General features: G+C 43.0%; 1 protein-coding gene across 5 annotated transcripts; it reads right to left on the minus strand.

The window, feature by feature from the left end:
- Positions 1 to 4,156: 4,156 nt before the first annotated feature.
- Positions 4,157 to 225,016, minus strand: spopla (speckle type BTB/POZ protein like a). 5 transcript variants are annotated; one of them, XM_067987201.1, is made up of 12 exons: positions 224,900 to 225,016; positions 108,493 to 108,618; positions 64,980 to 65,113; positions 58,303 to 58,424; positions 42,194 to 42,345; positions 33,731 to 33,858; positions 17,210 to 17,387; positions 17,068 to 17,123; positions 16,657 to 16,779; positions 8,226 to 8,368; positions 8,066 to 8,119; positions 4,157 to 6,254 (listed from the first exon to the last, which is right to left on the minus strand). In XM_067987201.1, exons 3-12 carry the CDS (start codon positions 65,061 to 65,063, stop codon positions 6,110 to 6,112), a joined length of 1,185 nt encoding a protein of 394 aa, XP_067843302.1. In that variant the 5' UTR covers positions 65,064 to 65,113; positions 108,493 to 108,618; positions 224,900 to 225,016; the 3' UTR covers positions 4,157 to 6,109. The 5 variants fall into 5 exon arrangements, with proteins under 5 accessions (XP_067843302.1, XP_067843304.1, XP_067843305.1 ...); XM_067987203.1 differs by lacking the exon at positions 224,900 to 225,016 and adding an exon at positions 224,764 to 224,887; XM_067987204.1 differs by lacking the exon at positions 224,900 to 225,016 and adding an exon at positions 128,425 to 128,488.
- Between the last annotated feature and the right edge of the window lie 63,342 nt (positions 225,017 to 288,358).

Below are 288,358 nucleotides of genomic sequence, written 5' to 3' on the forward strand. Positions count from 1 at the left end.
GAGTCAAAGAAGGAAACATTTGGACAGGTGACCAAATGCTTGGTTAAAGAGGTAGGCATAAGCAGTGTCTTAAAAGGAGAGAGGTGGAGAGGTTTGGAGGGGGAATTCCAGAGCTTAGGGCCTAGACAGCTGAAGGCATGGCCACCAGTGGTGGAATGAAGAAAGTGGGGGAATGCACAAGAGGCCAGAGTTGGGGGAATGCAGAGTTCTTGGAGGGTTGTAGGGGGTTACAGAGATGGGCAAGTTGTTATGATCTGAAATGCACTCTCTGAAAGGGTAGTGGAAGCAAGTCCAATAATAACTTTCAAAAGGGAACTGAATATATACTTGAAAAGGAAAAATCTGCACGGCCACGGGGAAAGGGCAGGGGAGTTGGAATAATTGGATAGCTCTTTTAAACGGCAGAAACCCCGTTTCCAGTCTTCTGGCAGTGGAATCGGAACAGCCCAGAGGAAATTCCAAATGACTGCCTTCATTTTTGTTTTTTTCCCCAAGTAGCTGGGTTTTAAAATGGAGGCTGCTCCAAAATGGCAAATCAGACACTGCACCTGTGTGAACGAATCAGGGGTGCGGTCCATGATTTAGTAGTTAAAGAAACCCTTTGATGGCTTGGGGAGTGCGTTTATGATGCTTACAAATGTACCATTTTGTCAGACAAAAAAATGTAACTTCCGACTACTGTCAGGTGTCAAACGAAGCAGGTTATGATGATGGGACAACTAATGGTTACAATCCATTATGCCTTTCCCCACCAGGGTGTGAAGACTTTAATAATGTTTGCTTGATTACTTAACAAGTATTGACTTTAGATCAACAAACATCCATGGGATAAATATTCCAGTTCTGCCTGCGAATCATTAGTTCCAGTGAAAACACTCTAGACTTTATGAGCACATACATTCGATTGTAACATTTCAACTAAAAGATTGTCGATGCTAAAATAAGGAAAGCTTAGCTAATTTGTCCAAAGCTAGTTACATTTCAAGAAACTGCAAAACAGCAGCATTCCAATTACGGTCTGATTCCAGTTCTCATGTAATTGTATGGTATTTTGCCTGTCTCTTGTTGCTTCTTGCTACCATTTTACTTATAAATAAATCTTGAACCATAGTTTTATTTGTATAAATTGGTGTAGTAATGCGTAATTTTGCCATCATCCAGAAGACGAAGATGTGTTGGTCATCTTGCAGACTTTCCAGTAAGCAATTCACCTGCTATTGGGATTAATTGTTAGACCTGGGTAGTGCTAATCCAAACACAGCACAGAAAAATTAAGACACCGGCTTCAGTTCATAAGAGATTTGATTTGCTTATGGAAATGACATAAAACTACTTACACAAGAAAACGGCACCCCAATAGCCAAATCTCCAAGACCTAAAATAGCCAATCACCTATACGAGGAAATGCAGAACAAGGATGTCATGGCTTACAATGATCACAAACTTTTGCATGTAGCTCCAGCACCCATGTGTCTCTTTCTCCTTGTGTGCTTCATACATCGCGAGCAGCTGATTTTTATGCAAACTGGTCCATAATGCCAGAATCTAAAGCACTGGTGTGTACTGCTCTATTGGTCGCAGGAGTTATAGAAATATGCTTCAGTCTATCCGGGAAGCCTCTGACAAGGTGCAGAGTAAGTCAATGTGGAAACAAGAGAATGATTCTTCTGTCCTATCAAATAGAAAGTACATCAAATTTGCCTTGCTGGTTGTGTTGAGCAAAATCAATTCTGTCATCAATGTGCTACACAAAATAGTTCTGATTTCATCGGTTGCGACAGCCACAAACAAACAATTCCACTATTTGAATCTACATAACCTTATCCTGTCTGTTACAATGTTTATTTCAGAGCAGTCAGATGGCTGGTTGCGATGGTGTTTAGAATCTAATTGGCATTTGATTTATCTAGCTCTCTTCATATTATGGTTCTGACAAAACCCATTAGGCAAACTACATATTCTGTAGTCAGGGGTAGGGATGTGGGAAGTAGATTACCGGTGGAGTTAACCATATCAAGCTCTTTGCTCATGCAATCCAAGAATGTTGATATTTTTCCGTACACAACCAGTCTCGCCATTCACTGCAGCCACAAGAGGCAGGTAGGGAAGGATCGAGTAATACCAGAAGCTTGATGGTTTCAGTTCCTCCTTCTGTCTGTTTTTCTTCTCTTCAGAGTCAGATGTTTCAATATCGCTGTTAAATTGGCAAAAATGCCTTTTGCTTTAGATACTTTCTATTTCCTCTTCATATGCATGGTAGCAAATTTCTTCAGCTCATTTTCAATTTGAAGTGCTCCTCACAAATAATTGCAAGGAACTATCAATGAATTTGTTTTTTTGCACCAAAAGACTCAAAATCACATCCCAGAAGAAGTTTTGCCAGTGACAATACTAGAAACTTTTTGGTCATGGTAGTGATTCAAATGAAACCATTGATGATATAAAAGAAAGTCTCTAATCTCCATTAGCTGCAGCATTATCCTCATAAGATTGTTTCAATTGTATATCTTAGTTCGACAAAGCTAATTCTATATCGGAGTAGCTTCATTACTGTAATACTAATATTTATTTCAGTGGCAAAATGAGGGAACAGGAGACAGGAATTTCTTTGAAGCTAATCGGCAGACTACTCGTCACGGTGGTAAGATCCTGCCACTTTGAAAAATTATATAATAAATTGAGGGGAACAAATTTTTGATTAGAATTTATAGTGTTGTTTGGAACTAGAATCAGAAGTCTTTCAACATTGATTTTTATCATTCATATTGTACTTTTCAACATTTTTGAACTTGAACACGAGTAATACAACAGGAAGAACATTTCACAAGTGTAATTTTAATTAGCAATCACAAGGGGATATCTTTTTTTAAAAAAAAATCACACAACACTTAACAGTCTGGTAGCTCTAGCAGTAGAGCACTGAATCCCAACCAAGGTCACCATGGTTTAGAATCCCAGGCTAGGATTTTAACTCCCCTCGCTCAGCGAGAGTGGTGTGTGGGAGGGTCAAAACTTGAAGATTCTAGCTTCCAGCTCCAACCTGCCACATTCACAGCCATCCTAATTTTTAGGACAGCAAGTCATGGCACTCCAAGACTCCCACAAAAGGCAGGCAGGCGCCTACTTAACATTCAAAAGTGACAGCCCAATGCGTCATCAGCACCGCAACGTAATCTTTACTCCAAGTTAGGGGGAGTCCCACACTGTCCGCAACCCGGCAGCAGAATCACGGCGGGAGGAGACGATTGGCCAGAAGAGGCCAAGATCAGTTTTTAAAAATTGCTTATCTCAGAACTCTCTGTGGGCTAGGAGGAACAGGAGTGCTCTCCCCAGGCCTTGCAAGGAGTCTCTGTGCCTCCCTAGCCCTGGCCTCTCCCCCCAACCCCGCCATTGCTGTGGACCCCACACCACCCCCTGCCCCGATCGCCTCCAGACTCTGCTTCCACTGACTGCCAAAGACCGTTCCCCGGTCCCTAGCTGCCGCCTCCTGCTGCCAAATTCCAACTCCCACCCTCAAGCCAGGTAGTGAATCTGGCCAGTTGTCAGACAGGACTCCAGAAACTTTTATTTAAATGAAGCCCCGCCGTTCATATCAGCAGGACCGCCATGTCTCCGGACTCTCTGGGTGCACGCCCGCTGTGGGGCTCGCACGCACCGTTCCTGCCCCCCTGTTAAGAATTGGGGCCCCAGTCTCAACTGACACTGGCATTTACTTGCTTGCAATTGGCCAAGTTTTGCCAGTTCTTGGCTCAGTCACTAGATGGAGCACCTGTGTTCGGACTGGGATGAGGAGAGAATTTCGAGAAAGAAAGAAACTCAAAATGGATGACAGAAGTTTTGCCCTGCACAAAGATAACTCCTTTAAGACAGTGCTGCACCAATGACAACCATGGAGCATACACAGCCCTGCATATTCTTGTTCACACAGCTGTGGGGGGTGGAGGTGGAAAGAGGCAGTCGTTATGTGGTTAGGAATAAAAATACCAGAAAGCAACATTATTTCATCTTGATATGCCCAAGATGAAATAACCATTTCAGTAAATAAGTAAAAAAAAATGTCTTTTACCAACTTAAAACAGATTATTGGTATTCAAACAGCTCAGTAGATGCATTAAACATTAATGTCAATTACTTTTGAACAACCATTTCAAACTCATTTTAAAGTTTTTTAAATTCAAATTTTAATGGTGTGTAGTTCATGCAACCATACTTTCTGACTTTGTGATATGACAGTAAACAGATACATTGATAACTTAAACCCATCGACTTCTTTAACTTCCAATTTTTAAAAATATTTTTGAGCTCTCTTGTCTAACAAAAAAAAATGATTTTCACAAAACAATAGCCTACAGAATGAACGCTGATACAAATTAGTGCATTCAATTGCATTTATAAAGTTTTACAAAGTTTCTTTAACCTAACATAAGCTTTATGAAATATATTGATGCATAATAAATAAAATAGCAAAACATAAGCAAATCAATTGCCATATGACGTCAATTTGTGGCATTGCAAAATCATTGTCCTGAAACGTGGAGTTTTCTACAAAATTTACAGTGTTACCTTAGCACAGTGTCTCAGACAAATGACTTGATAACAATACCTATTCATTCTTAAAAGGGATACCGCCCCCGGTGGCTCAGCAAGTTTATCCAGTGGGTAGCTGAGCTCTGCACACCAGGAAGATCTCCGTTTCGATCCCTAGTCTGTGCTGAATTAGGTGATCTCAGCTGGGGCAGCAGTAAGAGCGCTTTAGTGTTCCAAGCACCCACTGGGCTAGGGAGTGGAAAATCATCCAGGGTTCTCACATCTGATCGCTATCCAACAGCCCACTGGAAGCGCACATGTGTGGATGTCAGGTGAGGATAGCATTAGGCTTGGCTGTGACGTCCCCTGTGGTTAAATAGCCAGATGACACTCACACATGAATAACAGCCATTTGGGTGAGATACTGGAGGGCGACCGGCGCCCGTGGAACTGGATCCCAAAGAATCAGTGCCCTCAGGAGAGAAGGGTAGAGGAGAAAATTGGCAAGAAATTTATTTTAATTGTTAAAGGGATAGAAACATCGTAAGCATGTTCTGGGAAACTAATTTGATCAAGTGACCTTCAGTGTCTTAACATCTTTATTAGGAGCTTCAAATGGTCTTCAGAAATGCTCTTCCATTATTCAAGTTTAACAGTGTTGTGCTGTGGTTCCATTGAACCATTTCAATCTTTTGGGTCCATCGGTATCACAAAATTATAGTGTTTTGACTTTAGCTATGATGTGATCTCAAGTTCTAGAAGGTTGCTGAACATTACAAACCATTTTCACACAATTGTAACAAAGGTCTTTAACATTTCTGCCAAAAATGTGAATTTAATCCTCAAAAAAAAACTGTACAGTAGAAATTCCAAACTGTAAACAAGGTATACAAACACTGAAAAAGAAAATGGTGGTTCACAAACCAACCATGTACTTCATATACCACTGGCCCAATAAGGACATGTGCTATTGAATGGTACACCCCCCTTCAGGCCATCATGCAGAATTTCAACAGTATCCATAATGCAAATCTGGAATGAGGAAATGCAACAATTCACATACAATATTGAAAGGTGAGTACAGTTATTGCTAACTGCTCCAATCTCTGGTCAAAGGTAGAGTCCCATGGAAATTAATCATAAATGATCATTTTTGTAAAGAGGGTATATCTTTAGAAAAGTGTTAAAGGCTATGTTTGCCTTTCCCAAATGTTTTCTAAGCTTCAAAAGGAAGGTTCTGCATTATGGCTGCTTGATGCAATTCTGCATAGCCTAGTCTAATGACAAGGCACACATTAATTTAAAAAAAATAAAAGAAACTTAAAAAATACTTAAGTTGAACAAGAAGGATGAAAATCATTTAAGGCTGTTTAAGTGGCTGAGAGAAAAGCATGTAAACTAATTTAAAGCTGAAGACCATACTGGAACACATCCTTCAGCAGAGCAATTAAAGACGGTTAAAGTTCAGGTTGTGTCCTGTGTATGCAAGTGACGAGGACTTCATCCTGTATGGGTGCAAGGTAGAAATACCTCTACACAAAGAGTCAGTAGCGAGATCAGTACCTAGAGTCCTCTAGCGCAATTATGACTGTTTTAATCGTTTGCGTGGAATACCAAATGGCGGGCACTGTGCAGTCGCCAGTGCTCGGAAGGCCTCTGCAACTAAATGAGGGTGGGAGTGGATCATCGACTTCCAGCCTTCTGTTTCCATCACATCTGTGGCATGGCTGCAAATGAGTCAAGTGATAAAGCCCATCAGACTATCAGTGTGAGTAATACTCATAAGAATTAGTATTCAAATGTCAATACCTGTTACTTATATTTATAGACCGATGAATGCAATGATTTTATCATTACCGAGGGATCCATTTTAGGTGGTCAAGTTTTCTTTTTGGAATCCTTTCATCCGTCAATGTCCACATTTAAATGTTCCTTCTCTGTGGCTAAAAGTAGCAGGTTTTCCAGTGGACTGAAGCCAAATCCAATTAGCTGTTGATGGGGAAGATTCTCTGCATTTGCTTCATAGTTTTCCTTGCCTAATGCTCCCTTCTTTTTACGCACCCTCCATTTTATTCCCCTTCACCCGTCTCTGTTGTTCCCAGATTCTTGGCCTCTTTTTGTGCACCTGTTCCTCCTTTGACTGCTAAAGGCCCATCCCCCCCCCCCATTCCATAATTGGATCTCAACTCTTCCTCTCAACCACTGGACAGAAAAGCAAAATGAACATACTGATGCAGTTATATTTTACCCAATATCACACTATTCATACCTTTATACTTGTTTTAACATCCTCTGAAAATAGGACTGTGGCTAAACCACTGCCCTGTTATATATTCTAGAATTTACATATGTAGATTTTAGGGATAATTTATATTTTAGTCTCCACCACTCAGTAAAGCAGCACATTGGTATGACTGAATGTATAAACCGACTTAACATTTTTGTGGCAGTAGATTTATGTCTCCTTTAGTTTAAACATGAAACTTTATCAAGGTCATCACAGGTGAGGCACTCTGTTTTTAATATGGATAAGTGACTTCTGGTATAAACTAAAGCACATTTTAAAAGGGATTCTGCAACACAAGTTACTGTTGGATTGTAATTTTCTGATTTATTAAAACTGAAATTGCAATATACTTTCTTTGCCCAAGTTAAAGGGTCCGCTAGCAGAAATACTGTAAAGCAATATGGAAGTAGCCATTTTTTTTTTAATGCACTTTTAAGGGATAACGAATCAAACATCACAAAATAACATTCCTGTACGGAGCTTTTGCTCTCAGCGAAACCAGAGTGAAGTGGCACGATCTTACTATAAGATTTGTGGAAATATAAAGTTTATATATATTCACAATTAAAAACATCAATGTTAAATAGTCTTTCATAGAAATGTATACATTATACATTCAACAAATTCTTTATTTCCAAGTTTAAAAATGGACCATAAACAGATCCACACATGTACAGCAATTAGACTGTGTCTTATGACATCTCACATTTCTGAGAGGCATATTTACAGTAGACAAAACTTTTGTAAGTTACTGCACATCACAACTATGAAATAATTGGACTCCAGACTGCTAGGAACCGTCTAACTGAAAAAACAATTTCCTTCATGACCATAAGGGAAAAGGTTATACAAAGATTAGAGAGAAGTGACCTAAAATGGCTATTACCATATTTATAAATAATCAGAATGAAGCATATGTGGAATAGAAAAAAGTGATATACAAAAATGTTCTTTACATCAAATGCACATACTTCAAAAAAAAATTTCTAGATCTATGTGCAATCTGAGAGATGGCAAAACTTTAAAGCCCTTCTTTGCTCTCTGTGTAGTCTTCTATGGAATGGTAGTGTTGCCCACTTTGTAGGTGCCACTCTGCGTTAAATTGCATTGTAAATGGACAGCAAAGTACAAGAACAAATGCTACTCTCAGATTAGACTGTGCCATAAAAATGAGGCTGTAAAATAATGCATGATGATGAACCTCAAAACACATCAAATTTACAATCACTTTCATTTTTCCACTTTACTTACTTGTTACTCCAGTTTTTTCCATCCTTACACCCAAGTTGACGGAGAACACTGCATCTATGACAGAAAAATTGTAACAGAAAGAAAATAAACTCAACATTACAAACTCAAAATATAGGTTTAGCAACCCAGATTTCACATGACTGAAAATGGTGACACTTGCCTGTTAATGAAGTCTATTGCTTGCGCTTTCAGCTGCTCTGCACTGTGCAAATCTGCAAGAATGAGAATTTCTGCAACATTTTCAACTGAGAGGTTACTACACAAGGTTTCTTCACACATGACCTTTAGGCGATCTAGTGCGTACTGGAAGGGGGGAGAAAAATCTCGATTACCTCACAAAACTGACAACTATCAGTTAGAAATATAACTTACTGGCTGTAGATTTGATCTACATCAAAAATGCCAATTGTTTCTGCAAGCAAACCCTCCTACCCAAAACAGTTGAAAAATATAGCTGGCAACAGCAGAACCCTGTCTCTATGAAAAATCTTCTCTTTCCTACTAATTAAAAAAAACAATTAAATACATTGACAAATATATCACTAAACAAATGTTTTCAAAACTCTCTCTTTGAATCACTGAAAAGTGATGTTGCTGCACTATTTCTCAACATTTTGTTTTGAGATGTACACACACAAAAACTACAAAGCTATCTGTCCACTGAATGTCTGGACAAAAGTGACTCAAATAAGATGGTTAACAATTGCCATTCAATTGCTGGGTCAGTGTCCCCCATTCTTCCCAAATTCCCAATGGTAAAAGTGGATGGGATGTATTCACGTTGCAACAATGCCTCAGCTCCCAGTGTAAAAAGTCTGCCAAAAATCATATAAATGGAATGCAACTAGAATTTATGTACTTATTTTATATGGATTTTAAATAGGTGAATTTGTTTTAAAAATGGCAGCGCCAGATGAGGGCGGCTATTCAGCCAGTCTAAGTTGATCTCATGGGATCCAAGGTGAGGTAGCCAATTGGATACAAAATTGGCTTGATGACAGAAGACAGAGGGTGGTTGTAGAGGGTTGTTTTTCAAACTGGATGCCTGTGTCCAGCGGTGTGCCTCAGGGATCGGTGCTGGGTCCGCTGTTATTTGTTATTTATATTAATGATTTGGATGAGAATTTAGGAGGCATGGTTAGTAAGTTTGCAGATGACACCAAGATTGGTGGCATTGTGGACAGTGAAGAAGGTTATCTAGGATTGCAACGGGATCTTGATAAATTGGGCCCGTGGGCCGATGAATGGCAGATGGAGTTTAATTTAGATAAATGTGAGGTGATGCATTTTGGTAGATCGAATCGGGCCAGGACCTACTCCGTTAATGGTAGGGCGTTGGGGAGAGTTATAGAACAAAGAGATTTAGGAGTACAGGTTCATAGCTCCTTGAAAGTGGAGTCACAGGTGGATAGGGTGGTGAAGAAGGCATTCGGCATGCTTGGTTTCATTGGTCAGAACATTGAATGCAGGAGTTGGGATGTCTTGTTGAAGTTGTACAGGGCATTGGTGGGGCCACACTTGGAATATTGTGTACAGTTCTGGTCACCCTATTATAGAAAGGATATTATTAAACTAGAAAGAGTGCAGAAAAGATTTACTAGGATGCTACCGGGACTTGATGGTTTGACTTATAGGGAGAGGTTAGACAGACTGGGACTTTTTTCCCTGGAGAGTAGGAGGTTAAGGGGTGATCTTATAGAAGTCTATAAAATAATGAGGGGCATAGATAAGGTAGATAGTCAAAATCTTTTCCCAAAGGTAGGGGAGTCTATAACGAGGGGGCATAGATTTAAGGTGAGAGGGGAGAGATACAAAAGGGTCCAGAGGGGCAATTTTTTCACTCAAAGGGTGGTGAGTGTCTGGAACGAGCTGCCAGAGGCAGTAGTAGAGGTGGGTACAATTTTGTCTTTTAAAAAGCATTTGGACAGTTACACGGGTAAGATGGGTATAGAGGGATATGGGCCAAGTGCAGGAAATTGGGACTAGCTTAGTGGTATAAACTGGGCGACATGGACATGTTGGGCCGAAGGTCCTGTTTCCATGTTGTAACTTCTATGATTCTATGATCTGTCCAGACAACAAAAAATGTACATTCCCCATCATGCCATTTAACTGATTCTTCAGCGAGTCTCAGATCGTTGCCTCCACTACTCTACCAGAAATACCTTTCCAGGTGCTAATCACACTTTATGTGAAGACATTTTATATTCCTTGTTCTTGTATCCTGGATGTTTATAAATGTTACTACAGATAAGTACCCGAGGTACTTAAAAGGTTGGCAGTACTAAAAGCCAACTGGAGGGAAGTATACAGTGGTGTTCCCCAGGGATCGGTATTAGGACCATTGCTCTTTTTGATATATATTAACAACCTGGACTTGGGTATACGGGGTATAATTTCAAAGTCTGCAGATGACACGAAACCCGGGAATGGAGTGAACAATGTGGAGGTTAGTTACAGACTTCGGGAGGACATAGACAGATGGGTGAAATGGCAGACACATGGCAGATGAAATTTAATGCAGAGAAGTGTGAAGTGATACATTTTGGTAGGAAGAATGAGGAGAGGCAATACAAATTAAATGGTACAATTTTAAAGGGGGTACAGGAACAGAGGGTGTATGTACACAAATCTTTGAAGGTGGCAGGTCAAATTGAGAAAGCTGTTAAAAAAGCATATGGGATCCTGGGCTTTTATTAATAAAGAGAGTACAAAAGCAAGGAAGTTATGCTAAACCAAAATAAAACATTGGTTAGGGCCCAGCTGGAGTATTGTGTTCAATTCTGGGCACCAAACTTTAGGAAAGATGTCAAGGCCTTAGAGAGGGCACAGAGGAGATTTACTAGAATGGTGCCAGAAATAAAATATTTCAGTTATGTGGGGAAACTGGAGATGCTGGGGTTTCTCCTGAGAGCAGAGAAGGTTAAGGGGAGATTTGATAGAGGTGTTCAAAATCATGAAGGGTTTTGACAGAGTAAATCAGGAGAAACAGTTTCCAGTGGCAGAAGGGTCGGTGACCAGAGGACACAGATTTAAGGTGATTGGCAAAAGAACCAGCGGCGACATGAGGAAACATTTTTTCGTAGAGAGTTGTAATGATCTGGAATGCACTGCCTGAAAGGATGGTAGAAGCAGATTCAATAACAACTTTTAAAAGGGAATTAGATAAATACTTGGAGAAAAAAATTACAGGGCGATGGGTAAAGAGCAGGAGAGTGGGACTAACTGGATAGCTCTTTCAAAGAACTGGCATAAGCATGATGGGCTGATTGGCCTAATCTATCCCATTTAATATCTTGTATATTTCTAAACCTCTCTTCCCTGTTGTCACCATAGAATGCTAAATGGGCCCAGTCTCTCCTGTTTTTCCTCATAACTCAATCCTTTGACATTAGTGATTAGTCCCACGTATCGCCTCCCTGCCTTGAACCTTTCCCTTACATCTTGATGACCTAAACTAACACAGTATTCAATTGTAAACAATTTTACAACACCAAGTTATAGTCCAACGATTTTATTTGAAATTTACAAGCTTTCGGAGGCTTCCTCCTTCCTCAGGTAAATGTCAGGAACTCCTCGAAGCCTACGCATTTATAAATCACAGAACAATACATGGTGATTACAGATAGTCTTTGCAACTGCCCGTTGCCAAGGCAATCACAGTGTTCAGACAGAGAGGTGTTACCTACAGAGCCCCCGAATACACAGTCAACAAAAAAAAACAAACAGAAAAAAAGAGAGAGAGGCAGAAACATCCGGAAGGCAGAGAAAGCCAGCAAATGACCCGTTATATTAAAAACAGATAGCTTTTGTTCGCTGGTGGGCTTACGTGTAGCGTGACATGAACCCAAGATCCCGGTTGAGGCCGTCCTCACGGATGCGGAACTTGGCTATCAATTTCTGCTCGACGATTTTGCGTTGTCGTGTGTCTCGAAGGCCGCTTTGGAGTACGCTTACCCGAAGGTCGGTGGCTGAATGTCCCTGACTGCTGAAGTGTTCCCCGACTGGGAGGGAACCCTCCTGTCTGGCGATTGTTGCGCGGTGTCCGTTCATCCGTTGTCGCAGCGTCTGCATGGTCTCGCCAATGTACCATGCCCTGGGGCATCCTTTCCTGCAACGTATGAGGTAGACAACGTTGGCCGAGTCACAGGAGTATGAACCATGCACCTGGTGGGTGGTGTCCTCTCGTGTGATGGTGGTATCTGTGTCGATGATCTGGCATGTCTTGCAGAGGTTACCGTGGCAGGGTTGTGTGGTGTCGTGGACGCTGTTCTCCTGAAAGCTGGGTAATTTGCTGCGAACAATAGTCTGTTTGAGGTTGGGTGGCTGTTTGAAGGCGAGCAGTGGAGGTGTGGGGATGGCCATAGCGAGGTGTTCGTCGTCATTGATGACATGTTGAAGGCTGCGGAGAACATGGCGTAGTTTCTCCGCTCCGGGGAAGTACTGGACAATGATGGGTACTCTGTTGGTTGTGTCCCATGTTAGTCTTCTGAGGAGGTCTATGCGATTTTTCGCTGTGGCCCGTCGGAACTGTCGATCGATGAGTCGAGCGTCATATCCCGTTCTTACTAGGGCCTCTTTCAGCGTCTGTAGGTGTCCATCGCGTTCCTCCTCGTCTGAGCAGACCCTGTGTATTCGCAGGGCCTGTCCATAGGGATGGCCTCTTTGACGTGGTTAGGGTGGGAGCTGGAAAAGTGGAGCATCGTGAGGTTGTCCGTGGGCTTGCGGTAGAGTGAGGTGCTGAGGTGCCCGTCTTTGATGGAGATTCGTGTGTCCAAGAAGAAACTGATTCTGAGGAGTAGTCCGTGGTGAGCTTGATGGTGGGATGGAACTTGTTGATGTTATCGTGTAGTCTCTTTAGTGATTCTTCGCCGTGGGTCCATAGAAAGAAAATGTCGTCGATGTATCTGGTGTATAGCGTTGGTTGGAGGTCCTGTGCAGTGAAGAAGTCCTGCTCGAACTTGTGCATGAAAATGTTGGCGTATTGGGGTGCAAATTTGGTCCCCATGGCTGTTCCGTGTGTTTGGGTAAAGAACTGGTTATCGAAGGTGAAGACATTGTGATCCAGGATGAAGCGGATGAGTTGTAGGATGGCGTCTGGAGATTGGCTGTTGTTGGTGTTGAGTATTGATGCTGTCGCAGCGATGCCGTCATCGTGGGGGATACTGGTGTCGAGTGCCGAGACGTCCATCGTGGTGAGAAGTGTTCCTGGTTCAACTGGTCCATGGGTACTGAGTTTTTGTAGGAAGTCTGTAGTGTCGCGACAGAAGCTGGGGGTTCCCTGTACGATGGGTTTCAGGATGCCCTCGATGTATCCAGAGAGGTTCTCACACAGGGTTCCATTGCCTGATACGATAGGATGTCCGGGTGTGTTGGCTTTGTGTATCTTTGGGAGGCAGTAGAAGTCTCCCACGCGGGGAGTACGTGGGACGAGAGTGCGTTGGATGCTTTGAAGGTCTGGATCGAAGGTCTGGATCAGTTTGTTGAGCTGGTGGGTGTGTTCTTTGGTCGGATCTGCGGGTAACCGTCTGTAGTGTTCCTGGTTATCCAGTTGTCGGTATGCTTCTTTGCAATAGTCCGTTCTGTTCTGTATGACGATGGCTCCTCCTTTGTCCGCTGGTTTGATGACGATGTTGCGGTTGGTCTTGAGAGCGTTGATGGCGTTGCGTTGTGCTCGGGTGAAATTCTGGACTGTCTTGTGAGTGCGCCTGATGAATCTGGATTTGACGCATTTCCTGACAGCTTGGGCATACATGTCAAGCTGAGGACAGCAACCCTCCGGAGGAGTCCAGTTTGACTCTTTCCTCTTCGGTTGCTGTACCGCGGATCCCTCTGTCTGCTGTTCCGGATCATTGATTGTCTCATTGGGTTCGCTGCTGAAATCTTGGAGTTTGTGGTAGAATTCCTGGAGCCTCATTCTCCTGATGAATTCCTCTGTGTCCGCCGCGAGACTAATGGGGTCCATTTTGGTAGTGAGGCAGAAATTGAGCCCTCGGCTGAGAACTTCGATTTCGTCTGATTGAATGGTGTGGTCGGACAAATTGACGATAGACTAAACACGGGACGCAACCAACAGAGTACCCTTCGTCGTCCAGTACGTCCCCGGAGCGGAGAAACTACGCCATGTTCTCCGCAGTCTTCAACATGTCATCAATGACGACGAACACCTCGCTATGGCCATCCCCACACCTCCACTGCTCGCCTTTAAACAGCCACACAACCTCAAACAGACCATCGTTCGCAGCAAATTACCCAGCTTTCAGGAGAACAGCGTCCACGACACCACACAACCCTGCCACGGTAACCTCTGCAAGACATGCCAGATCATCGACACAGATACCACCATCACACGAGAGGACACCACCCACCAGGTGCATGGTTCATACTCCTGTGACTCGGCCAACGTTGTCTACCTCATACGTTGCAGGAAAGGATGCCCCAGGGCATGGTACATTGGCGAGACCATGCAGACGCTGCGACAACGGATGAACGGACACCGCGCAACAATCGCCAGACAGGAGGGTTCCCTCCCAGTCGGGGAACACTTCAGCAGTCAGGGACATTCAGCCACCGACCTTCGGGTAAGCGTACTCCAAAGCGGCCTTCGAGACACACGACAACGCAAAATCGTCGAGCAGAAATTGATAGCCAAGTTCCGCACCCGTGAGGACGGCCTCAACCGGGATCTTGGGTTCATGTCACGCTACACGTAACCCCACCAGCGAACAAAAGCTATCTGTTTTTAATATAACGGGTCATTTGCTGGCTTTCTCTGCCTTCTGGATGTTTCTGCCTCTCTCTCTCTTTTTTTTTCTGTTTGTTTTTTTTTGTTGACTGTATATTCGGGGGCTCTGTAGGTAACACCTCTCTGTCTGAACACTGTGATTGCCTTGGCAATGGGCCGTTGCAAAGACTATCTGTAATCACCATGTATTGTTCTGTGATTTATGAATGCATAGGCTTCGAGGAGTTCCTGACATTTACCTGAGGAAGGAGGAAGCCTCCGAAAGCTTGTAAATTTCAAATAAAATCGTTGGACTATAACTTGGTGTTGTAAAATTGTTTACAATTGTCAACCCCAGTCCATCACCGGCATCTCCACATCAACACAGTATTCAAGATGCGGTCTGACCAAAGCACTTTACAGCTTTAGCAACACATTCCCCAATTTGCACTCATCTGATGTAATTCCTTTGCTTATCCTGCTCCACTGATTTGACATGGTAAGAGTCAAGTCTATCATCACTCCAGGTCTTTTTCTGATCATCTTCCCGTTTCTATAACCTCCAATTATGACGTCAATTTTTCCCACCAACATGTAGTAGCTTATCACACTTCTTCAGCTGTTAGTAAAGCTGCACAACATTAGCTAAGGGGATCAGGAGAGCTACTGTATTCTGTGTGGTACATAACTATTAAACAGGAGATGACTTCACTATATTTGCAGATTTTGCAAATTTTTATGGGTCTCGAGTTTTAACAAAAATCCCTGCTTTACAACTGACACATGGAGCATAAGCTTCCAGTCCATTTTTGAGTCAAATTCTGTAGATTCTATGGGGAGAGTCACTGGACAAGATTGTTTTAAAAGATACAGGTTACGACCTTCATATTCTACCATAATAAAGGACATCCCTGGAGGATAATGGTAAATTGCAGATAAATGAGAATCTCCAGCAGCATTCTCTCCTGTTGCTCTGCTCCTGCCAACAAAGTTCCACTATTATTTAATCCAAATGCAATAGTAATGTGCTTAATCCAGGGCAGGACTTCCACTCAAGAAAGAAGCAACTGTGCTGGTGTATGTTAGCTCGGCTCAATTGCTAGCACTCTCATCCGAGTCAGAAATTTGTGAGCTAATGCTTCACTATAGACGTAAGCACATAATGCAGTGCAGTACTGAGGGAGTGATGCATGGTTGGAGGTGAAGTCTTTCGGATAAGACATAATCTTAGAATAAGGGGCTGCTCTTTCAAAACTGAGATGAGGAGAAACTTCTTCACTCAGAGGGTAGTAGGTCTGTGGAATTTGCTGCCCAGGAAGCTGTGGAAGCTACATCATTAAATAAATTTAAAACAGAAATAGACAGTTTCCTAGAAGTAAAGGGAATTAGGGGTTACGGGGAGCGGGCAGGAAATTGGACATGAATTTAGATTTGAGGTTAGGATCAGATCAGCCATGATCTTATTGAATGGCGGAGCAGGCTCGAGGGGCCGATTGGCCTACTCCTGCTCCTATTTCTTATGTAAACCCAGGCATCGTATGCCTGTTCAAGTAAATGTTGAAGATTCCATGGCACTATTCGAAGAAGAGCAGGAAGTTCTCTTGGTGTTTATGGCAATATTTCTCCCTCCAACACCATCAAAAATAGATTATCTGGTCATTTATTCATTTGCTGTTTGTGGAGCATTGCTGTGTGCAAATTTGTGCCTACACAACAACAGTGACCTAGCCTTTAAAAGTAATTCATTACTTTATGACACTCATTCGCCAGAGTCATAATGTGCTTTGGTGCATCCTGTTGACGTGATAAAGCGTGATATAATTTCATTCTTCTTTCTGGCATGACCGCCTGAATGTTCGTTACTTACTTTGTCTGCAGCAGCCAACAGGTTGTCAGCCATTTTATCGAGGTTTGGTGCTTTTCCTGTGTAGATAAATCTCATCATTTCCTTAAACACTTCTGGATCTACATCATTTATTTCTACTCTATTCTGTTGGGAAAAGGTTAAACAGAAAAATCAAATATAATATAAATGATTAGAGTTCAAAACTGAGCACCATCACTAATATTCGATCAGTGCACTAACTGCATCTCTACTGCAGTTTATATTGGGCAACTTAAAGATGTGCACAAAGCTGTACTGTTAGAATAAAAAGGCAAACTGCTCTTCTAAGTCACAGTAATACCAAAAAGCTAAAATCAAATTGTGAAAAATATATCAATTTGAGTATTAAGATTTTATTTAAACTTAAAATTAACAAGTACATGGCAATCTTACCTTCTTGCTTTCTTCCATTTCATGTTCAAACATAGCATTAAAAACAGGAGAACGAGCTGACAAATGGGAAAAAAAGGGCATAAGACCAAGATTTTTTTTGTCAATTAGATGCATGTAATTTTTTAAGTCAGAAGTTACCTACCTGCTAAAATTGATTTGTGAGCTTTGAATTCTTGTCCTCCCACATAAAGGGAGCAGTCTGTGAATCTAGAACTTTCCAATAGATTCCCCAAATCATCTGCCAGCCGACATTCTGGAACCTTTAATGTATTCATGTTTGATTGACCAGATATATTAACAGAGTCTTGAACTACACTCACCTGAAAAAGAGAAGAAAGAAAACAAAAAAAAACCTCAACAAATGTCAATACCAATAAAGCCCTTTACAACAGTCTAATAAACTGTGTTGTCTATGTGTATATATTTATTTACTTCAGCTGAAAGAAATATTAATAGATAGTTTGCTTAAGAATGAGTTACTTGCACAGCACAAAGTGTTTGAGTTAACAGCAGCCACAAGTTTAAATAGTCTAAGTCTGGAGACATTCCTAAGTGGAATGGTTCATTTGTACTACGATCTTAATAAAAATAAACATTCAGGCCTGGAGTTTCCTCCGTGAAGGTAACCGGGAAGTTGCACCCGTAATTGTGCCCAAAGCTGCGCCCATTTTGCCAATGTCAAATTACACCCAAATATCCCCCAATCTCATTAGATTATGCCCGAACTTAAAATGGGCGTAAATCAGCGTAAACAATCGGGCCCCAAAGAAACACTAAACCCACACCAGAATGTATGTTTCTTCTTTGAGTCTTCAAATTTAAAGTTTCAACTCATTTAATCTTCATTCATGCACATCAGGCATAGCATTTTTGCAATCAGGGAAGCTTTTCAATTTTTAACGTGACTTGTATTTTACTATAAAAATGCATTAAAAGAAATAGAAAATACAGAGCAGGTCTCAGTGAGGATAAAGTTTTTTTTTAAATCAAAAAATTGCAATTAAAAGACCAGAAAAATGACTGTTTCCTGCTGTGCCTGAAAATCTGGATGTAATGTTGAGACCCCCTCCCCCACCCCAAACAAGCACAATTGGAGGATACTCACATTTCAGTCAGGGGTATGGCCAGTTTTGTGGGCAGAGATTCATTAAGACAAAGGGCTTGAAGGATGGATGTAAAAGATCAAAGAAAACTTGGGCGTATTGTAGTTACACATGGAACTCACACCCAAAATTCCACAATTTTTTAAGCCATGTAATTGGTTTGCACCCAGATTATGTGAGTACCTGGACGCAAAAGTGGAGGAAACTCCAGGCCTTACAACATAAAATTACACTTTTGGACTAACACTACCATGACCACAGATTAGAAACATGTTATGTGAAGTGAATTGCTAAAGCAACTATAATCATTGTAGCCATTAACTTCTTTCCCTCTGAATTTGTTGCACTTCAATATCATTGCTCTGTGCAGAATCTAGGAATTCACAGGCACTAATTCCACATCAGCTACACAGTGGACATCTGAGCCATCAGGGGTGCTCCAAGTACACACATTTGAAGGGTCCTTTGTGTTACTGTTTCGAATTTACATCACTGGCTTAAGATTCAGAAACTCAATGCAAATTGGCTAAATTTACAGACGACACCAAAGTACGAAGAGCAGTTGACTGAGCAGCCAGTTAAAGACATACAAAATGAACTGTGCAAAATATGTGAGTCAGTCGAACAATGATAGATGAAATTTAATGTGGACAAATGTAAAGCACGACACGTGAAGAAAAAATGGGCACTACTTCATGAATGGTCTCGCAATAAATAAGAATGATTATTTCTAATAATAAAAAGAATTATTATTAATTCTGTTGAGTCTGATTCAACTCTCAATATTAAGCAATTACTGCAGAGCAGCAAACAATAAAGCAATTTTTAAAAAATTTGCTCATGGGATGTGGGCATCGCTGGCAAGGCCAGCATTTATTGCCCATCCCCAATTGCCCTCGAGAAGGTGGTGGTGAAGGATCTCCCACGGTTAGTTAGGGAGTTCCAGGATTTTGACCCAGCGACGATGAAGGAACGGTGATATATTTCCAAGTTGGGATGGTGTGTGATTTGGAGGGGAACATGCAGGTGGTGTTGTTCCCATGTGCCTGCTGCTCTTGTCCTTCTAGGTGGTAGAGGTCGCAGGTTTGGGAGGTGCTGTCGAAGAAGCCTTGGCGAGTTGCTGCAGAGCATCCTATGGATGGTACACACTGCAGCCACGGTGTGCCAGTGATGAAGGGAGTGAATGTTTAGGGTGGTGGATGGGGTGCCAATCAAGCGGGCTGCTTTGTCCTGGATGGTGTTGAGCTCCTTGAGTGTAGTTGGAGCTGCACTCATCCAGGCAAGTGGAGAGTATTCCATCACACTCCTGACTTGTGCCTTGTCGATGGTGAAAAGGCTTTGGGGAGTCAGGTGGTAAGTCACTCGGCGCAGAATACCCAGCCTCTGACAACCTCTTGTAGCCACGGTATTTATGTGGCTGGTCCAGTTAAGTTTCTGGTCATTGGTGACCCCAGGATGTTGATGGTGGGGGATTCAGCGATGGTAATGGCGTTGAATGTCAAGGGGAGGTGGTTAGATGTGTTGGAGATGGTCATTGTCTGGTACTTGTCTGGCGTGAATGCTACTTGCCACTTATCAGCCCGAGCCTGAATGTTGTCCAGGTCTTGCTGCATGCGAGCACGGACTGCTTCATTATCTGAGGGGTTGTGAATGGAACTGAACACTGTGCAATCATCAGCGAACATCCCCATTTCTCACCTTATGATGGAGAGAAGGTCATTGATGAAGCAGCTGAAGATGGTTGGGTCTAGGACACTGCCCTGAGGAACTCCTGCAGCAATGTCCTGGGGCTGAGATGATTGGCCTCCAACAACCACTACCATCTTCCTTTGTGCTAGGTATGACTTCAGCCACTGAAGTCACAGAATACTGAACTATTTCGCCGACACAGTAGGGTAAAGTCCGAGGAAGTCATAGTGCTCTCATCAAACAAGGCTTAACCAGTGCCTCTTTTTGGGAACAGTCAGCAGTAACGCTTGATTCCCTGTCCCATTGAATTCAACTGGAACCAGGGGTTTCACTATGTTTAAAGCAACCATGTTTCAATATCCTTATGGGCACCATGTGCATCTGGCAAATGAGTGCCACATGAAGAAAATGTGCTGAATTCGGAGCAGGATTCACAATTCAAAGGGTTGATGATGGAAAACAGCATGTATAGGTGTCTTGTAATTCAGTCACTGGAAAGGATGCATGATATCCATTGGAGGTTTTGAAATAGGGAGCTAACATTGGTCAGAAGCCAAGGTGAACTCAACCAAGCCTGTACCAAACAAAGTTGGCTGCAATGGGTAAATACTCACGGTGTCCTCAGTGATTCCGTGCAACAAAAAAAACTGATATTTTATTTAAGTAGGAAAGGTGAAAAGTGAAAGATAATGTGAAAGACAGAACTAGCTGTGCCTCCAGCCATGCTGTTCCAGTACAGCTACAACACTGGCATCCACCCGACAATGTGGAAAATTGCCCAGGTATGTCCTGTCCACAAAAAGCAGGACAAATCCAATCCGGCCAATTACCACCCCATCAGTCTACTCTCAATCATCAGCAAAATGATGGAAGGTGTCATCGACAGTGCTATCAAGCGGCACTTACTCACCAATAAATAACATGCTCACCGATGCTCAGTTTGGGTTCCGTCAGGACCACTCGGCTCCAGACCTCATTACAGCCTTGGTCCAAACATGGACAAAAGAACTGAATTCCAGAGGGGAGGTGAGAGCGACTGCCCTTGACATCAAGGCAGCATTTGACCGAGTGTGGCACCAAGGAGCCCTAGTAAAATTGAAGTCAATGGGAATCAGGGGGAAAACTCTCCAGTGGCTGGAATCATGCCGAGCACAAGGGAAGATGGTAGTGGTTGCTGGAGGCCGATCATCTCAGCCCCAGGACATTGCTGCAGGAGTTCCTCAGGGCAGTGTCCTAGACCCAACCATCTTCAGCTGCTTCATCAATGACCTTCCCTCCATCATAAGGTTAGAAATGGGGATGTTCGCTGACGATTGCACAGTGTTCAGTTCCATTCGCAACCCCTCAAATAACGAAGCAGTCCGAGCCCACGTGCAGCAAGACCTGGACAACATCCAGGCTTGGGCTCATAAGTGGCAAGTAACATTCATGCCAGCTAAGTGCCAGGCAATGACCATCTCCAACAAGAGAGAGTCTAACCACCTCCCCATGACATTCAACGGCATTACCATCGCCGAATCCCCCACCATCAACATCCTGGGGGTCACCATTGACCAGAAACTTAACTGGACCAGCCATATAAATACTGTGGCTACAAGAGCAGGTCAGAGGTTGGGTATTCTGCGGCGAGTGACTCACCTCCTGACTCCCCAAAGCCTTTCCACCATCTACAAGGCACAAGTCAGGAGTGTGATGGAATACTTTCCACTTGCTTGGATGAGTGCAGCTCCAACAACACTCAAGAAGCTCGACACCATCCAAGATAAAGCAGCCCGCTTGATTGGCACCCCATCCACCACCCTAAACATTCACACCCTTCACCACCAGCACACTGTGGCTGCAGTGTGTACCATCCACAGGATGCACTGCAGCAACTCGCTGAGGCTTCTTCGACAGCACCTCCCAAACCGGCGACCTCTACCACCTAGAAGGACAAGGGCAGCAGGCACATGGGAACAACACCACCTGCACGTTCCCTCCAAGTCACACACCATCCCGACTTGGAAATATATCGCCGTTCCTTCATCGTCGCTGGGTCAAAATCCTGGAACTCCCTACCTAACAGCACAGTGGGAGAACCGTCACCACACGGACTGCAGTGGTTCAAGAAGGTGGCGCACCACCACCTTCTCAAGGGCAATTAGGGATGGGCAATAAATGCCGGCCCCGCCAGCGACGCCCACATCCCATGAATGAATAAAAAAAATAATATACAATATCAATCTGTCAGCTCCTCCAGTAGACAGGTCAGTCAATGGCAAGAATTTATTGTAGGTGCAGTATCCCCAAGCAATCTCCCCCTATGATAATTGCAATTATTTGAATGTGAAGGCTGAGTTAATGAGGAAGTAGCTTATTTCTTCCATCCTAAGTGGAATTTTCAACTTTGAGATGAGTTGGGGGAAGAAGGAAGAGAACATATAAATAGAATTGTTAACATGATGGTTCCCTTGAGCACATTAACAGATTGATTGGTTTGGGGTCTACCATCATAATGGTTGACAGGCCTCTTATTTCAGTTGAGTATTCAGAGTGCACTTGATTGGATTCTTAGCTGAAAACATCACAGGAGGTTTAGAAACAAATTTATAATGTGAATAGTAAGTATTCAAGGCTACTGACTGTATAGAAATGTCTATGGAGCACTACAGTCTTAAACAGTATCATCAATCACTTCAAATTTATGCAGCACAATGTTTTCAGAAGCATTTTGGTTTATGTCCAGAAACATGTATGGTTGAGATTCTAATTCATTTCCTCCAGAAATTTTCCAATTCTCCAAAAATCAGCAATGGATGATAGAACCCACCAAACTTCACGATCCTTGTTGTAACCTTTTTATCATACAAATAATTGTATTCATAACAAATTCATCACACAGCATATTTAACTTGTGTGCCTAAGTGAAAATAAGATGCATTATATTCAGAGCACCCATTCCCAGAGGCCAAATTTCAATTATTCTTTTTATAGAGTATAATGACATATAATTAAGTATTAATCTTGCCAACAGAGTTTCTCACATATCCTGTAAATACTCAGATCAAAGTAAAATTATGATCACTTAAACATTCGTCACTCACAGAAGCTACTAATCAGTCGACAGTTAGAGTGATAACCTGTCAGTATATCTTTAACCTTCTCAGCACAAAAGTTCAATGCTCTGGGTTCAGGATATTGCCCACTAAGACAACAATTATGGTCGATGGCACGCTGAAAGTCTTCGAACAATTTCACATTTCAACATTTGTCAGATGATGTAAATATGGTATAATGACAGGTGTACATAAAGCTAATTATTATAATTAAGTGAGTCATTGACTAAATTATGCACAAGGTATTTTCTAGAAAGCTGTCTGAAAGCTTACAATAAGTGTATAGAAATTATGCAAGTTTTCTGTTGGTGGGGGGGGGGGGGGGGTCAGGCAATAAGCAGTGATGGTGAAATAACAATGTCAAACGAGGGTCTAGTTTATTAGTAAATGCATCTTTACTGGTTGCATTTTGTAATATGAGAAATTGATTGGTAAATATTATTTTGCTGATGTGGACTATAACACACTACAAAAATATTAACTTAGCAATTATATGCCTCCAAACTATTATAAAATGGACATGTATATAGTTGGCACTGGCCATAGTTTTACCAGTGAATAAAAATCATAAAACAGATGATGGCTCAGTGAGTAAGTGTAACACTAACATAGCATGACGCTAATCCATACAGATCAAAGTGGTCTTAAATTCAATCCCAGAGTTACCAATTACAGCTTGGAAACGAGAGATAAGCTCTAAAGGGCCATACAAACCGGCGTCGCGGTTTTGGATTACGGGTTCAGGGACAGAACATTAGGGTGCCCATTCCTAATTGCCAGCTATTAAATTTAGTTAGCACTTCTCTGATGATTTACTTGAGGATTGCCTTTTCACAAGTGATTTTTTTTCGAATCAAATACTGCATGCAGTATCTGATTCTAAAACCAGTACATTGCATGTGTTGGATGGGGTAAAGGAGGAGAATGAAAAAAAATATACAAAGTGCTTGTATTTAATTCAGGTTGGCATACTGACATGGTACTTTTAGATTTGAATACTGTATTCTAGTATTAGATTCTAAAATCTGGGAGAGACAGATAGCACTAAAGTAAGAAACTACAGCATTAGGTGGGATCAGACAAAGAGAGAATACAAGAAGGTCTGAGATGGATTTACGGTGCACGTGTGAAAACGCACAAAATATAGTAAATAAGGTTGGTGAGCTGCAGGCGCAAATAGCCACATGGGAATATGATGTCGTGGCGATAACAGAGACCTAGCACAAAAAAGGGCAGGATTGGATACTAAATATTCCTGGATACAAGTTTTTCAGGAAAGAGGGGAAAGCAAAGAAAGGAGGTGGGGTGGCAGTATTGATTAAAGAGAATATTGGAGTGCTGGAGAGAGAGAGAGAATATGTCCTTGAGGGGTCAAGGACAGAATCTATTTGATTCCAGTTAAGAAATAATAGAGGAACCATTACACTACTGGGTATATTCTATAGGCCACCAACTAGTGGGAAGGTTATAGAGGAGCAAATCTGCAGGGAAATTACAGAGAGGTGCAAGAGACATAGAAGAGTAATAATGGGGGACTTCAACCATCCTAATATAGACTGGCATAGTAATAGTGTGAAGGGCAAAGAGCAGGAGGAATTTTTGAAGTATGTTCAGGAGAACTTTCTTGACCAGTACGTTTACGGCCCAACGAGGAAGGAGGCATTGCTGGATTTGGTTCTGGGGAACGAGGTGGGCCAAGTGAAGCAAGTGTCAGTGGGAGAACATTTAAGGAACAGTGATCATAGTAACATAAGGTTTAGATTAGCTATGGAAAAGGACAAGGAGCAATCTAGAGTAAAAAATACTCAATTGGAGGAGGGCCAATTTCAGTGGGTTGAGAACGGATCTGGCCCGGGGTAAATTGGAATCAAAGATTGGCAGGCAAAACTGTAATCGAGCAATGGGCAGCCTTTAAAGAGGAGATGGTTCAGCTACATTCCCACCAGGGGGAAAGGTAGGGCAACTAAAGCCAGAGCTCCCTGGATGACGAAAGAGATAGAGAGTAAGAAGAAGCAGAAAAGGGGACGTATGACAGATGTCAGGTTGATAATACAAGTGAGAACCAGGCTGAATATATAAAGTTCAGAGGGGAAGTGAAAAAGGAAATAAGAGGGGCAAAGAGAGAGCGTGAGAATAAACTGGCGGCTGACATAAAAGGGAATCCAAAAGTCTTCTACGGGTATACAAATAGTAAAAGGGTAGAAAGAGGAGAAGTGGGGCTGATTAGGGACCAAAAAGGAGACCTAATTATGGAGGCAGAGGGCATGGCTGAGATACCAAATGAATACTTTGCATCTGTCCTTACTAAGGAAGAAGATGCTGCCAGAGTCACAGTAAAGGAGGTAGTTGAGACACTGGAGGAGCTAAAAATTGATAGAGGCGATACTAGAAAGGCTGGCTTTACTTAAAGGAGATAAGTCACCCGATCCAGATGGGATGCATCCTAGGTTGCTAAGGGAAGTAAGGGTAGAAACTGCGGAGGTACTGGCCATAATCTTCCAAACATCCTTAGATACTGGCGTGGTGCCAGAGGACTGGAGAATTTCAAATGTGACACCCTTGTTTAAAAAAGGGTGTAAGGATAAACCCAGCAACTGCAGGCCAGTCAGCTTAACCTTGGTGGTGGGGAAACATTTAGGAACAATAATCTGGGACAAGTATGGATAAAATAAGGAAAGCCAGCACAGATATGTTAAAGGCAAAATCATGTTTAACTAACTTTATTGAGTTTTTGAGGAGGTAACAGAGAGGGTTGGTGAAGGCAATGTGGTTGATGTGCTGTATATGGACGTCCAAAAGGCATTTGCTAAAGTGCTGCATAATAGGCTTGTCATCAAAGTTGAAACCCATGGAATAAAAGGGGCAGTGGCAGCATGGATACAAAATTGGCTAAGTGACAGGAAACAGAATAGTGGCGAACAGTTGTTTTTTGGACAGGAGGAAGGTACACAGTGGTGTTCCCCAAGGGTCGATACTAGGACCACTGCTCTTCTTGATATTTTTTTTTATTCGTTCATGGGATGTGGGCGTCACTGGCGAGGCTGGCATTTATTGCCCATCCCTAATTCCCCATGAGAAGGTGGTGGTGAGCCGCCTTCTTGAACCGCTGCAGTCCGTGTGGTGACGGTTCTCCCACTGTGCTGTTAGAAAGGGAATTCCAGGATTTTGACCCAGCGACGATGAAGGAACGGCGATAGATTTCCAAGTCGGGATGGTGTGTGACTTGGAGGGGAATGTGCAGGTGGTGTTGTTCCCATGTGCCTGCTGCTCTTGTCCTTCTAGGTGGTAGAGGTCACCGGTTTGGGAGGTGCTGTCGAAGAAGCCTTGGCGAATTGCTGCAGTGCATCCTGTGGATGGTACACACTGCAGCCACTGTGCGCCGGTGGTGAAGGGAGTGACAGTTTAGGGTGGTGGATGGGGTGCCAATCAAGCGGGCTGCTTTATCTCGGATGGTGTCGAGCTTCTTGAGTGTTGTTGGAGCTGCATTCATCCAAGCAAGTGGAGAGTATTCCATCACACTCCTGACTTGTGCCTTGTCGATGGTAGAAAGGCTTTGGGAAGTCAGGAAGAGAGTCATTCGCTGCAGAATACCCAGCCTCTGACCTGCTCTCGTAGCCACAGTATTTATATGGCTGGTCCAGTTAAGTTTCTGGTCAATGGTGACCCCCAGGATGTTGATGGTGGGGGATTCGGCGATGGTAATGCCGTTGAATGTCAAGGGGAGGTGGTTAGACTTTCTCTTGTTGGAGATGGTCATTGTCTGGCGCGAATGTTACTTGCCACTTATCAGCCCAAGGCTGGATGTTGTCCAGGTCTTGCTGCATGCGGGCTCGGACTGCTTCATTATTTGAGGGGTTGCGAATGGAACTGAACACTGTGCAATCATCAGCGAACATCCCCATTTTTGACCGTATGATGGAGGGAAGGTCATTGATGAAGCAGCTGAAGATGGTTAGGCCTAGGACACTGCCCTGAGGAACTCCTGCAGCAATGTCCTGGGGCTGAGATGATTGGCCTCCAACAACCACTACCATCTTCCTTTGTAAGGAGTCTGACAACACCAGGTTATAGTCCAACAGCTTTATTTAAAATCACAAGCTTTGAGAGGCTTCCTCCTTCATCAGATGAGTGTGGGATTCCATAAAGGCACTGCATATATAGTCAGAGAACAATGCCTGGTGATTGCAGATAATCTTTCCAACTGCCCGTTATCAAGGCAATCAAAGGAGTTGAATCACTGAAGAGACTACACGATAACATCAACAAGTTCCATACCACCATCAAACTCAGCATGGACTACTCCTCAGAATCGGTTTCATTCTTGGACACACGAATCTCCATCAAAGACGGGAACTCAGCACCTCACTCTACCGCAAGCCCACGGACAACCTCACGATGCTCCACTTTTCCAGCTTCCACCTTAACGACGTCAAAGTGGCCATCCCCTATGGACAGGCCGTGCGAATACACAGGATTTGCTCACACGAGGAGGAACGCGATGGACACCGACAGACGCTGAAAGACGCCCTCGTAAGAATGGGATATGACGCTTGACTCTTCGATCGACAGTTCCGACGGGCCACAGCGAAAAGTCGCATAGACCTCCTCAGAAGACTAACACGGGACGCAACCAACAGAGTACCCTTCGTTGTCCAGTACTTCCCCGGAGCGGAGAAACTACGCCATGTTCTTCGCAGCCTTCAACATGTCATTGATGACGACGAACACCTCGCTTAGGCCATCCCCACGCCTCCACTACTCGCCTTCAAACAGCCACCTAACCTCAAACAGACCATCGTTCGCCACAAATTAACCAGCTTTCAGGAGAACAGCATCCACGACACCACATAACCCTGCCACAGCAACCTCTGCAAGGCATGCCAGATCATCGACACAGATACCACCATCACACGAGAGGACACCACCCACACCAGGTACATGGTTCATACTCTTGTGACTCGGCCAACGTTGTCTACCTCATACGTTGCAGGAAAGGATGCCCCGGAGCATGGTACATTGGCGAGACCATGCAGACACTGCGACAACGGATGAACGGACACTGCACAACAATCGCCAGACAGGAGGGTTCTCTCCCAGTCGGGGAACACTTCAGCGGTCAAGGACATTCAGCCTTCGAGACACACGAAAACGCAAAATCGTCGAGCAGAAATTGATAGCCAAGTTCCGCACCCACGAGGACGGCCTCAACCGGGATCTTGGGTTCATGTCACGCTCCATGTAATCCCATGAGCGAAAAAAAGTTATCTGTTTTTAATACAACTGGTCATTCTCTCTCTTTCTCTGCCTTTCGGATGTTTCTCTCTCTCTGTCCATCTTTGTGTTCTGACCGTGTCTTGTATGTAATGTTTCTCTGTCTGAACACTATTCAACTCCTTTGATTGCCTTGATAACGGGCAGTTGGAAAGATTATCTGTCATCACCAGGCATTGTTCTCTGACTATATATGCAGTACCTTTATGGCATCCCACACTCATCTGATGAAGGAGGAAGCCTCCGAAAGCTTGTGATTTTAAATAAAGCTGTTGGACTATAACCTGGTGTTGTAAGACTCCTTACATTTGTCCACCCCAGTCCATCACCGGCATCTCCACATCACATCTTCCTTTGTGCTAGGTTTGACTCCAGCCACTGGAGAGTTTTCTCCCTGATTCCCATTGACTTCAATTTTTCTAGGGCTCCTTGGTGCCACACTTGGTCAAATGCTGCCTTGATGTCAAGGGCAGTCACTCTCACCTCTGGAATTCAGCTCTTTTGTTTGGACCAAGGCTGTAATGAGGTCTGGAGCCGAGTGGTCCTGACGGAACCCAAACTGAGCATCGGTGAGCATGTTATTTATTGGTGAGTAAGTGCCGCTTGATAGCACTGTCGACGACACCTTCCATCACTTTGCTGATGATTGAGAGTAGACTGATGGGGCGGTAATTGGCCGGAATGGATTCGTCCTGCTTTTTGTGGACAGGACATACCTGGGCAATTTTCCACATTGTCGGGTAGATGCCAGTGTTGTAACTGTACTGGAACAGCTTGGCTAGAGGCGCAGCTAGTTCTGGAGTACAAGTCTTCAGCACTACAGCTGGGATGTTGTCGGGGCCCATAGCCTTTGCTGTATCCAGTGCACTCAGCCATTTCTTGATACCACGTGGAGTGAATCGAATTGGCTGAAGACTGGCTTCTGTGATGGTGGGGATATCAGGAGGAGGCAGAGATGGATCATCCACTTGGCACTTCTGCTGAAGATGGCTGCAAACGCTTCAGCCTTGTCTTTTGCACTCACATACCGGACTCCGCCATCATTGAAGATGGGGATGTTCACGGAGCCTCCTCCTCCCGTTAGTTGTTTAATTGTCCACCACCATTCATGACTGGATGTGGTAGGACGGCAGAGCTTTGATCTGATCCGTTGGTTGTGGAATCGCTTAGTTCTGACTATAGCATGTTGCTTCCGCTGTTTAGCATGCATGTAGTCCTGAGTTGTAGCTTCACCGGGTTGGCACCTCATTTTTGGGTACGCCTGGTGCTGCTCCTGGCATGCTCTTCTACACTCCTCATTGAACCAGGGTTGATCCCCTGGCTTGTTGGTAATGGTAGAGTGAGGAATATGCCGGGCCATGAGGTTACAGATTGTGCTGGAATACAATTCTGCTGCTGACGGCCCACAGTGCCTCATGGATGCCCAGTTTTGAGCTGCTAGATCTGTTCTGAATCTATCCCATTTAGCACGGTGGTAGTGCCACACAACATGTTGGATGGTGTCCTCAGTGCGAAGACGGGACTTCGTCTCCACGAGGACTGTGCGGTGGTCACTCCTACCAATACTGTCATGGACAGATGCATTTGCGACAGGTAGATTGGTGAGGACGAGGTCAAGTCAGTTTTTCCCTCGTGTTGGTTCGCTCACCACCTGCCGCAGGCCCAGTTTGGCAGCTATGTCCTTCAGGACTCGGCCAGCTCGGTCAGTGGTGGTGCTACCGAGCCACTCTTGGTGATGGATATTGAAGTCCCCCACCCAGAGTACATTTTGTGCACCCTTGCTACCCTCAGTGCTTCCTCCAAGTGGTGCTCAACATGGAGGAGGAGTGATTCATCAGCTCAGGGAGGACGGTAGGTGGTAATCAGCAGGAGGTTTCCTTGCCCATGTTTGACCTGATGCCATGAGATTTCATGGAGTCCAGAGTCAATCTTGAGGACTCCCAGGGCCACTCCCTCCTGACTGTATATCACTGTACTGCCACCTCTGATGGGTCTGTCCTGCCGGTGGGACAGGACATACCCAGGGATGGTAATGGAAGAGTCTGGGACATTGGCTGAAAGGTATGATTCTGTGAGTATGGCTATGTCAGGCTTTTGCTTGACTAGTCTGTGGGACTGCTCTCCCAATTTTGGCACAAGTCCCCAGATGTTAGTGAGGAGGACTTTGCAGGGTCGACTGGGCTTGGTTTGCCGTTGTCGTGTCTGGTGCCTAGTGGTCTGATGCCGGGTGGTCCGTCCGGTTGCATTCTTATTATGACTTTTCGTAGTGAGATTTTACAACTGAGTGGCTTGCTAGGCCATTTCAGAGGGCAATTAAGAATCAACCACATTGCTGTGGGTCTGGAGTCACATATAGGCCAGACCGGGTAAGGACATGAGTGAACCAGTTGGGTTTTTACGACCATCCAGTAGTTTCATGGCCACCATTAATCATACTAGTATTTTAATTCCAGATTTTTATTTAATTAATTGAATTTAAATTCGCCAGCTGCCGTGGCGGGATTTGAACTCATGACTCCGGATTTTTAGTCCAGGACTCTGGATTACTAGTCCAGTAACATAACCACTATGCTACCGTACCCTTGCCTTAATATATATTAATGACTTGGACATACAGGGCACAATTTCAAAATTTGCACAAAACTTGGAAATGTAGTGAACAGTGAGGAGGATAGAGATAGACTTTAAGAGGACATAGACAGGCTGGTAATGGGTGGACACGTGGCAGTTGAAATTTAATGCAGAGAAGTGCGAAGTGATACATCTTGGTAGAAAGAACAAGGAGAGGAATTATAAACTGAAGGGTTCAATTCTAAAGGTGGCGCAGGAACAGAGACACCTGGGGGCATATGAGCACAAATCATTGAAGGTGGTCGGACAGGTTGAGAAAGTGGTTAAAAAGGCATATGGGATCCTAGGCTTTATAAATAACGGCACAGAGTACAAAAGCAAGGAGGTTATGATGAACCTTTATAAAAGACTGTTTCGGCCACAACTGAAGTATTGTGTCCAATTCTGGGCACTGCACTTTAGGAATGATGTCAAGGACTTAGAGAGGGTGCAGAAGAGATTATTCAAAATCGTGAACGGTCTGGACAGAGTAGATGGAGAGAAACTGTTCCCATTGGTGGAAGGGTCAAGAACCAGAGGACATGGATTTAAGGTGATTGGCAAAAGAACCAAAGGTGACATGAGGAAAAACAACTTTTTTAAAAAAACACGGTGAGTGGTTACGATTTGGAATGCACTGTCTGCAAAGGGCGGGGTGGGGGGGGGGCATTGAAGGGTGTCAGGAGGCAGACTCGATTGTGGCTTTCAATAGGGAATTGGACAAGTACTTGAAAGGAAAAAATTTGCAGGGCTCTGGGGAAAAGGTGAGGGAGTGGGACTAGCTGGATTGCTCTTGCAGAGAGCTGGCACTGGCTCGATAAGCCGAATGGCCTCCTTCTGTGCTGTAACTGTTCTATGATTTTGTGAAAAACCACACAGCAATGTGGTGCAGAAAAAGAAACAAAAGTAGGGACAGAAAAGGCCAAGAAAAAAGGAAATAAAGTGAAACCTGTGCAGACACCTCCATAAATCAGACACCTGCAATAAAGGGACACTCATTGACAGTCCCAAATAATTTGCATTGTAAAATATACAAGTTGCACCTTGAAACAACGGACACTCACAAATTACGAACTGTGGACATGACATTACGGACTACGTTTACAACATGAAACACGGGACACGCAGGTAAGTGCGAAACAATGGCTAGTGAAATAAGTGGCTTGTGTGTAATTGAGATCTCTTTACCCAGCATCCACAGTGGCAGAGAAACTGCTGTATCTCTGGGATTGAATGCTTGCAGGGCTGTGTCCTTGGAAGAGAGTGTTTTCTCTGCCGCAATGGATATTGGGTAAATAGCTCCCCATTATACAAGAGCCAGGAACTGTACTGGGCAACATCAAGGGCAGGATTTTAAATGGGAAAAACAGGTCGGTTGGGGGGCGGTGGGCATTGAAAATTGGAACAATTTCAGACCCGCCCCCAAACCGCCCACTTCCAGTTTTCACTGGGGCAGGCAACCAACCCGCACTCAGGAGGTCAGTTGACCACTAAAACCTTTCAAGGAGGCTGCGAGCCTTCATTTTGAAAGGTTTTGAGATTTTAACCTCCGAGGGCCAGGACTCCCAGGTCTTCTCCTTCACGCTGCGTGAGAGGAGGCGAGAAGGCCCGAAACAGCAGGTAGCTTTTATAGCACAGCTTGTGGGCCCGGAGGATTAGGACTGCTTCCCCCAAGCTCAACAAGCCTACTGGCAGCAACCCCCCCGCCATGATCACTGATGCTCCACCAACGATCGTGACCGCACCCCCCACATTGTTAGCGGACCCCTCCCAAAACGATGAGGACCCACGCGATGATTCACCGCTATGGACACCCCCCCCACCTTAGTAACTGACACCCGTACTTGCGGGATTCCCATCCGCGATTTGACCCTGTGCTAAAGTCCTGGCCCAAATCTCACTGGGGGAGCAGGAGGCCTGAAATCGCCGGGGCGGAGAACAGGGCGAGCCACCTCCCCCCACCACCGGGGGGTGGGGGGAGGGGAGAGGAGCCGTCTGAAACCGGGGTGGGAGGGAAGGCGAGCCGTCTGAAACGGCTTTGGGGGGAGGGGGGAGGCGAGGTGTCTGAAACTGGCAGGGGTGGGGGGTGGTGGAGGCTGAGAAAGGTATTTCCACTCTTCGCCTGCTCACGGGTAGCCTCCTGGTTCTTGGAACTTCACTCAACAGCTGCTGCCGCGAGATATGCAACGACAGGGGACCCAACCTTTATAAGGTAAATCCAATAACATTTGTAGAAATCACGCGATCTGACGTCACGCGACCCGACGTCACATGATCATGCTTCCAAACAGAGTTGGCAACCCTACTCCACCGGGATGGCAATGAACTGGGAAACCTACTGAACAGAAAATGAACTGAAATCACATTCTGCTGGTAGAATTAGGCTAGGTCCCACGTGAGGACAAAAAAAAAGGAACGCTGCAGGAGGTATAGCCAATCCCAGGATATTTCACTCATTCCGGTTTACTGTATATACAACGACCACTTTGAAAATAGGGACACCTGCAAATAAAGGACACCTGAAAAGTCCCTTAGGTGTCCCTAATTTACAGGTTTCACTGTAAACCATTTTTAATAACTATATTTAAAGAAGTATTGCAAAAGAAATACTACCATTTTCTAGCTATGATTGCTAGAATTCTCATTTTGGCCTCATTACTTCTGAGGGATTGGAAGCATTCAATGGTGTACAATGCCAAAATATACGTGATTGGGTCACAAATCTACATTACAATGGTCAAAGCAATCAAGAACAGTTGCATATACAATAATTGTGACGTTGTTTAGGGAGTGACTGGGACATCCAATAAGGCAAACTGATACAGCAAGATTTTACGATAAAACACGTAACTGAAAATCAGCCATAAGCATTTGTGATTTAAAACATTCACCTACTTCACAAAAGAGCGTAAGTTTATCATCTGGAAGAAGCCCATTTGCTTCATCTAGAAGAAAGTCTCTACGGATAAATTTTTTGAAACCCCAGTCCTTTCCCTGGACAAATCGGTACGCCCTTTGACTTTCTATTAGAAATAAGTGAAGAGAAAAGAAAGGTTATGACAACAAACCGCAAAAAATAACATTTATGTAGCAGTCACATTAATACATTACACCATACATGGGGAGGATTTTCACTGTTCATTATTTCTAGCAAAACCATAAACCTATTTCTTATGAGAACAGTAATGAGGAAGTCTTCCCCTGTCTTGCACCTAGAAAATTTCAGATGTTTCTGAATCAATCTTTTCCTTTATGAAATGATAATCCTTCCATATTTTACTGTTTGACAAAATTGCTGTAACTCTTGGACAGATTAGTTTAAGGACAGTTAAAATGCCAGCTCTATTTGTAATCTGTACAAACATGATTGCACTAATTAGAGAGAGTAGGTGGACTTTGCTGGTTTTCCAGAAGAAATTGGTAAACAGCAGTATTTACTGTTCTTGAAGTTAACCCTTTCAACTCTGATCACTACATTATTTATGCTAATTGTACACCACTAGAGTGAGCATCAAGTAAAAGCTCCTTGCACAAGTTTTGGTTTCTTTGAATGCAAGTATTCTCCACACAGCACAGGAATCTGTCACTCATCCTATTGATCCTGAGGAGTCATAAGTTCAACAGGCAGAACCTGATGTCATAAAATTCACTGTCAACACGTGATTGACTGTTCTCACCCTCTAACAGGCAGTAAGCATACCCGAGTACCTGTTCATTTTGATCTTACAGTATTCAGCTGGATTACATACCTGAATCTAAACAGAAACCTCCATGGATGCACGAGAAAACGCACACTGTGTGGAAAATGCCTGTACTCAAAGAATGGTGATGACACTGCCATCATAGTCACCCATCTTTCTTCATTCTACATTCTCCGCATCCTGCAGGACCATACCAAAACAGTAAAACTTAGAAAGTGGGGGGCTCTTCGAAAGAGTCTCAACACCCACTGAAAGAAAAGATCTCCTAAAAGTTAGATCTCAGAAAGCCACCAGGTCAATAGAAAATTTAAAAACTGAGATTGATAGATTTTTGTCAGGCAAGGGTATTAAGGGATATAGAACAAAGGCGAGTAAATGGAGTTAAGATACGGATTAGCCATGATCTAACTGAATGGCGGAATAGGCCTGAGGAGCTAAATGACCTACTCCTGTTCCTAACCAAGAAGCAGTGTTTAATGAACAAGAGGATTACTCCATGTAGTGGCTTTACAAATAACATCAATGGCACCTGATTAAGAGAAGCACAGAATGCAGTAGACTGGTCATTAACCCAGCAGCTCAGCTTTACAAGCACGGTGCTGTTGGTTGAGGGAGGAATGAGTATACCAGGAGCACTTGAAGAACTCCATGCTCTTCTTCAAATAGCGCATGTGATCTTCAAATCTACCTGAGCAAGCAGCTGGAGCCTCCGCTTAATGCCTCATTCAAAAAATTGCACCTCCAACAATGCAAGACTCCCTCAGTACTGCATTGAATTATCAGTCAAGGTTACGTGTTTATATCAGTAATGGAGCTTGAACCACAACCTTCTGACTCAGAGGCAGAAGTGCCATCAGTTGAGCCAAGCCAACACTCAGACTCAGTGGGGCATTCATTTAAACATCTATTTATCTACACTTGCTCAACAGCTTACCAAGGGTCTTTGTTCCACAAGAAATGAATGTTGGGGTTTATGAAAGTGTTCAGTGCATTTGACATAAAGCTTTAATGCCTACAACCATCTAAGTGATAAAGTCGACAATCCAATCCTGATTTGTAAGGCAGAGGATAAAATGATAATCTCCTGCTTTGAATGAACACGAGACTTTCTTGGATAGGAAGTTAGGATGATTCCTAAAATAATGCAGTCAGGGTACCAGACAATATAGGGTTGGTCTATGGGATCATGGTCCTGTAACACATTGACTTTGCATGCTGAAATTAATGCAGTCTTCCAAGAAAGTAATTTTAAAATCAAACAAGCTCCTCAATATAGAGTTGATCAATTTTTACAAAACTAAACAAAGTCTCCAATTCAGGACTAATGGAGGTGTAACTGGACATAATTTCCAGTTAGTCTTAATGAATCAGAATACCAGTGGGGAATCCCTGGTCTCCATGAATAAGGGCACATGGAAGACAGAAATGGCTGCAACTTGAACTCTAATAACATTGAGCTTCAACCCAATTTCAAGCAAATGCTGAAGGAAATGTAAAATAACGTTAGCACAAAAAAAAACCAGAATGAACAAATGGACCAGAACACCATTAACACAAATCTTTTCCACTTGATGTCAAATGCACTGAACACTTTCATAAACCCCAACATTCATTTCTTGAAGCTTGGATAGTAAATGCCTTATGAGAACTTAGTAGAGTATCTGCTACTGTGAGGTCCTATTGCATTAATCACTTCTAATGGTTCTCAATAACTCAAGTGGAACATTCTTGGATTTGGGTAAAGGATTTGATCAACTAGCTGAGAGGAGAGATATCCTGTCAGAGAACCATGCTTTATGTGACCAGTATGGAGGGACCAGGATTGCAAAATCTCCTCCTTCTGTATGAACTTACTGAATCACCAGTGGCATCTGTGGAAATAGAGGAAAGACATACAGAAATGTATCCCATGAAAATGACCCCCTAACTTCCACGGTGCTGTTGTCTTTGTCCTGGAGCAAAAACATAGAAGCTGTTGCCTGGAGAAGCTGATCCATCTCCAAGTATTCCTAAATCCTGTCGTCAGTTATGCAATGACCAACTTGGGGGCCATAGGGGTGGAGGTAAACAGGGTATCTTTGGGATCAAGGCAGCTCTGAGATGGAAGTTTGGAATCAACCTTTTAGATTAAGATTGATAGATTTTTGTTAGGCAAGGGTATTAAAGGTAATGGAACCTAGATGGGTAGATGGAGTTAAGATACAGATCAACCATGGTCTAACTGAATGGCAGAACAGACTCGAGGGGCTGAACGATCTACTTCTGTTCCTATATTCCCTATTCCTCTAAGGTAGACTCAATAATCTGATAAATCAACCAAAGTCATCTACGGTACTACAGAACATTTTTGATGATTAAACAGTTAGCTTGGCTCATTAATGGAAGCTGGAAAGGTACATCTGTCAATGGGAGCTGGAATTCTTTCCACCCAGTTCCAGGTAAATCTGCAAGCAAATGCCATAAGGGGAAGGATAGTCCTTGATGCGCAAGCAGCAGGAAACATACCAATGCTCTGTACTGGTAAGCTGATTGGTTTAGGTTGTTGAACGTCAGCAGTACCCTGCGCACACTTGGGTCTGCTCATTTACGCCTAAACTCTCTGGAGTTAGGTAATTGAGGGGAGTCCCTATGGTAAGACATATCAGTCAAACTGAAATTTGTCAGTAGCTTGATGTGGAGATTCTAAAACATGGTGATGGGTTTCTGTTGTGTCAGACACCCGGCTACCCCAAAAGAAAGTTGAGTACTTGTGGAGTAATCTCCAGGTAAATTCCTACTAATAAGGGTGAAAGGTGAAATGGCCACGGGCATCTGCAGCTCGGTTATCTATCCCTGCCAGACATAGGGCAGAAAACAATATTTTCTGATTGAGATCCAACAAGCCCAGTGGACTGCATCAAGACAGAGGGCCAGAAACATTTCCCATATTTGTTCAAGTGGTGGATTACGGTGGTGTTCTCCATCGGACATGTACCAACCTTCCATGAACTAGAGACTAGAAGTGAACCAGAACCAATTCAAGAGCTGTCAGTTTGAGGCAGTTGATGTACCATCTGGACTGGCTCTGCAACCATCTGCCCTGCACCCAGTTCTCCTGAAGGTGGGCATGTGTAACTGAAGAGTTGAGGGCAACGCATGGAAAACTGTAGGATATTGTTTTCTTGTATTTATCATAAGCGATTGCAATCTAATGCTTAATTGATTCAGACTTGGAAGGACAGAGCAGGCAATCAGATGTCCGAGAAGATTTAGCTGAAGGACAGAGCAGGCAATCAGATGTCAGAGAAGATTTAGCTGAAGGATATGTGAGTAATGTGGAGTTTGGGACTACAAATATGGCTGCTATCATCAACTGCAATATGTGCAAATAAAGGGTTAGAATGACAAATCACTCCCAAAGAAATTTACAATGGTACCTGACATTTGGCAGATAGAAGTATGTATCATTCAAATCTATGGCTGCTAGCCAATGACAATGGGCACACGTCCTTTATAACCAGTGGCCGGGGGGGCTAATTTGAACAACTTTTGCTTTATGGAATAATTCAGGACCCGGTGGTCGAAGATCACATGGAGTTCTCCTTTCCCAGACTTCTTGGGTATCATAAAACATCTGGAATCAAACTCATTACATTTTTCCTCAGGGCTTGCCTGTGTCTGAAAATAACACAGCAGTCATAATTGGTGATAGAATTGGTCCGGCCTGGTCACAGCTTAGAAATGCGGGATTGAGGTTACAAATGGAGGTAGTAACCTTCTCTAGATGCAGCCATTGGATGTTATAATTTTTCAGCATCCAGAAAAATGTTGGCGTCAATCCTTGTCTGTCATGTCCGGACTGGTAGGCTGGTTGGGGTGAGGCATCGCTTTGAGCTCCTATTGGAAATCTGAAAGGTCTGTTGCTGCGGATGCAACTGTCAGGGTATATCGGATTTATAGATAGCACCTTACATTGGAGCTCCACCTCTGGAGATGATGGCTGACATAGCTTGGAGAATTTGTTGTTTTTTTCAAAAAAAAATTCCAAGAAAACTTCTACGTGACCTCCAAAAAATGCCCTTCCCATCGAATGATTGATGCAACTTAGAGGGTTCTGGTTTGGAGACCTGTGGTGGAACAGGTCTTAATGAATCCTGCAAACAGGTGTATCTATATAATGATTCTGATGAAATATAGTATAATTTATTGACTTAAGACATTACAGTTGATAGTTTCCAGAAATATCCCCAGTGTTGACTATATCCCAGAGAGAAGGTGCCTCATGAATCCCAGGAACCTAAAGGATTGTGATTTACAGGAGGTTTAGAAAATGGACTCAACTTTAGTATCAATGATCTCTGGAGGTGTGACATCAAGGGTCAAGGCAACCCTCAAATTGAAGACTTCAGTGAACTTAGAGCTCCAATCCAGAAGGCCATCAATCATCAACTTCCCATAATCTCAACTGTTCTACATCTTCTGCCCTGCTCTCATTGAAAAGGAGCAGAAAGAGGCAAAACTGGATCATTAGAACGGATTGATCAACAGAGTATTTATTGTTTGCCTGCAGGGAAAACAGTTGATGAATCAAGGCATCAGTGATTGTGCCTAAAGCATCAATTTTATTATGTAGGAATTTGTTCTCCATAGAGAACAACCTCGGACAGGTCCCTGGAAACTGCAGGATTAGAAGTATATTAGCAATACTGAAGGGATGGGGTGATTAAGAATTGTTTGGAACCAAAGGACGGGCTTGTTTACATCATGAGGAATAAAGGGTTGTTGGTGATTGCCCCTAGATGAAAATAATCAAGAGATTCTTCCAATGCTGCAGCCCTGAAGAGATGAGGGGACCACTGTCCTACAGGTGATAACTAGTGTACAAAATTAGGTGTACTTGGTCGAGGTCAATTACACACTAACTGTAAATCAGAGTGTGTTTCCACTGAGAGGATGCTTATGACCAACACTCTTTCCAAAAACTTGATCCGAAGAGATTAAAAATCACATCCAAGATCAAGGAGTAGGCAGTCCAATGCAGCTTGTAAAATGAAAGTTCCCTCCCTAAAAACAGGATGACATCATAGCAATTGGAAAAGGCAGTGGGGAAGCCCCAGTCAAAAAAGAGCCAAAACTTGAAAGAAAACTCATCGGTGCTGGAATAGGAGTGGAGCCTAAAGAAGACGACAACTTTGTGCCAATAAAAGGAGCTGCGCTGAAGTCAGCTGCAGGAAAATGAAGCCAACTGGGAGCCAGTGCAGCAAATGACAAGAGGTTTTCCTGTGCCAAAAGACATTCCAGCAGGAGTGGAGTTGGGCAATAACAGCGAGAGTGAGAACCTAGATAAAAATCAACCCAGTGGAATAGACTTCCTGGCATTGATAGGTGCCAGAATTTAAAATACCTCTTGGTGCCAGCATTTGGTATTACTGCAGAGCTATTTCTCAGCTCTGATGTGATTAGAGTTTACTGTGGTGCTGGTCAGCACGCACTGATTAGATGAAAAGACAGCTGATGAAGATGATTCAAAAGCAAATGCAGGTAATTCATATGCTCCATGCTCATCATGTTGAGAGCTTCCAAAATTTGTTTTGATTTATCATGGTAATTTCTCTGAAGATCAGATTGTTAGAGAGCCTTGTCCTTATAGATAAGGTGTGAAAATCCGAGGCAATGGTGACAGTTACCAATGCTGTGATCCATAAGTAGGCATTCATGTCTCCCCGTCACATTCTTTAAAATGTTTAAAACATTTAATGGGCTAATGAAAAGCATGGTCAATCTTACCACGTCAGTTTCACACATTCTTGATGTTGCCTCATAATGTGTACAGTGTGTGTACCTGACCAATATTTATTCCTCAACCAGCATCACTAAAACAGATGATCTAGTCATTGTTTCATTGTTGTTTGTGGGACCTTCCTGTGTGCAAATTGGCTGCCGCGTTTCCTACATTACAACAGCAAATACACTTCAAAAGCACTTCATTGGCTACAAAGCACTTTGGGATGTCCAGAAGTCGTGAAAGGCGCTATATAAATGTAAGTTATTTCTTTCTTCGTTTGGATAAGACCAGATAGTCTGATAAAGCCCAAAGAGGGGATAATTTACTGTGATTAGTCCTCTGTGAAGTGCTTTGGAACATTTTTCTACTTTAAAGGCACTGTATAAATGCAAGTTATTATTGTTTTATTGTACCTATTGAGTAGCCATCTCCAAGGTTTCAGGTAAATCAAACGACAGTTAGCGACGGCCGATAACGGAGTTGGGGAAAAACTGACGTTTAGGCGCATTGCTTGTTGAGAGTGGGGACAGCCATGTGTCAACAATAAGGTTTATGACAATATTCTGCATATGAAACACGTGACTCCCAGGACCAATTCAACAAGGGATAAACTCCTGCAATGTATGGAGAATGCAGAATTAAAAGTTAACGAAGTGTTCCAAAATTCACATCTCAATGATTATGGCTGAATGAAATAAAACTACTCTACAGACAAATCAAGAACAATTTACAAAGCACATTTAAGAGATACTTCCTTAAAAAAATTAAAATAATGAATGCCCAAAGCTGCTTTAGCAATGATGTACTTACTCAACTGAAACTTCAGAGTTATAATAAAAGTTGCCTGATACCATGAGGTAGCACAACTGCAATTTCCCACATGACAAGCTCCTGCTGTTGACCATGCACTCAAAGAGAAGTGCCACGAGAACAGGTACTTCCCTGATTAGTCACACCCCAACTTTGTAAATTTGATTTCCCCTCATACTGACTCTATATTAGTAAGCGCACGGTAACGCTGGTACTGAATTTGCAGGAGGATGATGAGACACCATACTATTCAAACAAGATTAGGAAATGAAAGATTTTAACGCAGCACCTTACATAAAAACTAAGGAAATCGCATAGAGCCTAGAAGACAGATCAAATCAGGACCAGATTGACACACAACCTAAGCTACCACAAAATCAAATAGTTTGTAAATTGTTGAAAAAGCTCCAGGGCCTATTGCTAAATTGTTTAAAAATCTCACTAAAGAAAGAAGAATGAATGATCTTGCATTTATATATCAACCATCACGACCTCAGGGTGCTCCAAAGCGCTTCACAGCCAATGAATTACTTTTAAAGTGTAAGTAAGCACTGTTATAATATAGGAAAACATGGCAGCACAAGGTCCCACACACAACAATGAGAAAAATAACACTGAGGTATTGGTTGAGGGTTAATGTTTGCCAGGACCCGGGGAGAACTCCTCTGCTCTTCTTCGAATAGTGCCATGGGATCTTTTACATCCACCTTAGAGGGCATCTCATCCAAAAGATGGCACCTCCAAAAGTGCAGCACCCCCTCAGTTCTGGAGTATCAACTGAGGTTATGTGCTCGTGTCTCCGCAGTGGGTCTTGAACCCATGACCCACTGACTCAGAGCAGAGAGTGATACCACTGAGTCAAGGATGACACTACCTAACAGGATGAATGTCAATGCTCCTTGATTGTTTAGGACATTCACTTATAATCTCCAGCAGCATTCTCACTCCAACTAAAATAATCTGTCAATAAATTACTAAACAAATACAGTGCAGGAAAATGCACGTTCAAACTCTATTGGACAAGTAGTCACCAGAATTAAATTTTCTTATAAGGACTATTGTAATATATGCATAAGAGCTTACCCATAGCTTTTGTTTCTTCCCTTTTTGCATTCAATAAAGAGAATTTAAACTTTGCTCGAACTTCACTTTTTGGACAACTAACTAAAAGCAAATATAAGGAAAGGTAGTCTTTGCTTTCTTCATCTAAACCCTTTGGGTTTACTCTGAGGCACCTGTAACATATACGTTAAAAAAAGTATCAGTTAACAGGAAATTAGTTTTTTTTCTTATACTGCATTTGTATCAGTTAAGAACAGAAATGCTAACACCGAATAACGTTACATTGCATACTCGACACATCAACTTGCAGGTTCTCTGAATAAGGTTCAACACCATACTACATATTGTATTGAGAAATTTGCCACCCACAGGAAAAAAAAGCAAACAGTCCTTTAAGACAAATGTGCTATACAAAACTATCTTAATTGGCTGATTTTTCCCAGACTGCAATACATAAAGTGTTGTTCTGGACCACACCAATAGTTCATTGATCAGAAAGTCAACATCGAGACCCCTGAGAATACAGTGAGGGAAGGGTGTCTGCTACAACAGTCTGTCTGTGAGGAAATAAGCCGTCAGAACACTTGTTTCCAGTCTCAAATCTACATAGTTTCCAGCCAATGCGCAGTAGAATGTGTCTTAAATTTTTTTGGTCGACACATTAAAAGCCTGTGTATAAATACTTTGAAAAATTTTTTAGACGAATCGCATCACTCGATGTTTAAATCAGTTTATGTCCCAGATGGGTTTCATACTCATTCCCCATGGTCCAAGCCTCTATTAAAAGGGTACTGAGTCTAGTGGTTATGGTTCTGGACTAGCAATCCAGGGGTCATGACTTCCATGGTGAAATTAATTCAATAAATCTGGTAATTTGTGGGCTGGTACCAGAAAATAACCATTAAAGCTTCCAGATTGTCATAAAAACCCACTGATTCACTCATGTCCTTCAGGGAAGGAAGCCTGCTACCCCTTCCTGGTCTGGCCCAGATGTGAATTCGATCCCACACTACATGACTGACCATCAATACCTTCTGAAGTAGCTTAGCAAAACAAATGCTACCAAGTTCAATAACAAGAAAATCCGACAGACCTATCAGCAACAATCCAATGTATTAGGATAAGACTACGGCAATCTCTTCCCCCGTTGGCCCTCCAAATTTCTCACCACTAACTGCTTGACATAGTCATACTCACGCAATTATACCAAACAGCCAACACTGCATACTCCTCCATTACCATACCTGGGTATGTCCCGTCCCATCAGTAGCATAGACCGACCAGAGTTGGGGCAGAGTGGTCCATAGTCGGGTAGGAGTGGCCACTGACATTGACTCTGGAACAAATGAAGTCTCACGGCTTTAAGTCAAATAAGGTCAAGGAAATCTTCTGCTGATCACCACCTAATTCTACCCCCCTCAAAAGACAGCCTATTGTCTGTCCACGATAACATTGGTAAATGCGATCACTGCACAGTCCCTGTGAAGGCAAACTCTGGGGTCCAATGTGAGGGCATACTCCATCGTGTAGTGTGGCACTACCGCCGTGCTAAGTGGGACAGACAAGGGACAGATCAAGCTAAACTGGGCATTCATGAGGCTCTATGGGCTTTCATCAACAGAATTGTATACCACCACAATCTTGTAGCCTGGCACACCCCCACTCCTTAATCACCATCAAGCCAGGAAACCAAACCTGGCTCATAAAGAAGAATAGAAGAGCATGCAGGAGCAGCATCAGACAAGAGTGAAATATCAACCTATATAAGCAGGCTATACAGTCCTAAGCAATTCCACAACCAACTGATGGGAGCAACTAACAGGGGGAGGCGGCTCTGTGAACTTCCCTATCCTCAATCATTTGGAGCCATAAGTGCAAGAGACATGGTTGCAGTGTTTGTAAGTATATTCTGCTACAAGTGTTGAGTAGATGATCCTACTTGGTCTCCTTCTGAGGTCCCCACATCAATATGTTAAATGTCCAGCCGCTTTGGTTCACCTCACATGATATTAAGACATAGCTGAGTGCACTGCAGACAGCATAGGGAGGCTATGGACCTGACAACATCCTAGCGGTGGTGTTGAAGATCTGGACAACAGAGCCAGCTGCTCCTCTAGTCAAGCTGGTCCAGTACATCTATGACAATAGCATCTATCCATCAATGCGGAAGATCACCAGGTATGTTCAATCCACACAAAACAGGATAAATCTAACCAGTCCAATTACTGCCCGATCAGCCTCTTCCCAATAATCAGTAAAGATCAATGCGACACCTACTCACCAATAATTATTTCACATATGCTCATTTTGTGTCATGTTCCACCAGAACCATTTGGCTCCAGATCTCATTATAGCCTTGATCCAGACATAGAAGTAAGAGCTGACTGCCAGACAAGAAGCTACAATAGCTGTTCTTCAGTGCCAAGTCAGCATTCAACTTAGAATGGCACCAAGGAGCCCGAGCAAAACTGTGGTCAACGGAAAAACTCTTCAGTGGCTGAAGGCATACTTGACACAAAAAAAAATGGCTGTGGGAGACCAGTTATCGTAGTCCCAGGACATCATTGGAGGAGTTACTCAGACGTCTCCTTCTCCTAACCATCTTCAGCTACTTCATCAATGCCCTTTCCGCCATCATATGGTCAAGAGTGGGGCTCTTCGCTGACAATTCATCTGATAATCTCCATTCACAACTCCTCCAATACTAATGCAACCCATGCCAGCGTACAGCAGACTCTAGATAACATCCAGGCTGGGGTTGACAAGTGGCAGGTAACAATCATGCCACATAACTAACAGCTAATGCCCACCTCAAATAAAAGAGAAAGCCCAGCCACCTCTCATTCACCTTCAATAGTATCACCATTGCCTAGTCCCCCACTTTCAAGATTTGGGGGTCACCATTGACCAGAAACTGATTTGGACCAGCCATAACAATACCATGGCTACAACAGCAGGGCAGAGTGTAGGGTATCAAGTCAAGAGTGTGATGGAATACTCACCACTTGCTGGGATGAGTGCAACCATAACAACAATCAAGAAACACAGCACCATCCACACATCAGTTTGCTTGATTAGGACCCCCATTACCAGGCTCAATATCCACCCCCTCCTTCACCCGTGCACAGTGGCTGCAGTGTGTATAATTTACAGGATGCACTGCAGCAACTCAACAGGGTTACTTTGACAACACCTCCCTCCCCTGTGACCTCTACCACCAAGGAGATCAAAAGCAGCAATATAACGGCAACACCATCATCTTCAAGTTCACCTCCAAGTCACACACCATGTTGTTTAGTGCCATTCCTTCATTGGTGTTGGGTAATATCTTGGAATTCCTAACTACTATCATTGTGAGAGCATCATCACCACAGGACTGCAGCAGTTCAAGAATGCAATTCTCAGGGCAGCTGAGAGGAGCCGAGCCGAGCGGAGGGAGCGTCCGATAAAAGGCGGGATTTCAGAGCGCTGAGAACAGCTGAGAGGAGCCGAGCCGAGCGGAGGGAGCGTCCGATAAAAGGCGGGATTTCAGAGCGCTGAGAACAGCTGAGAGGAGCCGAGCCGAGCGGAGGGAGCGTCCGATAAAAGGCGGGATTTCAGAGCGCTGAGAACAGCTGAGAGGAGCCGAGCCGAGCGGAGGGAGCGTCCGATAAAAGGCGGGATTTCAGAGCGCTGAGAACAGCTGAGAGGAGCCGAGCCGAGCGGAGGGAGCGTCCGATAAAAGGCGGGATTTCAGAGCGCTGAGAACAGCTGAGAGGAGCCGAGCCGAGCGGAGGGAGCGTCCGATAAAAGGCGGGATTTCAGAGCGCTGAGAACAGCTGAGAGGAGCCGAGCCGAGCGGAGGGAGCGTCCGATAAAAGGCGGGATTTCAGAGCGCTGAGAACAGCTGAGAGGAGCCGAGCCGAGCGGAGGGAGCGTCCGATAAAAGGCGGGATTTCAGAGCGCTGAGAACAGCTGAGAGGAGCCGAGCCGAGCGGAGGGAGCGTCCGATAAAAGGCGGGATTTCAGAGCGCTGAGAACAGCTGAGAGGAGCCGAGCCGAGCGGAGGGAGCGTCCGATAAAAGGCGGGATTTCAGAGCGCTGAGAACAGCTGAGAGGAGCCGAGCCGAGCGGAGGGAGCGTCCGATAAAAGGCGGGATTTCAGAGCGCTGAGAACAGCTGAGAGGAGCCGAGCCGAGCGGAGGGAGCGTCCGATAAAAGGCGGGATTTCAGAGCGCTGAGAACAGCTGAGAGGAGCCGAGCCGAGCGGAGGGAGCGTCCGATAAAAGGCGGGATTTCAGAGCGCTGAGAACAGCTGAGAGGAGCCGAGCCGAGCGGAGGGAGCGTCCGATAAAAGGCGGGATTTCAGAGCGCTGAGAACAGCTGAGAGGAGCCGAGCCGAGCGGAGGGAGCGTCCGATAAAAGGCGGGATTTCAGAGCGCTGAGAACAGCTGAGAGGAGCCGAGCCGAGCGGAGGGAGCGTCCGATAAAAGGCGGGATTTCAGAGCGCTGAGAGGAGCCGAGCCGAGCGGAGGGAGCGTCCGATAAAAGGCGGGATTTCAGAGCGCTGAGAACAGCTGAGAGGAGCCGAGCCGAGCGGAGGGAGCGTCCGATAAAAGGCGGGATTTCAGAGCGCTGAGAACAGCTGAGAGGAGCCGAGCCGAGCGGAGGGAGCGTCCGATAAAAGGCGGGATTTCAGAGCGCTGAGAACAGCTGAGAGGAGCCTAGCGGAGCGGAGGGAGCGTCCGATAAAAGGCGGGATTTCAGAGCGCTGAGAACAGCTGAGAGGAGCCGAGCCGAGCGGAGGGAGCGTCCGATAAAAGGCGGGATTTCAGAGCGCTGAGAACAGCCGAGCCGAGCGGAGGGAGCGTCCGATAAAAGGCGGGATTTCAGAGCGCTGAGAGGAGCCGAGCCGAGGGAGCGTCCGATAAAAGGCGGGATTTCAGAGCGCTGAGAGGAGCCGAGCCGAGCGGAGCTGCGACCGAGTTCGAAGTGACGTCAGGAATCAGATCGGGACGCGACACAGGGGAGGCACCTGATTGGTGAGTAGGTTCAGGTGAGTATTTCTACTTATCTACAGTAACTGAAGTAAAAGGAAAGGGAAGGTCTGCAGGTCTTATAGGAAGTAGCGTTTATTTTTTAGTGAATCAAGGTCCCTAGTGTAGTTAACATTCTCTAAATTGAGAACAATTTAAAGGAGTAAACTCCTTAAAGGGAGTGGTAAGTAGTTTTTCTTTCCTTTTTTTTTCTCTTGACATTGTAGTTGTTCTTAAGCTAATTTAAGGGTTAAGTCATGGCAGGAGATCCCAGCGCCGTGTCATGTTCCTCTTGTGGGATGTGGGAATTCAGGGCTCCTTCCTGTATCCCTGATTCCTTCACCTGCGGGAAGTGTGTCCAGCTGCAGCTTTTGTTTGACCGCTTGACGGCTCTGGAGCTGCGGATGGACTCACTTTGGAGCATCCGCGATGCTGAGAAAGTCGTGGATAGCACGTTCAGTGAGTTGGTCACACCGCAGATAAAAATTACTGAGGGAGATAGTGAATGGGTGACCAACAGACAGAGGAAGAGTAGGAAGGCAGTGCAGGGGTCCCCTGCGGTCATCTCCCTCCAAAACAGGTATACCGTTTTGGATACTGTTGGCGGAGATGGCTCACCAGGGGAAGGTGGCAGTGGCCAGGTTCATGGCACCGTGGCTGGCTCTGCTGCACAGGAGGGCAGGAAAAAGAGTGGCAGAGCTATAGTGATAGGGGACTCGATTGTAAGGGGAATAGACAGGCGTTTCTGCGGACGCAACCGAGACTCCAGGATGGTATGTTGCCTCCCTGGTGCAAGGGTCAAGGATGTCTCGGAGCGGCTGCAGGACATTCTGGAGGGGGAGGGTGAACAGCCAGTTGTCGTGGTGCATATAGGCACCAACGATATAGGTAAAAAACAGGATGAGGTCCTACAAGCTGAATTTAGGGAGTTAGGAGTTAAACTAAAGAGTAGGACCTCAAAGGTAGTAATCTCAGGATTGCTACCAGTGCCACGGGCTAGTCAGAGTAGGAATGACAGGATAGCTAAGATGAATACGTGGCTTGAGAGATGGTGCAAGAGGGAGGGATTCAAATTCCTGGGCCATTGGAACCGGTTCTGGGGGAGGTGGGACCAGTACAAATTGGACGGTCTGCATCTGGGCAGGACTGGAACCAATGTCCTAGGGGGAGTGTTTGCTAGTGCTGTTGGGGAGGGTTTAAACTAATGTGGCAGGGGGATGGGAACCGATGCAGGAAGTCAGTGGGAAATAAAGTGGTGACAGAAACAAAAGGCAGTAAGGGAGAGTGTACAGAACATGACCGGACAGATGGTCTGAGAAAGCAGGGCAAAGACCAAGGGAAGACTAGATTAAACTGCATTTATTTCAATGCAAGAAGTCTGATGGGCAAGGCAGATGAACTCAGGGCATGGATGGGTACATGGGACTGGGATGTTATAGCTATTACTGAAACATGGCTAAGGGAGGGGCAGGACTGGCAGCTCAATGTTCCAGGGTACAGATGCTATAGGAAAGATAGAGCAGGAGGTAAGAGAGGAGGGGGAGTTGCGTTCTTGATTAGGGAGAACATCACGGCAGTAGTGAGAGGGGATATATCCGAGGGTTCGCCCACTGAGTCCATATGGGTAGAACTGAAAAATAAGAAGGGAGAGATCACTTTGATAGGATTGTACTACAGGCCCCCAAATAGTCAACGGGAAATTGAGGAGCAAATATGTAAGGAGATTACAGACAGCTGCAAGAAAAATAGGGTGGTAATAGTAGGGGACTTTAACTTTCCCAACATTGACTGGGACAGCCATAGCATTAGGGGCTTGGATGGAGAGAAATTTGTTGAGTGTATTCAGGAGGAATTTCTCATTCAGTATGTGGATGGCCCGACTAGAGAGGGGGCAAAACTTGACCTCCTCTTGGGAAATAAGGAAGGGCAGGTGACAGAAGTGTTAGTGAGGGATCACTTTGGGACCAGTGATCATAATTCCATTAGTTTTAAGATAGCTATGGAGAAGGATAGGTCTGGCCCAAAAGTTAAAATTCTAAATTGGGGAAAGGCCAATTTTGATGGTATTAGACAGGAACTTTCAGAAGTTGATTGGGAGAGTCTGTTGGCAGGCAAAGGGACGTCTGGTAAGTGGGAGGCTTTCAAAAGTGTGTTAACCAGGGTTCAGTGTAAGCACATTCCTTATAAAGTGAAGGGCAAGGCTGGTAGAAGTAGGGAACCTTGGATGACTCGGGAGATTGAGGCACTAGTCAAAAATAAGAAGGAGGCATATGACATGCATAGGCAGCTGGGATCAAGTGGATCCCTTGAAGAGTATAGAGATTGCCGGAGTAGAGTTAAGAGAGAAATCAGGAGGGCAAAAAGGGGATATGAGATTGCTTTGGCAGATCAGGCAAAGGTGAATCCAAAGAGCTTCTACAAATACATAAAGGGCAAAAGGGTAACTAGGGAGAGAGTAGGGCCTCTTAAGGATCAACAAGGTCATCTATGTGCGGAACCACAAGAGATGGGTGAGATCCTGAATGAATATTTCACATCGGTATTTACGGTTGAGAAAGGCATGGATGTTAGGGAACTTGGGGAAATAAATAGTGATGTCTTGAGGAGTGTACATATTACAGAGAGGGAGGTGCTGGAAGTCTTAACACGCATCAAGGTAGATAAATCTCCGGGACCTGATGAAATGTATCCCAGGACGTTATGGGAGGTTAGGGAGGAAATTGCGAGTCCCCTAGCAGAGATATTTGAATCATCCACCGCTACAGGTGAGGTGCCTGAAGATTGGAGGGTAGCAAATGTTGTGCCTTTGTTTAAGAAGGGCGGCAGGGAAAAGCCTGGGAACTACAGACCAGTGAGCCTGACATCTGTAGTGGGTAAGTTGTTAGAGGGTATTCTGAGGGACAGAATCTACAGGCATTTGGAGAGGCAGGGACTAATTAGGAACAGTCAGCATGGTTTTGTGAGAGGAAAATCATGTCTCACGAATTTGATTGAGTTTTTTGAAGGGGTAACCAAGAAGATAGATGAGGGCTGTGCAGTAGACGTGGTCTACATGGACTTCAGCAAAGCATTTGACAAGGTACTGCATGGTAGGTTGTTACATAAGGTTAAATCTCATGGGATCCAAGGTGAGGTAGCCAATTGGATACAAAATTGGCTTGACGACAGAAGACAGAGGGTGGTTGTCGAGGGTTGTTTTTCAAACTGGATGCCTGTGTCCAGCGGTGTGCCTCAGGGATCGGTGCTGGGTCCGCTGTTATTTGTTATTTATATTAATGATTTGGATGAGAATTTAGGAGGCATGGTTAGTAAGTTTGCAGATGACACCAAGATTGGTGGCATTGTGGACAGTGAAGAAGGTTATCTAGGATTGCAACGGGATCTTGATAAATTGGGCCAGTGGGCCGATGAATGGCAGATGGAGTTTAATTTAGATAAATGTGAGGTGATGCATTTTGGTAGATCGAATCGGGCCAGGACCTACTCCGTTAATGGTAGGGCGTTGGGGAGAGTTATAGAACAAAGAGATCTAGGAGTACAGATTCATAGCTCCTTGAAAGTGGAGTCACAGGTGGATAGGGTGGTAAAGAAGGCATTCGGCATGCTTGGTTTCATTGGTCAGAACATTGAATGCAGGAGTTGGGATGTCTTGTTGAAGTTGTACAGGGCATTGGTGAGGCCACACTTGGAGTATTGTGTACAGTTCTGGTCACCCTATTATAGAAAGGATATTATTAAACTAGAAAGAGTGCAGAAAAGATTTACTAGGATGCTACCGGGACTTGATGGTTTGACTTACAGGGAGAGGTTAGACAGACTGGGACTTTTTTCCCTGGAGAGTAGGAGGTTAAGGGGTGATCTTATAGAAGTCTATAAAATAATGAGGGGCATAGATAAGGTCGATAGTCAAAATCTTTTCCCAAAGGTAGGGGAGTCTATAACGAGGGGGCACAGATTTAAGGTGAGAGGGGAGAGATACAAAAGGATCCAGAGGGGCAATTTTTTCACTCAAAGGGTGGTGAGTGTCTGGAACGAGCTGCCAGAGGCAGTAGTAGAGGCGGGTACAATTTTGTCTTTTAAAAAGCATTTGGACAGTTACATGGGGAAGATGGGTATCGAGGGATATGGGCCAAGTGCAGGCAATTGGGACTAGCTTAGTGGTATAAACTGGGCGACATGGACATGTTGGGCCGAAGGGCCTGTTTCCATGTTGTAACTTCTATGATTCTATGATTCTATGGGCAATAAATGCAGCCTTGGCATTGTCGCCCACATTCTGATCACAATTTTTAAAAAATTAAGTAGGGGAAGAGATAAAGATTTGGGCTTTTACCAACCTTGCATTGCTTTTACCATGCATGCTAAACAGCAGAAGCAACAAGCTATAGACAGAGCTAAAGCGATTCCACAACCAGCGGATCAGATCAAAGCTCTGCAGTCTTGCCACATCCAGTCGTGAATGGTGGTGGACAATTAAACAACTAACGGGAGGAGGAGGTTCTGCAAACATCCCCATCCTCAATGATGGCGGAGTCCAGCACGTGAGTGCAAAAGACAAGGTTGAAGCGTTTGCAACCATCTTCAGCCAGAAGTGCCGAGCGGATGATCCATCTCGGCCTCCTCCCAATATCCCCAACATCACAGAAGCCAGTCTTCAGCCAATTCGATTCACTCCACGTGATAACAAAAAACTGCCGAGTGCACTGGATACAGCAACGACTATGGCCCTGACAACATCCCGGCTGTAGTGCTGAAGACTTGTGCTCCAGAACTAGATGCGCCACTAGCCAAGCCATTCCAGTACAGCTACAACACTGGCATCTACCTGACAAGTGGAAAATTGCACAGGTATGTCCTGTCCACAAAAAGCAGGACAAATCCAATCCGGCCAATTACTGCCCCATCAGTTTACTCTCAATCATCAAACCCTAATCCTAACCCTGATGGAAGGCGTCGTCGATATTGCTATCAAGCAGCACTTACTCACCAATAACCTGCTCACCGACGCTCAGATTGGGTTGCACCAGGACCACTCGGCTCCAGAACTCATTACAGCCTTGGTCCAAACATGGACAAAAGAGCTGAATTCCAGAGGTGAGGTGAGAGTGACTGCCCTTGACATCAAGGCAGCATTTGACCGAGTGTAGCACCAAGGAGCCCCAGTAAAATTGAAGTCAATGGGAATCAGGGGGAAAACTCCCTAGTGGCTGGAGTCATACCTAGCACAAAGGAAGATGGTAGTGGTTGTTGGAGGCCAATCATCTCAGCCCAAGAACATTGCTGCAGGAGTTCCTCTGGGCAGTGTCCGAGACCCAACCATCTTCAGCTGCTTCATCAATGACCTTCCCTCCATCATAAGGTCAGAAATCGGGATGTTCACTGATGATTGCACAGTGTTCAGTTCCATTCACAACCCCTCAAACAACGAAGCAGTCCGAGCCCGCATGCAGCAAGACCTGAACAACATCCAGGCTTGGGCTCATAAGTGGCAAGTAACATTCGTGCCAGACAAGTGCCAGGCAATGACCATCTCCAACAAGAGAGTGTCTAACCACCTCCCCTTGACATTCAATGACATTACCATCGCCGAATCCCCCACCATCAACATCCTGGGGGTCACCACTGACCAGAAACTTAACTGGACCAGCCATATAAATACTGTGGCTACAAGAGCAGGTCAAAGACTGGGTATTCTGCAGCGAGTGACTCGCCTCCTGACTCCCCAAAGCCTTTCCACCATCTACAAGGCACAAGTCAGGAGTGTGATGGAATACTCTCCACTTGCCTGGATGAGTGCAGCTCCAACACTCAAGAAGCTCGACACCATCCAGGACAAAGCAGCCCGCTTGATTGGCACCCCATCCACCACCCTAAACATTCACTCCCTTCACCACCAGCGCACAGTGGCTGCAGTGTGTACCATCCACAGGATGCACTGCAGCAACTCGCCAAGGCTTCTTCGACAGCACCTCCCAAACCCGCGACCTCTACCACCTAGAAGGACAAGAGCAGCAGGCACATGGGAACACCACCACCTGCACATTCCCCTCCAAGTCACACACCATCCCGACTTGGAAATATATCGCCGTTCCTTCATCATTGCTGGGTCAAAATCCTGGAACTCCATTCCTAACAGCACTGTGGGACAGCCTTCACCACACGGACTGCAGCAGTTCAAGAAGGCGGCTCACCACCACCTTCTCAAGGGCAATTAGGGATGGGCAATAAATGCTGGCCTTGCCAGCGACGCCCACGTCCCATGAACGAATAAAAAAAAACCTTGTTTTCTTACGTGAACAGTTTCTGTAAGCCAAGACCCATATTTCTTATGAAACCTGCGTCTTTTTAGTTCCTGTCACACTGAGTTAGCACAACCCAGGTCTAACAATTTACTGTGTACTGGAGAGCATATATACCACAACATCTGTCAGTTCAAAAGGTGGAAGACATTACAAACTAAACAACTTTGTACAGGCTGGATTGCCGATTAAATTTCTTACTATTAAAAATGATTCACAGAAGTAAAAACATAGCCTGCAGTACCATTAGCAATTTACACTACATAAAACTGTGTTGACTATTTAAAGTGTTCATGATACCATACCATACAATACATAAAATATGACTATTGAAAAAAGAACAAATTGCTTGCCAAGCTCCCTTTGGCAAATTGTTAGAGGCAACAGTATCTAGTGGTAAGCACATAAGCACTACTTTGAGAATTCTGTACCCCTCCTGCATATTATATAGAATTACATAGAATGTACAGCACAGAAACAGGCCATTCGGCCCAACAGGTCCATGCCAGTGCTTATGCTCCACACGAGCCTCCTCCCTCCCTACTTCATCTAACCTATCCGCATGTCCTTCTATTCCTTTCTCCCTCATGTGTTTATCAAGCTTCCCCTTAAATGCATCTATGCTAATCGCCTCAACAATCCTTGTGGTAGCGAGTTTCACATTCTAACGACTCTCTGGGTAAAAAGTTTTCTCCTAAATTCCCTATTGGATTTATTAGTGACTATCTTCTATTTATGGTGAGTTCTGACGAAAGGTCTTTGACCTGAAGCATTAACTGTTTTTTTCTCCACGATGCTGCCTCACTTGCTGAGCTTTTCCAGCATTTTCTGTTTTTATTTTATATTTATGGCCCCTAGTTCTGGTCTCCCCCGCAAGTGGAAACATTTTCACTACATCTGCCCCATCAAACCCTTTCATAATCTTAAAGACCTCTATCAAGTCACCCCTCAGTCCTCAATTTTCTAAAGAAAAGAGCCCCAGCCTGTTCTATCATTCCTCATAGGTGTAACCTCTCAGTTCTGGTATCATCTTAATAAATCTTTTTTGCACCTTCTCCAGGGCCTCCATACCCTTTTTATAATTTGGAGACCAGAACTGTGCACAGTATTCCAAGTGTGGTCTAACCAAGGTTCTATACAGGTTTAACATAACTTCTCTGCTTTTCAATTTTATCCCTCTAGAAAAGAACCCCAGTGCTTGTTTAGCCTGTATCATGGCCTTATTAACCTACGTCGCTACTTTTAGTGATTTGTGTATCTGTATCCCCAGATCTCTCTGCTCCTCTACCCCATTTAGACTCTTAATTGCCAAGGAGTATGTGGCCTCCTTATTCTTCCTACCAAAATGTACCACCTCACATTTATCTATATTGAAATTCATTTGCCAATTACACACCCATTCTGCAAGTTTATTAATATCTTCCTGAATTTTGTCACAGCATTTCGAAGTAGTAACTATTCCCCCCAATTTGGTGTTGTCCACAAATTTTGAAATTGTACTTCCGACTCCAAATCGTTTATGTAAATGGTGAACAGTGGCCACAGCACCGATCCCTGTGGAACACCATTTGTCACCTTTTGCCAGTCTGAGTAACTACCTTTAACCCCTACTCTCTGTTTTCTATTCTGTAGCTAGCTTGCTATCCATTCTGCTACCTGTCCCCTGACTCCACATGCTCTGACCTTAGTCATGAGTCTATTATGTGGTACCTTATCTAAAGCCTTTTGAAAAAACAAATATATTACATCTACTACGTTATCCTTGTCTACCCTTTGTTACTTCTTCAAAGAATTCAATAAGGTTGGTCAAGCATGACCTTCCCTTTTGAAATCCATGCTGACTATTTTTTATTATATTGTCAGTTTCTAGATTTTTTTTTATTACATCAGTGATAAACAGAAACCAATGAGCACTTAAATATTCACGATTAACTTGATACATTCTCCTTTGAACTTCAAGCACTTTCTTTGAGGATGGTATTACCCATCAGCCTTGATTACAATGAACATAAAAGCAACCACTGTGTCTTGCCCTGCAATAATTCCAATCTAAAACAATAATTAGTGATGAAATTTCATCTGCTCAGCAAGATCGAGTGGTTGTATGCTTCCGGTACTTATTTTAGATGCTAGAGTACCTTTCCCCAACAATACTGAAATAAAATCCATAAAGCATACACTTCCCAGATTACAATGACTAAGTTACAGTCTGACAAATTTAACTGATGAAGTTGACATGTTTTAGGACAATCAAATAATGGGCTGTACTTTTGGGAGGCTAGTGCACATCTAACAGCATGAAAATTGTATTTATCATAATAAAGGTATCTGTCACTATCACTGGTGATAATGGTGGAGCCTTGCAGCATTGATTGCCCGCAATAGCTTAGCGGGTAAAGGCCAAGAAGCTTAGATTATTATTTTTTTTTAATTGTTTCATTAAAACGTTACATTCATTTGTATAAAATGCAGCGTCACACAACTTGAGCTTTCGGAACTACAACTATCAAAGTTGGCTGAACTGAGAATACCCCAAGAATTTAGCTTTGGACCATCTTGACTGCATCCAAATTCCTGGTGCAGTACAAATATTCAAACCTACAGTACATCATCAATATTGCTACAATTAACTACCAGATTAGTGAGGACAGGAAAGTCACCACGACAGATAAGCAATAACAGCAATATAGATAATGTTAGTCTCCCACAGTGAGTCTTAGGTGTTTACTGTGAGATTCCCCAATTCCTGTATGAAAAGTTCACATTTTTAAGGATGACTGCAGCATGCCAGTATCCCAGCTGTACTACCTGAATAATTTTAGAAATGGTGACCAACTTAAACTGCTCTACCAGGATGAAATGAGGTTCAAGGTCACGTAGAAGTCCCTTCGTTTTTAGGCACACAAAACAATGAAGATTATATCTTGTGCTTTACTGACCTTATGAAACTTTTTCTGTGGCCCTGGCAACTACTAACTTTTTCATTTAATTGTTCCAATGGTATCTAAGATTTGCTCAAACTGACTGTTTCAAGAAAATCTATTCCAGGAATCTTGGGGCAATTTTGCTAAGTAGAAGGGACAACCTTCATCTGCTATTTCCCTCATTCATACATCAACAAATAATGGTTAGGTCAAAATTCATCAATAACTTGGTAAAAAAAACAAAATTTCCCAAAAGTTAAACTCACAAATGATTACTGCAAGATTGCAGACTCTACCGTATATACTTGATTGAACAAACCACTAACTGACAAGCAGTAAAAAACAATTTTTTTCCAATGTGGTAGACAGAAAAAACTGCAGTGGACCAAGAACAAAGCTATGTATAAAGCAGGGTGGGAGGAAGTCACTCAATCCAGATGGTCATGACATGATGCAAAATTCTTAAAGTGACAGTTTTCCAAGGCATTAGCTGTATCCTGACAAATTCCTGACTATGTGGAGTTTGAGCAAATGAAGATGAACAAATCTATGCTAAAAATTTTAATTATATTTAAATCATTACATTTTTCTAAAAGCTGTTAGAACATGTATTTCCTGAGCTCAAGAAGTTTCGATTCCATTTTTGTTTCATTAAAACATCTCATTCATTTTGTATAAAAAGTAGTGTCACACCGATCCCTTCCTGCGATGTCAGTAGGTTTCAGCTTTACACCTTTAAAAGTTGGCCGAACTGAGAATACCCTAAGAATTTAGCTTTGGATCATCTTGACTGCATTCAAAGCTAAAGACTGATTCTCATCCTTAGTTTTTTTTTATTCGTTCATGGGATGTGGGCGTCACTGGCAAGGCCAGCATTTATTGCCAATCCCTAATTGCCCTTAAGAAGGTGGTGGTGAGCCGCCTTCTTGAACCGCTGCAGTCCGTGTGGTGATAGGTGGGGAGTTCCAGGATTTTGACCCAGCGACAATGAAGGAACGGCGATATATTTCCAAGTCTGGATGGTGTGTGACTTGGAGGAGAACGTGCAGCTGGTGTTTACAATCATTTCTGAAATTACCTTCAAGTATATGAATATCATGGCTATTAGCTGAAAAAAAAACATTAGATTTGATTTGGTTGCAGTTTACAATAAGAGCATCTGAAATAACTGAATACTACACATTTGGTTACCATATATACTCAAGTACAAGGTAACCATCCCCACACCAGCTTCTAAGCAAAAGGCTTGATGCTAAATCTACGACCCAAATATACAATGCATTATCACTCACCCCAGCTCCACAAAAAGTAACAAATTTGATCTTGTTGCATGCTGACCATTCAATGTATTGACAAACCTGTACATAGAGAAAGACCCGGAGGCTGAGCGTAGGGAATAGCAGCTTGGGAGCATAGTGCTGTTGAGTCCAATAGACACAAAAGTGGGACAAGGCCAGGGGCAGGTCAGTGGGCTCCCCAGAGTGAGCTACAGTACCATCCATCACAATGACTCCACATTTTCTGCCCCCAAACAGTGCGCTAAATTTGAAGTCTTATATACAATTATATACAATATGTGTAATTGTACATATCAGCAGGAGGGACAGAGTGCTGAGAAATAAAATAATTTGCTATTTTGCATTAATCAAATGCATCAAATATCTTTTTTGTTGCCACGGGTATTTAACCACTGTAAATTATTTGGGTTTTCAAAGCCATTACTAATGGGGATTCTGACATGATTACAGACAAACAAGTGTATATAGTCAGATGTAAACACAGTCAGCTCTATTGAATCATTTCCCACACTCCATCCCTACAGCCTCTTGGATTAAGGCTGCCAGAAGAACAGAAGTTTTATGCTGTGACCATTATGTAGAACTAAAACTTACCACTTCATTTTATCATTTGGCCCAGATGAGAAAGTTGAACTCTTTAACACTTCGCCCATTTCCTCTCGACAAAAGCTAAAGTTATTGATGGTCCACATGTAGGAGAACTTTACCACTTTTACCTAAATATTAACCAAACAAGGATTTGAATGAAATAATAACGTTTTGTAAAAGAACTGAATCACAAATATATAGATCTAAAATAGATACGGTTAAAAGTAGACTGCCCAGGAACTGAACAGTGACAATCTCACACAAAAGTGGAATAACAGCACAATGACTGTTCCCTACTGTCTATTTAATTTCCACAAAAAAATTCTCTATGGCAACTAATAAATGCAAAGAGCTCTTTATTGCATCCTGTGGTGTCAAGCAGAGCCCTATCTATAACTTCCCAGCCAACATGAAACTCAGCGAAAAACTAAACTAGGAATGAATGCATGTAAAACATTGAGAGAGAAAGTTTGTTTCAAATCAACACCAAGTCACACAATGTGAAGGAAAACTAACCCCATGCTCAAAAGACCACAATGAAATATAGAGGTCGAAACTTTTCAGATTAACCGCGATAGTCACCAAAGAGAGTGAGTTGAGCTTTGCCAAAGTTTAAGAAAAATGAAAGGGAGACAAATTGGTTATAGAAATATTAAAATAAAGGACCACTGGTTGATCAGAAAATATGACAATTTTCTAGAGATGGGCTGGACCGCCTTTTAAAAGATGATCGATTTAGGATGTATGTGCCGATTATCATTAAATGGCCTACTCCTGCTCCTATTTCTTTTATTCTTATTTAAAAAAAGATTGTACACAAAATGTCACTAGCCCACAAGTTTCACTGTAGATCACAGTTACCATAAACTGTTTATCTTTAGAAAGCATAAACAAGTATTTGTTACAAGATTCTCATGCCTTGTATTTAAACAATATAAAGCAATTGGCTATAGCCAACGAGAGACCGACTGAAAATTGAACAAAACTGGGCTCTTGGAGGCATGCAAAAAAAAGTTAATCAAAACATTGACCTGTTTTTGTGCAACATGCACAAGACTAAAAATACAACACTGCAAGCTGTGCATAGTGAAAAGTTAATTACAGAATAGAAGTAGATATCCCATGATATTGATCACGAGTAGCCTGGAATCTGGAGTGCAGTTCTGAAGTTTATTGTAGCCTAAATGCTACAGCAGTTCTCTCATTGCTGCAACATTTACTGAAGCAATACATTGTTGGCTGACAAGGTACACACCTTAATGGTACAGTTATAATATTACTTTACAAAACTTGCTTAACATGCAAGTACTATTTTGATTCTGGTCAGCTCAATGTCACCAGGAGGAGAGCAACGCTAATATCTAACGAGTGACCCAGCCAAAGAAACTGCATACGTGTGCGTATCGTGTAAATGTGCAAGTAAAGCTGTTTATTCTTTTCACCTCAAAACCTCTTTCCTGTTGGATATTTTTTTGTTTTACTTTCCACACATCCTAAAGTGCTTCACAGCCAATGAAGTACTTTTGAGGTGTAGTCATTGTTGTAATATAAAACAACTTTCCATAATGGGTTTTCAGATTTGCTGAAGATGGAAGAAAAAAAACTTGCATTTATATAGCGCTTTCCACGGCCACAAGACATCCCAAAGTGCTTCACGGCCAATAAAGTATTTTACACATAGCAAGCACAGTGGATTTGTAGTTCTTGCTGAGGTTCTCATTGGTGTCGCAGTCCCACATTAAGTTTTTCTCACAGCTCAATAGCCAGCACCTGAACATAATATGAAGCAAGCATCAAAGCACCGCAAAAATTCCCTTATGGTCTCAGGACAAACATCAGAACTCCAACAATACAAAAAAACACCCCATTTTTATTTAATGCCTTAAACTGCATAAGATACTAGAAAAAATGTAATCTTTCCATTTCTGATGATTTTTTGCAACTTGTGTCTTATGATTGTTATTTATAATTTTTCTGCCTGGCCAACACAGTACAGTTTGGGTATGGTGGTTCCACAGAGACAGGGTAACAACTATAATTTGCATGATGCATTAGTCCCTGCCATAGGAGTTAGAACTCTTTTTCTGCCGAGTCCTTACGTGGAATGGGTGCACTCTGGGTATTTCAGTCCACAGAAGTATGATGAAAGCTGTCAGTTCCATGATGTATAAATATATTAGAGCACAGGAACTGGAAATAAGCAGCACCAGGCTCAGGTGAGACATCAGCTCAAGCCTCAGGCTTGTGTTAGGATGAACCTACATTAAGGAAACTTCTTGCAGGCATTTTTAATGTTGAATAGCCAATTTTATGGGTAAGCTTAGTGTTTTTTTTCTTAGAACGATATAATTATTTTCTTTCTAGCTATATACACTGGCCTGAGTGAAGAAGGAAAATGGAGGCCAAAACAGTGTGGAAAGAAATATTTGAGTGATTTAATTAGTTATCCTCTGCTACGTCCAAGCTTGGGATTTAAAAATAAATTGAGCAATTTGATTCTTCAGTTTTCTGCTTCTTCATTGTTACCTACTGACTGAATTGAACTGATTTTGATTTGCTCTTGTTTAGTCCATCAAATGTTGAACACAACAGAAGAGCTCATTCAGCCAAACACTAATTTGCCCTACAGATGTGCAACGCCCTTAAGTGTGACTCCTCTGACACCACACTTCCAAGGTGCAGAACCTTGGAAAGGCAAGACATGATGGTTGCACGCAAGTTATGAGAGTTCATTAAGTAAATAGATGGGCATTTTCCAAACTGGCAATGCCTAAGTACAAAGACTACTAAATTTACACTTGCTTCAAAATCGCATTAGATTGCAAATAAAAGTTAAAAGAATTGAGGCTGATTTAAAATAAAACAGCTTGTGATCTTTAAATTCTGTTTCCTCCTTGCCTATCTAGCTTAGTTTTGTTTTTAAAAAGAAAATAATTTTACGGCAACATACGTCTAATTTGTGAATAAACTGCACATTTCCACTCATAGAAGCAATACGTGATGCAGGTGATTAAGCAACGACTACACATAAAAGATCAGATTCAAGGAATTGGATCCCAGGGGAGTTTTCAACAGTATTCCATTAACATGGCAGGAATCAAAATGTCATGGGAAATAAATATGTTGGTGTATTTTTCTGTCAGCCCAGTACTAGCCTCAAGCTATCCACTGCCACTCAGTTTTTAATAAATATTTTTACCCGTAGCTCAAATGAGAAAATGCAAGTCTTGTGGGGATAGCTTCAGTAGGCTAGACATTAGATGATCATTTAAGCTCCCAACACTGCAGATTTTTAAACCTTTATAATTAAAATTCTTGTGCCCATCATGTATGGTGAGTCTGATGTCTATGTTTTGACCACTGCAAAGTTGGTCAATCATCTTTTCCCTCATTAATAAAGTGTTTAAGCCTCTGTTTTTCTCTTAATTTGATGGTTTCCAATTTTGTAATTCACTGAGCATATATTTTCCCACCATCACACTGCATCAAAATAAAATTTAAAATATAGCTGCCAATACACTCTCCACCCAGGCTCAGACTGAGGAAACCTTGTGATAGAGTTCCTTTAAGAGTTTTGAATTCCGACATTTGTGAATCACATGCTCCGAGGAACAACGGCACAGAGGTTACTTGCATGAACCTTTATCTCCTTTCACAGCATGTTCATGTTGCCATGCCTGGCCCCCGACGAGTCTTTGACTCCACTCTCAGGTCTGTCTGTGCTGCACGATCTCTGCTTCTTCCTTTCACGTCCATCGCGACTACTCCCCACCCCTCCATCCCTCCCTCACAGGCATGCTCTGAGTGTTCTAACTGATCTTTCCCTTGCCTAGAGGTCCCAGGAGACTGATTCAGCTTAAAAAATATAGCACCCTGATATTGATGTCCACCCCAGTCCTGGTGCCTAGTTCCAACATATCCACCAATGACTCCTAACTTTGTTACCAGGTTCCTGGGGTCAAAATGCTAAATTCACTGCACATCAAAAGCTCTCATGACTTAGTGAATTCATGACCTGATGATTTAAAAAAATGATCTGTAGCAAGTTTAGTTGGCTTTATCAATGTTACCAGGATGCAACTTAGGTTTACTTCTTGAGAGATATTAAAACATTAACTTGTGGAGATATTCACTTTAGTTGCCCAATCTGTGGTTAAGACATGTACGTTTCCTGCCTCTCCCACACCTCCTCGCATCTCCCCAGCACCAGTCCCAAGACGGAGCTTCCTGCTCCCTCCCAGCCACAGGAATAGTGCTACGTCTTATGCCTTCCTCCCTGTCACAAATCCCCTGTTTCCTCCAGCCTAGCCCCAATGCTCCCTCTCATCCCTAGTTCTGCCTTCCAGTTTCTCTTGCAGTAGCGCCTGGAAGAACCACCAGAAAGACTTGGGGTCCAGCCCAACAGGAGGCCATCCAGTCTGGGACATTGATGCATTCAAGCTCATGCCCTGTGCTCGAATTCCTTTGCTGCTTCAATTTCCAGCCCCAAGTCCATTACATCCCAGCTCCAGGCCAAGACTTCCTCCCACTTCACACTGTGGAAGTCAGATCTCTGAATTAGCACAAGGCTCCATGGGAGGCAAGAAGAAAAGCTCACAGAGTGACAGACATATAGAAAGAGAAACAGGCAGGTTAGGAGAGAAAATCAGAAGAGAAAAAAGTGAGGCATACAGAGGAAGTGAGAGACATTCAGAACAAGAAACAGAGTGAAGGAGAAGAGAAAGAGAGCACAGACAAAGTTATCGAAACAACAAGTGTACAAAAGTGCCATGTCTTTTTCAGATTATGCCGCCACAAGGGGGACCTTGGTGTACTATATGTTGAAATGCTATTATTGAGCTGAATCTATTTCTCAAGGAGTTATATTCATAGGACAGCAGGGCTGGTAGCTGTCAATTAGATTTAAAATGGGACATTTGAACCAGGGTGCTCAAGCCAATTAAAGATAGTTAAACATTCCAGTGATTGTTCACTCTCATTGCTGCTATGCCAACTCTATTCATTTGAATTTAGCAAGGATCATTGCCAAGTTAGGCTGGTGGATTCCGCTGGAGGGGAAGGAGGCAGTCAGTTTAAAAGCTAATGCTGAAGTCAGACTTGTTAAAGAGAGAGAGTTGCAAAAACTAGAGGCAAAGAGTCATATGTTCACATGATGGGACATAATGCAACGTAACAGTTCATATCAGATTATGATTTAGATGAGAAGGGGAGGCGAGCACGCAGAGTTGGAGAAAGGGGAGAAATGAGGGCATGGCAAGGAAGGGGAGCAAGAGCCCGCATGTTTAGAGAGAGAATGTGTGTGTGTGTGTGTGTGTGTGTGTGTGTGTGTGTGTGTGTGTGTCAGTCAATATTAGTATGCAAAGTCACGCACTATATTTAAAACTTTCGTTAGAGTACAGTTTCTTTACCCAGCTCTTGTGCTTTGAAAGGTTAGCCACCCAGTTCTAAATCTTGGCCTAAAAAATGAAATGTTCCACCAGTTTATACGGTCACACTACACTTAGACTAGAGGCTCCCAAACTTTCTTTTGCTGAGCCCAGAAGATTCACCCCTCAGTTAGAGTTCAGGTCTCAGCCCCCAGACAGAGTTGGGATCAACAGAGGTACAGTGAAGGCAAAAGACATACACAGTCAGTAAGGTAAGAAAAAAAATACAGAAGGGAAGGACACTGACACATAGAAGTGAAGGAGTAACACTTCCTTCCCTCTTACCAATATCCATAGTCTAAGTTACAGGGGCATGCAAGACTTAGTGGGGTGTTTTTGTCTATTTGATTGTAAAAAAAAGTCAAACTAATTTGTTTGTTTTATTGCCAAAGATAATGCATCATGTGAGCAAACCACAAAGAAACACAGGCTTAAAAAATAACATAGCTTCAGGATTTTACTGCAACAAAATTAGGTGAGCATGTCTTGACTCTCTAAACCAGCTTACACACAATGAATGGCCACCAAACAATACACTGCAGGCCTTCCTTAATCCACAGAACCAAAGCCCAGCAACGGAGAAAAACATTGGGATTTTAAAAAATATATTGGTGTACACTTTTGGGAAACGTTGATCAGAAATGAAGTGAACAAATTAAATGTATAATCAATAAGATTGCAACCACATTTAAACAGCCTTCAAGAACTAATTTTGAAATCTCAAATGTGTGCTCAAATTGCACTTCAGATTGGGGTCGGTATCAAGCAGTGCTGCCCTGACAGTCTGAACAGGACTGCCCTAAGGAGGACTGCAACGGCTCAGCAGTTCTCCCAGCAGTATGCATACTGGCCCCTCCCCGTACCTTCGCCATAAGAATCATCTGCTTGGCAATCGCCATGCTTCCCTCGTGGTTCTGGATGACCTCTACGATGATAAAACACGAGCGATCGCAACTAATGAAATGCCTAAGACACTCTAGACCAACTGCTTGTGCCCCCCTGTTTGAGAACCTTTGACTTAGACACTGCAGCAAATTTTATAAGTCTTAAGCTTTCATATTATGCTATCTCTCTTCATGCCCACCTGTGATGCAAAGTAAAACAATTTCAATTTTTAAAGCAAAAAGCAAACGATGTTACAATACTCAAATTTGCTGTTCATCTCTTCTACGGAGAAATTAGGTAACACTGCCACAGCAATTCCCCTGAAAATGCACATTTAGCAATTAAGCCCAGAAGCATTAGGATGTACAGTACCTGGGTGTAACACCAACTTTCTGCCACAGGACCACTAGACATTTCTCCAGGCGGAGGGGGAGTTGGCACCCTTGACATCGCCATCTTGTCCGCCGTTTTGAACCTAGATGCCACGGGGAATTTCAGGGTTTCTCCTGCAATGAAACACAATTAAATCACCAACTTCTGAATATACAGTTTGTGGGGGTGGGGAGGGAGGAGGGTTGGGGGGGGGGGTGCGCATTATATCATGTTCAAGTTAAAAGTTCTATGTAATTCAATTTCTGAGCTTTGCTGAGTTATTCTACTTTCATCAAAATTGCAGCAATTGACTCAAGTACAGAAGCAATATTGGTTCAGAACCTGACCAACATGGTCCCTCACATTTAGTTCTCACACATATGTTATAAATCACTCTGCTCATTTCAGTCTTCCATTTACAATACCTGTAACTCATACATTGGTGCAGTAGAAGAGCAATAATACATGGACTCTACATGGAGCAGACTCGATGGGTCAAACGTGACTTCTTTGTAATATGGCTCCATGGTGATAGATGCCTTCCACTCTCTCAGGCAAGGAACCAGTTATTCATGTGTCTAACCCCAGAAGCACCACAACCAAGCCTGAACCTGTCCTTCCCTGACTTCGATAATCCACACTCAGCAGACAAGGTCACAAGTCAACAATCAGAAGATTAAATTTTGGCTAATTTTCCACTCCCAGGGACACCAAGACCAACTGCTGCAGTACTCTCATTGCACTAGCTGAGATCTGTTAACTTAGCACAGTGTACGGATCAAATCTGGGAATATATAGCTCAGTTACTCAGTGATAAATTCACAGCCATCAGGTGCACCTTGCCGATGCTACTTTTGTTTTCCATGCATGATCGATAATTTATATTGCAGGAGTCCACCAACCCGTCATGGGTTGGTGGACTCCTGCAATATAAATTAACCCGACCAGGTGACATAAGGTGTAGCCAGAAGCTATGTCCACGAGAAGTATCACAAAAATTTAACCTAAACAAGTGCATTGGAACATTGGCCATTCAGCCGTTTGAGCCTGTATTGCCAATCAGATCACTGATCTGTACCTCAATTCCATTTATCTGCCTTTGTTCCACATCCCTTGATACCTTTACCAAACAAAAATCTATTCTTCTCAGAATTGAAAATTTCAATTAACCCAGCATTTTGGGGGAGCAAGGTCCAGATTTCCACGACTCTTGATGTGAAAAAGCGCTTCCTGATTTCACTCCTAAATGGCGAGCTCCAACTTTAAGATTATGCCCCTTTGTTCTGGATTTGCCCACCAGAGGAAATAGTTTCTCTGTATCTACCCTATCTTAAATAATTTTAAATACCTTGATTGGATCACCCCCTCAACCATCTAAAAGGAAATAAAAGACTGGTTTATGCAACTTGTTGTCATAATTTAACACTAAGCCCTGGTATCGTTCTGACAAATCTGCACAATATATCTTTCCTGAGGTTTGGTGCCCAAAACTGAATACAGTACTCCAAATGGAGTCTGACCAAGGTTCTGTATCAGTAAAGTATCACTTCCTTACTTTTGAGCTGAACATTCCATTAGCCTTCTTGATTACTTTTTGTACCTGTGCACTAGCTTTTAGTGATTTGCATACATTTCATAGTAGGTACAGCACAGGAGGAGGCCATTTGGCCCATTGCGCCTGTGCCGGCTCTTTGAAAGAGCTATCAAATTAGTCCCATTCCCCTGATCTTTCCCCATAGCCCCATACATGTTTTCCCTTCAACTATTTATCCAATTCCCTTTTGAAAGTTACTATTGAATCTGCCACCCCCACCCTTTTAGGCACTGCTTTCCAGATCACTACAACATGCTGTGTAAAAAAAAATGTTTTCTCATGTTGCCTCTGGCTCTCTTGCCAATCGCCTTAAATCTGTGTCCTCTGGTTACTGATCCCTCTGCCACTGGAAACAGTTTCTTCTTATTTACTCTGTCAAAACCATTCATGATTTTGAACACCTCTATCAAATCTCCCCCTAACCTTCTCTGTTCGAAGGAGAATAACCCCAGCTTCTCCAGTCCCTCCACATAACTGAAGTCCCTCATCCCAGGCACCATTCTAGTAAATCTCTTCTGTACTCTCTCTAAGGCCTTGACATCCTTCCTAAAGTGTGGTGCCCAAAATTGAACACAGTATTCCACCTGAGGTCTAACCAATGATTTCTAAAGCTTTAGCATAACTTCCTTACTTTTGTACTTTATGCCTCTATTAAAAAAGCCCAGGATCCCATTTACTTTTTTTTTAAAAACAGCCTTCTCAATTTGTCCTGCACCTTCAAAGATTTGTGTATGTGCACCCCCAGGTCTCTCTGTTCCTGCATCTCCTTTAAAATTGTACCATTTAGTTTATATTGCCTCTCCTCATTCCTCCTACCAAAATGCATCACTTCACAGTTCCATGTGTTAAATTTCATCTGCCATGTGTCTGCCCATTTCACCAGTCTGTGTCCTCCTGAAGTCTGTTACTATCCTTCATATTGTTTACTACATTTACGAGTTTCATGTGATCTGTAAACTTTGAAATTACACCCTCTATAAATAAGTCCAGGTCATTAATATATATCAAAAAGAGCAATGGTCCTAATACCGACCCCTGGGGAACACCACTGTACACTTCCTTTCAGTTTGAAAAACAACCGTTCACCACGACACTCTGCTTTCTGTCCCCAAGCCAATTTTGTATCCACATTGCCACGATCCCTTTAATCCCATGGGCTTTAATCTTGCTAACAAGTGCATTATGTGGTGCTTTATCAAATGCCTTTTGAAAGTCCGTACACACATCAACCGCACTACCCTCATTAACCCTCTCTGTGACTTCATCAAAGAACTCAATCAAGTTAGTCAAACACAATTTTCCTTTAACAAATCGATGCTGACTTTCATTTATTCGTCCATACTTTTCCGCATGCCAATTTATTTTGTCCCGGATTGCTGTCTCTGAAAGTTTCCCCACCACGGACGTTAGGCTGACTGGCCTGTAATTGCTGGGTTTATCCCTCTCCCCTTTTTTGATCAGGGGTGCGACATTTGCAATCCTCCAGTCCTCTGGCACCGTCCCCATATCTAAGGAGGATTGGAAGATTGTGGTCAGAGCCTCCACAATTTCCACCCATACTTCCCTCAGTAATCTAGGATGCATCCCATCTGGACCGCGTGACTTTTCTAGATAGAATCATAGAAAGGTTACAGCACGGAAGGGGGCCATTCGGCCCATCAAGTCCGAGCCAGCTCTATGCAAGAGGAATCCACTTAGTCCCACTCCCCTACCCTATCCCTGTAGCCATACAATTTTTTTGCTTTCAAGAACTTATCCAGTTCCCTTTTGAAGGCCATAATTGAAACTGCCTCCACCATCCCATCGGGCAGTGCATTCCAGGTCCTAACCACTCACCGTGTAAAAAAGTTTCTCCTCATGTCACCTTTGGTTCTTTTGCCAATCACCTTAAATCTATGTCCTCTGGTTCTTGACCATTCTACCAATGGGAACGGTTTCTCTCTTTCTACTATGTCGAGACCCTTCGTGATTTTGAATACTTCTATCAAATCTCCTTGCAACTATCTCTGTTCCAAGGAGAACAACCCCAGCTTCTCCAGTCTATCCATGTAACTAAAATCCCTCATCCCTGGAATCATTCTAGTAAATCTCTTTTGCACCCCTCTCAAAGGCCTTCACATCTTTCCTGAAGTGCGGTGCCCAGAACTGGACAAAATATTCCAGTTGTGGCCAAACCAATGTTTTATAAAGGTTCATCATGACTTCCATACTTTTGTACTCTAAGCCACTATTTATAAAGCCCAGGATACCGTATGCTTTTTTAACCGCTTTCTCAACCTGCCCTGCCACCTTCAGCGATTTGTACACATATACCCCCAGATCTCTCTGTTCCTGTACCCCTTTTAGAGTTGTGCCTTCTAGTTTATATTGCCTCTCTTTCATCTGCCACGTGTCCGCCCATGCCACCAGCCCATCTATATCCTCTTGAAGTCTATCACTATCCTCCTCACTGTTTACTACCCTTCCAAGTTTTGTGTCATCTGCAAACTTTGAGTACTGCCAATCTTTTAAGTACCTCCCCTTTATCTATTTTTATCCTATCGAATATCACTACTACCTCCTCTTTTACTGCTACAATGACAGCATCCTCTTCTCTAGTGAAGACAGATGCGAAGTGTTCATTTAGTACCTCAGCCATGCCTTCTGCCGCCACAAGATGATCTTTTTTTGTCCCTAATTGGTCCCACGCTTCCTTTGACTACCCTTTTACTATTTATAGATCTATAAAATATTTTTAGGTTCCCTTTTATGTTAGCCACTAATCTCTTTGCCCCTTTTTCAGATCTCCTCTGTACTTTCTATATTCAGCCTGGTTCTCCACTGTATTATGAACCTTACATTCATCATAAGCCTCCTTTTTCTGTTCCATTTTAATCTCTATATCTTTAGTCATCCACGGAGCTCGAGCTTTGGATGCCCTTCCTTTCCCCCTCGTAGGGATGTGTCTACTCTGTACCCAAACCAACTCCTCCTCGACGGCCTCCTATTTATTGTTTCGCCTACCAATTTTTGATACCTATCCACCTAGACAAGATCCCTTTTTAAACTCACTGAAATTTGCCCTCCTCCAGTTAAGCATTTTCACATTTGATTGTTCCTTGTCCTTTTCCATAACTATTCTAAACCTAATGATATGATCACTGTTCCCCAAATGCTCCCCAACTGAAACATGCTCCAGCTGCCCCACTTCATTCCCAGAACTAGATCCAGCACTGTTTCCTTTCTTGTTGGGCTGGAAACACACTGTTGCAGAAAGTTCCCTTGAACACATATCAGGAATTCCTCCCCCTCTTTGCCCTTTACACTGTTACTGTCCCCTTCTATATTGGGATAATTGAAGACCCCATTACCACTACTCTATAGTTCTTGCACATTTCTTTAATTTGCCTGCAAATGTTCTCCTCTATCTCCTTCCCACAATTTGGTGGCCTATCGTATACACCCAGTGGCGTAATAGCTCCTCTATTGTTCCTTAATTCTAACCAAATGGATTGTGTCTCTGACCCCTCAACGACATCATCCGTTTCCAGTGCTGTAATAGTTTCTGCTGGTAGAAGACACGAAAAGCATACCAGAAATAGTGGGGAACCCAGAGACTAATGAGAGTGAGGAACTTAAAGTAATTAATATCAGAAGGGAAAAAGTACTTAAGAAACTAATGGAACTAAAAGCCAATAAATCCCCTGGACCTGAGGGTCTGAAAGAAGTGGCTGCAGATATAGTGGATGCATTGGTTATGATCTTCCAATCCGCTGGGACCGTACTAGAATCTAGGGAATTTTGGAAGGTAGAAAATGTAACCCAGCTATTCAAGAAAGGAGGGAGAGAGAAAACAGGGAACTACAGGCCAGTTAGCCTGACATCAGTCGGCGGGAAAACGCTGGAATCCATTATTATGGGAGTGGTGACAGGGCACTAAGAACATCATAAGATGATTAGGCAGAGTCAACGTGGTTTTATGAAGGGGAAATCATGAGACAAATTTTTTAGAGTTTTTTGAGGATGTAACTAGCAGGGTAGATATAGGGGAACCAGTGGATGTAGTATACTTGTATTTTCAAAAGGCATTCAATAAGGTGCCACATAAAAGGTTGTTTCCAAGATAATGGCTCGTGGGATTGGGGTAACATATTAGCATGGATAGAGGATTGGTTAACGGACAGAAAACAGAGATTAGGGGATAAACGGGTCATTCTCAGGTTGGCAGGCTGTAACTAGTGGGGTGCCGCAAGGATCAGTGCTTGGGCCTCAGCTATTTACAATCTATATTAATGACTTAGATGAAGGGACAAAGTGTAATATATCCAAGTTTGCCGACAATACAAAGCTAGGTAGGAAAGGAACCTGTGAGGAGGACACAAAAGAGTCTGCAAAGGGATATAGACAGGTTAAATGAATGGGCAAGAAGGTAGCAGATAAAATATAAATGAGGTTATTCAATAGGAAGAATAGAAAAACAGAATATTGTTTAAATGGTGAGAAACTATTAAATGTTGGTGTTCAGAGAGACTTGGGTGTCCTCATACAAGAAACACAAAAAGTTAGAATGCAGGTACAGCAAGCAATTAGGAAAGCAAATACATGTTCGCCTTTATTGTAAGGGAGCTGGAGTACAAGAGTAAGGAAGTCTTACTACAATTGTACAGGGCTTTTGGTGAGACCTCACCTGGAGTACTACGTACAGTTTTGGTCTCCTTTTCTAAGGAAGGATATACTTGCCTTAGAGGCAGTGGAACAAAAGTTCACTACATTAATTCCTGGGATGAGAGGGTTGTCCTATGACAAGAGATTAAGTAGAATGGGCCTATACTCTCTGGAGTTTAGAAGAATGAGAGGTGATCTCATTGAAACAGAAGATTCTGAGGGGGCTTGACAGGGTAGATGCTGAGAGGTTGTTTCCCCTGGCTGGAGAGTCTAGAACTAGGGGGCATAGTCGCAGGATAAGGGGTCGGCCATTTAAGACTGAGATGAGGAGCAATTTCTTCACTCAGAGGGTTGTGAATCATTGGAATTTGTGGATGCTGAGTCATTGAGTATATTCAAGGCTGAGATAAATAGATTTTTGGATTCTAGGGGAATCAAGGGATATGGCGATCGGGAAGGAAAGTGGAGTTGAGGTCGAAGATCAGCTGTGATCTAATTAAATGGCAGAGCAGGCTCAAGGGGCCGTATGGTCTCGTGCTACTCCTATTTCTTATGTTCTTTGATCAATACAGCTTTCCCATCTTTTCTTTCCTTCCCTCCCTATCTTTCCTTAATACCTTGCAGCCAGGAATATTAAGTACCCAATCCTCCCCTTCTTTGAGTCAGGTCTTTGTTATTGCCACTATATCATGGTCCCATGTGGCAACTTGAGCCCGCAGCTCATCAACCTTATTTAACACGCTACGAGCATTTACGCACATGCACTCCAATCTCACCTCGCATTTGCCCCCTATCTGATCCCATTGCTCCTCCACAACTCCTAGTCTCTCAACATGAAGAAAATACTCTGATTTGTCTTTCTCAGATCCAGTGTAGGGAACATGGAAGAGACTTCAGGCTATCTGAGTGGGGTGCCAACCGCTAAGTGGATTTCCCATAGACTAACTGATGCTCTAATAACCCAGCAAGTGCTTGATAACATAAATCTGAGCAGAGTTAACAATGAAAGTCTTAATAATGTAAGTGAATTACAGAATATAATTGATTTACACACCCACATGGCCTTTTGGGTATTTATATCTTAAAAAAAAACCTTCACCCCTCAAATCATACTGTGACCTACAAAGCAATCTATCTCAATCTACACAATGGCACTATACAAGATGAAGTGGTGCAATGGATTGATTTACTTAATAGAAAAATGATGGGAAACATTACTGCTAATACCGTATATGAACAACAGAAACAAATAGAAGGAAGGGAAACAGTTCATCATTCAACATATGGCATCTGAAGCTAATATAAAATGATCTGGAAACTCAATGTATTTGTTTATACTAACCTTCATGAAATGCATAATTGCATTATTTTAATACTTTATTTGCAAAGAACAGTTTCAAACTTGCTAAATGACAGGCACTCCCTTGTCAGTTGCAGCTGGCTATACCAGAACTGCTCCTCATATGAATGGCAAGTAAAAAGTAATCTAAAAAATTTACAATCTGACACAGCCAGTTAGTGTAACACCTAGAAAGATCAACTTGACACTGTAGCCTAGAAATTGGTTCGCGCCAGCTTGTGGATAAGAACGATACCTGCTCTGGAACAAGGCACACCTGATATTGGACCTTGGGTCTCATTTAAACGAGACCGGTGAGCTTGGCGTCCGGCAAATCAGCATTGGATTTTGGGCCACCACATCGCCGGTAGCAGTCCGCAGGTAGGTTGTGTGTGTGTGTGTGTGTGTGTGTGTGTGTCGGGGGGTGGGGGGTGGGGGAGGGGGATCAAACAGAAGTCAGCAACGGTCTTCAGCACTGTTGTGAATCTGGGAGCACTCCTGCTCCTCCAACCACCATATTCAAGTAAGTGTTAAAACGTACCATTTTGGTGGCGGCCTGATTCGGTCACAAGTAGACCACATTTTCCAGCTGTTTTCATGGCACACCAATATTGCAGCAGATGCCTTTGCATATGCAAAGGGACTAACACCTGTTTTGGGTGGCGGCCCTGGATAGTAAGGCTTTAAAGGCATTGGCCACTGCAAAGGTTCCCTGACATCCTATGCTAATTTTAAAACTGGACGATGACAACCAAATGCCCAAAATGAACCATTGCTCATGTGCAAAGTAGAGTAGGATGATGCAAAAAATGCTGATCGTAAAAATGAAACTTGATCAAAAAGTTTTTCACAAGATAATTATTGGAACAGCCTACTGCAAACACACTGATTTACAGAAAAAGGAATACCAGGAACAGCAAAAGGATTTTTTTTTCTGGTATTAAAAATATAATTTGACTTGCTCAGTAAACCGGTAGCCCTTAACATCACTGGCCTTTTAACTCTTTAATCCTTGTTGAATCATGACTCTGGCTCTTTTACTTTGGAATATTTCAGTCATTAGTATTCATTATGCTTCTTAGCAATGTTCTTTAATTGTAAATAAGTTGCATTCAGCTAATTGTTTCCTTATTCTACAATCATGCCCTCCAATTCTTTTCTGCATGAAGAATGTCTTTACCACTGAGTCCTGTTGTAACAATGTTGTGGTTCAACCAATAATAGTAATGCTTAGACAAAATGGCAGCTCACTACATACAGGTGGTGTTCATGAAACATAGAAGGACTTCTCCTCTTTGGTCAAGTAGCCTTGAATAAGATCAAGAAACTAGACAGTCTTGTGAGTGAGGGCAGTGTAATGAGTCTTATTGACTTATTGGTAAAATAAACTATTTAGCTGAAGTTCCCACAGGTTGACAAATACAACTTTCTAAGACATGTCAGTGTACTTGAGTGACACCTTAAAAAAGGGATCGATGCAACAAGAAGGGCATTGGATTGGTTAGGTTGCCCAAGTGGAATTTTCTATCATTATTTGACGTATTTAAGGTCAGGTTCAATTCACAGTGAACAAGAGGTGTTTTGCATAATGAAAAGAAAGGTTAGGGGAAAATTTGCAAAGATTTAGCAAAGTTTTTCAGAGGTGAAAATCCCAGAAGTTTTAGAGATCTCAAAGTTGGGCGAAGGTTTGGGAATGTGTAGAGGTTTGAAGGTTAGAATGCTCAAGAAAATCTTTGAAGTTGGAGAGAGTTTAAGGATAAGAAGTGTCGTAGAAGGTGGCCATTCAGCCCACCTGTGTCTGTACTGGCTCTTTGAAGAGCTATCCAGTGTCAATAGCACTAAGACAAGTACAGTACAAGTCAACAGAGTATACCAAGTTAGGTAAATTAGGAAGAAACAAAACAGCTAAAGTTTATGATGACTCACCAGACACTTCCTAGAGGTGGCCCCAAAGCATCCACGCATATTAAAAGAAGTTAGTGAAGAGATAACAGAGGCACTATTACATCTACATAAAAATTCATTAGAAAGGGAATAGTGTCAGAGGACTGGCAGACAGCTAATGCTATTCCTATATTTAAAAAGGGAAATAGAACTAGTCCAGGGAACTACAGACCAGTTAGCTTAACGTCAGTGGTAGGAAAGATAATGGAATCTTTACTCAAAGATGTAGTAGAAAAACATCTAGAAAATGAAAATATAAGAGTAGTCAGCACAGATTTCAAAAGAGAAAGTCATGCTTGACCAAACTTATTGAATTCTTTGAAGGAGTAACAGAAAGAGTAGACAAGAGTATTGCAGTAGATGAAACACATTTGGATTTTCAAGAGGTCTTTGATAAGGTACCACATTATAGACTCAAAGGTCAGAGCATGTGGGGTCTGGAGTCAGGGAACATGTAGCAGAATGGATGGTAAGCTGCCTATAAAACAGAAAACAGAGAATAGGGGTTAAGGGTAGCTACTCGGACTGGCCAAAGGTGGGAAGTGGTGTTCCACAGGGATTGGTGCTGGGACTACTGTTGTTCACAGTTTACATTAATGATTTCAACTTGGGAATTGGAAGTACAATTTTAAAATTGGCGTACGACACCAAATTGGGGGCTATAATTAATACTGAGGAGGAATGCGACAAAAGACGGGAAGACATTAATAAACTTGCAGAATGGGCATGCATTTAGCAAATGAATTTCAATATAGATAAGTGTGAGGTGGTGTATTTTGGTAGAAAGAATAAGAAGGCTGCATATTGCTTGTATAAGAGTCAAAATAGGGTAGAGGAGCAAAGGGATCTCGGGGTACAGATACACAAATCACTAAAAGTAGCGACGCAGATTAATAAGGCCATAAAAATGACAAGTCAAGCACTGACGTTCATTTCTAGAGAGTTGGAATTGAAAAGCAGAGAAGTTATGTTATACTTGTATAGAACCTTGGTTGGACCTCACTTGGAGTACTGTGCACAGTTCTGGTTTCCATATTACAAAAAGGATAGAGGCATTGGAGAAGGTGCAAAACAGATTCACAAGGATGACACTAGAACTGAGAGGCTATCCTTATCTGGAAAGGCGAAACAGCTGGGGCTCTTTTCTCAAGAAAAGAGAAGACTGAGGGGTGACCTGATAGAGGTCTTTAAGATAATGAATGGATTTGATAGGATAGACGTACAGAAAATGTTTCCGCTTGTGGGGGAGTCCAAAACTAGAGGTCATAAATATAAGATAGGCACTAATAAATCCAATAGGGAATTCGGGAGAAACTTCTTTACCCAGAGTGTGGTAAGAATGTGGAACACGCTACTACAAGGAGTAGTTGAGGCAAATAGCATAAATGCATTAAAGGGGAAGCTAGATAAGCACACGAGGGAGAAAGGAATAGAAGGATACGCCAATGGGGTTAGATGAAATAGGGAGACAGGAGACTTGTGTGGAGCATAAACGCCGGCACGACCAGTTGGGCCGAATGGCCTGTTTCTGTGTTGTGGACTCGATGTAACTTGATCCTTGAAGAAAGCAGAACTGTCGGATGCCATTCGACCTCCTACTCGAGCAGAGGTTGTATGATTTTTATACTTCCGTCATCAATATGTCCTTAATAAGAACATAAGAAATAGGAGCAGGAGTAGGCCATATGGCTCCTCGAGCCTGCTCCACCATTCAATCAGATCTTTGACCTCAACTCCACTTTCCTGCCTGATCCCCATATCCCTTGATTCCCATAGAGTCCAAAAATCTATCTATCTCAGCCTTGAATACACTCAACGACAGCCCTCTCAGGTAGAAAATTCCAAAGATTCACAACCCTCTGAGTGAAGAAATTCCTCCTCACCTCAGTCCTAAATGACCGACCCCTTTTCCTGCGACAATGCCCTCTAGTTCTAGACTCTCCAGCCGGGGAAACATCCTCTCAACATCTACACTGTCAAGCCTCTCAGAATCTTACATGTTTCGAAGAGGTTACCTCTCACCCTTCTAAACTCCAGAGAGCATAGGCCCATTCTACTCAACCTCTCCTCATAGCACAACCCTTTCATCCCAGGAATTAATCTAGTGAACCTTCATTCCACCACCTTTAAGGCAAGAATATCCCTCCTTAGATAAGGAGACCAAAATTGTACTCAATACTCCATATGAGGTCTCACCAAAAGCCCTGTACAATTGTAGTAAGACTTTCTTAATCTTGCACTCTAACCCCCTTGTAATAAAGGCCAACATGCCATTTGCTTTCCTAATTGCCTGCTGTACCTGCAGATTAATGTTTTGTGTTTCTAGTACCAGGACACCCAAGTCTCTCTGAACACCAACATTTAATAGTTTCTCACCATTTAAAAAATATTCTGTTTTTCTATTCTTCCAACCAAAATGAATAACCTCACATTTCCCCACATTATACTTCATCTGCCATCTTCTTGTCCACTCATTTAATCTGTCTGTATCCCTTTGCAGACTCTGTGTCCTCCTCATAGCTTACTTTCCTACCCAGCTTTGTACTGTCAGCAAACATGGATGCATTACACTTGGTCCTTTCATCTGAGTCATTAATATAGATTGTTACTAGCTGAGACCCAAGCACTAATCCTTGCTGCACCCAGCCAGTTACAGCCTGCCAACCTGAAAATGATCCGTTTATCCCTACTCTCTGTTTTCTGTCCGTTAACCAATCCTCTATCCATGCTAATATGTTACCCCAATCCCATGAGCCCTTATCTTGCGTAGCAACCTTTTATATGGCACCTTGTTGAACGCCTTTTGAAAATCCAAATATACTACATCCACTGGTTCCCCTTTATCTACTCTGCTAGTTACATCCTCAAAAAATTAATAGGTTTGTCAAACATAATTTCCCTTTCACAAAACCATGTTGACTCTGCCTAATCATATTATGATGTTCTAAGTGCCCTGTTACCACTTCCTTAATAACGGATTCCAGCTTTTTCCCGACGACTGATGTCAGGCTAACTGGCCTATAGTTCCCTGTTTTCTCTCTCCCTCCTTTCTTGAATAGCGGGGTTACATTTGCTACCTTCCAATCCGCTGGGATTGTTCTAGAATTTAGGGAATTTTGGAAGGTCATAATCAACGCATCCACTATCTCTGCAGAGACCTCTTTTAGAACCCTCGGATGTAGGCTATCAAGTCCAGGGGATTGATTGGCTTTTAGTTCCATTAGTTTCTCAAATACTTTTTCTGTACTGATAATAATTACTTTAAGTTCCTCATTCTCATTGGTTCCTTGGTTCCCCACTATTTCTGATATGCTTTTTGTGTTTTCCGCTGTGAAGACAGATACAAAATATTTGTTTAACGCATCTGCCATTTTCTGATTCCCCATTATAATTTCTTCTGTCTCAGTCTCTAGGGGACCCACGTTTACTTTTGCTGCTCTCTTCCTTTTTACATACTTGTAGAAGCTCTTACAATCCGTTTTTATATTTCTTGCTAGTTTCCTTCCATATTCTGTTTTCTCCCTTTTTATCAATTTTTTGGTTGTCCTTTGCTGGTTTCGGAAACTCTCCCAATCCTCAGGCTTACTACTCTTCTTGGCAACAGTATAGGCCTCTTCTTTTAATCTAATAGTATCCTTAACTTCTTTAGTTAGCCAAGGGCAGATCACTTTTCCCGTGGAGTTTTTATTTCTCATTGGAATGTATATTTGTTGAGAATACTGAAATATTTCTTTAAATGTTTGCCATTGCTTTTCAACAGTCATACCCTTTAATTTCCCCATCTACCTTAGCCAACTCACCCCTCATACCAATGTAATTAGCTTTGTTTAAATTTAAGACTCTAGTTTCGGCCTTAAGTACGTCATTCTCAAACTCAATGTGAAATTCTATCATATTATGATCACTCTTCCCCAGAGGATCTTTTACTGTGAGATTACTAATTAACACTGTCTCATTATATAATACAAGATCTAAAATAGCCTGTTCCCTGGTTGGTTCCATGACATATTGCTCTTGGAAACAGTCTCAAATGCATTCCATGAACTTATCCTCCAAACAACCGTTGCCAATTTGATTTGCCCAGTCTATATGAAGATTGAAGTTTCCAATGATTACTGCATTACCTTTGTTACAAGCTCCTATTATTTCATGATTAATACTCTGTCCAACAGTATAGCTACTATAAGGAGGCCTATAATCTACTTCCACCAGTGTTTTCTGCCTCTTGTTATTTCTTATTTCCATCCATACTGATTCTACTTCCTGATCTTCCAAGCCAAGATCCTTTCTCACCACTGTCCTTATGTCATCCTTTATTATTAGGGCTCCACCCCTTCCTTTTCCATTCTGCCTGTCTTTTATAGGTCATGTACCCTGGAATATTTAGTTCCCAATCTTGGTCACTTTGCAACCATGTCTCTGTAATGGCTATTAGATCAAACCCATTCATCTCTATTTGAGCAACTAATTCATCTATCTTGTTAAGAAGTTTCTCCTCAACTGAGATGAGGAGAAACTTCTTCACTCAGAGGGTAGTAGGTCTGTGGAATTTGCTGCCCCAGGAAGCTGTGGAAGCTACATCATTAAATAAATTTAAAACAGAAATAGACAGTTTCCTAGAAGTAAAGGGAATTAGGGGTTACGGGGAGCGGGCAGGAAATTGGACATGAATTTAAATTTGAGGATCAAATCAGCCATGATCTTATTGAATGGCAGAGCAGGCTCGAGGGGCCGATTGGCCTACTCCTGCTCCTATTTCTTATGTTCTTATGAATGCTCCGTGCATTCAGATAAAGAGCCTTTAATTTTGACTTTTTACCATTTTTTCCTGCTTTGACCTTACTTGTTGATGCTCTATTATTGGTGAACTCTCTGTCTCTTCCTTCCACACTCTACTTATCTTTACCCAAATCACTACACTGCTCTGTTGCCTTGACTTTTCTCATTAGATTTCTAAATTTTCCCTTACCTGACACCTCCCACCCCCTTTTAGTTTAAAGCCCTATCTACAGCCCTAGTTATTTGATTTGCCAGGATGCTGGTCCCAGCCCAGTTTAAGTGGAGCCTGTCCAAATGGAACAGCTCCCTCTTTCCTCATGAATCGAAACCCCTGTCTCCCACACCATTCTTTGAGCCATGCATTTAGCTCTCTGATCAGTTTGTCCCTATGCCAATTTGTATGTGGCTCAGGTAGTAATCCAGAGATTATTACCTTTGAAGTTCTGCTTATTAATTTAGACCCTAGCTCCTGAAACTGGCTCAGCAGAACCCCATTCTTAGTTTTACCTGTCGTTGGTTCCTACGTGGACCACAACTGGATCCTCCCCCTCATGCTCCAAGTTCTTTTCCAGCCGCGAAGAAATGTCCTTAACCCTGGCACCAGGCAGGCAACACAGCCTTCGGGACTCTCGGTCGCGGCTGCAGAGAACAGTGTCTATTATACTATCCTCTATCACTACCACTTTCCTTTTTACTAATACCAGATGCCTACGACTGAAAAACTGACTATAAACTTTGAACTTATGTTCGACACGGCTGTAATCTTAGATATTAAATGTAACTGTCATATTGTTATTAAGTGAAACCTAAATAATGCTGAGATATTGTGACGCTTGCAGTCAAATTATAATACTTATGATGAATATAAATCAGAATATAAATTATCAACGTACCTTTGCTGCAACCACCATTACTTAACTTTGTGATGGTACTGAAAATATAACAAAGGGAATTAAATAAGTGTTAATAATTTAAATCTACATCTGGCAGGTAAGAGTTAATTTGCACTCCACTCAGTGATACTGTGGTCCCGCTGTTGACTGATCTGGTTAATAATCACCATCTTGCAAACTGGTTTTTGTAGAGCAATCTGGAACAAGCTAACTTAGGCACAGTATATGAAAGCAGAGACATAATTTTTCATATTGTATACATAAAAATGGGAAATTCATCTGATGTCCTTCTAATAATATAGGCTACATATTGGGATTTTTCAATTCAATACTTTGACATATTGTTGAGCTGTGCGGGATTTACCCTCTGTCAATCCCAGACCTTCATGATTTGAAATATTTGCCAGTATGTTCACTTAAATCTGGTTCATTTCCCATCAGGGAGAGGTTGAGTTGCTCTTTACAGTCCATGGAATCTGCCATTAACCTTCCAGAAATTGAACAAAACTGGGAATTTCATATGCAGTCTCACCGATGTTTTATGAAGTGTCCAGATTAGTTAATTGCCTCTTTTGGGCAATTACTCAATCAAACTATTTATTTATGCATTTTTAAATTTTATTTCCCTTGATGATTGCTGCTATACATTGAAATCATGCCTCTAACATCTAGTTATCTATTCTATCCCTTTTTATCAGTTCCATGTTATTCAACAGTGTATCTTTCATTATGTAATTAATTGTATTTTCTATACTCTATTCAATTGTAAATAACTGCCAGTCAAGAAATTACAATACATTTGTTAGGGGTGGCCAGCTTTCAATAAATTAATGTTGACTTAAATATATTGCTATGCTCTTGAATTACTCCTCTACAAAAGACTCCACTACTTTTCCCTATAGATGTCAAATGAATGGGTCTTTAATTCCCAAGCTAATGCTTCTGACATTTTCTAATAATCAGAACATTAGCAATTTTCCAGTTTTCTGATGCCAACCTTAAGTCCAACGTACTGTGAAAAATGTCTGTCACAGCTCCCCCTTAAAGCAGTTTTTTTTAAATAGTAACTATATCAACTGAAGAGGTACACTGGATGACAAGCGAGAATTGATAGTGTGCAATCTCATTTTCAAATCATATTAATGACTATTAAATATTGAATGACAATTGAGTAAATATGCAGCACCTACCACGTACAGATTGACTGATTAAGCTGCCAGCACTGTTATTTGTATTTTCAACATTGAGCTTTCTGCAATATAGCAGGTGCAATGCATTTTTTTTTTTATTTCCCCTGTACAATTGTTGCAAAATTGGAAACCCAAGGACTCATTTAGATTTATTGATATATCTTCAAAAGCTTCAATAAGAAAAATATACACACGGAGAATAAAAGAAACCTGCGTCATCAAGCTCCAGATCTGACCACTTCACATCCCTTTCAATAACCTACTTCCATTAAATTACAATTCTCCAGATACTTGGATTATTTGGTACCCTGTGCAAATAAATAAGTTGCAAGTTAAAAAAAAACCAATATATATTTGAGGTCAAACATAAACAGGCTAAGTAAGTCATTGTGAAGTGTAAACTCAACAAATCTTCCTTTATGGGGTAATATTTTGCAATTGATTTTTTTTTAAATCAGAAAATTGTGTTTGCCTGTTTCTCACCAAATGTGTTGAAGTGAGAGACTGCTGTGAATATATTGAGTTCTTAACAGTAAAATATCCAATCACTTCACTGCAGATGAGTGAGAGGCTGTGCAGTTACAACCTGCCAAGTGAACACACATGAAAAATGTCAGCCTAGTCATGGCAGTAAGATCGTTATTCTGTTTCTAAAATAGTAATACATTTTTCTCAAGTTTCTTGCACACTATTTATATTTCTTAAATTTAAATTTCAAGAACTACTTTGCAGCACAAAGGCCAAATACGTGCATATCGCTCCTTTAAAGTGCTTCAGCCAGAGACGGTGGCCGGGAAGGGCAACGCAGTGGGTGGCAAGGGAAGACATTGAAAAAAGAAAAATCACAAAAATAGCACCAGCTGAATAAAAGCAGAAAGCAAGAAGAGCAAGAATATAACTCCCAGTCTCTTTTGGCAGAAGCAAATTCATAATGTTCCAAACTCAGTAACAAATCCCTACCTGTAATACGGTTAATGTGAAATCCTAAACAACCTTTTGCCAACTGTGTAACTGCTAAACTTTCTCGCAATACATCACTCCTGTGTTAATAGGGTTAAAAATTCCATTTGTGAAGAGGGTTAATATTTTTGAAAATAAAAATCATATCCTGCTCATCCAACTGCTCGGTTAATTTATGCAATGAATACCTGAGCCATGTCGACCAGGAATATCTCAGGGTCAATCCCTAATCTATGCTGAATTAGCTGATTGTAACCAGGGTAGCAGTAAGGCATTACAACTGTCTCTGTGTTAAGGAGCAGAAAATCAACCAAGTTTCCTGCTGGAAGCAGGCTCTGTTTTCCAGTAAAATAGTCTGCTGACACTCCCCATCAAAGGTTACACATGAATAATGCCTAGCCGGGCAATGAACCGGAAGCACACCCGATGTCTGTGGACTGTATCCCAGCAGGCAGTCAACATCTTCAGATGAGGGACCAACATGCCGAGGAAAAAAAATACAGGATCCATTTTTCTAAAAAATGGAATTAGAAAATTTAAGTAGATGGGCCTATGTTATTTACCCTTTTTAGCAGCCATATCAATATTTTATAGACGGCAGATGGACAGAAATAACAACGGCAAACTTTAACAAAATGCAGTTCAATAAAAACACTTCCTAGAATACATCAGCAGAGACGGCATGACTACTTAAATGTTTGATGCTTTAACAATACTGTTGACACTCATTTTCAACATGCAATAAATTATTAAAAGCAAAGTACAAGTCCTATCCTTAAAGTTACCATCAGATAAACACCTGTCTGCATAATGCTAGAATTTGGTGTCAAATCAACATGGAACAGATACAAATTCAATCCTCTGCAAATGATAACCATTTCACTTCCCATCATAACCTTCAAAATACAAAGTTAAATTTCAATTTATTCAATTTTAATTATGCTAAATAGGAATAGTTCTTCTTAAGCAGACTTTCTCTTTTTGACTGATCAAGCATTATAGATGAATCAATCAAAACTGAGAATCCACGAAGTGCTGTGGCCCATCAGCAGCAGCAGAATTGTATACCACCATAATCTGGAACCTCATGTCTGGCACATCCCTCACTCCACGATTACCATTAAAGTGGGAAACCAATCCTGCTTTAATGGGGCATGCAGGAGCATACCTTAGTGAAACCACCACAGAGAGCTACCTGCATACTAAACATCAGTTAAGAATAGTAGTTGACAACCAGGCAAACAACAGGAAAAAGAAACACCATGAAAAACCCCATATTTGACCACAGTGGAATCGAGCACGAGTGCAAGAGACAAGCCTCAAGAGTTTGCAAGCATCATCAGCCAAAAGTGCCCAGCAGACGATACTACTCAGCCTCCCCAAAAGTCTCCATCATTATACATGCCAGTGTCCAGCCAATTCAATTCATTCTAAGTGACATTAAGAAGTGGCTCAGTGCACTGGACACAGTGAAAGCTAAGGGCACTGAAAAAAATCCTGACTGGTCCTGAAGACCTGTGTATCAGAGTTCGCTGCTCCATGAATACAGCAATGACACTGTTATATACCCGACAGTATGGAAGATTGCACAGGTATACCCAATCCACAATGTTTTTCATTGCTCCCCCCAGGTACCACAATGAAGTAGATAGGTGGGATCTTCTACCACAAAACTTACCACAAAATGAGAGCTTATCTACCTATTTAATAGTAAGTTTTTACACAACACTGTCACTATTTCTTATACCAAACAGCATCTTTAAAGTACAGGTGTATCCACATTATTTCAGATGTTACAATGCAAAATCAGGATACATAGTTCTTTTTCAGTCTTCATCTGCTCTTCTGGTTAGCATCTAATCAAATTAAAGAGGCACTTGAAAGAAATAGGTTTTATTTAGTGGAAAAAAAAACATACAATTCAGAGAGATCAAGTAAAATGTCTCAGTGCTGTGGCTTCTCCACCAGACCTACAAAGTCTAATACCCATTTCATATTACAATGTTTTAGGCTGTAGCCAGACATTACGTATACAACTTCTTCTGTATACAGTCCCATTAGCAACATGGATAGCAGTCCAAATTCATAAACCATTGAGGAGAAAATTCAACATAAAATATCTACTCCATGAAACCAAACATATCAGCACAAAAATATGTGCTGATATTATATATTATATATCATATAACATTATAACATTTAGGATTACGTGCCAATTCAGTTGATATGCTTAGCATTTAATAATCTAACTTTTTTTACATACACTCCAAACAAATTTATCCTAGAGACTTTACTATACTTATACATGAGCACACGTCATTTTGCTGTGATGGCTGTACTATATTTAAACAATTCGGGGCCGATTTTCGGATGGCTGAGCGGGTGTGTTGGGGACGGGGGGTTTGTAAAATGGGGAAATCCCGGAGCGGGTCCGGAGCCCGGCTCCAACCCGCCCACTTCCGGGTTCCTCAATGACGCGTGTGGGTGCGTGCGTAGCTCCCGCATGCGGGACTCCCATCGGTAATTAAAGCTGGCAGGATGACAATTCACATACTTATTTAGATAGTTGAGGTCCTTGACAGACCTCATTGACTAGAGATTTTGGCAGGGATGCAATTTTCAAGCATCCTCAGTGTGTTTCCCGTGCTGTGGGAAACACTCCCTGTTGAAGCAGACATGTTACAGCCAGCAGCCAGTGGGAGATGCAAAGGATTCTTTGACATGTGGGCGGTAAACTTCTTTTAGCAGCAGGGCACTGTCACTTCAGACAAAGTTTTGGCTGCAACACCTTTGTCTTTCCACTCAAAATTATTAATTGATGCCCTAAACTCTGCTGTGCAAACACATTTACCTACTTTGAGGATCCCCTCAAACTCACACCTTAAGGATGGGGAGCGCCATAGCTGCATTCATCACTTCATCCGAGGACGAGCAACATCACCAGCCTCGCCATGCACGCCGTCCATCTCCAACACGTGGAGCTCCACAACACAGTGCTGCGCTACACGCACCTGCACACAGCACAGAGGGCAACAACAGAAAGAGCGGCGTCGCAGGAGGCACTACCCTCGCCACAGGGTCTACAGACCGAGGCTCAGCTACCTGGACCTCTCTGAGGAGCAATGCATACGGAGGCCAAGTAGTCGCGGACATCAGCAGCCTCCTTCATGCCGAGCTGTTCCTGGCTGGCCCGTGCAGCATCTTCTTACCTGTCGCTGTCAAAGTCACCACTGCCCTCAACTTCTTTGCCTCCGGATCCATCCAGGGTGCCACCGGGGACATCGCTGGGGTCTCTCAGTTGTCTGCACACAAGTGCATAAGGCAGGTCACCGACTGATTGTTTGCAGGGCCTCGCACTATATCAACTTCCCCATGGATGACCTCAGCCAGATGGAGAAGGCAGTCGGATTCCACGCTGTAGCTGGCTTCCCATGGATGCAGGGTGTAATCGATTGCACCCATACAACAATACGAGCAACTCCACACGAGCCAGGACTGTTCATCAACAGGATGGGCGTATCACTCCATCAACACTCAGCTCATCTGTGACCACTGCAAGAGATTCCTCCACGTGTACGCCAGATACCCTGGCAGCTGCCACGATTCCTTCATCCTCCGGGAGTCTAACATCCCGCCCATCTTCCACGCACCCAACACCCGCAAGGCTGGCTCCTCGGGGACAAGGGATACCCCCTGCACACGTGGCTCATGACAGCTCGGAGGAATCCCACCACCAAGCAACAGTGTCAATATAACGACAGCCACATCACTACCAGGTGTACAACTGAGCATGCTATAGGACTGCTCAAGATGCGCTTCAGGTGCCTTGATAGTTCTGGGGGAGCGCTTCAATACGTGCCAGACAGAGTGGGACGCATTATAGTCGCCTGTTGTGCCCTGCACAACATGGCACAAGAGAGAGGGGTGCCACTGGAGGAGGCCCCATCCACATCTGCCTCCCATATTGAGGAGGAGGAGGAGCAGAACAGCGGCTCACCTGGCTGCTCGTGAGACCAGGGAGTCACTGATGTGTGAACGGTTCTCCTAACATCAGATAGTGTGAAGAGTCCAGTCCTCACCACCTGGACAGAGCAGTGGCCACACCAGCCCCCTCCCCCGCCCCCTGCACAAAAGTCATGCAACTACACATGGAAATTATAGACCAGTTCGCCTAACATCTGTGGTGGGTAAAATTTTGGAGTCGATTATTAAGGAGACAGTAGCCGAACATTTGGACAAACATAATTTAATAGGACAAAGTCAGCATGGCTTTACGAAGGGGAAGTCATGTCTGACAAATTTGCTTGAGTTCTTTGAGGACATAACGTACAGGGTGGATAAAGGGGAACCAGTGGACGTGGTGTATTTAGACTTCCAGAAGGCATTCGACAAGGTGCCACAGAAAAGATTATTACTGAAGATAAAGAATCACTGGATTGGGGGTAATATTCTGGCATGGGTGGAGGATTGGTTATCTAACAGGAAGCAGAGAGTTGGGATAAATGGTTCATTCTCAGACTGGCAACCAGTAGCCAGTGGTGTTCTGCAGGGGTCGGTGCTGGGTCCCCAACTCTTTACGATCTATATTAACGATTTGAAGGAGGGGACAGAGTGCAACACATCGAAGTTTGCAGATGATACAAAGATGGGAGGGAAAGTGGAGAGTGAGGAGGACATAAAAAACCTGCAGGGGGATATAGACAGGCTGGGTGAGTGGGCGGAGATTTGGCAGATGAAATACAATATTGGAAAATGTGAGGTTATGCACTTTGGCAGGAAAAACCAGAGAGCAAGTTATTTTCTTGATGACAAGAGACTGGAAAGTACTGCAGTACAAAAGGGATCTGGGGGTTCTGGTGCAAGAAAATCAAAAAGTTAGTATGCAGGTGCAGCAGGTGATCAAGAAGGCCAACGGAATGTTGGCGTTTATTGCTAGGGGGATAGAATATAAAAACAGGGAGGTATTGCTGCAGTTATATAAGGTATTGGTGAGACCGCACCTGGAATACTGCATACAGTTTTGGTGTCCATACTTAAGAAAAGACATACTTGCTCTCGAGGCAGTACAAAGAAGGTTCACTCGGTTAATCCCGGGGATGAGGGGGCGGACATATGAGGAGAGGTTGAGTAGATTGGGACTCTACTCATTGGAGTTCAGAAGAATGAGAGGCGATCTTATTGAAACATATAAGATTGTGAAGGGGCTTGATCGGGTGGATGTGGTGAGGATGTTCCCAAGGTTGGGTGAAACTAGAACTAGGGGCATAATCTTAGAATAAGGGGCTACTCTTTCAAAACTGAGATGAGGGGAAACTTCTTCACTCAGAGGGTGGTAGGTCTGTGGAATTTGCTGCCCCAGGAAGCTGTGGAAGCTACATCATTGAATAAATTCAAAGCAGAAATAGACAGTTTCCTAGAAGTAAAGGGAATTAGGGGTTACGGGGAACGGGCAGGAAATTGGACATGAATTTAGATTTGAGTTTAGGATCAGATCAGCCATGATCTTATTAAATGACGCAGCAGGCTCGAAGGGCCGATTGGCCTACTCCTGCTCCTATTTCTTATGTTCTTATGTACACCTACACTCATTGTAGAGTGACCCAATAGGTGGCATCAAGTGTGAGTGTTCTCATGGTGAACCTCATGAAAGGGACTTATTGCACAAGCCAGTGAAGAATGGGCAAGACGTGGCAGTAGTGGTGATAATAATAAGATTTATTGTGAGCGGGAAAAAAGATCAAGTATAAATAAAAAACATGACAAAGCGTCAAACACCCTTGTGCATCCGCTTACGGCTACTCCTACGTGGTACTTCCCCTGTGGCTGCAGCAGAGATAATGGCAGGTGCACTTGTTCATGCCCTGACCGATTAGATGCTTTGGGCCGACGCCCTCTGGGTTTCGGTGCCCGTGAGGGCCCCTCCAAAGGCTGCTCCTCCTGCTCCTGTGCAGAAGCAGACTCGACCACCTGGAGAGGAGGCAGCATTGCGGGTACTGGTTGAGAGGGGGGGCAAAGGGTGAGACGTGGAAGCGCTTTGAGTGGGGTCCCCACTTCCATGTTCCCTTTCGCCATCATCCTGCTCCTGGGCCAGGCCCACATCACACCTACCTCTCTGCTGGACGACAGTTTGGAGGACATGTGTGAAGCCTTGTAAGGCCAGTGCTAGTGTATATGCCTGCCTATTTAAGGCGGCAGAAAGTTGCTCACCCTGAGTCCAAACGGCTAGCCTTCCCTCCATCGCAGACATTCCCGCACCTACCCACGATACTATCTCAGAGATGTCCTCACGTCCCTGTGACAGTATTCCACTCATGCAGGAGTTGGACTCCTCCATCCTCTGCGCGATTGTGGAGAGTGCACGTGGCACCTGTTCCAGCACCTCACAAATGTGCTGCTGCCCCTCGATCATTCTCCTTTTCATGGGTGGTCCCCAGGGTTCAGCATCTGTGTCCAGCTGAGCAGAGCCTGGAGAAGAATGCTCCCACCGATGCAGACTCTCCACTGCTGCCCCTGCCACCAGCGTCTGCTCGTGCTCACGTGTGGTGACTCACAGTATGCGATCCCAACTAAGTGACGACAGGGACCCACCGAGGTGTGTGTATCTGCACTGGTGGATGGCTCATTCAGATGTGACGGTGCCCCCTCAGAGGCAGACTGGTCCTCTGAGGAATCGCCCTTCGCCGTCACGGCAGTCACTGAAGGCCCTGTAAGAGAACAGAAGGCAATATTAAGCATGATGACAGATACTGAGGTGCTGAAGATGGCAAGGCATGTTAACATCATTTGCTGTTGTGAGTGCTGAATGTTAAAGTTCTGTCACCAGCCGTTTGTCGGATGGCAGTCTAGGCATCCCCCACTGGCAGGCACTCGAGGGTGCGGCTCAATTCAAGAGCCTCCTGCTCCATGTCCGTGAGGACGACCTGATGTGGCGGTCCCCTCCGGTCTTCGTCCTCTCCCGTGCATTCTGGGCTCTCTTCTCCTATAACAGGAGAAAGTAGAGAGGCGTGAGTGAGTGATGCTGACGTGGCCAAATGCTGAATGCATTGGTTTGGGTGAGGCTGACCGTGAAAGAGATGCATCAGAGGATGAGTATGAGTCAGTGCCATGACATTGTATTAGGACTGGGTTGAGCGGTAGTGATGGGATGAGTACTGGGGAGGTGAGTAAGCGCAGGTAAGTTAAGGATGAGATTTGAGTGGGTGTGAGGAGTGATGTGATAGAGTAATGTTGGCAATGCAGAAGGAGTTGTGGGGTGGGGGCGGTGATGTGGAAGACGGAGTGTAGGAGAATGAGTAAGTATACTCACTTTGGCTGACCTAGTTGGGTCATTGAAGCGCTTCCTGCACTGGATCCAGCTGCGGGATACATTGCTTCTGCTGCTGACCTCCTCTGCCACCTCGAGCCTAGGTGGCAGAGGCAGGCCACTTCCTCCCGTCCGCCGGGTAGAATATCTCTCTCCTCCACCTCACCCCATCCAGTAACACCTGGAGTGAGGCATCATTAAACCTGGGAGCAGCCTTTCCCATGGGCTGCTCCATGCTGCTCTTTTGGTTGTTTGCTGCAGGAGCAGCATTGGAGGACTGATCCTTTAAATAGGGCTCCTCCAGCTGACAGCCTGTGATGCGGGTGCGCATTCCGTCGGCTGTGCGCGTTTCCAATGGGAAACCCGGAAGCCAAGGTGAGTGGCTTCAATTTACCCGTGGTCGCGTGCAGAACGCACCGATTTTACTGGGTGGGTTACCCACGCGCCCAGTCACCCCCCCCCCCCCCACCCCGCCCCGACCGCCAACCCACCTCCCTGGTAATATTGGGGCCTTCATTTCACTGGAGGACTGCTCTTCAGCACCCACTAAAACACAGGATGGATTGTTACATGGCTATTTAAAGAGGCCCTTGAAAGAAATAAGTTTTATAACATACACACAGTGGAAGAAAAAAACCATACAATTCAGAGCGACCAAGTAAAATGTCCCAATGCTGTGGTTTCTCCACCATCTAACCTAGGAAGTCTAATACCCATTTCATATTACAACATTGGCTCTGGAGACAGCACACTGATATAAGAGAGGTACCACACACGTCAGAGGCAAGGAACATCACAATTCAGAAGAAATATTCTTGGTCCGCATTGATTGCCATTAGAGCCACCTTTCTCTTCTCTTAATTTTCATGCTGCTGGCCTGTACGGAATTACTTCCTCTCCCGCTCCACCCAAATTAGGTGGATGCAGAGGCATAACAACATCGCTATAGAGCAAGTGTGCACACATAAATCCTGCGCATGGGCAGCTGCTCTGGTGTTGTAATATAAATGGGCCAAATTCAGAACTCAGTGATTGTAGATCCACAGTTCCTCAAAAAAATGGTTAATTTGATAAGTGATACACAACAGGGAATACTCATTTCACCATCACTTAATGTCAAATAGAGAGTTTTACTACAAATGACATGAGGCAATCCAAACTCAATTTACTTACCTGTTTATTGTTTAATAAATCTGATAAGTAGATTATAGCCTATGCCACAATGTCTAGTGGAATGTTTATTATTCCACCTCTCTGTTCAGGAATCTACATGATGACAGTGAATCAACTAGTAAGTTGAAATGTAGTACCATTTGTTTAACTCCTGAGCTCATTTTTTTACTGAGATATTGGATAAGTAAATGCTATAAATATTTCAAACATTTAAAAAAAATAAGCAAAGTACAGACAATATTACTAATTCTGGTAGAATGAAGATTAATGTGAAGCCTCATGGGCTTGATTCTTTTACTCTGTAAGCACCATCGCTATTTTAAAATAAAATAATCAGGCCATAACAATTGTGTGAACTGGCACATTTCTTCAAATATAGCTGATTACCTGTACCTCCTTTAACTACAGCAATTATGCAGATAGCTGCATATAATTCAGTGTAGAATTCACTCTTCACAACTATACACAGCATTAGGCTGCTGTTACATAATTGTGGAGGTCATATTGCCCATCCCTTCTGGCTGCAGTAAGGTCAGTGATGAAAGATATCTTTCACATGCAAGCTTGAACATGCAGAGCTCTGCTACCCAAGAAGCTCATTTCTGTTAGCAGACAGAGAATGTGTGTCAACTTTTTTCTAAAGTTAAAATAGATGCCCAAAGTTTTAAAAGTTTCCAGATGGCCCAATGGACTGACTGAATACTTTTATAAAACACCAGCACCAGACTGGAGTTATACTGCAGCCAGTGCAAGCACACACCGCTGAGAGACTGTTTCATGTCAGGTATCTCGCACTGCAGAGAAGATCAGGATCTGAATCCCTAGCTGCACTGCCACTCCTGCATTGATCTGTATTGGAAATCAATTTGAATCAATGCAACTTTAGTCTCAGAATTATTGGATGTGCCATGGTACATATTTTGCACAAGCTCTGCTTCAAAACATCTTCCATTCTTAATGCTCAATGTCAAAATTGACTGAACTCCCAATTCAGCGCAAAAGCTAGAAATAACAAGGAACTCACTGCCTGGCTGTTAAGCTCAAAAACTAGCTTGATTTCAAACTGCATGCAACTGAATAGCTAAACCATCAGCAGATCTAACAAGGAAGCTCGTACTGCACTTTAATTTCATGGATTACTAAAACATTTCTTCAACATACTTCAGTAAGAAAGTCTAGCCCCGTGAGTCTGGCTGGATGCCAACCCATGTTCCATAGGTGAAAGGTCAGCATTATAATACATGATTTTTCTCACATTAGAAGCTGGAACTCTCCATAACACAGCAGCTCATAGTTCACAACATATGGCAGAGGATTATGTTAGCATGTTACTTTTATAGAATAGGGTAGAGTTCACATTTAAAATGTTTGACCTGGGTCACATGGCAATTTAAAAATGTACAAATGGCAACGTAGGTCATGAAAACAATCTGCAGTAATCCTAACCACCCATTGAACATTTTATGTATAAAATCATTGCAAAATAGAATACAAATTCCAATGTACAATGCTGTAAATACAAGAGTCAAAAATCAGTGTTAATGCTCTCGATGGCCATTTTCCTGTTGATTGTAAACATCATGTTATCAAAGCTGTGTGTGAAAATACAACTACAGAGCAGTTAGAGTTAGATTTGATTTGGTTGAATTGAGGATGAATTTTATTGCCTCCTGGCCAGTTTTGATTTTGTATTTTGTAATTGAATCGATAGATTCTGGATCGTTAGATAGTGCAGTACAACCTTAATGCCAAATGCTAAACTCATTTAAGTAGCACATTGCCCCAGAATGGGTCACCAATGACTTAGCCAATTTGGAGAATTATTCATATAGACTTTCAAATAATTCATAATGCAGGCCTTAGCAAAGTTTCACTGTACACAACAAACATTTTAATATTAACATTCCTATTCCATAGAAAGTGTATGACATCACAATATATATCATGTTATATTTAAACCATTATAATTATTAATCTTATCAGCCGTGGCTCAGTTGGTAGCAATCTTGCCTGAGTTATGGGCTCAAGTCCCATTCCAGGAGCTTGAACACAAAATCTAGGCTGACACTCAAGTGTAGCACCGAGGGATGGAATGCTGCACTGCTGCGTCTTTCAGGTGAATGTAAGCGATCCCATGGCAGTATTTCGAAGAGTCCTGGCCAATATTTATCCCTCAACCAACATCAATAAAGAACAGAAAATCTGGTCAATATCACACTGCTGTTTGTAGGACCTTGTTGTGGGAAATTGGCTGCTGTGTTTCCTACGCTACAACAGTGAAAACACAAAAAACATACTTCATTGGCTGTAAAGCACTTTGGGATGTCCTGAGGTCATGAAAAGCACTGTATAAATGCAAGTGTGTCTTTCTTTCTTATCCATGTCTTCTAATAGAAATCATACATTACATCCACCTGATAGTTATCCCATTTGTCTTCTTTCACCTATTCAAACTGAAATGAAAACACAGCATCTGCCTTTTTTATATTTATTTCTCTCCTCACACCATTTCCAGATCTTTGGCTGAGAAGGTAAAGAGCTACTTCCTACTAGTCCTCTGCCAGTTTTGTTTGATGATCAGACATTTGGAGATGGCCAATTCCAGGGGTGACTTGCTCTTCCCTCTGCCAGACTTCTCTCCAGATGACACAGACAAGTTTGGAAACTCAATGTGCAGTGAACTGCAAGCGAGTGAGGGAGGTCGATTAAAATTTACACTTTATCCATTTATTCTTTAAATCATGTTTTATCAGGACATGGAAAGAGAATGAGCAGTATCAAGCCTTTGTACATGGAAAAAGATTTTTCAGAGTGCATTAACTGATTAAGTAACCATATATCTGAAAAAATAATAAACCAATTTAGCAATAATACTGGAACAATGCTCAGGCAACTACATGATTAAAAGGAATATACTGGGATTTTTAGGGTGTATGTGTGACTGTATTAATCTCAGTAGTGAATCGCAGTAACGGCCGGTGTGACTGTATTAATCTCAGCAGTGAATGATAGTAGTGACAGGTGTGACTGTATTAATCTTAGTAGTGAATGATAGTAGTGACAGGTGTGACTATTATTCTCAGTAGTGAATCGTAGTAACGGCAGGTGTGACTGTATTAATCTAAGTAGTGAATGATAGTAGTCACAGGTGTGACTGTATTAATCTCAGTCGTGAATGATAGTAGTGACAGGTCACGGTCCCTTTAAAGAGCTGCTCTGAAAATCTGAGGCTGGGGTTGAAATTGTTCTTTGGCCGTAGCTCAAAACAGCGATGGTGAATCGACAGCCCGAGTTACACTGACTTCAGTGGAAAGGAAAATCGTGCGGGGTGTAGAATGGGCTGTCCATTCACTATTGCCCGTGTTGCACTAACACCAGAGACTAATTCCACCCCCGGGGTCTCCTGGGCATCGCTGAGAGCTTCTGGGACTGCCCAGGGGGGTAACACATCTGTCCTAAACTAAGTCAATGTATTGATAGATTGGACCAGACTGGGAACTTTTAATCTATGGTTTATGGGGTAATGATTTTTAGTTTATTGGACAGTAAGGTTCCTCCAGGGCTCACGACCAACATGAAATGGTAATATTATGGGATGTTTAACTTCATCAGACACGAGGGAGTGACTGAGTGTGTGAGGTATAAACAGGAAAATTGCCCCACCAATTGGGGTCCACAATCAGTGTCCCAGGTGACCATGGGTGATAATAGGACATTTTGTGATGACCAAAACCAGCGGGTCGGGAAAAAGATGTGTGAGTGACCGGTGAGAAACAAAGATCACCTGGGAACAACCCCCAAAGGACATCAATCAGGGATCAATGCACAATCCAGTGAAAGTCAGGGAAGGGCAGTTAAGAATAGTTCATTGACAGCTTTCTCTTGGAGATGGTTGTGTCCTTGCTTATACTGAACAGTGAGAAGAATATTTTATAACCTGGCCACTACCCGAGACATCGGGACCGTGCAGGGGGAGATAAGCAAAGACCTCCAGACACCCCCCGATCTGTTGATAAGACAGACTGAAAGTGCAGGAATGGTTTGTATTTGATGTCACGTTTGGGATGATTTTGAGAAACCGCTGTGTGTAAATGTGATATGTTGCGTGTGAGGCAACTCGTATGTGGAATGCATGATGAAGATGCACTGAAGAACGGGTCTCAGACACGCTCAGTCACGTTGACAACATCACTGCATGAAATGGTTAATGTGCTCAGGAGAGTGAGGACATCTACTGGGTCACTACTGATCTGAACTTTTTTTAATCAAGGCACTGACACAAACTCCATAAACCGACCAATTAATGAAACAATCAGGATCGAGTTGTGTACAGTTCTGGTCACCCTATTATAGAAAGGATATTATTAAACTAGGAAGAGTGCAGAAAAGATTTACTAGGATGCTACCGGGACTTGATGGTTTGACTTATAGGGAGAGGTTAGATAGACTGGGACTTTTTTCCCTTGAGAGTAGGAGGTGAAGGGGTGATCTTATAGAAGTCTATAAAATAATGAGGGGCATCGATAAGGTAGATAGTCAAAATCTTTTCCCAAAGGTAGGGAAGTCTATAACGAGGGGACATAGATTTAAGGTGAGAGGGGAGAGATCCAAAAGGGTCCAGAGGGGCAATTTTTTCACTCAAAGGGTGGTGAGTGTCTGGAACGAGCTGCCAGAGGCAGTAGTAGAGGCGGGTACAATTTTGTCTTTTAAAAAGCATTTGGACAGTTACATGGGTAAGATGGGTATAGAGGGATATGGGCCAAGTGCAGGCAATTGGGACGAGCTTCGTGGTATAAACTGGGCGACATGGACATGTTGGGCCGAAGGGCCTGTTTCCATGTTGTAACTTCTATGATTCTATGATTCTATGATTCTATATTTTGATAAAGACATGTTGCTGCATGCTTCATTTCAACAATCTCATTGGCCAATATTGATCATATGACATCTACAATTGTGAGACATTTACCAGCAATCTTATTGGCCAGTGATTATGTGATCATTCTATTAGTCTCTAGCATTCACATTGACTATAGTTAATTGTGCCACCGGCCTGACTCATGTGATCAACTGGTCGTTCATTTCATTAGTTTGTGGGATCTTGCTGTGTGCAAATTTGCTACAGAACAGTTTATTTAATGTGAAGCTCTTCAAGATGTTTATGAGCGACGTGGTAAGATAATATATAAATGCAACTTTTTATCCTGTTTGGGAGGCTCTGAACCAATACTGGTAATTCTAGGCCATGTGCAGCGGAGAACTCAACAGACTTATGTTTGGTCCTGGTTAACCATGTGATTCTTTTCTGTGGTAACCACATCTCATTGTTTTTTTGAAGTGCTGTGCTTAGTCTTTGGGAACAATCATCTCATTAGTCATGTTCATTAGTCCCTGACAACTGCCTGATCAAACAAACGACATCACAACACATGGAGCAATTCTCGGGTTATCTCGGGTTTATCTCTGGTTACAAAAAAAAATAGTAGTGGCTAGTGAGCATCAGACTAGGATATACATATGAGGTACTAAAAAAATGTTTTTTTTAAAACTGTCCATGACCAACATCTTAGTAAATCAAATAGTTTTTAAAAATAATAATTTATCGTCAACTTTTTAGTTCTTTTTAAATTAATTATTCAAGTTTTTTTAACAAGTTACTTGCACTATCTTTAACAGGATTTAGTGTGTTCACTTTACTGCATGGAACAGATTAATTAATATATTCTCTTACCAAACAATTCAACTCTGATTCACCTCACCCTATGGTTTATTTAACAGTTGGACTCTGTGGCCTTGAACTTTCTATTGTAATTTGCCAGTGAACAAATTTCTTCGAAAGCTGAACCTTTCAAATCGCTCAATATATATTTTGAAAATTGCCATTTTATCCCCCTCAGCCTTAAGCTTCAAATAAAAGAAGACATATTTTGCAATAACCTGATTAAACTTAACTATAAACTTATCTTGTGTGTCGAATACCCTCACTCATGTTTTTACTGAAATGAATATACTCAACAACTTCATTATTCCTCAACACAGGAATGTGCTCGAGGAGCCATATGGCCGACTCCTGCTCCTATTTCTTATGTTCTTATACACTCAAACAGACAATACTATCTAACTTATTAGTTTATGACCACAGGGAAAGAGAAATGATTGCTATACGAAGCAAGCATTTTGCAATAACAGAAATGTCATGCTTTGCAAAGTATAGAAATAAATCTTTTCTAAGGTTTAAACACAAATTTGAATCTCTATTCAAAAAGGTACAAAACTTACCCCAAAAAAATGCACAAAATGTACAGTACAGTAACCATGGGTTATTATAGGTAACCACTATTAAGGATCGGGTTTCTTGTCTAGCCAGAATATAACTTGTAATTTTTTTACTATTCTTCATGAAAAGACAATAAAAATTAAAAACTAGTGCAATCAAAGATTTTTCTTAGCTTCTATATGCATTTTTAAAAAAAATACAGCAATGGATGTATTTTTTGGGTCAAAGGCTATTAACTTCTTAAGCCCCTACCCATCATGAGTTTCTTCTTCCACTAATTCATTAAACAACATATTTGCTTTCATTGTATTATAAACAAGGAAAACAATTATGTTATTCATAACAAGGGTTACCTTCAAGGTTAAGAGGAAAATGTAGAACCTTTTTTAAAAAAGACATTTGGCAAAGTTTTAATGTAGAATCTCTCAGATTTTTATTTTTGATTATAAACATTAAAGCACCAATGGGCAGAAAAATCTGCAATTCCATTTTATTTCCATTAACCCAGCCTCCCCTAAAGAAATAAAAGGAAAAAGGTAGAGAAATAGGTTGATATTCTTATCCTTAGATAGATTTCTCCAACATCTTAGCAGCAAGAACACTTTATCGGTCCATCAGTCTGACTTCAATTTTAAACCAACTCCCATCTGCATAATTGCCTCATCCTCACATTTTTTCCCATGTTTTTCCTGTATTTACTCAGATTTTTAACATTTTTTTTAAATGAAAGACAACTGAAAGCAGCAATAAAACTCTGGATGGTGCATTCAGAAAATGGCTAAAAATAAGTGCAAATCATAAATCACACACAAAACAGACATCAAATGCACAAAGAATCTCCTGTGAACTGATGGAAACCCTGATCAAGATTTGAAATTTAAGAATTTGTTAGCTTACAAATATACTTAAAAAACACAATCTTAATAAAACATGATACAATGCTATTTTCTGCACTACTTGAAGCCTATTAACAGCTTTAATAAATTAAGGGAATTTAGTGACCAGCATTCATTTGATTTGCATTGCAATTCCTTTTGGTGTTTAAAATATAAATATGCACTGGCCTCAGAATTTCCCAGTAATTAGCTGCAATTTCTGTATAATCTTGCAGTCAATAAATTAGAATGGTTAATAGGAAAATGATTACACAAACAGAATACACTGACCGTCAGTGCCTGAACAAAGAAGCATGTGAAAAAACAGAATTAAACCACCCTTCATAAAACTCTAGCAGGTCATCTGTAGTGTTACTCGGAGATGATGCTATTGCAGAGAAGGGTGAGGATATTACATAAATGGGAGAAGGTGTCAATGAAAGAATTTGGCAAGAAATTTGAGACAGCTCCCCAGAGACAGTGAAACAAATGTTTTTTTGTAATCAGTACACAATAGCCTAGGGAGTTACTCCATCTATCTGTTTAACCTGTAACATAAACAACAGCATTCTTGAACATCTCCAGCTTCCACAATGTAATTTTAAAAATGCTTCTCAAATTTTTTTTTAAATTTCTAAAGACTAAAATCCCTAACATCCTCTGGCAATGGACAGTAATGCAACTAAACAGTGGGGGGAGGGAAGAGAAACACAAGGCATTGGACTGCGTTTCCCTGCTTCCGTGTTTGGGGGACGGGGGTGGACTGTATATACCGTAATTTTCTTCCCAAAACGATTTTACTCTTTATTCGGGGAGAAGGTGCTACCTTTCCCCACCAGCTCCGCATTTATTCTTAGTAGGGGTAATTACCATTCTTTTCTTGAGGGAAGCTTTTGTGTTCACATTGGGGAAGGATTTTGATAGTACTCATCTTTGCTCCCATGCCCTGGTTTTGTTGTTATTGGAGGAGGTGGGGGGGGGGGGGGGGGCGGAATCTTTTTATTCCCCTTTGCAACTGCATGTTTGTTTGTGTATGCGTGTACACGGATGAATGGCTCACTATTAAGCAGTTACAGTTGACACAGAGTGATAAAGAAGCAAAGAATTAATTTCTAGAGAGGGTTACAAGACAGTAATGGAATTAATAACACAGTTAATCATAGCAGCAAAGGGTGGCGGTGGGAGAGAGAGCCAAGTCAGCAACTTCCCCCTCTCATTAAAGAGGAGGGGGAAGTGGACCGCAATTTATAACTGAATTTTAATATAAAATTTAGAAGTTAACATTTGGGTCCCATAGCTGTACTATGCGTCATCAGGTCTCTGAGCTCTGAGAAAAAATATTTGATATGGGGAGATAATGTAAATTTGTTTCTAAAATGACTAAACTCACTGTAGTTCATATCATGTTTTAAACTGGCTGTTAAAGAAAAAGCAAATATATGGTGTCATTTTTGATATTTATGAGCTAAATTACAGATTGGTATTGAAGTTGCACAAGGTGAGCCAGTAATTATAAAGTCAATTCCCTGAGGTGCAACATCATCCCTGGCCCCTCTTTATCTGTATGCTTCCCCTTAGTTAATTCATCTGCAAGCATGGGATCAGCTTCCGTAAGGATGTTGATGATACCCAACGCTATCTTTCCACCACCCATCTTGAACCCACGGCCAATACCATGGTGTTGGACAACCCGTCATCAACTCTTGGATGAGTCACAACTTCCTTAAGCTGAACACTGGGAAGAGTGAAGCTATCATTTTTGGCATCCACCATGAATTCTGTTCCCTTGCTGCTAATACCATTAGCCTTAGGATGAACAGTCACACAGGATGAACAAAACTACATACATCCACAGCATGAGCCCTGAACAGATATTGATACCCCATATCCTCTGCTTATTTCCATTTCTGTAACATCTTCTGTCTTTGTCCCTATCTCAGTGCACGAGTTGCTGAAACCCTTATTCAAGCTTTAGTCACATCCAATTATGCCAATGCTCTCCTTGCTGGCCCTCCATCATCCATCTTCCACAAACTTGTCCAAAACATAGCTGCTGCCCACATCCTGATCCAGAGTAAGTACCATTCGCTCATCACTACCATCCTCACTGGCCTACATTCTCCCAACACATTCAATTTAGAATTCTTGTTCTTGTCTTTAAATCTCTTCACAGCCTCACATCTCTCTAAATCCTCCAACCAGGTATCTGCTCTTGAATCCTTTGGTCTTCAGATTCCAGGGGGTAAATTTTCATATTGCTTCCAAGGCCTAAACCTGCGTTGAGACTCGGCCCCCCCATTATAGAAACAGCCCGATTTTCATTTCCATTTTACTTTTAAAATCAACATTTCAAAAATCCTATATTTAGTAAACTATGCTTTGGGATAGCTATACATCTTCTATAGTAATTTTTATTTCAAGTTATAGAGCAGTAGGATGCAGCAGTTATTTCACAATCATCAAAAGTAGTTCCAGGGAAGAGTCATCACATTACTCCAGAGACCACAGCTGTTGTAGAATGTATACTATGAATTGCATGGGTGCTTTTACCTAGTTTTGGGTCATTTTTTGCTGACAGCAGCTCTCAATGCCAACAGTCAGTGTGCTCTGCATCACTGATGCACAACAATGGCCACAGTGGAGGACAAATGATTGATGCAATCACTTCAAGCTTAAAATCTATAATCAACTGTGGTTAACAGAAAATCACATGGTCTGTATATATTAGAAAATGGTTCTTTTAAAATTGGAGCTTACAAGGTTAATTTTTTTTGACAAAGATAAATATTTAAAGACATGTCCTGAACAATATGCAGTAGTAAATAAAAACAACTTTCCAGAGTGGCATTCTCCTGTCTGAGAGCATCCAATCAACTCAAGTTCAATGAGCTGCTCACATTAGAATAAAGCCATATATTCCACAGTCAATGTACAATATTTCAAAATTATTAAATGGGCGCCCAAGGAGAAATTATTTTGCAAAAGTCACATTTTCAATATTATTTGTATCGCACTGGTACTGCAGAATCCTAACCAATAGTACAGAACTGAAGCTATGAGCAGCCTTTATTTTCACATAGCTTGAACAACTGTCTCCAACCTAAATAGTATTCATACAAATTCCATGACTCAATGCTAAATCAAGAAGCTATATTTAAGGAATAAGACAGCTCGGTTCAAAACTTTATACCAATAAAAGGATTCTGACAATGGTGGCCAGTAACCTCCAAATAGAATTGAGACGTTCATGGGAATTATAAGGAGCTGTCTGTAATCACAACGATACCCATTAAACACTAAAAAGATTACATGAAAAGAAGTGTTAATGGTGTAGCATTTACTCGCCAATAATAAAGTGCAATCGATAGGGACCTGTGGAAAGATTATTCTTTCTATGAACTGACTGGCTAACAAGAATGCCAGTCAGGTCCTCACTCATGAAAGAAAAATCATTAAGCACTGATCCTTGATTAGCCACAGTGTGCAGCCTTAAGTGCAAGAACTCAGCATTCACCATGTCCATTGCTCATTCTGTCATGCACTATGGTAGAGCACTATACACCATGTGTTGAGGTGGAGCAATGCATTTTCATGCTATGGATTTACAGTTTCAACAAAAGATGCTGATGCAACTATTGGGTGCATTCAAAAGAAAAAGGAATGGTTTTATGCAGCCCCCAAACTTCTCATCCACTACAGATGCATCAGTAAATCACGTATCATAAAAGCATCAAACATGCCAGCAATACCATTCTAGTTCTACTACTATACATCTCTAGATCTTTGAGCTTCAAATGTTTTCTACAATTAAATCACAATAAAAACTCAACTAATTTAGCAGGGAATGCTTTGTATCGGTCAAGATTATGCTAGAATCTGCATTTATATATAGAATGGGAATTCTATGCAGGAATTGCAGTTAATTCAATTTTATTTCAGATTTCCAGCATTTATGCTTATCCGTTCTCTCTCCACTGGAATTCAAGGCTTTGGTCCAGCTGGCCATCACTGTGATGAAGCTTTGGATGGCATGGGAGTATATTGATGTGGTGCTGTCCACCACCATTATTTTGAATTTATTAAATCCTATATCATTTTAGTTTAGCAATAATTTACGCAATACTTCAAACCATTATGAAAGATATATCTGAAAGCAAATTACTTCAGTGTGAACAAACTTTGACGAAGTGAGATAATTTGAAATGCAGATATTTTAAAATGGATTAGGTTTTCAGAGTCTGTAGCAATGGGGACTCCAGACAGTAGTTTCACCCAATGAAAATAATGTGACAGTCATCCTGCCTGCGGCTGCGTGCAATTTTACTGCCAATCATTTGCCAATGGGAGAAAATATATAGATGAGTCTTCAACAGAGGCTGCATTTATATTACTTTATCAATCTGAGATTGGTACCTGTCGGCTCTGATACCAGACACTTGTCTCTGCACCTCACCACAGAGGACTATGCGCTTCAAGGCACGTGCAGAATTCCTCTCTTACTGCTGTTAACGTTTATTGTTAGGATAAAGTGGGCCCATTCTCTCCTATTAAAAATACTCAGTACAAAGTTTTGAAAGTTCCCAGGTAGTCCAATAAACCATAATTACATTTTGGGGTTTTACACTCTATATTCTACTGAGGTTTAGCATTATCGACCACTCCAGTAAGTGGATTTTGTGTCCCCTAAGATGCGGTGTACGCCATTACCTTCTCAATATCTAGAAGGGGGATAGCAAAGGCCAAGGATCAAACAGAGAACCTTTGCCACTATAGACCAACTTACTGGAACGTACCATGTGCCATCATGGGGTTCCCCTCAGCTTTAGTAGGTGGATTGAATATACAATTTATCAGACTGAGATTCAGGCTATAAATCAACAGGCAATTTATTTTAATATGAAACAGGTAGATGAACCGTATTCCACCAATAACAATGTATTTGCAAATCTTCCTATCTTTCATGACATATATATCAAAAACAAAAAATATGTTTCCCTTGAGCTACTTTTCAACCAACTAGATCCTTTACATGGTGCAACGCAACCAGAATCAAATTACCCAGATTCCTCTGCTGGCTGAAGCTGTAGACTGAGTAGATGGGCTCAAGCAGCCCCAGGTAAATCCATAATTAGAAGCTTCTGTCCATGAAAGGGTTACAAAAAAGCACTGGCTCTGTCCACATCTCCACCCCAAACACAACAGTCAACCAAAACCACTACCCCCAGGAAGTCGATCACCTCGAATGTGTTGCTTCATTGATCTCTACTGAGCACTTTGAATGACCTTTGATGGGTGGCAATTCATGTTATCCAGCCAGCTATCAAATACTATTAAAAAGGTACAACTCTGCATCAAATTGACATAAACACATTTAAACCACTTTGTGTTTCAATAGGAACCAGTCACACACAAACTGATACATGAACATCCCCTCCATTAATAAAAAGCAAAAAACTACAGATGCTGGAAGTCTGAAACAAAACCAAAAAATGTTGGAAACACAGCAGGTCAGGCAACATCTGTGGCAAGAACAGGTGAGTTAAGGTTTCTGGTGTGGAATGACTCCTCTCCGCCCCCCCCCCCCCCCACCACCATGAATACTCAATCCGGCACCTTATCTGGGTTCCAATTTGAAGTGTGTCAAACAGACTAGCCATTTACAGTTTGAACCTAGGCTATTGATCCTTCACTTGCTGTTAATATTAATAAGGAATTTAAATCAATAATCTAATTCCTACATTACAATGGTGACTACACTTCTAAAGTACTTCAATGGCTGTAAAGCACTTTGGTGTTAATTGTATGATTTATATCAATGAGTGTTAATTGTATTCAGGTGATGACTATCAATTGGGGACTCCAGTGTCCTTTTTATAGGACAGCGAAGCTAGGATGTGGTGTGTGCATATACAAAGGGAATCTCTGTGAATAAAGGCTTGGAAGCAACTAAAGACCAGGCTCTAGTATTCTATCCTTCACCACATGGCTATCCAATTTTAACATTTAGGACGTCCTGCGGTCATGAAAGGCGCTAGATAAATGCAATTCTGCCTTTCTTTTTCTTTTTTAATAGGCAAAAATAAATTTTTGTTACAATTACTGGAGTTAAACTACAGATGTTGTGAACTTAGACTGGTATGTCTCGTCTGCAGTGCCAGTAAGTGACATTATACAACCAAGTAGTGATACAATTTCAAATTATGTGACAGAAAGGAGGGCTTACAAAAAAAATGGAAAGGAATAGTTTCAACTGGGATTTATGCAGGTAAAAGCACAGGACTAAAAATTTCTGCCAGTCCAAAAATGAAAACACATAATGTAAAATCATTCTCTATATATTTTTTAGAAATTGAAACGAATGGTCAGTCAACATGTGTATGCCATTAAGTACACCATTTTAAACTAATCACCTGCAGAATCTTTAACATTTGGAGCATTTTAACTGACTTCAACAATATCAGAGACAAGTATCTAGATTTTTTTTCCCATCATTTGTTTATCTGTCACTACAAACTGTAAAACAATTTTCCAACTGTTGAGTTTCATTTCTTTCAGCAGGAAGCAGTAGGGCAGTAACTCCAGAACCTTCTGAATGGTGTGAAAACAATTGTGCCCCTTCCCATCACTCTTCCTTGCTCTCCTGAAAATACTGACCCTTGATGGGGTACAGTTCAATGGATACGGGTTCCCGTGTGACACACACGCATACACACCTTCCAGTAGTAATGGGAACTCTGGCCAATTTTCTACCTCCAAGGTTTTGGCGGGGGGGGGGGGGGGGGGGGGGCACAGGCTCATTATGGTGCCCCATCTGCCTCCTTGGTCAAGATCAGATAGCTAAGTAAAGGCTCAGTAAAGAATTTGGATGCTTTTGTTTGTATTTGCATTTTTATGTAACAGAATTGGTATGCTATAATCTATATTGCACTGGAATTTAGTTTTTTGCTCCTGTCAAGTTACCACTGTGAAGTAGTTTTGGATATCAGAGTACTCTGCACATATATGCCAACCTAGAAAAATAGCAAAAGTTAACCAACACTTGAAAAAAGCGAACACAGGCGCCCCCACTTTCCCCCATGCAGTTATTGCTGACATTCACCCTCCCCCACCCACAAAGCATTAGTCTAGATTTCTGTCCTTTCCCCTTCCCTCTGCCCTCCCCTTAATGCCACCCCACCCCGAGTGCTGCTACAAAGTAATTCTGCATACCGTAAACAGGAATTCTTGTTGGTATCAACTATGCAAGGGGTGGAACCATTTCCACTATTGGTAGGAGCAGCAAAGAAGGAAGAGGGGCCCTGCCATGCTGACCCCAAAACAAATGGATGATTGGCACTTATGCTTTCAGAATGTAGTGTGTAGTTAAGTATTTAATAATAAAATGAGGATGAGTAATGATATAAATCCAAAAATTGTCAAAATTCACATATTGATGAGCAAATGTTCTGGATGAGTTGCAAAAATTTAATTTTCTTAATATATTGCAGTGAATTTTTGTTTTGCTGTAGGAGCACAATGCCCAAAACCATCTTTGCAATTGAAACAGCTCTAAATGCTTACTTTCAATATACAAATAAGTTGAAGCCCAAGGCTCAACTACGTGCTATATTTAATAGCTGAACTACTAGGAGAGAAAGAAAGAAGTTGTAATGAAAAATAGCAACACACAAGGCAAGCGCCGCTATGAAATATCCACAGTTGAAATTTCACATTTGAGCAAAGAAATTAGCAAGCATACAATTTAACTTGAGACCGGAAAAGAGAAGAGAAGTTTTAAACAACTTTCTCCCCTGTTAAATTCTCTTTCCCTTGGAATTCACTAAATGGACAATTGTGGACATAACCAGATCCCTGAACCCATGGCCTACAACATAGCAGAGTAAAATGGGCCTCTTACATAAGAATCAGCACAAATAAATGCACCTTAGACCTGAATTAATAATCGCAACAAATGATTAGGGAGAGAAAGTAACAAATATCAAATCCTGGACATCAGAAACCAATCAAATTTGAGCAAGAGCAATTTACATGAAAACCAAACATTTGGAATAGATAGTAACTTACCAAATTACTGACAGAAGTTGCTGAAAGAACTATGTGTAAATTTGGTTGAAAATTTTCAGGCACATGGAGGAAATCTTGACGTGCAGACACACAACCTGTGCCCTTCCCGATCTCTGTAACATCCTCCAGTTCGACAACCCTCTGCGATCTCTGCGCTCCAATTTTTACGCAGTGAGTAGTTACGACTGGGCTACAGGGGAATGGGACTAACTGGATTGCTCTTACAAAGAGCCGGCATGGGCTTGAAGGGCAGAATGGCCACCTCCTGTGCTGTAACCATTGAATGATTCTATGATGGCTCTATATAAATGCAAGTTGTTGTTGTTGTAATGCACTAACAGCATTTCCATACCGCACACAACTGTCCTGCGAAATTGGCAATTATTTCATGGACTCGTCGTTTTTGACCTTAGACTTCAATCTATTCTAGTCCTGACTGATGCATTCAGGGTAAAGGTGTAGAACAGCTTTAAATAGATTTTTGGGCGTTGCTTTCTTACAGAAAAAAACAACAGTTACAGAAAAATCAAACTTTCTCAGCTCATCCAAAGAGAGAAATGGAGGGGCTTAGGCAGCGAATTCCAGAGTATGGGGCCGAGGTGGCTGTAGGCACAACCACCACTAGTCGGGCAAGGGAGGAATGCACAACAGGCCTGAGTCGGAGGAATGGAGAGTGCAGGGTGGGTTGCAGGGCTGAAGGAGGTTAAAGAGATATGGAGGGAAGAGGCCATAAAAGAACTTAAGCACGTGGATGAGAATTTTAAATTGGACCAGGAGCCAATGAGGTTCAGCAAAGACAGGAGTGATGAGTGAGTGGGACTTGGTGTGGGATAGGATATGGGCAGCAGAGTTTTGAAATTTTTGCATGAGCTGAAGTTTACAAAGCATGGAGGATGGGAGGTCAGCTAGGACAGCATTGGAACAGTCGAGTCTGCAGGTGACAGGCATGGATGAGAGTTTCAGCAGCAGATGGGCTGAGGCAGGTGTGGAGGTGGGTGATGTTACACAGATCGAAGTAGGCAGTCTTTGTGATGGAGAGCACATGAGGTTGAAACCTCAGCTGGAGGTCAAATAGGATGCTCAAAATGCAAAGTTATATAAGAGTTGTCTGACAGGTCTGGGTATTCAAACAGTAGTGCTCTAAAGTTGACAATAGTGCTAGTTTCATGGTCTTATATTTTAATCAATACACTATAGCAGAGGTGATCGACAAAATACTAGGGGTAGGAGTATCATGTGTTCTATTGAAGCTTACATAGGTTTCAACAATGAAAAACCAATTTGTATTTTTATTAAAATATATAAATAGTGTAAAAGGATGTCAGATGATACAGTAATGGAATAAGATCAGCTGTAATATACTTCAACAAGTACAATCCAGTTACACCTAATCGCCTCCCTCCTCCCAGGGATAAAGTGAAACTGAATGAGAGATTCCACCTCTTCAGTATCTAAACAGTTAACATTTAATAGTTTAAGGGGAACAATTGGCCCAACTCTCCAAAATAATTAGTAAGTGCTTTTAAAGACAGATACGAATGAGCAGGCATTATGCTAGGTGCCCCAGTGCAAAAGGCACTGCGGAATTTCATATTATATAAATATGTGAACAACGTGCTAAATTTAAAACAGATCGATCTGTCTGTTATTGAAGAAAATAGATAAATTCACAAACCAAACTGTTCCTCAAAACAACAGTGTACACTTCACCAGCAGTACAGAGTACTCCTGGCTTCATAATAGTGAGCATAGATCCCATCCGCTTTTCATTTTAACCATTAATGATTCCAAATTTAAAGGTAAATTCATTTTAAATGTTCATACACATTACTCAGGTGACCAATCTGCATAGAGAAAATTTAAAAATAGTACACATCCATTCCAGGACTTTTGGTAGATGGTGCAAATGAAGGATCTCCACATCCTGGTACAAAGGTGTTCAGATTGTACAACAGAAAAGAACGGCCCCCCATTAGGTTACAGCTACTGTAATATACACTCCAATCCCCCAGGTGAACAGCCTTAACACTTGGCAATTCCGTACACATAAATATAAAGATAACATTATTTACATGCCAAATCTGAGATACAATCAGTAAGAAGTAGAATATTTAAAAATGAATTTTAAGTGCTAATAAATGCATCCTTTGACACCTGCTGGAAATGGGTGAGGATATACTTGGGCTGAATTGCTCTCCCACTGTCAAATAGCCTCCCAACACTCAACAGCAAAGTTCAGACATAAATGACAATGATTCAGGTGTGGTACAAGTGGGACGTCAGCCCCTGTGAAACCAAACGCCAGCAAGGAGTCAATGCCCTCAGGAAAGGGCAGAAGGGAGGGAAGAGAGAACAGCACCAAGGAAGAAACTCCATTAAAAAAAAATCTCCATAGAAGACAGTAACACTGACACTACCAAAACTCATGTCTTAAACCGGTAATGCAAAATGTGGGATTTTCAAGTACAGCATACTCACCTAATGGCAGCCCCTCAATGGTTGCCCTTTGCAGTCTGTGAATCCCAATTATCTGGGGAATGCTATCGTGACTCAGGTGTGTAAAGTATTGTGGTTAGGATGGTGTCATTGCCAGAACTTTCACACCTGCAAAAGAAAGATTACATTTTCTTCTTCAACTTGACTTGTTAACCCGCACTTAATTCACTAAAAAAATTATTTATTGCATCGTGAACAATGTTGGAATACAACCTCTTTAACTAATACAGTGTTCTATACAGTATGGTGCATTCAGTATATAAAATAATGGCTAGATCAGGATACTTCATGACTGCACAATTTAACAGACAAAAAGTAGTACATTACGACATAGAATCATAGAACGGTTACAGCAGAGAAGGCGGCCATTTGGCCCATGCCAGCTCTTTGTAAGAGCAATCCAGTTAGTCCCATTTCCCCCACTCTTTTGCCGTAGCCTTCAAATTTTTCCCCTTCAAGTATTTATCCAATTCCTTTTTGAAAGCCATGATTGAATCTGCTTCCTCCACCCTTTCAGGCAGCACATTCCTGATCATAACTACTGGCCGAGCAATAAAGTTTTTCCTCATGTCGCCTTTGGTTCTTTTGCCAATCACCTTAAATCCGTGTCCTCTGGTTCTCGGCCCTTCCACCAATGGGAACAGTTTCTCTTTATTTACTTTATCTAAACCCTTCATGATTTTGAACATGTCTATCAAATCTCCTCTTAACCTTCTCTACTCTAAGGAGAACAACCCCAGCTTCTCCAATCTATCCAAGTAACTGATGTCCCCCATCCCTGGAACCATCCTAGTAAATCTTATCTGCACACTCTCCAAGGCCTTCACATCCTTTCTGAAGGATCGACCAAAAAAGATAACCCAAAATATTCCCACGCCATTATCTGGGGATAATGACAGGCTTCTCTGAAAACAACGTCTGATTCAACTGACTACCATTACCTGGAGTACTGGTGCAATATCACTCGAGGCTGGAGCACAAAATCTAGGCTGACACTCCAGTGCAGTACTGAAGGAGTGCTGCACTGTTGGAGGTGCAATCTTTCAGATGAGACGTCTGCCCTCTCAAATGGATGTAAACGATCCCATATCACTATTCGAGGAACAGCAGGGGAGTTCTCCCTAGTGTCCTGGCCAACATTTATTCCTCAACCAACATCACAAACAGATTATCTGGTCGTTTTCACATTGTTGTTTGTGGGGCCTTGCTGTGTGCAAATTGACTGCTGCATTTCCTACATTACAATGGTGACTACACTTCAAAAGTACTTCATTGCCATTTGGGACATCTAGAGTTCGTGAAAGGCGCTATATTAATGCAAGTCTTCCTTTTTTTTAAATAAAGCCAGTCTCGAAATGTAAATACAGCTCATTCAGTACACGCCATGTTCTAGCAAAATGAAATACGGAATATCACTTTTAAAGAACCGTCAACATGCCAAAAGCACGACAGCAGTATACAAGATTAAAACATTCATTCTTTAGTTTATAACCTTTTTATAGAAGATCGTACAATATTACAAAAGGGCTGGTGCATGTTGGCATACCAGTGCACATGATCCCTTAATTCTACTGTATTATCAATCATGCTACTGTGGGTAGGGAAGATAAAACTTCTGGAGTCATCCTCATAGGGCTGTATCAATCACCACCTAGTGGCTGGTGCAAAAATGGCATAAATACAGGCCTGCATTCCATTGTGACAACGAGAAAACAGAGTAATATGGTCCTTTTTTTAAAAAAACGACATTATTCTAAAACCAGAAGTTTACTTTATTCAAAAGTATTTTCCGATTTTATTTAAATCCATTTATCCAAAACACTTGGTTCAAATGGATTGTCTCCAATAGCTACCATACTAGTGCAAGCACTCGAGTGTTGACTGCTCAAGAAGAGAACATAGGAACAGGAGTAGGCCATTCAGCCCCTCGTGCCTGCTCCGCAATTTGATAAGATCATGGCTGATCTGTGTTCGAACTCCATAAACCCGCCTTTGGCCCATATCCCTTAATACCTTTGGTTGCCAAAAAGCTATCTATCTCAGATTTAAATTTAGCAATTGAGCCGTTTGCGGAAGAGAGTTCCAAACTTCTACCACCCTTTGTGTGTAGAAATGTTTTCTAATCTCGCTCCTGAAAGGTCTGGCTCTAATTTTTAAACTGTGCCCCCTACTCCTAGAATCCCCAACCAGCGGAAATAGTTTCTCTCTATCCACCCTATCTGTTCCACTTAATATCTTATAAACTTCGATCAGATCACCCCTTTAACCCTCGAAACTCCAGAGAATACAACTCCAATTTGTGTAATCTCTCCTCGTAACTTAACCCTTGAAGTCCGGGTATCATTCCAGTAAATCTACGCTGCACTCCCTCCAAGGCCAATATGTCCTTCCGAAGGTGCGGTGCCCAGAACTGCTCACAGTACTCCAGTTGCGGGGTTTAACCAGGGTTTTGCATAGCTGCAGCATAACTTCTGCCCCCTTGTACTCCAGTCCTCTAGATATAAAGGCCAGCATTCCATTAGCCTTATTGATTATTTTCTGCACCTGTTCATGACACTTCAATGATCTATGTACCTGAAACCCCAAAGTCCCTTTGGACATCCACTGATTTTAACTTTCTAACCATTTAAAAAGTACCCTGTTCTATCCTTTTTTGATCCAAAGTGGATGACCTCACATTTGTCTACATTGAAATCCATTTGCCACAGTTTTGCCCATTCACCTAATCTATCAACATCGCTTTGTAATTGTGTGTTTTCATCTACACTGCTTACAATGCCACCAATCTTTGTGTCATCGGCAAACTTAGATATGAGACTTTCTATGCCTTCATCTAAGTCGTTAATAAATATTGTGAATAATTGAGGCCCCAAGACAGATCCCTGCGGGACTCCACTAGTCACATCCTGCCAACGTGTGTACCTTCCCATTATCCCGACTCTCTGTTGCCTTTCGCTCAGCCAACTTCCTAACCAAGTCCGTACTTTTCCCTCGATTCCATGGGCTTCTATCTTGGCTAACAGTCTCTTATGTGGGACCTTATCAAATGCCTTCTGGAAGTCCAAAAATAACATCCATTGACATTCTTTGTCCACTACTTTAGTCACCTCTTCAAAAAATTCAATCAGGTTTGTCAGGCACGACCTACCTTTCACAAATCCATGCTGGCTCTCTCTGATTAACTGAAAATTCTCGAGGTGTTCAATCACCCTATCCTTAATTATAGACTCCAGCATTTTCCCCACAACAGAAGTTAGGCTAACTGGTCTATAATTCCCTGGTTTCCCCCTCTCTCCTTTCTTAAAAAGCGGAGTGACATGTGCAATTTTCCAATCCAGAGGGACAGTTCCTGAATCTGGAGAACTTTGAAAGATTATAGTTAGGGCATCTGCAATGTGCTCACCTACTTGCTTTAAAACCCTGGGATAGAAACCATCTGGTCCTGGGGATTTGTCACTCTTTAGTGCTATTATTTTCTTCATTACTGTTGCTTTACTTATATTAATTTTATCGAGTCCCTGTCCCCGATTCAATATTAGTTTTCTTGAGGTTTCTAGCACGCTATCCTCTTTTTCTACTGTAAATACTGACACAAAGTAATCGTTCAACATGTCCGCCATTTCCTCATTATCAATGACAATATCCCCACTTTCAGTTTTTAAGGGGCCAACACTGCTCCTGACCACCCTCTTTTTCCTAATATAACTATAAAAGTTCTTTGTATTGGTTTTCATATCCCTTGCAAGTTTCTTTTCATACTCTCTTTTTGTAGCTCTTACTACCTGTTTTGTAATCCTTTGTTGATCTTTGTATCTTTCCCATTCGCCAGGATCTGTGCCATTTTTTGCCTTTCCTTATGTCTTATACTGTCCTTTACCTCTTTAGTTGTCCATGGCTGTTTTTTTGGCAAGTAGAGTTCTTGTCCCTCAGGGGTGTAAACCAATTCTGTATCACGTTAAATGTTTCTTTAAACATTTCCCACTGATCATCAGTCGTTTTACCCATCAACAGATTTGCCCAGTTTACTGTGGACAGTCTCTGTCTCATCTCATTGAAGTCGGCCTGACCCAAGTCTAGAATCTTAGCAGCTGATTCACTTTTTTCCCTTTCAAACACTACATTGAACTCGATCACGTTATGATCGCTATTGGATAGATGTTCACGTACAGTTAAGCCGTTAACTAAATCTGGTTCATTACTCATTACTAAATCTAGTATGGCTTGCCCCCTTGTTGCCTCCAGGACATACTGCTGTAGAAAACTATCCCGGATATACTCAAGAAATTCACTACCTTTCTGACAGTTGCTAGTCTGCTTTTCCCAATCTATGTGAAGTTTAAAGTCCCCCATTAAAACCACTATGCCTTTCTTACACACTTGTCTAATCTCTGCATTTATACAATCTAGCACTTCAGAGCTGCTGCCAGGGGTCCTTTACACAATTCCCACTATAGTCTTAGATCCTTTCCTATTTCTCAATTCAACCCATAAGGTCTCTGTTGGCTGCTTACCTCTCGTTATATCCTCCTTTATCATTGAAGTGATTTAATCTCTAATCATTAAGGCTACTCCTCTCCCTCTTCCATTTTCCCTATCTCTCCTGCAGACCTTATAACCCGGTATATTTAGTTGCCAATCCTGACCATCCTGCAGCCAAGTCTCAGTAATAGCTATCATGTCATACCCTCCAATTTGAATATGAACCTGTAGTTCATTTAATTTATTCCTTGTACTCCTTGTATTTGTATATAGAACTCTTAGTTGGGCCACACACCCTAGCCTGACCTTCAGCTTTGATGCTGGGTTAATCGCCTTATATCTTCTAGTTTTCACTTTATCTGTAGTGTCTAAAGTACACTTTCTTTCTGCTGCTCTACGCTTTTCCCTTTCACTTGTTCTTGAACAACTGTTGGTACTATTTGTATTGTAATGGATTCAAGTATCATAGTTTTGTTCTTCCAGAGACTAACAGTCTACTTGAAATGAAAGAAATTAAGTCTGTTACTGCTTCCCTGCTAGAGGACAATATGGACCACTAAACCATTCAGAAAGATGGCCACTGAGATAATGGACTCAATAAGATGGATTACTCAATTTGTAATTTGTCTCAATTCTCAACTCAGTAGACTATGCACAACTCCTAGCAATCTCATCTAAATTCCTACTTAATAGCAAGACAGGTAGTACCAGAGATGGCAATTCAGTAGAATGACTGATTCAGATCTAATATTTTAAACTGCAGGATGTCACTAATGCATTTTTTATCTGCACATTTAGGAATCCTTTTGTCTTTTGAACTTTTTAAACAGTGAATCTTTGGAACAAGATCACCATTGTTATCAAGCTAGATTTTCTCCTTTTTGCCTCCTTAGATCACGACAGCCAATAGGGCCAGAGGAAACATTCCCAAATGTCAGCCCTGGCAATCTTTTATTAAAAGAATACAACAATAGAGCCCTCTACCCTCTACAACTGCAAGGAGGAAGTACCTGGCATCCACTTGATGCCTTTCTCTCCAACACAAACCACTAAAGCTAGTGCGCAGGTACAAAAAGTAATCAAAAAAGGTAATGGAATGTTGGCCTCTATTTCAAGAGGGCTGAAATACAAAAGTGAAGAACTGATGCTTTAGTTATACAGAGCTCATCTAGAGTACAGTGTTTCATTTTAGGCACTGCACCTCAGGAAAGATATGTTGGCCTTGGAGGGGGTATTGCGCAGATTCACCAGCATGATTTTTTAAAAATTCGTTCATGGGATGTGGGCATCGCTGGCGAGGCCAGCATTTATTGCCCATCCCTAATTGCCCTCGAGAAGGTGGTGGTGAGCCGCCTTCTTGAACCACTGCAGTCGTGTGGTGAAGGTTCTCCCACAGTGCTGTTAGGAAGGGAGTTCCAGGATTTTGACCCAGCGACAACGGCGATATATTTTCAAGTCGGGATGGTGTGTCAATTGGAGGGGAACGTGCAGGTGGTGTTGTTCCCATGTGCCTGCTGCCCTTGTCCTTCTTGGTGGTAGAGGTCGCAGGTTTGGGAGGTGCTGTTGAAGAAGCCTTGGCGAGTTGCTGCAGTGCATCCTGTGGATGGTACACACTGCAGCCACAGTGTGCCGGTGGTGAAGGGAGTAAATGTTTAGGGTGGTGGATAGGGTGCCAATCAAGCAGGCTGCTTTGTTCTGGATGGTGTCGAGCTTCTCGAGTGTTGATGGAGCTGCACTCATCCAGGCAAGTGGAGAGTATTCCATCACACTCCTGACTTGTCCTTGTAGATGGTGGAAAGGCTTTGGGGAGTCAGGAGGTGAGTCACTCACTGCAGAATACCCAGCCTCTGACCTGCTCTTGTAGCCACAGTATTTGTATGGCTGGTCCAGTTAAGTTTCTGGTCAATGGAGACCCCCAGGATGTTGATGGTGGGGGATTCGGCGATGGTAATGCCGTTGAATGTCAAGGGGAGGTGGTTAGACTCTCTTGTTGGAGATGGTCATTGCCTTGCACGAATGTTACTTGCCACTTATGAGCCCAAGCCTGGATGTTGTCCAGGTCTTGCTGCATGCGGGCACGGACTGCTTCATTATCTGAGGGGTTGTGAATGGAACTGAACACTGCAATCATCAGTGAACATCCCCATTTCTGACCTTATGATGGAGGGAAGGTCATTGATGAAGCAGCTGAAGATGGTTGGGCCAAGGATAATAGGACACTGCCCAGAGGAACTCCTGCAGCAATGTCCTGGGGCTGAGATGATTGGCCTCCAACAACCACTACCATCTACTAGATCGTTGAATGGTTACAGCACGGAAGGAGGCCATTCGGCCCGTCGAGTCCGTGCCGGCTCTATGCAAGAGCAATCCAGCTAGTCCCACTCCCCCGCCCTATCCCCATAGCCCTGCAATTTTTTTCCCTTCAAGTACTTATCGAATTCCCTTTTGAAAGCCACGATTGAATCTGCCTCCACCACCCCCTCGGGCAGTGCATTCCAGATCACAACCACTCGCTGCGGAAAAAAGGTTTTTCTCATATTGCCTTTTGTTCTTTTGCCAATCACCTTAAATCGATGTCCTCTGGTTCCTGACCCCTCCGCCAATGGAAACACTTTCTCTCTATCTACTTTGTCTCGACCAGTCATGATTTTGAATACCTCTATCACATTTCCTCTCAACCTTCTCTGCTCTATGGCGAACAATCTCAGCTTCTCCAGTCTATCCATATAACTGAAGTCCCTCATCTCTGGAACGATTCTAGTAAATCTCTTCTGCACCCCCTCTAACGCTTTCACATCCTTCCCAACATGCGGTGTCCAGAATTGGACAAAATACTCCAGTTGTGGCCGAACCAGTGTTTTATAAAGGTTCATCATAACCTCCTTGCTTTTGCACTCTATTCCTCTATTTATAAAGCCCAGGATGCCGTATGTTTTCTCAACTACCCTGCCACCTTCAATGATTTGTTCATGTATACCCCCAGATCTCTGTTCCTGCACCCCTGTTAGAATTGTACCCTTCAGTTTATATTGCCTCCCCTTGTTCTTCCTACCGAAATGAATCACTTCACACTTCTTTGCATTGAATTTCATCTGCCACATGTCCGCCCATTCCACCAGCCTGTCTATGTCCTCTTGAAGTCTATCATTATCCTCTTCATCTGTTCACTACCCTTCCCAGTTTTGTGTCCTCTGCAAAGTTTGAAATTGTGCCCTGTACACCCAAGTCCAAGTCATTAATATATATCAAAAAAAGCAATAAGTCCAAGTACCAATCCCTGGGGAACACCACTGTGTTTGTCCCTCCAGTCTGAAAAACAACCATTCACTCTCTGTTTCCTATTACTTAGCCAATTTCATATCCTTGCTACCACTGCCCCCTTTACTCCATGGGCTTCAACTTTTATGACAAGCCTATTATGCGGCACTTTATCAAAAGCTTTTTGGAAGTCTATATGTACCACATCAACTACATTGCCCTCATCAACCCTCTTTGTTACCTCATCAAAAAACTCAATCAAGTTGGTTCAACACGATTTGCCTTTAACAAATCCGTGCTGGTTTTCCTTAATTAATCGACACTTGTCCAAGTGACTGTTAATTTTGTCCCGGATTATCGTTTCTAAAAGTTTCCCCACTACCAAGGTTAAACTGACTGGCCTGTAGTTGCAGGGTTGATCTTTGGATCCTTTTTTGAACGAGGGTGTAACATTTGCAATTCTCAAGTGCTCTGGGACCACCCCTGTATCTAAGGGTGATTGAAAGATTATGGCCAGTACCTCCACAATTTCCACCCTTGCTTCCCTCAGCAACCTAGGATGCATCCAATCGGGACCGGCTGACTTATCTACTTCAAGTACAGCTAGCCTTTCTAGTACATCCTCTATCAATTTTTAGCCCATCCAGTATCTCAACTACCTCTTCGCTTACTGTGACTTTGGTAGCATCTTCTTCCTTAGTAAGGACAGATGCAAAGTATTCATTTAGTATCTCAGCCATGCCCTCTGCCTCCATGCGCAGATCTCCTTTTTGGTCCCTAATCGGTCCCACCCCTCCTCTTACTATCCATTTACTGCTTACATGCCTATAGAAGACTTTTGGATTCCCTTTTATTGGGATTTATAGGGTTAAATTATGAGGACAGGTTGCATAAACTTGGTTTGTATTCTCCAGTTTAGGTGGTTGAGGGGAGGTGCAATCAAAATGTTCAAAATGATAAAAGAATTTGATAGGGTAAATACAGATAAACTATTTCCTCTGGTGGGGGAATCCAGAAGGGGGCATAATCTTAAAATTAAGGCTCACAATTTAGGAGGGAAATCAGGAAGCACTTTTTCACACAAATCTGGAAATCATGAGAAAATCTGGAACTCTCTCCCCCAAAAAGCTGTGAATGCGAGGTCAACTGAAATTTTCAAGACTGAGATCTATAGATTTTTGTTAGGTACGTGTAATAAGGGGTATGGAACAAAGACAGGTGTGTGGAGTTGAGGTACAGATCAGCCTTGATCTAATTAAATGACTGATAAGGATAGAGGGACTGAATGACATATTTTTGTTCCGATGTTCCACAGTACAACATGCTAAAGGTGTCTCTCTCACCATCAGCCTACAAGTCAGTACGCTTCCAGTCTTTCTCTCTATCCTTACCAGCTAGTATTCATACCACTTATATAGGATTATGCCTGAACACCCATTAGTGTACCTTGGCCTGCTATACCCTAGGCCATCCATTTCAACCCCATTTAACAAGGGGTCTCGGAACAGAAAAATCCTCACTGTGATCACAATGAGACAGTAACAATTCTATGCAAAGGACAACAAATTCCAAGGTTGATATGACATTTAATTGTAATACTTTCTCTTTACATCCCTTTTCCCTTTCTCTCCTGCCCTTTGCTTCATTATCAAACCTCCCTCTTCCCTTGTTTCTTGATCACGACCCTCTCCCTGCATCTCCCTCTGATCCCCTGCCCTTCACTTCAGTACCAATCCCGCTTGGTCTTATTCTCCCATCGCTCCACCATATGCATTTTTCGGGGAAAAGGCAATGGTCTATTATCCTCAGAGTTGGTAACGGCCAGGCTTAGTTTACAAGGTATGTGTTAAACACACTAGTCACATGGGCGAGCTCCCCCATAGTCCCATTGCCCTGCCCTTTCTCCACACAAGGAAAAATTTTCAAAAGCAGCATTAGTTTTCGAAACAAACAACATTGGTTTTCCCTTTCATCTCAATACATATGGTATAAAAAGACAGCCAACAGTGGTTTAACGGTATCACTTGTTAGGCTCAACTTTACTTAGCAGTTCACTTCCTACCAGATCATTGACTGTATACCCATAAATAACTCCACAACTGTCAAAATTATTCTTACAGTTTAAAATCAGTACACAGAGCACTCTATTCCATGCAATATATTGTTGTTGAGAAAACCTGAAAGCTTGGAGATGATAGCAAACATGACATGCCAAGCAAACTACAGTGCTCTAGTCAGACCACACCTTGAGTACTGTGTCCAGTTCTGGTTGCCAAGTCACAAGGGAAAGGAAGATGTCTAAAAACAAACCTTACAGAAGCATGCAAGATAGAATGGAAAAGGGAAATTGGAATATTATTTTAAATTGTGAAGTAGGGTACAGGGCCACAGGTTAAACTGGCAAAAGACAAGTAAGGGACTGGTACCAGGAAATTCTTCACACAAGACAGTGAAGAATATATGGTAAGGTCTTCCAAATACAGCAGTGAAGACAAAAACCCTGGAATCAGTAAAGAAACAATTGAATGCTGCAATGGGGAACTGTGGGATCTCGATGGATGGATGAATTAAGACAGTCTTTTTCATCCATAGTTATCTTGGAATCCAAGGATCCCAACAAGCATGTTTCAGCTTTTATTGTGTCACCATTTAAAACTTACATTTCATCTACTTCAACACTATTAACCCCTTTCTAACTGTTCCCAGAATAAAAGTTACAAAGCACTAAGTTACAAGTTACATAGAAATTGCCTGATGGAAGCGAATTGATTGGTTAGAACACTCATCCAACTTAAAAAGTACTCACTATAATTTCTTGTGATCTCATTTCGCCACACAATCCAACACGGTGCACTGTAGAAAATTACTCATTCTTTGGCCATGGCAGTAACATAACGGCAGTAACATAACGGCACAGAAATTGCTCAGAGCAACGAACGAACGGCACTCGCCACTCCAGAGATTTATTCTCACCCACAAACTGGTCAGTGCTGCGTGATGTTCCTCTAATTCAAAGCTGAAGAGTCCAGCGGAGCAAGGACCATGCGAGCAATAGGAGGATCTCACTCTCCCCTCAGCCAATCGGATTGAAGCATTTTTGACAAGCCGTGGAGTCAGTGGCCCCGATGTTCGTGGGGAGGCAGGATGGCAGCCAGGGGGGGAGGGGGGCAGGGGTGTGACCCGCCCAATAAAAATTGTCCACTTCGCACGCCATCGCGAGTCAATTGCAGCCACTTCACGTGGCTTCTGGATTTGCCGTCCAAAAGCTGCGCAGCGGGCGGACTGTGCACCCGCATCACAGGCTATATTTAAAAGGGGCAGTCCTCCAATGACTACTCTTGGAGCAAACACCCATACACCACAATGGAGCAGCACAGGGGCAAGGCTGCTCCAAGATTCAGCGATGCCTCACTCCAGGTGCGACTGGATGGGGTGAGGAGGGGGGGGGGGGTGGGGGGATGTGATCCACCCGGCAGTCGGGTGGAAGTGGCCTGCCTCTGTCGTCAAGAAGGCCTGCCTCGAGATGGCAGGAGGACACCAGAAGCAGCATCTCCTCCTGCACCTGGATCCAGTGCAGGAAGCGCTTCAATGACCTAACTAGGTCAGCCAAAGCGAGTACACTTACTCATTCTTCTATATTCCATCTTCCACATCACCGCCCCCACCCCCCAAATCATTCTGCACTGCCAACACTACTCTATCACATCACTCCCACACCCACTTAAGGCTCATCCTCAACTTACCAGCACTTCCTCACCTCCCCATTAGTCACCCCACCACGACCATTCAACCCAATCCTCATACAATGTCATGGCTGTCTCATACTGACCCTCTGGTGCATCTCTTTCACAGTCAGTCACACCCAAACCAATGCATTCATTGGTTGGCGACGTCACCATCACTCACACGTCTGTACTTTCTCCCCTGATAGGAGAAGAGAGCCCAGAATGCACGGGGGACGGCAAGGGCTGGAGGGGTGCCGCGACAAATCGTTGGAGAACCAAAGAAAAGATACAGCACAGAGGGGGGCCATTCGGCCCATCGTGTCCACGCCGGCTCGAAGAACAACCAGGTGCCCATTCTAATCCCACCTTCCAGCACCCGGTCTGTAGCCCTGCAGCTTACAGCAGTTTAGGTGCAGGTCCAGGTACTTTTTAAAAGAGTTGAGGGTCCCTGCCTCTACCACCAACTTGGGCAGCAAATTCCACACACCCACCACCCTCTGGGTAAAAAAGATTTTCCTCATGTCCCCTCCAATCCTTCCGCCAATCAGCTTAAATCTATGTCCTCCAGTTCTTGAACTCTCCGCTAGGGGAAACAGGTACTTCCTGTCTACAATATCTGGGCCCCTCAGAATTTTGTACCCCTCAATCAAGTCACCCCTCAGCCTCCTCTGCTCCAAGGAAAACAACCCCAACAATATCCAACCTCTCCTCATAGCTGCAATTTTCAAGCCCTGGCAACATTCGTGTAAATCTTCTCTGCACTCTCTCGAGAGTAATTACGTCCTTCCTGTAATGTGGTGATCAGAACTGTGAACAATACTCCAGCTGTGGCCTTACCAGCGTTTTATACAGTTCCATCATTACAACCCTGCTTTTGTATTTTATACCTCGACTAATAACGGAGAGCATTCCATTCGCCTTCTACACAACCTTATCTACCTGTACTGCTACCTTCAGGGACCTATGCACATGCACTCCAAGGTCTCTCACTTCTTCTACCCATCTCAATATATTCCCGTTTACTGCATATTCCCTTTTGTTGTTGGCCCTCCCTAAGTGCATTACCTCACACTTCTCCGGGTTGAACTCCATTTGCCACTTTTCCGTCCACTCCACCAACCCATTGATATCTTCATGGAGTCTACAGCTATCCTCTTCACTATCAATGACACGGCAATTTTTGTGTAGTCTGTAAATTTGCCAATCATGCCCCCTACATTCAAATCCAAATCATTAAAATATACCACAACAGCAAGGGACCCAACACTGAGCCCTGTGGCACACCACTGGAAACGGATTTCCATTGGCAAAGACATCCATCAACATTTACCCTTTGGTTCCTGTTACTGAGCCAATTTTGGATCCAATTTGCCACATTTCCCTGTATCCCATGGGCTTTTACCTTTCTGACCAGTCTGCCATGTGGGACCTTGTCAAATGCCTTACTAAAATCCATGTAGACAACATCCACTGCACTACCCTCATCAATCCTCCTTGTCACTCCTTCAAAGAATTTAATCAGATTTGTAAGGCATGGCCTTCCATGAATAAATCCATGCTGACTATCCCTGATTAAACCATGCCTTTCCAACTGACAGTTTATCCTATCTCTCAATATTGATTCTAATAGTTTGCCCACCACCGAGGTAAGACTGACCGGCCTTTCCCTCGTACCCTTTTTAAACAATGGTACTACGTTTGCAGTCTTCCAGTCCTCCGGTATCTCCCTGTATCTAGTGAGGATTGGAAAATGATCCTCAGAGCATCCGTTATTTCCTCCCTGGCTTCCTTCAGTAGTCGAGGAAACAATCCATCTGGCCCTGGTGACTTATCAACTTTCAAGGATTCCAGTCCCTCTAATACTTCCTCTCTCGTTATATTTACCTTATCCAATATTTCACACCTCTCCTCTTTAACTACTATGTCCAGATTATCCCTTTCCTTTGTGAATACCGAGACAAAATATTCATTTAAAACCCGACCCACGCATCCTCTGCTTCTACACACAAGTTACCCTGATCATCCCTGATAGGTCCCACCTTTTCCTTAGCTATCCTCTTGTTCTTAATGTACTGATAAAACATCTTTGGGTTTTCTTTAATCTTACTTGCTAATATTTTTTCATGCGTTCTTTTGGCTCTCCTTTTTTACATCATCCCTGTATTTTCTAAACTCCTCAAGGCTTTCTGCAATATTTAGTTTTCTGTGACAGTCATAAGCTTTCTTTTTCCGCTTTATCTTGCCCCGTATACTTCTAGACAACCAGGGGGCTCTAAATTTGGCAGTGCCACCCTTTTTCTTTGAGGGGACGTGTCTGCATTGTACCCGTAGAATTTCACTTTTTAGTGCCTCCCACTGGCTTGCCACTGATTTCTCCTCAAGTAGTTGTGTTCAGTCCACTTCTGCCAAATCACCTCTTAGTTCTGTAAAATTTGCCTACCCCCAATTTAAAATGTTTACTCCTGATTTAACTCTGTCCTTTTCCATAATAATGCTAAAACTAACTGAATTGTGGTCACGATTCCCAATATGGTCACCCACCGTCACTTCACCCACTTGCCCATCTTCATTTCCCAGGACTAAATCTAGAATTGCATCCCCTCTTATTGGGCTCGTCACGTACTGGCTAAAAAAGTTCTCCTGGACACCGATCAAGAATTTTGCGCCCTCTGTGCCCCTCACACTGTTTGAATCCCAGTTGATTTTAGGGTAGTTGAAGTCCCCGACTATTATTGCCCTCTTATTTTTGCACTCAGAAATTTGCCCACATATATTTGTTCTTCTATTTCCCTTTCACTATTCGGTGGTCTATAGTACACTCCTAGTAGTGTGACTGCCCCTTTTTTAAAATTTCTTAGCTCAACCCATATGGCCTCACAGACGCGGAGCAGGAGACGCTGGAGCTCAGCCAAATCCGAGTGCCTGTCCGTCGGGGACGCCGAGACTGGCACCTGACAAACATCTGGTGACATAACTTTAACATTCAGCGCACACAGTATGAATTGATGCTAACATGCCTTGCCATCTTCAACACCTCAGTATGCTCATCGCAACATGCCACATCTGTGATGATGCTTAATATAGCCTTCTGTTCTTTTACAGGGCCTTTAGCGACTGCTGTGATGGCAGAGGGAGATTCCTCAAAGGACCTGCCAGCCTCTGAGGGTGCACAGTCACATCTGAACAAGCCATCCACCAGCACAGATACTCACACCTTGGTGGGTCCTCGTCCTCAGTTAGTTGGGGTGGCACCTAGTGAGCTACCACACACGTGAGCACAAGCAGACAATGGAGGCAGGGACAGCAGTGGAGAGTCCGCGGCAGTGGAAGCACTCATTCTAGGCTCTGCTCAGCTGGACGCAGATGCTGAACCCTGGAGGTCATCCTTTAAAAGAAGAATGATCGAGGGACAGCAGTACATTTGCGAGGTGCTGGAACAGGTGCTACACGCACTCTCCACAATATGCCCAAGCTGTCAGGAAATGCGTCAATGCCAGATTCATCAGGCGCACTCAGAAGACAGTCCAGAATGTCACCCGAGCACAACGCAACGCCATCAACGCTCTCAAGACCAACCGCAACATCGTCATCAAACCAGCGGACAAAGGAGGAGCCATCGTCATACAGAACAGAACGGACTATTGCAAAGAAGCATACCGACAACTGGACAACCAGGAACACTACAGACGGTTACCCGCAGATCCGACCAAAGAACACACCCACCAGCTCAACAAACTGATCCAGACCTTCGATCCAGACCTTCAAAGCATCCGACGCACTCTCATCCCACGTAATCCCCGCGTGGGAGACTTCTACTGCCTCACAAAGATACACAAAGCCAACACACCCGGACGTCCTGTCGTATCAGGCAACGGAACCCTGTGTGAGAACCTCTCTGGATACATCGAGGGCATCCTGAAACCCATCGTACAGGGAACCCCCAGCTTCTGTCGCGACACTACAGACTTCCGACAAAAACTCAGTACCCACGGACCAGTTGAACCAGGAACACTTCTCACCACGACGGACGTCTCGGCACTCGACACCAGTATCCCCCACGATGACAGCATCGCTGCGACAGCATCAATACTCAACACCAACAACAGCCAATCTCCAGACGCCATCCTACAACTCATCCGCTTCATCCTGGATCACAATGTCTTCACCTTCGATAACCAGTTCTTTACCCAAACACACAGAACAGCCATAGGGACCAAATTGGCACCCCAATACACCAACATTTTCATGCACAAGTTTGAGCAGGACTTCTTCACTGCACAGGACCTCCAACCAACGCTATACACCAGGTACATCGACGACATTTTCTTTCTATGGACCCACGGCGAAGAATCACTAAAGAGACCACACGACATCAACAAGTTCCATCCCACCATCATGCTCACCACGGACTACTCCTCAGAATCAGTTTCTTTCTTGGACACACGAATCTCCATCAAAGACGGGCACCTCAGCACCTCACTCTACCGCAAGCCCACGGACAACCTCACGATGCTCCACTTTTCCAGCTCCCACCCTAACCACGTCAAAGAGGCCATCCCTATGGACAGGCCCTGCGAATACACAGGGTCTGCTCAGACGAGGAGGAACGTGATGGACACCTACAGACGCTGAAAGAGGCCCTAGTAAGAACGGGATATGACGCTCGACTCATCGATCGACAGTTCCGACGGGCCACGGCGAAAAATCGCATCGACCTCCTCAGAAGACTAACACGGGACGCAACCAACAGAGTACCCTTCGTCGTCCAGTACTTCCCCGGAGCGGAGAAACTACGCCATGTTCTCAGCAGCCTTCAACATGTCATCCATGACGACGAACACCTCGCTAAGGCCATCCCCACACCTCCACTACTCGCCTTTAAACAGCCACGCAACCTCAAACAGACTATCATTCGCAGCAAATTACCCAGCTTTAAGGAGAACAGCGTCCACGACACCACACAACCCTGCCACGGTAACCTCTGCAAGACATGCCAGATCATCGACACAGATACCACCATCACACGAGAGGACACCACCCACCAGGTGCATGGTTCATACTCCTGTGACTCGGCCAACGTTGTCTACCTCATACGTTGCAGGAAAGGATGCCCCAGAGCATGGTACATTGGCGAGACCATGCAGACGCTGCGACAACGGATGAACGGACACCGCGCAACAATCGCCAGACAGGAGGGTTCCCTCCCAGTCGGGGAACACTTCAGCAGTCAGGGACATTCAGCCACCGACCTTCGGGTAAGCGTACTCCAAGGCGGCCTTCGAGACACACGACAACGCAAAATCGTCGAGCAGAAATTGATAGCCAAGTTCCGCACCCGTGAGGACGGCCTCAACCGGGATCTTGGGTTCATGTCACGCTACACGTAAGCCCACCAGCGAACAAAAGCTATCTGTTTTTAATATAACGGGACATTTGCTGGCTTTCTCTGCCTTCCGGATGTTTCTGCCTCTCTCTTTTTTTTTCTGTTTTTTTTTTGTTGACTGTGTATTCGGGGGCTCTGTAGGTAACACCTCTCTGTCTGAACACTGTGATTGCCTTGGCAACGGGCAGTTGCAAAGACTATCTGTAATCACCATGTATTGTTCTGTGATTTATAAATGCGTAGGCTTCGAGGAGTTCCTGACATTTACCTGAGGAAGGAGGAAGCCTCCGAAAGCTTGTAAATTTCAAATAAAATCGTTGGACTATAACTTGGTGTTGTAAAATTGTTTACAATTCTCCACAATAGGGCAGAGGATGGAGAAGTCCAACTCCTGCATGAGTGGAATGGTGGCACAGGTACAGGAGGGAATCTCAGATGGTGTCACAGGGACGTGAGCAACTCTCTGAGATAATGTCACAGGTAAGCGCGGGAATGTCTGCGATGGAGAGAAGGCTAGCCTCCATTGAGCTTCAAGCACGGCTCACAAATTAGGTCATTCAGGGCCTGACAACAGCCGTTCAGACTCACGGTGAACAACATTCTGCCACCTTAAACAGGCAGGCAGATAAGCGAACACTGGCCTTACAAGGCTTCACACATGCCCTCCAAACTGTTGCCCAACAGAGTGGTAGGAGTGATGCAGGCCTGGCCCAGGGGAGGGATGATGGCGAAGAAGTGAGGGGGCATCGAAGTGAGGGGGCATCGAAGTGAGGGGGCATCGAAGTGAGGGGGCATCGAAGTGAGGGGGCATCGAAGTGAGGGGGCATCGAAGTGAGGATGCCACTCAAAGCAGTCCCACATCTTACCCATTGCCCCACTCTGAACCAGTACCCGCAATGCTGCCTCCTCTCCAGGTGGCCGAGTCTGCCCCTGCACAGGTGCAGGTGGAGCCGGTCTTTGGAGTGGCCCTCACGGGCACCAAAACCCAGAGGGCGTAGGCCCAACGCATCTAAATCGGTCGGGGCATGAACAAGAGCAACCTGCCACTACCTCTGCTGCAGCCACAGGGGATACACCAAGTAGAAGTAGTCGGAAGAGAAAGGCAAAGGTTTTGTGAGCACGAAGGGTATGCACAAGGGTGTTTGACATTGGTCGTGATTTTAAAAAAAATTTATATTAGCTTTTTGTTAAACTCACATTAAATATTATCACCACTACTGCCACGTCTTGGCCATCCTTGACTGGCTTCTGTAATAGGGCCCTTTACATGAGGTTCACCATGAATGGTGACACTTGATGCCACCCAGTGGGTGACTCTACAGTGGGTGTATGTGTAGTCGCAGGCCTGTTTTGTGCAGGGAGGAGGGTCTGGTGTGGGCGCTGCTCTATCCAGATGGTGAGAGGACTGGGTTTTTCACACTGTCAGATGTTAGGAGAACCATTCACATATCAGTGATTCCCTGATCTCACGAGCAGCCAGCTGAGCTGCTGCTCTGCCCATGGGTTGCTCCTGCTCCTCCTCCTCCTCCTCAATGTGGGTGGCAGATGTGGATGGGGCCTCCTCAAGCGGTGCCCCTCTCTGTTGTTGCCCTCTGTGCTCTTGTGCAGGTGCCTGTGGCGCAGCACTGTGTTGTGGAGCTCCTCGTGGTGGAGTTGCACGCCGTGCCTGATGAGTGTAATGTAATGGTGAATGCAACCATGGTGTCCCCCCCATCCTGACGGTGTGAGTTTGAGGGGGTCCTCAAAGTAGTCAAATATGTTTGAACAACAGAGTTTGGAGTGGAAAGTAAGAATTTTCAGTGCAAACACTAAGATCTTGCAGCCAAAACTTTGTCTGAAAGAAAAGTGCCCTGCTGTAAGAAGTGACCTTTTCTCCCCATCTGTCAAATAAGCATTTGAAACTCCCACTGGCTGCTGGCTGAAACACGTCTGCTGCAACATGGAGTGTTTCTCACAGCACGGGAAACACGCTGAGAATGCTTCAAAATGCACCCCTGCCAAAATGTGGAGAAAATTAAGTACCTCAAGTAACTAACCTACCTGAGCAACTATGTAAAGTATCATCCCCCCAGCTTTAATTGCCGGTGGGACTTCCGCATTCGGGAGGTGCGCGCGCACCCAGGCGCGTCAACGGGGAACCCGGAAGTCTGCAGGTTGGAGCCGAAGCTGAACAGGATTTCCCCGATTTTCGGAGCCCCCCCACCCCCGCTACTTCACTGAAAAATCGAGCCCAGTGAGTCAAAACCAGGAAGTGAAAGTTAAAAATGTAAAAACCTTGTAAAAACAGTTAGAGACAGCGAAATGAAGAGGGGGTTAGAAATAGAGAATTAAAAGATAGAGATAAAAGAGACAGAAAGTAAAAAAAAAATGTTTTAAAGTTTTTTTTAAATGTCCAACAACTCAAAATCATAATTAATGAGACTGCACATGTTTAAAATTTAATTTTCAGCATCAGAGAGGGTGTGTGGTAGTCATTAAGATCTACTATGCAGTTAAATTTTAGTTTGGAGCTGATATTTTTGATCGTATTTTTTTGTGGCGATATTAGTTAGTTTTCTGCTGGGGAGGGGAACAAGTTGGCACTGGTCCATTGATTCCAGCCGTCAAGGTCCCTTTAACGCGAATCTGTCACATCGCCAGCAAACCAGGAAGAGCAGTTTCTGGATTTCCACGTTTAACTGCGCATGTGCGGACACCGGAATTTGCTCTTGGATTTTGCCACTAATAATGGTAAGCGCTGTTGAGCTCACCATTATTTTAGAGGCAATTCCTGGGCCAACATATAAAAAAAACACACTTGGACTTGGATTCAACTCACAGTAGAGACACAACACTGCCATTCTCAATTTAAACTGTCAGCCTTGTGGAATAAAATCAGATTCTTCAACATGTAGTATTGTCTACTTTCACTGAAGATTACACAGCATATGTTTTAAAAGTACAAAGTCAGAATCTTTATACAACAAACAGCACAGAAAGTAATTAAGATAAAGGGGTACAACAATCTACCTCTCCCGAGATTGCTTTTGGCTCACGCAACTGCATAAACCATTAATAAAGCACACTTACATCTATTATTCATAGGCACACAGATACAAATGAAGAGCAGTAGAGTATTTTAGCGACTTCAGGAAAGTAACCTGTCTTCTAGGCTGGCTTCCGTAGATACTTAACTGTTGTAACCTTAGCAAATACAAGATCAACTCCCTCCAGTAAACAAATCTCTTGTTCAGCTACTCAAGTTGCTTTTAAATCTGCCTGGGCAAGTCAACTACAGGTTTATACTTGTTGTCTGGCTGAGTGACTCTACTGTGGGCAAGTTCATCTGCATGTGGCCAAGGATGTCATCTTTTCTTTTCCTAACAGCAATATAAATATGGTGCAATAAACAAGGGCTAGGGCAACTGGTACTTTGATTCAATATCTTTCAAACCTGTTGCTGCAAGCCTAACCATATTTTTCTTTTGCATTTTCCATATTGGCTACGGTCAGTAATATAAACACCAGCTCTGAAAACTTCCAGTGTGGCTGCAGTAGCAATCAAGAATATTGGGCTTAATCGTCAATGTACAACCCTATTAAGTACAACAAACATCTTTGTACTGCACATGGACATATTTGGTTGAGAAAATAAATCCTGCTCCCTCCAGCATCACAAACATTCACCACTTTGTAAAGCAGTTACATAAAGTTAGACTCGTGTTTTATTCCAAAATTAGAATTATTTAGGAGTCAGTCCTACAGGTTACTGGTACTGAAAATGTATGAAAAACAGACATGCAGTTTTGTTTAAAAAAAGCCAGCCCAAAGGAACGTTGAGTCAAATTTGGTTCTACTATCCATTCTATTTCCAAGAATGGCTGAACAAAGATATATTCTATCATATAAAGCCAGCATTAGCAATTGGAATTTCCAAGTAGCAAGAGTGATCTCTCACCTAAATATTTAGGGTCCTAATTCTAAACAAAGGAAACTACGAAGGTACGAGGAGTGAGTTGGCTGTGACAGATTGGGAAGCTTCATAAAAAGGCATGACGGTGGATAGGCAATGGCTAACATTTAAGGAACGAATCCATGAATTGCAACAATTATACATTCCTTTCTGGCTCAAAAACACAAAAGAAAAGCCACCCAACCATGGCCAACAAAATAAATTAAGGATAGTATTAGATCCAAAGAGGAGTCATATAAAGTTGCCAGAGAAAGTAGCAAGCCTGAGGATTGGGATCAGTTTAGAATTCAGCAGAAAAGGACCAAGAGATTGATTAAGAGAGGAAAAATAGAGTATGAGCGTAAACTAGCAAGGAACATAAAAGCAGACTGTAAAAGCTTCTACAAGTATGTAAAAAGAAAAAGATTAGTGAAGACAAATGTAGGTCACTTACAGTCAGAAATGGGAGAATTTATAATGGGGAACAAGGAAATGGCAGAGCAATTAAATGAATACTTTTATTCTGTCTTCACGGAAAAGGACACAAATAACTTGCCAGAAGTGCAAGGGAACCAAGGGACTAGTGAGAAGGAGGAATTAAAGGAAATTAGTATTAGTAAAAAAAGTGCTGGAGAAATTAAAGGGACTGAAAGCCGATAAATCCCCAGGGCCTGATAATCTGCATCCCAGAGTACTAAAAGAGGTAGCCATGGAAATAGTGGATGCATTAGTTGCCACCTTCCAAAATTCTATACATTATGGAGCAGTTCCTGCAGATTGGAGGGTGGCAAATGTAACCCCACTATTTAAAAAAGGAGGGTGGGAGAAAACAGGGAACTATACACCGGTTAGCCTAACATCAGTAGCAGGGAAAATGTTAGAGTCTATTATAAAGGATGTGATAACCGGGCACTTAGAAAATATCAACGGGATTAGACAAAGTCAACGTGGATTTATGAAAGAGAAATCATGTTTGACAAACCTACTGGAGTTTTTTTTTTGAGGACGTAACTGGTGGAATAGATAAGGGAGAACCAGTGAATGTGGTTTATTTGGATTTTCAGAAGGCCTTTGATAAAGTCCCGCATAAGAGGTTAGTGTGCAAAATTAAAGCACATGGGATTGGTGGCACATGGATTGAAAATTGGTTAACAGACAGGAAACAGAGAGTAGGAATAAATGGGTCTTTCTCGGGGTGGCAGGCAGTGACTAGTGGGGTACCGCAGGGATCAGTGCTTTTGCCCCAGCTATTCACAATATATATCAATGATTTGGATGAGGGAACCAAATATAATATTTCCAAGTTTGCTGACGACACAAAACTAGGTGGGATCGTGAGTTGTGAGGAGGATGCAAAGAGGCTTCAAGGCGATTTGGACAAGTTGAATGAGTGGGCAAATACATGGCAGATGCAGTACAATGTGGATAAATGTGAAGTATGAACCATGGTCCTGTGACTCGGCCAACGTTGTCTACCTCATACGTTGCAGGAAAGGATGCCCCAGAGCATGGTACATTGGCGAGACCATGCAGACGCTGCGACAACGGATGAACGGACACCGCGCAACAATCGCCAGACAGGAGGGTTCCCTCCCAGTCGGGGAACACTTCAGCAGTCAGGGACATTCAGCCACCAACCTTCGGGTAAGCGTACTCCAAGGCGGCCTTCGAGACACACGACAACGCAAAATCGTCGAGCAGAAATTGATAGCCAAGTTCCGCACCCATGAGGACGGCCTCAACCGGGATCTTGGGTTCATGTCACGCAACACGTAACCCCACCAGCGAACAAAAGCTATCTGTTTTTAATATAACGGGTCATTTGCTAGCTTTCTCTGCCTTCCGGATGTTTCTGCCTCTCTCTCTGTATTTTTTTTCCTGTTTTTTTTGTTGAATGTATATTCGGGGGTTCTGTAGGTAACACCTCTCTGTCTGAACACGGTGATTGCCTTGGCAACGGGCAGTTGCAAAGGCTGTCTGTAATCACCATGTATTGTTCTGTGATTTATAAATGCGTAGGCTTCGAGGAGTTCCTGACATTTACCTGAGGAAGGAGGAAGCCTCCGAAAGCTTGTAGATTTCAAATAAAATCGTTGGACTATAACTTGGTGTTGTAAAATTGTTTACAGTGGTCCCTTAGAGGCAGAGACAGGTGAAATTATAATGGGGAATAAGGAAATGGCAGAGATGTTAAACAAATACTTTGTATCTGTCTTCTCAGTAGAAGTCACAAAAAAATACCGGAAATAGTGGGGAACTAAGGGTCTAATGAGAGCGAGGAACTTAAAGTAATTAATTTCTCCAGAACTTTTTCTTTGCTAATATTAATGGGACTAAAAGCCGACAAATCCCCAGGACCTGATGGCCTACATCAGAGGGTTCTAAAAGAGGTGGCTGCAGAGATAGAGGATTCATTGGTTATGATCTTCCAGAATTCCCTAGATTCTAGAACAGTCCCCGTGGATTGGAAGGTAGCAAATGTAACCCTGCTATTCAAGAAAGGAGGGAGAGAGAAAACAGAGAACTATAGGCCAGTTAGCCTGATGTCTGTAGTAGGGAAAATGCTGGAATATATTATTAAGGACATAGTAACAGGGCACTTAGAAAATCATAACATGATTAGACAGAGGCAACACGGTTTTATGAAAGGGAAATTGTGTTTGACAAATCTACTCGCAGGGTAGATAAAGGGGAACCAGTGAACGTAATATATTTTCAAAAGGCTCTCGATAAGGTGCCACACAAGATTAGGGTTCATGGGATTGGGGGTAATATATTAGCATGGATTGAGGATTGGTTAATGGACAGAAAATAGAGAACAGATTGAGTACAACAGGCCAATACTCTCTGGAGTTAAGAATGAGAGGGGATCTCATTGAAACATAAGATTCTGAAGGGGCTTGACAGGGTAGATGCTGGAGGTTGTTTCCTGGCTGCAGAGTTTAGAACTAGGGGGGCACAGCCTCAGGATAAGGGGTTGGCCATTTAAGACAGAGATGAGAAGGAATGTCTTCACTCAGAGTTGTGAATCTTTGGAATTCTCTACCCCAGAGGGCTGTGGATGCTTATTTAGTATATTCAAGGCTGAGATCGACAGATTTTGACTCTAAGGGAATCAAGTAATATGGGGAAATCAAGTGATATGGGGATCGAGCAGGACAGTGGAGTTGAGGTTGAAGATCAGCCATGATCTGGTTGAATGGCGGAGCAGGCTCGAGGGGCAATATGGCTTACTCCTGCTCCTATTTCTGATGTTCTTAGTAGGAATAAATGGGTCATTTTCAGGTTGGCAGATTGTAACTAGTGGGGTGCTGCAAGGATCAGTGCTTGGGCCTCAGCTGTTTACAATCTATATCAATGACTTAGATGAGGGGACCGAGTGTCATGTATCCAAGTTTGCTGACAATACAAAGCTAGGTGGGAAAGTAAGCTGTGAGGAGGATGCAAAGATGCTGCAAAGGGATATTAGACAGGTTAAAAGAGTGGGCGAGGAAGTGGCAGATGGAGTATAATGTGGGGAAAATGTGATATTATTCACTTTGGTAGGAATAGAAAAGCAGAATTTCTTTTTAAAAAGTGAGAGGCTAAGAAATGTTGGTATTCAGAGGGATTTGGGTGATCTTATACACGAATCACAGAAAGTTAACATGCAGGTGCAGCAAGCAATTAGGAAGGCAAATGGTATGTTATACTCTAACCCCTTTGCAATAGAGGCTAAGAGTAAAGAGGTCTTGCTGCAATTATATAGAGCTCTGGTGAGACCACACTTAGAGTACTGTATACAGTTTTGGTCTCCTTACCTAAGGAAGGATATACCTGCTTTGGAGAGAGTGCAACAAGGGTTCACTAGATTGATTCCTGGGGTGGGAGGGTTGTCCTATGCGGAGAGATTGTATAGAATGGGCCTATATTCTCTGGAGTTTAGAAGAATGAGGTGATCTCATTGAAACATATAAAATCCTTTGAGGGCTTGACAGGGTAGATGCAGCGAGGCTGTTTCCCCTAGTTGGAGAGTCTAGAACTAGGGATCATAGTCTCAAGATAAGAAGTCGGCCATTTAAGACTAAGATGAAGAGGAATTTCTTCATTCAGAGGGTTGTGAATCTTTGGAATTCTCTGCCCCAGAGGGCTGTGGATGCTCAGTTGTTGAGTATATTCAAGACTGAGACTGATAGATTTTTGGACTCTAAGGCACTCAAGGGATATGGGGATAGGGCAGCAAAGGGGAGTTAAGATAGAAGATCCTTCCTGCTTCTATTTCTTATGTTCTTATTTAAAGGAGGAAAGGACTGCACGATGTGGCTTCACCTCCAGCACCTGAGTTTGAACCCAGACTAGACTGATGGAAAGACAGTCTCCACTTGCTGCCAGCTGCGATTCTAAAGTGAAATAAGCTTAGATAATCACAATGCTCGCCCCAGACAAGTGCCAGGCAATGACCATCTCCAACAAGAGAGCGTCTAACCATCTCCCCTTGACGTTCAATGGCATTACCATCGCCGAATCCCCCACCATCAACATCCTGGGGGGGTCACCATTGACCAGAAACTTAACTGGACCAGCCATACAAATACTGTGGCTACAACAGCAGGTCAGAGGCTGGGTATTCTGCGGTGAGTGACTCACCTCCTGACTCCCCAAAGCCTTTGCACCATCTACAAGGCACAAGTCAGGAGTGGATGGAATACTCTTCACTTGTCTGGATGAGTGCAGCTCCAACAACACTCAAGAAGCTCGACACCATCCAGGACAAAGCAGCCCGCTTGATTGGCACACCATCCACCACCCTAAACATTCAATCCTTCACCACCGGCGCAGTGGCTGCAGTGTGTACCATCCACAGGATGCACTGCAGCAACTCGCCAAGGCTTCTTCGACAGCACCTCCCAAACCCGCGACCTCTACCACCTAGAAGGACAAGAGCAGCAGGCACATAGGAACAACACCACCTGCACGTTCCCCTCCAAGTCACACACCATCCCGACTTGGAAATATATCGCCGTTCCTTCATTGTCGCTAGGTCAAAATCCTGGAACTCCCTCCCTAACAGCACTGTGTGAGAGCCTTCACCACACGGACTGCAGCAGTTCAAGAAGGTGGCTCACCACTACCTTCTCAAGGACAATTCGGGATGGTCAATAAATGTTGGCCTCGCCAGCGACGCCCACATCCCATGAACGAATAAAAAAAAACCCATTTCCTAGTCGATAACTGTACTACTCAAAATTGCCCTACATTGCTAACCTCCCTTAGAAATGGCACAAAGATAGCCTGTGTGGGAAACAGGAATCCTACACTGGTGTACTGTGTACTACTTACTAGCACAGAATAGAGGAAACTTTACCTTGCATAAAATCTGGATCAGACTTGTAACGACTTAACACTTAATGGTTGCCAAAACAGAAAAATATTCCATCCCCAGCACTTAATTACTTTCCCTCAAATACAAAAAAAAAGCACTGTTAAAAAGGAAAAAAATATAGAACACACAATATATGAACTTGAAAAGAAAAGGGCTAGGTGCTTTTATCGTTAGACTCCACCAGACCTCATTTTGTTCAATAAATATACACGCATCATTAGCCCTCTCCATCAAGCAGCATTAACGCTTATAAATGTGCAAGAGAATTATATACTTAATTCAAAATGCCACTAGTTCTGAGGGAGGTGCTCAACCAAATGTTAACCTGTCTTTCTTTCAGATGCTGACCGACATAGTATATTTCCAGCATTTTCTGTTTTTCTTTGTAATCGTTTCATACCTTGAGTTCAGGATGTGAATCTTTCACAAGTTATTCCACTTTGAACACTCACTGGTAATGACACAGCAACTGAACTACAAAGCACTGTCCACAATACAGACATAGACACTGCATAAGTAGCTGCTCCCACAATATTTTATTTTATTCAAATAGCCAGTAATATGACAAGCTCCATGACTAGCATTTATATTTAGGTTACACACCAGTTTTTTTTTTAAATTGTTCCTGGTATATGGGCAACACTGGCAAGATAGTATTTATAACACAACTCTAGTTGAGGGCAGTAAGAATCAACCGTATAGCCTGGGATTGAAGTTATACATAGGCCAGACCAGGTATGAGGTGACAGGCTCCCTTTCCTGAGGATATGAGTGAACCAGTTGGTTTTTAATGATAATCCAACAGCTTTCATGATCATTTCTTTTCATCTGCCGATCCACAATTTACCAAATTTATTGAATTTAATTTCACAATTTACCATGGTGGGGTTTGAACTCGTGAGGGTTCATACTAATTCCTCAAATGCCACAAAAGTATTTTGGCGATTGTACAATTACTGGTTTTATCAACAAGAGAAGTAAAAGTGTTCCATCCCAATTTGGAATTTGTTTTGCTTTAGAAAGAAAGCTATGTGTACTTTTACAAAGATGAAGAGCTGATGAATGAAAACTGAAGTGTTGCTACAAGAATGTTTCCCACTGGTGCAGCTATGAAAGAATCAAGGCGGCCAGGTGCTACCCCATAGGATGTGGGGAAATTGGAGTGAAAGTTACTGTAGGTCACCCTTGCGTACTTAGTAGCAACTGATTTCAGAGAACGGCAGAGATCTGGATACATAACTAAAGGCACACTACACTAAGAGCACCCAAAGCCTTCATTTTACACAGTTTTTATAATCGGCTCAATGCAGATTTCAGGAACTATTTCAATCAAACAATGGGGAATATACTACTGCTGTTCCTGAAGAATGCAACTGCCATAATTTTACATAATCACAATTAGATTTATTGGGACAGACTGATCAACAGTGGCTAAAACCCAACTGAACCAAAGCACATATTACATATTGAAACTTTTTTTTTTAAAAGTTACTTCCCAGCAGTAGATAGATACATTCAGCATATTGTGTTGACCATTTCATGCCAAAGTCATATTCCTCATCACTTCATGTCAATGCTCCCTTAATTTTGACCTATTGCAAGGTACCATACTGACAGAATATGGTCTCCAATATTCAATATGGATATACCCATTTTCACTAGATTTAATTAAGATGTTCTTTTTAAGAAAAACCACGTTCACATAGTCAGAAAGTAACAGGAGTTTGAACAGAATGTAATTGGAGATGATTTTTGATCCATCTATTTAATGTAAATGGTAGCCTGTGTGGATTTAAACCAGGACAGAGAAATGCAACATCACAAAGGCAATGTAATCTTGTGCAACTCTGGCCCACAAAAAAAAACCTATTCACATCATGTCTATCTTACTCATATTTCCTCTGGAAATGTCATTTGAAAATCGTCTAAACCCCTTCCAAATCGGCGTAAAACTATTGTGCATTTGACAAGAGTTTGACGAGAGTTTTAAAGGCTATCAATGTAGTGCACAATAGATCAAAGAAAAAAAGGAGGAAGGGTAAAAGAAAAGGAAAGGTAGAGGGTAAAAGGAAAAAGCCAAGGTAAGAAAAAGCTAATCGCAAAGCACCAATGACGAAGTCTTGAAGCAAGTTAGCTGCCTGCCACCTACAAATGATATCCTCTGCTGGATATTGGAAGGCAGGCAAGTGAAGGGGGGGGGGGGGGGGGCGGGAGAGGTTAAAGAAAATGTGAGCAGAGGAGCCACCCTCAGTATCCAAACATCCATCTCTTGCATACAACAAAGCAAGAGTATGCCACAGTTTGCTTTCCTCTTTTTAAACCATCAACTTTTAGATCTACATAATATACCAGCACTGCAGCACCATATAGTCATTTAAAACTAACGTTTTATCAGATTTGTACATTCCTCTTCTGACATCTATCGGGTTTACATTTCAGAATGATGATTCATAATACATAAAAGTCACAGATATGCAAAGTCAAATAGGCAATTATGTACAATTGGGGAACACCACATTGCGTAGAATGGCAGTAATTTTTTTTAAGAGAACAGCCACAGGGATTGTCCTGGGTGCAAAGAGCGGGGAAGAAATTTTCAGTATTCTGTGCTGTCTGGGAAAGGAGGGGAGAGACGATGGCTTCCTGTTTGTCTTGTGGTCTTGGCCCTCTTAGGTTGGCTGGAGAGTTTGGTAGATTGGATACTGAGGAAAGAGGGGCCTATGCTCTGCTTTTCAAGCTGCAGGCCCAAGTTATGCAATACATAGAAGCTGCTTGTTTACCTCAGTTTCCAGGACGCTGGCACCAACGAGCTGGCACCTAGTGCTTATGTTGCTAAATCCAGCTCCCTTATGTCAGTAGCAGGATCATAGATCTCGTTTTTCATGATACGAGCTAAAGTGGCAATGCCCACAGGTATTTTGTGACATAGTGAGAAGAGTAAGGTTGCACTTTAGCTGGGTATAGCAGCTCAATACCCTCATATAAAGCATCTGTGACGTAAAACTTTATTAAGAATGTTGTGCATTCCAGCATGTGTTGCACTAATGTTAAAGAAAATAAACAATCAATACCACAGTTCACATTGCAGTGATATGAAAAGTGTCTAGAAATGTAGTCTTTCTCAGCAGTAAGAAACCAGCTGAAACAAACAATATTATCTTGCTTATTAGTAGCTTCACAATACAAGATGCACAAGTCATCATCAGGCACTGACATAAAACTTCAGAACTGAGTCATGCAAAATACTGCTCACCCTCACTGGCCTGCACCACAGACAAGGTACATCTATTTATATTGAATACTGCATTATGAAGAGAGGGGACTACAATTCACTAACTTCTAAATTCAAAAGACTTGAGTTCACTTACAACATCAGCACCTTTTGATGAGTTACTAAATTGTAGCAAATTCCTATGCTAAATGGAAACAATACATATTTCACAGTTTAATGTTCAGAATCAAATTCTGGTAAAAGCAAGCAGTATCAATGTGTTCCTGTTCATCCCTATGAAACAGCTCCAAACAGGATGTCTCACATTCTTCAAATGGACAATAAAGCTAGTACCATCACGAAAACAACTCACCACAATTTCTCTCAGCGTGTACTTTTCCAAGTCAATACTTTTTTTTAACGTAACATGCCCTTTCCAATATGAAATGGTGCAAACAATGCTATTTGGTGCTAACTGCACATGTAACGAGGAGTTTACTTACAAGAAATTGCTTGCACTGCTAAACAATTAGCTGGCATATCCACATCAGAATTTGATTTGGTAAATTCTGTGTATAAATTAGGAAATAGTTTTTTTTGCAAAGTTATAGTGTCATATGAATGGAACCAATCCTTATTTTTATGTTCACATCACTCAGCACTACGTCAGCAGCAATTGCTTCTAGAGAGCGGAGTAGTCAGTCAAGAATCTATGAACTGACCTGTACTCAAAAAAGGGGACTGCAGGCAATTTTGTGCAAGGCTGGCCAAATCAATTGTGCATGGCACTGCACAATGACTGATCATTTGAGAGTAATCTATAAATGGTGTACTTTACATAAATGTGGTAACAGCAAACACTTATGGAAGGTCCCTGCTATCCATTAATAAACAATCTGGGCACATTTTCACCAACAGCAACTTGCATTTATAGAGGGCCTTCAATGTAGGAAAACATTCCAAGGCACTTCACAGAAGTGTAATCGAAACTAAAATCGACACCAAGCCAATAAAGGTGATTAAAAGCTTTGTCAAAGAGAGAGGTTTTAAGGGGTGTCTTAAAGGACAAGAGAGGTGGCGAGATTAGGGAGACAATTCCAGAGCCTACGGCCTAGATGGCTGAAGGCATGGCTGATAATGGGGGGTGGGGAGAAGGGAGTGGGGATGTGTAACAGGCCACAGTTGGAGGAATACGGATGTCTTAGGTGTAAGGCTGGAGGAGGTTACAGAGATAGGGAGGAGCAAGGCCATGAAGGGATTTGAATAGGAGCATAAAAATTTTAAATTGGAGGCTTTGGTGGACTGGGAGCCAGCATAGGATTGATGGGTGAGTGGGACTTGGTGCAGAATAGGATACAAATCAGAGTATTGGGTGTGCTCAAGTTTATGAAAGATGAAGCACAGGAGGCTGGCCTGGAGAACATTTCAATAGGTGAGTCTGGAGGTGAGAAAAGCACGGATGAGGGTTTCAGCAGCAGATGGGCTGAGGCAGAGATGGGCGATGTTCCGGAGGTAGGTGGTCACCATGTTCCTTTCCACTAGGAAAAAAGACATTTGTACATATGTAGCACATTTCATATGTACTGTATCCTAAAGCATTTCAAAGCCAAATTAATTATTTTTGAAGTGCAGTCACCATTTTAATGTAGGCAAGCGCAGCAACCAATTTGAGCACAGCAATGTCCCACAAATAGCAATAAGTCTAATGACAAGTTAATTTGTTTTGATCGTGTAGGGTAAGAGATTATGTTGACCAGGACACGGAGTACTCTCTTCTTAAAAAAAGTGCCACGAGATCTTTTCCATCCACTTGGACAGACAGGGCCTCGATTTAACATCTCATCAGAAAGAAGATAATTCCAACATTGCAACACTCCCTCAGTAAGGCACTAAAGTGCTGGTTTATTCTGGGGTTTGAACCCACAACTTTCTGACTCAGAGGCAAGAGTGCTACCTTTGAGTCAAGCTGTAACCTAAACTTGGTTGTTTTGCTGTATGAACTGAAGCTATAAACTTAGAAAGGGAGTCCAAGACTTGGGAACTTCTACAGAACAATGTTACTGCAACTTACTAATAACATATCCTTTTCCAAAAACCCGCTCATTTATTTGAGTGGTTTAAAAAATGAAAAACTAATGAATCAATCCTATAAGTACAATGAAAATTATAACAAACCAAAGTTAATTACAAATACTTAAAATAAAGAGTCTGTCAGCATATTTTCTCAATATAAAATTTGCAAAAGCTAACTAAGCCATTGCAATCTCTCTCAGAAGTTGAGAACCTCATCCCATACAGCATGGTACCAGCCTTCCAATTCCCATGTGCTGCGTAGTATTATTTGCAATATTGGTGATATTGACACCAATACAAATGCAGGATGACTCTGTAAACCAGCACCAAAAAGGGGAATTCTGACACACTCCCAGGGACCCCCTGTAAACATTGATATGCTCCCAAGGATCCCCTGTCCTGCTTTGCAAGTTGCAGTGTCACCTCCCTAAATGGAAACTGTACTATCAATGCAGATTTTTTTTTTAAAAAGTCGAGTTTGCATAATGTTAAGTTCCCTATTGTTATAATCCACGTGTTATTCTGGCGGCCACTCCTGGCTATATTTGGTATGTTGCGATTAAAACATTAAAGCATTCCTCAAAGCAACAACAGGCCCACAAGGCCCACCAACCCAACAGAAAAAAAGTTTTAATAAAAAGTCTCCCTCTGCGGTTCAATAGACAAAGGCTGTGTGTTTTGATTCCCTGAATATTTACTGGGTAACAGCAAGTTGGTGTTTAGCTGTTACTCAGTTTGTAGCTCGCTCACTCGCGTCAGTGTGCAGTTCGCTTACAACAGGGACTACACTTCAAAAGTATTTTATTGGCTGCAAAGCGCATTGGGATATTGTGCTTCATTAAAGCAAGTTCTTTCCTTTTCTTGCTCGTTCTCAGTTGGTATGTAACCCTCTGAAGTTTTCGTGGCTCGTGCAAATTTGAACAACCACAGATTGACCTGATCAGGTTGCTTGCTCATAATTGTTCCATCTTATAAGGGCATGTTTTACATGGGGCGGTTATTTAGCAGTGGCTGTTACAGTACAGTAATTTAGCTCACATAGCAGCTGTTATTTTTGTGAAAATGGAATCTAATAATATCTGAAACATATCTGAACTTGAGCCACAAGTATGAAATTATGACTGCTCGGGACAAAAAGGCAAAGCCACAGACCAATTAGCAAAAGAATATGGGGGGGTAACTTTAGCCCGGTGCCAGGAAGGGGGCGGGGAGGGGCGAAAATGTTGCAATTTTTAATGCCCCCCCACCCCCAATCCACTTGTTTTTCCAGGCTAAAATCATGCTCATGGTGTCACTCAGGCAGCCATCAGCAAAATCTACAAAACAACGGAATTCTGCCTCGAAACGGCTCAGAAGTGAAACTGTTGCTCACTTCTGATGACGTTGGAACAGAACTTCTTGAACCAACATTTTTGAGTCAAACAATTCGCTAGATGAGCATTGTACATAATATGAAATGTGAGAGCTTCAAGCTGATGAACGCTAGAGTTATCAAGCTTTATAAAAGAGTCACGGTCAGAAGCGGTTTTACTTGAAAAAGACTACTTGCTTATGAAGCAGAGACTGAATTCTCAATCAGTTTGCTGGATGCCATGAATTTCGTTACTAGAAGTTGTGATCTTATGATTCAGTGCAACATTGTGAATTGCTTTCTACATGTGGGTTTGGTCAGTCAAGATGATGAGAATTTGGTGGAGCTTGAAGTAATTCAGGCCGACCCTGAGCTGCAGAGCATTTGGGAATGATTTCAGCAAGCAGGACTAATGCCTGTTGATGTTCCTCAGTCTGACTCTTAGATCACCCAAACCTCCATCGAAGCTTTGAACTGATCCAAGCTGGAATCAAATAATGAAATTCATAAGGATAGCAAGAATTTTGAAGATGATGATGTTGTTCCTGATCCGCTGACTCCAGTAGCCTGTCCTAAGATGCTCTCGGACATTAAATATTGTATGCTCATCAGGCAACTTGTTTCATTCAAAAATGTTGGCTACTCTGGCAAATACTAAAAGAAGCAATTGCTTGTGATTTAATTTTCAATATAAAACAGTCCAACTTAACGGATTTTTTAAAAAATCACCCTCATTACAGTGAAATTAAAGTTAAAATATTGGATTTTTTTTCTTATCCTTGAAATTGTAAACTCCTTCAAAACGGTCTGGAGGTGTTTGCAAGTGTTTATAAAGAAAGTTCCCTTCTTGTTATAGCATGTATAATGTTGAAAGAAAATTCCAGTCTGACAGAGTATAACAATAGGCAGACTCAACTGTAGTTTACCACAATGCAAATATGCTGCAAGTTAACAAATATAGAATACAGAATTCAATGCAATGTGATTACAGGACGTCCAGCCGTAGATAGGCAGAAATCTAATGGCCTTAAGTCTCCTTGCAGACAACCTAGGGGTTGTGGACCTCAGTTTGAAAATTTATTCTGCAACTCAACTGTAAAATGTACCGGGGCAATCTTTAAAACCAGCATTTTATGCTGAAGTATACTCATACCATAATGTAAAATGTACCAATATCCATATTCACTAATGCGGCTTTAATGCGACAGTATTTTGGACAGTCTAGTGTCCCCTACAGAACACTAAAATTAGAAGGAGTGCACCATGACATTAATAGTGCTCTACACTGGTACTACTTTAGATAGTAAAATGTTTTTGCTTCTTCAACTAACATTTGCAGTTGCAGAGTGAATCTAGCCAGTTTTTTTTAAAAACTCAAGAACAGGATGTGCCAGTATCTCTGGATTTAAAAAAGTTTTAATACTTCGTACCATAGGACAGGAATTTCAACATTGAAAGCATACAGTACAGATTCCAGAATACCCTTCTAGATATTTTAACACTTTATTGTATGTAAAAATTGTATTTTTTGCTCAATTTTTAGGTTGATTTTTTTTAAAAAGGGAACAATTCCCTAAATTTGGGTTCCTTGGCACTCTGGCATTTTAATGGAAATCTATCATTATTACTTCTAAACTGTTCACCAAAGGACTCGGAATGAAGAACTGCCTTACTAGAAATCATTTTTGCAGGGTCTCTATTCAATTGCAGATACCTTCAAAGTAACATATGAAACTCAACATAAAACAAGTACTGTAATGGACATAAGCCACTGTGTAATTTAAATATGCTTTTATGCTCTATAATCACCAAAAACTACATATTAGTACTCAACTCTTACATATTCAAATCCCTGGTGCAAGCAAGTTACCCACATCCCAACTGCTTTACATCAGTACTGTACATTCTTAAACATAAGTTTCCATCCAAATACTTTTGACAGAGCTCTATATTGTACAATTTTTTTTTTAAACATTGTATCTATCAAAATTCTTATCACTGTATTTGGTAACAGTTGATTTAAAGCAGCATTTCTTCACAATAAGCACCCATAAATTAAAACTGCAATTTCATACAATAAGCATCTGAGTCACTTAACTCCAGCAGATTCAAAGATTGAGCCGAATAGTGTAACTACATTAGTTTACACAATGTTATCTGTAATGTGGTGTTTCCAAGCATTTCAGGCACCGCGTTACTTCTAGTTTTGCTTAAGGTGGAAAATAGCCAGCTAAATGGTAGACTAGTTAGAAATTATCCTCAAATTAGAGATAAATTGACTAACACATGGATAATATCAAACATGTTTAAATTGGTGTTTTTAATAAAGCCAAGAGGGAATACTCCCAGTTGTCAAGAGACTACATTTCACACTTCTAAGGAGATTGTTCTGAACAAACATTTAAAAATGTTTACCAGTTAAGAGGGAATGGAAATATTTCAGTTGCAATGAACAGAATTTTAATAATAATGGATATGACACTTGATGCATTACATCAGGTAAACAATTTAGAAGAGTTGGATTTCGCTACCACGAGGAGCTAGAAGGGAACAAATAAATATTAGTGGTTTAAGTGATCTTGACCCGTTAGCAGTAGAAAACATCGAATTATTCTAAGTTTCCGATTTCACCACGATGGCCCGCCACCTTTTATTGCTATATAAATAAAAGTTGTCATCAACAAAACATTTGAAAAGTTGACTGAAAAGTTTCTACTGGATTAAGCTTGGTACAAATGTTGCATATTCTGCAGTACTGTGCAATAGTAAATCTTCCAGGTAAGCACAGCAAGTACAATAATGGCAAAAAGTACAGATTTTGAACAAGTATGGAAAATAAAAGTCATTTCGCTTTAACTTGTGTTGCTAATTAAGAGTTCTTTCATATTAAATGTAAAATAAGGTATCTTGTGGTCAACACTAAGAATATCTCCATAAATTAAGTGGACCAAATAGCCCTCAAACAATCAAGTTGCAAATGGCTGTTCTAAAGAAAAGGTCCCCTCCCAAAACGTAAACTTACCTGTTCTCTCCACACATGGTGACTGACCTGTTGTATTGAGCAGATTTTTTATTTGGTGGTGGGGCATGGTAGTGAAATCAGAATACGAGTAATTCAATGTTTTCCATTGTTAACAGGTCAAGATTACTTAAAACGCTGGTAATTGTCCTAGACCAACTCCTCGTGGTTGTGAAATCCAAACCTTTTTAGTCATTATCTGATGCGACTGAGAGCAGAGCAGGGACATAAAGCTGAGACCAACTCAAACACTGGCAGAAATTTGAAAGAGTGACATCAGAGGACAGCAGCTTGGTGGGTAATACATTTTTTGCTCTCTAAGCTAGGGGTGTTGTTTAAACTAGGAAGCTATAACTTGCTAATATATTATTAAATTAATAACTTAAACTAGATAAATTAATTTTAAAAATAAAATAAACCAAGTGAATTAATTACATAAAAACTTTAAATAAATAAATAAATAAAATAAAATGGGGTTAGATAGCGACGGCAGGGCAGGTGGTGTGCCGTAACTGAGCATGAGGGAATTTGTGGAGAGCAGTGTGATCCCAGGCAATCACATCTGCAGTAAGTGTCTGCAACTCGAGGAACTTCAGCTCACAGTTGTTGAGCTGGAGTCCGAGGTTCAGACATTGTGATGCATCAGGGAGAGGGAGTGTTACCTGGACACTTTGACGCAAGAGGCAGTCACAACCCTTAGGTGAGGTAGTGTTTTAGATTTGGTTAGTGGTCAGGAACAAGAGGATGTGAATGTGAGTCAGGCAGGTAAGGGGACCTCAGGTGCAGTGGTGGAGGAGCCTTAGCCTTTGCCCTTGTCCAACAGGTACTTCCTACCTGTGTGGATGGGAACAAAGACTGCAGGGAGGACGGGGAGATTGACCATGGCACCGTCGTACGCGAGGCCATTCAAGTGGGGAGAGCGAAAACTAATGTGGTCGTGTTAGGCGATACTAGAGTCAGGGGGATAGATAATGTTCTCTGCAGCCACGACTGGGAGTTCCAAAGGCTGTGTTGCCGACCCGGTGCCAGGGTTAAGGACATCACCTCACATCTAGAAAAGAACTTAGAATCACAGAATGGTTACAGCACAGAAGGAGGCCATTCGGCCAGTCGAGCCCTTGCCGGCTCTCTGCAAGAGCAATCCAGCTAGTCCCACTCCCCCATCATTTCTCCGTAGCACTACAAATTTATTTCCTTCAAGTACTTATCCAATTCCCTTTTGAAAGCCACGATTGAATCCGCCTCCACCACCCTTTCAGGCTATGCGTTCCAGATCATAACCACTCGCTGCATAAAAATGATTTTCCTCATGCCGCCTTTGGTTCTTTTGCCAATTACCTTAAATCTGTGTCCTCTGATTCTCGACATTTCTGCTAATAGGAACAGCTTTTCTATCTGCTCTGTCTGGACCCCTCATGATTTTGAACACCTCTATCAAATCTCCTTTCAACCTTCTCTGCTCTAAGCGGAACAATCCTAGCTTCTCCAGTCTATCCACGTAACTAAAGTCCCACATCCCTGGAACCATTCTAGTAAATCTTTTATGCACCCTCTCCAAGGCCGTCACATCCTTCCTAAAGTGGTGCCCAGAATTGGACAAAACACTCCAGTTGTGGCCCAATCAGCATTTTATAAAGCTTCATCATAACTTCCTTACTTTTGTATTCTATGCCTCTATTTATAAAGCCCAGGTTCCCATATATTTTTTTTTAAAACCACTTTCGCAACCTGTCCTGCCTCCTTCAGCAATTTGTGCACACATACCCCCAGGTGTCTCTGTTCCTGCACCCCCTTGAAGCAAGAGGGGGAGGATCCAGTTCTTGTGGTCCACATAGGAACCAATGACACGGGTAGAACTAGGAATGAGGTTCTGCTGAGGGAGTTTGAGGAGCTAGGGACCAAATAAAAAAGCAGAACCTCAAAGGTAATAATCTCTGGATGCGCAAATTGGCGTGGGGCAAACAGATTAGATGGTTAAATGCGTGGCTGAAAGAGTGGTGCAGGAAGCAGGGTTTTCAATTCATGGGATACTGGCACCAGTACTGGTTATGTTGGGACAGGCTCCACTTAAACCAGGCATGGGACCAGTGTCCTGGCAAATCGAATAACTAAGGCGGTCGATAGGGCTTTAAACTAACGAGGGGGATAGGGTTCAGGTAAGGGTAAATTTATATGTCTAAAGAGAAAAGTCAAGGCTGTAGAACAGAGTAGTGATTTGGATTAAAAACAAGCAGAGTGTGTCAAGAAGGAACAGAGTTTAGCAAAGGTAATAGGGCACTAGTAACTACAGTCACATTGGGGAAAAATAGTAAAAAGTTAAAATTAAAGGCACTTTATCTGAATGCACGAAGCATTCGTAACAAGATAGGTGAATTAATGGCACAAAGAGAGATAAACGGGTTTGATCTAGTAGCCATTACGGAGACGTGGTTGCATAGTGACCAAGGTTGAGAACTAAATATTCCAGGGTACTTGACTTTTAGAAACGATAGGCAAAATGGAAAAGTATGGGGTGGGGGTAGCCCTGATAATAAAGGATGAGATAAAGGCAGTAGTGAGAAAGGATCTTAGCTCAGAAAATCAGGATGTAGAATCAGTATGGGTGGAGCTAAGAAATAACATGGGGCAGGAAACATTTGTGGGAGTAGTTCGCAGGGTCCCTAATAGTTATGGGCTTATACACTCTAGAGTTTAGAAGAATGAGAGGTGGTCTCATTGAAACATAAAATTCTTAGCATCTACCCTGTCAAGCCCTCTGAGAGGCTGTTTCCCCTGGCTGGAGAGTCTAAAACCAGAAGTCATAGTCACAAATAAGGGGTCGGCCATTTAGGACCAAGATGAGGAAAAATGTCTTCACTCAGAGGGTTGTGAATCTTTGGAATTCTTTACCCCAGAGGGCTGTGGATGCGCAGTCGTTCAGTTTATTCAAGACGGAGACCAATGGATATTTGGACACGAAGGGAATCAAGGGATGTGGGGATAGGGCAGGAAAGTGGAGTTGAGAAAGATGGTAGTCATGATGTGGTGACACATCATGACTACATTCTGCAGGTGACACCTCTCTGTCTGAACACGGTGATTGCCTTGGCAACGGGCAGTTGCAGGGGCATTCTGTAAACACCATGTATTGTTCTATATGTATAAATGCGTAGGCTTCGAGGAGCTCCTGAACATTTACCTGAGGAAGGAGGAAGTCTCCGAAAGCTTGTGAATTTAAAATAAAATTGCTGGACTATAACTTGGTGTTGTAAAATTGTTTACAATTGAGAAAGATGATCAGACATGATCTTATCGAATGGGGGAGCAGGCTCGAGGGGCCATACAGCCGACTCCTGCTCCTATCTGTTATGTTCTTATGGAAAGCATCAAGTGTCACAGCTCAGTGGTATCACTCTTGCCTCTGAGTCAGAAGCCTGTGGGTTTAAGTCTCGTTCCAAAGACTCAAACACAAAATTGAAGATGACACTCCAGTGCAGTCCTGAGAGTGCTGCACTGTCGGAGGTGTTGTCTTTCAAATGAGACGTTAAATCGAGGTCCCTTCTGCCCTCTCAGGTGGATGTAGGAGATCCCATGGCATTATTTCTAAGAGCAGCGGAGTTCTCCCCAGTGCCCTGGCCAATATTTATCCCTGAAACAACATCACTAAATCAGATTATCTGGTCATTTATTTCATTGCGGTTTGTGAGAGTTTGCTACGTGCAAAATGGTTTCTGCATTTGCCCACATTACATTTAAAAAGTACATAATTGGCTGTGAAGCTCTTTGGGACTTCCTGAAGTCGACAAAAGACACTAAAAAAAAATGCAAGTTTGCTCTTTCTTTCTTCAATCAGATCAGTGTGGGACTAAATTGGTCAGCTCTTTCAAATAGCCAGCACAGGCACGAGGGGCCAAATGGCCCCTTCTGTGCTGTCAGATTCTATACAACTAAAAATTACATTTATAACAAAAAGTTACATATTTCTTAAAAACAACTAAATTTACCCAAAAAGTTGGTTATTTAATGTTAGAACTACCTGCAAGAAGTTTCCCCAACAAGTTAAATTTAAAAAGCTCATTTAACATTAAAAAAAAATCGAGATGCTTCACAAATGAAAACAGACAGTGAAACAAATGCCAAACCATGGAATGAGATTCGAGGGCTGACTGAAAGCTAGGCTGAAAAGATGGGTTTTGAGAACATTTGTAGATTTGCAGATAGAAGCGAAGTAGAGATGCACGCTTGGAGCACTGTGCAAAGATCTGGTCTCCATATTGTATAAAAAGATATAGAGGAATTGGAGAAGGTGCAAAAAAGATTCACAAGGATGATAACAGAACTGAGAGGATATACTTATCAGGAAAGGCTCAACAGACTGGAGCTCTTTTCTCTAGAAAGGAGAAGACAAAGGGGTGACGTAATAGAGGTCTTTAAGATTATGAAAGGGTTTGATAAGGTGGATGTAGAAAAAATGTTTCCATTTGTGCAGGAGTCCAAAACTAGAGGTCATCAATGTAAGATAGTCAATAATGAATCCAATAGGGAATTCAGGAGAAACGTCTTTACCCAAAGAGTGGTAAGAATGTGGAATGCGCTACCACAAGGAGTAGTTGAGGCAACTGGCATTTAAGGGGAAGCTAGATAAGCAAATGAGGGAGAAAGGAATAGAAGGATGTGGTGATAGGGTTAGATGATGTAGGGTGGGAGGAGGCTCGCGTGGAGCATAAACGCTGGCATAGACCAGTTGGGTCAAATGGCCTGTTTCTGTGTTGTAGACTCGATGTAAGTGCAGATAGAAGCAAAGTGGAGATGCAGAGAGAATTATAGAGGGGATTCCAAAGAGTAGGACAAAGGTGGCTGAAGGCCATGAACGACAGGGTGGAGAAGAGGGCATAGGAAGAGAGAAGATGCACAAAAAAAGAGTCAGAGGCCCGAAAGGTACGGTAGGAAGAGCCAGCTTAAGCAAGTTTTGCAAAGGGGTAGGTAAATAGCATTACAAATACATCTTTCAGTATTCATACGGTGTAATATCATTACCACGTCTCAGTCATGTGATATACTGTTGCAATAATGTTGCTGTATTACCATGGTGGGTGAATCACATTCATGTTCAGGCTGCAATAGGTCCACAAGAATCATCAGAAAATTCATTGAGTCCTGGACTACATGGGCAATGCCACGGACAATCTACTAATATATGTTCTATTGAAAAATACTTGTGTTATGTTTTGAACTGGATAGGAAAGAGGATTCAAAGTTGAGTTTTGGAGCAGGCCCCTTTTTAGCCCCAGAAATTCTCAATCTTACATCCAGTGGTGTGACGTTATATGTATGTCGCTACTTATCACAATGGCTAGCTAGCAGGGAGTTACCAGATAATCCAACCAAATGGCTTTGACGTCAACTGAAACCTGATGCACAATTGTGTGGTTTGAGTGTCACCAGACATTCCATTTTACTTATTATCCTGAAGGCAAGGAATAAATGCATTTGAGGTAATGCATCATAAATGTATAGATACTAAAAACAGTGCTGTGGGACCAGAAAGTACAAAATCATATGTATATGTGAATTTTTATTCCTCGTAATAAAATGCCAGAAAATACATTTTATGAAGTACTCTACAGAGATCTGTGATTGGGTTTGATCCTATAAATCACCAGTGATGGTAATGTACAAGTTATGGTGAGATTTATTGTGCTCACTGACAGAAATAATCCTAACAGAAAGATTCCTTCAAAGTATTTGGTACTTATATTATCAGGGAGGTACAGCACAGCACATTTTAAGCAATAAAAAAAGTTACATCTTTTCCAATTCATCCATAAAGGGCTACAGGCAACTCAATCACACCAAGGGAAGGAAAACAAGAGTTGAAACTTACCACCGACTGAAGGTAGAAGCTTCTTTTCTAATGGCTCTAGTCTGCTGATCCAAATTTTATAAAAAATTAACACTCTTTCCCTTGATAGTTAACATGACAATTTATGTATTGTGACATTTACAACTGTAACCAACAGGGTATGACACTGTAATTGAGGGCTTGAATCAAGATTTACTGCTTGGAAAGTGTTAACTTTCAGTGGAATAGTTTAAATGAATGAAACTTCACAATTGCATTGTATTTACTATGAGGCCATAAACAGTTCTGAGCAGAACAATTACTGTGACCACAAAGGATATTATGACATAATTCCACCTAATCCAGTATTGTTCAATAGAAATTGGTGACTAGACAAGTGTGGTTACAGCGACACCATTTTAGCCATGTGCACTAATTTTATATAAAATACACTCAACATAATACAAGTAAATGTACTTCACATGTGTAGATTTAATTAAACATGTACCACTATTCAGTAACCTAGGAAGTAAAGTATTCAATGATCAAAAAACACGAGCACACTCCACTTTTCGTCTTGCCATAATACTAGCAAACACACAAAAGAGGTTGAAGTGCACGTTCATACGCCATGCGAATGAGTATTGGGATCACATGCCCAACGAGTGTCTATTACTCATTTTTTAAATTTACTATTCAGAAATGCAATTAGCCACATCTGCATTCCTAATAAGCCACTTGGAGCTAGTGGCTAACATATTGGACAACACCAAATTAATTTAACCGATGCCTCCCAGATCGACAGCCCAGCAGAGGTTTCAAAAGTTCTGCTTTTCTGATCCCAGATAATCTGTGAGGAACAAGGCACCAAGAGCACTTTCTTTTTTTTTTTGGGGGGGGGGGGGGGGGGGGGGAGAGAGGGGAGAAAGAGAGAAAGAGAACCAAAAAAATACCAAATCAGGACACACCCTAACCACCAAATTAAGAATGCAATTGCCAGAGAGATTGAAATGGATCCCTTGGCTGCCCTCTATCAGGAAATGGTGCCTGCCAGTTGGGGTGAGAGAAAGGGGAGTGAGTACAAGAGGAAGGGAAGGGAACATTTATTACATATTAAAATTGCTGAGTAGCGAAAGTATATATGGTAATTGGCTTAGAAAAGGTACAGGCCACTTGCAGTTGCAGACTCTGGCCACTGGGTGGCAGTGTGGCACGAACTGTGATCTGCTCCTTCACAGCCAGTACCTTACCATAAATCACCCAATTGTTTCAAAATTTAAATTTTGTTTAAAATATATATTTGCGTTTTTCTTCTCTCCTTGCAGTTTGGCTCCTTTCGCAGCCCCAATGTCTGCTACACCAGGCCCTTGGCCAACCACCATTGCAGTGGCTGTTCCAAACTTCTGCAAGATTGGGACCTGCATTGACTGGCCCAGAACCCTTCTCCCCACTGAACTACATTATCCACCTCACTCCCCAAATAAGCAGGATTGATGGATGACTCGCTCCTCCACCAAACAGCAAACGCTTTCTCCTTTATGAGCAGCAAAGTCACCCATGGATTCCAAACCTTTCTCAAGCCAAAGGAACATCAATATTGTCCTCTGACCTGCACCCCCTCCCCCCATCTTAGTTCCCCAACTGCTTCCCTCTGTTCCCCACCTGCTTCCCTCTGTTCCCCACCCTCTCCCCTCTTGTCTTCCACCCCCCTTCTCGCCCTTCCATCTGCCTCCTTTCCCTACCCCTCCCACCGGGTCCAATTATTTCCTCTTGTCTTCTATACCTGCTTGACCTGAATACTGCACTTGGTCTTGAGTCTGTGTGTACTGCCATGAATGATCAACTAGTACTCACATAAAATCAGAAGAAAATTCTTCCTCGAGCTGCATGGCTTTTTTGTTATTTTTTCCATGAATAGTTAACTTACTATTCTCTACCCCCACCCATGAGTTGCAAGGTAGGACACGATTTTCATGACGTCTGAGAATTAACCCTTGAGGTACCACTCTTATTGGGGTGCACTTTCACTGCTTGATCCACTGATGAAATAATTCTGCTAACGCTAACCCTCCCCATTTGATATTTGAAACTACAAACTTTAATCTGTTTGCATGCCAATCTTCACATTCTTCCTGCTATCCAACTAGCTTTATTACTTGAACATTACTGTATACTTCACCATCAGATTAATGTTTCTTCCCACCACCGCCCCAGCAACAAAGCAGCTCAGGGAGCCATGCCTCCATTCCCTCCCTCACTAACAGCACTCAAGAGAACCTCCACACAGAAATAAATTCTTAGGTACCAAGCTGAAGTTTTTTAAAAAAAATATAGCAGCCCAAAACGTAGCATTTCAGTGCTCAACTAGGTTAAAAAACAATGCCATTTTTGCCAGAAAGTATTTAGGTTGTTTGAAGCATTACTTCCATTTGAATTATGGAGACACACAGCCACTTTTGGAGTGAAGACTCTCTCAGAAGGCACCAATGTCACAGTGTTTATTTTAAAGCAAATGGTGCATCAAGAATAATGGCTATCCAGGCATGATTACAAGGCAGTGGCCTCATCCAGCAGATCCCATCAACTCAAATTACATGCTGAGTAGGAATGAGATCTAGGGGTTGTAATGGAAAATCTATGAATCCTACAGCAAAGTGCTTAGCTTAGTTTAAAAACAACACAACTAGGGTGTATTAGCAGAAGGAAGCAGGGAAAAAAAAATCTAAGTTTGCATTTTTGCTGTATAAGGGATCTATTTAAATGAGTTACCAGGTATAGATCAGTTGAATCAGGCAGTATTAAAGGATTCAAGAGACAATTTGATATATATCTGGACAGAGAAGGAATTGAAGGATAGCGCGAGAAAGTGTGAGCGGGGCGGGAGGGGAGGTAACTGATTTAAAAAGAGAGTGAACTTGTTTGGGCCTAACAATGATCAGAAAACTCACGTTTTGACATTCACATTGAAGGTGGAGCGACTGTATTATACATAGCATTTTAGATACATTTAAGTATCTAGCAGTTCCCTAAAATACACAGCCCCAAGGAGTTGATGTGCATTATATGGAAAAATTTGTTAATTACAATTGGCTAGTCTATGGAAAGTGGAGGTGAGGGAGAGAAAAAATGGCCTGCTTTCTTTGCAATATTTACTGTTTTTGAAAAAAGGATCATCGCCTGTGACTAATTGTTACTGGGTTTTAATTCTTACTTGCAATAGAGAAATTGCATTCAAGCACAATAGCCATAAATGAACCATATTTCCCATTCACACTATTGAGTTAAAACCAGACATCATAATGGGTGCCATTCTCTATTACATTTCTGTTTATGTCACTGTTCATATCTGTGCAATAAATCAAGTTTACAGTTTAAGTTTAAATGTACAGCATTGCTTATAGAGTTATACAGCACGGATAGAGGCCCTTCGGCCCATCGTGTCCGCGCCGGCCATCAAGCCCTGTCTACTCTAATCCCATATTCCAGCATTTGGTCCGTAGCCTTGTATGCTATGGCATTTCAAGTGCTCATCCAAATGCTTCTTGAATGTTGTGAGGGTTCCTGCCTCCACAACCCTTTCAGGCAGTGAGTTCCAGACTCCAACCACCCTCTGGGTGAAAAAGTTCTTTCTCAAATCCCCTCTAAACCTCCCGCCTTTTACCTTGAATCTATGTCCCCTTGTTATAGAACCCTCAATGAAGGGAAAAAGCTCCTTAGTATCTATCCTATCTGTGCCCCTCATAATTTTGTACACCTCAATCATGTCCCCCCTCAGCCTCCTCTGCTCCAAGGAAAACAAACCCAATCTTCCCAGTCTCTCTTCATAGCTGAAGCGCTCCAGCCCTGGTAACATCCTGGTGAATCTCCTCTGCACCCTCTCCAAAGCGATCACATCCTTCCTGTAGTGTGGCGACCAGAACTGCACACAGTACTCCAGCTGTGGCCTGACCAGTGTTTTATACAGCTCCATCATAACCTCCTTGCTCTTATATTCTATGCCTCGGCTAATAAAGGCAAGTATCCCATATGCCTTCTTTACCACCTTATCTACCTGTTCCGCCGCCTTCAGGGATCTGTGAACTTGCACACCAAGATCCCTCTGACCCTCTGTCTTGCCTAGGGTCCTCCCATTCATTGTGTATTCCCTTGCCTTGTTAGTCCCTCCAAAGTGCATCACCTCGCACTTTTCCGGGTTAAATTCCATTTGCCACTGTTCTGCCCATCTGCCCAACCCATCTATATCGTCCTGCAGACTGAGGCTATCCTCCTCGCTATTTACCACCCTACCAATTTTTGTATCATCAGCTAACTTACTGATCATACCTTTTACATTCATATCCAAGTCATTAATGTAGACCACAAACAGCAAGGGACCCAGCACCGATCCCTGTGGTACCCCACTGGCCACAGGCTTCCAGTCACAAAAACAACCTTCGACCATCACCCTCTGCCTTCTGCCACTAAGCCAGTTTTGTATCCAAAGTGCCAAGGCACCCTGGATTCCATGGGCTCGTACCTTCTTGACCAGTCTCCTGTGCGGGACTTTATCGAAGGCCTTACTGAAATCCATGTATACCACATCCACTGCTTTACCCTCATCCACACGCCTAGTCACCCCCTCAAAAAATTCAATCAAATTAGTCAGACATGATCTTCCCTTGACAAAGCCATGTTGACTATCCCTGATTAATCCTTGCTTCTCCAAGTGGAGACTAATTTTGTCCTTCAGAATTTTTTCCAATAATTTTCCTACCACTGATGTTAGGCTCACTGGCCTGTAGTTCCCCGGTTTTTCCCTACTCCCCTTCTTGAATATGTTAAACTGTTAAAGGTATCAACAAAGTGTTTGCTCTTAAATTAATTAAAAGTATGCATCCAGTTGAAGAATGTACCAAAAAGTTATTGTCATGATAACAGGGGAAACAATTGATGTGACTATTATGGGAACTTAACATCACAATTTTAAAGCTGAGCAAATTTCAATGTTTCTCTAGTCTATTTAAAATTGGAAATATTATAATGGATGATAAGGGAGGGATAATGAATTAGGGAGGGATAATGAATTAGGGAGGGATAATGAATTAGGGTGGCATCTGAACCAGGAAAAGTCAAAACTGACCAGGTACACTATATACTTAGCTGGTATTGACTTTCCCTAATCCAATTCTTGAAGTTAATTTAAAGGATTCTCTATTGAACCGTCCCTTCAATATGTGGCACCCGATGAGCATGTAATGATTCCCTGGTGTAGAGGAAAACCTGAGATGCCAGATCACATTATTTAAAAATATTAAAGTAAGCATTTCTCCTACCAGGTAGGTTATACTATCCTCTTTTAAACAGGATGTGGAGATGCCGGTGATGGACTGGGGTTGACAATTGTAAACAATTTTACAACACCAAGTTATAGTCCAACAATTTTATTTTAAAATCCACAAGCTTTCGGAGGCTTCCTCCTTTCTCAGGTGAATGTGGAAAACTCTTTTAAACAGGAAAGGGATTATGATCTAGTAACATTCACTTGTTAGTTCCAGGAGTGGCAAGCTCAGGGAACTCCACTATCGACACTTAACTATCACACACCTCACACAATCTTTAATGAGGCAGGTAGATGCAGTGCTGTAGCCACAACAGTACCAACATCTTTGGATTTATAAAAATCTTCAGATTCATGGCTACTGGCTGATGAACACTATAATGTAATTTTATTCTGCTAGGGCTACAGCATTAGTGTCTAAGACAGTAGTATAGCTGCGCCTCAGAGCTAACTGCTCTGTTCCCCAACTCTGAGAATTTATGCTGCTGTTATATTGGTGTTGTTTGAGTTCGTATTTTAGAAGACCAGCATTTATGAGCTGGCACCCTCAACAAGTCTGAGGATAAAGGAGCCAAGCTTGGCAGTGTAAATAATTACCAGGAGCAGCTGCAATATATAGCTGCTTTTATATTGACACCATTTTAATGTGGAGTCTGGGGCACTGCGTGGTCACTGCAGACCTTTTATGCTGCTGAATCTGGTTCCATTATCCCGGTCTCAGACTTGTAGAACTACAAAAAAAAACTGGACCTGCAACTTTGCTACCAGAATATAAGAGTTGGATTTAAGAACATAAGAAATAGGAGCAGGAGTAGGCCATGCGGCCCCTTGAGCCTGCTCCGCCATTCAATAAGATCATGGCTGATCTTCTACCTCAACTCCACTTTCCTGCCCTATCCCCATATCCCTTGATTCCCTAAGTGTCATAAAATCTATCGAGCTCAGTCTTGAATACGCTCAACAACTGAGCATCCACAGCCCTCTGGGATAGAGAATTCCAAAGATTGAGTGAAGACATTTTTCTTCATCTCGGTCCTAAATGGCCCACCCCTTATCTTGAGACTATGACTCGTTATAGACTCTCCAGCCAGGGGAAACAGCCACTCACCATCCACCTTATCAAGGCCTCAGAATTTCATACATTTCAATGAGATCATCTCACATTCTTCTAAACTTCAGAGAATATAGGACCATTGTACTCAATCTCTCCTCATAGGACAACACTCTTATCCCAGGAATCAATCCAGTGAACCTTTGTTGCAACCCCTCTGAGGCAAGTATATCGTTCCTTAGGTTGGGAGACCAAAACTGTTCACAGTACTCCAAGTGTGTTCTCACCAGAGCCCTACATAATTTCAGCAAGACCTCCTTACTCTTACACTCCAATCCCCTTGCAGTAAAGGCTAACATACCATTTGCCTTCCTAAATTTGCATGTTAACTCTGTAATTCGTGTGCAAAGACACCCAAATCTCATCTTTTAAAAAAATATTCTGCTTTTCTATTCTTCCTACCAAAGTGGATAACTTCACATTTCCCCACGTTATACTCCATCTGCCACTTTCTCGCCCACTCACTTAACCTGTCTGTTAACGCTTTGCAGTCTCTGTGTCCTCCTCACAGCTTACTTTCCCACCTATATTTGTATCATCAGCAAACTTGGATACATGACACTCGGTCCCCTCATCCAAGTCATGAATATAGATTGTAAATAGCTGAGGCCCAAGCACTGATCCTTGCGGCACCCCACTGGTTACAGCCTGCTAACCTGAAAATGACCCGTTTATTCCTATTCTGTGTTTTCTGTCCGTTAACCAATCCTCAATCCATGCTCATATAATACCCCCAATCCCATGAGCCCTAATATTTTCTAACAACCTCTTGTGTGGCACCTTATCAAATGCTATTTGGAAATCCAAATATACTACATCCACTGGTTCCCTCTTATCTGTCCTGCTAGTTACACCCTCAAAAAACTAATAGATTTGTCAAACACGATTTCCCTTACATAAAAACCATGTTGACTCTGTGTAATCATATTACGATTTGCTAAGTGCCCTGTTACTACGTCCTCAACAATAGATTCTAGCATTTTCCCGACTGATGATGTCAGGCTAACTGGCCTATAGTTGCCCATTTTCTCTCTCCCTCCTTTCTTGAATAGCAGGGTTACATTTGCTACCTTTCAATCCATGGGGGACCGTTCCAGAATCTAGGAAATTCTGGAAGATAAAAACCAATGGCAAAAGCAACACAAGAACAGTTTATATGGTGCTTTGGCAGCTTTTAATTGCTCAAACTTACCTGGCAGAATTGTGTTATCATTAATTTCACACATTCCCCAGCATAAACAGAACCAGTCCACACACTGAATGGAAAGGTTTAAGAAGGGCTGAACACCTATTTCAGATCATTAATGTTTTTCACACCTCTGCTAGAAGGAATGATTAAACATCTCACTAATGAAACAGAACAAAGGAACCCAAATAAAAAAGGGAAAACCGCAAATGCTAGAAAACTAAAAATAAACAGGAAATGCTAGAAATACACAGCAGGATATTTCAGCCTTTAGTCCTGATCAGGGGTACACATCCAAAATGGCTAATAGAATAAATCATGTGCTGCCACATGATACCATTCCCTTTGAACGGTGGAGTGAATACTCGTACCAAATTGTGCAGGCTTTGTACCAATAAATGGTTTTATTGACATAATATAGATGAATCAACAGTACACAGGTTAACACAGTGAAATAGGTTTCTCCACACTGCTTGCCATGAAAAAACAAAGACGCAGCTGACTTTCTCTCTAAAGATGGATCTTTAAACAGATGTCCACTTATTGTAACCTTACACAGTCCATTTTCCTGGTCATACAGCACAACTTAAAACAATCAGCTTACTGGTAGCAGCTAAAAGATTCACACACTAAGGGAAAACTGATATCCAATATAATTCTGCAAGAGGAGGGCTCTGATTGTCGAATGGTCAATTATTGATCCTGTCCCCTCTTCAAGGAAATCAGAAGCCATTGTCAACCAGAGTCTCTACTCAAGGTGGGATCTATCCTTTGATCTGTGACCTGTGTACCATGTTGTACAAACTGAATAGAACACCACCTTAGCAGCAAGTTGTTTCAAAGCACTTCTGAGAAACTATATGGGTAATCTTTGATGATAGCATAAAATGATTGGGATTGCAAATAATGTCCCCCAGATTGATTTACCAACTAACACTTCGGACCATCATTATGCGGCCAAAAAAATCTAGCAGACAAACTGTTGGACTCAAACTGATGGCTTTCTATTGTCTTGGGACTTAATCCTTTACATGTTGTTTCCTGCAATACAAAATGCAAGTTAAAAATTGATAATAAAAAAAATTGCCACATTTACCATTCTGCTACACCAGCAGGATGCCATTGAATTATTTATCTCAGCAATCTTCCAGCTTCAGGTAAGCTTTTATGTAAAGTTAACATATTATCGCACTTATGAAATTACTGTCAACTTGGTAGCACTCTTACCTGAGTCAAAGTTGTGGGTGCCCCACAATCCAGGAAATGAGCACTTAATCTGTCCACTCCAGTTCAATACTAAGGGAGTGGTGTATGGTTAGAAGTGCAGTCCTTTAAAAAGGAGATATTCCAGTAGTTCATATGAATGTTAAAGATTCCAATGGCGTCAAAGAAAAGCAACCACTTCTCCCAATTTACTGGTCAAAATTTGTCAACCAAATCCACCGAAGAAAACGTAACTTAACAGGTCACTGACCTCCACCCCCCCGCCCCCCCCCCCCACCACTCTGTGGTTTGTAGGATTTTGCTATATGCAAAATGGCTCCTACATTTGTCAACAGTCATTGCATTCCAAAGGAATTCATTGTTCGTGCTTTGATATGTTTGAGATATATGATAAGCTGCTACAAAAATGCAAGTCTCGTTTTTTCTTTTTTCACATTTACGGAGCCTAGCCAGAGCACTCCAACTGCAGTCCTTGATGAGAGCAGCCAATCCAGCACAAACCAAGGACTGAACCTATGACCTTTCTAGTCTCCATGCCTCAGTCAAACACCATTCAATGCATTTACCCACCAATCCATCAGAGAACTTCCCAAGATGGTACACACTGACCTCTGGAGAAAAGCAGAGGTAGCTCATACACAGTAGAGTTGTTAGACAATAATGCTTGTAGAAATACTTTTCATACCACAACCTCCCTTCTTTCTATGACAATACATTGAATGCACTCTATTCTCCACAATTTAAAACTTTACTTCATTCCAAAACAAGTCGTATGCCCTATAAAAATGTATTTTCATTAATTACACTGCCTTAGGCCAAATTTCTTTTGGTAAGAATTTAGTACTTCATATGTAGAGTTTACTCCTCTTAATTCAAATTATGATAAGTTCCTCATTTGCTGCGTTGTTTACTTTAAATTATTTGCTAATTCAATTTTTAGTGCAAAAATTGACTTACATTATCAGGTATTGACTCCATTACATATAAAAAGGCTGTTATATAACCTCTGGGTTCAGACAAATTATTCAAGCTTCACTCCCATATAATTGCTCAGAAAAAAATATTAAAAGGAGTAAGCAGGAGGATGTGATTAGACTACGCAATTAATGTGGAGAAAAACATCGGTCCAAACTCGATAGGCCAAATGGCCTGGCTGCACTCTCAGTCTATGATTCATGGTTCAGAATGTGACCAGAACCCTTTGCTCTGTTACTCCTCCAGAACTTGATCTTTATCTGCAGATAGTTACTAATTGACTGAGAGTGCTACGCAATGTATTCCAGAACTGATTAAACTAACCCTATTAACAACTAGCTTAACAGGACCAGGATCATATATATTTGAAGGGGTGTTTTTGGAGGGAAATCTAAAAATTAAAAATGGAGCATCACACCTGTATACTTTTGAAATAAAACCATTACTATCTTACACAGTGAGTATTGTACCCCATTTACAGGAGGAAGTGGAAGTCAAGTTATTACTGATTCAGCTTCTCTTTGCAATTTTAAACACAGTTACACAAAACTACAATTGAACATAGTCCACTGAGAGCCTTCTCCCATCAAATTTTGGAAACCCATCAAATTTTATCACTTCACCTTACCTTAATTATTAAATGCCAGTGACTAAAGCTGCTTTTATACAGTTCTGGGAGCTTGATACCCATGAGTAGGCTACCAGCATTTATGCTGTTAAATCAATTTAAATGTGACTTATGAACCAGCCATCAAGCTATGGAAAATGGATTTACCAGAATAAATACTGGAAACCAGGCTCGGGAATCAAAATTAATAGAATATAAAAGCAGATCAAAAAACATGGCTGACGTCACTACGACTGTCTTCGTCTGGCTTTATGCCCTCCAGCTTCTCCTTGTAATCCATAAATGCAATCTCTGAAGCATTTACCAGCTCTCTGGCTCTCCCCGCAACTTAAAACTGGACGAATAATACCCAAAAAAAACTGATTCACAAGCAAATGTAGCATTTGTGGGCATCGGTTAACACGTGCACACTTTAAAAAAAAACCTTTACACCATTTATTAGGGCTGCCACAGAGTCAGTAAGCACTCCAAACAAAAAGTCATTAGGAACCAGAGGAATATAAGAGTCAGACTGCTGTATATTCTGGTCTCCTGCTGATAAAACAATACAAGACAATGAACAAGTAGTTTTATCTATAATAAACCAAAACTGCTTATATACAGAGCCAGTTTTGAAAGCAACTCCTATGAGACATCAGTAATTTCCCATCCATATTTTATGCATTAATACTTTTAAGTCACAATTTTGAAAGCAAGTCATCACTAATTCAAGTTAACAGTCCAAATTGACTCGCAGTAACCATGAAGCTTGGCAGTTAATAAGATCATTTGCAATGTCATCTAGCATGGGGGACCTGGAAGGAAAGTTGGATAAGCAATAGTTTAGTGGGAATGTGGTCAAGGGAGCAGGAGGTGAGTCTCATGGACAAGATGAGCTCAGAGAGGGCATATGGGGAAATGGAAGAGAAACTAGAAAAACAGAGTTTCAGGGTTAGGGCAGGGGAAAGCATGTGGCGAGGTTTGGCTTGGTGAGCAAAAGGAAGGCGGGTAGCAGTGGAGGCAGCTGAACAGATGGTCTCAATCTTTGTGACACAGATGAACTCCTTACATTTGTTGGAGGTGACAGGAGAGGGGTTCAAGGAAATGGTTGGTAGTGAAGCGAAGCAGCCAGGGATTATATTTGCTCTCCAGTATGATCTCTGGCATCGGAGAATGAGGTTCGATCGATAGCGTTTGATGTGGTCCAGTCAGATCTGGTGATAGATGGCTAAACCGAAAAAGGACAAAGAACGAACAAATTTGGATTTATAGACATCCTCGTGATGTCTCAAAGGGCTTTACAACTAATGAGTTCATTTTGTAGTACAATCACTGTTACGTAGGTAAACATGACAGTGAATTTGCATACGAGGTCCACAAGCAGCAAATGAAACAAATGACCAGATAACCTGCTTCTTTTTTGGTTGTGTTGGCTGAGGGAGGAACGTTAGCCAAAATGCCAGAATTCCCTGTTCTTCTTTGGATAGTGCCATGGGATCTTCAATGATAACTTCTGCAAGTAGATGGAGGTTCAGTAGTATTTTTAAAAGAATAATACTGCATTGAAGTGTTTCAAAACATAACACCTCAGGCTTCAGGTAACATACGAGAACAAAGCTTGAGCAGTTTACGATCACCCCAATCTTGTAAATGCACACCCAAAGAGTGGGTTATCTGATACAAAAATCAGCATCACCAGCAGTGAACAGGTTACTAGGGAATGAAAATAGCAGCATCTCCATAACAAAAGGCTGACCAAGACATAAGTTTATCAGCATGAGCACAGATCTCAAATCATCAGGTGTGTGGATCATCAACTCAACAAAACAAACACACAAGCCTCTAGGACATTCACACCAAAAATAAGAGCTAAAATAGACCCATTTTCACAGCATTACAACTCTCTCAGGATGACAGAAGCATCCCACAAATAGCAAGCTAGGAATCAAACAGCAGTAATGGATCAAATGATTAGTCAGAAAATTCAAGCAACTGACAATTCCAGAGTACAATTTTTTTTTAAATGCTGGAAATACACAGTCAATATCTGAAAAGAAATGAATTAACATTTTGGACCGCCCATCAGAATTGGTAACCTAAATCGTGAATGGCGAGTCCTCATTCTGCTAGATCTGACCAAGTTAGTTATTAATTGCTGCAAGTGTTAAATTATATAGCATGCACAGCACTGTTCAACCCATGAAATAACATCCATTAGACACAATTTTCAAACAACTATTTCAGTTCCTTTTATGGTTATCGCAGAAAATGCTAAATCTTTCAACTGTTAACAGCTGTTTCCCCTTAATTTACAGCCTAGAACTGTTAACAGCTGTTTCCCTTTCATCTACAGGCTAGATAAATGTTCCCGAAGCAACCACAATGCCACCAACGAATGGGTTTTTAAGCCAACAAATAAAATGGCCCTGCAATTACAACAATGACAAGACCACCAAAGTCTTTGCATTACTTCAAACCCCAGTTAAGTCCATCTCATTTATTACAATGCACCAACCTATTTTAAGTTCCAAGATATTTTAATATCTGTTTACACCCATGGTATAAAGTTTTATGTATTTAGTCCAGTCAGGCTCACCTGCTGAATAAACATCATATGCAACAGGTTCTTGACATAATCCTCAAAACTGAAAACAAATCGAAACCCAAGAGGCACCTTCCCTTTTAACTATGACATAGCAGGCAGTTACAAATTTCGGGTCTGCCTTAGATATTGTCTCAAATACAGTGGTGCTGGTCACTCCCGCAAGTGGCCCGAGGTCTTACATTCAGGATTGAGCCCAGAGTGTCAAATATCTAATTATATGTGAGCGTGACCTACAGGTGAAACAAAAGAACCCCTTGTGATTTAGACTGTTTATTGTGTCTTTTGCATATACCTTCACATGCACTTCAGGCTTTCAGCAGCCAGACTGAAGCACTTTAGTGAGATGAGATCTAATGGGAATCATTAAGCTGCTTTATTTTACAGACAGCAAGTGAACATACAGAACAGGTGCTGGAAATCTTTAGTCAATCACACATCTCTCCTCAGGATATTTTTTTTTAAATAAGCCACGTGCCCTGTCCTTTTTGTGGGGTAACATGTTTTCAGCATTACCTTCTTTTTATGCCACTTCTAACTGAAAACCAACCTCCAACATCTCAGCTTCCAGCTCCAAATCCATTTCTGCATCTGTTTAAGACCTGACTGACTACCCAAGTGTCTTGTGTCCTCAGCAAGTGGGAGGTGGGAGGTGGGAGGGCCGTACCTTCAACGCTTTCCCTGCGTAGGGATTGACCAACAGACCCGCCCATCAAACCAACGACTTCCTCTCCCAAGAGTATACAGTCCCCAGAATTCATGCTGGGCTTACACAAATAGGTTGTTATAGGCCATAGGAGATGAGTTGATGAATTACTTAATGTCTCCAAACATTGTAAACAATAAGAATAGTCGGCTCATTAACACATTAAGTGCTGTCCGTCCTCTCCACGGCTGCAGCCTGTGGATTTTTAAACCTGTGTGAATTCACTTTGTTTCAAAATATAACTTGTTCCCAAATCCTTTCTGTGAAGAGAAAAAAAGATCAAATATGCTGAAACCCAACAGGCTACATCCAACTTTGTACTGTAGGTGCTCAGGAAACACATCGCATGCAAAAGGAGGATGAATGCTGGGTTTACTCTGGATGATTTTTATATACAAGATAACCTAACCGAACAGAACATGAGCCACATGTCATGAAATAAAGAAATCCTATCCAACAGGAACTCAGTTTCCTGTTGATACCATAGTTCTGGTGCAAAAACATTTTAAAAATGCACTCGTTATTATTCTTGCAATGAAAATGAAGAGCTTTCATTGAAGTGCCTCAACAGCCCAAGTACACAATAAAAATTATTGGGTTCTCTCCTGTCCCCATAAAAAAAGACCTTGGTGACCATATCTGTTCTAACAAAACATCATTCAGCTCAAGTGAGCGCAAAAGACAAGGCTAAAGCGTTTGCAATCATCATCAGCCAGAAGTGCCGAGTACCAAGTGGATGGTCCATCTCGGCCTCCTCCTGATTTCCCCACCATCACAGAAGCCAGTCTTCAGCCAATTCGATTCACTCCACGTGATATCAAGAAACAGCTGAGTGCACTGCATACAACAAAGGTTATGGGTCCCGACAACATCCCGGCTGCAGTACTGAAGGCCTTGTGCTCCAGAACTAGCCGCACCTTCAGCCAAACTATTCCAGTATAGCTACAACACTAGCATCTACCCGACAACGTGGAAAAGCAGGACAAATCCAATCCGGCCAATTACTGCCCCATCAGTCTACTCTCAATCAGCAACAAAGTGATGGAAGGTGTCGTCGACAGTGCTATCAAGCGGCACTTACTCACCAATAACCTGCTCACCGATGCTCAGTTTGAATTCCACCAGGACCACTCGACTTCAGACCTCATTACAGCCTTGGTCCAAACACTGACAAAAGAGCTGAATTCCAGAGGTGAGGTGAGAGTGACTACCCTTGACATCAAGGTAGCATTTGACTGAGTGTGCCACCAAGGAGCCCCAGTAAAATTGAAGTCAATGGGAATCAGGGGGAAAACTCTCCAGTGGCTGGAGTCATACCTAGCATAAAGGAAGATGGTAAAGGTTGTTGGAGGCCGATCATCTCTGCCCCAGGACATTGCTGAAGGAGTTCCTCAGGGCAGTGTCCTTGGCCCAACTATCTTCAGCTGCTTCATCAATGACCTTCCCTCCATCACAAGGTCAGAAATGGAGATGTTCGCTGATGATTGCACAGTGTTCAGTTCCATTCGCAACCCCTCAGATAATGAAGCAGTCTGAGCCCGCATGCAGCAAGACCTGGACAACATCCAGGCTTGGGCTCATAAGCGGCAAGTAACATTTGCGCCAAACAAGTGCCAGGTAATGACCCTCTCCAACAAGAGAGAGTCGAACCACCTCCCTTTGACATTCAACGGCAATACCATCGCCAAATCCCCCACCATCAACATCCTGGGGGTCACCATTGACCAGAAACTTTACTGGACCAGCCACATAAATACTGTGGCTACAACAGCAGGTCAGAGGCTGGGTATCTGCGGCAAGTTTCTCACCTCCTGACTCCTCAAAGCCTTTCCACCATCTACAAGGCACAAGTCAGGAGTGTGATGGAATACTCTCCCCACTTGCCTGGATGAGTGCAGCTCCAACAACACGAAGCTTGACACCATCCAGGACAAAGCAGCCCGCTTGATTGGCACCCCATCCACCACCCTGAACATTCACTCCCTTTACCACCGGCGCACCGTGGCTGCACAGGATGCACTGCAGCAACTCGCCAAGGCTTCTTCGACAGCACCTCCCAAACCTGCAACTTCTACCACCTAGAAGGTCAAGGGCAGCAGGCACGTGGGAACCGCACCACCTGCACGTTCCCCTCCAAGTCACACACCATCCCGACTTGGAAATATATCGCCGTTCCTTCATCGTCGCTGATCAGAATCCTGGAACTCCCTACCTAACAGCACTGTGGGAGAACCTTCACCACACGGACTGCAGTGGTTCAAGAAGGCGGCCCACCACCACCTTCTCAAGGGCAATTAGGGATGGGCAATAAATGCTGGTCTTGCCAGCGATGCCCACATCCCATGAATGAATAAAAAAGTCTGCGGAGCAGCTGCTTTGTACAAGAATCCCAAACAGAAACCAAAAATTTGAGGAGAAAGATAAAATATATTATCACGGCGTTATCCTTGGCCCAGTGGTAGCACAATCGCCTCTGAGTCAGAAGGTTATGGGTTCAAGTCCCACTCCAGAGACTTGAGCACATAATCTAGACTGACACCTCAGTGAAGTAGCAAGGGAGTACTGCACTGTTGAAGGTGCTGTTTTTTGGATGAGACATTAAAAGGATCCCAAGGCATTATTCGAAGAAAAGCAGGGGATGTCCTGGCCAATATTTATCCCTCAATCAACATCACTAAAACATATCATCTGGTCATTATCTCACTGCTGTTTGTGGGATCTTGCTGTGCGTAAAATTGGCTGCCACATTTCCTTCATTATAGTGACTACACTTCAAAAGTACTTCATTGGCTGTAAAACGCTTTGGGACGTCCTACGGTAGTGAAACACGCAATATAAATGCAAGTTGTTTCTTTCTTTTCTTTACAAAAAGGAGAGGCTGTGCGACATCCTATTTATTTCCCATCAAAAGAGCCTCCCCTTACAGGGCTGGTCTCCTTTAAAACAATCTTCACTTTCCTATCAGAGATGAAAACTTCAAACCTCCTCCTTTGACTACACATCACAGCAATGCCAATCTCATGACACTGCACTAGCTTTTCATAAACCCAGAGTCAGATCAATGTCAACTAATCTTGTAAACAAAGATTCTGGAGAAAAGAACTAAAGCCCTTAGGTACAATGAAAAATAATCCAATAATACACAAAAGAAACTGCAAATGATCTTTTCGGTGATGCATCAGATCAAACCACTAAACCATTAATCACGTTTGCAACAATGGACCAGAATTTGCTGGGAAAATAACGGTGAGTTTAATGTGCGTGCCTTTATTAGTGTTTAAATAAGCCAACAATTTGTGGCAAGGAAGAGATACAACGAGAGTTGCACATCACCACAAATTGCTGGAAGATCTGCGTCACTCCACCGTTAGCCTCGCGAATACGGGAGCTTGCCGTCAACCTCCCCATTAGTCTCAAGAAATTGCAGTATTTGCGCTATTAAAACAAATTAAACTTGCCACAGTAAATTAGGGCTGGTACTTAATGACATAAGGACCCTCTTAATGAGGGCATTTATGTTCCTGTAATGCCACTCAACCTCTCCGGCCCAGAAAAGGAACAATCGAAATTGTGCAGTCTCATTCCTTCAGATAGTAAATTGTTCCTAGAGGTTTTCAAAATGTTTTATTTAATTTTTCTTACTTTTTCTTTGTTTCTTTTTTCTCTCTCAATCTAATCTTTCTTTCCCTCTCTATTTCTCTTTCTGTACCTAATTTTACTCAAATTCACCCCATTTCCATCTCTGTCATTCCTCTGTTTCTTTCTCTATTCTTGAATCTCATTGGTTAAGGAGATATAGGTCCCATCATTCACCAAGGTCCCAGATGCCGCGAAAAGCCCCGCTCCAGCAAATTCTGGGCCATTGTAATTCCCTGCATTTAATATACTTTTTGTAAACTTTTTTGTATATTTACAATCATCAGTCACAGCCGGAAACATTAAGTGTCAGGACTCAGTTTTCTTTTATTTGTATCCAACCATCTGAATTTGTAGACAACTCAAAATTCTAACTCCCCTCTTTCAAAAGAAGGCACTGCCTTGGCAATCATAGAAACACAGAAAAGTTACAGCACAGAAGGAGTCCACGCCAGCTCTATGCAAGAGCAATCCAGCTAGTCCCACTCCCCCGCCCTATCCCCGTACCCTGCAATTTCTTTTCCTTTCAATATTTATCGAGTTTCCTTTTGAAGTCCATGATTGAATCTGCCTCCACCATCTCTTCGGGCGGTGCATTCCAGATCCTAACCACTCGCTGTGTAAAAAAAAAAGTTTTTCCTCATGTCACCTTTGGCAAATGAACCAATCACCTTAAATCTATGTCCTCTGGTTCTTGACGCTTCCGCCAATGGGAACAGTTTCTCTCTATCCACTCTGTCTTGACACTTCAGAATTTTGAATGCCACTATCAATTCTCCTCACAACCATTTCTGTTCCAAGGAGAACTCCTCCAGCTTCTCTAGTCTATGCACATAACTGAAGTCCCTCATCCCTGGAATCATGCTAGTAAATCTCTTCTGCACCCTCTCTAAGACCTTCACATCTTTCCTAAAGTGTGCTGCCCAGAACTGGACACAATACTCCAGTTGTGGTCGAACCAGTGTTTTATATAGGTTCATCATGACTTCCATGCCTCTATTTATAAAGCCCAGGATTCCGTATGCTTTTTTAACAGCTTTCTCAACCTGCCTGACAACCTTCAACGATTTGTGCACGTCTACTCCCGGATCTCTCTGTTCCTGTGCCACTTTTAGAGTTGTGCCCTCTAGTTTATATTGCCTCTCCTCGTCCTTCCTACCGAAATGTATCACTTCGCTTTTTTCGGTGTTAAATTTAATCTGCCACGTGTCCGCTCATGCCCACCAACTTGTCTATATCCTCTTGAAGCCTATCACTATCCTCCTCACTGTTTACTACCCTTCCAGGTTTTGTGTCGTCCGCAAATTTTGAAATTGTGCCCTTTACACCCAAGTCCAAGTCATTAATATATATATATATATATATATATATATAAAGAAAAGCAGTGGTCCAGCACCGACCCCTGGGGAACACCACTGTACACCTCCCTCCTGTCCGAAAAACAACCGTTCGTCACTACTCTCTATTTCCTGTCACTTAGCCAATTCTGTATCCATGTTGCTACTGCCCCCTTTATTCCAGGGGCAGCAATCTTGATGATAAGCCTACCATGCGACACTTTATCAAACACCTTTTGAAAGTCCATATACACATCAACTGCATTGCCCTCACCTACCCTCTCTGTTACCTCATCAAAAAACTCTATCAGGTTTGCCTTTAACAAATAACTGGCATATATGGCAATAACAGGCTTATAATCTTTGACACTCTGAGGACAATTTTTTCATCACCTGACATTCATAGTTTACAAGCTGTGCTTATCAGTACATCAGCCTTAAATTCAGACAAAATGTTCAAATCTGAATTCACACACCATTACCATTTATTTCCTAGGACTGTACATCCTCCATGTTGAGCTGCAAGTCGACAAATATTTTTCAAATTATATAATGCTTAAGTTTGTTTTTTTTAAGGGCCAGACACAATATAATTTGATGTCGCATCACAAGACAGCAACAAAAATCTAAGAAACTTAAGAAATCCAACCTAGTATGTCAGGACAACAACCAGGTCAGACATGGACAGCTGATTACAGGACACATCCATATAACTGACTGCTCTGGTGTTGATACACATCATGAGCATACACTTCAGAGATGCAAAATAAAAATATTTAAATACTGCTTTGTACGGAAAACAACCTACAACTTGAAGCACTAAAGTTGGACATTTATACTGCTGGACCATCAGCCAGAGAGTTTTAAGGCCCTAATTTAACATTTCAGAATTCACAGAGGCATCAGGGTGATTGGTGCTAATCAAGGTGAGGAATGTCAGTGCTCAGACTTAAATACTTTTAACCAATGCTCCCAGGTCTGCTTCACATTGCTCTAAATAGGTTCCACTTTCAAACAGTTACCTGTAGTGTCGGCCCAGAAATTGCTCCGAGTGGCGAACGAACATGCTCGCCGCGCCATTGATTTATTCTCACCCACAAACTTACCACAGTCTTTACTGCATGAAGTTCCTCTAATTCAAAGCTGCAGAGTCCAGCGTTAACTCCAGCAGAGCTAGGACCATGCGAGCGATGAGGGGATCCCTCTCTCCCCTCGACCAGATTGCAGCATATTCGACAAGACGCAAAAAGTCAGAGTCAAAACCAGGAAATGAAAGGTAAAAAATTAAAAACCTTGTAAAAACAGTTACAGCTAAATAAAGAGAGGGTGAGAAACGCTGAATCAAAAGATAGAGATAAAAGAGACAAAGAAAAAGTAAAACAATGAAAATTATTATTTTTTTCTTTTTAAAATGTCCAACATAAGAACATAAGAAATAGGAGCAGGAGTAGGCCGTACGGCCCCTCGAGCCTGCTCCGCCATTCAATAAGATCATGGCTGATCTTAGAGTTCAACTCCACTTTCCCACCCAATCCCCATATCCCATGATTCCCTTAGAATCCAAAAATCTATCAATCTCCGTCTTGAATATATTCACCTCTGGGGTAGAGAATTCCAAAGACACTCACCCTATTCCCATGTCCCTTGATTCCCTTAGGGGTGAATCTTAACATACCGGCAGGATCTCAGCAAGGGCAGGGTTGGGGGGGGGGGGGGGGGGGTGGTGGGCAGGCGGAGTGTCAAATACGCAGGTGGGAAACCAGGAAAAATTTCTGTCCAATTTCTCAAGAGTTCGCGATTCAATTGAAGTGAAGTCCGGGTTTCACGTCTCCGAGCTGCGCAGCGGGCGTACTGCGCGGCTGAATGATGTGCTGGGACCTGGATTATTTAAAGGGCCATTGCAACCATGGGTTTTGAGGGAGAATGGAGAAATCCACAAACATGGAGCAGCAGAGGACAAGGCCAGCACCCCAGTTCAATGACTTTTCGCTTGAGTTGCTGTTAGCCGGTGTGAGGAACAGAAGACAAACATTGTACCTGGCAGATAGGAGGAAGTGGCCTGCCTCTGCCATCGTGAAGGCCTGGCTTGAGGTGGCAGAGGAGGTGACCAGCAGGAACACTGTCTCAAGGACTTGGATGCAGTGCAGGAAACACTTCAATGACCTAACCAGGTCAGGAAAAGTGAGTACAGTGACCGATTCACCTGCATTCTGTGGAGCACATTACCCCCCTCACACTCTGCCCTGCGAAGCCTACTCCATCACATCACTCCTCACACCCACTTGAGTCTCAGTCAACTTACCTTCACTTTCTGTGCAATTACTCACTTCCCCATTTGTGCACCCACTGCTCCCACTCACCCCATTCCTAATACAATGTGATGATACTCACCTTCGGATGGATGTGTTTCATTGTCAGCCTGACCCAGAGCAATGCACCCATCGGGTGACCCAGTCACCCTCACTCACTCACACGTCTGTACTTTTTCCACTTGTAGAAGAGAGCGCAAAATGCAAGGTAGAGTCGTCAGACTGGAGAGGGGCCACCACAAATAGTGGCCCTGACAGAGAAAGAGGAGGCGGCCTTGGAGCTCAGCCGAACAGTCCAATGCCGAGATATTGGAGATGCTGAGACTGGCACCTCACAAATGTCTGGTGACAGAACTTTAACATCCCTCACACACAATAGGAATTGATGTTATCAAAGATTGACCTGTTACACACCTCAGGATGCTCATCGCACATCACTTATGCAATGATTCTTAATATTACCGTATGTTCTCTACCCGGGCCTTCAAGGAGCGCTGAGGCAGCAAACGGCCTGGACAAGAGCGATTCCTCAGAGGAGCTCCATGCCTCTGAGGGTGCACCATCACATCATATCGAGCCATGCACCAGCACCCTCAGTGGGTCCTATTACAGAGTTAGTTGGGTTGTCACCACTCACAAGTGGGCACGAGCAGACACTGGTGGCAGGGGCAGCTGTGGACAGTCTGCGTTGGTGGGCGCACTCCTCTCCAAGCTCTGATCAGCTGGAGACAGATTCCGAACCCTGGGGGCCATCCTTGAGAAGGAGGACAATCAAGGTACAGATGCATCTATGCGACATACTGGAAGGCGTGCCGCGCACACTCTCCATAACAGCAGAGAGGATGGAGGAGTCCACCTCCAGCATTAGTGGAATGGCGGCACAGCTAAGTGCAGGAATGTCTGCGCTGGAGAGAATGGCAGCCTCCATTGAGCTTTAAGCACATCCATCAAATAAGTCCAGGCCCTGACAGCAGTCGTGCGGACTCTGGATGCCAACATGTCTGCCGCCTTAAACAGGCAGACAGCTACTTTAGCCGTGGCCTTAGAACATGTCACAGATCTGCTCCAACTTGTTGTGCAGCAGGTTGGAGCAGTAATGTGGCCCTGGCCCAGGAGAGGGATGATGGCAAAAGGGGTCATGGAAGTGGGGACACCACTCAAGGCGCTCCGACATCTCACCCGTTGCCCCCCTCCCCTCCCTCCCTCAACCGATATCCGCAATGCTGCCTCCTCTCCCGATGGCCGAGTCTGCCCCTCCACAATTGCAGGTGAAGCAGACCTTGGCGGGGCGCCCACGGGTTCCAAAACATCTCAGTAGTCAGGGCGTGGACCTGAACAATCTCCCATTACCTCTACTGAAGCCACAAGGGATGCACACCGTAGTAGTAGCAGCAAGAGGAAGGCAAAGGTTTTGTGATCACCAAGGGTATGCACACGGGTGTCTGACTAAATGTCACGTTTCTCATTTCTCTCTGCTTTTTGTTACATTCACAATAAATGTCATACTTGTCAATACCACTACATCTTGTCCACTCTGGAGTCTCTTTCGTGAAAGAGGCCTTGCACGTGCCTCATCATGACCGACAAAGCTTGATACCACCCGTTGGGCGCGTGTACAATGGGTGTATGGTGTACGTGTGGTTGTAGGAATGTTTTGTGCAACCGGGGGTGGGGGGGGGGGTGGGGCGGGGCGTGCGGGAGGAGAGAGAAAATGTTCTTGGTGGTGGTGGTGGTGATTCCACGTGCTCTGAAAACTTCACCATCTTCACTTTCCCGATGTCCTTATGAGAATTTGAGTGATTCCCTGGCATCACGGGCAGCCAGGTGTGCTGCTGCTTTGCCGATGGGTTGCCCATCGTCCGCCTCCGCCTCATCTTCAATGTTGTTGGCAGGTGCAGATGCTTCATAGGCGCATGGGTCTTCATCCACCAATAACCCTCTCTGTTGAGCAATGTTGTGTAGACGCAACACACGACGATTATTCTACACACCCTCACTGGTGAGTACTGAAGGGATCCCCCAGATTGATCCAGGCACCTGAAGCGCATCTTGAGCATTCCTATGGCTTGCTCAATGACAGTCACATCACCACCAGTCTGTCGTTGTACCGCTGCTGTGCCTCGCTGGTGGGGTTTCTCACAGGTGTCATGAGCCACGTCTGCAGGGGGTATCCCATCTCCAAGTAGCCAGCCCTTAAATCTGTCTTGTGCCTGGAAGAGGGCCGGGATATTGGATTCACACAAAATGAAGGAATCATGGCAGCTGCCAGGGAATTTGGCACACACCTGCAAAAATCTCTTCCAGTGGTCGCAAACCAGCTGCGCATTGATGGAGCGATATCCCTTTCGGTTGATGAACAGTCCTGGCTCACGTGAAGGTGCTCGGATTGCTACGTGTGTGCAATCAATTGCAGCCTGTAGCCGTGGGAAACCAGCCAGAGAGTGGAAACCCACTGCCCTCTCAGTCTGGCCGATGTCGTCGATGGGGAATTTGACACAGTCAGATATCCTGGAAAACAAGCCACCTGTGATCTGTCGTATACACTTATGTGCAGACGACGGAAAATCCTGGTGATGTCACCGGTGGTGCCCTGGAAGGATCCAGAGGCAAAAAAACTGAGGACTTCAATTGCAACGGGCAATGCTTGGCCACCAGCCCCAGCCGGGAACAGTTCTGCATGAATGAGCCTGCAGATGTCTGCGATCGCCTAGCGACTTAATTTGAGTCTTCGTAGGCATTGCTCCTCAGAGAGGTCCAGGAAGCTCAGCCTCTGCCTGTGGACCCTCTCACGTGGGTGTGCCTCCTGCGACCTCCGCCCTTCCACTGATCTCCTCTCTGCTGATCATTGTGGCGCACCTCTGTCTAGTGGAGCTGCAACTCCCAGAACTGCACGCCTCCTCCTCAGATTTACTGTGGAATAGATCCATTGCGCCCCCCCGTCCTGATGATGTTAGTTTAAGGGGATCCAAGGTGTTGGCAAAGACATGTGAACACAAGAATTCTGAATGTGAACAAAGAAATCTCAGTCCATACGCAAAGAACTCCCAGCCAAAGGTTTGTCTCAGAGAAGTGATTGCCCTGCTACAAAAACTTATCTTTTCTTCACGTGTGTCAATCACTGGTTTAAAGGTCCAAATGGATGCTGGTTGCAACTCGCCATCGTTTCCATGGCATGTTTCAGAGGCCACTGGAGACACATTCAGAAGCAGTTAAAATGGCTTGTATAGTTCAAACCACGAAAATTTAACAATCTTAAGTACTTTAAGTACCTCAACTGGCCCTTTAAATATCGTCCCCGCTGGACTTCCGGGTTTTAGAAGCACGTGTACACCCTGGTTCAAACCCAGAAGTTGACAGGTTGCAGCCGGGATGCAGTCCCGTTCCCAAAACAGACAATTTTCACTGCCTGCCCACCCACCCCCAGCCCACCAGTTCTTCGGAGTTAAAATTTATCCCTTAGTGTCTAAAAATCTTTCGATCTCAGTCTTGATCTTAGTCAACAACTAAGCATCCACAGCCCCCTGGGGAAGAGAATTCCAAAGATTCACAACCCTCTGAGTGAAGAAATTTTTCCTCATCTCGGTCCTAAATAGCCCACACTTTATCTTAACACTATGATCCCTAGTTCCAGGCTCTCCAGCAAGGGGAAACAACCTCCTGGCATCGACCCTGTCCAGTCCTCTAAGAATTTTATATGTTTCGATGAGATCGCCTCTTATTCTTCTAAACTCCAGGGACTTTCCGCCCATTCCACTCAATCTATCCTCATAGGATGACCCTCTCCTTCCAGGAATCAATCTAGTGAACTTTTGTTGCACCCCCTCTAAGGCAGGTATATCCTTCCTTGGGTAAGGAGACCAAAACTATACTCCAGGTGTGGTCTCACCAGAGCCTCATATGAATTGCATAAGACCTCCTTACTCTTATACTCTAACCTTCTAGAAATAAAGGCGAACATACCATTTGCCTTCCTAAGTGCTTGCTGTACCTGCATGTTAAGTTTTTGTGATTTGTGTACAAGGACACCTAAATCCCTCTGACCACCAACTTTTCTCTCATCTTTTAAAAAACATTCCGCTTTTCTATTCTTCCTACCAAAGTGGATAATTTCACATTTCCCCACATTATACTCCATCTGCCACCTTCTCGCCCACTCAACTAACCTGTCTATTTCATTGCAGCCTCTTTGCGTCCTCCTCACAGCTTACTTTCCCACCTAGCTTTGTAACATCAGCAAACTTGGATACATTACACTCGATCCCTTCATCAAAGTCATTGATATAGATTGTAAATAGCTGAGGCTCAAGCACTGTTCCTTGCAGCACCCCACCAGTTACAACCTGCCAACCCGAAAATGACCCATTTATTCCTACAATCTGTTTTCTGTCTGTTAGCCAATCCCCAATCCCATGAACCCTAATCTTGTGTAACAACCTCTTATGGGGCACCCTATTGAATGCCTTTTGAAAATCCAAATATACGACATTCACTGGTTCCCTTTTATCTCCCCTGTTAATTACACCCTCCAAAAATTCCAAAAAATTTGTCAAACACGATTTCCCTTTCATAAAACCATGTTGACTCTGCCTAATCATATTATGATTTGCTATGTGCCTTGTTAGTACATCCTTAATAATAGATTCTAGAATTTTCCCCACGACTGATGTCAGGCTAACTGGCCGATATTTCCCCGTTTTCGCTCTCCCTCCTTTCTTGAATAGTGGCGTTAAATTTGCTACCTTCCAATTCAAAGGGAATATTCCAGAATCTAGGGAATTCGAACAACTCTTAAAATCACAATTAATGAGACTCCACATTTTTAAAATTTAATTTTCAATGCCGAGAAATGCAGAGAGAAATATGAAGTAGAATATTTTTTGGTGGGGGGGGGGAAAAAGAGAATCTAATAGGTGCTCTCAAAATTATTAAAGTTTTGAGAGGAAAAACAATTACACACTTTGTCACTTGTTGGTCAATCAGTAAGAAATTTAGGATCATCACAAGTAAAACAAGGCGAATTTAGATGAAAACTTTCACACAGGATGGAATGCTTGAGCACTAATAGCCATTGAGGCAGAGAATATAACACCATTTAAAAGGGAACTGTATAGGATTTTAAAAAGGAAGAATATAGAAGGATGTGGAACAGAAGCAGAAATGGAATTAGAAAGCTCCGGATGAAGAGCTAGCACCCACACAGGTATGATGAGGCAAAATGCCTCCTGTGTTGTAATTTCTACAATTTACTGATCTTTTTGATCTGAATAGCTCAACTACTCACTGTGTAAATTGTGCCACTGTGGGAGCCAAAAAAAAACCTTAAGATAGCTTGGAGAAAACAGAGGATACGGAGAGTCTACAGCTCTCTAATTTCACAGAGTCCATAGCACAGAAACAGGCCATTCGGCCCAATTTGCTATTGCCGGCGTTTATGCTCCACATGAGCCTCCACCCACCCCTCTTCATCTAACCCCATCAGCATATCCTTCTATTCCGTTCTCTTTCATGTGCTTATCGAGCTTCCCCTTAAACGCATCTATGCTATTTGCCTCAACTACTCCTTGTGGTAGCGTGTTCCACATTCTTACCACTCTTTGGGTAATACAGTGTCTCTTCAATTCCCTATTGGATTTATTTGTGACTATCTTATACTTATGACTTCTAGTTTGACTCCCTCACAAGTGGAAACATTTTCTCGACGTCTACCCTATCAAACACTTTCATTATTTTAAAGACCTCTATCAGGTCACCCCTCAGCCTTCTCTTCTTTAGACAGAAGTGCCCCTGCCTGTTAAGCTTTTCCTGACAAGTATATCCTCTCAGTTCTGGTATCATCCTTGTGAATCTTTTTTGCACCTTCTCCAGTGCCTCAATATCCTTTTTATAATATGGAGACCAGAACTATGCACAGTACTCCAAGTGTGGTCTAACCAAGGTTCGATACAAGTTTAATATATCCCTATAGAAATGAAATGGTTTGCTTTTTTATGGCCTTATTAACCTGCATCGCTACTTTTAGTGATTTGAGCAGCTGCACTTCCAGATCCCTTTGTTCCTCTGCCCATTTAGACTATTATCCAAACAGTATGTGGCCTCCTTATTCTTCCTACCAAAATGTACCACCTCACAATTATCTATATTGAAATTCATTTGCCAACTACACACACATTCTGTAAATTTATTAATGTCGTCCTGTATTTTGTCGCATTCTTCCTTTGTATTAACTACACCTCCAAATGTGGCGTGGTTCTCAAATTTTAAAATTGTACTGCTGATTCCAGAGTCCAAATCATTAATTTAAATTGTGAACAACAGTGGACCCAGCACGAACCCCGTGGAATACCAATTCCCACCTTTTGTCAGTGTGTGTAGCTACCCTTAACCCCCTACTCTTTGTCTTCTGTTTTATGGCCAGCTTGCTTGGCATTCGACTACCTGTCAACCTGACTCCACGTGCTCCAACCTTAGTCATGAGTCCACAATGGGGTACCATAAAGCCATAAGAGATAGGAGCAGGAGTAGGCCATTCGGACCCTCGAGCCTGCTCCGCCATTTAATGAGATCATGGCTGATCTGATTTTTACCTCAACTCCACTTTCCCGCCTTTTCCCCATATCCTTCGACTCCCTTGCTGATAAAAAATTTGTTTAACTCAGCCTTGAATGTATTCAATTACTCAGCCTCCACAGCTTTTTGGGGTAACGAATTCCAAAGATTCACGACCCTCTGGGAGAAGAAATTCCTCCTCATTTCCGTCTAAAATGGGTAACCTCTTATTCTGAGACGATGCCCCCTAGTTTTAGATTCCCCCATGAGGGGTAACATCCTCTCAGCATCAACCCTATCGAGTCCCCTCACAATCTTGTATGTTTCAATAAGATCTCCCTGCATTCTTCTAAACCCCAATGAGTAGAGACCGAACCTGTTCAATCTTTCCTCATAAGACAATGCTTCCATACCAAGAATCAACCTAGTGAACCGTCTCTGAATTGCCTCCAATGCAAGTATGTCCTTCCTTAAATAAGGGCACCAGGATTGTACATAGTACTCCAAGTGTGGTTTCACCAACACCCTGCACAGTTGCAGCATGACTTCCCTGCTTTAATACTCCATCCTCCTAGAAATAAAGGCCAATATTCTGTTTGCCTTCCAGATTACCTGCTGCACCTGCATGCTGACTTTTTGTGTTTCATGTACGAGGACACGCCAATCCCTCTGTACCGCAGCATTTTGTAATATTTTTCCATTCAAATAATATTTTGCTTTTTTATTTTTCCTCCCAAAGTGGCTGACTTCACATTTTCCCACATTATATTCCATCTGCCAAATTTTTGCCCATTCGCTTAACCTGTCAATATCCCTTTGCAGACACTTTGTGTCCTCATCGCAACTTACTTTTCCACCTATCTTTGTATCATCAGCAAATTTGGCCACAAGACACTCTGTTCCTTCATCCAAGTCATTGATACATGTTGAACGATTACTTTGCGTCAGTATTTACAATAGAAAAAGAGGATAGCATGCCAGAAATCCCAAGAAAACTAATATTGAATCGGGGACAGGGACTCGATAAAATTAATATAAGTAAAGCAGCAGTAATGAAGAAAATAATAGCACTAAAGAGTGACAAATCTCCAGGACCAGATGGTTTCCATCCCAGGGTTTTAAAGCAAGTAGGTGAGCACATTGCAGATATCCCAACTATAATCTTTCAAAGTTCTCCAGATTCAGGAACTGTCCCTCTGGATTGGAAAATTGCACATGTCATTCTGCTTTTAAGAAAGGAGAGAGGGGGAAACCAGGGAATTATAGACCAGTTAGCCGAACATCTGTTGTGGGGAAAATGCTGGAGTCTATAATTAAGGATAGGGTGACTGAACACCTTGAGAATTTTCAGTTAATCAGAAAGAGCCAGCATGGATTTGTGAAAGGTAGGTCGTGCCTGACAAACCTGATTGAATTTTTTGAAGAGGTGACTAAAGTAGTGGACAGGGGAATGTCAATGGATGTTATTTATATGGACTTCCAGAAGGCATTTGATAAGGTCCCACATAAGAGACTGTTAGCTAAAATAGAAGCCCATGGAATCGAGGGAAAAGTACGGACTTGGTTAGGAAGTTGGCTGAGCGAAAGGCAACAGAGAGTCGGGATAATGGGTAGGTACTCACATTGGCAGGATGTGACTCGTGGAGTCCCGCAGGGATGTGTCTTGGGGCCTCAATTATTCACAATATTTATTAACAACTTAGATGAAGGCATAGAAAGTCTCATATCTAAGTTTGCCGATGACACAAAGATTGGTGGCACTGTAAGCAGTGTAGATGAAAACATAAAATTACAAAGCGATATTGATAGATTAGGTGAATGGGCAAAACTGTGGCAAATGGAATTCAATGTAGACAAATGTGAGGTCATCCACTTTGGATCAAAAAAGGATAGAACGGGGTACTTTCTAAATGGTAAAAAGTTAACAACAGTGGATGTCCAAAGGGACTTAGGGGTTCAGGTACATAGATCATTGAAGTGACATGAACAGGTGCAGAAAATAATCAATAAGGCTAATGGAATGCTGGCCTTTATATCTAGAGGACTGGAGTACAAGGGGGCAGAAGTTATGCTGCAGCTATACAAAACCCTGGTTAGACCGCACCTGGAGGATTGTGAGCAGTTCTGGGCACCGCACCTTCGGAAGGACATATTGGCCTTGGAGGGAGTGCAGCGTAGGTTTACTAGAATGATACCCGGACTTCAAGGGTTAAGTTACGAGGAGAGATTACACAAATTGGGGTTGTATTCTCTAGAGTTTCGAAGGTTAAGGGGTGATCTGATCGAAGTTTAAGATATTAAGGGGAACGGATAGGGTGGATAGAGAGAAACTATTTCCACTGGTTGGGGATTCTAGGAGTAGGGGGCAGTGTCTAAAAATTAGAGCCAGACCTTTCAGGAGCGAGATTAGAAAACATTTCTACACACAAAGGGTGGTAGAAGTTTGGAACTCTCTTCCGCAAATGGCGATTGATACTAGCTCAATTGCTAAATTTAAATCTGAGATAGATAGCTTTTTGGCAAAGGTATTAAGGGATATGGGCCAAAGGCGGGTATATGGAGTTAGATCACAGATCAGCCATGATCTCATCAAATGGCGGAGCAGGCACAAGGGGCTGAATGGCCTCTTCCTGTTCCTATGTATATTGTAAATAGTTGAGGCCCCAGCACTGAGCCCTGCGGCACCCCACTAGTTACAGATTGCCATTTTGAAAATGACCCTTTTATCCCGACTCTTTGTTTTCTGTTAGTTAGCCAATCCTCCATCCATGCCAGTATATTACCCCCAACACCATGAGTTCTTATCTTCTGCAGTAATATTTTATGTGGCACCTTATCGAATGCCTTTTGGAAATCCAAATATACTGCATCCATTGGTTTCCCCTTTATCCACCCTGCTCGTTACTTCCTCAAAGAAATCTAATAAATTTGTCAGACATGATTTCCCCTTCAAAAAAACCATGTTGACTCTCCTTGATTGTATTATGAGTCTCCAAATGTCCTGCTAATACTTCCTCAATAATGGATTCTACCTTTTTCCCAATGGCAGATGTTAGGCTGACTGGTCTAACCTGCTTTCTGTTCCACTCCCTTCTTGAATAGGGGTGTTATGTTCGCGGTTTTCCAATCCGCTGGGACCTTTCCAGAATCTAGTGAATTCTGGAAGATTACAACCAATGCATCCACTAACTCTGTAGCCACTTCCTTTAAGACGCTCGGATGCAAGCCATCAGGACCAGGGACTTGTCAGCCTTTAGACCCATTAGTTTACCCAATACTTTTTCTCTAGTGATAGTGATTGTTTTTAGTTCCTCCTTCCCCTTTGCCCCTCGATTTTCTACTATTATTGGTATATTGTTCGTGTCTTCGACTGTGAAGACAGATACAAAATATCTGCTCAATTCCTCTGCCATTTCCTTGTTTTCCATTATTATTTTCCCAGTCTCATCCTCTAAGGGACCAATGTTTACTTTAGCCACCCTCTTCCTTTTTATATACTTGTAGAAGCTTTTACTGTCAGTTTTTATATTTCTTGCTAGTTTACTCTCAATTTATTTTCTCCCTCTTCATTATTCTTTTAGTCATCCTTTGTTGTTTTTTGAAGTTTTCCCAATCTTCGGGCTTACCAGTAATCTTTGCCATGTTACATGCTTTTTCTTTTAACCTGATACCATCCTTGACTTCCTTAGTTTGCCGTGGTTGGTTCACCCTTTTTGTGGAGTCTTTCCTCCTCACTGGGATATATTTTAGTTGTGAGTAATAAAATATCTTTTTAAATGTTTGCCATTGCTTATCCACCATCATACTATCGAATCTGTTTACCCAGTCCACTTTAGCCAATTCCGCCCTCATTCCTTTATAATTGCCCTTATTTAAGTTTGATACAGTCATTTCAGACCCAAGATCCTCGCTCTCAAACTGGATGTGAAATTCTATCACGTTATGATCACTGCTTCCCAAGGGATCCTTCACTTTAAGATCATTAAATTAATCCTGTTTCATTACTTACTTGACCTCGTCCTTACCAATCTACCTGTCGCAAATGCATCTGTCCATGTCGGTATTGGTAGGAGTGACCACCACACAGTCCTCGTGGAGACGAAGTCCCGTCTTCGCACTGAGCATACCATCCAATGTGTTATGTGGCACTACCACCGTGCTAAATGGGATAGATTCAAAACTAGGCATCCATAAGGCGCTGTGGGCCATCAACAGCAACAGAATTGTATTCCAGCACAATCTGTAACCTCATGGCCCGGCATATTCCTCACTCGACCATTACCAACAAGCCAGGGGATCAACCCTGGTTCAATCAGGAGAGAGCATGCCAGGAGCAGCACCAGGCATACCTAAAAATGAGGAACCATCCTGGAGAAGCTACAACTCAGGACTACATGCATGCTAAACAGCGGAAGCAACATGCTATAGACAGAGCTAAGCGATTCCACAACCAACAGATCAGATCAAAGCTCTGCAGTCCTGCCACATCCAGTCGTGAATGGTGGTGGACAATTAAACAACTAACAGGAGGAGGAGGCTCTGTAAACATCCCCATCCTCAATGATGGCAGAGTCCAGCACGTGAGTGCACAAGATAAGGCTGAAGCATTTGCAACCATCTTCAGCCAGAAGTGCCGAGTGGATGATCCATCTCGGCCTTCTCCCGATATCCCATCTTGGCCTCCTCCCGATATCCCCAACATCACAGAAGCCAGTCTTCAGCCAATTCGATTCACTCCACGTGATATCAAGAAACGGCTGAGTGCACTGGATACAGCAAAGGCTATGGGCCCCGACAACATCCCGGCTGTAGTGCTGAAGACTTGCGCTCCAGAACGAGCCGCGTCTCTAGCCAAGCTGTTCCAGTACAGCTACAACACTGGCATCTACCCGACAATGTGGAAAATTGCCCAGGTATGTCCTGTCCACAAAAAGCAGGACAAATCCAATCCAGCCAATTACCGCCCCATCAGCCTACTCTCAATCATCAGCAGTGATGGAAGGTGTTGTCGACAGTGCTATCAAGCGGCACTGACTCACCAATAACCTGCTCACCGATGCTCAGTTTGGGCTCCGCCAGGACCACTTGGCTCCAGACCACATTACAGCCTTAGTCCAAACATGGACAAAAGAGCTGAATTCCAGAGGTGAGGTGAGAGTGACTGCCCTTGACATCAAGGCAGCATTTGACCGAGTGTGGCATCAAGGAGCCCCAGTAAAATTGAAGTCAATGGAAATCAGGGGGAAAACTCTCCAGTGGCTGGAGTCATACCTAGCATAAAGGAAGATGGTACTTGTCGTTGGAGGCCAATCATCTCAGCCCCAGGACATTGCAGCAGGAGTTTCTCAGGGCAGTGTCCTTGGCCCAACCATCTTCAGCTGCTTCATCAATGACCTTCCCTCCATCATAAGGTCAGAAATGGGGATGCTCGCTGATGATTGCAGCGTTCAGTTCCATTCGCAACCCCTCAGATAATGAAGCAGTCCGTGCCCGCATGCAACACGACCTGGACAACATCCAGGCTTGGGCTGATATGTGGCAAGTAACAGTCGTGCCAGACAAGTGCCAGGCAATGACTATCTCCAACAAGAGAGAGTCTAACCACCTCCCCTTGACATTCAACGGCATTACCATCGCCGAATACCCCACCATCAACATCCTGGGGGTCACCACTGACCAGAAACTTAACTGGACCAGCCATATAAACACTGTGGCTACAAGAGCAGGACAGAGGCTGGGTATTCTGCGGCGAGTGACTCACCTCCTGACTCCCCAAAGCCTTTCCACCATCTGCAAGGCACAAGTCAGGAGTGTGATGGAATACTCTCCACTTGCCTGGATGAGTGCAGCTCCAACAACACTCAAGAAGCTCGACACCATCCAGGACAAAGCAGCCCGCTTGATTGGCACCCCATCCACCACCCTAAACATTCACTCCCTTCATCACCGGCGCACTGTGGCTGCAGTGTGTACCATCCACAGGATGCACTGCAGAAACTTGCCAAAGCTTCTTCAACAGCACCTCCCAAACCCACGACCTCGACCACCAAGAAGGACAAGACCAGCAGGCACATGGGAACAACACCACCTGCACTTTCCCCTCCAAGTCACACACCATCCCAACTTGGAAATATATCGCCGTTCCTTCATCGTCGCTGGGTCAAAATCCTGGAACTCCCTTTCCAACAGCACTGTGGGAGAACCTTCACCACACGGACTGCAGCAGTTCAAGAAGGCAGCTCACCACCTCCTTCTCAAGAGCAATTAGGGATGGGCAATAAATGCTGGCCTCGCCAGTGACGCCCACATCCCATGAACGAGTAAAAAAAAAATTGCCTATTCCCAGCTCCAAAATGGCCTGTTCCCTAGTTGGTTCCCCGATGCATTGGTCTAAAACAGTCCCTAATACACTCTATGAACTCCTCCTCAGGGCTATTTTTGCCAATTTGATTTCCAATCTATGTGCAAGTTAAAATCGCCCATGATTATTGCATTACCTTTTTCACAAGCCGCCCTTATCTCCTGATTAATATTTTGCCCTACAGTGTAGCTACTGTTAGGGGGCCTATATACTACTCCCACCAGTGATTTCTTTCCCTTGCTATTTCTTACCTCCACCCAAATTGATTCGACATCTTCTGAGTCAAGATCATTTCTCACTATTATACCAATTTCATCCTTTATTAACAGAGCTACCCCACCACCTTGACCTTTTTTCCTATCTTTCCGAAAGGTTAAATAACCCTGAATATTTAGCTCCCAACCTTGGTCGCCTTGCAACCACGTCTCTGTAATGGCCACGAGATCATACCCATTTGTTTCTATTTGTGCTGTCAATTCATCTATCTTATTACAAATGCTGCGCAAATTCAGATAAAGAACCTTTAATTTTGTCTTTTTACCATTCTTTCCTACCCCGGCCCCATTTGCTCGTGCACTCTTATATTTGTACGCTCTGTCCCTTCCTGACACACTCTGTTTATCATTACCCCCATCACTTTCCTGTACTACTTCCTTGTCTTTTCTCTTTATCAATCTAAACTTCGCCCCACGTGAGCACCCCCACCACCCCCCCACTATTTAGTTTAAAGCCTTCTCTACCTTATCGAACACCTTTCGAAAATCCAAATATATTACATCTACTGCATTATCGTTGTCTACTCTTTCTGTTACTTTTTCAAAGAATTCAATAAGGTTGGTCAAGCACGATTTTCCCTCTGAAATCAGTGCTGACTACTCTTATTATATTTTCAGTTTCTAGATGTTTTTCTATTACATCTTTGAGTAAAGATTCCATTATCTTTCCTACCACCGACGTTCAGCTAACTGGTCTATAATTCCCTGGACTTATTCTTATATTTAAGGAGGGAGATAGAACAACATTAGCTATCCGCCAATCCTCTGGCACTATCCCCTTTTCTAATGAATTTTTATATATATGTAATAGTGGCTCTGCTATCTCTTGCCTAACTTCTTTTAATATGCATGGCTGCAATCCATCCAGGCCAGGGCTTCGATCCTCTCTAAGTTTGATTCGTTTATCAATTATCTCCCCCTTTCCACCTTAAATGTCTTCATATCTTTTTTGAACTCCTCTTCTAATATTAAGCCCACCATGTTCGTCTCCTCTGTCAATACTGAGGCAAGGTAATTATTTAATATATCTGCTATTTCACTATTATTATCTATGAGTTTATCATGTGGCCCTATCCCTATCCTGATTTTTCTTTTGTTATTTATGTGTCTGTAGAATACTTTACTATTTCTTTTTATATTCTTCGATAATTTAATTTCGTAATTCCTCTTCGCTTTCGTAATTGTTTTTTTGACTTCTTTCCTAACCTCTTCGTATTCTCGTTTGTCATCCTCTCCTTTATTGTCTATGCACTTGGTGTATGCCTTTTTTTAAAGTTTCAATTTAACCCTTGTCTCTTTATTCATCCATGGTGTTTCATTATTGACTAGTTTGTTCTTGTTTTTTTTAAAAAGAATATATTTCTCCTGAACTCTACTGACCACAGTTTTAAATATTTCCCACTGCTGTTCTATCTCTGTCGGTCAAAATTTTTTTTTTCCAGTTTACCTTCCCTAGTTCCATTCTCATCCCCTCAAAGCTGGCTTTTTTCCAATCTATTATTTTGCCCTTTGTCTTACTTTTATCTTTCTCAATCGTTATTTTAAATCTTATTATGTTATGATCAGCGCACCACCGGCGCAGCACTGTGTACCATCCACAGGATGCACTGCAGAAACTCGCCACGGCTTCTTTGACAGCACCTCCCAAACCCACGACCTCTACCACCAAGAAGGACAAGAGCAGCAGGCACATGGAAACACCACCTGCACGTTCCCCTCCAAGTCACACACCATCCCGACTTGGAAATATATCGTCGTTCCTTCATCGTCGCTGGGTCAAAATCCTGGAACTCCCTACCTGACAGCACTGTGGGAGAACCTTCACCACACGGACTGCAGCGATTCAAGAAGGCAGCTCGCCACCACCTTCTCAAGGGTAATTAGGGATAGGCAGTAAATGCTGGCCTTGCCAGCGACGCCCACATCCCATGAACGAATATATATATTTAAAAAATCACTATTACCTTGATCTTCCCCTACACTTACTTCTCTTATCTGCACTGGTTCATTTCCCAATACTAGGTCCAGTCGTGATTCCTCTCTTGTTGGGATTCCTACATACTGGGTAAGAAAGAAGTCCTGAACAAACTGTAGAAACTCCATTCCCTTTTCCCTACCACTTTCTGCCAGTTTATTTGGGGGTAGTTGAAATCTCCCACCATTATTATTCTATGTATTTTACTCATTTCATAGATTTGCCTGCATATTTCTTCCTCTATTTCCCTTCCATTATTAGGTGGTCTGTAGAATAACCCTATTAACATGATCGATCCTTTCTTACCCTTTATCTCAATCCATGTGGATTCTGTTTCCATCTTAATGTTACTTATATCCCTTTTCTCTACTACCTACGTTATATCTCTAATTAGTACAGCTACCTCTCACCCCCTCCCTTCCTTCCCTATCCTTTCTAAATACCTTATATCCTGTAATATTTAACTGCCAGTCCTGTTCTTTCTTGACCCATGTTTCAGGTATCCCGACTACATCTGGCTCCTCGCTACGAATTATTGCCTCCAGTTCCTCTGTTTTGTTTCGGATGCTGTGCACGTTGCTGTACAGGCAATTTAGCTTGTTTTTATTCATTGTTCCACTCTTTTTTTTAAAAAGTCATGTTTTACTTATGTTCTATAACTGTATCTGTTCCCTGACTGTTTGTTACCCTTATTCATTACCTTGGTCTGATTTCATGTTCAGTGTGGAGCTGTATAGAAAATTTGTCACAGATACTCAAAAACAAGAATACAATTTAAATCTGCAAAGCTGATTCCGTATAAAAAGCTTAAAATTATTACTGGAAAGCAAAGACACAGAGTAAGGAAAAAGAAATGGTCACTGAGCGTTCCTTATCCAGCAACTGAAAAAAGTAAACATTATAAAAAAAGTAAAACATGAGCCATTTACCCACACATTCAAATCCAATTATGCCTTTGAGAATGTTTTTAAAATAGTAATTTCAGCAACAAGCTCAAAAGCTGTTTAAATCTATCTCAATTTATTACATCAATGGGTCAGCGGAACACATGTAACAGTCACCATGTCTACAAATAAAAGGAAAAATGACATAATTGTATACTCATTCTGCCTATTGCTAAAGCACAACTGTCTAAATCACCCAAAACAGAAAATGCTAGAAACCCTAAAAGGGGCATTATACCTGTAATATTTTTCCCCCTTTCTTTACAGATGGTACCTGACCTGCTGAGTTTCCCAACATATTCTGTTTTTATTTCAGATTTTCAGCAACTGCAGTGTTTTGCATTTTATGTTTAACTCACTGCCACTTCACCTCCAGTTCTACTACTTTCTTCCACGTGATTTCCGCTCGTCTCTTTCATCCTGCTCACCTTCATTGATATCTCTTTCCCATCTTGTGTTTAATGAGCCATATCTTCCTTCTCAGCAACTGTCTGCGGCTCCGACTCATTCCACATGGATTCCAGCTTAAATTCCATCCTTCCTGTTCCAGATCCATCATTATCTCTGTGATATTCAGCATTCCTCTAACCACTGCTTTTACTGCTTCACGAGATCTACCAGGCACTACTGCGCGCATGCTCTCGACCTTTCTCTTCAGCAGGACCAACTCACTTTACTTCAGAGCCATTCTGGACCCCAGTTCCATTTCATCTTTAAGGGTCATAAGACCTGAAACGTTAACCTTTTCCCTTCCTCCACAAATGGCACCTGTCTGTTTCCAGCATTATCTGTTTTTATTTCAGATTTCTAGCATCTGCAGTATTTTGCTTTTTGTCTGATCACCCAAACTGCAGCATAATGAAGTGCAACTCTAACTAAGCAATGCAGCTGACCTCAATGTAGTCAATGCAAACACTGCAATTGGTTGTTTCCATGGTATAACCTCTCAGAAGTACTCAAGTGATTTACAACAAATTAACCAGCAATTCTAATGTGCTGAAACAGAGAATTTAAGGATTGAATCACACTTCCCCAAATAGCTTATGAAGCATTTTAAAAGCCAACATTACCAAAAATAGTAAGTTTTAAAAAGTTTAAACAGACCTACTGAATTTAGCAAGATTCTCTTCTGGGGAAAGTAAATATGCTTCCACATACATTCAACCTGGGACATGCTCACTTCACTAAGCAGTAACGCGTGTATCATACCACTACTCAGAGAAATGCAAAAGCTAGGTTCACTATGTACACATCTACGTTTTCACGTTGGCATGGTGCCGTAACCCAGTCTCTATTGCAAGTCCTCTCCCCCAGTTTTTTTTTTAAAATGACCCAGTTTCACACCAGGGGAACAGAAAGGAACTGTACAAGTGGAATTATGTTGTCATAACATCTGCTGTGAACAGCAAAAATACTGTACACTTGCCAACCTTGTAGGTCAACTCTTCAAGCAGTTTCCATTGCAACTCATGGTACGATCAAGTCAAATATTCAATGGAAAAGTTTTTAATCCAATATAAGTGGGAAAGACTGCACAGCTCATAAATTAAATAAAACTGTTATTCCGCAACTGGCCACCAACTGTTTACTTGGTATAATTTACAGCTAAAAATGATACAGGATTAGGAGTTAGTTAATTGACAAAATCATTCATCTACTTAAGTGATGCAACACCATGGAACAGTAACCCATCCTTCAATGAACCACCAATAGTATTACATGCTGTCACAGCATATGATTCCACGCTCAACTGACCAAAAGATAATTGTGACCTTACGAAGTAACTTCGGAGTAGAGTTTTGCAGACTTCAATTACAATTCGCTAAGGATTTTAAAAATATCCCAAATAAGGGTCACAATTGCCAGCACTCAAAATACTGGGTGGTTCACTTAATGTCTGTCGCTTTACCCATGGGAACTGGGTTTAAATCAGATATTTTTCTTTAATAACTTTCAACAAAACAAAGGGAAACTTATAAACTAAATTAGAACATTATTCCTTATGTCCACAAAACACTCCAGTTCTGGAGGTGCCCATCGGTTGCGGAAGGCCTCAAGAGTACTGGCGGACATCGCATGCTCCTTCTCCAGGGCCACTCAGGCACGGACAAGATCGCGGTAGAAAGACAGGCAGCGAGAATGACCTCCCACCCCTGGGCGCGTCCATCCTGGACCAAAGACCTTGGCCAGGCTTGCATTGATGACACTGAAGTCTCCGTTTTCCGTGCCAACCATAAAAAAATACTTCGTGAATTCCTCAATCTACTTCTAAAGAGGCTCCCGGCGACATCATAAAACAGTCTGTAATTCAGCTCAATAGCTATCTCAAAGAGGCCACAAGGGCAATAGGGGAGGGAATTTCTGAAGCAGCAAGAAGTGCTTTTATGATGTTCAGCTTAATTCCACCTCCAACTGTGCTGCAGTTTACCTAGAAATTCCTGATACTGTTCGATGCTAAAGTTAAGAAGCATTCCATTCCCCACTTTGACAGGCACAAAAATTCAAGAGGGCAGAAGAACTTCCTTGGGTTTCAGAATCCAGCATGCAAAATATTCATAACTTTTACAGTAAATATTTAATGCATAAAGCACACTTTTTATAGATGCTTGTACTAGTGCATACTAAATACAACTGATTTGAAGTGAAAACAAACAGCCTTAAAATGTGGTTTATACTGCAAATTTGAAAGTACTTTTGAGTTTCTCATTGTTAAACAGCAGACGCAAAGTGCATTTGTAAAATTTGTTTTCGGCAAGTGGGAGATTATCACCCATCCCAAGTTGCACTGAGAATGTGATGGAGGGCTGCCTTCGAGAACCACTGCAGTCCTTGTGGTGATAGTGCTCCAATGATGTTAGGTAAGGAATTCTAGGATTTTGATCCATGTCAGGACGGTGAGAATTGGAGGAGAACTGGGAGGCAATGGTGTTCCCATAATATTGTTGCTCTTATCCTTCTGGAAGGTGCTGGCAAAGCAAGCTTAGCAAATGTGATGGAAAACTCTCCACTTGCCTGGATGAGTGCAGTTCCAACAACACTCCAGAAGCTCGACACCATCCAGGACAAAGCAGCCTGCTTGATCTACAGGCATTTGGAGAGGCAGGGACTGATTAGGAACAGTCAGCATGGTTTTGTGAGTGGAAAATCATGTCTCACGAATTTGATTGAGTTTTTTGAAGGGGTAACCAAGAAGATAGATGAGGGCTGTGCAGTAGACGTGGTCTCCATGGACTTTAGCAAAGCCTTTGACAAGGTACCGCATGGTAGGTTGTTACATAAGGTTAAATCTCACGGGATCCAAGGTGAGGTAGCCAATTGGATACAAAATTGGATTGACGACAGAAGACAGAGGGTGGTTGTAGAGGGTTGTTTTTCAAACTGGAGGCCTGTGACCAGCGGTGTGCCTCAGGGACCGGTGCTGGGTCCGCTGTTATTTATTATTTATATTAATGATTTGGATGAGAATTTAGGAGGCATGGTTAGTAAGTTTGCAGATGACACCAAGATTGGTGGCATTGTGGACAGTGAAGAAGGTTATCTAGGATTGCAACGGGATCTTGATAAATTGGGCCAGTGGGCCGATGAATGGCAGATGGAGTTTAATTTAGATAAATGTGAGGTGATGCATTTTGGTAGATCGAATCAGGCCAGGACCTACTCTGTTAATGGTAGGGCGTTGGGGAGAGTTATAGAACAAAGAGATCTAGGAGTACAGGTTCATAGCTCCTTGAAAGTGGAGTCACAGGTGGATAGGGTGGTGAAGAAGGCATTCAGCATTCTTGGTTTCATTGGTCAGAACATTGAATACAGGAGTTGGGATGTCTTGTTGAAGTTGTACAAGACATTAGTAAGGCCACACTTGGAATACTGTGTACAGTTCTGGTCACCCTATTATAGAAAGGATATTATTAAACTAGAAAGAGTGCAGAAAAGATTTACTAGGATGCTACCGGGACTTGATGGTTTGACTTATAGGGAGAGGTTGGATAGACTGAGACTTTTTTCCTTGGAGAGTAGGAGGTTTAGGGGTGATCTTATAGAAGTCTATAAAATAATGAGGGGCATAGATAAGGTAGATAGTCAAAATCTTTTCCCAAAGGTAGGGGAGTCTATAACGAGGGGGCATAGATTTAAGGTGAGACGGGAGAGATACAAAAGGGTCCAGAGGGGCAATTTTTTCACTCAAAGGGTGGTGAGTGTCTGGAACGAGCTGCCAGAGGCAGTAGTAGAGGCGGGTACAATTTTGTCTTTTAAAAAGCATTTGGACAGTTACATGGGTAAGATGGGTATAGAGGGATATGGGCCAAGTGCAGGCAATTGGGACTAGCTTAGTGGTATAAACTGGGTGACATGGACATGTTGGGCCGAAGGGCCTGTTTCCATGTTGTAAACTTCTATGATTCTATGATTGGCACCCCATCCACCACCCTAAACATTCACTGCCTTCACCACCAGCACACCATGGCTGCAGTGTGTACCATCTACAGGATGCACTGCAGAAACTCGCCAAGGCTTCTTTGACAGCACCTCCCAAACCCGCAACCCCTACCACCTAGATGGACAAGGGCAGCAGGCACATGGAAACAACATCACCTGCATGTTCCCCTCCAAGTCACACACCATCCCAACTTGGAAATATATCGCCGTTCCTTCATCGTCGCTGAATCAAAATCCTGGAACTTCCTTCCTAACAGCACTGTGGGAGAACCTTCACCACACGGACTGCAGCGGTTCAAGAAGGTGGCTCACCACCAACTTCTCAAGGGCAATTAGGGATGGGCATTAAATGCTGGCCTTGCCATCCCATGAACGAATAAGAAAAAAGTTGCTGCAGTGCATCCATAGATACTGCAGCCACAGTGGACTGGTGGTGGAGGAGCAGATATCGAGGGCCAAGCACCGATCAAACAAACTGTTTTTGTACTGGATCATGTTGAGCTTCTTCAGTGTTGTAAGGCTGCATCCATCCAGGCAAGTGGTGAGTATACCATCACACTCCTGACTTGAGCCTCGGAGGTAGTGGAGAGGATGTAATGGGTCAGGAGATGAGCCACTTATTGCAGAGTACCTAGTGTCTCTCCTGTAGTTGATATGGCTGGTCTAGTTAACCTTCTGGTTAATGATGCCCTTCAAGCTGTTGATGGGAGGACTCGGCAATGGTGGTGCCATTAAAAATCAAGAGGAGCTGGCTGGGATATCTCTTGTTGGAGATGGTCATTACCTGGCACTTACGTGGCAGGCACCTACCATTTGTCAGCCCAGGCTTGGATGAAATCCATTTCCTGCTGTAGGACAGCATTATTGAAGGGCTTGCAGCTTAAGACTGTGAGATCATCAATAGACAGGATGCCCAGTTTTGGACTGCTAGATCTGCCCGCAGTTTGCCTCACTGCACTGCAACACCTTGGCTAGTATTCAATCAGCATTCATTAGCCATTTACAGCTTCTCTGTCGTCGGATTTCTGCAGTTAAATAACTTCAACTGTTGGTCAAGGCTGTAATTGCTCAGCGAGTTAACCCAGTGGCCAGCCAGGTCCTAAGTTCCATCCCCAGTGTGTGACTGGTTTAGTTGCCAGGACAGCAAAGGAGCAATACCATTAGCTTCAGCATCCTTGGGCTCAGGAGCGAAAAAATGGCTCGTGTTCCCACACCTGATAGTTATCTAGTGACCCCTGCCTGAAGCATACATCTGTGGGTGTCAGTTGAGGACATGTCTGGGCTTAGCTATAATGCCCCTCATCCAAGTAACCTGACAACAATTAATCACTTCTTACACATTGTGAACAACTGGTGCCTGTGCACAGTATTCCAGCAGCAACAATAACTTGTATTTATATAGCACCTTTAACACAGAAAAATGACCCAGGGTGCTTCACAGAAGCATAATCAATACAGTTCTTTCTTTCAGTGATGGTCTTCTCCCAATCAAGCATTTACTTTGGTTGCATTTATTGGAATTCATTCGTCTACATTAAATTTTTATCTTCCTTCATGCACATGTGGTGACTGCAGATCCTGTTAGGTCATTCAAAATGGCAAATCCCCAAAGCTTCAGAGGTTCAAATTTTATAAGTAAGCTTCTGGGGGCCAGGGGGACAAAGAGGAAGGAAGATGCCTTTCTTTCATCAGCTCTATAACATTAAAAAAATTAAAAATGAAGTTTAAAAAGTTCCCAGATGGTACTGGTGAAATATAGAAGAATGATGTTCAATAAATGTGACCATTTCCAGGAATAAAGTAAAGCATCAGTCTGAAAAAAGTACAGTTTTGAAAACCTAAACTTGTGAAATTTTTCTTTGCTGTAAATTCTTCACATTGACAAACTCTAATTGTCGTCACTGGTGTAATGTAAGAAAACACAGCAACCAATTTGTAAACAGCAAGGTCCCACAAATAGAAATCAGATAAATAACCAATTAAACTGTTTTAATGGTGTTGGTTCAGGGATAAATGTTAGCCAACACTCCCCTGCTCTTCTTCGAATAGTGTCATGGGATCTTTACATCCACCTGAGGGGACAGACTGGACCTTGGCTCAGCGTTTTATCCAAAAGATGGCACCTCTAACAGTAACAGCAAATTGGCTGCTGTGTTTCCTTACATTACACCTCTGACAGTGTAGCACTCTCTCAGTACTGAACTGGAGTGTCAGCCAAGATTATGTGCTCAAGTCCTGGGGTGGGCCTTGAACACACGACCTTCTGACTCAGAGGTAAGAGTGCTACCACTGAGCTGACAAGTGAAATTAAGAGTCAGTGCCTCTGATGCTAATCAAACCCAACTCTGTTTGTGAAACCACAGTTTATACTCTGACTGGTTTTAACAACCACGATCTGAAAAAAGAATGACCACTGCTTTTAACCACTCTTGGAATCATAGAATGGTTACAGCATAGGAGGCAGCCATTCGGCCCGTCGAGCCCTTGCCAGATCTCTGCAAGAGCAATCCAGCTAGTCCCACTCCCCCACCCTTTCCCCGTGGCTCTGCAAATTTTTTTCCTTCAAGTACTATCCAATTCCCTTTTCAAAGCCACGATTGAATCCACCTCCACCACCCTTTCAGGGAGTACATTCCAGATCACAACCACTCGCTGCGTAAAAAAGGTTTTCCTCATGTCGCCTTTGGTTCTTTTGCCAATTATCTTAAATCTGTGTCCTCTGATTCTCAACCCTTCTGCCAATGGGAACAGCTTCTCTCTATCTACTCTGTCTTGACCCCTCATGATTTTGAACACCTCTATCAAATCGCCTCTCAACCTTCCCTGCTCTAAAAAGAACAACCCCAGCTTCTCCAGTCTATCCATGTGACTGAAGTCCCTCATCCCTGGAACCATTCTGGTCAATCTTTTCTGCACCCTCTAAGGCCTTCACATCCTTCCTAAAGTGCGGTGCTCAGAATTGGACACAATACTCCAGTTGTGGCCGAAACAGTGTTTCATAAAGGTTCATCATAACCTCCTTGCTTTTGTACTCTCTGCCTCTATTTATAAAAGCCCAGGGTCCTGTATGCTTTCTTAAACTGCTTTCTCAGCCTGCCCTGCCACCTTCAGTGATTTGTGCACATATACCCCCAGGTCTCTCTGTTCCTGCACCCGCTTTAGAGTTGTACCCTTTAGTTTATATTGCCTCTCCTCGTTCTTCCTATCAAAATGTATCACTTCACACTTCCCTGTGTTAAATTTCATCTGCCACGTGTCTGCCCATTCCACCAGCCTGTCCATAACTTCTTGAAGTCTATCACTATCCTCCTCACTGTTCACTACCCTGCCAAGTTTTGTGCCATCTGCAAATTTTTGAAATTGTGCCTTGTACGTCCAAGTCCAAGTCATATATATATATATATATATATATATATTTTAAAAAAGCAGTGGTCCTAGTAACGACCCCCAGGTTACACCACCGTACACCTCCCTCCAGTCCGCAAAACAACCGTTCACCACTACTCTCTGTTTCCTGTCACTTAGCCAATTTCGTATTCCTGCTGCCACTGCCCCTTTTATTCCATGGGCTTCAACTTTATTGACAAACTATTACATGGCACTTTATCAAATGCCTTTTGGAAGTCCATATACATAACATCAGCCGCATTGCCCTCATCAACCCTCTCTGTTACATCATCAAAAAACTATCAGGTTAGATAAACACAATTTACCTTTAACAAATCAGTGCTGGTTTTCCTTAATTAATCCATACTTGTCCAAGAGACTGTTAATTTTGTCCGGATTATCGTTTCTAAAAGCTTCCCCACCACCTGGTTAAACTGACTGGCCTACAGTTGCTGGGTTTATCCTTACACCCTTTTTTGGACAAGGGTGTAAGATTTGCAATTCTCCAGTCGTCTGGCACCACCCCCGTATCTAAGGATGATTGGAAGATGATGGCCAGTAGCTCCCCGATTTCCACCCTTACTTCCCTCAGCAACGTAGAATGCATCCCATCTGGACCGGGTCACTTATCTACTTTAAGAACAGCCAGTGTTTCTAGTACCTCCTCTATCAATTTTTAGCCCATCCAGTATCTCAACTACTTCCTCTTTTACTGTGTCTTTGGCTGCATCTTTTTCCTTGGTAAAGACAAATGCAAAGTACTCATTTAGTACCTCAGCCATGTCCTCTGCCTCCGTGTATAGGTCTCCTTTTTGGTCCCTAATCGGCCCCACCCCTCTTCTTACTACCCATTTACAATTTATATGCCTAAAGAAGACTTTTGAAGTCCCTTTTATGTTAGTTACTGGTATATTCTCATACATGCTCTTTGCCACTCATTTCCTTTTTCACTTCCCCTCTGAACTTTCTATATTCAGCCTGGTTCTCACGTTTTTTTTTTAAAATCAACCTGACATCTGTCATACGCCCCTCTTTTCTGCTTTATCTTACTGTATCTCTTTTGTCATCCAGGGAGCTCTGGTTTTGGTTGCCCTACCTTTCCACCTCTTGGGAATGTACTAGACTGTACCCGAACCATCTTCTCTTTGAAGGCCGCCCGTTGTTCGATTACAGTTTTACCTACCAATCTTCGATTCCAATTTACCTGGGCCAGATCCGTTCTCAAACCACTGAAATTGGCCCTCCTCCAATTCAGTATTTTTACTCTGCTCTTTGTCCTTTTCCATAGTTAATCTTGCTCCACTTGACCCACCTCATTCCCCAGAACCAGATCCAGCCTCCTTCCTCGTTGGGCCGGAAACGTAATGATCAAGAAAGTTCTTCTGAACACACTTCAAAAATTCTTCCCCCTCTCTGCCCTTTACACTATTACTATCCCAGTCTATATTAGGATAATTGAAGTCTCCCATTATCACTACTCGATGGCTTTTGCACCTCTCTGTAATTTCCCTCCAAGTTTGCTCCTCTATATGGTGACCACTAGTTGGTGGTCTATAGAATACACCTAGTATAATGGCACCTCTTTTGTCTCTTAACTCTAACCAAATAGATTCTGTCCTTGACCCCTCCAGGACACCTTCTCTCTCCAGCACTGCAATATTCTCCTTGATCAATACTGCCAAACCCCTCCTTTCTTTCCTTCCCCATCTTTCCTGAACACTTTGTATCCCGGAATATTTAGTAACCAATCCTGCCTTTTATTGAGCCAGGTCTCCGTTATCGCCATGACATCATATTCCCATGTGGCTATTTGTGCCTGCAGCTCACCAACCTTATTTACCATGTGTCGTGCATTTACATACATGCACTGTATACGTATCTAACCTGACAATGACAATTTCAAAGATGGAAATAAACAAAATCTTGATACTTTTTTAAAAATGTTTTTTTCAGTTCAACTTCAAAATAGCCAGAAGAGCAAGTCAAATCCAGATAAATACAATTAAAAATGCCAATTAGACACACAGGCTGGCAAATGCATTTCTATGCTGCCTCCAAATTAGTATTTAGAGCCTGCCTGTGCCATTCTGCCAGGAATACCACATTTAGTTCATTCAAGATAAATATACATATGTCTTCAAGTATTTATTTGCTATTGTCATTTTAAACAAGATAGCACAGGGCAAATTATTTTAGGTTTAATCTGCAAAAGAAGTCACACCTGAATTGGATTGCTGGTGAAAACATTCAGGCTACTGACTTGCATAAGTTTCAGAATCACAAGCGCACATTACTCTTACAACAGGAAAAAGTGAATCATCCATAATCAAATGATAACTAGGTTATAACACATCTCATTAGGGTTAAAATAAGCCCTTTCATTAGAAAATTTCAACATCAAAATAAAACTAACACCCGTTTTTAAAATGAAACCTGGTGTCGATAAGGTCATCCATGGATCTGGATAAAGGCAATGATGCTTATGGGATGATAATCTGGTACTTATGGATTTCCTCATTATACTAATGCACTTGTATACTCACTCACTGTACCAATGTACTAGTATAATAACAGTATGAGTACACTCAGCTCTCACTAGTTAGTTTTGAAGAAAACATGCCTAACAAGAGGAAAACATTTATAAAGTTGGTAAAAATCAGATGAAAAGGAATTGCCTATGAATGTCGACATAACAACCAGTCTCTTCTTTCTCAATTACAGGAGCATGAGTGGAAAAGAATGTTTATTTACAAAATAGAAAATGGAAAGTTTGAAGAGTTTGGAAAATTAATCTCAATAATCTTAACACGCTCCCTCTCTGGCCCCCCTCGAACAGACAGGGAGAGTGGGGACAGAGAGAGGGAGAGAGAACAAGATAACTCAGATTGCCCTAGCTATTGCACCAGGGAACTCCAAAACAGATACATGGATGTGGGTTACAGAGTATGACACAACCACGGGGATTAGTGGATGTCAGAAGAGCAAAGATCAAGTGGTTTTGAATGTTACCTGAATCCAGATGAAGGGGGAGAAAAATCAGCACAAACAACATGGTATAAATAAAAGATGAAGAAATAATTGTGTGGGTGAGAGCAGATGTGTCAGTGATGACCAGCTCATCCTCAGTTACTTACATTCTTATATCACATCTCTCGGTGTTACATTTTTCATCAAAGCTACTGAGCCATTAGTTTAAAACTTGAAGTTATTGTTTATACTGAGAATATAGAACAAAATGGTGGGAGGGTAATTATGTGGGATTTCTGCAACTTTGTTGGGAATTAAGTGATAGCTTGTTGGGAATTAAGAGTCACAAGCTTAACATTTCCCCTAATCCTAGATTTATTTTATTTTTATTCACAGCTTTTTCTCTCTCTTTTCTAAAGACAGATGCCTCGCTGGAGTACAGTTCCATGGATGCTGACGACCTTCCAGTAATTTGTCCAGTAAAAAATGTGTGGCCTTTGACACCACAGGGACATCACAGCCAGGACCATCTCTGCATTCACCTAACATCCTCATATACTTTCAACAGGAGCCACTGGAGAGCGATCAGGAGTGGGAACCCTGGCCAATTTTTTTCTTTGCTAACCCAGGGGCATTGAAGCTAAGTGTAGCACTCCCACTGACATTCTGGCCTCAGCATTGATCACAGATCGAACCTGGGAACTTGTTGAGCAACAGGGGATCTACAAGAGTTATTTTCTCTTGACACACACACTGTTACTTTTCATGCAAGCTACCCCCTCCTCTGTTTCAGCTTCTGAAGAACCATTCCCAACAAAGGATTAGCAGAAATAGTTCTACCCATCTGCCAAAGACTTCAACCGTTTTGGTTGATTCTCCCTCAGATTTTTCCTCCCTGTGGACAGACTTGCTGAGTATGTGAACCCACTTGGCAGGGATTAAGCTATGACATACCTCAAGGCCAATTTTTTACAACATCCTCAACATGTGGATTCTTAAGTATTCTATAGATCTAAGTAGTCAGCATTTTTGAAAAATTTAAATTTCTATTTGTTTTTAGCTTTTTTCCAGCCAATTTTGACACCTAAAGTTTTAAAAATAAAATCAGTCTACATTGAGCCACAAGGGTTAGTTTATAAAGAAGCACTGTCTGCAGAAGGAAAGAGGAATTTAACTAAAAAATACCACAAAAATACAAAGAATCTATGTTTTGTAAGGACCTGAGAAACATACCTGCTCACACTTAACTTTGGGAGACACATATAAACAGTTTAATTCTGATTTGGAATTCCTTCCTATGCTCAAGCAGCATTTTCTCCCCAAATACAATGATAAACTTCTTGAATGCAATTCTAACAGCAATCCTACTGCAAAGCAAAGTTGCTTTTGATATCTGAATAATTTATACAGTATTTGCATAAACAGGAGAATATTAATAGGTTATTGTCTGAACTGGATGGCACACTAGATTAGCACAGTTTCTTTTCACTTCTAGGACTTTGGTTTGACTCTAACCCAAACTAATGAAACTAAATTATGTTGTGTCTCTGGTAAGGGCCCCAAATGAAATTAGGACAAAAATTCATCTATTCAAAATACCCAAGTTATACATGCCTAAGCAGTACCTAAGTTCCAACCAGCTGCACACTCAAATCTAATGGGGATTGAAGTTTAAGACGTGCCAGGTTGATAGGACTGATTCACAATACAAATTGGTTTCTGGGGTGTTGTGCAGGCTGCAGCTACTCTACTGGAGTTGTTTAGTTGCGTAGGTCTTGCTTCTGTGAGCAGGCTTTCTGCAGAAACGGAAAAGCAGGTTACAGCAGTACCACATGTATATTCAAGGTGATCAGTAGTTTTGGCCAATCATGTCCTGAAAGCTGATCTGTAGGCCAACAGTTAAAAGTACAAATACTGAACCACATTTATAGATGTCACTATTTGAAACCTACATAGTACCTCCACCAAGGAATAAGCAGCTGTAACCAGCAGTCCAAGGTACTTAATGTTACATTATTACAGTTCTGGAAATCTGAAACTGCTGAACACACAGACAGCAGTAGTTAGGACCAGTTCCACATTTTGATGCACCACCAATGTTCCAAATCTGCCCCCTTTACACCATGGAGCTTATTCAGATTTCAGAGATAACAGTGGAACAATACAGATGCTCAAACATCTGGTTTGTTGACTTTACATGTCTGGTCACAGAATTTCAGGATAGATTCTGTACAGGCCAGCAATGTGAAAACTGCATTACACGCCCAGATGCGCAGGCTCAGCTTTCAGGTCTTCCAAGTCCTGAACAAAATAGCTGCCTCAATAGCAAGCATCACTGCTCCAAGCAAGTTATATCTGCCACCAGCAGGTGCTTTGTTTTCGAGGTAACATCATAATACAAAAAGGGTATCAAATCGACAGCTTGTCAAACTGCAACAGGACAAATTAAAGAGTGGTTTGTTCTTATACAGTACGTGATCAAGACTGAACGTGGACTAAAACTGCAGCAGTTAAGTCTGACAGGTTCACAAAATGATCCACAGAAACTCGATAAATAAACTGCATTAGCATTGGAACTGGATATTCATGAGGGGAAGGAAGAAAAATACATCTAGAGTGATAATGAAACAGGATTTCTGTACTTAATTTTACTCATTGATTTTGTGCTGTAACTTTAACTGTTATGAAAAATTTCAATTGCACACACACAAGCTTCAAATAAATCCTAAATATTCTCCGTTCACTTCAAGAACATTTAGCTAATTTTTTTCCAGAGTCTACCATAGAATACAGATAAATTCCAGATATTGCTGAAGTACAATTTAAAAAGTTGCTTCTATTGTTAATTTATAATGAAAAATTTACATTGTGTTCGTGAAATTTGTTTTCAGTCTTCAATTAAAAGATTTATAGTTATATAGCACCTTAATACGCCCCAAACTTTTGAAAGCATTTCAGGTACAATGAATCACCTTGAAGTGTGGCCATTGTCATGTAGGCAAACACAACAGCTATTATGCATACAGCAAGATCCCATAAACAACAATTAGTGTGTGTTTTTAGGAGTGTTGGTTCAGAGATGAATGCAGGCCAGAATATTAAGAGAACTCCCTACTCCTCAAGTAGTGGCATGAGACTTTGAACATCCATCTGAACCACTCGAACAGGCAAAAAGATCTTGGGTTTAATGTTTCATACAACGGATGTCATTTGTGGCAGTGCAATTCTCCCTCAGTACTGCATCAAAGTGTCAGGCTAGATTCTGCACTCAAGTGTTGGAGGGGGGCCTCAAATCCATAACCTTGACTCAGAGGTGAGAGAGCTACCAACTTAGCCATGCTAAGTTTTAATCATAATCACAGGAAATCATGGTATTGGCAACCAAACTTACAAAAAAAGAGGCAATGTTTAAAGGGGTGGTAGCAGTGGTGGCGGTGGGGGGGGGGGGGGGGGGGGGGGGGAGTATGGAAGAAGAAAGATCCCCAAATGGAAAACCCGGTCTTGTTTAACTCTATGACATTAAGTTTGATAGCATTTTGCAACTAATCAGGCCAGTGAATTGAATAAGGTGCATTAAATGGATCTACACAGTTTTTTTTTGGTGATTCACTACAGACACAGAATCATATGGAAGGAATTCCAAGTCTAGCAGTTACTGAATCAGTAATATGAAATATGCAAATGCCCTCAGTAAAATATGCAAACAAGTATCAATCCACATAAACAATTTGCAGTTAAATGCAACAGAGATTTAACTATTTGTTTGAGAATGACATGTAAATAGCGCAGAATATGCTAACAAATGTATGCACTACTCTCATTTCAGTCACACAGGGTAAGACAAGCAACCATCAATTGAGTTACAGTGCTTTATCTATATTCAAATTGTTGGACTATAACCTGGTGTTGTAAGATTCTTTACATTTGTCAACCCCAGTCCATCACCGGCATCTCCACATCTTATCTATATTCAAAGGCATTCAAATTCACGGATATTATCAAATTTTTTCAGGCCAAACCATTATAAACTACAATGAAATATAACAGAGGTCCTTTAGAAATGCCAGAAATGATACTATGCAATTATTGGGTGATTTGTGACTGAATCCTGATACAATACTTCCAGTACCTGTTTAGCCTCAAGAGTCACAATGGAAAGTGGCTTGGAGAATATGAAAGCTATTGGTGAAACAGGCCTGTTTACATCATGGGGAAGTTTAATCATCAGGAGCGAGAAGTGTGTGCACGACTGCAAAACAACTGTGGTCACCGCCAGCCCGCCCATCATTCTGTCCCAGCTGCAATTGAATCTTTTCTTTTTCTCCAATTTTCTCCTCTCCTCTCTTGGGTGGCAGTGATTCATGCAGACATAATAGAAAGAAGCAGGTGGGCGAGAGCAGGAGGTGGGCTTTAGTTCTGATGAAGGTTACACACCCTAAATATCACCCACCTTTTCTCTTTGCAGATGCCAACTGACCTGCTGTGTATTTCCAGCATTTTCTATTCATAGTTCAGATTTCCAACTTTTAATTTTCATTGGCTTATTTATTTTGTCTGAAATTCAATATTGACTTCTCCACAGCTTATGAAGATCAGAAATCATTGCCAACACTGCATCATCTGCCTCTGAATGGTTTAATTGTCCATGATCTCATGAAATTTGCAGTTTACAGTAATACACAAAAAACAAATTGTGAGTTCCCTCACCTACCCTATTATTTCAAATCCCATTTGCTTCTATACAGAAGATGAAAAAGTTCCTAACTCAAAGGAAGCAGAACTCACTGAACCAGCCTGATGAAAATAGTTGTAACAAAAAGATACTGAAATTTATTAAGCCTGAAAACCCTAGCGGAAAGGATTACATTTTGAGCAATTCAGTCTGCTTACAACTCACAACTGCTGCCTCAAAGAGGTCAAGTAACTTGACAGTCATTTCGAATCACATTTTGAATCATTACTTCCAAATTCAAATTTGTATAATCTGTTTGTATAAAATAGTTCTTATCCCCCTATCCCTCTCAAGCTAGCAATAATACATCCATTTCCCAAAATACTTTACTACATTTAGTACAGTATCCCAGGCCAATCCCAGTTTACTGCCAAAATCAAGTAAATAAAACCCAATGAGTCTGCTTTAATAGCCAGCAACAAAGCTGCATTTTACAACGATGTAATGCAATTAGCTGTAACATTTAAAAAAAGACAAACTAATGTAGCAGCTGGAAGCCCATCTGTGCACGTTCTGGGAAACTGTGCAGTGGTCATTTTCAGACATTTTCAGTGGCGCAGGTTGGATTGTACTACATAAAAGCAAATGCTTCCCCTACTTCAATGGTTTTCAAACTTTTCTGTGGGGCATAACCCTTGCAAATATCAATGCTCTCCCAGGACCTTTCCGTCCTAACTTCTAAAATAGTGTCAACTACGCAAAGGAAAACAGCATAATGATTGCAGAAAAGTTTATTTTTGGTGTACAGCAACATAAATATTTGTGCTGCATCACCCTCAGTGCCACTAAAACCCTCCGGTACATTTTTGGGGTTTTACTCTAGGTAGATTTTTCAAGTCCAGCATCTCTACCAATTAGAGTGCACCTTTTACCTGCCCAATATCCAGGTAATTGGTAGTGAATCCAGGAGTCTAACAGAAAACCGTCACTGTATTTTACTGCATATTACGTGGTCTCACATGATCTCCCTCAAATTCAGACGGTGGCAGCATGAATACTTCACTAGACCGTGACTTATGTTATAAACTGCCAAACAAATTTAATAACTAGCAAATAGGTAAGTGAACTGTATCAATTAACACTAAATTTATAGTAATCACAGGCTTAACTATCCCTTCTTAGAAGATGAAAATTAAGTCATCTACTGCGCCAAACTCACGCGAATTGGGCCTGCTTCAAGGTACGTGATTTAACCAGCAGTCCACTGCTGACCTTCCACAGAGTCTCACCAACTTATGCATATCTCTCAGATAGCTTCAGATGGACTACTCAGCTGAGATATTTTTAATATCTGACCAGAACAAAATTTGAACAACATATATCCAGTAGAATTGTTGATCAAACATATATGCAAACAAAACCCATAGGATTCTTGTACTTGAATTAATGGTTTGGGCCCTACTGTGGATACCTGTTGTAAACGTAACATGTTCTCGGGCTATTGTGTATCAAAACAAGTGGTGTTATTTTCTGTTAGTGAACCCAGTTTTTAACTCTGTATGTATCATGTCAGAACAAAAGAAGCCAATAATATGATATACCAGAGATAAAAATGATTTATTTTTGTCACACCCTTATGCATGCTTTATTCACCAAGCTCACCTACTCCAATGCCTCCCAAGTTTTACACTACCTAAACTCACCGCTATCCTATTTCACACTAAATGCCTCACCCTATTTCCATGTAATCAACATCCATTGGTCCCTCATCCCCCAATATGTCAAATTCAAGATCCTTGCCCTTATCTACGCGTCCCTCCATGGCCTTACCGCTACAAACTCAGCAGCCCATTATGCTAGCATGCACCCTCAACTCTGACCTGCTTGGCATCCTCTCTTCAGCCATCCTGACCCCAAAGAAAAGTAGGATAAAGGCTTGCATTAGCAAGTCTTCGTATTCTTGAGTTCCTGATCTTCGCTGTGTCAGGGTAGGACAATGGAGATAAAAATTCTGCAATAATTTAACAAATGGATGCTGTGGTAGGGGTAGGAGGATTGCAGGGTCTTTCTAGAAGAATGAGAAAAGATGGGCTGAATGGGCTTTCTCATCTGTGTTTATCTTGGGATCTTTTGGGAGAAAAAGAATAAAGTCGCTGTCATCAGATACCACCTGTGAGATCAAGAGTATAGAAAATGGAGAAGGTGGCCAGCCAGAGTGCCCTCTTCTTTTTCTATTTTACATTTGAACTATTTCCTCATCAAAAATGTTAACTTTTTTCACCACTTGTCAGAAAACCACCTCTAGCACTGGCCACTGTAAAATGCTTACTATATAAATATATTTTCCCCTCACAGCAAATCCTAGAGTGAAGTTAGCTTTATTGCCTAAGCCCAGTTTATCCTTGTATTATGCCTATACACTACACAAGGAACAGATTGGACCTGTCCCTCATACAGCACTGGCACAAGAATGTTTTCATGCTTGCATTGTTTCCTAGGGACAATATTTTTGCATTGTTGCTTCATTCTCATAATTCTCCAGATAATAGCCTTTTGACTGATGCCAATGAGGTGCTGTGTCTGGAATTGTACAGGAAGCCAAACATATTTTTCATTTGTACAGTTACAATACTTAGGTCGTAAGCATGAGAAAGAGTTGTACTTTTTTCTTCTATATAATGAAACTATTTTATACCCTATTCTTTTTATTTCACCCCCAAGCACTCTTCCTGGATGAGGAGACAACCTATTCCAAGGTGTTAACAAACGTAGCTTTAAAAGACCAACACTTGGACACCATGCATTTTTAAGAAGGTAGAGAGGGAGGTAACAATAAGTGGTTTTGGTAAAAAAATCCAGAGTGCAAGGGCATAGTGGTTGCAAGATTGGTCTTCGATGGTAGAACGGAGGGAATAGGAAACAATCAGTAACCTGGAGTGAGAAGAATAGAGAGCGTGGATAGTGACATGCAGGTGCAGAATATCATTCAGAAACAGCTGTTTTGAGATGTGCAGATACTGCCAAAATGACCACCTTTTCAATATTTTCTCCTTCTGGGGAAATGACTAGAGCACCAGCCTCTACTCAGTAGCTCTTTACAAAAGCTTATGTGAATCATAAGAGCCAGAAACACCAACCCTACCCACAGTACAGCTAATTTTAACTCATCACACTGACAAATCTGTGCCCTACCTGTAGTAGCTATTTGCACTTGAGTTTAACATTCAGGTTTTCCTGATGGCTCAACAGATACATGCACTGAGTAGTGTACAGTACAGATCTATGATTGCTTAACCCATTTCAATCGGGGGGGGGGGGGGGGGGGGGTAATAATGCACCATCATCCTCACATTAGGGATGGGAAAAATTGTTCAAGATTCTGCCTTCAGATTGCAAGGTAATGATTTCTGCCGGTTGTGCAGAGATTAGAACATCGGGTGAGGCCCACACCATGATTTGCTGTCATGCCCCTTGTGGTAGAATAATCCATTGACGGCCACTGCCCAGGCTGTCCCAAAGAATGATTAATTGAGAGAAACACTGGCATGCCTCTAGTACCCAAAGATCCATACTGAGGATGAGTCACCACCTTCATCAGAGGGAAAACTTAGAAGTGAAAAAGAAACTTAACATTCAGTGACTAGAACACTTAGTGAAAAAACAAATTTCACATGAGAAATCCATTACAAGTTAGCATGTCACTTAAATGTATCACGAGACTATCCAGTTGTACAGCATTCCAAAACACAAAACAACGCCACAGTTATTTACATGTCAGTGACAGCTTGTTTGCAATCTCAATAACGGAACAGAGAGTAAAAGAGAAATAATTAACTAGGCTTGATACCAACCTTTTAGTGGGATGTATTTTACTTGGGATGCAAAGGCTCTTCAAGTTTGATAAGCACGGCATGTAGAATCACTGTGGAAGCATATGGGACCCTTGGCTTTATAAATAGAGGCATAGGGCCCGATTTTAGCACCCACTATCGGGTGCGTTCTCGGCGGGGGGGGCCCCGAAAATCGCAAAATCCCGGAGCGGGACCGGATCGCGCCTCGATCCCGCCCACTTCCGGGTTCCGCGCTGACGTGCAGGGGTGCGTGCGCAGCCCCTACTGGTGGGAATCCCGCAGGCAATTAAAGCCAGCGGGATGCCACTTGAGTGTATTTACTTTGCTTGTTCAGGTCATTAACTGACCTGATTAAGGGACTGTGTGTGATTTTGGATAAACATGGGACTGTTTCACACACTGGGGGAATGGACGTGTTGCAGCAGTCAGCCTGTGGCAGCTGCAACGGTCCATTTGACAGGTTGGGGGGGGGGGAAAAGAGACCCTCAGCCATTGCAGGAGGCCGCTCTGTCACTTGGGCAAAGTTTGGCCTCCACCACCCTCCTCCTGATGGTCGAAGTCACCAACCTGCACACTTACCCCGGGGTCCGGAGACATGTACCTACCTTGCGGACCCCCTCAGATGTACATCTTGCAGATGGGGGCCGCCGTAGCTGCAGTCATGACCTCCTCGGAGAGCAAACAGCATCACCAGCCTCGCCATCCAAGCCGTCCACCTCTGACACGTGGAGCTCCACAACAGAGTGCTGTGACACATCCACCTGTACAGCAGGAGGGAGAGCTACCGCAGAGAGAGATGCGTCGCAGAGGGCACTACCCTCGCCACACGTTCCACAGACCGAGACTCAGCCTCCTGGACCTCTCTGAGCAGCAGTGCACACGGAGGCTCAGAGTCAGTCGACATGTAGCCGTGGACATCTGCAGCCTCTCTCATGCCGAGCTGCTCCTGGCTGGCCCGTGCACCATCTTCCTACCTGTCGCTGTCAAAGTCACCACTGCCCTCCCGAACTTCTGCTCCACAGCCTTCCAGGCTGCAACCGGGGACATCCCCGATGTCTCTCAGTCGTCTGCGCAGAAGAGCCCTGCAAATACACCTACACCCACTCTGCAGTGACACACTGGGTGGCATCAGTGGTGGGTCCTCATAGGGATACCCAGGAGCGGGCATTATTGCACAAACCGGACAGGATTCGCGAAGACATGGCAGTAGTGGTGCCAATATAACGTGTGATGTGAGTTGTTCTTTAATTCAATAGAAGTAAGAACCATGACAAACCCTCAAACATCCTTGTGCATCCCCTTCATGCTCACGACACGTTTGCCTTACGCTGCCTACTGCACATATGTGATGCATGCCCTGTGGCTGCAGCACAGGTGGTGGCAGGTTGAGTGAGGCTGGCCGTGAAAGAGATGCACGAGAGGGTGAGTATGGGATAGAGCCATGAGATTGTATGAGGATTGGGTTGCGTGGTAGTGGCGGGGTGAGTACTCGCGAGGTGAGTAGGTGCAGGTAAGATGAGGATGAGGTATGAGTGGGTATGAGGGGTGATGTGACAGAGTAGTGTTGGCAGTGCAGAAGGAGATGTGGGGTGGGGGCAGTGTTGTGGCAGACGGAGTGTAGGGGAAAGACTACGTGTTCTCACTGTGGCTGACCTACTTAGGTCATTGGAGCGCCTCCTGCACTGTATGCAGGTAGGCGATATATTGGTGGCGCAGGTGACCCCCTCTGCCAGCTCGAGCCAGGCCTTCCTGGTGACAGAGGCAGGCCGCTTCCTCCCGCCCGCCGGGGGGGGGGGGGGGGGGGGGGGGGGGAAGATCTCTGTCCTCCCCCTCCTCCTCACCCCATCTAATGATACCTGGGGTGAGGCATCATTAAACTGGGAGCAGCCTTCCCCCTGGGCTGCTCCATGCTGTAATTTTTGCTGTTTGTTGCAGCATCTGTCAGTGGAGGACTGCCCCTTTAAATAGAGCGCCTCCAGCTGACAGATCTTACTGCGCATGCGCAGCCTGCCCGACGCGCAGATCAGCATCGGGGAACCCGGAGGAGCAGGTAAGTGGATCCAATTAGTGTGTTGCCTGCTACGATCGCGCGGGCAACCCACTAATTTCACCCGCCGAGAACCCGCACCCCTGGTAAAATCGGGCCCATAGAGTACAAAAGCAAGGAAGTTATGCTAAACCTTTCTATTATCTCTGCTTTTGGCCAAAGCTAGTGTCCAATTCTGGGCAGCACACTTTAGGAAGGATGCCAAGGCCTTTGAGAGTGTGTGGAGATTTACCAGAATGATACCAGGGATGAGGGGCTTCAGATATGTGGAGGTCAGTAAAGCTGGGATTGTTTTCCTTAGACCAGAGAAGGTAAAGAGGCGACTTAATAAAGGCGTTCAAAATTATGAGGAATTTTGATAGAGTAAATAAGGAGAAACTGTTTCCACTAGTGGGTGGGTCAATAACCAGAGAACACAGATTTAAGATAACTGGCAAAAAGAACCAGAGGGGGGGGATGAGGAAATTTTTTTTTTTAGGCAGCGAGTGGTTATGATCTCAAATGCACTGCCTGAAAGAGTGGTGGAAGCAGATTCAATAGTAACTTTCAAAAGGGAATTGGACACATACTTGAAAAGGAAAAATCTATAAGGCTACGGGTAAAGAGCAGAGGGATGGGACTAATTGGATAGTTCTTTCAAAGAGCCTTACAGATATGATAGGCTGAATGGTCTCCTTCTGTGCACTAAAATCCTACGATACGAGGAAAAGTAATCACTGGTCCGAAGTCTGATAATCAAATATTATACAAGTAAACAGGTTATGCCAAACTGAGATGACAACGCTCATATGATCATAACAGTTATATTGCCAACTGCAATGCTGACGGTCAGCGGTAGGAATGCTACCACCAAGCCATAGACTCACTCCCTGCTAAACATGTGGGAAGCACTCTTCAGGTTACATGTATAAAAATGATACAATTGCATTCCCTAACAGGTAAATCCAGAAAGGAACATCCTACATTTTACACGGAGACTGACTATATTCGACAGTCCTGAAGGGCCCTGCCTAAAACATCAACCTATCTATTCACTCCACAGCTCACTGACTTGCTGTGTGTTTCCAGCATTTTTAATTTTTTGTCTTGGATTTCTAGCTTTTGCAGTTTTGTGCTTTTCATTCCTACCTTTTACATTTTATATTGCCAGACAATTTTAATTGCAACTTTTGTTTTACTTACAACATTCTGTCCATTTTAATTGGCAATGTTTCTGTTCTTGAACACAAATGGTATGCAAATTACCTGGTCACTATCACATTGCTGTTTGTGCGCAACAGTGACTACATTTCAAAAGTACTTGATTGGCTGTAAAGCGTTTTGCGACATCCTGAGGTCGTGAAAGGCAAGTTCCTTCTTTCAAATATTCACCAAGAATTACACTCTGGGATCAAGAAGTTCAACTTCCAAATAAGTGATTATACAATAGCCTGGAGTGTGAAACTTTCATTCTCTCCCCTACCATTTCTCACCTCTCTTGTTTTTTCTCCTGCTTTTCATTCTAGTGGTATGTTTTGAAAACAACTACCCCAGGCTTCACTTGCCCCACTATCATTTTGAAAATGATAATTGAAATCCAAACAATTCTGGGCACCACACTTTAGGAAGGATATCTCGGCCTTGGAGAAAGTACAGAAGAGGTTTACCAGGATGATAGCACGGATGAGGGACTTCAGTTATGTGGAGAGATTGGAGAAGCTGGGATCGTTCTCCTTGGAGCAGGAAAGGTTAAGGGGAGACCTAATCGAGGTATTCAAAATGATGAGGTGTTTTGATAGAGCAAGTAGGGAGAAGCTGTTTCGTCTGGCAAGTGGATTGGTAACCAGCGTTCATAGATTTAAAATAATTGAAAAAAGAACTAGAGGGGAAATAAGGAGAATTTTTTTCACACAGAGGATTGTTAAGATCTGGGATGCACTACCTGAAAGGGTGGTGGAATCAGATTCCATAGGAACTTTAAAAGGCAATTGGACATGAACTTGAAGAGGACTAATTTGCAGGGTTATGGTACTATATTGGACAGCTCTTTCGAAGAGTTGGCACAGGCACGATGGGCCGAATGGCCCCCTTCTGTGCTGTAAGATTCTATGATACCCTGCAGAGCACATCTCAGAGAACATGTTTACAATCACCAAAAAAACTTTTGAGTCCACTGTACAAATCCACTCAATTTGCTTATGCTGGGGGAAAAAACAAAATAAAATCAAGTCCATGATTCTCTTGGTAATTACTTCGACATTTGGATTACGGCACAAACAAATTGATCTTTATTCAAAGTAGTGAAGTTTGGATTTTCCATAACCAAGCTAAATCAGGCACAAGTTGGGAGCTATTGGGTAGGGTAATACTGGGGAAAGGAGTAGTAGAAAAAGAGGGGCGAGGGGCTGCATGACAGTTTAGCAGGAAAACATGCAGTAGAGCCAACATTCATACTGGCAAGAAACATACTGTTCAGGCTAAAAGTTTTGTTCTTATGGACTGGCAACCAGTAACCAGTGGTGTTCCACAGGGGTCGGTGCTGGGTCCCCAACTCTTTACAATCTATATTAACGATTTGGAGGAGGGAACCGAGTGCAACATATCAAAATTTGCAGATGATACAAAGATGGGAGGGAAAGTAGAGAGTGAGGAGGACATAAAAAACCTGCAGGGGGATATAGACAGGCTGGGTGAGTGGGCGGAGATTTGGCAGATGCAATATAATATTGGAAAATGTGAGGTTATGCACTTTGGCAGGAAAAATCAGAGAGCAAGTTATTATCTTAATGGCGAGAGACTGGAAAGTACTGCAGTACAAAGGGATCTGGGGGTCCTAGTGCAAGAAAATCAAAAAGTTGGTATGCAGGTGCAGCAGGTGATCAAGAAAGCCAACGGAATGTTGGCTTTTATTGCTAGGGGGATAGAATATAAAAACAGGGAGGTATTGCTGCAGTTATATAAGGTATTGGTGAGACCGCACCTGGAATACTGCATACAGTTTTGGTCTCCATACTTAAGAAAAGACATACTTGCTCTCGAGGCAGTACAAAGAAGGTTCACTCGGTTAATCCCGGGGATGAGGGGGCGGACATATAAGGAGAGGTTGAGTAGATTGGGACTCCACTCATTGGAGTTCAGAAGAATGAGAGGCGATCTTATTGAAACATATAAGATTGTGAAGGGGCTTGATCGGGTGGATGCAGTAAGGATGTCCCCAAAGATGGGTGAAACTAGAACTAGGGGGCATAATCTTAGAATAAGGGGCTGCTCTTTCAAAACTGAGATGAGGAGAAACTTCTTCACTCAGAGGGTGGTAGGTCTGTGGAATTTGCTGCCCCAGGAAGCTGTGGAAGCTACATCATTAGATAAATTTAAAACAGAAATAGACAGTTTCCTAGAAGTAAAGGGAATTAGGGGTTATGGGGAGCGGGCAGGAAATTGGACATGAAGCTGAGTTCGGATCGGTCAATGCCCTGTGGGTGGCGGAGAGGGCCCAGGGGCTGTGTGGCCGGGTCCTGCTCCTACTTCTTGTGTTCTTTAGATTTGTGGTTGGGATCAGATCAGCCATGATCTTATTGAATGGCGGAGCAGGCTCGAGGGGCCGATTGGCCTACTCCTGCTCCAATTTCTTATGTTCTTATACTGTGTATTTGCATAAGTCACTAGTTACAGCAATTCTTAGAAAGTATTTTATGGAGTATAGCACTGGATTGTTAAAGCACTGAACCTATTTACCCAGTTAAAATAAACAGGTAGAAAAGTGTAACAAGCAAAAAGTAGTTCATGAGACGTGATGACATATATTTGCGGCATTGAGAATGAAGTAAATTGTTCCCTCTTCTATCTCCTACCGTAACCCAAAAAAACAGGGGAAACTACGCTTCAAGCAGTTTAGAAACATATTCTTTCAAGAGAAACCTTGGTTAAATTAGTGGTGGGAGGAGGGGGTGAATTACTTCAAAGCAAAAATACTCAAAGTATACAAATGTAGGCAAGCAATTCAAAGCATAGTTACAGCCATACTTCAACAGGTTTTAGCTGCCACACTTCAACAGGTTTTAGCTAAGAAGCACCACAGTGGCTTGTGGGAGATTATTATTTTGATTTACATTTCCTACCCTTTTTGCCAATTTTGTGCCTTAAACACCCTAGTGAAAACACAGTAACACAATGAATAAGAACTTTACCTCCTACTGAATTGTCCAGGAAACAAATTGTTTGCTTTACAGTGCAGCCAGCTCAGGAGGACCAGTATACAACCACTGCACAATTCACTGAAGAAATTATTAAATAATACATGTCTTGACAAGTCATCAAATTGTTACAAACAGGAATTGAGCGAGTGTTCATATGTGCATGTTCAGCATGCTGTTAGAAAACATTTTAAGTTGCACCCCACAGGTGCAAACATTATCGGCATTTTTTTGGATGAGGTACCACCTGTAGATGTTGAAGATTATTGCTTTTCATAGTGTTTTGGAGCAAAGCAGGCCACAGTTTTCAGTGCAAACTACAGCAAAACCTTTCTATAATCTGCTATGAATACCTAATACAAGGCACTAGTACAGTTTGAAAGTGTGTTTTTTCCCCTTAACCCCCCTGTCCTGAAAACTGTGACTTATACTGGGCTACACTTCCATGGGTAACTAGAGTCACCCTGGTATCATATCTGGGTGGTATTCCTTATGTGCACGTCTGAACAGCAATGTTTGGCAAGCTACCACCAATCAATTTATTTTCTTCAAAAACTTCCACTAAAAGTTAATGAAAAGCAATGCAGCCCCACTACAGTCAACATTTTCAACAAATTGAGGAGTCTAACCCCATGCCTAAGTAGCGAGAGGTACAAAAAAAAGAGAAAATCCTGCAGTGTTTAAAAGCATCATATTTTAAAACAAGCCACCTTGTTAAAAGAACGATTCTCTCTGCATATTAAACTAAGAGCCATAAAAAAAATCAGAAACAAAAACACAAAATGCTGGAAACACTTAAAAGGTCATTCAGCATCGGTGGAGAGAACAGATGAGTTACGGTTTCAGATGTAGACCCTTCTTCAGAACTGGAAGTAATTACAGATAAAAAGCATTTGAAAAGGAATGGACAAAGAGTAGAGGGAGGGAAACACAAACACGCGCACAGTATGCACGAAAAGAAGCACTTTACAGGTCATTCTGCCTAAGTGGAAAACAGGAGATCGTTAAATATTAACGAGATGATAGGAGGTATAATGAGAGAAAGTAAAGACATATATGAGGCACAGAAAACTTGTGAATAGATGAGACAGTGTGAGACAGAGGGGGTAGTAAGCAGGTAGAAGTGGAAGCAGGCAAAACTGGCAAAGTGCAGCAGGCTTCAGTGGACAAGCGCCTGCATTTTTCTTCTCTCAGGTCGGCAGCAAAGATACAGACTGCCCTGCCAGCAAGGTGTTCTGACAGAGGACCCCACACCCAAGTGCCAACCCATTCACCCTCATAAAATGCCAACACACTCATCCCACACGATCAACATCTCCTACGGAAAGAAAGTGGAAGCTAAAGTTAAGGTCTGAAGTTTCCAAAAGTCAATATTAAGACCAGCTTGCTGCAAATTGCCGAAAAGAAAAATAAGCTGCTGTTCCCCAAGCTTGTGTTCAGCTTTAGTGGAACGGTGCAGAACAAGGAATTGAAGTGGCAAGTGACAGGGAGCTCAGGGTCGCACATGCAGAAAGAAGAGGAGTTCGGCAATATCGAGGAGACCACATGGTGAGCATTAAATGCCGTATTCTAGGTTGAAGGAAGTACATGTAAATCGCTGTCTCACCCAGGAGGAGTGTTTGGGGCTCTGAATAGTGGTATGGGAAGAGGTGAATAGACAGGTGTTGCAACTCCTGTGCTTGCAAGGGAGTATAACAGGGGAAGGACAGCAGGTGGTGGGGATGGTGGCAGAGCAAACCAAGGTGTCACAGAGGGAATGTGCCCATTGGAAAACAGAACGGGGAGGGGAGGGGAGGCTGTGTTGGGTGGTGGGATCATGTTGGAAGTCGTGACAATGTGGAGGATGATCTGTTGAATGCAGGGGCTAATGGAGTGGAAGGTGAGGACAAGGAAGACTTCATCATGGGTGTGAGAGGGAGGGCCAAGGGGTGACAGTAGGAGAAAGCAAGGAAGAACTTGCATTGATATAGCACCTTTCACATCTTCAGGACGTTCCATTGCACTTTTGAAGGGTTGTTACTGTTGTAATGTAGGGAAACATAGCAACTGATTTAGTCCTACAAACTGCAATGAGATAAATGCCCAAATAATCTTTTTTTTTAAAGTGGTGTTGGTTGAAGGATAGGTGTTGGCCAACACATCAGGAGAACTCCCCTGCTCTTCGAATAGTGCCAGAGAATCTTGAACGTCCACCCGTGAGGACAGATGGTGCCTCGATTCAACATCACAGCACTGCACTGAAGTACGGGATATAGCATGGACCTGGTCAAGAGTTATGTCTATCACAGCATAGGGGAATCCTCAGCTAAGGAAAAAGGAGGACACTTCAGAAGTTCTGATGTGGAAGGGGCCATCACCAGAGCAAATGAGATGGACACGGACAAACTGGGAGAAAGAAATAGGAGTCCTTACAGCAAGTAGGAGGGAAAGAAGAATAACCCAGTGGGAGTCATAGGCTTATAATAGATGTCAGCTGAAAGCCCATATCAAGATAGAGAAAAAAGTCCAGGAAAGGAAAAGAGTTAAAGATAGCCCATGTAAAGGTAAGGGAAAGTTTAAAGCATAGTCAATGAAGTTCTCTAAATCAGGACAACATCAGGTAGCAGCACCAACTGTCGTTAACGTAACAGAAAAATATGTCGGGGGGGGGGGGGGGAACCCAAGTAGGATCGGAACAGTGTACAACATATCCTACAAAAAGACAGGCATAGCTAGAACCCATGCAGGTTCACCTTTTATCTGGAGACAGTGAGTGGAGTTAAAGGAAAAGTTGTTCAAGGCGAGAACAAGGAAGGTGATGGTAGATGGGGACTGGTTAGGCCGCTGCTCAAGGAAGAAGCAGAGGGCCCACTGATGAGGAATGGTGTAAAGGGACTATATGGATGTACAAAAAAGCAGAGGTAGGACTAGAATTTGTTAAATTGGCAGCGGGTATCAGAAGTAGGTGGGTACAGACTGGACTTCAAGACAAGAGGAAATTAATTTGTTGGGACAGAAGAAGGTTGAAATAATCGATCAACCAGAACAGTCCTGTTTGTTGGGGATGGGGTAGAACCAGGCTGTGCAGGGTTATGAGATTGGAGGCCTGGGGAGGGAGAAGACAGAAGGTCTCCAGGGAGATGAGGTCAATAACCATCTGGGAAAGGATGACATAATATTCAGTTGTGGAGTCATGGTCCAAGGGAGATAGGAGGAGTTTTAGAGTTGGCTTTCAGCCTAAGCAAGATAGTGTGTTTTCTGCCACACAACAGTGCCCCCTTTGTCAGTGAGGTTGATGATGTCAGGATTGGACCAGAGTGAATGAAGCACCGCAAGTTCAGAGGGAGATAGATTAGAGTAAGTGAGGGTGGAGAAAAAAAAACAGGCATACTGCAGTTTTAGTACAATTCAAACCCTCCCCCAAACACATATGATATATCAATCCCTGCCAAATTACCCTCCCTGACGAGTGAGAACATACAAATTTGCAAACATGAAAAAAAGTCATTTACTGCATGCTTAGTGTTACGACACTTCGGCCCATATATAGAACACACCCAGATCGTTTTCATTTCCTTGAAGTAGGTGCTCCTGAAGTTAGTTAGGTCAACTTTTCCTTAGTTTATAATCATGCTCCCCCCACTCATCGTTTCATGGTTTAGACAACTTTGACACAGCACCACTGACTCGCTTCAAAACTTTAAAATCTTCAATCATTTATACCTCCTCCCATAGAAGTCTTTGTCTCTCCACAACTCATTAAAGTAAAGAAAGGGCACATTCCATAGCCTATTTAACTACAAGTACTGCAATTAAAACTAGACAAAATACTGCAACATGGCCCAAAGTTTTATAGAATATCTTAGGAAGTACACACTATGCATTGGTTCAAGCACTCCAACAATATTTAGTGTGGCAATTTCTGCTACATACAGTATCTAGACTTTCAACTAAAACATTTTGCCTGCTGCACTTCAATCATCTTTGCTATTTTTAATTGTTATTATCTGCATTATCTTGTATTATTGAATATTAACTGACATTTGCCATTCATCAATTCATTTTAGTGCCTTCATAAATGATCATGAACAAACATTACAAATAAGAGTCACCTCTTTGCACCCTGGAGAACTCCAATCATCACAGCTTTATAATTAGAATTATCATAGCTAACTTCAGTTTTTCTATCCTATTATTGGACAAATTAATAATCCACATTACAACTTCATCTTGAGATTTTGTTTTAGTCACAAGGAGTAGAATAGCATAGATGCATTTAAGGGGGAGCTAAATAAACACGAGGGAAAACCCATATGCTGATGGGTTAGATGAAGAGGGGTGGGAGGAGGCTCACGTGCAGCATAAACACCAGCGTGGACCAGTTGGGCCAAATGGCTGTACTATGTAATTCTATGCAAGTTTCTTGTGATGTACCTTACGAAATATCCACCACCTTTGATGCCATCCATAAAGTGCATATCCTGAAAATCCTGATTTTTTTTTAAACCCACCTCCCCTGTTGGTAATTGGATGCTTTTAAGAAATCAAGTTGCATCAAGTTACATCAAAACTACGGCACAGAAACAGGCCATTCGGTCCAACTGGTCTATGCTGGCATTTATGCTCCACAAGAGCCTCCTCCCTCCCTACTTCATCTAACCCTATCAGCATATCCTTCTATTCCTTTCTCTCTCATGTGCTTAAACTCATCTATGCTATTTGCCTCAATTACTCCTTGTGGTAGCGTGTTTCACATTTTTGCCACTCTTTGCGTAAAGAAGTTTTTCCTGAATTCCCAATTGGATTTATTTTATATTTATGACCTCTAGTTTTGGACTCCCCCACAAGTGGAAACATTTTCTCTACGTTTACCCTATCAAACCCTTTCATTATCTTAAAGGCCTCTATCAGGTCACCCCTCAGCCTTCTCTTTTCTAGACAGAAGAGCCCCAAGTCTGTTCAGCCTTTCCTGATAAGTATATCCTCAGTTCTGGTATCATCCTTGTGAATCTTTTATGCACCCTATCCAATGCATCTATATCCTTTTTGTAATATGGAGACCAGAACTGTGCACAGTACTCCAAGTGTGGTCTAACTAAGGTTCCATACAAGTTTAATATAACTTCACTGCTTTTCAATTCTATCCCTCTAGAAATGAACCCCAGTGCTGATTTGCCTTTTTTATGGCCTTAATAACCTGTGTTGCTACTTTTAGTGAAGAGCAAGATACTGTAGATGCTGAAAATCTGAAATAAAAATGGAAAATGCTCGAAATAATCAGCAAGTCAGGCAGCATCTGTGGAGAAAGAAACAGAATTAACGTTTCAGGTCAATGATCTTTCATCAGAACGGTCTGACAAAAGATCTGAGACGTTAACTCTGTTTCTTTCGCTACTTTTAGCGATTTGAGTATACATACCCAGAGATCCCTTTGCTCCTCTATCCCATTTAGACTTATTATCCAAGCAGTACGTGGCCTCCTTAATTCTTCCTGCCAAAATGTACCACCTCACACTTATCTATATTGAAATTAATTTGCTAATTACACATCCATTCTGCAATTTTATTAACATCCTCTTGCATTTTGATGCATTCTTCCTCTGTATTAACATACATTTTGACCCACCATCCCAACAAGATTTTTTTTAAAAAATCAATTCCAAAGACTAAAGCCACTTAGTCCTTTATGCCCCCATACTCAATGAAACAGTGGTTTACTTGTACTTCTTTCATTTTAGTATACTGTATCCGCCGCACACAACACGATCTCCCCTACATTGGGGAGACCAAACACAGTCGGGATGATCGCTTTGCTGAACAGCGCCGCTCTGTCCACAAGCGTGACCCTGACCTGCCGGTTGCTTGCCATTTTAATTCCCGTTCCCGCTCCTATTCTGACCTCTCTGTCCTCGCCTCCTACATTGTTCCAATGAAGCTCAACATAAGCTCGAGGAACAGCACTTCATTTAGGCACTTTACAACCTTCCAGACTCAATGATTTCAATAACTTCAGATCATAACCACTGCTCCCATTTTTTCGGTCAGCTAGTGCTGGTAATAGTTCTGCTGCTGCCATTTATAGCTGCTGCTGATCAATCTTTTGTTTCTTAACCTGTCCCATTACCACTTTCCTTGCCTTGCACCATCATCCCTTTTATCATTTAATTACTCCTGCCCTCCACCCTAGCAGAGACATTCCCTTTTGTTCTTTCCTCCCCTCTCCTCCCTCCCTTTCCCTGGCTATGTACTTGCTCAAAAACTTTAACTCTTTCAACATCTTCCAGTTCTGACGAAAGGTCTTCAACCTGAAACGTTAACTGTTTCTTTCTCCACAGATGCTGCCTCACTTGCTGAGCTTCTTCAGCTTTTTCTGTTTTTATATCTAATCTCTCTGCCTGGTTTCCTGTCCCTATCTCTCAACATTCTCATGTGTAGGCCGCCTCAGCAGCCCAATTCACCCCAACAAAGGTGGGGAGATCACAGGTGCCCATTGCTGTTTGCAGCAACTTGCTGGTGCATATCTGCTGCTGCGTTTCTTACATTATAGCAGTGACTACACCTCAAAAGTATTTAATTGGCTGTAAAATGCTTTGGGATGTCGAACGTCGTGAAAGACACTATATAAATGCAAGTTCTTTCGATTGGTGACAGAGCCATATTTGTAAAGTGCAAGCAAGTTCTGGCTAGTCTTTTCTCAAGTGAAAAAACATCAGAAGTGCACCATCAATGTTGTAATACTCTTATCCATTCATGAAAAATTCTTTTCATGTTTTAATTACACATGGGAATTCACTTTGTAGATCACAGAATTTTGACTAAGTTAACTGCAGCGCACTATTATTCATTGCAAATGTAATGTATTCAAAACCTTCAAAAATGCCAAACTGGTTCTTTTAAAGACAATATATCCTCCTGCAAGCCTTAAAGGGATCACATAAGAATCATATCAAGGAAGAAACATGCTACGTACAGTGCACACCATTAACTTTCATAGCTTTCAAGTTTTATGTCAGATGTATTTCAGTAATCAACAGAGCTTGCCATCTTTATCTGTGTCTAACATTTTATAATTCTTTTACTGGCATTTGTCCCCAAGAAATGATAGTTACTGGTAGTAATTCCCAGTTCACACACAACAGGAGAATTCTTCACACTTCAAAATTATAGGGTGGTGGCATACAAATTGGAAGCTCATGGTGCATCACATGACTGGGGAGTAGGGAAAAACCGGGGAACTACAGGCCAATGAGCCTAACATCAGTGGTAGGAAAATTATTGGAAAAAATTCTGAAGGACAAAATTAGTCTCCACTTGGAGAAGCAAGGATTAATCAGGGATAGTCAACATGGCTTTGTCAAGGGAAGATCATGTCTGACTAATTTGATTGAATTTTTTGAGGGGGTGACTAGGCGTGTGGATGAGGGTAACGCAGTGGATGTGGTATACATGGATTTCAGTAAGGCCTTCGATAAAGTCCCGCACAGGAGACTGGTCAAGAAGGTACGAGCCCATGGAATCCAGGGTGCCTTGGCACTTCGGATACAAAAGTGGCTTAGTGGCAGAAGGCAGAGGGTGATGGTCGAAGGTTGTTTTTGTGACTGGAAGCCTGTGGCCAGTGGGGTACCACAGGGATCGGTGCTGGGTCCCTTGCTGTTTGTGGTCTACATTAATGACTTGGATATGAATGTAAAAGGTATGATCAGTAAGTTCGCTGATGATACAAAGATTGGTAGGGTGGTAAATAGCGAGGAGGATAGCCTCAGTCTGCAGGACGATATAGATGGGTTGGTCAGATGGGCAGAACAGTGGCAAATGGAATTTAACCCGAAAAAGTGCGAGGTGATGCACTTTGGAGGGACTAACAAGGCAAGGGAATACACAATGAATGGGAGGACCCTAGGCAAGACAGAGGGTCAGAGGGATCTTGGTGTGCAAGTTCACAGATCCCTGAAGGCGGCGGAACAGGTAGATAAGGTGGTAAAGAAGGCATATGGGATACTTGCCTTTATTAGCCGAGGCATAGAATATAAGGGCAAGGAGGTTATGATGGAGCTGTATAAAACACTGGTTAGGCCACAGCTGGAGTACTGTGTGCAGTTCTGGTCGCCACACTACAGGAAGGATGTGATCGCTTTGGAGAGGGTGCAGAGGAGATTCACCAGGATGTTACCAGGGCTGGAGCGCTTCAGCTATGAAGAGAGACTGGGAAGATTGGGTTTGTTTTCCTTGGAGCAGAGGAGGCTGAGGGGGGACATGATTGAGGTGTACAAAATTATGAGGGGCACAGATAGGATAGATACTAAGGAGCTTTTTCCCTTCATTGAGGGTTCTATAACAAGGGGACATAGATTCAAGGTAAAAGGCGGGAGGTTTAGAGGGGATTTGAGAAAGAACTTTTTCACCCAGAGGGTGGTTGGAGTCTGGAACTCACTGCCTGAAAGGGTTGTGGAGGCAGGAACCCTCACAACATTCAAGAAGCATTTGGATGAGCACCTGAAACGCCATAGCATACAAGGCTACGGACCAAATGCTGGAATATGGGATTAGAGTAGACAGGGCTTGATGGCCGGCGCGGACACAATGGGCCGAAGGGCCTCTATCCGTGCTGTATAACTCTATGACTCTACCACAGTTTCACATCACATACCTCCAATAAATTACTGTCAAAGGAGATGTGCTTTAAAAAACAATGAAAAGATTTAAAGCAATACAAAAATAAACTAACTAAAATGCAAAAATCTTAGTAAGAAAGTCAGTACCAAGAAGTTGGACACATGCACTATTGCATTCACTCAAAATATCAATTGATCTGTTCCAAAATCAGGAGTTAGCCTGTGTTTTTATGCAATTATCACTACCCACAGCAGTAATTCCAGAGATGGGAGGGGAGGAATCTTTCTTAGTCTCTGTCAGAATCAATTACTAGTAGACAGAGATGTACTTGAATTTATCACTGCCCCTCTTCCAAGTGATGTTCAATTTCTCTATCCCACGACACCCTAACCAGGCTGGAGCTCTACAAACTCATAACAAAACAGAGGAAAAAATGGATGAACAAAATTGTTTTAGCACCTATGAATATAGCCAGTATCATCCAAACTCCAAATAGATATATTTTTACAAGCATGAGGCCCTGGCAAGAGATGTATCTGAAGGAGGTATGGAGGAGGAAAAATGTAGCAACTGATAGGATCAAATTCAAACTGCAGGCAGGAGTCAACTGGGGCCTCAGTTTCACCATGAATTCTCCACTTGTAAGAGGTCAGGATTATGCCATAAAGATTAAGCAGAGATAACAGCAGATTTCCACCCAAACTCTTAATGATGACCCCAAATCAACTTGTGGGGCTGTTTCCAGAAAAGGACTAAAATACCGAAGGAAATGGTAATGAAGAGATGGGAACGGGACTTGAGTAATCGTGTTCCATGTTCACATACAGATCATAGTTGATCCACTGTTTTCTCAAAGTAGGATCTCCGACCGGCAAAATCACTAACATGTGATTCCACCATTAACAAGTTGCAATAATAAATTATTTTTAATGTCCACAGTACCCAATTTCTTTCAAAACTAATTAAAATAGAAACATTTCAGTTTTCCCATCAAAGCCACTATTATTGACATGGCTAGACTAACACCTCTACATTTCTGCTTACCTCTATTCTAACCCCCTCTACAGGGACAGGATGAGGGACCAAATCAACCAGTTGGTTAACAGTGCATCTGCTGAATCATTTTACATAGATTATGCAACATTTTTTTGTTGCTTTGTTTAAAATAAAATTGTATTCAATTTATTTTCCATGTTTCCCCTTGTTTCAGTAACTGATACTTTTCATGATAGATTTTCCTTACCTTCCTATAACTTTTATCTTCCTTTGCTGTTTCTTTAAAACAGACTGAACAGGCTTGAACTGAGGCCTACCGATAACTCCTGTTCAATCAAAGAACCTTTCTGTGGTTTCAGTGTCCTCCCCACTTAAAATTAAAATAGCTGGAAATGGTAGACATTGGAGAGCAGAAGAAAGCTATTCTAATAATGCAGCAGGGTTTATGTTACCCATTTATATTTTTAAAAAGGTTACTAGGGATGGATTCCAGAAACCCACTGAACACAATAGAACCAAAGGCTACCTCCCTAGCAACTTACAAACATTTTTCAAATTGCATCACATCGCTAGATACCATACAAGTTCCAAAGCTACTTTGTAGATAACTGGGAGTAAATTACAAGACCACTATACAATCAAGTGATTCAGACTGTTTTGTAAAGTTTGTGGAAGTTTGCATGCATGAAGTCATTAGTACCCCAAAACTAAAAGACAGATTAACTTACAGCCTGGTATTGATTGTTTATTATAGCTAGTTCATTTCTCAGTTAAAGATGATTATATTGTAAACACAACAAAAATTAATTGCAACATGTTTCAAACAGTATCAATGGTTACTGAGGAAAAAGTCAAGCATCTGGTCAACAGAAGCTCAAGACCAGGTTACAAATATATTTACTTTTTTCTTCTGACTTGCTTTTGCAGGACAACCTTGAAATGTATCTGATTTCTTAATGTGGGTCCTAAATTAACCAGTTTTCTTTCACTTTATTTCTTTTGATCAATATTTAAATAAAAACTGAACAAACTGCCACCTTCTCCCAACATACACATGGAAAAACATCATCACAGCAACCAAATCTCAAGGCCAGTTTTTTTCTTATTCATTCTCAGGAGGTCAACATCCCTAGTTGCCCAGGTTTTATATACTTGATTGGCTTGCTAGGCCACTTCAGAAGGCAGTTTAGAGGCAAACCCGTTGGTGTGGGATTAGAGTCGCATATAATCTAGACCAGATAAGGACAGCAGGTTTTCTTCCCTAAAGGACAATAGTGAACCAACAGATTTTTTAAGGTCTATCAGATCCTTCCCTTTAAAAATAATAGTTCATAGTGAGCAAAAGTTTTGCCCATAGAGCCTATTTGATGGCCTATTTCTTTTATTCTCCATGTATCAGGGCATCAAGTCATAGACTATGCAATATTACACTAAGATTTATGCAGCATGTTTAGAACAAAGATACTTGCACATCAGTTTTTACAGCAGTGCTATTTGCTTGGCAATGTATGGCATAAAAACATGGAAAAGGAGAAACTGAAAACAACATAAACAACTCATCAGCTGGCCTCATACCTACACCCCTGCAACAGCTTTACCTGGCAGCAAAGAGCTTCCTGCTAAGATTCAAAAGATCCAATCAGACAACAGGACTTTTGTTTTCACTATTCAATTGGATATGCAAATTCAAAGGCATTCCCACAAGCTGGCTGCCAGGTTACATTGGTACAGTGACATTAGAGTTTGGTCACTGAATGAACATTGTTTCCTACCAGATACATTTATAAAGACATAATGCTCTAATAGAAGGGAAACCTAATTGGGATTTTACAACCTTTACTTGCTATGCTATATCACTTTAATCAGAAACCCCTATGGGGATCTGAAACACTGCACTGTTCAAATATTTTCAACTACATGGAACTTTTTCAAAAGATTTTAATGTCTTATGGGGGGTGGAATTACGCACTGGAGTAAATATTCAATTTTGGTCAGCTCTGTAATACAGCCCAGCTGGGCCAAAGGGTGAGGAAGGGGAAAAGGGACAAATCTTCTCTCTAAATCTCTTTGTTCGTCGCTATCCAATCGCCTCAGGAAGCCCTGAATAAAGGTTTAAGCTAATATGTGACCCAGAGATAAAGATGTGCCACTTGCTGTTGAAGCTGCCACAAATGACCAACACAAGCCCTGGGTATAAAGCATCATCACAGGCTTCAGGATTTACAAAACATTTTTAGTCAAATCACAGTTAATATCCTCGACTGGCTTCCAACCTTTTTAATCCGACAGTTAAATTCTCTCCAAATCAAGAAGGTTTTTTAAAAATAAAAATCTGACGCTTATATAAGATGAAAGCGAACAGGGGACCAAAAAAAAAGCCAAAGAAGAAGCCCGGTTTCCATCATTACCTGCTGCTTTGTGAAGTTTCCCCCACTCCCATTTATTCGGGGATCGCGGTTTGCGGGCGCTTTTCGGCCCCAAATAAAACACTTTAATACCAAAAATTTAAAACAAAAAAAAGGAAGACCCTGACACGCTACTTACAGTCCCCGGGCCGGAGCCACACAGGCACCGAGTGACTCCCCGATAATAACGTCCGCGGCCGCCACACAAGTTCAGGGTTTCAACTGTTTGGGGCGATCGGCCGCGGCTCGGCTACCTTCGTCACATTTCGGTAATTTCCGGCCCTTTCCGGAAGCTGCGGCCCCGCTGCCTCTCGCACGAACTGTCAATCAAATAGCCCGACCTTCCTGGAAGTACATTCAGACATTACAGGAAGTACATTAGTGTGATTTGTCATAGTGTTGCACCAGCATGGATGTATTATTGTGTTTTCCCCCCCAATTACATATTAAAATAAACTTCTCTTTTATAATTACAATTAATACCAATATTGAAAACTCCATTCCAAAACTGTGTACAAGACATTTGAGGAATGAGATTTATGCTCAGAAAAAGTAAAACCAATTCCAAATTCATGTTGTTCCCCAGATGGTTCTGAGAGTTTATTCAGCGATCAGCTGAGCTATACAGACCAGGAAGATTACAGGTTTGATCCCTGATCATTGATGAGTTAATGGGTACTATAATTGACTTTAGGGCCCCTGGACAAGTCAGAGTCTAGACTAAACAAGGCAAGGCTTCCATTCCAGCTCACTGTCCAATGATTCCTGCTGGAAGTGCATGTGCATGGACTTTAGTTGTGATAGTCCCATGGTAGAATAGCCAGGCAATAGTCACTGTCAAGGCGAAGAATGACCACTTAAAAAAGGTATCAGAGGATGACGTGACCTCCACAATCAGGATTCAACTCCTTCGGGAGGGGAGAAAATTGGCAAGAAAAAAATGAAATATTTTAATTACTTAGGACAAATCAGCAAAGGTGGCTGTTGATCACCATCCAGCGCCCTCTGCTGGCAGTAGACATCTGGACATCAAATGAGGACAGGGTCAGGCTCAAGTGCAAAGAAACGCCTTCCCAATTGAATGTTCTGTTGATTTTCACTCAAACACAGGTGAAGAATGTTCACTTGGGAACTGGCAGCTAGCAGTGGTGGAACTGCATCCCAGCAAGAAATCAATGCCCTCAAGATAGGATGTAGTGAATAATTTCTTAGAAAAATTCCTTTTGAAATATAATTGTAATTTTAGCATTTATTTCTCCCATCTAAGAATATTTTTTAAAAATATCAAAGATAGGATACAACAATGGGGACACCAAGACTAGACTTAACTCCTCTCTCCAGTGCATGCTTGTAGTATTCCTATTGGTGAATACTTTTATCCATTTGACATGGCAACTTTGCTTTTCGGGAGTGACTATCCGTCTTACACACCAAGATTTGATTTTTTGTTAAAGTGAGAACTCCTTTCTACCATTGTTTATAGCTAATGAATTTCACACTCTGAGGAAAATATTCTAATTATTTAATAATGGTGCTAATAGAAGTGGCATTAAAAAAATTTTGCAGAGATAAAAATAAATGAAATAAGACTGATCAACATCTCAGAGCTGATGTCCACATTATTGTTTTTGTAATTCTACTTATAATTTGTAACTCAGTCTCGATGACTTTGCGGGTGACGGCACTGCCCACTATAACACTAAGCCATGCCGACCAGAAGGTTTCAGTTTTGATTCCCAGTCTGTGGTGAGTTAACTGATTTCAGTTATCTTCCACTTTGTCTGGAGGTCCAAGATGGAACACATGCGCAGGAACACCATGTATAAGCCCCCAGTCAAAGGGGGGAAGGGCATCCCCAATGCCACTCTGATTCTGATGGCCACCTTTGTGTGTGGCTGCCTCAGGATGTGTGTAGAGCCCCGGTACGCAAACACCAAGTGTCACTACGTGCTGAGTTTCTACCTGTCCACCACAATGAGAAGGTTGGGTCTGGCCACGCTGGCCGAGCAGATGCAGAACGTCCCATCTAGCCGGACCGTACCCCATCATCTGTCCCAGGTGGAGAAGTTCCTGAAGAGGAACGCTTTTGACCACAAGGTGGTCAGACAATGGTCAGCATGGAATGTTCTGAGGATCCTGCAGGGAAAGGAGAGCATGGATCCAATCAGACGGTTTCCCGACCAGACGGTTGAAGCCATTTGGCAGAATGTCGCATCATCGGAACTGACCAACATTTGCCAGGATGTAGCTTGGATGGTGGTGAGAAGGGTCCTTCCAGTGAGTTCTTTCCTGCACACGCGGCATATCAGCGCCACCGCGAGCTGCCCTCAAGGCTGCAGTGGTGACGAGACCATCGTCCATCTCCTGGTGGACTGCCCCTTCACACAGAAGACGTAGAGCGAGGTGCGTTGGTATCTGTCCAGGTTCATCCCCCACAGCTCGGTAACATCGGACTCTGTGCTCTACAGTCTGTACCCCAGGACACACACCAAGACAGATATCAACTGCTGCTGGAAGACCATCAACTTGGTGAAGGAGGCCCTTTGGTCTGCCTGAAACCTGCTGGTCTTCCAACTGATGGAGCTGTCCAAGACTGAGTGTTGCTGACTGGCACACTCCAAGGTCCAGGAGTACATGCTGTTGGACGCATTGAAACGAGGTGCGGCCTACGCAAAGGCTCAATGGGGAAAGGCCATGATGTAAGGCCATCCCACTTCTGTATTGTACACTGTAAGATATGTACAAAGTTTTGAATTGTAATATTGGGATTGTATGGTGTATCATCAGTATTATATTGTTCTTGAATTGTATTGCTTTGGAATTGTGATATTTACATCGAACTGTGTGTATCCTTAAATTTTATAAAATAAAGTATATTTTGAAATTTCAGAAAAGATCTCAGCCAGGGCAGCATTTATGGGCATTACAATTGGCCTCAGCACTTCTGGGTTAGGGAAGGGAAAGCAACCACCAGCGTTGCCATTTTTGACGTTATCCGTAAACTCCTGCTGGGAAAGTGCGCGTGTATGGATGTCAGGTAAGAAGAGGATCAGGCTCGGATATGGTAACTTCCATCACTCTCAAAGCTTACAGAAGTAGAACGTGCATGGCCACTTGGGTGAGGTACTGCAGGGCTTCTGGCAGTTGTGGAAACATACCCCAGCAAGAATCGCTGCCTTCAGGAGAGGAGGAAAGAAAAGAAAGTTGATTAAAAAAAATTATAATCATCAATTTATGTCACCATTATAAAAAGCAATAAATTTATGTTTCTTCTATTCACTGACTTAAAGTTGTAATGCAGATTTTTGCCTTTTTATTGGTGGGATATTTTAATCTGGCAAAATGTCCTACAAGACTCCATACCGGATTTGTAAACAGGTATTATGTCTACCACCGCAGACTTTTAAAGTAAAAACAAACACATAGTAGAGTTTCACACTGCACCAAATCTGCCACAGTGCAAACTTTACCCGGCAATGAAGAAAGCTGACTTTCAAATTTAATTTTCAAAACAGGCTATTCAAGACTGATCAAAAAGCTGAGTGTACCTAAAAAAAAATTCCAATTAAATGCTATCACCGTTTTATTCTAAAAACATTTACTGTACCAGATGTGATTGGCAACATGATGAGAACATCACGTGACTGATTATGTCATAGCATCCTGCTCTATTCAGAAATGCACCAAACTTTACAATGATGACCTTTAAATTTGCAAATGGAACAGTCAACCGTGACAGAAAGAGAACTAATACTGAAGCTTATTTCAGAATTACTAGGAAGCAGATTACTGGAATAAGATTCATTTAATATTTAAAAAGGAAATAAAAGGATGCAGTAGGACTTTCATGTCTGTAACGTATCTCTCATTAGGAGTGGCAATCATATGTTGATTTAAAATGTAACCTGGTTACTCTCAAAATACCACCCCTAAAAATAAACACAGCTGCATGTGTTTAATCTGTAACATGTATCACTTGCTTATCATAAGCCGTACACCTAATAGTTTCCTGATGTTGACAGAGCTGAGCTGTAAAAAGACTGTAAGAGGATGTGCCTGTCCCCGACACCTCTTGTCGCTTCTTCTTAAAGTTGGCCTCTTCCCTCACCCACTGCCCTCAAGATTGGCAAATATTTGCTTAGTTCAAGTGAGCAAAATTAATTTTGATGCAAAAATTCAAAATTGTCTCATCGTGCCTTTGGTATTGAGAACAAACACTGATCTGTACACCCTGCCACTCACTTAGCTCCAAATATCTTCCTGTTGGTAACGTACAGAGGTCAGCAGGTTGGATATCCCTGCTTTGAAGCCAAATTGGCAGATTGATGCAGCACACCAAATTTGATTGCAACTCAATAATTCGTTCAGCCCTTTTTGAATCTTATTGTAGACACTTCTGCAGAGGTTGAAATAAGTGCTGAAATTCCAACAGAAGAATGTATTCTTTTCTATTCTAAATATGGCACTTTTCTCCTCAGTATTTCTTTTGTTAAATATTTCAGTACAAACCTTTAGCTCCCACACCACAGACAGCACACCCAGAAAAAGGGTTTGAATAACCTCCTCCAAAATAGAAGTTTGGTTCTATTAGTTATTCGTTCATGGGATGTAGGTGTCGCTGGCAAGGCCAACATTTATTGCACATCCCTAATTGCCCTTGAGAAGGTGGTGGTGAGCCACCTTCTTGAGCCGCTGCAGTCCGTGTGGTGTTAGGTAGGGAGTTCCAGGATTTTGACACAGCGATAATGAAAGAACAGTGGTATATTTCCAAGTCAGGATGGTATGTGATTTGGAGGGGAACGTGCAGGTGGTGGTGATCTCATGTGCCTGCTGCCCTTGTCCTTCTAGGTGGTAGAGTTTGCGGGTTTGTGAGGTGCTGCTGAAGAAGCCTTGATGAGTTGCTACAGTGCATCTTGTAATGGTACACACTGCAGTCACGGTGCGCCAGTGGTGGAGGGAATGAATGTTTAAGGTGGTGGATAGGGTGCCAATCAAGCAGGTTGCTTTGTCCTGGATGGTGTCAAGCTTCTTGAGTGATGTTGGAGCTGCACTCATCCAGGCAAGTGGAGAGTATTCCATCACGCTCCTGACTTGTGCCTTGTAGATGGTGGAAAGGCTTTGGGGAGTCAGAAGATGAGACACTCGCTGCAGAAGGCCCAGCTTCTGATCTGCTCTTGTAGCCACAGTAGTTATGTGGCTGATACAGTTAAGTTTCTGGTTAATGGTGACCCCCAGGATGTTGATGGTGGAGGATTCGGTGATGGTAATGCCATTGAATGTCAAGGGGAGGTGGTTAGACTCTCTCTTGTTGGAGATGGTGATTGCCTGGCACTTGTCTGGCGCGAATGTTACTTGCCACTTATCAGCCCAAACCTGGATGTTGGCCAGATCTTGCTGCATGCGGAAACAGACGGCTTCATTATCTGAGGGGTTGCAAATGGGACTGAACACTGTGCATCATCAGCGAACATCCCCACTTCTGACCTTATGATGGAGGGAAGTTCATTGACAAAGCAGCTGAAGATGGTTGGGCCTACGACACTGCCCTGAGGAACTCCTGCAGGGATGTTCTGGGGCTGAGATGATTGGACTCCAACAACCACTACCATCTTCCTTTGTGCTAGGTATGACTCCAGCCACGAGAGAGTTTTCCCCCTGATTCCCATTGACTACAATTTTACTGGAGTATTGTGTCCAGTTCTGGGCACCGCACTTCAGGAAAGATATGAAAGCCTTAGAGAGGGTGCAGAAGAGATTTACTAGAATGATTCCAGAGATGAGGGATCTTAATTACATGGATAGACGTGGATACATCAAGACTCCTTGATGCCACACTTGGTCAAATCTTTGAATCATAGAATTATAGAAAGATCACAGCATGGAGGAGGCCATTCAGCCCATCAAGTCTGCGCTGACTCTATGCAAGAGCAATCCAGCTAGTCCCACTCCCCCACCCTATCCCCGTACCCTGCAAATTTTTTACTTTCAAGTACTTATCCAGTTCCCTTTTGAAGGCCATGACTGAATCTGCCTCCACCATCCCCTCAGGCAGTGCATTCCAGATCCTAACCACTCGCTATGTAAAAATGTTTTTCCTCATGTCACCTTTGGTTCTTTTGCCAATCACCTTAAGTCTATGCCCTCTGGTTCTTGACCCTTCTGCCAATGGGAACAGTTTTTCTCTATCTACTCTGTCTAGACATTTCATGATTTTGAATACCTTTATCAATTCTCCTCACAACCATCTCTGTTCCAAGGAGAAGAACCCCAGCTTCTCCAGTCTATCCACGTATCTAAAGTCCCTCATCCCTGGAATCATTCTAGTAAATCTCTTCTGCACCCTCTCTAAGGCTTTCACATCTATCCTGAAGTGCAGTGCCCAGAACTGGACACAATACTCCAGTTGTGGCCCAATGAGTGTTTTATAAAGGTTCATCATAACTTCCATACTTTTGTACTCTATGCTTCTATTTATAAAGCCCAGGATTCAGTTTGCTTTTTTAACCACTTTCTCAACCTGCCCTGCCACCTTCAATGATTTGTGCACATATACCCCCAGATCTCTCTGTTCCTGTACTCATTTTAGAAATGTGCCCTCTAGTTTATATTGTCTCTCCTCATTCTTCCAACCGAAATATATCACTTCGCAATTTTCTGTGTTAAATTTCATCTGCCACGTGTCCGCCCATGCCACCAGCCTGTCTATATCCTCTTGAAGTCTATCACTATCCTCCTCACTGTTCACTGCACTTCCAAGTTTCGAGTCATCTGCAAATTTTGAAATTGTGCCTTGTGCACCCAAGTCCAAGTCATTAATATATATCCTGCATAATTGGTTGCTGAGTTGCCCAGGGTGTGAGGATCAGTTGTCCTAGAGTGGGCTTTAACCTTCCTGATGAAACAGGTGACTTCCGGCCTTTGCAAGCCTGCCATAATTGGTGGAAAAGGTGAGCGTGTTCCAGGGGTTTACCATCCACGGTATTGAACTGCTCTTTCTGATACTGTGGGAGTGACAACATGGTTTTGTAGCATAGGCACTGTCGAACCAACTGTTCAAGGACCATTGGGATTTAATCAAAACCATGGTCAGAAGGGCCACGAGCTCGGCATACTGGCCAAGTGAATGTCACACTTATATTGCAGAGTCTTATTGGGAAAGACAATAGCGAACCCGATGTAGGGGGTCACTTGTTTATGAAAGGATGAGCCATCAATGTACACGTCAGTCGCCTCCGAGATTGGGGTCATCTGGATAGGGTGGATTTCAAACTGCAGCGGGGGAAACGAGCTCTCATGAAGCATCAACTGTGGCAGGAGCGTTGTTTGTTTCGGGGTAATGTCCAAACGTTGTTCCATAAATAACAAAGTTCAGTTGCTGAGGCGGGCATTGGACACTAATGTGTCACCTGGTTGTATGAGTAAGTTCAAAGGCGTAAGTAGGGAGTGGAGGACCAGAGTTTGGAGATCGGTAATGAAAGTGAAATGTTTGGCAGCCCAGAAGTTGGCCAACAAGTTGCACTCGTAGAGATCATAAAAATGCTCCATTCCCGTAAGAATTCTGGAGGCGTAAGCAATGGGGAGGAGATTCCCTTGTTCCTCCTGACACAGGATGGCTGTTAGACTTTGGTCAGTTGACCCCCAACTCCAGGTGGAATAGCTGAATGGGATCTGGTGGAATAAGACATGTAGCCTGCATCACCACTTCCTTCAGTGCACACCGTCGTGGTGTGTTCCTCTGTCCAATGTTCATGTAGTTCGTCGGTCTTCCCTTTCAGCAATTCATAATACAGAGGTTTTGCGAGTTCTGCAGATCGGGGAATAAAAACTCTTTGAGAACTGACAAGTCCTAGAAAATACCTCAGTGCCGTCTTGGATACCGACAAGGGCAATCATTGTATAATGTGCACCTAATGCTGGTCGATGGCTAAACCTTTATCAGAGATGGTTACACCAAGGAAGGTCACCTGCGGCTGCATAACTTGTACTTTCTTTGGGTTGACCTTGAGGCCCGCATCCTGTAACATTTGCACCAGTTCCGTTTGTAGCACTTAATGCTCCTCTTCCCGTTTAGTAGCCAGTAGTGAATCATTAACATACTGTAGGAGTCATTCCAGCTGCGAGAAACCCTTCAGTGCTTGTGCCATACGTTACTGGAAGGTGGTGGGTACATTATGGAATCCCTGTGATAGGCACGTCCAGGTGTATTGTAAATCAGTGAAGGTAAAGGCAAACTTATACTGGTCTTTTTCGTATGGAGACACTCCAAAAACTATTGGAGATGTCCAGCGCGGAGAATCACTTTGTCCCTGGTGGAATTTGAGCTAAGAGTGTGGGTGACTCCCTGACCACGGCGGAACAGACTGTTGTCACCGAATTAAGCTTTCGATAATCAATCTTGAGTTGCCAACTGTCGTCGGACTTTTTGACTGGCCATATGGGTGAATTGGTCATAAATGTGCCTTTCCGTATAACACCCTGTCGTAGCAAGGAGTCGATAGTGTCCCATAGGTGGGAGTGACTTTCTAGTACTATTGGGTATTATTTAGCTTGTGGGTGAGGTTGTCCATTGATCTCCTCTTCCCCTTTAAGTGTCCCTCAATCGTGCTTATGGGTTGCAAATACAGATTGATGAGCAGTAACTATGCTTTTGATATTTGCATCAGGGTGGTCGGGAATGTTTTCCCTGGCTGGAGAGTCTAGAACTAGAGGGCATAGTTGCAGGATAAGGGGTCAGCCATTTAGGACTGAGATGAGGAGGAATTTCTTCACTCAGACGGATGTGAATCTTTGGAATTCTCTACCCCAGAGGGCTGTGGAGGCTGAGATAGATAGATTTTTGAACTCTAAGGGAATCAAGGGATATGGGGATCGGACAGGAAAGTGGAATTGAGCTTGAAGATCAGCCATGATCTGATTGAATGGCAGAGCAGGCTCGAGGGGCCGTATGGTTTAGTCCTGCTCCTATTTCTTATATTCTTATGAATAGGTCTCAGATTTCTTTACCGCAAACACTGAATGTGCATCGGACACGACCCTTGGGTCAGCTGACAAGCATCCAAACCATAGACAGTTGTTACAATAATCGATCACTACCCCATACTTATGCATAGTGTCGGACCCCAGAATCCCTCTCCCATTCACCATACGCATCGCCACCACAGTGTTCAACTGACAATTTGTTTCCGGAAAATGTAGCGTTACTTAGATCAGCTTAATAGCATATTGAGTAGATCCGCCAAAGCCAAACAAGGACATGCGCGACCCTCCGGCCATCGGATGGCTTTCGGGATGTGAGGAACATATGATCGTGACTGCAGAGCCAGAGACTACCAACGTTTGCTGCTGCTGGTCCCCATTTAAAGCATCAGAGACAAAGGGTCGTGCATCAGGATCCCGCCAGAACCTCCTCATTATGTACGGATGCCTGTCACTTCTGGCCCCAGCCTGCATCCACTGCTAGGCTTAGAACTATCACACCTGTGAAAACAGAACGACAATACCATCTGCGGTTCTAGGAATCCCTGATGAATTTAGTCAAGAGCACCTTTTCACTGTGGAGACGTTTATCAGTGCCCGAGTTGCCATTGTCGAAACACACTAGATAAATTAAGGAATTCACTTTCTGTACAATTAAACATGGGCCTTCACATGTGGGTTTGTAAGAAAGGTTTCTTTTCACTTAGAAACCTAACACAGCGTGTCAATACAATTTGGCAAACAGAAGTAAGGGGTTAATTACTTAGGTGTGAAACCTCCTGGGGCGGGGAGGAGTCATTTAACACCACAACAGAATTCTCCAAAGCTGCTTTATACCTTTTTTAAAAGAAAAACTCTGTGCTTTTACGAGTGGTATAATATAAATTTCAGTTGAAATAAATTCACATCACACCTCTTCAATTTAAAATATATGAAGCCAATTTTCAAACCATTTTTTTTAAAAGCACAGAAGTTTTCTTCAAATCTCCCATATTCTGGATTCACAATCTTAAATTGAAATGAACATACTCTTTACCATATTCACGCTCTCATGCACATTAAAAATATTGAATCCCATATCGGGTTATTAACTTAAAGTGCCAAATATTACATGCTAATCCCAGGTTACAAACTAGGGATTATTCACATTGTTTAAATAGCTGCCTGTAGTTGCCATTCACAGAAAACCAGTATTCATAATTTGTTAATTTGATCGGGGCTCAATTTTACCATGGCGGTGAGTTGGCAGTGGGGTGGGGGTGAAGGTACGAGTGGCAAACCCGTATGAACCAAACTTACCGTTTCCGACACGATCGCACGCTGATTGATAGTGGTTAATGTCCTCTCCAGGTTTTATGCCTGGCAGCTAGCCTGATTGACAGGCTGGCTGCCATCAGGAGTTGCAACGCGAGGGGGTGGGGGGATCGAGAAGGAGAGAGAGCCAGACATCATCCGCCGCTGGAACTGAAGACTGGGGGTGGGATGGGAAGATCGGGGGGGGGGGAGAGGGGAAGATCGGGGGGACATCGGAGGAAGACTGGAGGGGGACATTGGGGAGACATCGGGAGGGTGAAGAGGGGGGCATCGGGAGGGTGAAGAGGAGAACATCGGATCATGGGGACATCGGACATCGGAGCAGGTTTCAAAGGTAGGTGCATTTATTGTTTTCACTTCCTTGCATGGTTTTTAAATTAATTTATTTAGTTTCTTTTTCCCTGATCCGGCCCTTCACACCAGGTGTGAATCAGAAGCGGTGGACAAGTAGCCCAGGTAAGTTAAAAATCTTTCTAATCCCTTCATCTGTCACAGATAAAGTGCCTTAAGTACCTCAATGAAGCTCATTTGGCTTTTTAACTGTCATCCCACCGGGACTTCCGTTTTCGGGTTGCCCGCGCGCACACAGGTGGGTCCCTGGGAAACCCGGAAGCCTGCTCCGACCCGAATGGGATTTCCATGATTTTCAGAGCCTCCCCGCACCCGCAATTGCCTCCTAAAATCACCCCCTCGGTCTGTAAATTCAGGTCAGTTAGCATCAATTTAGTTCAATCCCAAACCCAAAAACAGAAGGACTCAATAACTCAAAAACGAAACATGCACAGAGAAAACAACCAATGAATGTTAAACAGCATATGCTTCTAGAAAACACGATGGTTAAAATGCTTAAATTATTCCCAATATCAGAGGCAGGATCACAGAGGGTTAAACTGCTTTTAACTCTGAAAAGAAACAAAGACAGCCCCAGAAAACCTGAAAGAACTTGTTTGCCTCCTTAAGAAAAGCAAATCTATTAAAACAACAGCAGTTTCTGACAAACAGATTATCAGTTGATAACATCACTGTTAATCTTTCAAGACTATGTAGACAGCAACAAACTTTCACACATTCACACACACTTCACACAGAAAACAAACCAGCATCCTTTCCTTTTTAAAATAAAAACAGAAAATACTGGGAACACTCAGCAGGTCAGGAATTTGCCTTTTCCTTTAATTTCTATTTCTTTCTCACAACAACTGCAACCTTGGATGCTAGCTGTAGGCTTTTAATTTATTTCTCTTTATATGGAACTTTGTTACAACATTTGACTGCTGTGAAAGGCCTGATATCAATTCCTCTGATATGAAGATTATGAGGGGGCTTGACAGGGTAAATGCTGAGAGGTTGTTTCCCTTTGTTGGAGAGTCTCGAACTAGGGGGCATAATCGCAGGATAACGGGTCGGCCATTCAAGACTGAGATGAAGAGGAATTTCTTCACTGAGGGTTGTGAATCTTTGGAATTCCCTATACCAAAGGGCTGTGGATGCTGAGTCATTGAGTATATTCAAGGCTCAGAGAGACAGATTTCTGGACTCGAGGGGAATCAAGGGATATGGGGATCGGGCAGGAAAGTGGAGTTGAGGTCAAAGATCAGCCATGATCTTATTGAATGGCGGAGCAGGCTCGAGGGGCCATGTGGCCTACTCCTGCTCCTATTTCTTACGTTCTTATGTGCTTAACTCCACATTCTCACTTTTTAAAAATCCTCAGAGGTAGTAGCAGCCATTGACTGCATTTGACCCGTCTCGTTCCAACAGGATTTTACTCGGTTCCAGACTATCTCATTCTCCAATATATGTCACAGTACCTTGGCCATATCATTTGTGGTTCTCTCCGTCCAGAAGTGTGCTGCACAACAGCTTCTCTATAGATTCAACAGCTTTGATTAGGCACTTTACAACCTTCCGGGCTCAACATTGATTTCGATATACTTCAAATCATAACCACTGCTCCCATTTTTTCAGACAGCAGGTGCTGGTAATGCTTCTGCTGTTGCCATTTACAGCTGCTCTAGACCCATCTTTTGTTTCTTTAATTGTCCCATTACCACCTTCCTTGCCTTGCACCATCATCCCCTTTGTCATTTAATCACTCCTGCCCTCCACCCTATCACAGAGCTGCTCTCCTGTCCAACTGAGACCAGACTGTCAATCAGGCCAGCCTGTCGGACGGGAAACGTACACAAAGAAAATAAAAGACGTCCTTACGTCAAAATCGTAATGACGTTCGGGAAACCCGTACTTCTGGGTTTCCCGTCAGGAATTCCCCGCTCCCTTCCCGACTCCCCAATAAAATCATGCTTGTTAACTCTGTTTCTTTCTCCACAGAAGCTGCCTGACTTGCTGAGTATTTCCAGCATTTTCTGTTCTTATTTCTCTATAGAGAACTCTTATTTCTCTACTGCACCATGTATATGGTCTCTCACCATTTTACCTTGAATCCAATGCTGTTTCATTTGGTATTTCAACTCCCACAATTCATCTGGGGATACCTTCTCTAATTTCCTCTTGAATGCCTCTGCCACATCTCCGTGACTGCTTTACTACTGGCAGTCCTTGTTATAAGTCCCGCACTCTTGACAAGTCGGTTTCCTCCCTTAACAGACAGGGTTGCACTGTGCTAGGAACCTGCTCATGTTTCAAACTACTGAACACTTGTTTTGTCACTCCTACCTGGCTGGACAATTGTAGGAATTCAGAAGTGACACCAAAATTGGTACAATAGTTCTTTATTTTAAATACAAGCGAGTATTAATACATTTCAGTATTTAAGCAGTAATTTATAGAGAAGTAAGACAGTATCACCCCGATCCTCCTCTGGATAGAGCGCGTAGTCCAGCTCATCCTTTCTGGTGCGGCATCTCGACCTCCAGCCTGAACCCTTGTTCGAGCTGTGTATTTGCACAATCAAGAGTCCTGCCCACGCTTGGTGGCATGACAGCAAGTCATCATTTTAGCTGAGGATCATGTGGCATGCTGACTTAACGTCATTAACTTGCTGGGGAGGTTAGGGCTGAAAACGCCTACTCAACATTATCAACTTTTTTTTTTATTCGTTCACGGGATGTGGGCGTCGCTGGCAAGGCCAGCATTTATTGCCCATCCCTAATTGCCCTCGAGAAGGTGGTGGTGAGCCGCCTTCTTGAACCGCTGCAGTCCGTGTGGTGACGGTTCTCCCACAGTGCTGTTAGGAAGGGAGTTCCAGGATTTTGACCCAGCGACAATGAAGGAACGGCGATATATTTCTAAGTCGAGATGGTGTGTGACTTGGAGGGGAACGTGCAGGTAGTGTTGTTCCCATGTGCCTACTGCTCTTGTCCTTCTAGGTGGTAGAGGTCGCTGGTTTGGGAGGTGCTGTCGAAGAAGCCTTGGCGAGTTGCTGTGGATGGTACACACTGGAGCCACTGTGCGCCGGTGGTGAAGGGAGTGAATGTTTAGGGTGGTGGATGGGCTGCTTTATCTCGGATGGTGTCGAGCTTCTTGAGTGTTGTTGGAGCTGCACTCATCCAAGCAAGTGGAGAATATTCCATCACACTCCTGACTTGTGCCTTGTAGATGGTGGAAAGGCTTTGTGGAGTCAGGAGGTGAGTCACTCGCCGCAGAATACCCAGCCTCTGACATGCTCTCGTAGCCACAGTATTTATATGGCTGGTCCAGTTAAGTTTCTGGTCAATGGTGACCCCCAGGATGTTGATGGTGGGGGATTCGGCAATGGTAATGCCGTTGAATGTCAAGGGGAGGTGGTTAGACTCTCTCTTGTTGGAGATGGTCATTGCCTGGTACTTATCTGGCGCGAATGTTACTTGCCACTTATGAGCCCAAGCCTGGATGTTGTCCAGGTCTTGCTGCATGCGGGCTCAGACTGCTTCATTATTTGAGGTGTTGTGAATGGAACTGAACACTGCAGTCATCAGCGAACATCCCCATTTCTGACCTTATGATGGAGGGAAGGTCATTGATGAAGCAGCTGAAGATGGTTGGGCCGAGGACACTGCCCTGAGGAACTCCTGCAGCAATGTCCTGGGGCTGAGATGATTGGCCTCCAAAAACCACTACCATCTTCCTTTGTGCTAGGTATGACTCCAGCCACTGGAGAGTTTTCCCCCTGATTCCCATTGACTTCAATTTTACTAGGGCTCCTTAGTGCCACACTCGGTCAAATGCTGCCTTCATGTCAAGGGCAGTCACTCTCACCTCACCTCTGGAATTCACCTCTCGTGGGTCTGTCCTGCCGGTGGGACAGGACATACCCAAGGATGCTGATGGAAGAGTCTGGGACGTTGGCTGAAAGGTATGATTCTGTGAGTTTGGTTATGTCAGGCTGTTGCTTGACTAGTCTGTGGGACAGCTCTCCCAATTTTGGCACAAGTCCCCAGATGTTAGTAAGGAGGACCTTGCAGGGTCGACTGGGCTTGGTTTGACCGTTGTCGTGTCCAGTGGTCCGATGCCGGGCGGTCCGTCCGGTTTTATTCTTATTATGACTTTTCGTAGCGAGATTTCACAACTGAGTGGCTTGCTAGGCCATTTCAGAGGGCAATTAAGAATCAACCACATTGCTGTGGGTCTGGAATCACATATGGGCCAGACCGGGTAAGGACGGCAGGTTTCCTTCCCTAAAGGACATTAGTGAACCAGGTGGGTTTTTACAACAATCCGGTAGTTTCATGGCCATCATTACTGATACTAGTATTTTAATTCCAGATTTTTATTTAATTGAATTTAAATTCGCCAGCTGCCATGGTGAGATTTGAACTCATGACTCTGGATTTTAGTCCAGGCCTCTGGATTACTAGTCCAGCAACATAACCACTATGCTACCGTACCCACTTGCTGAGGAGGTTAGGGCTAAAAATGGTAGAAATCAGTTTCTAACTATTTACAATCGGGATGGCATAAGTCCGACCTTTGTGCAGTACCAGCAGGAAGATATTTGTAGCAGAATGAATTGCAGCAGGTACAGAGCTGTGCTTGTTTTCAATACTAGAGGCACAATGGCCTCGATTTTAACCCCCCTCACCCAACGAGAATGGTGCCTGGGAGGGGTTAAGATTAGGCTGCACTGTTACTGCCCTGTGCCATTTTATCTTCACGGACTGTCAAGTCGGCCAAGGCTCCCGCTATTGGCAGGCAGGGGCCTAATTTAAATTCAAAAGTCACAGCCTGATGATGTCATCAGTGCTGCGACATGATTTTAACAACGAGCCAGGGGGAGGCCCGCCCGGTGTCAAACCCGACAGCCGAACCAAGGCGGGGGATGCCGACTGGCCAGAAGTAGCCGAGGTAAGTTTTGAAAAATTACTATTGTGCGAAATCTTTGTGGGTCAGGAGGAGCAGGAGTGCTCCCCACAGGCCCTGCAAGGAGTCCTTGGGCCTCCCCAGCCCCCGGCCTTGCCACTCCCTCTGCATGCTGGCATCGGCTGCCAAAGCCCTTGCCCAGTGCTAACTTAATGCCAAGGTCTGTTCCCTTGGGTCCCCAGCGCCCTAAGGCTCTCGACCCAATTTCCCACTCCAGCCTGCCAGTCCTGATATCAGTCCTGCCGGCTTCAAGAGGGAGATTGTCTTGGATTATTTAAATGAGGCCTGGCAGTTAAATTGGCCCAGGCCTTACTCTGAGCTCCTCGTGGATGAAAAACATCCATTTTGGAGAGGTCCCAGAGAGCAGCCTGTGTCTGTGGACTTGCATCCAGCCTTCAGGAGAGGAGTGTAAAGGTGAGAAAATTGAGAAATAAAAATGATTGCTAAGCTGTTGGCACAGTCTGCTGCCATTTGTAGAATACTTTTTTGTATTGACAATTGACAACAGTGCCCGATACAGGAAAGTAGAGGGTACAGTAGAGTTGTGGTTATATTACGGATTAGTAATTGAGAGGCCTGGGCTATTAATTCAGACAATGTGAGTTCAAATTTGAATTCAGTTAAAGAAATCTGAAAATAAGAAAGTTGGTGTGATGAAGCTATCAGATTGTCCTAAAAACCCAACTGGTTCACTGATGTCGTTGAGGGAAGGAATCTTACCTGGTCTGGCCTATATGCCCAATCCCACACCAATGTGGTTGACTCTTAACTGCCCACTGAAGTGGCCTAGCAAGCCCCTCAGTTGAATCAAACTGCTACAGATGACTATAGCGGTTCAAGAAAGCAACTCACCACCATCTTCTCAGGACAACTTTTGATGGGCAAATAAATACCATCCTTGCCAGCAATGCCCACATCCTGAGAATTAAAAAAAACACTGGCATCTTATGAACACAATAAAAATTTGTCTCATGTCAGTGTGTTTGTCAAACTATTAATGGAGTCATTTACAAATTAGTGGATTGTCTTTTTTATAACTGCACGATTTTTAATATTCACTAATTGGAATGACATATCTCATAGACACTTTGACAAATATGTCAATACTTGTCTGGTGGTGTCACGTAGATACCCTAAATGAGTCTCTGAGCTACCAATTTTATCTTGTTCCTTGAAAACATGTTAAAAAATAATGTTTTGGGAGCTATGAGCATGATAGCTGCAGGAACTGAGAGAGTAGTTGTCCACACAACTGAATAAATTACACAAACTGTAGAACATCGGATAATATGCATGTCACATAATTTGTAGTCGAAACATTTCATGTACTAAAAGTATAGCTTTTATGTATTAAGGTTTATTTTTAAAGTATTAAACACAGCACTGTATATCCAAAAAAGGTTTGCTGTCCAGGCTTATAAACTAAGTGCATCAAGCAGCTTATATGTCCTTGTAAGAAAAGCCATTGCTTGAGGGCACTATGAATTGCAGGAGAGAAAAAAATTCTGTTCTGTCAATCTATCCAAAACTACTGAGAGTTACTGAACCTTTCCATCATTAATCCTTTACTGCAGGCAACAATTGAGAGATCAGAAAAACGGAAAGTACAGTCAAGTCATTATGTGTTAGCATTTTTTGGAGTGTTTCAGGCAATAAGGATCCACAGCCATAACCAGGATCAAAATTTTACTGAGACAAACATGGCCTCTTTCTGTACAGCAAATATGGGCACCCATGATTACTGGTATTTTTACCATTCGTTTGCAAAATCATATTGCTTTTAGGATAACCTTATCTTTATTGTACACATGTAAGAAGTTTCTTATTCCACCCTTTTTAGCAGCCTTTAGAAATCTATGGCTGATTATCTTGAGGTTTTCCGATGTATTTTGATACTAAATTCAGTTTTGAAGACCATGCCCATGTATCTACCATTTCTAAAAACTGTCAATTTACACCAGATACATAGAAACATAGCTATCATCTTCACACCTCATTTCCCAATCCCTTCCATCTCTGGTTATTTCACATTACAGTGCAAAGGCTTTTCACCCACCAACTTACCATGCTGATGCAGAGGTATTGGGAGTGGATTTTCAACTTGCTACCTGAGTGTGAAACCTGTGTTGCAGGTCAGCTGCCCATTATAGAAACCTCCCGATTTTAATTTCCATGAAAATTGGGCAGTTTCTTTAACAAGCGGCAAATCTGCCACGTCAATTTTACACCCAGATGGTAAATTGGGGAAAAAAAAGTGTTTTTGCTCGTGCATGTGCATTGAATATTTACATTCTTTTTAAATTTGGATTTCAAACTTTTGTTTCTTTGGGAGAAGGAGAATGAAGTAGATTGAATAACTTTCATTCAGTTCTGAGATTTGGGTTTAAATCCCGACCAGAATGAGGGGATGAACACTTCTTCCATCCACTGGCTACAAAAGTTCTACATAAAATAAGTTTGGGCAGTTTCAACTCAGGTCTTAATGGGCATGGCTCACAACCCCTAAATTGGCATTTTCACTCAGAGACCACGGGATAACTAGGATGGGGGGATGAGAAGTGCTCTTTTGTGATTAGGAGCTGAGGCACATTGTTGAGGCAAAGCAAAGGGAGCTTTATTCCGCATCTAACAATGCTCTAACTGAGTTAGGAGTGCCTGGTGCTGACACCGCATGACTGAAAATGAAGAGCATAAATATTCACAAAAAATAGGTAAAGAAAATTCAGTTTCCTTCAATTGTTCCCTGGACATTAAGCAAAGTAAGTCAGAGAAAAATAACTGCTGTTTGGAGACATGAACAGTTCAAAGGAGGCAACAGATGTTATATTGTTTATTGGTTTCAAGGATTCAGGCAACTTGAAATTCACAGGAATTGGGTCATTTAATGTTCTAAAAGGAAGTCAAATTTGGTGAAATTCAATGCACTTTTATATTAGTAAACATAATAAAAGCCTAACAGAGACAGTACCTTACTTTCCATGCAGCTGCTATTCACTTACTTTCAATGGAAGCCTCTTACCTAGCTTCAACCACTGTTTATGCTGAGCTCTTTCACCCATGACATCATGTGGCTGCTGTCTGAGGTAGTGATTCAAGTGCCTCATTGGTGCTGTGCACCGTGTGTGGCCAGATCCATAATGAGTTAGTAGTTCTGCATGTTAGTGGGGTGAGGGGGAGGTGACAGTCAAACACAAGTGGGTTGGCATTCCACAGTAATGCCATAAGAGCTTGAAGTCACTCAACACTGCATTGAACTCTAGTTGCGTCACCAACACATTTGACTTCAATGGAAATGAAAATTTGGAGAGATGCAAAACTGGCTGCCAATTCGCTATCACCTGTTTTACACTATCGCATAAAGTCAGAATGACCCCCACTATGCTTTTTAAAATCCAAAATTAAAAGTATTGTTTTTTCCCCCAAATCCTTTCTATGCAGAAATGGTCAAAAAGTCTCAAAACATGATACTTGCATAGAAACATTTGGCCCCCAAGCCTAGAGAAGCTGTTTGAAGGGTTGAGAAAAAGGTTAATGACATAACTGAGATTCCAGAACTTCCCTAAGTCCCCTTTTAGATTTCACCACTAGAGAAAGGCATGGCAGGTGTGCACAGCATCTCTTTGGGGAGTGTCAATAGCTTGCCCACATGTACACAGTTGCTGTCAATGCAGCCTGGAGCTCCAATGGCTGTGACCATCTCGGGAGGCAAATCCATGATCCTCGTCATCTTCTCATGCTGTGGGGATGCCTGGGGATGGGTGATTGGTTCCCAATAACAGTTCCTAAATCTGGATGCCCAGATTGTGGTTGTTTTTTAATTGTTTATTCTTCAGATGTGGGTGTTGCTAGCAAGGCTGGCATTTATTGTCCATCCCTAGTTGACCTTGAGATGGTGATGGTGGGCCTTCTTCTTGAAACATTGCAGTCTGTGTGGTGACGGTGCTCTCACAATGCAGTTAGCGAGGGAGTTTAACCCAACAACAATAAAATAGTGATCTCATTCCACGGCTGCCCCGGATTGGCAGGATTGTGATGGAGTGAAGGTGTACACCCGCTCTGAGATGGGATTTCCAGAGACTTACTGAAGTATAAACTTTTGCAAACTGGAGCCAAAATTCTTTGGGATGCGATCCTGGCAATACTGCTGGGATTGCATCTGCTGGTGTCCTCCAGCGCTGACCCTGCCAGAGTTTGTGGAATCAGAGGGCACCTAATTAGCGTATCTCAAATACCCACCTGCCCCATATAGCAGGAAACTCCGGTGCCTGATAATTTCTGTTTCAAAATAAAGATAAGAAGCCCATCATTCAAGGAATTCAGCACTTCCCACTGTCATCTGTGACTGGAATTTTATCGACTTTTATCTAGTCTGCAGATGTTTATGACCAGCTGCTACTGCAGCTAAAGAGTAAATATCTACATCATGGCAGCTGATGAATCTAATGATATCTCTGATGCAGCTCTGCATTGTGTGTTTGTATGGTTCTTCAAAGCTGAGCAATTAACTGTAGCCTAATTCCAATACATGGAAGACAAAGAGGCATCTTTAGTGCGATATTCAAATTCTGTGAGTGTCAGTTATCACAGATGGTGCAGCATCCGTATGACAACATAAAAAGTAGTTTGTTAACAGAACAACTGTTGCATCAGACATCTGTGTTTGTGTGCCATGAAAGGTGAGTTCAGAACACTGATATGGATACAATATTAGTCAACTTTTTGAAATTAACTTTCACTCTTTAGCATTCTTTCATCCAGGAGCTAGCAATGGAACATGATGACCTCTTATACACAATGGGGTATTTAATGGGGCACAAGTCAGGAGTGTGATGGAATACTCTCCACTTGCCTGGATGGGTGCAACTGCAACAACGCTCAAGAAGCTTGACACCATCCAGGACAAAGCAGTCCACTTGATCGGCAGTCCATCCAGCACCGTAAACATCCACACCAACTACCACTCCACCACCAGTGCACTGTGGCTGCAGAGTATACCATCTACAGTGTTAGCGTAAAATTTGGGCAACAATGAAGTGACTATTGGGTACATGGCGGTGGTCTTTACCCTAAAACCACACTGAAATGCGCTTTGTGTAGATTAGACTAACCCTAATTAAAGCTTAAACATAACACTTGACTACTAACAAAATGGACACTACTAAACAAAATGGATTCTGTGACTGTGGGAAAGACAGTTAAAAGTGTTGAGTTTGTACATTCCAAAACTGGCTTACAGTCTGGGAATACAAAAGACATTTCACAACGAACTGATAAAACTATAGAACCAGACTGCGCGAAACAAAGGCATACTGTCTTAAGGCGATAATAGTTGTTCGGACTCAGTTGGTTAATGTGTAAGCAGTCCGTTGTTGCTATGCGGGCTTAATTGGTTAATGTGTGTAATCAAGATTAATGATGTAAAAGCTACTGAAAATCTGTATTTCAAAGGTATAAAAAAGCATGACAACCATTTTAAAGTTGAGGAGGTAGTTGCGATACTGCGGAGTATCCAGTTCTTCTCCCAAAGCTTTGTCCAATAAACTGCATGTTGAATCTTTAAGTCTGACTCCGAGTGGTGATTTTTTCCCACAACAACAGGATGCACTGCAGCAACTCACCAATGCTTCTTCGACAGTACCTCACAAACCCCCGACCTCCAACACCTAGAAGGACAAGGGCAGCAGGTGCATGGGATCTCCATTATCTCGCGGTTCCCCTCCAAGTAACACACCATCCTGACTTGGACATACATCATCGCTAGGTCAAATTCCTAAAACTCCCTAACTAACAGCATTGTGAGAGTATCTTCACCACATGGACTGCAGCGGTTCAAGAAGAAGGCTCACCACCACCTTCTCAAGGGCAACTAGGAATGGGCAATAAATGCTGACCTTGCCAGCGACGTCCACATCCTGAGAATGAATTTAAAAATCACTTACGATATACCGCTTGCCGTTCATGTTGGATTCAAATTGTTTGTATGAATCATAATTTCCCAATATGAATACCATCAAGAATTTTGCCTGTGGCATAGCAGAGGAAGATTTGGGCCCGTGCCTTCATAAAGCTATATCTTCACCCTGACTTTGACAAGAACTTTAAAGACAAGAAATGCTACTTTTCATTTTGACTTATTTTCCAAGTCACTGTACTAATTAATTTGAAATTGATTATACTATTGTATGTCTATGAGTTACAAATATAAAATTGTAGATACATGTTACAATTCAAAATGATTGTGAGCGTAGATATGACTGTCTTTTAGACACGGGAAGGAGAAATTGCGATGCATCTCGCAAGTCTTCGTGGTCCAAAACGTTGCAACAAAGGACAATACAGCAGCCTGATGTTTCAAACTGGAAGGCCGCCGGAGGTGCACACAACTCCATATTGGTCTGGGTGCTCGATATGCGGAGGCATCATTTGAATATGGTAAAGATCCTGCACTGGAATCAGTGCCCTTTTGTCAAATTGCTATCCATTTGTGCCTGAAATTTCACTTCCTTAACTCACCCAGCAAATTAAGGTGGGAACAATTGGTAAGCATCCTTCACAAGCGGAGTTTAAAGGGTGTCCTCACCTCCATCAAGGTAAATCTCTGGTTAGTCATTTTAGGCTGCTACTGTGCTTTTGGACCAGGTTTTTGGCTGCTTTAGAAAATGTTTCTCACTTTGCAGACTGAATTTGTGGAAGGCAAGAACTGTTTCACCAGAATTTGCTTGTTCTGAATTACCAAACATGGGAGTACTACTAGTGTTACCATTAAGGCTCCCAAATCAAGAGGAGGAGCAGCAGCAAGGAAGGCAGCGAAGACATGCACAGGCTGCAAGAAGAGAGAGGGCACAAGAGGTATTGCAATATGCGGGAACAGAACATCATATCTGAACCTCACAGAGCAGCAGTGTGTAAGGCAGCTGCGTTTCAACAGGGAGATGGTCACTAACCTGTGCCACCTTTTGCAGCGAGAATTAGATCCCAACACCAGGGCAAGCACTGCACTGCCTGTGGCAGTGAAGGTCACCGCGGCTCTATATTTTATGCCTCTGGCTCCTTCCAAACTGCTTCTGGTGACATCAACAATATCAGTCAGTTTGCTGTGCACACGGCCATCTGGCAGATCACTGATGCACGGTTCGCAAGATATCAACAGTTCATTACCTACCCTATTGAAGCTGACAAGCAGGAAGAAAGTGCACAGGGATTAGCCTGCGTTGCTGGATGTCCGCAGGTGCAAGACACCATAGACTAAATGCATGTCGCCCTGCGTGCTCCCCATCAGGAACCAGCTCTGTTTCTCAACAGGAAGGGCTGTCATTCACTCAATGTTCAACTTGTTTGTAGCCACAGGCAGCGACTCATGCAGGTTTATGCCCAGCTGCAGACTGCTGAGACTTGACTTCGGCTGGGGCAGTCTGGCCCAGCTGGCTGTCTGGCACCAACCAGAGTACTGGTTGAGAGGCTGGCTGGGGAGCAGGCTTGCTGTCATCCTGAGAGATGACAGCAGGTGCCTCTCCCATGGAGCCAATGCCACTCTCAGGGGAATAAGCCTCTGCACTCCCACTGCTCTGCATGAGAACAGAGTGCAGGCATAGGTTCTCAAAGCCCCTATCCAGGCTCGCCTTCAGGCTTTGTAAGCCAGACAAGATGCTGTGCCCCAGAGCCAAGATGGCAGCAGTCTGACCTTCCATCAATGTGGTTAGAGCTGTCACCAGAAACTCCAGGGCTGTGGGTCCCCCTGCACTTGCTCCATGTTTGACTTGACGAAGACAGCACACAAGTTGGAGATGGACTCATCCATGCTCTCTAACATTGTGCTTAAGCTTGCTAGCAGGCAACCCCATGCACTTAGAAGGTCCCTGTGGATTACCATACGTCTTACCTATGGTGAACCCTCAATGACTTTACCTGTTCCCTTTGCAGCAGGGCTAGGATGCGAGCTCTCCCTGCGGTGAGGTGCTTCCTGTGCTGTTCTATACCCTCGGTGCTCGCTCCTGCCCAATTAGGCTGGGTGCATCTCCATGTGCAGAACCTCTAGTCTACCCTTTGAATTACGTGCTGTACAAGTCTCTGAGCTGGTGTCTGCAACTGTAAGGTTGAATCACGGCTCCTGTGGTGCAGCGCTGCCCTCTTCATCTTCTTCCTGACGGCTAATTGGAGCTGAAGGGAAAAAAAAGGACAAGGGTTAGCATTTAATGGCATGATTCTGAAAGCAGCAGCAATTTGTCATGCATCCTTTGTAAGGATGGCATTTAAACAATATCAAAAGGAGGGAAAGATGGTTTAAAACCCGAGAGAACTTCTCCTCCAGCCTCGCCAGATGCCGTGCTCACTGCCCACGATGTCCAACACCTGGGCCCCAATATTAGCGGGGAGGCGGGATGGCTGCGGGGGGGGGGCGATTGGGCGCGTGGCAAATCCGCATGAAACAAACTTACTGTTGCCAACGCGATCGCAGGTTGATTGATAGTGGTTAACGTCCTCTCCGGGTTTCACGCCCGGCAGCTAACCTGATTGACAGGCTGGCTGCCGTCAGGAGCTGCAACGTGAGGTGGGAAAGAGAGAGAGCCAGGCGTCATCCGGCGTGGAACAGAAGACCGGGGTCAGGGTAGAGTGGAAGATCCGGCGCTGGACTGTAAGACCGAGAAGGGGAGAGGGAAAGATCGGGGGGCGAGAGGGGAAGATCGGCGGGGGGGGGGGGGGAGAGGGGAAGATCGGGGGGCGAGAGGGGAAGATCGGGGGGGGGAGAGAGGGGAAGATCGGGGGGGGGAGAGGGGAAGATCGGGGGGGGGAGAGGGGAAGATCGCGGGGGAGAGAGGGGAAGATCGGGGGGCGAGAGGGGAAGATCGGGGGGCGAGAGGGGAAGATCGGGGGTGGGGAGAGGGGAAGATCGGGGGGGGAGAGGGGAAGATCAGGGTGGAGATCGGTAGGGTGAGATCGGGGGGACATTGGGGGGAGATCGGGGGAGATCAGAGCGAGATCGGGAGGGTGAGATTGGGGTGAGATCGTAGCGGGAGACATCGGACATCACAGCAGGTTTCAAAGGTAGGTTCATTTAGTGTTTTCACTTCATTGCATTTTTTAAATTTAATTTATTTTGTTTCTTGTTCCCTGATTCAACAGGCATGAATCAGAAGTGGTGGGCAAGCCGCCCAGTTAAGTTAAAAATCATTCTAATAACTTACTCTGTCACAGGTAAAGTGCCTTAAGTACCTCAATGAAGTACATTTGGCTCTTTAACTGTCATCCCGCCGGCTTTAATTGCTGGCAAGACTTCCGTTTTTGGGTCGCCCGTGCCCACACAGGTGGGTCCCTGGGAAACTCAGAAGCCGTGGGTTGGAGCCGGCTTCCGAATCCAATTTGCCTCCTAAAATCACCCCCCTGCTCTTCAAGTGGGAACATCAAATGGATGAATCATGGCCCTCCTCCTGTGGCTGCCTGCTCCCTGTTACTGTATGCAAGCTTGGCCTACAAGACATTTTGAGGAAGTGCTTGTGGGGGCAGAATATTGTTGCTGGTGTGTGAGCGATGGCAGAGATCTGAGGTGGCGGTGGAACTAATAGTCAGGAGAGCAGCAGAAAGACTTGAACGACTTGCATTTATATAGCGCCATTTATGGCATAAGGACATCCCCAAAGCACTTTACAGCCAATTAAGTACTTTCAACATGTAGTCACTGATGAAATGTATGAAACATGGCAGCCATTTTGTGCACAGCAAGCTCCCACAAATAGCTATGAAATAAATTACAAGATCATCTGTTTTAGGTGTTGGTTGAGGGATAAATCTTGTCCAGGGCAAGGGCATCAGGAGAACTCTGTTGCTCTTCCTCAAATAATGCTGTGGGATCCTCTACGTCCATGTGAGAAAGCAGACGGGGCCTCAGTTTAATGTCTCCTCCGAAAGATGGCACCTCCGACAGTGCAGCTTTCCTCAGTACTGCACAGAAGTTCCAGCCTAGATTATGTGCTTAACTCTCTGGAATGAGGCTTGAACCCACAACCTTCTGACTCAGAGAAATGTGTGGTTTGGTAGGCCACTTCAAAAGGCTGTTAAGAGTCAGCCACGTTGGTGTGGGACTGGAGTTACATCTAAGCCAGACAGGGTAAGGACTGCAGGTTTCCTTCCCTAAAGGATATTATTGAAACAGTTGGGTTTTTACAACAATCCCATTTTTTCATGGTCATTTTTACTGATACCAGTATTTTTTTATATTTCCAGATTTTTTAAACTGAATTCAAATTCTCAAATTACCACAGTGGGATTTAAATTTATGTTCTCTGGATTTTTAGTCCAGGCCTCTGGATTGCTCGTCCAATAACATCCCGTGCCCTATTATTCTATTAATCGACTATTCTGTGGATGGTGCATATTTAATTTGCAGGTCAATTGCACAAATTTAAAATTTCATTGGATTCATGTCTTTGGATTGAGCCATGGAACATCAAATTGTTTCTATTTGCTTTGCATTCCTTTGTGGCCAATTCTTTCCCCTTTTCACTCCTGTCCTGAAGATGGTAATTAACGTACAAATGAGCACCAGATGTTCTTGGAGATTGCACAATCAGTCCAAAATTATTATTTTTTTTAAAATGGCTTTCCTGCAACGGGAGGGAATTAGGCATTTTTATTTTCCATTACAGATCCGACCAGTTCTTAAGGGCACACTGCATTATGTTTCTACATTTGTTAACTTTTCTCTATAGTCTCTCTTTTTTGTGTGCTTTCTCTCTTTCTCAAAAAGGCAAATGCTGAGTGTGGCTAAAAAAACTTTTATCCATCAGCTATGCTCTTGTTGTTGAATAAACAGACTGTGAGAAAATACAAATTTTCTCAGTAAATCAAAAGTCACAGATTTTTTTTTTATTTGTTCATGGGATGTGGGCGTCACTGGCGAGGCCGGCATTTATTGCCCATCCCTAATTCCCCTTGAGAAGGTGGTGGTGAGCCACCTTCTTGAACCGCTGCAGTCCGTGTGGTGACAGTGCTGTTAGGAAGGGAGTTCCCGGATTTTGACCCAGCGACGATGAAGGAACGGCGATATATTTCCAAGTCGGGATGGTGTGTGACTTGGAGGGGAACGTGCAGGTGGTGTTGTTCCCATGTACCTGCTGCTCTTGTCCTTCTAAGTGGTAGAGGTCACGGGTTTTGGAGGTGCTGTCGAAGAAGCCTTGGCGAGCTGCTGCAGTGCATCCTGTGGATGGTACACACTGCAGCCACTGTGCGCCAGTGGTGAAGGGAGTGAATATTTAGAGTGGTGGATGGGGTGCCAATCAAGCGGGCTGCTTTGTCCTGGATGGTGTCGAGCTTCTTGAGTGTTGTTGGAGCTGCACTCATCCAGGCAAGCGGAGAGTATTCCATCACACTCCTGACTTGTGCCTTGTAGATGGTGGAAAGGTTTTGGGGAGTCAGGAGGTGAGTCACTCGCCGCAGAATACCCAGCCTCTGACCTTCTCTTGTAGATGTCAGATAATCTGCTTTAGAATTTCTTCCATGGATCCTGCATGGTAAGAGGTACAAAATACACAGTTCTGACAAAATTGAAACAAATCCTAAAACCTTTCAGAGAGAGAAATATAATCAACTCTTACCTGTAATTATTGAATAAACGGACTGTTCCATCAGGCTAGAGAATGTGGTTTTATTGTGAGAATTAAACACCCAAAACCTTAGTAAATATTAACCTAACTTATATCCTTCTTCACTAAATATCTCTACAATAATATTTATTGTTAATCAGAGGGCTGCTGCTTTTACACAATTCAGGACTTTCTTTTCAGACCTCCCCTCTTTACTCAAACCTTGCCAAAATTACCATTCTTTGTATGTTTGCCCAGACATTGAGGCAGGCTATTCAACTATATTAGATGATCACAAACAAGCATGATTCTTGCCTCACTTGACAATTGCTATTGAGAGGTCACTGAATAACAATCAAGGGCAGCATCCAAAGCTGTATTTTCCATATTCCTAACCCAGAAGTATGAGGATAATCGGAACATCCCTGTTGATACCTGTCTGAGGTCGCTAACTCAGCACAGGCCAGGCTCCAATCTGAGGCCATTCCTGGTATGTATGGCTCAATATAACACTGGCCAGTGTATTTACCCACCAAGCTTTCAAGGGGCTTTCAGACTTTTAAGTGAATAATGCAACATAGAACATGTAGCTTTATACAATGCAAGAAAGGAGGACTAGGTGACTAAAACCCTACATCCCCTTAAAACATTAAAACTTGTTGGTAAATGTTGGGGAACTAAGGGCTTCTGTAAATTAATTAGAAAAATAATTTGCTGCTCTGAAAGGTTTTGAAGATGGTGGCGATGATCTTAGTGTCCATTATGCCCAGCTTTCAGTGTAGTGATGATGTAATGGACTATGATATTTAGCGGATATCAGTCAGGCCTGATTTTCTGAACCTATCGGAGTTTCCGGTGGCCTTTTGGGTGGGTGATAAAAGCTCTTGTCTGAAGCAAGTGGAGCTTCATAAATATGTACAAATGAGACCATTACACTATCAACTCCACTTTGCATAATTTTACCCACCCATTGCACCACTTCCTGATTCTGCCCTCAAATCATAGTGCAAATAGAATGTCATATTCAAATACAAAAAGGTTTAAAAGGGCCCAGGAAGTTGATAGCAGTTTGACCCACACAATGTTTTTGTGATTATTCTTTCATCTTTTTGATGGAGTTTGCATCAGTGATGTATGGGTCCTATTGTTGCAAATGAACTATCCTTTCCATTGTGACCGTCCCTCTGGGAATCCCACTCTATTTGGCCTACTTCGAGGAACAGAAAGAGGAGGAGGAGAAGGAAGAAGTAAACAGGGATGCTGCTGGAAAGCTAGGACATGGAGGTGGACTTCTTGAACCTACCCGATCCTTCCAGCCTAGTGTATAGGATAATAAATGCAATGCATGAGTAGACTATGCCTCTCCAGTGAGGCAATAATGGACTTGTGACACTTGCCAGAGCATAACCTGCAGTTAACCGCCAGTACAAGTAAGGCACTGCCCGTTGCCTGAGGCAGGGGAACAGTTCTTGGTCAACAGTGACAGGACTCACCAACTTGCCTTGACACTGCGCTGATACCTTCGAGGCTGCCACAGGGAACATCAGTAATACCAGCCAATTTGCAGTCCATACATGTATCAAGCAAGTGACTGATGCCTTGTTTGTGAAAGCAAAGGCCTTCAAAACTTTCCCCATGGATATCTGGAAACAACAGGATAGGACTTTAGGGTTTCATAGCCAACATGATAGGCTCCAAGAGTTGGGGCTATTTTCATTAAAAGACATAGGTTTAGAGTAAATATGACTGAGATTTTTTAAATGATGGAGAATAGATTCTGTTCAGTTGGATAGATTATTTAAGGTGAATAGGGATGGGACAACTGGGATGTTATGATTATAAAATATGTAATAAAAGAATTAAGTTAATTGCTAAGAAGTATTTCTTTTCGCAGAGATTCACCCCCCTCTGAAATAGATTATCAAATTGTGAGGTGAGTATAGATTCTCTGCCATCCTGGAGGATATTGCAAATTACAAAAGGTAGGTTGTGGGATAGCTGGAAATAGGCAGACTCATAAGTTCCCATGGTCTCCCGGAACTTACTTGATTGCCTTTGGGGGCTGCTAGATTGAAAACTGTTTAAGCTATCGTGGTTCTATGAAAGCCATCATCAAGCAGACCACTGGAATCTTGAAACAACAATTCCTATACCTTGATAGGAGGTTCTGGGGCATCCTCCAATATAGCTTAGCTAGAGTGTCACACATTATCATGGTTTACTGCATGCTTCATAAGATTTCTGTTCAACAAAGAGTACACATGAACCATACGAAAGGGAAGGCACCCATGACATGGAAGATGTTGAGGAGGCTGCTGGGGGATTAGCAGCTGCTAGCCATCAGAGCAATCCTGCAACACCTAATTAATGAATTCTACAGTAGATGAGGCCTTCCCCACCCCCCCGTCACCCCCTGCACCTCCTGCTTTAACAGTCCTGCTGATCATCTCTCCTAGTCTCTGCAAATATGTGCCATCCACACCACAAGGAACACTAACTGCACAATAGCCAACAAAACTATTCATCTCCCTTCAGATTCCAAACTGCAAAGGACATCCTAGGAGCACTCTGCACACAATAAAAATGAAATATAGAAACATAGAAAATAGGAGCAAGAGTAGGCCATTCAGCCCTTCGGGCCTGCTCCGCCATTCAAAATGATCATGGCTGATCGTTTAACTCAGTACCCTGTTCCTGCTTTTTCCCCATATTCCTTGATCCCTTTAGCATTAAGAAATATATCCATCTCCTTCTTGAATACATCTAATGACTTGGCCTCCACTGCCTTCTCTGGTAGAGAATTCCACAGGTTCATCACCCTCTGAGTGAAAAAATTTCTCTTCATCTCGGTTCTAAATGGCATACCCTGTATCCTGAGACTGTGACCCCTGGTTCTGGACTCCCCAGCCATCGGGAACATCCTCCCTACATCTAGTCTGTCTAGTCCTGTTAGAATTTTATATGTTTTGATGAGATCACCTCTCATTCTTCTAAACTCTAGTAAATATAGGCCTAGTCGACACAATCTCTCCTCATACGTCAGCCCTGCCATCCCAGGAATCGTTGCACTCCCTCCATGGCAAGGACATCCTTCCTCAGATAACGAGACCAAAACTGCACACAATACTCCAGGTGTGGACTCACCAAGGCCCCGTACAACTGCAGTAAGACATCCCTGCTCCTGTACTTAAATCCTCTTGCAATGAAGGCCAACATACCATTCGCCTTCCTAACTGCTTGCTGCACCTGAATGCTCGCTTTCAGCGACTGGTGTACAAGGACACGCAGGTCTCGTTGCACCTCCACTTTTCCCAGTCTATCACCATTCAGGTAATAATCTGCCTTTCTGTTTTTACGACCAAAGTGGATAACCTCGCATTTATCCACGTTATACTGCATCTGCCATGTTCTTGCCCACTCACCCAACTTGTCTAAATTACATTGGAGCCTCTTTGCATCCTCCTCACAGCTCACATTCCACCCCAGCTTTGTGTCATCTGCAAACTTGGAAATGTTACATTTAGTTCCCTCATCCAAATCATTGATATATATTGTGAATAGCTGGGGCCCAAGCACTGATCCCTGCGGTACCCCACTAGTCACTGCCTGCCACCCGGAAAAATACCCATTTATTCCTACTCTCTGTTTCCTGTCTGTCAACCAATTCTCAATCCATGCCAGTATATTCCTCCCAACTCCATGTGCTTTAATTTTGCACATTAACCTCTTGTGTGGTACCTTATCAAAAGCCTTCTGAAAATCCAAATACACCACATCCACTGGTTCTCCCCTATCTATTCTACTAGTTACATCCTCAAAAAACTCCAGTAGATTTGTTAAGCATGATTTCCCTTTCATAAACACATGCTGACTTTGTCCAATCCCGTTAATGCCTTCCAAATGTTCTGCTATCACATCTTTTATAATAGACTCTAGCAACGAGGGGGCATAGATTTAAGGTGAGAGGGGAGAGATACAAAAGGGTCCAGAGGGGCAATTTTTTCACTCAAAGGGTGGTGAGTGTCTGGAACGAGCTGCCAGAGGCAGTAGTAGAGGCGGGTACAGTTTTGTCTTTTAAAAAGCATTTGGACAGTTACATGGGTAAGATGGGTATGGAGGGATATGGGCCAAGTGCAGGCAATTGGGACTAGCTTAGTGGTATAAACTGGGCGACACGGACATGTTGGGCCGAAGGGCCTGTTTCCATGTTGTAACTTCTATGATTCTATGATTCTATTCTATTTTCCTCACTACTGATGTTAGACTAACTGGTCTGTAATTCCCTGTTTTTTCTCTCCCCTTTTTAAATTGTGGGGTTACATTTGCCACCCTCCAATCTGTAGGAACTGTTCCAAAGTCTATAGAATTTTGGAAGATGATCACCAATGCATCCATTATTTCCAGGGCCACTTCCTTTAGTACTCTGGGATGTAGATTATCAGGCCCTGGGGATTTGTCAGCCTTTAGCCCCACTAATTTCCCATCACTATTTTCTTTACTAATACTGGTTTCCTTCAGTTCCTCCCTCTCACGAGACCCTTGGTTCCCTAACATTTCTGGCAGGTTATTTGTGTCCTGCTTTGTGAAGACAGAATCAAAGTATGTGTTTAATTGTTCTGCCATTTCTTTGTTCCCCATTATAATTTCCCCCATTTCTGACTGTAAGGGACCTACATTTGTCTTCACTAATCTTTTTCTCTTGACATATTTATAGAAGTTTTTACAGTCGGTTTTTATGTTCCCTGCTAGTTTACTCTCATACTCTATTTTTCCCCTCTTAATCAATCTCTTGGTTCTCCTCAGGCTTGCCGCTTTTTCTGGCAATTTTATATGTCTCCTCTTTGGACCTAATACTATCCCTAATTTCTTTTGTAAGCCACAGTTGAGCCACCTTTCCTGTTTTATTTTTGCACCAGACAGCTTCTTCCACCAAAATATCCACAAGCCCTGCTGATAACCTAGTCAACCTGCCACTCTCAGAACTGCTGAAAAACATGTTTGCAAAGCTCCTGAGCCTTGTTCTCTCCCTTCGGCCAGGAAAATTGCTTTACCCCTTTAACTTGCTGCAGGCCTTTAACAGCAAAATTTTAGCAGCAGTTTTTATGACAGGGATTTCAACTGTGTCTCCCTGTTAATTTTCCTCTTCTAGCCACCCTGAAAACAGGCAGAGAAAACAATAAAAATCCAGTCTTTTAGTCATTATCACAGTATCATAGTATGTTACAGCACAGAAAGAGGCCATTTGGCCCATTGTGCTTGTGCCGGCTCTTTGAATGAACTATCCAATTAGTCCCACTGCTCTGCTCTTTCCCCATAGCTCTATAGTTTTTTTTCCCTTCAAGTATTTATCTAATTCCCTTTTGAAAGTTACTATTGACTCTGCTTCCACCACCCTTTCAGGCAGTACATTCCAGATCATTACAACTCGCTGCGTAAAAAAATGTTTCCTCATGTCGCCTTTGGTTCTTTTGCCAAATACCTTAAATCTGTGTCCTCTGATTACCGATCCTTCGGCCACTGGAAACAGTTTCTCCAGAAAACTCTCTTGTATACATTTCAGGAATTCCTCCCCCCCTTTGCCCTTTTACATTGTTTCTATTCCAATCTATATTGGGATAATTGAACTCCCCCATTATCACTACTCTATAGTTCTTGCATCTTTCTGTAATTTGCCTGCAAATTTGCTCCTCTATCTCCTTCCCGTTATTTGGTGGCCTATAATATACACCCAGTAGCATAATAGCTCCTCTATTGTTCCTTAATTCTAAACAAATAGTTTCTGTCTTTGACCCCTCAATTACATTATCCCCTTCCAGTACTATAATAGTTTCTTTGATCAATACTGCCACCCCACTTTTCTATCCTTCCCTATCTTTCCTGAATACCTCGTAGTCAGGAATATTAAGTACCCAATCCTCCCCTTCTTTGAGTCAGGTCTGTTATTGCCACTACATCATAGTCCCATGTGGCAACTTGAGCCTGCAGCTCACAAACCTTATTTACCATGCTAAGTGCATTTACGCACATGTGCCTAAATTTTAACTCCATGAATGGGTGGGTTGGGGGCGGAGGGTGGGGGGCAGTAAAAATTGTAATAAACTAAAACCCGACCCCAACTCGCCTCTAACCCGCCCACTTCCAGTTTTAACGGAGATGGGACGAGGGGCAGACGACCAACCCGCTATTAGGAGGTGGGTCAGTCAGTGAAAGCTTTCAAGGAGGCTGCAGGCCTCCAATTTTACAGCTTCCTTTAAGGTCCTGCTTTTTAACTTCCTCTCTCGCTCCTGAAATTCTGACTGCAGGACCTCAACCCTTTTCCTTCCTATGTGAATGGTTCCCACATGGACCATGATTTCTGGCTGTTCCCCTCCCCCATCAAAATGGATGTTTCTGTCTATTTAATTTTTATTTGACAATAGCCATGTAATGTAACAATAACAACAGTTTGCCTTTAAAAATAAAAAAAATCTCAAGGAACTTCACAGAGGTATAAGGAGAAGAAAAATGGACACTGAGCCAAAGGAGACATTTGGAGAGGTGACAAAAGGCTTGGGCAGAGAGGTGGGTTTTAAGGGGAGTCTTCAAGGAGGACAGGGATGTGGAGAGGTCAGAGTCAGAATAATAGAAAGTCTGGGGCAAGAGGATTTTATCCTACCAAGGATGACAATTTTATATTTGAGGCATTGGAAGATGGGAGCCAGTGTAGGTCAGCAAAGACAGGATTGATGGGTAAGCAGGATTTGGTTTGGATATCGGCAGCAGAGGTTTTAATGAGCCAAAGATTATAGAACATGGAGAATGAGAGGCCAGCCAGGAAAGCATTGGAATAGTCGAATATAGAGGTGACAAAGGCATGGATGAGGGTTTCAGCAGCAGATGGGTTGAGTTAGGGGCAGAGATGAGTAATGTTATGGAGGTGAAATAGTTTGTCTTTTTGATGGGGAAGGTATGGGGTCTGAAAGTCAGCTCAACTAATGTAATGTATTTAGTTAGCTAGAAATGATCATAACTGTTTACATTTTTTTTTACAATGGCTGCTGATGACTATTACATTATATCCACTCGCCATTACAGTGCTTTTACCTTCTAACATAATCAAAAAAGCAGTGGTGTGAAACATGAACAAAAGATTTACTGCATTGGGGATGCGCAAGAGGCAAGAATTGGAGGAGTGTAGAGATCTCGAAGGATTGTAGGAGGTTACAGAGATAGGGAGGAATGAGGCCAGGGAGGGATTTGAAAACAAAGATGAGAATTTTAAAATTGAGGTGTTCCCGGACCAGAAGCCAATGTAGGTCAGCGAGCACAGGGGTGATGGGAGAATGGGACTTGGTGCGAGTTAGGATATGTGCAGCAGAGTTTTGGATGAGCTCAAGTTTATGGAGGGTGGAAGAAGGGAGGCGGCCAAGAGAGCATTGGAATAGTCCAGTCTGGAGGTAACAAAGGCATGGATGAGGATTTCAGCAGCAGAGCAGCTGAGGCAGGGGCTGAGACGGGTGATGTTACAGAGGTGGAAATAGGCGGTCTTGGTGATGGAGCGGATATGTGGTTGGAAGCTCATCTCAGGGTCAAATAGGACGCCGAGGTCTGGTTCAGCCTCAGACAGTGGCCAGGGAGAGGGATGGAGTCAGTGGCAAGGGAACGGAGTTTGTGGCAGGGACCAAAGACAATAGCTTCGGTCTTCCCAATATTTAGTTGGAGGAAATTTTTGCTCATCCAGTACTGAATGTTGGACAAGTAATGTGACAAATGAGAGACAGTGGAGGGGTCAAGGAAAGTGGTGGTGAGGTAGAGATGGATGTCGTCAACGTACATGTGGAATTTGACTTTGTGTTTTCGGATGATGTCGCTGAGGGGCAGCATGTAGATGAGAAATAGAAGGGGGCTAAGGATAGATCCTTGGGGGACTCCAGAGGTAACAGTGCAGGAGCGGAAAGAGACGTCATTGCAGGTGATTTTCTGGTTACAACTGGATAGATAGGAATGGAACAAGGCGAGCGCAGTCCCACCCAGCTGGACGACGGAGGAAAGACGTTGGAGGAGGATGGTGTGGTCAACCGTGTCAAAGGCTGCAGACAGATCGAAAAGAAGGATGAGGGATAGTTTACATTGTCACAGTCACATAGGATGTCATTTGTGACTTTGATAAGGGCTGTTTCAGTACTGTGGCAGGGGTGGAAGCCTGATTGGAGGGATTCAAACATGGAGTTGCGGGAAAGATGGGCACAGATTTGGGAGGCGACGACATGTTCAAGGACTTTGGAGAGGAAAGGAAGGTTGGAGATGGGACGATAGTTTGCAAGGACAGAGGGGTCAAGGGTGGTTTTTTTGAGGAGGGGTGTGATGACGGCAGATTTGAAGGGGAGGGGGACAGTACCTGAGGAGCGGGAACCATTAACAATATCAGCTAACATGGGGGCCAGGAAGTGAAGTTGAGTGGTCAGCAGTTTAATGGGAATAGGGTCGAGGGAGCAGGAGTCTCGTGGTCAAGATGAGCTCAGAGAGGGCATGAAGGGAGATAGGAGAGAAACTAGAGAAAGGTGCGACTTCAGGGCTGCGGCAGGGGGGAACCGTAGGGAAAATTTGGCTAGGTGGGCTACAGGAAGGGAGGGAAGTGGCAGAGCAGCTGAACGGATGGTCTCAATCTTAGTGACAAAGAAGTCCATGAGCTCCTCGCGCTTTTCATTGGAGGTGAGGATGGAGGGGGCAGGGGAGAGGGGTTTAAGACAAAGCCTTATAGAAGAGAAGAGAAGCCAGGGGTTAACCTTGCATTCCAGGATGATCCTGGAATAGTGAGCAGTTTTGGCAGAGGAGAGCAGGACCTGATAGTGCTTTATGTGGTCCAGCCAGTTGTCCACCATAAATGTTCACATCTGTGTCCCTCGGACTTAAGGGAGCAGCGATGAAGGCCATACCAGGGGGAATGACCAGGGTGAGAGAGAGTAATGGTTTTAATGGGGACAAGGGCATCAAAGGTGGAAGTGGGGGTGTGATTGAGCAGATTGGTAGCTGCAGAAATGTCGTGGTGAATGGAGGGCCAAAGGCTAGACAGCTGTGAATTTGAAAGTGCTGTTGTAAGTGACCTGGGGGAGAGTTTTTTCCAGGGGCAGATACAGAAGGAAGTGGGGTTGAGGGGGGGAAGGGGGATGTGGGTAGAGAGGGATACAAGGAAGTGATCAGAGATAACCTTATCCGCGATTGACACAAGAGGCCACCTGAGATGGCAAGGTCGAGCGGATGGCTGTGAATTTGGATAGGAGAGTTTACATGGAAGGAGAGATTAAGGAAGGATAGGAGGGCAGTGAACTCAGAGGAGGGAGAGCACAATGAGTTGAGATGGAGGTTGAAATCACCGAAAATGAGAAGTCACTCGGTGCAGAGGCTGAAGGAGGAAAGCAGTAAAGATATCTCAGTGAGAAACTTGGCATTGTACTTGGGTGAACAGTAGAGAACGAGGATTTTAAAGGAGAGGTGAGAGGGTTGGAACAAGGTGAGATGCTCAAAGGAAGAGAAAGTGCCAGAGGAGAAGGGGGACAGACCAAAGTGTGGCTTGGTGATAAGGTCCACACCACCACTGCGGCGGTTTGGACGGGGCAAGTGGTGGAAGATATAGTCAGGTGGGAGGCTTCATTAAGGGGGAGGCTATCATCACCTGTCAGCCATGATGTCAATGCAATTATCCATAATAAGCTCATGGATGGCAAGGGACACTTTTTTTTTTACAATGACCGCTGATGACTATTACATTATATCCACTCACCATTACAGTGCTTTTACCATCTAACATAATCAAAAAAGCAGTGGTGTGAAACATGAACAAAAGATTTACTGCATTGCTCACTTATTTATATTTTACCATGTGAATGTGCTCAAGTTTTATTCCCTTAAAAGTCCATTAACATCTGGTTTGAATTGTTGATGCCATTAATGAAGACTTGATTCCAGATACATTTATTTTCACATTTTGTGCCAGGTGGCTAGCTAATCAAATTGTTGTGGACATCTGGCTAAAGACTATTTTTACATGTGTTATTCACTGATGCTCCTTTCTATGTTTTGCAGTAGGTCTTAATGGACAAGGTCTTAATAGCTCAGAGGCAGTTTTATTTTAGTTTGATCTTCAATTCCTCTGTTTATAGAAATGAACACTTAACTATTAAAGAACACACAGTCTGATACTGAAATACAGTGGGCAGCATGGATGGAGTGTTCTCTCTGTCATGGACGAGTAGATTGTGGTTTTGTTTTTGCAATTAGGAATTGGATATATACTTGAAAAGGAAAAATTTGCAGGGCTATGGGGAAAGAGCGTTGGAGTGGGACTAATTGGATAGCTCTTTCAAATAGCTCGCACAGGCACGATAGGGTGAATGGCTTCCTTCTGTGCTGTGTGATTCTCTGGCACCACTATTTATGGGGAGGAAGTGGTGGGCGATGTTTGTAGTGACCCGTTAACGTGTAAATGTGGGGAATGCAGAAGTCCAGCTGAATTTAACAGCAGGACCCAATTTAACTTTTATTTCTCTGTTTCCCGGCCGGCAGCCAGCCAGATTGAGAGGCTGGCCGGCTGTTGGGCGGCAAAGCCTGTGCTAGAAGGCCACAACCGGGGAGCGGAAGGAGGGGGTTGGCCCTCAGTTTTCAGAGGGAAATTTTTAAAATGTTGTGGTTATTTTTCTTCGCCCTGATGCTGACCAAAGTTGCTCCCTCTCAGGGCAGCGGGCTGATGCTCTGATTCCGGTTCCTTGGTGGGGTGGATGGCTCTGTAGTGCCGTTACAGATCCATAGAAACATAGAAACATAAACATAGAAAATAGGAGCAAGAGTAGGCCATTCGGCCCTTCGGGCCTGCTCCGCCATTCAAAATGATCATGGCTGATCATCTAACTCAGTACCCTGTTCCCGCTTTTTCCCCATTTCCCTTGATCCCTTTAGCATTAAGAAATATATCTATCTCCTTCTTGAATACATCTAATGAATTGGCCTCCACTGCCTTCTCTGGTAGAGAATTCCACAGGTTCACCACCCTCTGAGTGAAGAAGTTTCTCCTCACCTCTGTTCTAAATGGCATACCCCATATCCTGAGACTGTGACCCCTGGTTCTGGACTCCCCAGCCATCGGGAACATCCTCCATGCATCTAGTCCTGTTAGAATTTTATATGTTTTGATGAGATCACCTCTCATTCTTCTAAACGCTAGTGAATATAGGCCTAGTCGACCCAATCTCTCCTCATACGTCAGTCCTGCCAACCCAGGAATCAGTCTGGTAAACCTTCGTTGCACTTCCTCCTTGTCAAGGACATCCTTCCTCAGATAAGGAGACTAAAACTGCACACAATACTCCAGATGTGGTCTCACCAAGGCCCTGTATAACTGCAGTAAGACATCCCTGCTCCTGTACTCAAATCCTCTTGCAATGAAGGCCAACATACCATTCACCTTCCTAACTGCTTGCTGCACTTGAATGCTCGCTTTCAGCGACTGGTGTACAAGGACACCCAGGTCTCGTTGCACCTCCCTTTTTCCTAATCTATCACCATACAGAATAATCTGCCTTTCTGTTTTTACAACCAAAGTGGATAACCTCACATTTATCCACGTTATACTGCATCTGCCATGTTCTTGCCCACTCACCCAACTTGTTTAAATCACATTGGAGCCTCTTTGCATCCTCCTCACAGCTCACATTCCACCCCAGCTTTGTGTCGTCTGCAAACTTGGAAATGTTACATTTAGTTCCCTCATCCAAATCATTGATATATATTGTGAATAGCTGGGGCCCAAGCACTGATCCCTGTGGTACCCCACTAGTCACTGCCTGCCACCCGGAAAAAGACCCGTTTATTCCTATTCTCTGTTTCCTGTCTGTCAACCAATTCTCAATCCATGTCAACCAATTCTCAATCCATGGTGCCCGCCCATATATTCTAATGACCCCAGTCCTGCGATTTGTGGTAGAGCCAGCAGCAGGCAGAAGTCATGCTCTGCTGCATGAAGGTGGCAGATGGAGTATAATGTGAGCAAATATGAGGTTATTCACTTTGGTAGGAAGAACAGAAAAACAGAATATTTTTTAAATGGTGAGAAATTATTAAATATTGGTGTTCAGAGGGATTTGGGTATCCTTGTGCACGAAACACAGAAAGTAAACGTGCACATACAGCAAACAATTAGGAAGGTAAATGATATGTTGGCCTATATTGCAAGGGGGTTGGAGTACAAGAGTAAGGAAGTCTTGCTGCAATTGTACAAGGCTTTGGTGAGACCGCACCTGGAGTACTTTGTACAGTTTTAGTCTCCTTACCTAAGGAAGGATATACTTGCCTTAGAGGCAAGTTTCTAGATTGATTCCTGGGATGAGAGGGTTGTCCTACGAGGAGAGATTGAGTAGAATGGGCCTATACTCTCTGGAGTTCAGAAGAATGAGAGGTGATTCCATTGAAACATATAAGATTCTGAGTGGGCTTGACAGGGTAGATGCTGAGAGGCTGTTTCCCCTGGCTGGAGAGTCTAGAACTAAGGGGCGTAGTCTCAGGATAAGGGGGCGGCCATTTAGGACTGAGATGAGGAGAAATTTCTTCACTCAGAGGGTTGTGAATCTTTGGAATTCTCTTCCTCAGAGGGCTGTAGATGCTCAGCCGTTGAGAACATTCAAGGCTGAGATTGATAGATTTTTGGACGCTATGGGAATCAAGGGATATGGGTATCGGGCAGGAAACTGGAGTTGAGGTCGAAGATCAGCCATGATCTTGTTGAATGGCGGAGCAGGCTCGAGGGGCCATGTGGCCTATTCCTGCTCCTATTTCTTACGTTCTTACATTCTTATGCACTTCGCCACCTGAACAGGTTTGCAGGATTTCTACCCCAGTGAATTTTCTGGTCTTACCTGCGCTATTTTGGAAAAATACTAAGTGAAAACGACTCAATTTTTTACTGGTAAAATTAATAATTAATTATTAATGATATAAATGGAGGGCCATTCTTTCGCTCTTGCTAACATTCAGTAGTATAACAGCTCTGGCAGAAGCATGGATATTACAGAATGGACTATATTTTTCTCCTTTCGCTAATTTTGAGCATAAAGTGAAAAAGAAAACATATCCAAATAAGTCTTTTAATTCCAAATGTTATAAACCAAACAAATTCAAGTGAAAAAATTCTTTATTTACTAAGATCATAATGGCCCTGAAATTCGGCGGGGTTACTACTGATCTCTTGCTGTAACTCCAATGGGAGGCTGGTGGAACCCCCAGGGAAATGGTGTAAACAGCCATTTCAGGGTCAATGTGTTTTTGTGCTGCTATTGTACAAATCTTGATATCATGTCCCATGAAACCTTTCCATTTTACCTCACTAAATGTGTCTTCATTTCTTTCCTTGTGGCAGCCGTACCAGTGGAGGAAGGAATCATGTCCAAATGGGGATGTTCAGCTTGTTACTTATATATGACTATATGACTTGGTACCCACCTCTCGTATGATGTGATCTCTACCCCAGCCAGGAATTGGTCCTGCTCTCTTTTAAAGCTATACAGTGAATCAGCACTCACTAGCCGGCAACTTGTTCCGTAGGTCTACTATTCTCTAGGAAAAGAAGAACTGCCTAATATTTAACCTATTTCTGCCCTTGCGTAATTTATAATCATGACTCCTGAGCCTCTCTAACCTATCTAATTGAAATAATTTGTCAATGTGAACACAATCTAATCCCTTCATTATTTTATCGGCCTCAATCAAATTTCCCCTGAGTTGACGCTTCTGTAAAGTATATAGACCCAGCCTTTTAAGTCTATCTGGGTAGCTAAGTGGGAATCAATCTTCTGGCCCTTCTTTGAACCTTTTCCAAAGCTTCAATATCATCCACCATGTGAGGGGACCAAAACTTCACATATTATTCCAATTGAAGCCTTACCAAGGTCTTGTACAAGGACAAAATGAAGTGTTCCCTTTTATATTGACGAGTTCTGTGAATGCAGCCCAGTGCATTATTAGTTTTAAATATAACTTCAAACAATGGTTGTGAACCTTTAGAGAATTATGAACAATGATCGTGATATCTTAACACCTATGCCAATTTGCACACAGAATGGTTCCACAAACAGCAATGAGATGAATGTTTTTATTGGTGTTGGTTGAAGGATAAACGTTGGCCAGGAAACCGGGTGAACACAATGCTCTTCTTCGAATAGTGTCGTTGGATCTTTTACGTTCATCTGAGCAGGCAGACAGGGTCTCAGTTTAATGTCTTATCCAAAACACAACACCTCCATTCATAAAGCATTCCCTCAGTACTGCACTGAAGTGTCAACCTAAATTAAGTGCTCTGGAGTGGGGCTTGAATCCACAACTTTCTGATACAGAGGTGAAAGTGCTACTACCAAGTCAAGGTTGGCATCCTATGAGCTAAAGAAGCTTTGCTACCAACAGTCGGGGAAGGAATGGTGAGAGGACAAATAGAAATCTATTGTTCTCGTCACCAACGTATTTGAGAAGCTGTGAAATATCTTGTTTCCTGCTCCCTGTCATTACTTTGATCATGAACTCTCAAGAATTAACATAGGGACTAATTCTTTGGAGGGCTATCTTGGTAGAGTTTGATTAACAACTTCGATCAACACTACAACTGGCCTCAACACCCTTGGCTAGAGAAGAGAAAAAAAATCAGTCAGGTTTTCTGCTTCTGCATTCAATATTCAGTGACCTTGCTGGAAAGTGGCTATGTTAATATTGGACAAGAAGAGGACATGGCTTGGGTCTGATGTCCTTCTACTATAGAATGCCCTTTTGACATTTGTTGGCTACTTGGGTGAGGTGTAGGAAGGCCAATGTGCCTTTGAGTTAGCATCTTCAGTTGAGGAGAGAAGAAAGGAGGCAAAAATAAATAAAAACACATCCATGAGAAAAAACATCGTACTTATTATTCGATTTGGAAAAACACTCTTACATATAGTGGTTCTTGTGATGAAAGCTATTGTGATAGCAGCATTTCCCAGGTTTGGGGAGGCTGGAAGCACTGAAGCAAGTCATTGCATTCCTAGACTAATGGTCCCATCACTCTGTGCTGCTGGGCATATACAATGGCAGGTCTCTGTGCCACTGAAGAGAATGCATCTTTCATAGTATCATAGGTACAGCACAGGAGGAGGCCATTCAGCCCTTCAGGTTTCTGGGTCGCTACAAACCCCGCCGACCACTTCCTCCCCATAAATAGCGGTGCCATAGAACCACACAGCACAGGAGGAGGCCATTCACCCTATCGTGCCTGTGCCGGCTCTTTGAAAGAGCTATCAATTAGTCCCATTCCCCTACTCTTTCCCCATTGTCCTGTAAATTTTTTTCCTTCAAGTATTTATCCAATTCCCTTTTGAAAGTTACTACTGAATCTGCTTCCACCACCCTCTAAGGCAGTGCATTCCAGACCATTACAACTTGCTGCGTAAAAAAATGTTTCCTCATGTTGCCTCTGGCTCTTTTGCTGATCGCCTCTGGTTACCGACCCTCTTGCCACTGGAAACAGTTTCTTCTTATTTACCCTGTCAAAACCGTTCACGATTCTGAACACCTCTATAAAATCTCCCCTCAGCCTTCCCTGTTCTAAGGAGAACAACCCCAGATTCTCCAGTCTCTTCACATAACTGAAATCCCTCATCCCTGGCACCATTCTAGTAAATCACATCTGCACCCTCTCTGAGGCCTTGACATCCTTCCTAAAGTGTGGTGCCCAGAAGCTTAGTCATTTCCAATTACCAGAATGTGATGGACAAAATTTTCAAGTGCAAATAATTACCTAGAAAATCCTACCTTGAGGTTCAAATGAGACTGGCAGCACATTTCTGCATCTCAGTAAAGGACAGCTGTCTGCACTGCCCTCTCCATCACACCATGATATGGAAATCCTGCAGCATTGCTAACGGAGGGATTAAACTACAGTTCTTTGTGTGTTGCTAATTAGCAGCAATGCTACGAAAAATCAAGCTTTGGCCTGTCGAAGAACTGAGCTCCACCTGATGCAAACCCAGCTGGGAGACAGACTATAATAAATTGCAACTGTGAGCTGTTTCACTTTTCTTATTAATTTAAACTGTGAGCTGAATGTAATAGTGACAGAAGCCCAGAGCAAGACCCTGTGGGTGCCCATATGACCATCAGGCTCAGTACTGAGAAGACATGCCTTTAACCTGCTAAGTAATAATTTTGTAATGTGAAAAAGGATAAATCATTTGCAGTGTGTCTGGGAGAATTACCTGAAGAACACCATGTTCCTTGAAGCTGGATTGTACAACACCCGTTTTGCATGCAAAAAACGGATACTAAAGAGTCCAATAGGGAGGGCGGCATGCGAGAGAGCAGCATGCCAAATTGGTTAGGGCGCCCCAGAGTCATCCAGGGCGCATGCCTCAAACCAGCGTTAGGCCCATTTTCTGTTCAAATCCGGGGCCTAATGTCGGTTTCAGGTCCCTTTCCCAATTCAATTGCGACCGACAGCAGTATGTACTGTGGGTCAGCTTTCTCAGGTCTAAAGAGTAAGCAAAAAATATTAATTACTTACCCGAATGTGGAGCTTCTTCCTCACTCCAAAATTAAACTGTGGGCCGCCGTTGGCCTGCGCTCGCCTCCGAGGGGCAATTCCCCACTCTGTCGTACCCAGTAGGGAGGACTGCTTTCAGGGAATTCATCTCAGGAAATTGTGGCTTTCCAAGATGATCTTTCTGCAAGTGTGCTCTCTGCTGGGAACTTCGGAATCATGAAATCACCCATCTCATCCTTTGTGAATAATAAGTGAAACTATATTTCAAATAATTCATTGTTGAAGTAGCTTTATTTTGTAATAAAAGTTTAATGTTGGAAATATTTATTCTAAACATTGCTCTGTGGATAAAAAATTTGTATGTTTAAGTACTTCATTACCATGTAAATGTGCATGAGGCTGATGTGGTTTTGATAAGCAAGCCACCATGCAAATACTTCTTTTCAAGCATGACAACAGATAAGTCCAAATGAGATCAAAGCGCCCATTTTAATTCATTTCGCTTTTAAGAAATGAAAGGACTGATTTTCCCATGTCTCTCACCAGCGGGGGTGGTGGGGCAGAAGATTTTTCAACTTGCCAGCAAAAGCCCCATTAAGCCTTCAAAAAACATTTAAATTAATTTAAATCGGCCCTTGGTGCAGTTTCCCAACGATTGCATGGGAAATATGCTAACGTCATTCTAGGTGCTTATAAGTCAGCCAAGTGCGGTTAAAAACAACTTTGTTTCAGAAGTGATTTCATTAAAACTGTGCATATTACAAAAATCAAACAGAGTCTTAAAAACTATTATCTCAACAAAACAATAGTTCCAGATATTAAATATTCTGGGTAAATTTTAACTCGCGTTGGGTTTCCGATGAGAAATTGCAGTAGCGAGTTAATTTCTCGCCCATCCATGGCAGAATGACGATTTTAACCGTTGGGCCTCATTAACATGCCATCAGCCGACTTCCCAGAATGGGTGTGAAGTGCACAGGATGCGGCTTCCAGCCTGCGGAAAATCAGGCGGCCCTTGGCCACTTGCCAGCACCCAGATAGGTTTGGGGATGGGAGCTCCAGGGTGTCTCATGGTAGAGAAGGGAAGGAAGTCCGAGGCAGGGGTGGCCAAAACTTTCCTTAAGGAACCTGGAGGACACCTCACCACCAACTCTCTCAACCCCTCCACTGTCTCATTTGTCACACTGCTTGTCCGACATCTGGGATGAGCAAAAATTTCCTCCAACCAAATATTGGGAAGACTGAAGCCATTGGCCCAGAAATTTACTCGAGGCTGTGAAGAGAGTGGCTGGGGGAGGGGGGGATTTCCGGTCAGGAAACCCGGAAGTATGGGTTTCCTGGATGTCCTTACAATTTTGACGTAAGGACGTCTTTCAAATTCTTTCTGTAGATTTCACGTGCGACAGCCAGCCACATTGACTGTCTGTCTGTCGGATGGGAGAGCAGCTAGGGAGTGGATGCCAGCGGGTAAGTCTGACATTGGGAGTTTGGGGCTGGTCATCGGGGGGGTGGGTGCTGGGTTATCGTTTTGGGGGGTGGGGAAATCGGTCATTGAGGGGGGGGGTTCAGAGACATCATGGGGGGGGGTTGGTCATCAGGGGGTCAGACATCGGGGGGATCGGACATGGGGGGATTGGACACCGGGGGAATCAGACATCGGGGGCGGGGGATCAGTCATTGGGGGGGGTCATCAGAAATGGTGGGGGGGTTAGAGCTCGTGGGGGGGTCAGATATCATGGGAGGGGATCGAAGATCGTGGGGGGGGGGACAGTGATTGGGGGGTAGAGATCGGGGGGGGGGGGCAGAGATCGTGTGGGGGGGCAGAAGTTGTGGGTGGGGGGCCAGAGATCATGGGGGGGTTAGGGATCGTGGGGTGTGGGGGCGGACATGGGAGGGGGAGGGTCGGCCGATGGCATGTGTGGGATCACGGTAGGTAAGCTTGTTGGGCCTGGAGGATGCACTCCTGCTCCTCCTGGCTCACAAGCAGTGCAATAAAGGCACTTACTTGTTGATCCGGGCCTCCTCGCCTCCTCTTAGGTGGCGTGAAGCAGAATGCTCGGAAAATAAAAATGCTGTTAAAATGGAGGCCCACTGCCTCCTCACTGACTGACCTGCCTCCTGAGTGTGGGTTGGTTGCCAGCCCCCCGAGCCGCCTCCGTTAAAACCAGAAGTGGGCGGATTGGAGGCGGGTTGAGATCGGGTTTTACATTTTTTTACCTTCTCACCCGCCCCTAACTCATCCGTCCTTGGGGTTTAAAATTTACCGCATTGTCTTCGATCCCTACCACAAACTCCGTTCCCTAGCCACCGACTCCATCCCTCTCCCTGGCCACTGTCTGAGGTTGAACCAGACAGTTTGCAACCTTGGCGTCCTATTTGACCCCGAGATGAGCTTCCAGCCACATATCTGCTCCATCACCAAGACCGCCTACTTCCACCTCTGCAACATTGACCGTCTTCGCCCCTGCTTCAGCTCTTCTGCTGTTGAAACCCTCATCCGTGCCTTTGTTACCTCTAGACTTGACTATTCCAATGCTCTCCTGGCCGGGCTCCCATCTTCTACCCTCCATAAACTTCAGCTCATCCAAAACTCTGCTGCCTGTATCCTAACTTGCACCAAGTCCTGTTCACCCATCACCCCTGTGCTCGCTGACCTGCATTGGCTCTGGGTCCAGGAACACCTCGCTTTCAAAATTCTCATCCTTGTTTTCAAATCGTTCCATGGCCTCACCCCTCCTTATCTCTATAACCTCCACCAGCCCTACAACCTTCCGAGATCTTTGCGCTCCTCCCATTCTTGCCTCTTGCGCATCTCCGATTTTAATTGCTCCACCATTGGCGGCCGTGCCTTCAGCTGCCTAGGCCCTAACTAAATATTGGGAAGACCGAAGCCATTGTCTTTGGTCCCTGCCACAAACTACATTCCCTTGCCACTGACTCCATCCCTCTCCCTGGCCACTGTCTGAGGCTGAACCAGACCTCGGCGTCCTATTTGACCCTGAGATGAGCTTCCAACCACATATCCGCTCCATCACCAAGACCGCCTATTTCCACCTCTGTAACATCACCCGTCTCAGTCCCTGCCTCAGCTGCTCTGCTGCTGAAATCCTCATCCATGCCTTTGTTACCTCCAGACTGGACTATTCCAATGCTCTCTTGGCCGCCTCCCTTCTTCCACCCTCCATAAACTTGAGCTCATCCAAAACTCTGCTGCACATATCCTAACTTGCACCAAGTCCCATTCTCCCATCACCCCTGTGCTCGCTGACCTACATTGGCTTCTGGTCCGGGAACACCTCAATTTTAAAATTCTCATCTTTGTTTTCAAATCCCTCCCTGGCCTCATTCCTCCCTATCTCTGTAACCTCCTCCAGCCCTACAATCCTCCGAGATCTCTACGCTCCTCCAATTCTTGCCTCTTGCGCATCCCCAATTCCAATCGCTCCACCATTGCTGGCCGTGCCTTCAGCTGCCTAGGCCCTAAGCTCTGGAATTCACCCCTAAATTCCTCCGCCTCTCTACCTCCCTCTCCTCCTTTAAGACACTCCTTAAAACCTAGCTCTTTGACCAAGCTTTTGGTCACCTGTCCTAATGTCTCCTTATGTGGGTCATTGTCAAATTTAGTTTGGTAATGCTCCTGTGAAACGCCTTGAGGCTTTACTATGTAAAAGGCGCTATATAAATGCAAGTTGTTGTTGTAGTAATAGTAGTAGTAGTAGTAGTAAAAATCCTACCTTGAATGGCCTCTCCACCATCCAATCCTCTCCTGACTGGCCTTCACCAAGCCGGAAAGCTGCAGCGGCTTCCCTGCTGAGGCATGAGTTAAAGTTGCAGTTAAGGCCCGATGACATCATGGGACCCGGGTTTATTTGAAGAAGTTCCACGCCTATTCAGAAGTGCTGGTAAAAAGCAGTAACTATGGGATCCAGGTGGGTCATCAGCGGGTAAATCACCCAATGGATTTTAACTGCTTACCCATAAAAGAACTCTTGTCAGCCGAGTCCCATTGTGGCCCCTGGAAAGGCAGCAGGATTAGTAAAATGGGGCAGATGCTTGTGATGTATCCATTCAGAGATGGGCTGCCCGCCCAAAATATATTAATGACTCAGCCTTACAATTTAGGATGGGGGCAATGGTAACTCTGTTCCTAGACCTCCTTGCGAAGTGATGTTACTAGGAAAAGGTAATGCACTCCATGGTGCACGATGACCAGATGCCAAACAAAGTGTCCATTCATGTTTGATCCAATTATAGGACAATGTATACAAGCCAGAAATATAGAAGAACTGTTTCCACCCCAACTGCCCTGAACCTTTCCTCCTGGTCCCACAGTACAAAAGTAACTTTCCTGCCCATGATGGGGAACAAGCTTCAATCTGTATAAGCACTTCCTGCAATTTTACTTTCACGCTGCTTAAAGAACTTAAAGCCTGATCCTGGTCACAGCTGGAAAAGCAGCTTATCCACTGTGAAGGAGGATTACCTAAAGAGTTTCTCCAGCAATGAGCTAGCAATTATAATGTAAGAGCCATACACATTTTGATAACAAAGGCCTCCCCTTTTCTAAAGTTCTGGGAAGGGATCAATAAATGATTGTCTTCATTCTCCTTCACCTTCCTCACCTCCATCCACCCCATGAGTGCCCGTGCTTTTCCTCGAAATGCTCCCCACTATCTCCTACCATTGCTCTGGCCTACCCACCTCAAGCAACCATGTCTTTTCTCTCTTTCTACTCCTTGCACCCTCCTCCCATTCCAGCCAATATCCCCCTCCTCCGCCTCATCCCTGACAAAAATCCCTGTCATCATGTTCCTGATTGTGACCCAGGAACCAGCTTTAACTTTGTTAAATAAGTTAACAAGATAGTATTGTAATAGCAAAGTAAGCATTTCAAAACCAGTTCCCAAGTTGGAGCCACAAATGAGGCACTAGCGCTTTTGTCTGTCGCATCCAGTTAGCCACCCACCTCAACAACAACAACTTGCATTTATATAGCGCCTTTAACGAAGTAAAACGTTCCATGGAGTGATTATCAAACAAAATTTGACACTGAGCCACATAAGGAGATATTAGGCCAGGTGACCAAAAGCTTGGTCAAAGAGGTAGGTTTTAAGGAGCGACTTAAAGGAGGAGAGAGGTTTGGGGAGGGAATTACAGAGTTTAGGGCCTAGGCAGCTGAAGACTGGTGGAGCGATTAAAATCGGGAATGCACAAGAGGCAATAATTGGAGGAGTGCAGAGATCTTGGAGGGTTGTAGGGCTGGTGAAGTTACAGAGATAGGGAAGGGCGAGGCCATGGAGGGATTTGAAAACAAGGGTGAGAATTTTAAAATTCAGGCATTCCTGGACTGGGAGCCAATGTAGGTCAGTAAGCACAGGGGTGATGGGTGAATGGGACTTGGTGCAAGTTAGGAAATGGGCAGCAGAATTTTGGATGAGCTCAAGTTTTTGGAGCGTAGAAGATGGGAGCCTGGCCAGGAGAGCATTGGAATAGTCGAGTCTAGAGATAACAAAGGCATAGATGAGGGTTTCAGCAACAGATGAGCTGAGGCAGGGACAGAGATGGGTGATGACGGGCAGTGTTACAAAGGTGGAAGTGCCACTATTACTTTCCCAGGGTCACTTCTAACATATCCCTGATATTGACATCTGTGACACCTGACAGTGTGGCCTCTGCCAGTTCACTGAAAACTGACCATTCTATAATGTCATTGCAGAAACAACAGAGACAAAAAAGAAATAGCACAAATGCTGGAAATCCGAAAATAATGGATTTTATCTTTTAGAGACAAAAAGGCCTGATAAAATGGAACATTCTATGTTTCTGAGGATGTGTTCTTTAACAAGGCAAGCCAACCAAAACTTGCATTGATCCAAATTGGACAAAATTTGGCACTCTGTGAATTAATAAGAAAAATAGCTCCATGTAAGTCACTTAGGTTTTGGAATTCAGTTCAGCTCTAATCTTTAGCAAATGTGCACAAGATAAATTTCAACCAAAAGGCATGTTTCGATGAGGCTGTTTGTGCAGTTTCTCAATTAATGAGCCAACAATAAGCAATTTGTTTTGCATCAGCGGTGATGGTATATCTGTGTTATAGTGACTGACTACTGTAACTGCCAAGAATCCAGCTGCAGAATGTAAACTCTTGGCTAAAAAGAAAGAATTACCCCATAGGAACTGCTTCCCTGCTTTTGGAAATTCTCACTGATTTGTCAATGGTGTGACCACATAATTTACTGAAGATTTCAAGATCATATTTAGATAAAAGCTTCAAGTAAAAGCAGTTCTGTTATAGCCTTGGCTTTCGGTCGTGTGGAATTCATCCCATTTATATTGCAGATAGATTCCACAAACAACTGCAAAGGCACAAGTTGGCACATGCATAATTGTTTGAAAATTCCAATTCACAGTTTGCATTTCTGGCCATCCGAGACTTCTGTGATGGTTGGGAAAGGCCCATGTCGGCCAGTGATGGTAAAACCACATGGGTCTCCTCTTCCACCTGCAGCCAAAATAAATGGAGCCCAGCGCCATTGGAGGCAGCATTTACAGTGCTGCTGCCTCAAGTCACTGGGGAAAACCACCTCTTCAAGTAAGTTGTAAGTCACTGTGCTTCCAAAGGTACTGGAGTCATCTCATTTACTTTAAAGCATTGCCACCAAAGTCAGAGCTGCTGCCAGCAATAGTACTGTAAAGTAGATGTAAGCTGAATGGAGAAGTCACACATGCATACCGATGTGTGAGGCATTCCAAACTGCCAAGGTTAACCATAAAAATGAGAAGCCAGAATACAAGAAATTCAACAGCAAGTGTGAATTTTCCAGCTGGATCAGCCCAGCACCTCAATGTTGAGATTTGAGTAATCAAAATTGAACAAACGAGATAGAACGTTGACTTTAATATTAGCAAAAGAAAATGACATTTTTAGTTTTATCTTGTCACAATATTCTTGAATTTACTGTTAGTTAAAGAAAGAGTTTGCAAACATACATCATTAAGACATTCTAGGAAAATAAACACCTCCTGGGTCTTTCAAACCAGTTATGCAAACCTCTTGTGCATCTGGTCAAAATTTTCAAAATTTATACACGTCACCAACATAATAAATCAGCCTGACAGAACCATGCATACGGTTTTCATAACAACACTAAGTGAAAACAGGTTTCTGGAGCTTATGTGTTAACTTTTCACAGCAAAAAAATACTACCTGCTTGCGAGATTCAGATTTAAATTGCATGATACTTCATGGAAAATTTACTGTTAAAAAATAAAACCTGCATGAAAGATTTGATACATTATCAGTAAAGAATACAAAATATGATTGTCTCAATCTTCAATAAGCAGGTAGAGATTTGTATACTTATTCAATTTTTCTTTAAATATTTACATGATGATCTTTTGTTATTTTTATCACTCCTTTTAAATATTAAAGCAGGGCAAAGACCAAGGGAAGTCTAGATTAAACTGCATTTATTTCAATGCAAGAAGTCTGATGGGCAAGGCAGATGAACTCAGGGCATGGATGGGTACATGGGACTGGGATGTTATAGCTATTACTGAAACATGGCTAAGGGAGGGGCAAGACTGGCAGCTCAATGTTCCAGGGTACAGATGCTATAGGAAAGATAGAGCAGGAGGTAAGAGAGGAGGGGGAGTTGCGTTCTTGATTAGGGAGAACATCACGGCAGTAGTGAGAGGGGATATATCCGAGGGTTCGCCCACTGAGTCCATATGGGCAGAACTGAAAAATAAGAAGGGAGAGATCACTTTGATAGGATTGTACTACAGACCCTCAAATAGTCAACGGGAAATTGAGGAGCAAATATGTAAGGAGATTACAGACAGCTGCAAGAAAAATAGGGTGGTAATAGTAGGGGACTTTAACTTTCCCAACATTGACTGGGACAGCCATAGCATTAGGGGCTTGGATGGAGAGAAATTTGTTGAGTGTATTCAGGAGGAATTTCTCATTCAGTATGTGGATGGCCCGACTAGAGAGGGGGCAAAACTTGACCTCCTCGTGGGAAATAAGGAAGGGCAGGTGACAGAAGTGTTAGTGAGGGATCACTTTGGGACCAGTGATCATAATTCCATTAGTTTTAAGATAGCAATGGAGAATAATAGGTCTGGCCCAAAAGTTAAAATTCTAAAATGGGGAAAAGCCAATTTTGATGGTATTAGACAGGAACTTTCAGAAGTTGATTGGGAGAGTCTGTGGGCAGGCAAAGGGACGTCTGGTAAGTGGGAGGCTTTCAAAGGTGTGTTAACCAGGGTTCAGGGTAAACACATTCCTGATAAAGTGAAGGGCAAGGCTGGTAGAAGTAGAGAACCTTGGATGACTCGGGAGATTGTGGCCCGAGTCAAAAAGAAGAAGGAGGCATATGACATGCATAGGCAGCTGGGATCAAGTGGATCCCTTGAAGAGAAAAGAGATTGCCAGAGTAGAGTTAAGAGAGAAATCAGGAGGGCAAAAAGGGGACATGAAATTGCTTTGGCAGATAAGGCAAAGGAGAATCCAAAGAGCTTCTACAAATACATAAAGGGCAAAAGAGTAACTAGGGAGAGAGTAGGGCCTCTTAAGGATCAACAAGGTCATCTATGTGCGGAACCACAAGAGATGGGTGAGATCCTAAGTGAATATTTCACATCGGTATTTACGGTTGAGAAAGGCATGGATGTTAGGGAACTTGGGGAAATAAACAGTGATGTCTTGAGGAGTGTACATATTACAGAGAAGGAGGTGCTGGAAGTCTTAACGCGCATCAAGGTAGATAAATCTCCGGGACCTGATGAAATGTATCCCAGGACGTTATAGGAGGTTAGGGAGGAAATTGCGGGTCCCCTAGCAAAGATATTTGAATCATCGACAGCTACAGGTGAGGTGCCTGAAGATTGGAGGGTAGCAAATGTTGTGCCTTTGTTTAAGAAGGGCGGCAGGGAAAAGCCTGGGAACTACAGACCGGTGAGCCTGACATCTGTAGTGGGTAAGTTGTTAGAGGGTATTCTGAGAGACAGGATCGACAGGCATTTGGAGAGGCAGGGACTGATTAGGAACAGTCAGCATGGTTTTGTGAGAGGAAAATCATGTCTCACGAATTTGATTGAGTTTTTTGAAGGGGTAACCAAGAAGATAGATGAGTGCTGTGCAGTAGACGTGGTCTACATGGACTTTAGCAAAGCCTTTGACAAGGTACCGCATGGTAGGTTGTTACATAAGGTTAAATCTCACGGGATCCAAGGTGAGGTAGCCAATTGGATACAAAATTGGATTGACGACAGAAGACAGAGGGTGGTTGTAGAGGGTTGTTTTTCAAACTGGAGGCCCGTGACCAGCGATGTGCCTCAGGGATCGGTGCTGGGTCCGCTGTTATTTGTTATTTATATTAATGATTTGGATGAGAATTTAGGAGGCATGGTTAGTAAGTTTGCAGATGACACCAAGATTGGTGGCATTGTGGACAGTGAAGAAGGTTATCTAGGATTGCAACGGGATCTTGATAAATTGGGCCAGTGGGCCGATGAATGGCAGATGGAGTTTAATTTAGATAAATGTGAGGTGATGCATTTTGGTAGATCGAATCGGGCCAGGACCTACTCCGTTAATGGTAGGGCGTTGGGGAGAGTTATAGAACAAAGAGATCTAGGAGTACAGGTTCATAGCTCCTTGAACGTGGAGTCACAGGTGAATAGGGTGGTGAAGAAGGCATTCAGCATGCTTGGTTTCATTGGTCAGAACATTGAATACAGGAGTTGGGATCTCTTGTTGGAGTTGTACAAGACATTAGTAAGGCCACACTTGGAATACTGTGTACAGTTCTGGTCACCCTATTATAGAAAGGATATTATTAAACTAGAAAGAGTGCAGAAAAGATTTACTAGGATGCTACCGGGACTTGATGGTTTGACTTACAGGGAGAGGTTAGACAGACTGGGACTTTATTCCCTGGAGAGTAGGAGGTTAAGGGGTGATCTTATAGAAGTCTATAAAATAATGAGGGGCATAGATAAGGTCGATAGTCAAAATCTTTTCCCAAAGGTAGGGGAGTCTATAACGAGGGGGCACAGATTTAAGGTGAGAGGGGAGAGATACAAAAGGATCCAGAGGGGCAATTTTTTCACTCAAAGGGTGGTGAGTGTCTGGAACGAGCTGCCAGAGGCAGTAGTAGAGGCGGGTACAATTTTGTCTTTTAAAAAGCATTTGGACAGTTACATGGGTAAGATGGGTATAGAGGGATATGGGCCAAGTGCAGGCAATTGGGACTAGCTTAGTGGTATAAACTGGGCGACATGGACATGTTGGGCCGAAGGGCCTGTTTCCATGTTGTAAACTTCTATGATTCTATGATTCTCAGATGTTGGCCTGTAAATTCGTCCAGGCAGCACCTGTTTTTCAAGTGTTAACTGACCTACCATGCTCCCAATATGGTGGACAGGAAATGCGCACATATCTTTGGCCAGAAGTGCCCTGCCCACCACATTGGTGAAGAAAAAAATTTAGGCATCCAGGATTGATGACTGAATCAGGCATTAGAACCTTTGCATATGCAAATAATGGGCCTAATGCCTGTTTGAAGCCCTCACTGTAAGATTGTTTTGCCCTGAGGCAGCTGGCAGCAGGGCCATCTGCACTCAGTAAAAACAGACTTTGGGACCACTGACTACCAAAAAGGTAAGTTTTTGAAATTTACTTACCTGAATGTGGAGTTGGGAGGCGCAGGAGTGCCCCCCACCCCACATTTAATGAAAGTGGGCCACCGGTTCCCCAGAATTGCCGCCGGTCCCCCCGACCTGGCCTCTGATCCCCTCAGCCCCAGGCCTCCTATCTCTAGACCCCAGCCCTCCAATTCCCCTCCCAGCTTCAGATCCCCTCCAGCCTCCTATCCCCCGACTCCTGGCCCTCACTTACCTGAGGGCCGCTGCAACACTAGTGTGGCCCAATCTTGGTTTGCTCTTCATTGGTCGACTGTTCACGCCATGCCAGCTCCACTGAAATGAGACCCGAACCCAATATCGAGTGTATCCCAGGCCTCACCATCCAGGCACAAAGAAAGTACTCTGCACCCCTGGAAATGGTGCTCAATTTATACAAGACACTAGTTAGGCCATAGTTGGATTACTGCATGCAGTTCTGGGCATCCCACTATTGGAAGGTTTTAGAACCATGAAAAGGGTATAGCATAGATTTACTGGAATGATACCATGAATGAGAGGTTTTGGTTATGAAAAAAGGTTTGAAAAATTGGGTCTTTTTCATTGGAACAGAGAATGTTAGAGAGGATTGAATTTAGATTTGCAAAATTATGAAAGGTAAACAGTGAAAGGTTGTTTTCACTGTTTAGAAAATTGATAACAAGGAAGTTTAGGCAATGATGATGACAACAACAATAACTTGCATTTATCTAGCACTTCGAACTAGAAAAACCGAAGGGGGGAGTTTTAACCCCCCCACGACAGGCGGGAGAGGGTCAGGGGTGGGGGTTAAATTGCTAAAAACGGGAAACCCGAGCACAAACCGCAGCGAACGCGGCTACTTCTGGTTTAACCGCGGCGGGTTGGGGGACAGCCGAGTAACCTGCTTTGGAGAGGCGGGTCAGTGATTCTAATATGTTTATGAGGCTGCGTTCCTCAGATTTTGGCAGCCATTTAAATTTAATGCTGGTTGGCCGGGTTTCCCAGGGGTTAGGAAACCCGACAGCTGAAAGTAGGCAAGAACTGCCGTATTCAGCAGGTAAGTGGTTTTCCAGCACTGCTTGTGGGCCTGGAGGAGCAGGAGTGCTTCTCCCCTGCCCCCCAAGCGAACCTGCTGATCTCCTGCGACCTCTCCCTTCCTGCGATGTCTCATCCCCAGCGATGTCTCTCCCCCACCCCCGCGATCTCTCCCTCCCTCCCCCATCTCTCTCTCCCTCCTCTCTGCTGCGCTCCGAGCTCTGGCCCACTAACCCCCGATCTTCTCCAGTTGCTGGGGACTGTCCCCAGCGGTCCCAAGATGCTGCCTTCTGCGGCATGCTTTCCCACCCGGTAGTAGCCAGCCTCTCAATCAAGAAACGGAGTAAAAAAATTCAATGAAGTCCTGCTACTAAATTCAGCAGGACCTCCGGCTTTCCAGTATTTCCGAGCTTCCCGGCCGCTGACACATATCCCCGCTCCCTCCTCACGTAAATATTGGGGCCCAGGTGTTTCACAAAGCTGTGAAGAACAAAGGGAAGATTGGGGGAATGTTTTTCATGCAGAAAATTGTTGGAACATGTAATGCTTTACCACAAGTTTCTTATTCAAAATCATGAGAGGTCCAGACAGAATAGGTAGAGAGAAACTATTCCCATTGGCGGAAGGGTCACGAATCAGAGGACACAGATTTAAGGCAAATGGTAAAAGAACCAAAGGCGACATGAGGAAAAACTTTTTTTACACAGCGAGTGGTTATGATCTGGAATGCACTGCTCGAGAGGGTGGTGGAGTCAGATTCAATCGTGGCTTTCAAGAGGGAATTGGATAAGTACTACAAGGGAAAAAATTTGCAGAGCTACAGGGAAAGGGCAGGGGAGTGGGACTAGCTGGTTTGCTCTTGCAGAGAGCAGGCTCGGGCTCGACTGGCCAAATGGTCTCCCTCTGTGCTGTAACTATTCTATGATTCTAAGTAACCATTGAGGCAGAGACTATATCATAATTTAAAAGAGAATTTAATAAGTAATTTAAAAGGGAGAATAAAAATGATAGAATGGGAAATGGGAGTAGACAGCTCCAACTGAAAAGTTCACACTATCACAAGCACAATGCCTTGAATTCTGTGCTGTAAATTCTACGATTGAAATCAGAAGTTCAAATTAACACAAATTAACATTCCTCTGATAGTGCTGATGGGTCCTGAGGAAGAGATTTAAAAGAAATTCACAAGAATATTGAATTACAATGTTATTGTAGCACTGTGAAGGGATCATTTTATAGAGCTGCCTCTGATTCCACCAGAGGCCATACCCAAGGAAAAGTGATTTATAGAAATTCTTCAAAACATTTTTTTAATATTCCTTTAAAAAACCTAATTGGTTTGCACTGATGAACTTCTGGGATTTCGGTAAATTATAATGAAGGGCAGCTGTTTGACTGAAAGGGTTGACCTACTGTCTCTGCTCAGTTACAATTTACTGCACTTCCATGCATTCATAGAATCATAGAAAGTTACGGCACAGAAGGGAGCCATTCGGCCCATCGTGTCCGTGCCGGCTGAAAAAGAGCTATGCAGCTTAATCCCACTTTCTAGCACTTGGTCTATAGCCCTGTAGGTTAGAGCACTTCAAGTGCACATCCATGTACTTATTAAATGGGTTGAGGGTTTCTGCCTCTACCACCATTTCAGGCAGTGAGTTCCAGACCCCCACCACCCTCTGGGTGAAAGAATTTTTCCTCCTTCTACCAATTACTTGAAATCTATGCCCCTGGTCACTGAACCCTCTGCTAGGGGAAAGAGGTTCTCCCTATCTACTCCCGCAATAATTTTATATACCTCAAGCTACAAAAAGAGAGTATGAAAAGAAACTTGCAAGGGATATCAAAACCAATACGAAGAACTTTTATAGTTACATTAGGAAAAAGAGGGTGGTCAGGAGCAGTGTTGGCCCCTTAAAAACTGAAAGTGGGGATATTGTCATTGACAATGGGGAAATGGCGGACATGTTGAACGATTACTTTGCGTCAGTATTTACAGTGGAAAAAGAGGATAGCATGCCGGAAATCCCAAGAAAACTAATATTGAATCGGGGGCAGGGACTCGATAAAATTAATATAAGTAAAGCAACAGTAATGAAGAAAATAATAGCACTAAAGAGTGACAGATCCCCAGGACCAGATGGTTTCCATCCCAGGGTTTTAAAGGATGTAGGTGAGCATGTTGCAGATGCCCTAACTATAATCTTTCAAAGTTCTCTAGATTCAGGAACTGTTCCTCTGGATTGGAAAATTGCACATGTCACTCCGCTTTTTAAGAAAGGAGAGAGAGGGAAACCAGGGAATTATAGACCAGTTAGCCTAACATTTGTTGTGGGGTAAATACTGGAGTCTATAATTAAGGATAGGGTGACTGAACACCTCGAGAATTTTCAGTTACTCAGAGAGAGTCAGCATGGATTTGTGAAAGGTAGGTTGTGCCTGACAAACCTGATTGAATTTTTTGAAGAGGTGACTAAAGTAGTGGACAGGGGAATGTCAATGGATGTTATTTATATGGACTTCCAGAAGGCATTTGATAAGGTCCCACATAAGAGACTGTTAGCTAAGATAGAAGCCCATGGAATCGAGGGAAAAGTACAGACTTGGTTAGGAAGTTGGCTGAGCGAAAGGCGACAGAGAGTAGGGATAATGGGTAGGTACTCACATTGGCAGGATGTGACCAGTGGAGTCCCGCAGGGGTCTGTCTTGGGGCCTCAATTATTCACAATATTTATTAATGACTTAGATGAAGGCGTAGAAAGTCTCATATCTAAGTTTGCCGATGACACAAAGATTGGTGGCATTGTAAGCAGTGTAGATGAGAACATAAAATTACAAAGCGATATTGATAGATTAGGTGAATGGGCAAAACTGTGGCAAATGGAATTCAATGTAGACAAATGTGAAGTCATCCACTTTGGATCAAAAAAGGATAGAATGGGGTACTTTCTAAATGGTAAAAAGTTAAAAACAGTGGATGTCCAAAGGGATCTAGCGGTACAGGTACATAGATCATTGAAGTGTCATGGACAGGTGCAGAAAATAATCAATAATGCTAATTTATATCTAGAGGACTAAAGTACAAGGGGGCAGAAGTTATGCTGCAGCTATACAAAACCCTGGTTGGACCACACCTGGAGTACTGTGAGCAGTTCTGGGCACCGCACCTTCGGAAGGACATATTGGCTTTGGAGGGAGTGCAGCGTAGGTTTACTAGAATGATACCAGGACTTCAAGGGTTAAGTTACAAGGAGAGATTTCACAAATTGGGGTTGTATTCTCTGGAGTTTCGAAGGGTAAGGGGTGATCTGATCGAAGTTTATAAGGTATTTAGGGGAATGGATAGGGTGGATAGAGAGAAACTATTTCCGCTGGTTGGGGATTCTAGGAGTAGGGGGCACAGTCTAAAAATTAGAGCCAGACCTTTCAGGAGCGAGATTAGAAAATATTTCTACACACAAAGGGTGGTAAAAGTTTGGAACTCTCTTCCACAAACGGCAATTGATACTCGCTCAATTGCTAAATTTAAATCTGAGATAGATAGCTTTTTGGCAATCAAAGGTATTAAGGGATATGGGCCAAAGGCAGGTATATGAAGTTAGATCACAGATCAGCCATGATCTTATCAAATGGCGGAGCAGGCACAAGGGGCTGAATGGCCTACTCCTGTTCCTATGTTGCTATGTTCCTAATTAAATCTCCCCTCAACCTCCTTTGTTCTAAAGAAAACAATCCCAACCTATCCCATCTTTTCTCATAGCTAAAATTCTCCAGCCCTGGCAACATCCTCGTAAATCTCTTCTGTACCCTCTCTAGTGCAATCACATCTTTCCTGTAATGTGGTGACCAGAACTGTACGCAGTACTCAAGCTGTGGCCTGATTTATGCAGTTCTAGCATAACCTCCCTGCTCTTATATTCTATGCCTTGGCTAATAAAAGAAAGTATCCCGTATGCCTTTTTAACCAACTTATCCACCTGTCCTGCTACCTTCGTTAGATTAGTTCGATCATCTACCTTACAAAGCCCAACTTAATTTTGACAGTTATTCCGGGTAAACTGTGGGCTGCTATGTGCCTAAACTAGCTTCCTGATGGTCTAGTCTTAATGTTCTGGAATCCTCATAGTGAAAAATATTTCATGTTAAGTATTTCTCAATTATTAAACATAGTTGTTTTTCATGGTCGGAAGCTATTTCTTTCCTTTCTATTAATTGCACAAGCAACTTGAAAATAAATATGTTATTTAAAACAAGGTACAGTTAGTATAATTTTGTGATGTCACGGGTGACAGGGGTGGTTATTATTTAATTTTCATTTCTTCAAAAGAAATAATACTGTAATCTTACTTTTGGATTTCTTATTGCAGGTTGTGCAAATCTCTTTAGTTAATTATTTATGACAATGAATTAAAAAATAATGAGCAGTTTTAGAGTATCTTTTAGCTTATGATTTATGAGGCTTGGAAAGCTTGAACTAGGAAGCTGCTGAAATAAAAAAAAGGGATTGGCAAAGCTGGTAAAAGTTAGAACCTTTTTAAATCTTTACCTTAAATGATCTACTAATAGTAAAGGGATGCATCAGTGCTAGTCTGAAATGTGATAGAGTATCTGTATCTTCTAAATGTGCTAGGTGGTGCAACCAGCCTTTAAAGAAAAAAACAGAAAGATTGATATTTATATAACACTCTTCACAACATCCCAAAGTGCCTCACAGCCAATGAAGTACTTTTTTGAAGTGTAGTCACTGTTGTAATGTAGGAAATGCAGCTGCCAATTTGCGCACAGCAAAGCCCCACAAACAGCTGGTTGAGGGATAAATATTGGCCAGGACACCGGGGGTGGGGGGTTCTCCCCCGCTCTTCTTCAAAAAAGTGCCATGGAATCTTTTACGTTCACCTGAGAGGGCAGACGGGGCCTCGGTTTAACATCTCATCCGACAGACGGCACCTCCAACCGTGCAGCACTCCTTCAGTACAGGACTGGAGTGTCAGCCTAGCTCCATATTGCCAATTCACTGAATTTAAAACCCATGTTCCCATCTTCAAGTTCTTCCATGGTCTCACCTTACCCTACCTCCACTAACTCCTGCAGCCTTATACCCATTCCTTACCATTACATCTTCCAACTCTGGCCTTCTGTGCATCCTCCACCCCATCCCCACCTCACTATTGATGCAGAGCCTTCAGCCACCTTGAAACATTCTCTGGTACTCTTCCCCCTGACCTCTTCAGCTATTTTCTTCTCTCTCCACCTTCCCAAATGCCTTTGATAAAAGCAAGAGAGACTCTTGCAATCTAAAGTAATAATAACTGGCTGTAGGAAGGAACTAGAAGATAGTCGTAAAGTAGACGAAAATGGAGGGGATGTTACTGAGCAGTGTGCTTAAGCATCTATGGTGGAACTCTTCCTGTTCCTGGTATACATAAATGACCTGGAATCACAGTCTCAAATGTAAAAAAAAACTAAATTGGCAGATTACACTAAGCTAAGGGGTTCACAAACTCTGATAGCAGTCAAGACCTTACAAAGTGGATTTACGTGTGGGTTGATTAATGGACAAATGTAATATACTGTATAATGGAATTAAAAATAGGTGGCATTTGTACTCTATAGGTGGCATAGAACTTGCCAAAGGGAAATTTAAGAGAAACTTAGAAGTGTTAGTTGAATCATGCTTCATCATTTCTGAACAGTGTGATAGGATGCTGGGTTATATTGCTAAATCAGTTGAGTTCAGATCCCTCGAGATCATGCTGAAGCACGATAGAGCACTAACCAGGCCGTATCTGCAGTACTGCAAACAGTCTGGTCATCGTGACATAAAGCATCTTCCATGCCCTAGAAACTGTGCAGTGGAGAGCAACACAACTAATCCCTGGCGTCAGAAGGATGAGCTATGAGGAACAGCTCAATAAATTAGGGCTCTTCAGTCTCAAAAAGAAATGTCTCAGAAGTGACTTTATAGATCTACATAAGAAATTTAATGGGAAACCCAAAAACTACTTTCATATATGCTAGTGCAGCAAATAGGCAGAGGTTCAGGGTTGCAAAGGGCAAATGTTTCTTAATGCAGAGGTGGATCAACAGCTGGAATAGGTTCTTAGGAAAACTGTTCGTGGCCAGGTTACTGGATTAATTTAGAAAATAGATTAATGTTATAATGGGAAAACAATAGATGATATTCTGGAATGATAAAATCAAATGAGATGAAGGACCTTCCTCATACAAACCTATTTTGTAAGATTCTGTTTTTCAGATGAGACATTACCAAGGACCAATCTGCCAGATCCAATTGCTCAGGTGGATGTTAAAGATCCCATGGCACTATTCAAAGAAGAGCAGACAGTTCTCCCAATGTCCTGGCCAAAATGTCTCTCTCAACAAACACTGCAAAAAACAGATTAATTGGTCACACAGCTCATGTATGTTTGTGAAATCTTGCTGTGTGCAAATTTGCTATATTGTTTGGATAAAATTACAGTCTGCACACTTTGAGAAATCTGATAAGGCAAAATTTTTCTTTTCTTTCAACGACTCTGGATTCACATAGAATATTGAAGGGAAGGTGCAAGAGTTCTGATCTTGGCACTGTAGCCAATGCACCATTAACTGATTCTGTCCATATGGGCCTATATTGACTCGATGAAGAATGTAATTTCTTATGACATTCACAAGGTTGCTAATTATGAAAATGAGGCAGAATGGGATCAAGTTTGCTTCCTTGAGGAACCCCTGCACAGGTGTAGTGATAAGGAAATCAGTGTCTATATATCAAGATCCAATATTTCTGCTCTGAGAGGAAGAACCTGCCTAGGTATATGAAAGGAAACCAGCTTTGCAATAAAACCAGGATGTCAGATCCTGTTGAATGCTCAGCATATTTCAAGGTCTACTGCTTTGACTTTTTACTGAGCTTCAAGAGAATCACTCAGTTTCTTGACCGTGAAACTGAAGGCTTTGAAACCACAAGCTGCAGTTGAGATGGCACAGCAACTTCCCATTTTCCTAAGTTTCATTGAATCATTTGATTTGAGGAGCAATGCCATTGTGGCTGACCTAACCAGTTATTTTTTCCTGCCATATTTTTCTCTTCCCTTGTGATTCAAGTCGTGGTATAGTTCCTTGGGCCCTGCTAGCCCTTGGGTCTCTCACCCAAGTGGCTGTTCTTCATGCAAGAGCCTAGAAATTACGTCACACATGTACGCTTGCTAGGAAGGGTGACTGGCTGATTTTGTTTAGCCCAAAGGTACTAATGTCATTTGTATTGCGCCTTTCATTGAGTCAATTGAGGTCAGCTAATTCAGCACAGAATATGGATTGAACCTGGGACCATCTTGGTCTGTAGGTTTCAGCATCGCACCAGGCAGTATATTTATCCCTGAGCTATTCGGTGAGACTCATTCACGTAATTTTTATTTCACAACTCAACTCATACACTATCCAGTATGCAATTTTTAAAAAAACTTCTTACCACCTGAGTTCAAATTCAGAAGAGATAACAGATAGCCCAGTACACACCCAATGTGGGGTTTAATTTGGTCCTAGCATACTGCTTGTAAATATAATGAGAATTAATTCCCCACTCCCTTTTTATCAACTCTTTCAGGAATACGCACATTTGTTCATTGTGCTTTCTTGGAGCTAGCATTATAACTAGTGCAGAATTGAATAGCCAATCAGAAAAACTTGCAATAATGCTGATGGATGAGGCGTTAATCCTCCCTCTCCCCAGTAAGCTTGTAGGCACTATAAATAATGCTTAGTGTGTCAACTCAGCTGTGGAATGTGCAAATTTGAGGACTGATGAATGGAGTAAGGCATCGATAGATTTACTTCAGGCAACTTACAACAAAACAGAGAATTTAACAGGCAGGGAGGCAATCAAATGGGAGGTCAATGTAACGTCAACTGTTCACTGTGCTTGAAAGATAAGGGCCTAGAAATTGGTTTGAGCTGTCCTGCCGCCTGCCTGATTCAGGTTGGAGTCTCATTAATACATGTTAATTGGGGTTCATTGTTGTAATAAGGACCCCAATGGCATTTTAACAGCCTACTAAGCAGGGTGCGCACCATTGGCACCCCACTCAGTAAAACTGGGCAGAAAGAAAAGGAGACTCTCTAAGATAAATCAAAAACTTTCCTTAGTGGGGCTCAGCTTCCTGCCCGGGAGTTAAAATCCACCTCTTAGAGGCTGTGCTGCTTT

Source organism: Heptranchias perlo, chromosome 7 (genome assembly GCF_035084215.1).
Source record: "Heptranchias perlo isolate sHepPer1 chromosome 7, sHepPer1.hap1, whole genome shotgun sequence".
Taxonomy (NCBI): Eukaryota; Metazoa; Chordata; class Chondrichthyes; order Hexanchiformes; family Hexanchidae; genus Heptranchias; species Heptranchias perlo.

Bases quoted from the DNA above. Each gene is read 5' to 3' on its own strand.
- spopla (XM_067987205.1), bottom strand. From the start codon at position 65,063: ATGGCGATGTCAAGGGTGCCAACTCCCCCTCCGCCTGGAGAAATGTCT. The intron at 58,425-64,979 runs GTACTGTACATC...GTTAATATTTAG, and splicing joins AAAGTTGGTGTTACACCCAG to GTAAAAGTGGTAAAGTTCTC. The intron at 17,388-33,730 runs GTAGGTGAATGT...TCTCTTTTTCAG, and splicing joins AACTTACGCTCTTTTGTGAA to GTGAGTGTAGTTCAAGACTC.